Here is a 210,546-nt window from a genome sequence, read left to right on the forward strand (position 1 = left end):
ACAGAATGGAGTTAGGAACTGGCTTCCTTTTCTCCTCTTACTGACTGTAGGGCAACCTGCCCAGTGGCCTAGAGTATTTTGAATATGTCTGTGAACAAATATGCTGTGAATGTAGGAATAACCTTGATGGAACCCATAAGTCCACCAGAGTTGTGGTCTGTATTTCCAGGCCAGAGGCCAGAAATTTACTTGTTGTCATTTACTTTTGTTTATATTGTACTATGTTTATTTTCAGAGTCCTATCTAGAATTTCTAAAATGTTTCATTTTCCTACTTATAAACCCAAAATACTGGAGCTTTTAAAATTCAAAATAAATAGACTTTAATATACTGAATTGGTTTACCATACCCACCTTTACTTTAAGTGTTATTTATCAACATTTAATTGTTGAAATTTTACAGTGAACATTATTATTATTTAGTATTAGATACATTTTGCAGGATCAGGTATACGAAATTCTTAACACTTTTATTCCCTACTAATTCAAAAGCACTTATAGAGTTCCTGCTTAAATGCAGGGTAATACACTTGCTGCCTTGGGGCAAATCAAAATGAGAGAGCCTGTCTCTGCTTTCCAGAAATTTACAAGGAGGGAAACACCCATGCAGGAATAACTGAGCTCCAAAGCAAACTGGTAGGTACAATACTGAAGAACTAAATAACTGATGTATTAGGGAGAAGTTTTATTCCAAGTGGGAGATGGTAGAACACTATGGTAGCAGCACTGAATTTGGGCTTTGAACATAGCTTTGATACGCAGTTATGAGGAAGGAGTTACAATATGACCCAGCATTTCCACTCTTAAGTTATACCCAAGAGAAATGGAACTGTGTCCAGATAAAACTCATACACCAATATTCATTGCAACATTATTCATACTAGCCAGAAAGTAGAAACCCAAATGTCCATCAGCTGATGAATAGGTGAATAAAATGTGATATATCCATATAATTGAATATCATTTGGCAATAAAAGGGAAAGGAATTTCCATCCATGCTATACCACAGAAGAAAACATACTAAGTGAAAAAGACCACATACTATATGATTCCATTTAAACAAAATGTCCAGAATAGGCAAGTCTATGGAGATAGAAAATAGATTAGTGGTTGCCGAGAGTTGGAGGAAGATGAGGAATGGCTGCTAATGGGTACAGGGTTTCTTTTGGGGGTGACAAAAATGTTTTAAAATTGATTGTGGTGATGGTTGCACAACTCTGAATATACTAAACACCATTGAACTGTATACTTTATTTTTTTTTTAATTTTTTTTTTTTTGCGGTATGCGGGCCTCTCACTGCTGTGGCCTCCCCCGCTGCGGAGCACAGGCTCCGGACGCGCAGGCCCAGCGGCCATGGCTCACGGGCCCAGCCGCTCCGCGGCACATGGGATCCTCCCAGACCGGGGCACGAACCCGTATCCCCTGCATCGGCAGGCGGACTCTCAACCACCGCGCCACCAGGGAGGCCCTGAACTGTATACTTTAAATGGGGTGAATTTTACGGTATGTGAATTATGTCTCAATAAAGCTGTTATTTAAAAAAAGATTGAAGGGAATTTCAGGTAGAAACCGTAGCCGAGAGCCATTGAGCACAAAAGCCTATTGAGGTGACCCTGAGCAGACCTGTGTGGCTGGGGCCTATTCAGGTAATGCTGAACGTGGGATGCAGAACGGGACCCCCCCAGAGGAGTGCAGCCCTGCCAACACTTTGACTTGAGCCCAGTGAAACCCATTTCACACTTCAGGCCTCCTGAACTGTAAGAGAATAAATGTGTGTCATTTTCAGTCATCAGTTTTGTGGTCATTGGTTACAGCAGCCCTAGGAAACCAATACAGGTCTCAATCAAACTGACCCCTCAAGAGCCACACATATTTGAGAGAGATTTGATTTGCCTCAGAGTTTTACCCATTACACGGTTTTTAGAGTGTAAGCCAATAGTGGGGCCTCTGTACATCTATCAACTGTAGGCCCTGCATCTGTGACCATCCTGAAGACATGTCATGACTGGGATAGCTCACGATCACAGACGTAGAATCACAGACATTAGGGAGTGGATTGACATTTAGATATAAAGAGTAAATGTCTAAATGGAGGTGTCTGCTGTGCTTTTGTTTCTGAGCCCTCTCCTCTATGTAATCTCTCCCTGGGCAATCCCTTGGATTCAAAGTTAAGCATCAGGGCTTACTTCCAGATAACATACACATCTCTTCTGTGTATGATTCCAGTTCACCCCTTCTCTCAAGTTCCTCTCCTGCATTTCCTAGAGTCCACTCTACACCCTCCCCTGAATATATGGCAGGACCTCCAACTTGGCATCTCCAAATGAGATCCAGTGTTTTACCTCCCAAATCTGCTCCCCCTCAGCATGCTGACATGTGAAAAGTGGCCCCACTATTGGCTTAAATTCTAACTAAAAACTGTGATAGGTAACAGCGTGAGACAAAATATCTCTGTAATTTGCATGGCTCTTTGACGGGGTTAATTTGATTGAGATTTGTACCTTCTTTAAGGGCATCATACGCCTGGCACTCACCATCCAACTGACCTAGAGGTAATCTCTGATGCTTACATTTCCCTGAACCCTCACATCCAGTTAGTTGCCAGCTCCTCTTGGTCTGTCCCCTCCTATTGTTCAGGCCCTCTTAGCCTCTCGGACTTCTGACCTTTCAAATATAGTCTTTTCCTGCTCCAACCCAGTCTAAACACTTTCAAAGTATAGGTTGGATCACACTCCTGCCTTGAAAAAAAACCTCTGTGTCACCTTTGGACGTTGCTGGGATGCCACTTCATTCTAAAAATAAATATTTATCCCATCTGTCCCATTCAACTTTAGGGAAAGTTCTTCATAGAAGAATCACAGATGATAAATGTGAGAGGTTTGATAGAATCCGAAAATCACTATTTTGCAACCCCTAATGAAATAATGGATCCAGGCAATAATCATCAGTGGCTGCTAACACCATTAGGTGAAAGATTGACAAGGAAGATTGATCGTAGTAGATGACACCACCACAAGCCACCGACCAAACTTAAAATCACTGAAAGCAGAACAACCAGACATCATGCTCCTCCGGGAGTGAAGCAAAAGAAGGTATATAGTATCACCTAGGGAGTATTCTCAGAAAAAAATTTCAGAACAGAATCAAATCAAGTTTCTAGATCTAACTAGACACCATGGGGATACCATCAGCCAAATCCTAAGTGAAGGAAATTCTGTAGGATATATGACCTATTCCTTCCTCAAATAAATGGCAAGAGGAAAGAAATTAAAAACGAGGTGAATGTTATAGAGTAAAAGAGACACACCAACTAAATGAAATGTTGGATCCTGATTTAAACAATCTACAGAAAGACATTTTTGAGATAGGAAAACTCAATACAGGCTGATTATTACATGATAGTTAAGAAAATCTTATTAATTTTGTTGAGTGACAATGATATCGTGGTTTGGTTAAAATTAAAAAGATCTAATCTGTTAGAAATACATCTTTAAACATTTACAAGTGAAATGATACAATGCCTGAAATTTAAAATCCTCCAGCAAAAGACATTTTTTAAAAGGAAGGGGTAAATGAAACAGGAAAGACAGAATATTGATAGCTGTTGAAGCTGGATAATGAGTACATAGAATTTCATTATTCTAATCTCTGTTTTTGTGTATGTTTTAACATAAAAACGTATTAAAAATATGAATAATATTGAAATTATTCCATATTCATAATGAAAAAGTTAGCATGCCAAGAACCTCAAGCTATGCTGAACACTCAAGTGGGAAATAGATGCTATGAGTGTCTCTCTCAGGTAGGTACACTGGATGATGGAGTCTGGGAAAAGCTTGCTTTTAGACTTCTAAACATTTCAAACATAGGTGTGCATGTATGTATATATGGTGTATACACATGTGTATGTACATGCAAGTCTGACTTCATAGACACGCAACCTGTGTGGTTGCGTAAGGCCCCATGTTAATTTTTGAACAAGGGCCTCACATTTTCATTTTGCATTGGGTCCCACAAATTATATAGCTGGCCATACACACAAACACACACTTATATATGTATATGTGTATTTATACTAAATATACCTAACACAAATAACATACATGCTCTGAGTAAGTTACATATATATATGTACTTATGTTAAATACGTGCACATTTAATAAAAAATATATGTGTGGTTAGTAATAAAAATTTCCTATAAGTTCTTTTTCTAGGGAAGCAGCTAGGTCACAATAGCTCTTCAAAATCTCTGCATGGGGCTTCCCTGGTGGCGCAGTGGTTGAGAGTCTGCCTGCAGATGCAGGGGACACAGGTTTGTGCCCCGGTCCAGGAGGATCCCACATGCTGTGGAGCGGCTGGGTTCGTGAGCCATGGCTGCTGAGCCTGTGCGTCCGGAGCCTGTGCTCTGCAACGTGAGAGGCCACAACAGTGAGAGGCCCGTGTACCGCAAAAAAAAAAAAAAAAAAAAAAAAAAAAATCTCTGCATGTATGTATGTTTTAATTAGCAAATAAGGTCCCTGGCCTTTGCCCCTCTCCTCCTCTGATAAGAGGGTACTTTTTTTTTTTAACTTATTTAATTTTGGCCGCGTTGGGTCTTTGTTGCTGTGTGCAAGCTTTCTCTAGCTGCAGCGAGCAGGGGATACTCTTCATAGCGGTGTGCAGGCTTCTCATTGCGGTGGCTTCTCTTGTTGAGGAGCTTGGGCTCTAGGCGCGTGGGCTTCAGTAGTTATGGCACGCGGGCTCAGTAGTTGTGGCTCACAGGCTCTAAAGCACAGGCTCAGTAGTTGTGGTGCATGGGCTTACTTGCTCCACAGCATGTGGGATCTTCCCGGACCAGGGCTTGAACCCGTGTCCCCTGCATTGGCAGGCGGATTCTTAACCACTGCGCCACCAGGGAAGCCTGAGGATACTTTTTATTTACTATAGTTTTGAGGCTGAGAAAATATATACTCAAATAAATAAAAGCATCAAGGGATGCTTTATTTACTTCATAGTAGTAGAAATATTAAAGTGAGAGAAGGATATATAAAAGTATTCAATCACTATGTTGTACACTTGAAACTAATACAATATTGCAAATCAACTATACTTAAATTTAAAAAATGAAAGAAGGTAAAAATAAGGCCACATTCACACTAATTTGTCACATTCATTGGTTTTTCTTTTGAGTTTAGCCTTATTCATCAAATCCAGATAATATTAGTTTCTTAAAAAAGATTTCTCTCCACCCAGAAAAATTTCAAACCTACAGAAAAGCTCCAAGAATAATACAAGAAACACTTCTATATTGTCCACCTAGGTTTATCAATTTTTCAATTGTTAACATTTTGCCACATTTCCTCTCTCTCTTTCTATATATATATGTACTATATATATTATCTTTCTGTATATATATGTATTATCATTGATTTTTGCTGAACATTTGGAAGTTGCATATGTCATGCCACTTCACCCCTAAGTATTTCTGCATGCATTGCCTAGGAATAAGACATTTTCTGGCATGACCATAATATCATTATCACACCTAAGAAAATTATCAATTATTCTATAACATCATTTAATATGCAGTCTATATTCAAATGTTCTCAACTACCTGAAAAATGTCTTTTATAGCTATTTTCTGGGTTTTTCTTTCTTTCTTTTATTAATATCCAGTATACAATCAAGATTCAAGCATTGCATTTGGTCGTTGCATTTGGTCATTATATGTCTCTAGTCTCTTTGTGTTTAGAAGAATTCCCCTACTTTTTTTTTTTCATGATACTGACTTTTTGAGAAATCCAAGTTAATTACCTTATCGAATGACTTCTTTCAGGATTTATCTAATCATTTCCTCATGATTAAATTCCAGTTAAACACTTTGGGCAAGAAAACTAAATAGGTGATAGTGTATAATTCTTATATCACATCAGGAGGGTCATGATGTTAGGTTCTTCCACTTTCGGTGATGCTAAATTTAATTACTTTATTATTGTGGTGATAAGATCTTTCCATTTTAAAGATATATTTTCCCCTTTGTAATATCATCTGTCGGACTATATTTAAATCCTTTTGAGGCTCCTGTTTCCCAACGCCTTTTCAACCAATAATTTTAGTATCCATTGATGACCCTTGCCTTAATCAAATACTGCATGGGAGTTGAAGACCATATTAAATGCTTTTAGTAACACTTTTTAGAAATTGCTATAAGCCTTCACAAAAATATTATCTATTACTATGATTTTTCTGCTAAGCCTAAATTTGGCTCATTTTTAAAATTGTAAAATTATATGACAATTCTAGAACGGCAGTTGGATGCTATAAAGCTTAAAGTAACCCTCAGCTTCTTCCAAGATACAGCTCATATTATTTTCCGGCATTCCCTACAGCAATTCAGGGAAACAAACTAGTATACCCAATGTTCCTCAAATCTATCTTTTCCAGAACGCATGCCATGCCCCTTGCCCATACTGCCCAAATGTTCTCCTCTCTATTCATCTAAATCCTTCACATACTTGGAAGTCTCACTGGAGTGTCACTTCTAAGCCCTGTGCCATGGTTCCTCAGCACAGAGTGATCTCACCCCTCCAGACTGATTGTTTTCTATGCTCAGCTACTGTGTTACAGCATAGTTATCATCTCTTTAAAGTGTCTGTTATAATAGGTACAAAATGTATTTAAGAGAAATAGAATAATTATGCAGTAGACACTAGTGGACTCAACAGCCAGTGTAAGAAAAGAAAGTTAACTGTTACTTCGGAAGTCCATTTCTCCAATCACATCACTCCCATCCCTCCTCAGAGACAATCACTATCAGAATCTACTAATAGTTCTCAATCCTTTCCTTCCCTTTATTGTTTTACCACATTTGCTTGAATACCTAAGCACACATTTCACTTAGCATGTTCTTGAACTTTATACAGTATTTTCTGCAATCTGCTTTGTTTGCTTAATATTATGTTCCTGAGAGATGTGGCACGTTAGTGCATTTAGCTGTAATTCCTTCATTTTCACTATAAAACACTATATAGTATTCCAGTGTGTGAATACAATTTATGTATCCATTCTTCTTCTGGTGCACATTAGCGCTGTTTCCTGTTCCTTTGACTATAATGAACGGCATTTCTATGAACATTCCTGTGCACATGTATGTAGCAATGGAATTGATGGCTTTTCAGGAATGGCAATATACATTTAACTTTGCTAGATGATACCAAATTGCTTTCCAAAGTGATTATACTTATCTTTTCATGGTTACCATATTTCTCCAGCTGGATTGTTAGCTATTTTGGACAGAGATAGATCTTATATCTTTCTGGCCTAGAAACAGCAGGCATTTAATAAATAGTCATTCATTAATTGATTAACTAATTGGTATTAAAAAGAAAATTTGAGGCATTTTCCCTCCATCTTCATAATAAGGAGATGAGCAAGGGGAAGGCAAATGTAAGAATGTTTTTGAAGTAAGAAAAAATGCAAACCTTTCTGCAAATGTGGCAAAAAATTAAGGGAGAAAGGAAAATAGAAGATAAATACCATTAATATACCCAAGCAGACTTTAGACAGTTATAGGAAAATGGAGTATCAGAAGAAGGATACTTTTTAAGTATCTAACATGTATTTCGTTCCTTTTTCTCTGCAATATTATTCCACTCCTTCAAAGTCTTCAGTATTTCCAATGTGTTAGGTCGTTTCTTGGGATCATTTGAGAGTAATTTCTGGAGAAGATTTTTCTGTAATGATAGTAAGAGTCAATACTAGGAAATAAAACATTGCAATAAATAAAATTCCGATTATTTTTAAGTGCTTACTTCTTTGTTGTCAAATACACCTGAGAAGATGCCATCCCTTAGATTTTCAAAAAGCTAAAAATTAAACATATATATTCATTAGTAAATTATTCACTTTGGAGAAAAAACAAACTTAGGAAGCACTAAAGCTGGGGATACTCTAAATCTGGGATATTTCTAGATCTTTGGAAAATCTCTTTAGCCAAGAAGCAAGCAGGAATCCTCTCCTCCACCCACCCCATGTTATACCCATCCTGAACATTACAGCATGTTGAAGTGTTAAGAGCATCATATGAATTATCACCCTTCATCCTTTTTGGAACCCTATGCAATAGGTATTTTCATTATCCCTGTTTTACAGAGAAGGCTGTCGAATCCAGGTGAGTCCCTTTTACTGAGCTTCAGACTAGGATATCCAGTTGCATGCAGTCTTCAGTGGCTCCCTGCTGCCTCCACAAGAAAGTCCATATTCTTGCCTTAATTTAGCCCCAATATATCTTTCCAGTACCATCAACCACTACTTCCTTGACTTATATACTCCAATAAAAATGACACCGGCCAGCTATTCCCAAACACACTTTTCACATTCCTGTCTCCACATGGCCTTCTTTCCAATCTGGACTATTAGAAGTCAACCAGTCCTTCAGAGCTCAATTTAAATGTCTCCATGAAACCTAAATCCCTACAGCTGGCAAGACCTCCCTCCTAGCTGTTTCCATTAGACTTCATGCCTTCTCCTAAAACATTTACAGCATTGTCTTATGTTACCTTTCCTCCTAGAATATAAGCTCCCTGAGAACAAGGCTTATTTATTTTCATAACCCTTGGAGCACGTAGCACAGGGTCTTATGCAAAGCAGGCAATCAAAACAATTTTACAGAGTGACTCAATTAGGAAGAAACAGCTACAGTTTTATGAGATGTACACACCTTCCAAAGAAGACCAAAGTCTTTGATCTTTAACAAAAAGTACTGGTTGCCCAAACATGAAAGGGATAAAAATTCATATTTCATTTGCAGTCAGCACTAATATGCTCCAGCCCATCCTCATGTGAAGGCAATAACTGTCTGCAAAAGCACTTTGGACATGACGGCCAATAATATTTGTTGCTTAATTCTTTCTGTGAGATTATTTACCTTCACTGTTTCTGCCAAAGTGGAACATATGTGAAGAAGTTCTGCAAGAATTAGCCCCAAAGCAAAGATGTCCACTTCATTTCCATAGTCTTCCACAGAAGAAATCTGAAGAAGCAAAAGTATATTTACAATTGTGACTCATCTGATATAAACATCCAAGCCTTCTAAAGCCAAAAAAGTTATCTGACCAAAATGTATCACACAACAATGTATGTTTATTAGCAAGATGTGTGGAGTCTGACTGCCCAGGTTCAAATCTCTGTCATTAAATAGTTGAATCACCATCAATGTGGGAACAATCTCAACCATAAAATGGAGATAACAATAGTTTTAACCTCGTAGCTTAACTGCAGGGTTAGATGAGACGAGCAGGTGAAGCAGTTAAAATCGTGCCCAGTAAATCAGCTGTATGCAAATGTTCATAGCAGATTTATTCATAATATTCCACAACTGGAAGCAATCCAAATGTCTATCAACAGAAGAATGGATGAACAAATTGTGGTATATTCATACAACAGAATAGTATTCAGCCACAAAAAAGAATCTGCTGATATAAGCAACAACTAAAGGTTCTCCAACAGACATTACTTTCAGTGAAATAATCAAATACAAAAGAGTACATACCGGGGCTTCCCTGGTGGCACAGTGATTGAGAGTCCGCCTGCCGATGCAGGGGACATGGGTTCGTGCCCCGGTCTGGGAAGATCCCACATGCCGCAAAGCGGCTGGGCCCATGAGCCATGGCCACTGAGCCTGCGCGTCCAGAGCCTGTGCTCCGCAACGGGAGAGGCCACAACAGTGAGAGGCCCGCGAACCACAAAAAAAAAAAAAAAAAAAAAAAAAAAAAAAGTACATACTATATGATTCCGTTCTTATGAAGCTCAAGAACAGGGAAGACTAATCTATGGTGATAGAAGTCAGAGCACTGGTTGCCTCTGGGCAGTGGAGAGGAGTGACTGACTGGAAAGGGGTCTAAGGGAATACTCTAGGGTGAGGAAAATGTTCTACATTTTCATAGGCTTGTAGGTTTCACAGATCTATGCCTTTGTCAAAACTAAAAAAAAATGTACATTTAATATCTGTGCATTTTATGGTGTATAAATTATTCCTCAATAAAATGTGACAATATAGGATGCAGGAGGTATTTAAGAGAGTGGGAGTTAAAAGGGAGCTGTTATTCCCCTACTGTCTTCTACCTTCACACTTTGCAAAAAACTTATGTTTTTATGCTGAATAGTCCCCAAAGGAAGAGGTGTGTTCCTTCTTCATTCTAGACTCTCAAACCATCAGATGGCTCAGTGTATTTTTTCTTGGATGACAAAATAGTAGGGGTATTTTGAAAGATATATTACCTTTCAGTAAAAAATCATCTTTAAAGGGCATTTATAAAAAAAAAAAAAAAAGATAGGACAAACAACCCCAAAAGATGAAAATAGACAGTAAGCAATCAACCAAAAAAAACAAACAAAACAAAACAAACCCACCTACTAGAGTAATAAGTCTATATATAAGCCAAACATTCATGAATTGATAGCTGTACAACCATATTCATAGCAGCAATACAGTGATACTCAAAGTAGCTAAAAGGTAGAAGCAACCCTAATATCCATCGATGTGACAGATTAACATAGTGTGATATATCCATACAATGGAATACTATTCAGCCTTAAAAAGGAAGGAAATTCTGACATACGCTACAACATAGATGAATCTTGAGGATATTATGCCGAGTGAAATAACTCAGAAAAGGACCAACACTGTGTGATTCCACTTATAAGAGGTCCTTAGAGCATCCAAATTCAGAGAGAAAGTAGAATGGTGGCTGCCTGGGGCTGGGGAAGAGGGGAATGGAGAGCTATTCAATGGGCCCAGAGTTTCAGTTTGGCAAGGTGAAAAGTTCTGTGGATGGATGGTAGTAATGGTAGCACAACAGTGTGAATGTACTTAATGCCACGGAATTGGACACTTGAAACTGGTAAAGATGGTAAATTTTATGTTATGTGTATTTTACCACAATTAAAAATAAATATATTTTAAAAATCAACAGCCTCATTAATAACCAATAAGATACAAGGAATCCCATTTTAATAGCAAGACACGATACATATCCAGGGAAAAGCTTTAAAAATATGAGCAATCTTCACAAAGAAAAAACAAATTTCCATTCATATTTTCATTGAAGAATATAAAAGTGGCCTTGAGGTAGAATATATTATTGCTCCCAATTGTGCACTGGCCTCCCAGAGAGAGCATGACACTTCCCCACCATGTGTTTGTCTTGAGCTGGCCAATTTGCTCTGGGCAATGACTTTTAGTGATGTATGCCACTGAGGAGCAGAATCTTAAAAGCCATCACAAGGTTCTGACACTGCTTTCTGCAGTGAGGACAGCAATACCCAGATAGGGTTCTTCCTTCAGCCTGGGTTCTAGAATGAAGGAGACACGTGGGGCAAAACTGGGCCAAGACTGCAGCCATCACACCACGTGAGCAAGAAATAAACCTCTGGTGTTGTGTATGCCACTAGGAAATCAGTGTCATTTGTTACCATAGCATAGCCTGGCAAAAGCTGACTGAGGAGGATTTGAATAATGGGAGAAATATACCAATTTCTTAGAGACTTCTTGGAGAAGAAGTCTCAAATATATAAAGATGTCAATTCCCCTCAATTGAATCCTTAAATATAATGCAATTGCTATCAAAACATCAACACCAGTTGTGGAACATGACAAACTGGTTCTACAGTTTATTTGGAATAGTAAATGTGAACACTAAGAACATTTTTTTCTTCCAGTTTCATTGAGATATAATTGACCTACAGTACTGTATAAGCTTAAGGTAGAACATTTTTTAATTGAAGAATAATGTCCTGATATCTATCAGGACATTATATAATGTTATAATAATTTTATAATGCTAAAATATAAAACATTTTATAATGCTATAATAATCAAACAGGATGATATTAAAGAGGAAAAACATTAAATAAATCAACTGGACAGAATAGAGTCCGGAAACAGATCCATAAGTGTGTGGGAATTTCATGTATGATAAAACAGCATATTTATATTGTGTTAAATATATATATAAAATTTACCGTTTTAACCATTTCCATTTGTACAATTTAGTGGCATTGCCTTCACAATGTTGCATAATCATCACCACTATCTATCTCCAGAAATTTTTTCATCATCCCAAACAGAAAATGTACCCATTAAACAACAACGTCCCATTCCTCTCTCCCCTCAGCCCCTAGTAACCTCTGTTCTACTTCTTGTCTCTACAAATTTTCCTTAAAAGAATATTTTAGATCATTAACAATTTGATACATGGTGATGGGGCAGTTTCATACCCACATGGGGAAAATCAAGTTATACTCCTTCATATATATACAAAAATTAATTCAGCTAAAGTGTCAATAAAAACACGAAATATTTTTATAATCTTGTGGTAGGAAGGACCTCCAAATTAAAAACGATTAACCCAGAAGCCATAAAGAAAGTATTGAGGGACTTCCCTGGTGGCACAGTGGTTAAGAACCCGCCTGCCAATGCAGGGGACACAGGTTTGATCCCTGGTCCAGGAAGATCCCACATGCCATGGAGCAATGAAGCCCGTGCGCCACAACTACTGAGCCTGAGCTCTAGAGCCCGCGAGCCACAACTACTGAGCCTGTGTATCACAACTACTGAATCCCACGTGCCTAGAGCCCATGCTCCGCAACGAGAAGCCACCGCGATGAGAAGCCCACGCACCACAATGAAGAGCAGCCCCCGCTCGCCGCAACTAGAGAAAGCCCGCGCGCAGCAACGAAGACCCAACGCAGCCAAAAAGAAAAAAAAAAAAAGATCAAGCTACACCTCATTCATCTCAGTGACCAAAACTGCAGTCTGATAATTCCATAGTCTGACTGAGAGTGTGAGGGAGGAGGCAGCATTCTCGTACACATTAGTAGAAGAACATACCAGTCACCTGTTTTGAATGACAATTTCACAGCATGTATCAAGTTTTTTTGAATTTTTGTATTTTATCTATTTTTTATACAGAAGGTTCTTATTAGTTATCTATTTTATACATATTAGTATATACACGTCAATCCCAATCTCCCAGTTCATCCCACCCCCGCCACTTTCCCCCCTTGGTGTCCATACGTTTGTTCTCTACATCGGTGTCTCTATTTCTGCCCTGCAAACTGGTTCATCTGTACCATTTTTCCAGGTTCCACATATATGCGTTAATAGTATGTATCAACTTAGAACTGCACCTTTCATTCTAGTCAACAATTTCACTTCAAAGAATCTATCATGGATTATTATCAAAATATTGTGTTTTTAGACTCAAAGATAAGGAGGAAGACACATAACAAGTCTATAAATGTAAAAAGTTGGAAACAACCTAAATAAATGCCCATCAATAAGGCAATAGTTAAATGAGTGCCGCTACATCTATACTTTGGCATACAATACACTTGTTAAAAATAATGTGTCAAATCTATTTGTACAGCTATGGAAAGATTATGATACACTGTTGAGTAAAAGAAAATTAAGTCACAAAATAACATAGTATCTTGTAAAATGTATTTATGTATGTTTTTGTGTAAAAAGTCTCTGTAAATATATATTTGTATCTGTATATTTTTTATAATGATCTAAAAGGATAAACCACAAACTCTAGTGAGAAGAGTAGAAAGGAAGGGTAAGGAGAGTTTTCCATTTTTATTCTATTTACTTCTGTACTGTTTTAATTTTATGAGAGGTGCCTATTATTATTATAGTTTAAAAAATGAAAGAGATAAAAATATATATCAACAGAAAGGAAGGGGAACTCACCTGTTCTGGGCTCATGTATCGCTTAGTTCCCTGTTTACTTGTCCGCGCTTCATCATTTTTCAGGTATGTTACAAGTCCAAAGTCTCCAATCTTTATTTTGTTCATACCTACTAAAAATATATTACTTGGCTACAGAAAAAAAATTGTAACATGTAAGTACCAATTTGACAGACTTTTATCACACATCCAAATCATATTTAGTAACAGCTATTTTTATATTTACTTATAAGGCATTTACTCTTACATAGGTAAGCCCAAAACAGGAAATTTATTATTATCAGTCTTTAAAATGCTAGCTGAGGAAGTAAGGACTTTTTGGCCGAGAGCAGAGAAGGCTTGGGGCATAGCTGCCTTCAAATATCTGAAGATAAGTGGAAGGTGGATTCACTCTGCCTGGTCCCAGGGGACAGATCCAGGACTAGAGGATGAAAACAACCACAAGATTTGCCTTAATATATCCTGATATACTAATCGTGTGGTCCAAAGAATGGGAGTTAGAAAGTTCCCTATCCTACAAAGTATTCAAGACAGTGCTGGACGCCCTCTTGGTGGAAACGTTGCAAATATGAGTCCAGAATTTGATGGGGATTGAAGTAGACACCCTTAAGACCCTTTCTAATTTTGAGATTCTCAGAATGAGTTCATTCCCAATAATGCTGCAGAATATCATATGCAGAATCTCCCCTGGGGGCTTCCATTACATCTATTTCTCTAGGCGTCTGACAACTTCTTCACAAACATAGCCCATCTTTTTTTTTTTTTTTAATATCTTTGAATTGATACAGCCACTATGGAGAACAGTATGCAGGTTCCCCCTCTATCTTTGAAGGCATATCAAGTTAACTGGAAGCTAATGACTAGCACTGAAATATTTTTTTTCCACGTAATTCTTTAAGCAGAATGAAAAAAAAAAAAAAGGAATGGAAGAACCGAATGACAATCCACAACTTTGTAGAAGGTATTGACCAATATTCTAAAGACCATGAAAACATGAAGGTTGTTGATGAGGAAATTAATATTTTGCCATTTTTGAGAAAGCTACTTTCAATGCAATGTTGGGCTATCCACACACACACACAGACTCAAGGAGACAACACTTAGGAGAGGGCCTAGTAAAGAAACTGAAAGAGAAGAGACCATAAGCCCAAGCGGGTGAAAGAGCAGCTTCCAAGAACCAGCCTGAAAAGGCCCATGCAGAAATCAGCAGTTAGATTAGAACAATTAATGGTTAGATTGGAACCTACCACCAGTAACATGGATGGAAACCTGTAGACGTGTGGGGATGTAGAGAGAAAATGTGCCTCTGCTGTATTCAAGTTACAGTGTAGGAAGATGTTGGGTTTGCAAGTACAACTGCTGGTCCCACACAAGGCTACAGCCTGGCTCTGAGAAATAGGAGGTTGTATTTACGAAACTGTCTAAATATATAAGCTGGATGGGACTGTCTAGTAAAAATATTAGATTGCTTGTTTATAGTTCATTAAAAAGAAAAAAAACATGATGCCACATTTTGTCTAATCAATTATGGTATGACTAGGCAAAATGTTGGATGGTAGAACATAAAAAAGGGTGCGAAAAGAAAAAAGGGTGCCAACTGGGAATTCCCTGGTGGTTCAGTGGTTAGGGCTCTGAGCTTCCACTGCAGGAGGCCCAGTTTAGATCCCTTGTTGGGGAACTAAGATCCCACAAGCCGCAAAGGTGTGGCAAAAAAAAAAAAAAAGAAAAGGAGCAAACTTTATCCAGGGGGTACAGGAATAAGGGCTGAGGCTGACCGAGGGGCCTGGGCCGATTTGGGGACTGAACTCCTCAGGCCGTAAGCCCTCACTCCAGAAACCTCTGTGTCCATCACCAGCATTTTTGGTCTGGTTCTTAAGGTAAATGCTGGTTGACTTTATAGAATAGGGGCTTTATTGGGTACAGACCGTTCTCTGGCAAAGCCACCAGTAGCAGGTATTTTGCAAAGCATCACAAAATAAGTTACACGCCTTTGTTTATATCTTCTCTCAGATATGAGAAAACAGTAACTGTAGCAGTGAAGCTAGGAAGTTGAAGAAGATGAAAGAAGGCTCAGTAGTATTAAAATTTGACCTTTGAGCACCTGCCGACATAGAGCAAACATTCTCTGCAGACACAAGAAAAGGTCACCCCCCGACACGGAGCACAAGCAGTGTGGAATACAGGAGGGAACTGGCGGACCAGGTGGTGGGAGAAGGGAGCACCAATCCGAATTTCACTAACTCATCCTGACAAGGGTCTGGGAGGTAACACCCAAACTGCTGAGTAGAGGAAATGACTGTGTAAGTAGATAATTTATTGCAAATGATTATATAAATAGATAATTGTGTTTAATTTCTTATTTAACTCTATGATTTATTTCGAAGTGTAGGTATAGCCATTCTAAATGTATCCTTTTGAACAGAGTCATTATATCATTCCAACTTCAAAGAACACCTTCAGATACTGTTCAAAAAAGATACTGGAACCAGGTAGACTCCTACATGAAGGTATCAGACATCCAGCCCCTGGGCAGACCAAGGATGCAATACCTCTTAAGGGCCATCTTTTTCTACCTAGGCCAAACAAACAACTATGTACATGGTTGCTTATTTTTCTCAAGGCACTTTTTGCTTTGTTTCTCATTCCTGGCTGTTTTAGACAGGTGGGGTAAGCAGAGAGCCAAGGTCCACATAGACAAGGTGCTTCTGCCTGATCCAGAGTGACTGGGAAAGGCTCATAAAGGAATTGGGACCAAAGGGGACAGGCAGAGAGTGTCCAAGGCAAGAACAGGAGCAAAGATTCGGTGACAGGATTCAGCATGGCCAGTTTGTGATAAGCGTAGGCCAATCACAGGGAGTAGAGTATGGAGGAGAGGCTGAAAGCTCTTCTGTCTCTCTTCTTTCATTTTTGAGGAGGAAATGGGAAAACTGCTCAACTAGACCATAAAAGAAGCTAGGAAGCCAGAAGAAAATGTAATTACAAAGATATGCTACATGCTCCAAGGTTTGGATTACTGCAGTTTTCCAATCATGGGGCACAGATGTCTAACCAAATGCCAAGAAAATTCTAGACTCTGGACCTAGTGGCTGTGACTGCCCTCAAGAGTAATGACTGAAAGGTTAAGAGAACCATGTTCCCAAAGCCAGTTACCAGAGTCCCTTCTGCCTCTCAGACAAGCCTGAGAAGCAGCAGAGGTAGGGACAGAGCAGCCAGCTGGCTGTGCCAGTCACAATAATTATTTGCACCAATGTTCGGTATACTAAAGCTCTTAGTGTTTACAACTGGGGTGTGACTATCAGCCAGGATGACAAATAGAACCAGAAGTGAATGTGCTTCTTCCTGTGGAGCTCAGTGTCTCCATAAGTTTACAGCCCTGGAGACCTTCTGCGTGGTTCTATAGATTGGTATTTGGGGCAAGTGCTAGATCCATTCTAACTTTAGAGAATCAGAGATGTTATCTCCTCATGACTGTCAATCGATTCTAAAACTAAGGAAGATAGACTTTTAAATTAATAAATTATGTTTATCATTTCCTAACAAAGTACTTTTTCCACTTACCTTAAGGTCTCTATGAATTAACTGTTTTGAATGTATGTAATGCACTCCTTTTGTTATTTGTTCAAAGAATACCAAAGACAAACATTTGTCTTGTTCCTTGCCTCTTCTACTGTCAATCCATTGCTCCAATGTCCCTTTATCACAGTATTCCATTTGGATGAAAAGGCACCTAGTCTTTGATCTGGGTATAAAATTCACAGTATGTTAGAAGTAGCAATAAAAATAAATTTATAAAAAAATACACTTAAAATTCCATTTAAAAAATTGCACCTTCTTAAAAATGCCAAAATATGTATCAAAACAGAAAACTAAATATAACAAATTTGAATCAAAACATAATAACCCAGTCTTTATTTAAATCATAAATTCCCAGATATCCAAAGCTTTGTTTAGCTAAGTTATAAAGTAGCAGCCTGCCCATTCTTTGATGCTGAAGGTCCTTGATTATCTTTGCTAACAGATAGGAATAGAAGCATAAATACAATGGAATTGCAGAAAACCAAATTTCATTAATATATACAGTAATTTTGAAACATTTTAATTCACCATTGCTCTACTGAGCATCTATTTTGTGAAAGGCACAGAACAGGCATCTAAAGATAAGAAAGTGAGTTAGACACTATCCTTGCTGTCATGAGGATTATAGTTTAATAGGACAGAGATAAAGGAAAAACAAACCTAAAATAATAGTACATGGGTAAGAATTCTAAGAAAAGTGCCAACAAATTGCTATGAGGTGTAGCAGGGAGGACTGATTTTGCTAACGATGGTTTTTTGTTTTGGTTTGGTTTTTGGTTTTTTTTCTGAACTAAGTTGGCCTCAATACTAATTTAAATTCTTTGAGCATATGTTGGCTAGAAAATAGAAAAAGGTAGCCAGGGATTTGCTGAAAGCTGAAGGCTGTATGCTGATGGTACTTCTGAAACCGATGATAAGGTTCTCAATTACATGGTGTGGAGATGGTGAATGAACAGGCCCACAGTGGCCTCAGGATTGTACTGAAAGGACTGTCTCCAAGAAACACTGGGTGACTTTCCAAGGGAGGCGCCAGCTCTTTAAAACCCTTCAGTCCCTTTGCAGTGGCTTATTTGAGACAAAACGTCAGTAATGCAAGGTTTGAGGGGAGGGTGCCCCCATCACAGCTCAGGGTCTTGGAATTATTTTCACTGCCCACCACCTGACCATAAGTGGTATAACTGCATTCAGAAGAGGCCCCTTGACTGCACCCTGCCAACCAGGTGAGAGGGACAGAAGAGGGCTGGCAGTGGAGGAAGGAGGGGAGCCTCCAAATGCAGCATCTACAGCAAGTTCAAACCTTCTTCACAAGACTCCGTTTATGGCCTGGACTGAAGTCAGGGCATGTGAGCAAGCCTGTACCTTAAACAACAGAGTCAGGAAAGCTAAACCTGAGATTTCAAACATCACAGAGGACAATTTAAAAAAGGTTTTTTAAAGCAAGTTTGGAGCAAGAAAAAGACTATTCCTTGTCTCCTTACTTGTAGAATGGAGGCATAACAGTGTCTCAGTGTTTCTGGCTGTGACTATTAAATGTAATAATTAATGGCCTTACCCAGTGGCCCACACATAGTAAATGACTGTTTCCTCCATCCCATTATGACTATGGGAATTTCCTTTGAGTTACCTTGAAGAATTTATGCTTTGCTCAGGATCGTAATCAAGCCCGGCCCAACAACTGTGGTAGTGAACAATATTTTCATGATCAAGCACTGCCAAAGCTTTCACTTCACGCTCTACCTTCCTAGTTAAAAGAAACAGGGAACACAAAAGCGTCAGTATCCATCCCTGATAACAACAACAAAACACCTCGAGCAACAGGAGACAACTACCTATATTCCCTTATTAAACAGTCGCCATGGTTCCCACTGAGTTTTAGAATGGAAGCCAGCGGTGCTCAAAAGGAAAGAGTGAACACACAGAAAAAACACAGCTGTTCTCACTCTCAACATAAGAGAAAAAACAGTGACTTAATTATTCTAAACATCACAGTTTAAAAGTCATACGTAGTAGTCTGTGAACTGCCAGTGATGGAATTTTTTTTTTCTGGGGGGGAGCTAAAAAAAATCATCCACTATATTTTATTTAGACTTGTGTTAAAATCACTTTGGATTTCATAAGCAAACCCCATTTGGGCAGCAGTGGTAGGTAACACAAGCAGCGTGAAGAACCTAATTCAGAATTTTCAGTGTGTGGCAAAAGTACACAAAGGGGGTGATCTCTGCAGAGAGACTGAAATTTCATTGCACAATGTGGAAGCTTTACAGGGATGTGTAGTCAAGAGCTATGACAATTCTATGCCAAATGGAATAAATAAACTTGAGATTTCAAGGATGAGAAAATAAGCAAACATTTTATAATTTCTTTTTTTAATTTGAGAAGTTCTATAGGATGTAAAATTTATAAAAATAAAGAAAAAAATTACTCATATGTCAACACAATTCTAACATAATCATTTATTATTTTAGATTATTTCTCACAGTCTTTCTTCATATACATGTTTACATATTTGTAATTATAGGGTATATTTTTATACTATTTTTTCCATATAATGTATTAGCTTTAAAATTTTCCTGATTATTATACAATCTGTATAACCATCATGTATAAAGTTTTTAATGTAAGATTTCAAAAGTATAAAAAAGTAGAGCAAATAGTAGAATGAGCCCCTACCTGGCCATCACTGTTTCATCAGATAAAATAGTTATTAACTCCTGGCTAATCTTGTTTCATTTATACTCTTACCTACTTCCTCATCTTCCCCCTGGATTATTCTAAAGCAACTTCCAGCATCATACTATTTCATGTATAATATTTACAGTATATAACCCTCATTTTTAATGACTGCAAAATAGCCATTGATCAGGGGAGAGAACAAAACATACTTAATCATTTCTTCATTGCTGAACATTTTGTTTGCTCTAAATTCTCACTGCTATAAATGACATTGTGATTGTGATTTTTATCTTCTTGAATAGCTTTTCCCATAATCTGAGTAATATCCTTGGAATAGGTTCCCCGATAGGAAATCCATGGGTCAAAGCATATAAACATTTTTATGGCTCTAGATTAATATCTCCAAGTGTATTTTTCACTGTGTTTTACCAATTTATGAAGCCACTAGAGATGTCCATGACGTTGCACCCTTATCATAATTAAGTATTACCATTAAAAAAGATGTTAGGGGAGAGAAGGAACAACCGTATTTCATTTCTGTTAAGCAAAACGATGAAGAAGGAAAAAGCCTTGTTTTGATGCCGAGTACGTATGAAGATATTTCAACTGCAAGGCATTGTGCATGGGACAGAAAGTAGGTTGGTTTAACTGGATGAAGAGCACCTGGGACACCATGCCTGCTTCTCCTTTGCTCATGTCATTTTCCTTCACCCATATCCCTTTTCCATCTCCTTCTCTAGTCCTTGTGGGATCAGTCTGGCCAAGCTACAAATAGTTAACAACTGCCAGAAAACAACAAGCAAGACTGGTGAACATGTGATTTAAGACCTGCTTCCTCTGCGTTTTCCTTCCTGAAGGAGTTCTGCTATCCAGTAATTGGAGTGGGGTGGGGCTTGGGAAGGGCACAGATAATACGTAAGACAAACATGGGAAGCACTGGTATATAGTGGGAACACCTCAGATTGGTATTCCAGAGGATGAGCTCTAAATCTCCACCCTGTTACCACAGTAGATACTGTCCAATATGGTCATCATGAATTCCTTCTCTCCACATACTTGCATCCACTCCTCAGATTAAGAGGTAACCAATTTGCCCTCCCCGAGAGCTGCTCTTAGTGACTTTGTTTAACCAATATAATGTGGAACTTCCAAGACTGTTCCCTCCTGGGATGAGTTGCTCTGGGACAGTCCTTCTTAGAACCCAACAGCTAAGTTGTGAAAAGCCAAGACCACATAAAGGGGCCACGTGGAGGCGCTCTGGTTAACAAGTGCCAGCGGAACTTGTAGCCACAACCAGCATCACTGCTAGCCATGTGAGAGAGCCATCTCCGACGTCCAGCCTTGTCGAACTTTCAGATGACTCCTGACCGCAAATGCATGAAGAATGGCCCAGATGAGCACAATCAACTCATAGGACCACTAGAGACAGTAATAACTAGGTGTTTTTAAGCCATTACACTTTGGAGTGGTGGATTATGCAATGACAGACAACGAGCACCCACCAGCTTTTACGTTTGTCAAATCAGTTCATATCTTTGGATCTCAGTCCCCTCATCTGTAAGATAAGGAGATGAAACTAGAAAATCTCGAAGGTCATCTTAAGCTAAATGATTTTATAACTTTAGTTTTCATCAAGACAGACTCAAAAGGATGATCAGTGGTATATCCATTTTTTAATTGAAGTAACCACGGTTAAGTGAGATCATTTCAGAGTAAGCCAAGTTCCTCATGGTAGAATGACATTTTTAAGGAGGACAAAAAAAAAAAAAAAAGCTAGTGCAGAAGAGAGATACATAAAAAAGAACAGTTGCAGGTTCAAAACACCTTCCCATTCAAAAAAGTAAAATATTACTACTTACTCGTTATTATATTTAACACATTTAATAACATAAGTCTTCTCATCAATTCTGTGTTTGGCTTTGAAAACTTGGCCAAATCCACCTGCGTCAATTAGTGTTACTTCTGTAAAATCTCTGATAAACCTTGAAAGATGAACATTACTGTTATTCTGAGGTTCAGGATTCGCTGCTCCCCACTCCCACCCTCCCACTTTCCCTTAACAGCACTGGTGAAATGGACTGTCTAACAGGCAGGACTCTCCTAAATAAGAAGGATCGACTTCACAGAAATTCTTGAATTGCGAAGGATAGGTCTTCCCTCTTCCCATCCCAACATAACAGATCACCCCTGAGAGTCAGTCACCTTCTGGTTAAACAAAAGCCATGGTAAAGAATCTTATCCCAAGTATAAAACTTTAGAAAACAGTGCCACACTGTGTTCCCCAGCTACCACCAAGCTGTTACAGGAGAAATGAGCACATGCTCTGAGCCTGCCTACGTTGGCAATTCCTTGGGTTTCCCCTCTCCCTCATGCCCAACATTCCATCATTAACCCTGCCAATTCCCCTTCTAAGACACATCTGCTGGTGTCTGCCCACCTTTCCCCATCAGTCCAAACTTCCATCAGACTCCCGCAGAACTTTGTTCACTGGACACTCCACTTCCTCTCCTTCCTCCACTCCAATCCGTGATCCACAAAGCCACCAGTGTGATAAACACTAAGTCTGATCACGTCTGTTTATTGCCTAAACCCTCCCATAGCCCGCCCCTGCATTCAGCAAAGCCCAGAAAGCCCTTACATGGGCTACAAGAGACCACCTGTTTGGCCCTGCCTCCCTCTCCAGCTGGTCTCCTGGCCCCGGGCCCTTGCTCACTGCCCTCCCAGCACACGGCCTTGTCTCCGCTCCTCTGACGTTCACATCACCTTTCCCACCTTCACCTTCCCACATGCTCTTCTGCAGAAACTCAGGGCCTCCCCACAAATGTGACCCCAGAGAAAGCCTTGCCTCACCCCTCACTCTACATCCAAGGGTTCTGCTTTCATTTCTAACCATGTCACGGCTTTTCCTTCAGACCTCTGACCACGGTTTGTAATTACAGACTTTTTCATGTAATCATCATCCCCTCAAAACTTCAGGAGGGCAGGAGCTGTTTCTATTTGTTCCTGCTATAAATTCAATGTCCAGCACAGTGTCAGGTATATATTAGGTACTTACTAAATATTTGGTGATTCTTTATTATTTTTTAAGCTCGTATTCAATGTCCCCCTGTTGCAAATAGGCCTCCTTTGTTTTAGATACTTTATTTAAGCCCAAACACATGATCTACCACAAAAGCAACCCCTTTTCAAAGTGAAATCTGCTATGGAGCTGGAAAATGGAAAACAGATCCAAGTGGATCTATTCTGATTCCTGCAGGAGTACTTTTGTTGAAAAAAAAGATCACTGGTTTATAGAAATATTTGTTTTCAATACTAAAACCTTCCATAGATGTCAGAGAAATCCACCTGAGAATCACACAGATCTACACTTACCACATTCCATTTGAATTCATCTAAATTGTGTTCCTCCAAGAGACAATGATCCTTTGTGGGCCTGATTGTGCTAAAACAATTAAACAGTTCAGGTAGAAATATAATTTAACCTGCCTGATGTTCAACAGTCCCTTAAGAAACTTTTGTCAGAGGAGCAAATGTATCCTTAAACAAATTCTTTTTCACAGTTTTCCCTCTTACCTGGAGTCCACTGTATACCTGTTTTCTTCCCTCTTCACAGGAGAGTCAAATGTAGGTGCCAGAGATCTAAAAGTTAAGAGAAGCCCGTAAACTCAAAACTGAAATCAAATGTAACTTGTTTATATTAGTAGGTTTCATGTCATGCACTAGGCTTTTCATATATATATTTTTTTTTTGCGGTACGCGGGCCTCTCACTGTTGTGGCCTCTCCCGTTGCAGAGCACAGGCTCCGGACGCGCGGGCTCAGCGGCCATGGCTCACAGGCCCAGCCGCTCTGCGGCATGTGGGATCCTCCCGGACCCGGGAACGAACCCGTGTTCCCTGCATCGGCAGGCGGACTCTCAACCACTGCGCCAGCAGGGAAGCCCCAGCTTTTTATATTTTGAGTCAACTATTAGAATAATGAGGTAGCAAATACTAACCTTTTTCTTTAGAAACAATATGGTTCTCTGTCCTCTATTTTTCGCTCCTTTCTTGGTTCCTCTTTTGGCCTTAACACATTCATGGCCAGCATGCTGCTGGCCTCTCTCTTTCTCCCTCTAGACTCAAAACCTCAGCAAATATATCTCTTTGAACTCTCATCCTGGTTGTGTTTCCTTTGACCCTTATTCCTTGCTGGTGGTAAGCCTCCTACAACTGGAAGTTCAAATACCACCTAAAACTAAACAAATACAAATTGCTATCTCTCCCCTAAGCCGTCAAGTCTTCAACTCCCTTAACACCATCAGTGCCATGACTCTTGTCAGCATCTCATCCACAAGGAACAACCTTTGTATCCTTTTTCCTTTGCATCTTCTTCACCCAGTTCTGTAACTCAGTTCCCTCAAGTCATGTCTACTCTTCCTTTACAGTCTGTCTCACAAACAGACTCCTCGTCCCTCCTCCCTCCTCCCTGACACTAGAACCACGACTGACAGCCTGATCATCTCACACACAGACCTCTCCCATCTTCATTCAAATACCCGCATCAGGCATCATCTCTCTGCAAACATCACCTACCGTATGGAATGTACTAGTGCCTTATAATGGCTCCTGCTGCCATCTCACTCTCACTGCTGACTGTACTGACATCCTTGCTTTTCTTTTTGGTTCAAGAAACCAAGTCACCATAATTTACATAACATTTGGTCTTTTTTTTTCTTCCCCAAGTTATGATACCATTTCTACTCTACCTGCTTATCTGCAAAATAATGCACTTCTCTTTTGTGTGTGTGTGTATGTGTGTGTGTGTGTGCGTGTGTGTTTTGGCCGTGCCACACAGCTGTGGGATCTTAGTTCCCCCACCAGAGATTGAACCTAGGCTCCCGCAGTGAACGCACAGAGTCTTAACCACTGGACCACCAGGGAATTCCCATTATGCACTTCTCGTGAAAACATCTCTCCAAACCCACTTCCTCTGTCAGCCTCGTCCAAAATAATGCCCTTAACCAATTACTTGACCAATAGCCCCATAGGCCTTTATGTCTACAGTGTAGTGTGTGCATATGTTCAAAGATTTCTCTACGTATTTAAAAGTATTGTTTGTAGATTTCAAGATTTCAGTGAGCCTTAATTATGCTTTCTACTCTGAAACTCCACTCAAATAAGGGCACATAATACTCTACAAATACTGAAGACTTAATAAATAAGGCTAATAAACTAAGTCTGAAATAAAACTACATTTCAAAACATGATCAATGCGTAATGATACTCACCTCTTCACATTTCTGGGATTATTTCTGGAACTGTTCTATAACAAAAGAAAATGGAGAATATCAATAGTTTCGGATGATTAAATTAAGTATCTTGCTTTTTCTTGCCATCCTTTCTCCTGTATGTCTAGATGGTTCTTTGATCACATTTCTTTGTCCTTAGATTAACAACCTCATCAGTTTGTATGCTCTCACTAAGTCCTGCTTTCACTGCACTTGGCTATATCAAAGTTCTCACCGATTTTAGCAACCAGACAGATATGGCAGGAAGATGAAAAAAGACAAATTGCAGGACATGTTCTGCAGAAGCACTGATTCTCCAGGTATAGAACATGGCCTCCTAGGTGATCCTCTGGCCAGCAGATCTTAGCAAGAAGGTGTGCATCACAATCACTCACAGTGCTAGTAAAGACACAAGTGTGGCCCAGGGATCTAGTTTAAAATATTTTCATTTTTAGGACAAATTAACAATTTAATTTTAACATTTAGCCAAAAAAGGAGTCTTTGATATATCTCTCAAAAATTAATATCATATAGCTCTTCTTCACTCATATTCACTTTCATTCTGTTAGGTTTTGTGGGTTTTTACCAATTTTAATATGCTGACACAGACTGCGAATACCCGACTAAGATTTCTTGAGCTCATATCACCTGCCAGCCTCAGTTTTGCACAGTGACTACATTATGATAAATTCAGACATTCTGTTCATGGACAATATTGTTTCCAATCTCTTCTATTACAAACAATTTTGCAAAGAACACGCTTATACATGTTTCTATGTGCACACGTACCCATGTTTCTCTAGAAGACGTACCTAGGAACAGAACTGTTTGGTGGTACAGCTGGCACACCCTCAAGTCTACCAAATATTGCCAAATTGCTCTCTAAGAGGGCTGTACCAATTTATACATCCACCAGCAGCATATAATAGTTATAACAGCAACAGAGCTGTGCTAACACTTAGTATAGCCAGACTCAAATGGATGGGTTTAAAATGGTATCTAACTGTTGTTTTGATTTGCATTTTCCTGATTATTATGAAATAAAGCACCTTTTCATACTTTGTCTGTTGCCCATTTGGGTATTGCTTCTCTGAACTGTCTGTTCAGCTCTTTTGTACATTTTTTTACTGAGTTGCTTGTCTTTTTCTTATTGATTTGCTTGTAGTTCTTTATAAATAGGATAACTTTGATAAACACTAATCAGCACCACAAAAACTATCTGATTTTTTTTTTTTTTTTTTTTCTTTTTGCGGTATGCGGGCCTCTCACTGCTGTGGCCTCTCCCGTTGCGGAGCACAGGCTCCGGACGCGCAGGCTCCGGATGCGCAGGCTCAGCGGCCATGGCTCACGGGCCCAGCCGCTCCGCGGCATATGGGATCCTCCCAGACCGGGGCACGAACCCGTATCCCCTGCATCGGCAGGCGGACTCTCAACCACTGCGCCACCAGGGAGGCCCCAAAACTATCTGATTTTTAAGTTTAGTTTTTAAGTTTAGTTCTAGTTTTTTAAAACAGAGGCAGAACTCTATTCATAAAACTTTTAAGTACTATCCAATTGATAGAAGAGCTGAAGCCCGATCATAGAAAATATATGAAAATACAAAGGTGAGTAGGGGGAGAAAGATGGGAGTGAAGAATAGAAGAATTCTGCATGTGAAGAATGGGAGTTAATAAAGAAAGGAGAGAGTGAAAAGGCTGCAAAATATTTTGATTTAGTAAGAACACATGAGAAAAAAATTGAAAAATTATGGTTGGGTACTGGAGGTCATTTTTAGATGGGGAAACACAAAGGAAAATAAGATTAGCTAGGAAGCATAGAGATTAATACTATACCCCTGGAGATTGGAAAGACTTGTCTAATGTGTCACTGTTATCATTGCTTTCTGCTTCATTTGTTGAGAAGTCATTTTCAGATGGTGACTCAGAAGCACTAGAAGAAAAGGGGACAACTATTAGTTTATGAATTTTGCCTATTTTTTGTTGATCAGTAATTGCTTTTTCTAAATTCTCCTTAAACATTAAACATTTTCATAAAAATTTGCTCTTTCAGGCCACAATTTGAATCTGTTAAATAACACAACCGTTTCTCCACACTTACGATGTGCTTGTTGCTGAAGAGTTGCTTTGGACATCACCACACGCAGTATTGAAACAACCAGAGGATGCGTCAGCTTTCTGGAAGATTTAAGTGCAACCAAATTACTTCTCCATAGTGACTCAGTCTCTGGGAACCAACTACCACATTTATTTCCCCACATTTACCAAACTCACAGCCATAAAGAACTATGGGGTTAATACATTTTTTATGGATGTTTGATCTGGATTTAAAAAAACAACCTTGAGTTGTCAACAGAACCGTGATCCCTCTGGGGCCTCATGGTCCCATGGTTCGTGGCTCATTTTCAGGACACAAAATGGAGGAATCCCTTTGCTATGTGATTGGCTGTCTTGGCATCATCTAAACATCATCTAACCTCAAATCAACTTCAGAGAGAATTTTAAAATATAAAAATTAAACCCAAAGGCAGTACATACCATTAAATTTTCTGACTGTATCTTTTCATAAGTCAGTTTAGCAGCCAATTGTTTTGCCTCCTGTTTAGTGGAACCTTTACCAATACCATATTCATTCTCTCCAACTTTGCATTTATAATGAAATCTAGGAGAAATGATAAACAGTATTAACCCAAATACCAAAAAACAGTAAATCTAACTCATGATTCAGAAAAAAAAAAAAAGACATTAACAAAGGCCTAATATAACACTAATTTAATAGGTGGCTTCATAGTTCATTTCTTCTTTAATTTAAACCTTCAATGAGATGGCTGACCAGTTTGCCAGAATAACCAGGATTGGCTAACATCTCAGCTTGCATTTTCCAGGCAACTTCTAACTCTTTGTTGCTTCATTGAAAGATCTGGCATTAAGGTACCAAGTGGTGATTTTTTTTTTAATTCCCCAGAAGTCAAAAGACATGGAGGCAGAGAAGGAAGACAGATCCAATGAATTTTTCAGAGATGTTCAACTGGAAAGAAAAAGCCAGTAGAGGAAGTGGGGCTTCTACAAGAGAAATAATAAGGTTAGAGTGTTTTTGTAGGAGATGGGCAAAGCATCCCTAACTTCAGCTCTAACTTTAGCATTTTCTGCCCCCTGCTCATGTGCACAAAAACCTAAGAAAATCCTCACAGTGCAAAAGCCCCATGCCGAAGTCACCCCCTCCCCATATGAGCTGTAAGGATGCTTGTGGTTAGGCAAGGATCCTTGGACAATTATGTAAGAACTATATTTAAGGTGGCAAAGCAATGGACATGGCAATTTATATCATGGAGTTACCATGCAGCACTACAGAATTATTCCAGTATGATTTGTCACAGAGGGAAACACACCCTGCCAGGGTGAGTCTTCCCCGCTAGGCTCTGAAGGGAAAGTTAGGGAGCTGGGCTGAGTGACTGGATCATTTCTAGGGCTCCTATTTTTCTCCAGCACTCCCTAAATAGAATTCTCTCTTTCAGCGATCGAATGTTAAGGCCCTTAATTCAAAGAAACCAAACAAGTGAGCTACGGGAAAATAAAATAGCCTCTTAATTTATTGAGATTGACTCACAGAATTCACTTTTGAATATTTCACTCCAGTGAATCCTATCACATTTTTCTCTTCCTGGTTCTGGCCTAAAATCCATCAGGGTGAAAAGTAAAACATCCATAGCTGAGTCAACTCCGAGGACAGTATCCTAAAGTGGTTGTTTGGACTATTTGCCATTTAGATATTTTTTCCTTCTCCCTCATTTAACTGGTTGGTTGTAGCTGAGAAACAATCTCCGTCATGCTCATTTGCTTTCTGCTTTTCCCAGTTCAAATCAATTCTTCTTCCTCACGTCCAAAGTCTTAGCTCACTGGTGACGTTCTCAATATCTCTGACTGACGCTCTCATCTGTCCCCCTCAACACATCCCTCAAATCCTGGTCTCCGCACAGTCCAGGGTGAAAGCCCGTTCCTTCTAATACATGGTATTTGTTTAGAGAGTGACACCACTAAATCAAATCTAAAGGGCGAACACCTGGACAAACAGCTCTACTCTGACAAGGGTGGAAAGAGAGTCATTCCACACGTGTGGCAGAGATGTTTTCACACAGCGACTGCCACCGTGACCTCAGGGATGGGAAGATTTTCACAACCCTGCAGCAGGGGCACCCCACCCTCTCTTAGGCTTCCTGCAGACTAAACCATCCAGATATACCTCAGAAATAAAGGATTCCTCAGATTTGATCAATTACGGGATATGGGTCCCAAGTCTTCAGCAATTAAGCATTTCAACATTTTAATTACAAAGATGTCCCATTGCTTGTAAGTCATATAAAACCTTTTCTGCAGAACATACCAAAAAGGACAGATATTTCCAGAAAATTAGACATGAAAATAAGCCTGCTCTGTTGCTTAGACACAATGAAACAGAAGGAAAAGCACGACATCTCACTTTTCGGGCCCACCGTCCCTCGATTCACATGCGTCATAAAATACAGATAGGTTTTTCTTCTGGGCAATCCTATTAAGACGGCCTATGTAATTCTCAATGGGTGGCACTTCTGAAGGACTTCCTGTCTGCAGTGATGAAGGACTAGCGGCCTAAAAGAAAGAAATGTTTTGTTTAATACAGATGATCATCAAAATTTATTTTGTCTAATAAAATTACTACTTTTGTCTAATAAAATTACTAAATGAATAATTTGAAAGACAACTTCGAGTTTATGGATTTCCCTGCTATAAAACTTTAATAAAAGTATAAGTATATATATTCCTCTGCCAGAAAAAACCCACAAGGATAAATTTTAACAGGAGAAAAGAAATCAGCCATTTTCCTTTTTATAGTTTCATAAAGAAAAACAAAATAGTCAATTTTCTTGTTTATCTGGTAAAACTCTATAACATTTTCTGGTTTGCTGTGCCCTTTGTAAATCTCAAAGAACAAGACAACAAATACCAAAGTAAAGCTATATCCTGGATCACAACTTCATAGGAAACATGAACACAATTAGCATTACTCCTTCCATTGTTATCTGTCCCTTTTAAAATTCTTAATTTGACAAAATCTTGTCCAAAGTTTTTCTACTTTGTTAACTTTGTCAAAGAACTTTTGGTTTTACTTATCTTCTTTATTATTTCTTTGGGTTTTTTCACATTAATTTCTGCCCTTATTGTTATCACTGTCTTTCTTCTGCTTTTTTTGTGGGGAAAGGTATTCTACTGTTCCTTTTCTAACTTCTTGACTTGGTTTTCTGGCTCTTTAACAATTTATGAGTTTGTGGTTTTTGCCTGATTTATTTTTCTCAGTTTTGATTAGAAGGGTGACATCTTTAAGTTAGATTTTTTTTTAATTAAAAAAAAATTTTTTTTTCTTTTCTTTTTGGCTGCAGCACATGGCATGAGGGATGTTAGTTCTCAGACCAGGGATTGAGCCTGTGCCCCCTGCTGTGGAAGCATGGAGTCTTAACCACTGGACCGCCAGGGAAGTCCCTTCAAGTAAGGTTTTTCAAGAAAATATCTTGAATACTAAAATTTTTCAAGATTTTCAAAATCTGAGAATGATCCACTTTTGTCCCACATGTAAAATGACTTCTTGTCTCATTTTACAGCTACTGCTCCAATGTCTCCTAGTTTTTAATGGTGCTGTGAACAGCATGATATTTTTTTTCATTTTTACATTTTATATAATTTTTTCTGCCTAGATGCTCATAGGTTTCTTTCTTCATCCCTGGAGCTCAGTACTTTCACAAGGGCTGATGTTGTTCTTGGTGGTTCTGTATTTTTCTGTATTTGTTTAGTTGCTGGGTTGTTTTAATCTGCAGCCAGGTCTTTCTTTATTTCAGAAATGTTTTCTACTGAAGTCTCTTCAGATAGCTTTTTCTGTACTAGTTACTCTGTTCTCATCTTCAGGGATACTAATTATACGTATGTTGGTTCTTCATCATCTGCCCTCCATATAGATCATTCTCCTCATGGTCACTTCTATCTCTGTCCTTTTTCGCTGCATTCCCTCAATTAGGTGGAGGAGCTCCTTCCAGAACCTGTTAGCTCATTTCTCACTGTTTCCTTAGAGTATGTCACTGCTGCTGGCACTCTAAATAGTATTGTCCCGTTTTGCCCACTCTTCCCTAGGTGTACCTCTCATTCAGGGTTCTACAGAAATGGGGCCAGGAAAAAGACTGAACTAAACTTTGAAAGCAAAAGAAGTTGTAAATTGCTTTATTCTGCATGTGAGTATTTTCTCACAGAGAAAAATACCATAAATATTTCTGAGTTCCCTTTCACTAGGAAAAAAAAGGTAATTACTCACCTTCTGTTCTTTACTAATTATTTCAAAAGCTAATTTGGCGGCAGCATTTTTGGCTTCCTTCTTTGATCTACCTTCAGCCTTTGGAAATTCTCTGCCATCTATTATAACTTGATAGGTAAACCTAATTACAAAGAAAAATTCACAAAATATTATAAAATTCATGCACTATCTAACAACAAGTGTTCTGATCACCACTGCTTCCTATGACCACCTTTGAAAATTTTAACCTATGTTCCACACAGAATTCAAGCAGTCACCCCAAACAGCAAAATAGCATATCATCTTGAAGCATGGAAAGGCTTAAACCCTCTTTTTTCTCTGGAGTCGTCTGAAGTTACCACTTTACATCAAGAAGACAGTACTCTCTGGCAACTTTGCTCTCAAGCTAAAGAATTGACTTCAAAATTGTGCCAGAGCTGCCATTCTCCCAGTTTATATTTTCTAGGGATATACCCTTTTTTATAGCAACTTACGTTAAGTTATGTGGAGGTCCTGTCTTAGACAGTTCACGATACTTAAGTACTGCACTGTTCTTTTGTTGGTACTTATTAAGTTCTTCTATATAGAAGCATGGTGAACGACTGGCCATTTTTTCCTACAGTAACCTACAATAAAAGAGAGGTTTCAAAGAGGTGATACACTCAGAACATATTTAGTCTAATTATCCCAGTCTAGTTTAAGAGACAAAACAGGATAAGATGATTCTCCTTTATACAACTCATCTCAGTCCCACCTAAGCCCAGAGAAAACTTATTACAAAATCTTTCTTTCTCTCTCAAGGACTACACAATCAAGCTAATTTCTCCAAGATTTTCTACTTTCAAAACTCAACTGGCCAAAAAAAGGCTGGAGGTCCTTCTTTGTAACTTTTCTTTCTGCTTCCACTGAGTGTCAAGTGCAAGTCTGTCCACCTGCTTGAGAAGTTAAAAGCCTGCAGGAGTAGAATTATAATTATTTATGTTGAGAAGAAAAAGGTTGAGAGTATATACAAAGTTTATGAAATCATGAAAGATTTAGCTGTATGGACATTGATTCTCCTATGAAATCCCCAAAAATCCCCCCTTTGAAATTGTCAGAAGTCAGTTTTAGGACAATTTACTCGGCAGGCAAATTATGCCCCTGTTTATGGTTCTCACTGGACCAAGATAGTAGCAATGATTTAGGTTACAAACAAAATCTAAAGAATATAGAATCTAAATATAAGAGCCAAAGCTATAAAACTTTAGAAGGAAACATAAGAGTGAATCTTCACAACCTTAGATTTGGCAATGGAATCTTAGATATGACAGCAAAAGCACAGCAACAAAAGAATACATAGATAAATTGGGCCTAAACAAAATTAAAAATGTTAATATATCAGAGGATACTATGAAGAAAATGAAAAGACAATCTACAGAAAGGGATTTTTATAAATAATATAATTGATAAAGACCTAGGATCCAGAATATATAAAGAACTTTTACAGCTCAACAACAAAGAGTTAAAAAATTAAAAATAGGCAAAGGACTTGAACAGACATTTCTCCAAAGAAGATATACAAATGGCCAGATATACAAATGGCCAAGAAGCACATGAAAAGATGTTCAATATCATTACTTATTAGACAAATGCAAATCAAAACCACAACTAGATACTACTTCACACCCACTAGGCTGGTAATAATAATAATAATAATACAGAAAATAAATGTGTTGGTGAGGGTATAGAGAAATTGGAAACCTCATACATTGCTGACGGGAATGTAAAGTAGTGCAGCCTCTATGGAAAGGAATTTGGTGGCTCCTCAAAAAGTTAAACTTAGAATTACCATATGACCCATCAATTTCACCCCTTTGGTGTATACCCAAAGAATTGAAAAACAGGTTTTGAAATACTTATGCAGGCATATTCATAGCAGCACTATTCACAATAGCTCAGAAGTGGAAACAAATCAAATATCTATCAACTGATGAAGGGTAAACAAAGTGCTCTATATCCACACATGGGATCTTATTCAGCCATAAAAAGAATAAAGTATTGAAACATGCTACAACAGAGCTACATGTCAAAAACATGCTAAATGAAAGAAGTCAGACATAAAAGGTCACATAGTGTATGATTCCATTTATGTGGAACATCCAGAATAGGTAAATCCATAGGCAGAAAGCGGACCCTGTTGACCTCTCATTGCTTATTAGAAAGCTCTTTTGATTTTCCTTCTTTCATGGTCACTCTTTCTAACACTCCTTAATCTTCACAGCCTTTAAATGCTGGAGTTTCCCCAAGGCTTGGTCCAAAGACGCTATTCTCTTCACTCTATACTTTCTCCTCAAGGTAATTTCTCTCATGCCCATGATTTCAAAGATCATCTATTTGTCATTAACTCTAAAGTTTATACATAATTTATGAACCTCTTTCTGTGTTTCAGATCTCTCTATCCAACCTCTCCACTTGGACAACTTGAATGACTTTTAAACTCAAAAGATCCAAAATTGCATTTTTAATCTTCCCTCAAGCTGGTTTGGAGTTTCCTTTCTCAGAAAATGCCTCCACTGTGCATCCATGTCTGAAAGCCGTGAACCTGGGAGGCACCCTTGACATGTCCTTTCCCTACCTTCTGATCTATACCTAAGTCCTGTCCTCCAAATCTTTCTACTTCTCAATGACGTCTATAGCCACCATCCTGGTTCAAGCCATCACCATCTCACTCCTGGACTGCTACAAGAACGTCAGAACCGATTCCTCACAGCCACTGCAATTCCTTCTCTACACTGCAGCCATCATGATTTCTTTAAGCTTTTTTTTCATTGTTGTAAAATATACATAACATGAAGTTTACCCTTTTTACCATTTTTAAGTGCACAATTCATGGGCAAAAAGCATTTTCACAATGTTGTAAGGCCACCATCGCCATCCATCTCCGAAACTCTTTACATCTCCCCAAACAGAAAGTCTATACCCATTAAACAATAAACATTTCCCTTCCCCCTCAGCCCCTGGTAATCACCATTCTATTTTCTATGCCTATGAACTTGCCTATTCTAGGTACCTCATATAAGTGGCATCATACAAAATTTGTCCTTCTGTGTCTGGTTATTTCACTTAGCTAATGTCTTCAAGGTTCATTCATGTTGTAGCACGTATCAGAATTTCCTTCCTTTTTAAGGCTGAATAATATTCCACTGTATGAATATCCCACATTTTGTTTATCCAGTCATCTATTGATGAACACTTGAGTTATTCCAACCTTTTGGCTATTGTGTGTAATACTGATATGAACATTGTTGTACAAATATCTGTTCAAATCCCTACTTTCAAATCTTTTGAGTATATACCTAGAAGTGCAATTGCTGAATCAGATGGTAATTCTATGTTTAACTTTATGAGGAATTGCCTAATTATTTTCCACAGTGGCTGCACCATTTTGTATTTCCACCAGCAGTGCACAAGGGTTCCAATTTCTCCACATCCTCACCAACAGCTGTTATTTTCCATTTTTAAAAGAGTCATATCATAACCTTTTTAAAACATCAATTCAAGCATGCAGCCCCCACAAACCACCAAAATTGTTCTTGTCAAGGTTACCGATGGCTTCTCCATCTCTAAAATTAGTAGCCAGTAGTCAGTTCTCAGCCCGTCTACTTGACACATAACCAGCATGTGACATGGCTGCTCATTCCTTTCTCCCTCCTTATCCCTTTGCTTGGACACCCAAGACACCACCCTCTCCTTGTTTCTCTCCTTCCTCACAAGCTATTCCTTCTCTGTCTCCTTTCCTTGTTCCTCTTCATCATCCTTTCTTTTAAATATTGTAGTGTCTCAGGGTCCAGGTCTCAGATCTCTCTGCTCTACTTACACTCATTCATTCCCCTGATGATCCCCTTGAGGCTTGTGGCTTTAAATTCCACCTACACAGAGATAGTTCTCAAAAGAATGCCTCCCCCACTGACTCTTTCGGGCTCCCAACTGCTTCTGTCCAATACGCTCCCTCCTGAAGTGCTCTGGAGTCTACCTGTTATGCTGCTTTGCCTGGTTAACTCCTGCTTCCTATAGATCTCAGCTCAAATGTTACTTCCCAGACACCCTAGAAGAGGTCCTGGTTTGATGCTCTATCATAGCCCTTGTCTCCTTTATTACAATTGCTAATTTAACCCACTGTCTTCCAAAAGAGACCATGAGCTATAAGAGGGGACAGGCTTATAATAGGTGCTTAATAGTGAATAAATGAATACCGAAATATCTGCAGATCTCCCTTACCTCTATGACTTGTAACATGCTTTTCTCTCTGTTTGGAACGCAATAGCTGCATCCTCTATCTACCAGGAAATTCCCACTCATCTGTGAGGATCAATACATCCTTCTTTGATGCTGAGAGAGCAGCTAGTACCCCTCCACGGGTCTGCCACCCACCTTGCCCAGCTCCCATCATAGTCGTGACTGCTTTTTTTTTTTTTTTTTTTTTTTTGCGGTACGCAGGCCTCTCACTGCCGTGGCCTCTCCCGTTGAGGAGCACAGGCTCCGGACACGCAGGCCCAGTGGCCATGGCTCACGGGCCCAGCCACTCCGCAGCATGTGGGATCCTCCCGGACCGGGGCACAAACCCGTGTCCCCTGCATCGGCAGGAGGACTCTCAACCACTGTGCCACCAGGGAAGCCCGTGACTGCTTTTTAAACCAGTTAGTGAGCTCTCTGGGGAGCTAGTTCTATGTCTTACTCATCTTTGTATAACTGACACCCCGTGACAAGTGGTAAATGATGAACACTTGGACAGAATATAGGTAAATGACAGAATGATTCATTAAAATTAAGTACTCCACTTTAAACCTCCTCACCGTCTCCCTTTTCTTCATCTGCTCTTTTCTTTGCATCCTTTCTTCGTTCATTCGGTAAATGCTTAGTAAGTGTTAGGCACTGTTCTGATGCTGGGTATACAGATGTGTACAAGACAAATCAAGCCCCTACCTGCATTCCGCCGAAGAAAGAAAGAAGATGACCAAGTCCAGAAACAAATAACAGGAGGGGATAACAGGTGGCTGGAAGTGCTACAATGAAATGAAATAGGGCTATGAGATAGAAGGGTGTTAATAGGTGGGGGCAGAGAAACGGGGGAGCTGGTTTTGATACAGTGGTCAGGGAAGACCCCTCTTAGGAGGCAATATTTAAATCAAGCCTGGGTGATGAGAAAGTCCACCGTACTTAGATATGGGGGAAGAGCATCTCAGGCAGAGGAAGCCTGGAGGCAGGCAAAAAGGTCAAGGAGATTGCTGCACAGGGAAACGGTGGGAAATGAGTCTGAGAGGTAGGCAGGTGCCACAGCACATAGACCTTGAAGGCCAAGGTCAGGATTGTGGAAGTTATTCTAATTGCAGTGGGAAACTATTGGAGGGTTCTCAGCAGAGGGATGATGTGGTTGGATTTATGTTTTTAATGATTACTCTAATGTTATGTAAAGAACAGAGTATGAGGGGTGGGTGTAGAAAAGATGAGTGGAGCATAAGTAGAAGTCAGGAGACCAAGTTGGGGCTGCCGCAGTGGTTCGGGTGAGCAATGCTGGTGGCTGGAAGGGCTTAGATATGAGCAAAGGTGTTGTCTTCACATCACAGCTTAGTGTTGTGGAGAGGGCTATGCTTTAAAGCCACATAGATCTGGGCGAGGCACCTCTTTGAACCTTTGATTCATGACCCGAAAACAGAAATGAAAACACCTGATTCACAGGTTGTTGTGAGGAGTAAATCAGACAAAAAGCATCCAGCAGGGTCTCCCACACCACTGGCCCTCAATAAACAATGCTTCTGGTCTACAATTCCAAAATCCAAAAGCACTGAAAACTGAGGTTTACTTTGTTTTCATTTGTTTTGTTTTTGGTGGGTGTGTAGCCCCCCATCTAGATCTGAACTGACATGAGCTATTTAGAGTCTTAATCGTACTCTGTTGTCGATTTATATATTTCACTGCAGAAATATGTTTTATGATAGAGTGTTGCCCCCAAACCCTACAGAGAACATTACAAATAGATAGGATTTATACTGCCTTGCCTTTCTAAAATCCAATAATCTCTGAGTACCACAACATACCTGGCCCAAGGGTTTCAGATAAGGATCTGTAGTGGTACCGTTATCTTCAGGAACCAAAGTGTCACTTAGTTTAGTCACGAGTATGAGACCATACATCCGACTGAAGGAGGTCATAGATCTCAGAACAGTAGCTATGGAAGAGTCCTTAGCAATTATTTAACCTGAAGTCCTATCAAAATACCCTAAATCCTCAACACTTTTAACTTTAAGTAACTGCTGATCTTCAGAATGACAAGCCAGTTTGAATTTAAGTGAAATACATGTGTAAACAAATAAGGTGTTAAACTGGCATTTTTGAAAGAGTACTTATAAGTTTGGAAAAAAAGAAACAGGTGTCTCTTTTCAACTGTTTTTAATAAATCTTATTTTAATACTATGTTACCATCTTCCTAAAAGAAATCTCCATCATAATCACTAATAAATATTATGTGTCCATCTTTCTCATGCCCAGAAGTTACTTTGGCTGTGCCTTGATACCCTTAGGGCAGACTGTAAGCCCCTGTGGACCTAGCCCCCTCAAAGGGCCTGTGCAAAGCTTGGCAAACAACGTGCATTCAACTAATAACTGATGAACTGAATGAATAAACTATAGATCCAGTGTTAAGGATCTTCAGGTTCAAATAAACAAACAGAAGAACAAGAGCATAAACTGCCCAAGATTCTAAGTTCCTAAGTGACAGCAGGGAGTCTGTCTTTTAGCTTTCTGGCAAGGCATTTTTAGTACTAAAGAAATCACAGACAAAGCGAGAGAGGCATGGACATATATACACTACCAAATGTAAGGTAGATAGCTAGTGGGAAGCAGCCGCATAGCACAGGGAGATCAGCTCGGTGCTTTGTGACCGCCTGGAGGGGTGGGATAGGGAGGGTGGGAGGGAGGGAGACACAAAAGGGAAGAGATATGGGAACATATGTATATGTATAACTGATTCACTTTGTTATAAAGCAGAAACTAACACACCATTGTAAAGCAATTATACTCCAATAAAGATGTAAAAAAAAAAATCACAGGCAATAGGAAGTCTCATATTCTGTAATTCAAAAGAGAATTTATGAATCAAAAACAAAGATTTAATGAATACCTATTACATACTGGGTTATACTGGAGAACAAAACCCTACTCTTGTGAACTTACTAGTGGAGGAAAATGGACAAACCCATAAAAAATGTCACAAGGTGATAAGTACTACGTTGAAAACGAAAGCAGAGTAGGGCGGACAGCAAGGGAAGAGTGGGGTTTCTTACATGCAGGTTGTTCAGGGAAGGCTGCTCTGATACAGTGACATTGTATCTGGGGGAAGAGCTTTCCAGGAAAAAACAGGCAGTGCAAAGGCCCAGAGGCAGCGACAGTGCTTGGCTCTGCCCCAAGAACAGCCATGAGGCCTGTGTGGTCAGAACGCAGGGAGCAGGTGGCCTTGTCTGTAGGCCAATAACCTTTTATAGGATTCTGATGAAGCTACTGGGGAGAGGGGTTGGGGGGTGTCCTGTTCTGCCTTAAAGGGCCTCGGGCGTCTACGGTGTTGAGAAGAAGTGGGGGGTGCGGGGGACAGAGTTGGGGCGGGGTCTAAAGATGGGCAATTGGGGAACAATTGTAACGACCCAGGCAAGAGATTTTTGGCTGGGGATTTTTTTAGCCAATGTTTTGGGCAATTCAGGCCTCCGTATTTCCCATCTATCTGTCAAGCCATAGGGCTTTTCCGTTTTCCACTAGTTGCTCCCGTCCCGGACCAGGGCTAGTAGTCACTTGCTCGGTTAAGAATTGTTCGCGGGAAGAAAATGACTTTCAGCGCCCACCGCGCCCAGCGCGCTGCACGCTCCTTTCCCCGGATCCAGCAAGGGCTCCGCACCTCTGCTGAGGGCCTCGGACAGCGTTATCGAGGCGGCGGCCCAGGGGTCAGGGGCATCTTACCAGAGTCCAGTCCCGGGCTGGGGATGCGGGCTGCTCGCGCCTCGGTGGCTGCCGGCTGCCCCTCGCCGCTCACCCGCGCCGCTGCTGTCCGCAGAATCTTGGCGGGCTCTGGGTAGGTCGCTCTCGGTTTCGTTTTCCCCGCAGACTCCGCCTTCCTTCCTCTTCGTCTTCCTCCCGCCCTCCCGCACGGGTCCGTACGGGTCCGCACACGTCCTCAAGGGTCCGCACACGTCCTCAAGGGTCCGCACACGTCCGCACACGTCCGCACAGGCTCAGCGATAGCGGGAAACTGGCGCCTCCACCCCGAGTCCGCGTGGGGGGTACCGCGGGGCGGACCGGGCACGTCCAAGACCCTGCAGCCCCACCCCGGCTTCTGGGGCTGTTCTCGGCCCCCTTGCGGGCAGGGTACTCCGGGAGGGGCAGGACATCGAGGTCTCCGAGGCCCGCGACGTGGCAGGCGCTCTGTGATCAACGCTCCAGTTTCTCCTCTTCAACACAAATATTTGGGATGGGGTTGGGGGGCTGGATATCATCAGCTCCATTTTATTAATGGAAGAAAACTGAGTAAATTAACTCTCCCAGTGCAAAGCCAGGATTCCTTTTCCCACAACCACCATTCCTTTGCCCTCCTCCTTCTCCTCACGTTAACCAGGCTGGGGATGAAGAGGCCTGGGGGCATAATTTCCCTTTCTATCTGTTTCCACCCATCCATCCATTCATTCAACAGGTACTTGCCAGCTGCTGTATCAAGTACCAGCCAATCCAGCAGTTAGGAGAGCTACCTGCTGCCTTCGGGACCTCCTGGAGTTTACCACCAAAGTCCTTACCAGTAGTCCCAGATTTATAAGAAATCCTACTCACCTAAGGGACTATGACACACTCCCAGAGTAATACTGGCACCTTGACACAGTGACTGAGGAGTGCTGAAGACTTAACCTCACAACAATACTTCAAGGTAGGTACCATTTAACAGATGAGAAAACTGAGGCCTGAGGCACAGAGAAGTAACAGCTGGTGAGCAGGGGAGCTAGAATTAGAACCAGGATCCTGTACCTCAACATCCTAGTGAGGGTGAGGGAGAGAGGCAGTTCCAAGATGGACTTCATGTACACATTACGTATTGACCATTGGCTCCAGGCATCCTTTCCCACGTCTCTTCTGCACACACACCCCCCACCCCCGTATTGCAGGTTATCAATGGCTAAACACTATATTTTCCTTGATTGAAGTTCCCCAAATATGAAGCACCGGTGGGAGGTTTAGAAGGCAGATAGGAGGCAGAGACATCTTTCTGTGGCCCTTTGAGATGACAAGAAATCTCCAACTGTAGTGGCCATTTGCAGGAGTCCATTTTCCAGCTTCGTGGGTGTGGGGTGGTTGTTTCAGAGGCAATGGCAGTAGCAATGACATGTTTTCTGACTTTTTGAAGCCCCTGAACTGTCCAAAAGAGCTTAAAGAAAGAAAGCTCTGACAAGCTCAAGCATGGTCAGAGGACACAAGCTTTTATGACTGCCTCAGAAGATCCTCTTACTTCATGTAGTCTCAGGGCTGATGGAGCAGAAATTAGCTACAGAGTCCAGTGCTGCAGGTAGCCGAATTTCTATATAACTTTAATTTGCAGCCTCACCAGGTCTCTTCTAGGAACATGGAGGCTATTGACTGGGAAAGAATGAGGACCTGGGAATTTGGGTGGATTTGAATGAGTCCATTGCCCTCCCAAATTCTGCTGAGTCACCACAGTCCTTCCATCCTTGTTGGATAAGTCTGGTACAGCCAAGCTTGAAGAGCCTGAATTAGTCACCTTGCAAGGATGTGCTGAAATTTCCAAACACCCCATTCCTCCCTCTTGTCTTCACTCCTAGAACTAGAATCAGATGCTAGAATGCCGCAAGAGGATACAGACAAGATCTGATCCAGAGGATATAGTTTACATAATGAAAGAATTATAAGATTTCGCTAATTTTTATCAGCAGAAACCCAAGAAAAGTGCATGGATATGCTTCTAAAGGTGACATGAAAAACGGAACATAGTTTCGATTATGCACTCAGTGTGCTGGCTCCAGCAGCTGGGAATGGTTCTGAGAGTTTGTTTAGTTGGCTTTACCATAAGCTGGGCTCAGTGGTGGCCCACATTAAATGAAATTGTGATGCCAAGTAATACAGATGAAGAAGTCAAAAATACTTAAGGGGTCAGGAATATTAGAGTAGATTAATCATATGCAACCTATTCCTTCACTTTCTAACCATGCCCCCCAAGAATATCCAAAGGACCCTCCTTCACCAGGCATTCAGAAATATAGTTTCATCTTTGAAAAGCTCTGTATTGGCTGCCCACTGTGCCTGGGGAATGTCGATGGGAGATGTTGCCATTGAAAAACTACCTGATTTCAATGGGGATTATGGCTCCCAGAGTGGCAACGTCCATGTGGCAACACTTAACTCCACCCGCCCCTCCAAAACAAAGGGCAGCAGGGTCAGAGCAGTAGTCAGAAAGGTTTGCTCACCAGAGATCTTTAGTGGTGGTAAACTGGTCCTGGAGTTTCTAGTACTGAAATAGATGGCAGCCCACAGGTGTATTACATGAGCAGATATGTGAGACCCCCATGGCACTCACTCCCACTCTATCAACCCCCATCCCTGATCTCATGGGGAGTTCCTTGTGAACAGGTGACTTAGAAAGAAAAATTCAGTTGAAGCACAATACACTGGCATTAATTGGAAGTAGACTGATATATTCCGACAGCTCTTCAGGGAGGTAGCCCTAAAAGATACTGGGAAAAAGGAAAATCTTCCCAGTGGGTGGAACTTTGAGCAGGTGGAATTATATTTAGTTGCCACTTGGAAGGAGAAAAAGCTAGTGGCCTGGACAGTACCAGTAGCTAGCAATTTACCTGGATATTCAGAGATTTGGAAAGAGCAAGATCAGAGGGTTGATGATAAGGAGGTCTGGGGAAAAGGATGCGGGTGATCACTTGGAATGGACAAAGAGTATGAGTGTAATGGGTCCCCTTGTGAATATTCATCAAAGGTACCCCCTGCTGAGGAGACTTGAGAAGCAGGTGTGCAAGAAAACTTCTGTAGATGTCAGTCGGGCTTTTCCCCAGCTAGCCCAGCGCTTGCTTGTTCAACACAAATGAAGAGCCTTCGGCAGTAGGCATGGATGATATGTGTGACTTCATCAACATGGAGTTCTTGTCAAGGTTGATCTGGCTGCTGAGCACCCAGCCTTCCAACAGCAAAGACCAACACTGAGCTCCCAGCGCAAGTACCCAGTACACCGAAGGAGACCAGCCTGCCACTTGGTGGCGGATGGGTTACATGGAGCCCTTCCATCATGGAGTGGAGAGGGATTTGCGCTCTGTGGAGTAAGCATTTATTCCAGGTATGGGATTGCTTTTTCTTCCTCCAGTGCTTCTGCCAGCACCATTACTGTTGGCCTTTCCAAATACCTTGTTTACCATAATGATATCTGTCAGTAAGGAGCCCATTTTTTTTTCACATCTTTATTGGAGTATAATTGCTTGACAATGGTGTGTTAGTTTCTGCTGTATAACAAAGTGAATCAGCTATACATATACATTTATCCCCATTTCTCCTCTTTCTTGCGTCTCCCTCCCACCCTCCCTATCCCACCCCTCTGGGTGGACACAAAGCACCGAGCTGATCTCCATGTGCTATGTGGCTGCTTCCCACTAGCTATCTCTTTTACATTTAGTAGTGTATATATGTCCATGCCACTCTCTCACTTCATCCCGGCTACCTTTTCCCCTCCCCGTGTCCTTGAGTCCATTCTCTACATCTGCGTCTTTATTCCTGTCCGGCCCCTAGGTTCTTCAGAACCATTTTTTTTTTTTAGATTCCATATATATGTGTTAGCATACAGTATTTGTTTTTCTCTTTCTGACTTACTTCACTCTGTGTGACAGACTCTAGGTCCATCCACGTCATTACAAAAACTCAATTTCGTTTCTTTTTATGGCTGAATAATACTCCATTGTATATACGTGCCACATCTTCATCTGTTGACAGACACTTAGGTTGCTTCCATGTCCTGGCGATTGTAAATAGAGCTGCATTGAACATTGTGGTACATGACTCTTTTTGAATTATGGTTTCCTCAAGGTATATGCCCAGTAGTGGGATTGCTGGGTCATATGGCAGTTCTATTTTTAGTTTTTTAAGGAACCTCCATAGTGTTCTCCATAGTGGCTGTATCAATTTACATTCCCACCAAGAGTGCAAGAGGGTTCCCTTTTCTCCATACCCTCTCCAGCATTTATTGTTTGTAGATTTTTTGATGATGGCCATTCTGATTGGTGTGAGGTGATACCTCATTGTAGTTTTGACTTGCATTTCTCTAATGATGAGTGGTGTTGAGCATCCTTTCATGTGTTTGTTGGCAATCTGTATATCTTCTTTGGAGAAATGTCTGTTTAGGTCTTCTGCCCATTTTTGGATTGGGTTGTTTGTTTTTTTGATATTGAACTGCATGAGCTGCTTCTACATTTTGGAGATTAATCCTTTGCCAGTTGCTTCGTTTGCATATATTTTCTCCCATTCTGAGGGTTGTCTTTCGGTCTTGTTTATGGTTTCCTTTGCAGTGCAAAAGCTTTAAGTTTCATTAGGTTCCATTTGTTTATTCTTGGTTTTTTTTTGTTTGTTTGTTTGTTTTTTTGGCGTTACGTGGGCCTCTCACTGTTGTGGCCTCTCCCGTTGCGGAGCACAGGCTCCGGACGCGCAGGCCCAGCGGCCATGGCTCACGGGCCCAGCCGCTCCGCGGCATGTGGGATCCTCCCGGACCGGGGCACGAACCCGTGTTCCCTGCATTGGCAGGCGGACTCTCAACCACTGCGCCACCAGGGAAGCCCTTTATTCTTGTTTTTATTCCCCTTTCTCTAGGAGGTGGGTCAAAAAGGATCTTGCTGTGATTTATGTCATAGAGTGTTCTGCCTATGTTTTCCTCTAAGAGTTTGATAGTGTCTGGCCTTACATTTAGGTCTTTAATCCATTTTGAGTTTATTTTTGTCTATGGTGTTAGGAAGTGTTCTAATTTCATTCTTTTACATGTACCTGTCCAGTTTTCCCAGCACCACTTATTGAAGAGGCTGTCTTTTCTCCATTGAATATTCTTGCCTCCTTTATCAAAGATAAGGGGACCCTATGTACGTGGCTTTATCTCTGGGCTTTCTATCCTGTTCCATTGATCTATTTTTCTGTTTTTGTGCCACTACCATACTGTTTTGATTACTGTAGCTTTGTAATATAGTCTGAAATCTGGGAGCCTGATTCCTCCAGCTCCATTTTTCTTTCTCAAGATTGCTTTGGGTGGGGTCTTTTGTATTTCCATACAAATTGTGCAATTTTTTGTTCTAGTTCTGTGAAAAATACTATTGCTAGTTTGATAGGAATTGCACTGAATCTGTAGATTGCTTTGGATACTTTAGTCATTTTCACAATGCTGATTCTTCCAATCCAAGACATGGTATATCTCTCCATCTGTTTGTATCATCTTTAATTTCTTTCATCAGGGTCTTATAGTTTTCTGCATACAGGTCTTTTGTCTCCTTAGGTAGGTTTATTCCTAGGTATTTTATTCTTTTTGTTGCAGTGGTAAATGGGAGTGTTTCCTTAATTTCTCTTTCAGATTTTTCAGCATTAGTGTATAGGAATGCAAGAGATTTCTGTGCATTAAGTTTGTATCCTGCTACTTTATCAAATTTATTGATTAGCTCTAGTAGTTTTCTGGTAGCATCTTTAGGATTCTGTATGTATGGTTGCTGTGATTGCTGTGGCTAAAACTTCTAAAACTATGTTGAATAATAGTGGTGAGAGTGGGCAACCTTGTCTTGTTCCTGATTGTAGTGGAAATGGTTTCAGTTTTTCACCATTGAGAACGATGTTGGCTGTGGGTTTGTCATATATGGCCTTTATTATGTTGAGGTAAGTTCCCTCTATGCCTACTTTCTGGGGGGTTTTATCATAAATGGGTGTTGAATTTTGTCAAAAGCTTTTTCTGCACCTATTGAGATGATCATATGGTTTTTCTCCTTCAATTTGTTAATGTGGTGTGTCACATTGATTTGCGTATATTGAAGAATCCTTGCATTCCTGGGATAAACCCCACTTTATCATGCTGTATGATCCTTTTAATGTGCTGTTGGATTCTGTTTGCTAGTATTTTGTTGAGGAGTTTTGCATCTATGTTCATCAGTGATATGGGCCTATAGTTTTCTTTTTTTGTGGCATCTTTGTCTGGTTTTGGTATCACGGTGGTGGTGGCCTCGTAGAATGAGTTCGGGAGTGTTCCTCCCTCTGCTATATTTTGGAAGAGTTTGAGAAGGATGGGTGTTAGCTTTTCTCTAAATGTTTGATAGAATTCTCCTATGAAGCCATCTGGTCCTGGGCTTTTGTTTGTTGGCAGATTTTTAATCACAGTTTCAATTTCAATGCTTGTGATTGGTCAGTTTATATTTTCTATTTCTTCCTGGTCCAGTCTCGGAAGATTGTGCTTTTCTAACAATTTGTCTATTTCTTCCGGTTGTCCATTTTATTGGCATAGAGTTGCTTGTAGTAATCTCTCATGATCCTTTGTATTTCTGCAGTGTCAGTTGTTACTTCTCCCTTTTCATTTCTAATTCTATTGATTTGAGTCTTGTCCCTTTTTATCTTGATGTTTCTGGCTAATGGTTTACCAATTTTGTTTTATCTTCTCAAAGAACCATCTTTTAGTTTTACTGATCTTTACTATCATTTCCTTCATTTATTTTTCATTTATTTCTGATCTGATCTTTATGATTTCTTTCCTTCTACGAACTTTGGGGTTTTTTGTTCTTCCTTCTCTAATTGCTTTAGGTGTAAGATTAGGTTGTTTGAGAGTTTTCTTGTTTCTTGAGATAGGATTTTATTTCTACAAACTTCCTTCTTAGAACTGCTTTTGCTGCATGCCATAGGCTTTGGGTTGTCGTGTTTTCATTGTCATTTGTTTCTAGGTATTTTTTGATTTCCTCTTTGATTTCTTCATTGATCTCTTGGTTATTTAGTAGCGTATTGTTTAGCCTCCATGTGTTTTTATTTTTTACAGTTTTTTTCCTGTAATTGATATCTAGTCTCATAGTGTTGTGGTCAGAAAAGATGCTTAATACGATTTCAGTTTTCTTAAATTTACCAAGGCTTGATTTGTTACCCAAGATATGATCTGTCCTGGAGAATGTTCCATGAGCACTTGAGAAGAAAGTGTATTCTGTTGTTTTTGGATGAAATGTCCTATAAATATCAATTAAGTCTATCTTGTTTAGTGTATCCTTTAAAGCTTGTGTTTCCTTATTTATTTTCATTTTGGATGATCTGTCCACTGGTGAAAGTGGGGTGTTTAAGTCCCCTACTATTACTGTGTCACTGTTGATTTCCCTTTTTATGGTTGTTAGCATTTGCCTTATATATTGAGGTGCTCCTATGTTGGGTGCATAAATATTTACAATTGTTATATCTTCTTCGATTGATCCCTTGATCGTTATATAGTGTCTCTCTTTGTCTCTTGTAATAGTCTTTATTTTAAAGTCTATTTTGTCTGATATGAGAATTGTTACTCCAGCTTTCTTTTGATTTCCATTTGCATGGAATATCTTTTTCCATCCCCTCACTTTCAGTCTGTATGTGTCCCTAGGTCTGAAGTGGGTCTCTTGTAGATAGCATGTATATGGGTCTTGTTTTTGTATCCATTCAGCCAGTCTTTGTCTTTTGGTTGGAGCATTTACTCCATTTACATTTAAGGTAGTTATCAATATGTATGTTCCTATTACCATTTTCTTAATTGTTTTGGGTTTGTTATTGTAAGTCTTTTCCTTCTCTTGTGTTTCCTGCCTAGAGAAGTTCCTTTAGCATTTGTTGTAAAGCTGGTTTGATGGTGCTGAATTCTCTTAACTTTTGCTTGTCTGTAAAGGTTTTAATTTCTCTGTTGAATCTGAATGAAATTCTTGATGGGTAGTGTAACTTTGGTTGTAGGTTTTTCCCTTTCATCACTTTAAATATGTCCTGCAACTCCCTTCTGGCTTGCAGAGTTTCTGCTGAAAGATCAGCTGTTAACCTTATGGGGATTCCCTTGTATGTTAATTGTTGCTTTTCCTTTGCTGCTTTTAATATTTTTTCTTTGTATTTAATTTTTGATAGTTTGATTAATATGTGTCTTGGCGTGTTTCTCCTTGAATTTATCCTGTATAGGACTCTCTGAGCTTCCTGGACTTGATTTACTATTTCCTTACACATATTAGGGAAGTTTTCAACTATAATGTCTTCAAATATTTTCTCAGTTTTCTCTTCTTCTTCTGGGACCCCTATAATTTTGATGATGGAGCATTTAATGTTGTCCCAGAGGTCTCTGAGACTGTCCTCAATTGTTTTCATTCTTTTTTCTTTATCCTGCTCTGCAGTAATTATGTCCAATATTTTATCTTCCAGGTCACTTATCCGTTCTTCTACCTCAGTTATTCTGCTATTGATTCCCTCTATATAATTTTTAATTTAATTTATTGTGTTTTCATCTTTGTTTGTTTACTCTTTAGTTCTTCTAGTTCTTTGTTAAACGTTTCTTATATTTTCTCATTCTATTTCCAAGATTTTGGATCATCTTTACTATCATTACTCTGAATTCTTTTTCAAGTAGACTGCCTATTTCCTCTTCATTTGCTTGTCTGGTGGGTTTTTACCTTGCTTCTTCATCTGCTGTGTATTTCTCTGTCTTCTCATTTTGTGTAACTTACTGTGTTTAGGGTCTCCTTTTCGCAGGCTGCAGGTTCGTAGTTCCCATTGTTTTTGGTGTCTGCTCCCAGTGGGTAAGGTTGGTTCAGTGGGTTGTGTAGGCATCCTGGTGGAGCGGACTGGTGCCTGTGTTCTGGTGGATGAGGCTGGATCTTGTCTTTCTGGTGGGCAGGACCGTGTCTAGTGGTGTGTTTTGGGGTGTCTGGGAACTTACTATGATTTTAGGCAGCCTCTCTGCTAATGGGTGGGTTTGTGTTCCTCTCTTGCTAGTTGTTTGGCATTGGGTGTCCAGCACTGTAGCTTGCTGGTCGTTGAGTGGAGCTGGGTCTTAGCATTGAGATAGAGATCTCTGGGGGAGCTTTTGCCATTTGATATTACATGGGGCCAGTAGATCTCTAGTGACCAATGTCCTGATCTCGGCTCTCCCACCTCAGAGGCTCAGGCCTGACACCTGGCCAGAGCACCAAGACCCTGTCAGCCACATGACTCAGAAGAAAAGGGAGAAAAAAAAGGAAAGAAATAAATTAAAAGTAAATTTAAAAAAATAAAATAAAATAATTAAAATGGAAAAATTATTAAAAGTAAAAAAATTAAAAAGCAATTAAAAAAAAGAAAGAGAGAAAGAAAGAAGAGAGCAACCAAACCAAAAAATAAATCCACTGATGATAACAAGTGCTAAAAACTATACTAAAACAAAACAAAACAAAAGGACAGTCAGAACTCTAGGACAAATGGCAAAAGCAAAGCTATACAGACAAAAATCACACAAAGAAGTATACATATACACACTCACAAAAAGAGGAAAAGGAAAAAATATATATATATATACAAGGAAGACAGCAACCAAATCAATAAACAAACCTACCAATGATAATAAGCTCTAAATACTAAACTAAAATAAACATAAAACCAGAAACAAATTAGATGCGGAAAGCAAACCCCAAGTCTACAGTTGCTCCAAAAGTCCACCACTTCAATTTTGGGATGATATGTTGTCTATTCAGGTATTCCAGAGATACAGGGTACATGAAGTTGACTGTGAGATTTAATCCACTGCTCCTGAGGCTGCTGGGAGAGATTTCTCTTTCTCTTCTTTGTTCGCACAGCTCCTGGGGTTCAGCTTGGATTTGGCCCCACCTCTGCGTGTAGGTCGCCTGAGGACGTCTGTTCTGTGTCCAGACAGGATGGAGTTAAAGGAGCCGCTGATTGAGGGGCTGTGGCTCACTCAGGCCAGGGTGGGGGAGGGGTACAGAATGCGGGGTGAGCCTGCGGAGGCAGAGGTCAGCATAACATTGCAACAGCCTGAGGCGCGCCACGTGTTCTCCCGGGGAAGTTGTCCCTGGATCACGGGACCCTGGCAGTGGCGGGCTTTACAGGCTCCCGGGAGGGAGGTGTGGATAGTGACCTGTGCTTGCACACAGGCTTCTTGGTGGCGGCAGCAGCAGCTTTAGAATTTCATGCCCGTCTCTGGTGTCCGTGCTGATAGCCGTGGCTCATGCCCGTCTCTGGAGCTCATTTAGGCAGTGCTCTGGATCCCCTCTCCTCGCGCACCCCAAAACAATGGTCTCTTGCCTCTTAGGCAGGTCCAGACTTTTTCCCGGACTCCTTCCCGGCCAGCTGTGGCGCACTAGCCCCCTTCAGGCTGTGTTCACACAGCCAACCCCAGTCTTCTCCCTGGGATCTGACCTCTGAAGCCGTAGCCTCAGCTCCCAGCCCCCGCCCGCCCCAGTGGGTGAGCAGACAAGCCTCTCAGGCTGGTGAATGCTGGTCAGCACCGATCCTCTAGTGTAGGAATCTCTCCGCTTTGCCCTCTGCACCCCTGTTGCTGCACTCTCCTCCGTGGCTCTAAAGCTTCCCCCCTGCCCACCCCCCGTCTCCACCAGTGAAGGGGCTTCCTTGGAAACTTTTCCTCCTTTACAGCTCCCTCCCAGAGGTGCAGGTCCTGTCCCTATTCTTTTGTCTCTGTTTTTCCTTTTTTCTTTTGCCCTACCCAGGTACGTGGGGAGTTTCTTGCCTTTTGGGAAGTCTGAGGTCTTCTGCCAGCGTTCAGTAGGTGTTCTGTAGGAGTTGTTCCACATGTAGATGTATTTTTGATGTATTTGTGGGGAGGAAGGTGATCTCCACGCCTTACTCCTCCGCCATGTTGAAGGCACCCCTATATCTTTTTTTTAAACCAACAAAACTCCATGCATTTAAATATCCTAACAGAACCTGAAAATGCAGTCACTTAAATATCTGAGAAATATTTTATGAGAGAAATTCTTGTCAGTATAAGAACTCTGTGTTTGATTCTTTTTTTTGTAATGTACTTCTACTGATAATTTAAAAAATGAAGCTACCTGTTGAATCTGCCAGGGTGATGGCTTTTATCTTAAAATCAGACCTTTAGTATGTGTTATGTGTGTGGGGAGAGCTAAGGCTTTGTTTATTTCCATGCTTGTAGGAGTCATTCACTGCTCGGTCACATTATTTCAAGCAATGAAATGATATTTAGACATTTATAGCCAATTGTTCTGTGAAAAGTTAGTAGAGATCCCAACTCAAGCAAGAGGGCAAAGAATGACTTAAAATTTTTTTATTTTAATCAATGATATGGGTCCAAGTGATGATTAGTAGTCATAATACTTGATTTATATCAAATTACACTTTTCAGTTTTGGAAGTGCTTTTACATTCATTCACAGCAATCCTCTCAGGTAGATATTGTAATGCCCATTTTAGAGATTAACAAGAGGCTTTGAGGTTTTAAGTGCTTTGTGCAAAAATCACACAGATGGTAATTTTCTGATTAAGTGATAGAGTGCCATTTCCACTAAACTGCATGGCAAAAAGTCACTTAAAGACATGAGAGAAATCTTAGAGTTCCTAAAAAGATTAGAAACATATCCAGGGGGAAAATGGATTAATTGTAATAAAACTAGATAAATGTATGCTAAACGTAGATATGTTCATGAACAAATGTGATATAGCCAAGCTGTAAGCAACGTAAAGACAAGATATAGATATATCTTAAGAAAAAATATATATAGTTTAGGAAAATTTTCTGTAAAGTGAATTACTGTTAAATGAAGGTTATCTTCTCACTCGTTTCATTTTAAAATAAAAGGCACATTGCATAGAAAAGTATCTTTGTGTATGGTGAAGTAACAATTAAAATGCAAAAAGTACTTTTAACAATACCCAAAGAGAAAAATAAACATTTCTGATAAATTATAGGTATCAAAAGACTTCAAAACCCAAAATACTACACTGAGTTAAAACATTTTCCAGAAACACTGGAGCTAGAATCATGTCTCACTCACCTTGTAGAACAATTTAATGCTAATTTAGATGGTTCTAGAAGACCTCCTTAGTTTGAAAGATCATCTGGATCTTTTTACTAAAGCTGGGAATTACCTTAACAGGAAGTGCAACTTTTTATTTCATATTAGAGCTAAAATTTATAATGCAAGTACCTGAATACAGAAGCAGTGCTTCGTTTTATCTTCACACTGAAGTACATGGTGAAACAGGAAGAAACATGGGCATGGAACAGGAACACCAGGTTTCCCATGAGGTGAAAGAGTGGTTCCGAGAGTATTGGGTGCTTAAACTCAGAGTCAAGTCTTGGCATATCAAAATCTTAATAAAGATTTGTCAAATTAATAAAATTAGAAATGAAAAAGGAGAAGTTACAACTGACACCACAGAGCTACAAAGGATCATAGGAGACTACTACAAGCAGCTATATGCCAATAAAATGGACGACCTGGAAGAAATGGAAAAATTCTTAGAAAGGTACAAACTTCCAAGACTGAAACAGGAAGAAATAGAAAATGTGAACAGACTGATCACAAGTAATGAAATTGAAACTGTGATTAAAAATCTTCCAACAAAAGTCCAGGACCAGATGGCTTCACAGGTGAATTCTGTCAAACATTTAGAGACGAGCTAACACCTGTCTTTCTCAAACTCTCCCAAAATATTGCAGAGGAAGGAACACTCCCAAGCTCATTCTACAAGGCCACCATCACTCTGATACCCAAACCAGACAAAGATATCCCAGAAAAAGAAAATTACAGGCCAGTATTACTGATGAACATAGATGCAGAAATCCTCAACAAAGTACTGGCAGACAGAATCCACCAACATATTAAAAGGATCATACAGCACGCTCAAGTGGGATTTATCCCAGCGATGCAAGGAGTCTTCAATATATGCAAATCAATCAATGTGATACACCATATTAACAAATTGAAGAATAAAAACCATATGATCATCTTAATAGATGCAGAAAAAGCTTTTGACAAACTTTAACATCCATTTACGATAAAAACTCTCCAGAAAGTGGGCATAGAGGGAAGCTACCTCAACATAATAAAGGCCATATATGACAAATCCACAGCAAACATCATTCTCAATGGTGAAAAACTGAAACCATTTCCTGTAAGACCAGGAACAAGACAAGGATGTCCACTCTTGCCACTATTGTTCAATATAGTTTTGGAAGTCCTAGCCATGACAATCAGAGAAGAAAAAGAAATGAAAGGAATCCAAATTGGGAAAGAAGTAAAACTATCACTGTTTGCAGATGACATGATACTATACATAGAAAATCCTAAAGATGCTACCAAAAAACTACTAGATCTCATCAATGAATCTGGTAAAGTTGCAGGATAAAAAATTAATGCACAGAAATCTCTTGCATTCCTATATACCAACAATGAAAGATCAGAAAGAGAAATTAAGGAAACAATCTCATTTACCATCACAACAAAAAGAATAAAATACCTAGGAATAAACCTACCTAAGGAGGCAAAAGACCTGTACTCACATGAAAGAAATCAAAGATGACACAAACAGATGGAGAGACATACCATGTTCTTGGATTGGAAGAATCAATATTGTGAAAATGACTATACTACCCAAAACAATCTACAGATTCAGTGCAATTGCTATCAAATTGCCAGTGTCATTTTTTACAGAATTAGAACAAAAAATTTCACAATTTGTATGGAAACACAAAAGACCCCAAATAGCCAAAGCAATCTTGAGGAAGAAAAACGGAGCTGGAGGAATCAGGCTCCCTGACTTCAGACTATACTACAAAGCTACATTAATCAAGACAATATGGTAGTGGCACCAAAACAGAAATATAGATCAATGGAACAGGATAGAAAGCCCAGAGATAAACCCACGCACATATGGTCAACTAATCTATGACAAAGGAGGCAAGGATATACAATGGAGAAAAGACAGTCTCTTCAATAAGTGATGCTGGGAAAACCAGACAGCTACATGTAAAAGAATAAAATTAGAACACTCCCTAACACCATACACAAAAATAAACTCAAAATGAATTAAAGACCTAAATGTAAGGCCAGACACTATATAACTCTTAGAGGAAAATATAGGCAGAACACTCTTTGACATGAATTGCAGCAAGATCTTTTTCGATCCACCTCATAGAGTAATGAAAATTATAACAAAAATAAACAAATAGGATATAATTAAACTTAAAAGCTTTTGCACAGCAAGGGAAACAATAAAGAAAACAAAAAGACAACCCTAAGAATGGGAGAAAATATTTGCAAACGAAGCAATCGACAAGGGATTAATCTCCAAAATATACAAACAGCTCATGCAGGTCAATATCAAAAAAACAAAGAACCCAATCAAAAAATGGGCAGAAGATCTAAATAGACATTTTTATAAAGAAGACATATAGATGACCAAAAAGCACATGAAAAAATGCTCAACATCACTAATTATTAGAGAAATGCAAATCAAAACTGCAATGAGGTATCACCTCACACCAGTCAGAATGGCCATCATCAAAAAATCTACAAACAGGGTTTCCCTGGTGGCGCAGTGGTTGCGAGTCCGCCTGCCGATGCAGGGGACACGGGTTCGTGCCCCGGTCTGGGAAGATCCCACATGCCGCAGAGCGGCTGGGCCCGTGAGCCATGGCCTCTGAGCCTGCGCATCCGGAGCCTGTGCTCTGCAACGGGAGAGGCCACAGCAGTGAGAAGCCCGCGTACCGCAAAAAAAAAAAAAAAAAAAAAAAAATCTACAAACAGTAAATGCTGGAGAGGGTGTGGAGAAAAGGGAACCCTCATATACTGTTGGTGGGAATGTAAATTGGTACAGCCACTATGGAGAACAGTATGGAGGTTCCTTAAAAAACTAAAAATAGAACTACCATATAACCCAGCAATCCCACTCCTGAGTGTATACCCACAGAAAACCATAATTCAAAATGATACATGCACCCCAGTGTTCATTGCAGCACTCTTTACAGTAGCCAGGACATGGAAGCAACCTAAATGTCCATCAATGGAAGAATGGATGAAGAAGATGTGATACATATATAGAATGGAATATTACTCAACCATAAAAAGAACAAAATAATGCCATTTGCAGCAACATGGATGGACCTAGAGATTGTCATACTGAGTGAAGTAAGTCAGACACAGAAAGATAAATATCATATGATATAGCTTAATTGTGGAATCTAAAAAACGGTATAAATGAACTTATTTACAAAACAGAGTTAGAGTCACGGATGTAGAAAACAAACTTATGGTTATTAGGGGATAAGGGCAGGGAGAGGGATAAATTGGGAGATTGTGACTGACATATACACACTACTATATATAATATAGATAACTAATAAGTGTTAGCACAGGGAACTCTACTCAATACTCTGTAATGCCTATATGGGAAAAGAATCAAAAAAAAAAAGAATGGATATATGTACATGTATAACTGATTCACTTTGCTGTACACCTGAAACTAATACAACATTTTAAATCAACTATACTCCAATAAAAATTGAAAAAAAATCTTAATCACGAATAAAAATTCTTCCTAGTGTCAGTAAGCAATATCCTGGGAAGTTCCCTACTTACAAAAGGTTTGTGTTACAAAGGTTTGTTTGGGAATTAAAATGGTGAAACAATCATATAAACAACGTAAAAATGTATAAGCCAGCATTCCCAACCCTATTTCAATCATAAGAGAAGCTTATTTATCTCTGATAGGTAACAGCACAGGCGAATAAAATAATAGTGATTATATTGGTAAGGTGAGTAATAACAGGTAAGATAACCTGTGATCCACAGTGTAATACTTTTTTTTTTTTTTTTTTTTTTTTCACGGTATGCGGGCCTCTCACTGTTGTGGCCTCTCCCATTGCGGAGCACAGGCTCCGGACGCGCAGGCCCAGCGGCCATGGCTCACGGGCCCAGCTGTTCCGCTGCATGTGGGATCTTCCCAGGCCGGCGCACGGACCCATGTCCCCTGCATCGGCAGGCAGACTCTCACCCACTGCGCCACCAGGGAAGCCCTGTAAAACATTTTTAAAAGAGAAATTGGAAAGCTGCATAAATATTAGCACCATTTTTAAAGGTGATGGTAAACACGCTCTTTAGAGAAAAAGTTACCCAGTGGCCTGAGTAGCAGAAATCAATGAGGCTTTTCATTGGCCTGTCCGTTTCTTACCTAGGAAAACACTTCTTAAAACTCCTGTCCACTCATCCTGAGCTGGTCCTGACTGAGCCCACTCCTGCTGGGCTTATGACTCTCCAGGCCCTGATGCCTCCTGGGGTTGCAGCCAACCAGATACAGGAGTCAGCATTTACCTCCCCACCCCACTCCCAAGTCCCTGAACACCTCATTTACAATATATTTTTCTGTTACTTCGGCCCAATCCATGGAGATGAGTTTCCTTCCACTTAGGATCCAACTTTTAAGTTTGTATTTGTTATCATGGCAAGTGTCTCCATCTCTTTCCAGATACTGTTTCCTAACCCCCTAAGGACTTTATTTTTAGTACATAACAGTTCTTCTGTCTGCCTGTTGGGAGTCTTGGTGGTGAGCACTTCTGAAAGTTCTGCTGAGACTGTAGTTCCCCCTTGGATACAGTCTTCCCTTCCCAAATGTGTTTCTGGTATGTCTAAGTGTGGAGTGGGGATGGTCCTCCTCTCACCTGTTCTGTCCAGGCACTAAAATCCTGAGGCAGACCCTCCCTCCCCCTCTTGTCTTCCCTGGCAGGGAGCACAACATCCTGTCTCACACCCAGGCTCTAGTTAGTTTCATTGATAAGGTGAATAAGGACATGCAGTAAGGCAAGTAATAACAGCTAGGATGACCTGTTATACCCTTCACACACACTCTAATAGTCTAATCATTTGTAAAATGGTGATAAGGTTATTTTGCAATGAAATGAGATAATTCCTGAAAAGTGCTGGGGTTATATGATAAGCACATAATAAATTGCAATAATTATTAGTGTTGTGTTTTCTTTTACTTTTTTTTTTCCTTTTTTTTGAGGTTTATTCTTTTATTTGTTACAGGAGTGGGTTTTGGGAAGTTTTTTTTGACACTTTTATTATTTAATACTGAGTCTGTTGAACATGACTTTTTTAAAATTTATTTTTTATTGAAGTATAGTTGAAGATGTTGTATTTTCTGAGCTCAAAACTAAAAAAATTCCCCAAATGAAAACAATCTTTCTATGATAATTTGCTATAAGTTTAAAGGTTCTTTTGTACCAACCTGATATTTTTCTGGGTTCCCATATTCAAGAACTGGGACTTCTGGATATTCATACTTTATTTTTTTAGAATCAGCAAAGATTAATTCACTAATGATGTGGAGAACCTATAAGAAACCTATAGGTTTGGAACCTATAAGAAAAACCAGAGAATCAAAGCTCATTAAGAGGGCTTCCCTGTTGGTGCAGTGGTTAAGAATCCACCTGCCAATGCAGGGGACATGGGTTCAAGCCCTGTTCTGGGAATATCCCACATGCCGCGAAGCAACTAAGTCCAGGCACCACAACTACTGAGCCTGCACTCTAGACCCCGCGAGCCACGACTACCGAGCCTGTGTGCCACAACTACTGAAGCCCGCGCATCTAGAGCCTGTGCTCCACAACAAAAGAAGCCACTGCAATGAGAAGCCTGCACACCGCAACGAAGAGTATCCCGTGTTCGCCGCAACTACAGAAATACCACGCGCAGCAACGAAGACCCAATGCAGCCAAAAATAAATAAATAAAATATATATATATATATATATATATATAAATAGAACATTCAAAGCACATTAAGGAGTCTTGATATAACAAAGGCATGTTACTTTAACATACATATCATAAAAATTAAAATCTGCAGCGATTCCCTGATATGTACAATTGATTCTTCTGCGTTCAGAATAACCCGGGCTGTGGAAAGAAGCAGAGTTTTATGGAAAATAGCATTTACTTATATTGGTATAAAAATCAAATTATCTGGGGCTTCCCTGGTGGCGCAGTGGTTGAGAATCTGCCTGCTAATGCAGGGGACACGGGTTCGAGCCCTGGTCTGGGAAGATCCCACATGCCGCAGAGCAACTAGGCCCGTGAGCCACAACTACTGAGCCTGCGCGTCTGGAGCCTGTGCTCCGCAAAAAAAAGAGAGGCCGCGATAGTGAGAGGCCTGCGCACCGCGATGAAGAGTGGCCCCCGCTTGCCACAACTAGAGAAAGCCCTCGCACAGAAACGAAGACCCAACACAGCAAAAATAAATAAATAAATCAATAAACTCCTACCCCCAACATCTTCAAAAAAAAAAAAAAAAATCAAATTATCTTATTTCTCAATTTTCTCCTTTAAGAAGAGGCAGTGCTTCTTTTCAAATCTAGAATATTTTCCTTACAGAACAATGTTATACTATAGAAATGATTGTTCATTGTATGTCACATATTTTACCTTAAATTAATGAATATTTTCTACAGGAGCATATAATTTTGATTTTTATAAAAACCCAGCATCAATTAAGAAAAAGAAAATATGAAATGGAGTTGGCTTAAACAGAGATGAAATAATAGTTTAAAACTATCAAAAGTAGACTGTGTAAAATAGAGTAATTTAGTTTCTTAACATCTTATCCTCCACTGTTGAAGGACCATTGTAAAACTGGTTTGAGAAACTGGAAGATTGGTGTTTGATCCTGAAAAATAAACCATTACATGGAGGGCATAGAAGTCTATAGACGTGGACATGCTTGTCTTCAGTCAAATATCAAGATTTGGCAGTACGCGGGCCTCTCACGTTGCGGAGCACAGGCTCCGGACGCGCAGGCTCAGCGACCATGGCTCACGGGCCCAGCCGCTCCGCGGCACGTGGGATCCTCCCGGACCGGGGCACAAACCCGTGTCCCCTGCATCAGCAGGCGGACTCTCAACCACTGCGCCACCAGGGAAGCCCCCAAGATGAAAATCTTGACTACTCTCAGTGCTCCATGGCAACTGGACTTCCCACATCCCTGCTTTTGTTTGCTAACCCCACCATGCAGCTCCTTCTATACTCCCCACCCATCATGTTCTTTTCACACAGACCTCCTCCCTCAGACACTGGGGTTTCTAAATCTAGCAGTTCTAGTCATGGATTTTACAAGCTCTGTTCTGACCCATCTTGGCCATCCTCCTCTCCAATTTATGGCTTCATGCAGAGATGAACTGCCCTCCTCCCACCTTCTCCTTGCACTTTCCCCACCTACTCACTATGAAAAAGTGCCCTTGTAGAAAAGGATTTGTTAGTTACCACGCTTTGGATAAGATGCTAGCACTATGTCATCGCTTCTGGCTTCAGAGGTTTCCAAGGCTTGGAAAGCCTCTGAGGTGCACATGATGATTGGGTAAGGAGACCCCTGATAGGTGAAAAACAGGTGTGACAGTGCAGTTTCTTTTGATTTTTCCAAAGCTTCATCAATGTAGTCAATAAATTTGGAATTAGCAGTCATGCTGGCTCCCTGCTAAAGAACCTGCTCTTTGATTGTCCAGGGACAGTGGTAGCTTTTAGTGGGGTTTTTCAGGAGGTGGAATAAAGGGCTCCTCCCATTCACATGAGAGAGAAATAACTTAATTCTCATCCACCCCCAGCCCCAGCTTTCTGCATACCCACCTCTGACGAAAGGCACACTGCAGTTGCAAAACAGGCTGAGGATCAGGGAATATTACCCCAAGGGTTGATTATATTACCATTATAGGCAACCCTCCCAAGGAAAGTAAGAGTAGAATCTCTTAATAGACGATAATAGATACTAAATATCTAACACATAGAACACATAGTTATTTAATTGAATCAGGTATAAAATATTCTTATTAGCAAAAAGCAATTTATGGATGAAACCTCTCTCCTTGGTTGATAGCTTTGAACATACATCCTCCATGGTGTGATGCAGGGGTGGAAAATTTTTCCTTTCTTCTAGGTTTTTTGGATCGTCTAATAATGAAATTGATATAAGATAGATCAACAGGAGAAAAAAAAACAAAATTACGTACTTAATGGGGGTTCCATTATAATATGCAGACTCAAAAGACCATCATGTAATTGAAGCTTATATAACATCCTGAGTTTAGGAATGGGTAGGGGTTTGGGGATACAAAGGGGAGGAAAGCCACTCACACAAGGTAGAGGAGATGTTTGGAGAACTAGGGTTGCCCTGTTTTGCAGATAAGTTTTTTCGGTAAAAATGTATCCCTGGTAATATGTCTCTTCCTGTACAACCCTTCTTTCCAATGTAAACTTAGGTAATTGAGGGGGCAAGTAAAGAGCTTTTCCTGAATCTGCTGGATTTTTTAATTGCCTTTGGCTCAAAATAATCCTCATGCCAAAGTGGCATGTTTTGGGGTGGCAAAACCTGGTCTCCTTCAGTAGTGACAAGGAAGTGATGGAATTGCTTGGTAATTTAGTGGGGTGGAAAAGAGGCAGTCCTAGGCACCAGTCTCCGATCTGTCATTTCCTGCCTCAATAGACTTAGAAGTCTGCAGACCCGAGTGTGAATCTCGGCTCTACCACTTACTAGTTGTGTTTTTTTTTGTTAGTTTGTTTTATTGAAGTAGAGTTGATGTACAATGTTGTGTTAGTTTCAGGTATACAGCAAAGTGATTCAGGTTTTTTTCAGATTCTTTTCCATTATAGGTTATTACAAGATACTGAATATAGTTCCCTGTACTATACAGGGTCCTTGTCATTTATCTATTTGGTATATGGTACTGTTTATCGATTTTATATATAGTAGAGTGTATCTGTTAATCCCAAACTCCTAATTTATCCGTCTCTCCCCCCTTTTACCTTTGGTAACTGCAAATTTGTTTTTTTATGTCTGTGAATCTCTTTCTGTTTTGTAAATAAGTTCATTTGTATCATTTTTTTAGATTCCACATATAAGTGATATCATATGATATTTGTCTGTCTCTCTTACTTAGTATGGTAATCTTTAGGTCCATCCATGTTGCTGCAAATGGCAATATCTCATTCTCTTTTATGTCTGAGTAGTATTCCATTGTATATATACCACATCTTCTTTATCCATTCACCTACTGATAGACACTTAGTTTGCTTCCATGTCTTGGCATTGTAAATAGTGCTGCTATGAACATTGAGGTGCGTGCATCTTTTCAAATTAGAGTTTTCATCTTTTCCAGATATGATGTGATGCTTGCAAGACAGACTAGCTAATTCAGAGGAAAACGGCACTTCAGGGGATGGTAGATACAGGAAGTGGTGAGTCACCCTCCCTACATATAACAAACCTCCTGAACTGTGTGTGAAAGAATACAATTATCTATCTTGACGCAGCCACTGGATTTTTTGCAGTCTCCTTGTAACAGCAATTTAGCCTGTATCCTATCTAGTACACTTTCAGGGTCAAAATGTACTCTCTTTGGCTTCTTCTTAAAGTCGAGTTTCCATAAACATCTACTGAGCTTTTTTTCTTCGTTCTCCCATTCTCTTCTCCTCATCATTCTTCTTACTTTTCCTCTATTTTTTTCACTAACGCTATGAACGTAGTTTTTTGAAAACTGTATTTACCTTTCTCTGAAGTAACGCTAACACTGACAAACCCCTAGTTGTGCGTAGTTACCTAGCTGCCACAGTCATTCATGTATCATTTAAAATAATACCCAGCATTATTGATCACTTGCATGTAGCAGACATCCTGCCAAGCCTGTAACATTACATGGATGACTTAATGTAGCTTCACAATAGCCCTGTGAAATCGGTGTTACTATTGTTACCATTTTACAAAGGGGTTAATTGGAGTTTTACCGAGGCAGAGTCAGCCATTTGAGGAGCTGGGGTTGGAATGCAGTGCAGCCGAGTCACCTGGCAAAAGATAATTACAGCAAGATCCCTCTTAGAGCCCCCAGTGTAGTTGTCAATATTACTGCATTCTTCGTGCTTCTTTACCTGCTGTGAGAAAGAAGGCCATGAGACTTTTCACTGAAAAAGAAAACACCTTACCTTCTGAGGAGACAGATTTTTATGACAAGTCATAAAATTCCCTGGATCCTAAAACATTTTAATTAATAACAGCATTTTGGGACAAACACTATATTAAATGTATCCATCGATTGTGAGATGCATTCCAATTTCAGAAATGTAAACATACGGAAGCACGTGCATCATAGAACTGAGGAAATTTTACCTGTCAACATAAAGTGTCTTAGTGAGGCAGGTGGTGGATGTGGGAGAGGAAATTTTAATCTCCATTTTACCGAAGGGAAAGAACTGATCCAAGGGGGTTCCTAGTTAAGAATGGGTATCTAGGTTTCATTATATTTGTGATTATTTTTTTAAGGTTTGTAAAATTAAAATATTTGAGTGTCTTGCTGTTTTTCTACTTCCATACAGCACTCTCCCTTGAAGGTCTTATTACATTACATTGTAATAGGATGTTATTCAGTGTAGGTGGGAAGGTTGTGTATTTCAGAATCTCCCTCCCAAAAAAAGAAAAGGTGTAAGACTGGACCCCCTGCCAAGCTGCTTAGTGGGATTGTCCCTTATATTGCAAAGAGTCTGTTTCCCTGGGGAAGGTAGAATTTAAGACATTAATTCAAACAGTGACATTAAAGAAAAACATGGCTGGATCCTGTTCTGACACTAATGCCTGTAATTATAGGAGGATTTGGGGCTGTCTGGAATTGGTAATGTAAGCTCTGATTCTTGTTAGTCTCCCTAGGTTCACAGCAACCTGTCAACCTTACAATTCTGAGTACTTGACTCTTAATTGTCTGGCATGCATGATTGCAAAATAACCCAGGTTGGATCATGCATTTGCACTGGTGAGCCTTTGACTGCAGGTGGGCCTGATGTTCTGCAAAATCCCAGCTTCCCGTTTGGCTCCTGGATCCACCCAGGCCTGAGGTAAGTGGTGGTGGACCTCTCAGATGGTGCTGCCCTGGCTTGGCTCTTGCCTCTGGCGGCAGCAGCCTAGGAAGCTTATTATATTTTATTTTATTTATTTATTTTATTTTTGGCTGCGTTGGGTCTTCGTTGCGGTGCGCGGGCTTCTCATTGCGGTGGCTTCTCTTATGGAGCACGGGCTCTAGAGTGCAGGCTCAGTAGATGTGGCACCCGGGCCCAGTTGCTCCGCGGCATGTGGGATCTTCCTGGACCAGGGCTCAAACCCGTGTCCCCTCCATTGGCAGGTGGATTCTTAACCACTGCACCACCAGGGAAGTTCCATGGGAGGCTTCTTTAAATCTCCTTTACACAGAGGGAGAAGGAGAGGGAGAGAGAGGTGTGTGTGTGGAGAGAGAGCACAAGCACAGGTGAGTTTTAAAAAGTCTAAGGTGATTGAAATCAAGGCTGATTAGTAAAGCAGGGATTATGTAGCAGAGGGCTCCTGCGTGCCGATTGGCCCAAGGCTGGTTTTTAGGGGCAGGTAAACTGGCCCTTCCTGTGCCATCTTCCTCTCTATGTAGTGGGGTGCCCCTTCAGATTAAGTTGTGTTTTGGGGTTTTTTTTCCTCTTCTTTAGCAAGAGAAGTGCTACTTCTCAGTGCAGTTCAGGATTGAAATTTAGCTTGGAATCCAGTATGTAGGGAAAGGGGTATAACCTCTGTATGTGGGGACTTTACTAAAAACTGGCTCCCCTCATCAGAAGTTGACCATGAGGAAGTCAGGAATGGAGTCCATGAAAAGTGGATGCTGGAAACATTCAGGATCCAGAACGGTTTATCTGGTAACACTTTGGTCTCCTAGACTGAGGGTGATGGAGAACCACTCCACTCCAGAGGCCGGCAGCCGGCAGAGCCGGGGTCCTGCTCCCACCGCCCCTGCTTCGGGGACAGTGCCCCAGAGGCCACAGCTTTCCACTGCTCTGTGTCCTGGACCATCTGAAGGGAAGGCTAGGCCAACCCCAAGTTCCTGGGCCCCTCTTGTCCAGTAGGTGCCCTGTAGCAACCAGCAGCAATGGGTTATCTAGAGTAAAATTTCCTAGGTACTTGGTTTTTATTTTTTTGTTTGTTTTTAATTGAAGTATTTATTTACAATGTTGTGTTAGTTTCAGGTGTGCAGCAAAGTGATTCAGTTATATGTACACATATATCTATTTTTTTTCAGATTCTTTTCCCTTATAGGTTATTACAAAATATTGAGTCTAGTTCCCTGTGCTATACAGTAGGTCCTTGTTGGTTATCTATTTTATATATAGTAGTGTGTATATGTTAATTCCAAACTCCTAATTTATTCTTGTTAACGTGGAGATCCCTGCTGCCCTTGCATTTGCGACCATTACAGCAGACTGGAACTTTAGCCAGCTTCTGTGCCTCGGGCATGATGCAGCAAGGAGGGCTTTTTCCTGGCCACTTGCATCCCTCTGCTAGAGTTAGCAAATCAGGACCACAGTGGGAAGGTAGACCCTTTGGGATGGGTGCTGGAGACTTGGAGGAGGATGGCCGGGACTTCTGAATGGGAGAGCTTGAGTATTTGCATTCTGGGGTTAGGGCTGGGGCAGGTTAGTTACCTTCTCACCCGGATTATGTAGAGGCACAGCCCTTATACCTGCTACTTGTGAGTCCCTGCACTTGACGCTTGTGAGAATCAGTGCCACTTTGGGAACCTGCCACCAGAGTCTTTCCCACCTCCCCCAACATCCTCTGCCTTCTACTCCAATTCAGTGATCGAATCAGCTTGGTAAGAGTCTCCACTAGAGTCTAATCTAGTTGTCAATTAACAACCTCCATTAATTAGTTTATATACATTCCCCAGTGGAAGTGATTGAGTTTCTGTGCAATTATTTTAGTCTTTGTTATCAAGCTTTTTGATTTTCTTTCATTTTTCTGTCTGAACCATTCCAGTTACCTTCCTAATTTGTTTTGTCATCCTGGTTCCTTTAACACTGAGGCTCTAATATTTCAAACCAACATAGCCTGGCAGCTCAAGGCATTGAGTAGTGCCTTAAGTGATATATACCAATATCTGTGTATCTCTATGTTAAACAAGTTGCTGGAAGTCATAGAGGTTGCTCTTAAAATGAGAAATATTTATTGTGGATGAGTCTTTGAATGGGAATGAATCTCTAAAGATTGTGCATGTCCTGGTTGGAGGGGAAAGCGAACCTCAACAGAGCAGGTAATGCCTGCGGGGTGGAGGTCTGAAAAGTTTTGAGAAAAATAGGTTACGACAGCAAAAACAATAACAGACAAAATAAAAAGCATCTTAGTACTAAAAGAGATCTTAGGAAAGCTTGAGAGAAAGTCAGACACAAAATGCTAATAAAATGGAGGTTCAAGCGAGAGACAGTTTCTATAGAGCAGATAGAAGAGATCAAAAGATTGTACAAAGCCCAGACGTTAAGAGGATACCAGTAGCGGGAGGGATGGTTTGGGGCTCTGGATCTGCGTAGCCCTGGGTGACTTTGACTAATAATGACATGCTTTAAACTAATATAACTTACGCACCCATATTTCTCACATGTATCTATCACATTTATGATTGTTCAGTTGTGCCAATGAACCATATCAGGTGACTGTGGGGCTGACCACACACTGGGTCTCTTCTTGGTGGGTGTCAGACCAAAAGACACAATCAAGCCAAAGATCGGGAGAAGGAAGGACTTATTACTTGCAGTGAGGAGAACGCCGGGGACCTTTCCCAAAGCAGTGTCTCCCTGAACAGCAAGACTGGGGAAGTTTTAAGCTAAGGGAGTACATGCATATTCATGAAGGGGTTTGGGTGGTATATGCATATTCATGAAGGGGCTTGAACAGAGAATTCAGCATAGAACTGGGGCACAGGTTGAGAGAATCCAAACTTTAGCTGATTGAAGTCACAAGGGTCAGAAAAGGTCAACTCATCTTCTTTAGGTTCCAGTTGATCTGGTGGTTGAGTGGGTTTTGAATTCTGCAAAACAGCTCAAGAATGTGCTTCAGGCTAACCTTTACCATTGAAACAGAACTGGGAGTCTTTACAACCTGATTTATTATCTTGCTATTGTTCCTTCTCTTGCCCCATAAGAGTTCTTTTGTTCCCTTAAGATTATTAATTACTGAGACCTATTCAAGGGCAAGCATTGTGTCCAGGCTTGGATCACAAAATGGCTTAGGCCAAAAATGGCTTCTCTTATGTCAAGAAAGCCATGCCTGCTTCTCTTTCTCCAGGGACCCCATACCCTATCTGCTCACAGGGTTTGGGTAAGAAAATTGAGGCAATCACAGAAAGCTCCTCAGGGGCATTTCCTTTACCTGGCATTAACAAAGCTCCAACTATCCACCTTCATGGATCCCTCAAATCAGAACAAGACCCTAATCACTGTGTACTCTTCATTAGTTATTTGTGGATATATTTTACCCCCAATTAGACTATAACTTCAGTGAAGGTAGATCTGTGTCTAACTGTTTCGGGTATTTCAGGCTTTGTCATGCACATGTGTACAGTCAGCATTCAAGATGGCTGCTCTCTTGCTCTCTACATCCCCTGCTTGACCAGTCCCTGCTTCACTCACATGACTATCCAATCCTCTTAGTTATAGAGCTTAATTAGTAACTGCCTACTTGCTTGTGCCCGGCCCCAGCTGCTGGTTTCCCTGATGGGCCAACCTGATGTCAGTTCCACCTGTAAGTGGTAGCCTCCTTCACCCCCTCCCTTCCAAAGTAGCGAAGATTGCTGCCATGTTCTGTCCACTCTTCTGCCACACACGGTGGGGTGTTATTCCAGGACCTTGCTTCAGATGTGTAGGATCTGCTGTCCGTAATCTATTGATGTCTCCGTTGCTGTCTCCAGACTGTTTCTTCGGTTTCCAGGCTGGCAACTACAAAGCTTGCAGGCCTGTGGGGTGTAGCCCAACCACATGGAACCTTCATAGACCTTTATATTCCTTTTCTCCCCCTCCTCCCCTTTCCCCTTTTCATTCCCCGCTTTTCCTCCTCTTATTTAGTAGGCAGTACAGGCAGTGACTCTCAAATTTTGATTTACGAACGAATTGTTTAGGGATCTGGCTAAAATGTAGACTGACTCAGTACGTCTGCAGTTCTAACAAGCTCCCAAGTGATGCCAATGTTGCTGATGCCACTTTGGGTTGAAGGGTGTAGAAAAATGATTGAGCACAGGCTTTCCAGTCAGTGCCCTGGGTTCAAATCCAAGTTCTGGCTCTCACTTGCTGTTTAATTGTGGGCAGGGTTAAACTCTCACCTCCTCTGTAAAATGAGATACTCATAGCACCTATCATGACACAAAGTTGTTGGGAGGATTAAATAAAACAATGTAAGCAGCCTGCAGTCAGGGTAGACTTTTAGTAAGAGAGCAGTAACGGGTGATTACGGTGTGGGGCGGGGCGGGGCGGGGCGGGGCGGGGCGGGGCGGGCCCAACCCGGGAGGGGCGGGGCTCTGCCAGCCCTGGAGCATGCGCAGCCCGGCGAGTACGCGCCTCAGGTAAGGCACGCGTGCGGGTCTCTCTCGCTCAGTTTCCTCCCTTGGCAGGTCTTCAGAGCGGGGAGCAGAGCAGGCTTTTGGGGGGACCTCGGCAGAGTTCTGGGGCTATACGTAGAACACTCGATGTCACTGTATCCGTCCGCCGGAGGGGCGCCGGCCCGGCCCGAATGTTTCCGGGTCGCTCAATGACCTTGGCGCGGCACCCGGGCAGTGCTGCTTGCGTTGCGCGTGTGTCGGCGCCTGGCTGGGAGCCCGGGTGGCGGGGAGAAGCCGGGTGTGTGGGGGAACCGGGGGAGCTGGGGAGCTGGCTGGAGCCGGGGCACCGGAGATGCGGAGGCCGCGCGGGGCTGAGGAGCGCGGGTAGTCGGCCCGAGGCCACTCTCGGAGGCGTCGGTGGTTGCTTGGCGCTTGACCGTGGGAACCTGGAAAAAGTGCCCTTGTTAATTGAACCCGGGTCGTAGCAGGGAGACCTTGTCCCACATCTGGAGTGTGAGGAAAGACCTTGCTGTTTGAAAGCCTGGAGAGGCTGAGCCGCGTCGATCTCCAGCTTTGGTGCATAGACGAGGGGTTTTCGGACGCAACATTGCACATTTGTCTTAAGCGTGTGCACCCTAAGTCAGCTTCTCAGCCCAGTGTGATGTAACCTCATGACACACAGCCCTGCTTTTCTTCGAGCCCATCAGAGGACTGCTTTATTTTAAACTTCACCTGAGTTCCATCTTTCTCCAAAATCTTGTCTAGTCTTACTCCGCCTCTGCCCGTTAGTAACCTAACTGTCGTGGATGGCTATGCGTTTGGTGGTCTTTATCAAATAGGTTTTATCAGTCATTATAACCTTTTCTGAAGTTGAGGGACTTGGAATGTAAAATGTATGTATATCCATTTTTAAGAAAGGTAAATGCTTTACTATACAGTTATTTGGACTTTGTTTTTTGAACCCTTAGCCTCTCTCCCTGCCAACAAAACAAAACAAAATTCTACTTGGAGTCCTTGCACTGTGGATCTGGCTGCAGGCAGGCTTTGTTTTGTTTTGTGTTTCACCCTTTGAACATTAAAGATAACCCCAGGAGAGCTCCCTGTACTGATCATGGCTTATTTCCTGTCAGTTGTGTACAGCATAGTAGTAGACAAAGCAAAACAAGTCTCCCACTCCCTCACCGCCTCTTGGTTATGTGTAAGTTCTTTTTAAACTCCGTCCACTTCACTTCTCTTAGGGAAGAATAAGAAAGTTTGAATCTTTTAGTCCCCAGGGTGATCACATTATCAAAATGAGAGAAGGGAATCTGGGGGCTGGGTCGGGGGGAGGGACACCTGGTTACAATATTAGTAGGATAGTCCTACCAAAGTAAGGTATTTAATTACGCCCATCCTCAGACATTGCAAAAAGGAGTTAAAATTGAATGGAATGAGTGGGAGAGCTGGGGCTGTAGAGTATTAGAGAGGAGGTGCCACCTCACACGGAGAACGGAAGAGTGTTACAGAGCATACACAGGACAGTGTTGAAATCCTGAGTTTAAAAACCACTGGTTCTCCTATCCTTCCTGACTTTGAGGCAGAGTAAAAACTTGGGTTTAGCTGCTTCCCTGGTGGTCTAGTGGTTGAGACTCCGCACTTCCACTACAGGGGGCACGGGTTCAATCCCTGGTTGGGGAACTAAGATCCCCATATACCACTGGGCACAACCAAAAGAAAAAAAAAAAACAACAACTTGGGTTTACATTTCATATATTCAGTAAGTCATATATGCTATTTTCTTCACTTGTTATATAGCCCTTTCCTTGTTGGCTTTTGCTTTAGTGAAAGAGAATAAAGACTTAAGCCCTTCCTTCTGACTGGCTTTTATTTTAATTATAGGAAGAGAATCAAGATTTGAAGTCTAGTTTTGCCACTTACTGGGTGATGGTGGTCAGTGTTCCCCTCATGTGGTCCAGAGGCCTCTCGTATAAAAGTCACTTGGAGTTGCCTGCAAAAGGGCAGATTACTGGGCACCAACCCTAGAGTTGCTGAATCAGAACCTGGGGATTGGGGAATTGCTCTCTGAGGCCCAAGAATGTGCATTTCTAACAAGCCCTTTGGGTGACGTAATTAGTTTGAAAAAACTTAGAATAGCAGCTCCTCAGGAACAAGAACCAGTTTATTGCTCAACTTTATATAAAATGCCCAGAACTGTGGCACATAGTTCAGTATATTGTATAAATAAATGAAAACTTCTAGCTATAAAACATGTACAACGACTTGCAGAATAACCTTACTTTTGTAGGGTTCTTCATAAAGAACTTCACATATTGTGCCCATTAGATCATATCTTACTTAATTCCTAGTTCAGCTAAAAAAAGTTTTACCCTAACTCCCACCATTCTATATTCTTAGGCAATTTAAAAATCTCAGTTCCATAAACTGTTAGTTCCTTTCACAATGCCTTCCACTTTGTCTCCGCGCTGTGCTTTCTCCAGTCATGTCTTTGGTTCACTTGTGCCCCTTAGGCATGGAGGCTGAAAACTAGGAAAGTGAGACATGTCTAATACAACTAAGGATATGGTAACAACTAAGGATATGGTAACTTTAGGGTTTGTTTTATTTATTTATTTATTTATTTATTTATGGCTGTGTTGGGTCCTCGTTTCTGTGCGAGGGCTTTCTCTAGTTGCGGCAAGTGGGGGCCGCTCCTCATCGCGGTGTGCGGGCCTCTCACTATCGCGGCCTCTCCCGTTGCGGAGCACAGGCTCCAGACGCGCAGGCTCAGTAATTGTGGCTCACGGGGCCAGCCGCTCCGCGGCACGCGGGATCCTCCCAGACCAGGGCTCGAACCCATGTCCCCTGCATCGGCAGGCAGACTCCCAACCACTGCACCACCAGGGAAGCCCAACTTTAGGGTTTTATTCCTATATAATCATTCAAAGTATGGGAATGAATTGCAGTTATTTTTATAGAAGTGGTACTAAGTTTATATATGCTTATTCAGGTTTACATTTATTTGTTATTGTTAACTTAGGATGGCCCGTACTATGGATCCACTGGCAAAGAAGATCTTTAAAGGAGTTTTAGTAGCTGAACTTGTGGGCGTTTTTGGAGCGTATTTTTTGTTTAAAAAGATGAACACAAGCCAAGGTAATCATAATTCAGAAATTAGTAGGGGGGTGTACAGTTTGCTAATGCATTTTAGGTTAAATGGCTTCTTTAGAGAAACTGCCTTTTCAGATTCAGTGTATTGATATTAGCCATTTTATGGGCACAAGGGGAAGAAGCTAGGTGTTAATTATTATAGAATAAATGACTCTTCTCCCTAAAAAAAAAGAATTAATGTTTGTAGACTAGGGAAAATGTTTCATACTTCCATGGATTTTACTAATGGGGGGCATAGAGCAGTGTCCTGGTCTGGCTTAGTTTGGGAGCACAGATGGAAAAAATCCAGCCTGCCCATTACACCTCATTGTTTGGTAAGACTGAAAAAGCAAGAGGTAGCATAGCTGAATTGTCAAGTAACCAGTTTCTCAAGCTAGGAGAGTGTTTCCTCTGCATCAATACTAGCCACTAAAAGCCTTTCCCATGCCACTGGCCATCACCAAAAGTGCTTTGTCATTTTGTGGGGGAAATTTTATATTAGCGCCCTCAACTTTTAAAATCAGGAGGTGCTACTTTCTCTTTCCCTAAAGCAGGGAATAGTAGTCCTGGGGTGGTGGCCATCTTTGAAACTTGTCATTTGCCTTCTTAAAGGATGGAAGAGTATAAAAGAAAACATTCAAATGGTATTTAAAAGCAAAGTAAAGTTTAAGATCACTTCAAAAATTGGGTGTAGTGAAGTCTTATGTATAATTCTCTAACAAGGTAAAATGGCATCCATAAAAACAATTTATAAAATTACCCAAGGGAATTTCACATTAACACTGAAAATTTGCTTTTAAATACCGTTTCAAAATAAACTACATCATATATATAGGCCAAGTTTTAAAAACTCCAAAATAACTAGGGAAGGCTACATATAAGGTTTAAGTGCAATTTACACCCTATTTAAAAAGATAGTTCCTGGATTACCAAGGACTTTAACACAAATTTCGAATTTATAGGATTCCTATCTTAGAGACCCTAAAGCTAGCACTAAAGTATGGCTCCATGTGTTAAAACAATGAATTTCTAATCATGCCTAATTTTAAGACTTTTCTTTAGATTTCAGGCAAACAATGAGCAAGAAATTCCCATTCATCTTGGAAGGTATGTTTTTCCTTAAGTGAAATTAAGAGTACAAAACTTCTTCAGGTAACCTTTATAAATTGTTTCTTTATGACCAATTAAGGGCTAAATGACTTTCTAATTTTGTGATGCCAGTTTCTGAAAATACTGTTCATTTCTATTTTCACTCCTTCTGAGAACACAGTGGAGAAAATTCTCATCCCAGTTAGCCAATGGGTTAATCCAGCTAATGGGCCGGATTCTTAATTCTTCCAGTGGGTTAAGAATGTAGACTTTGGGGCTTCCCTGGTGGCGCAGTGGTTGAGAGTCCGCCTGCCGGTGCAGGGGACACGGGTTCGTGCCCCGGTTCAGGAAGATCCCACATGCCGTGGAGTGGCTGGGCCCGTGAGCCATGGCTGCTGAGCCTGCGCGTCCGGAGCCTGTGCTCCGCAATGGGAGAGGCCACAACAGTGAGAGGCCTGTGTACCGCAAAAAAAAAAAAGAATGTAGACTTTGGAATGAGACATATCAGAGTGTGATGGAATCAAATCCACAGCTTAAAACTTAAAACCAATCTCTGGTTTGCGAACTTCTTGGAGCTTTTTCTTTCTCCATCAAGTAGAGATAATAATGCCCACCTCGATCAGCTCGGTGCTTTGTGAACGCCTGGAGGGGTGGGTTGGGGAGGGTGGGAGGGAGGGAGACTCCAGAGGGAGGAGATATGGGAACATGTGTATATGTATGGCTGATTTGCTTTGTTATGAAGCAGAGACTAGCACACCATTGTGTGGCAATTATACTCCAATAAATATGTTAAAAAAAAATAATGCCCATCTCATGAATTGTTGTTAAGGATTAAACAAGATAACATTATGTAATTACTTCACACAGTATCTGGTATAAAGTAATGCTTAGTAAATAGTGTTCATTACAATGATTAGCAGAGATGCTAGAGCTTATATACAACACATGTATCCTATTGTCTTTTTCATTTTACCATGTAGAAATAAGGGGAAAAAAGCTTGACTTTTTTCAATATAGTTTAATTTTAACACTTTTACATGATTTCATAAATGACAGCTATTTCTATTTATAGTTTATTACAAATCCATTGAACACTCTGGAATGTATGGCATCAGAGAGCAAGATCAAGAAAAATGGCTGAACAGCAAAAATTAGGAGTAAGTAGAACTTTAACTTGTAATTTACTTAGAAAACACTCATTTTCTTTGCTTTTTAATTTTTTGAGTGGTTTTTTGCCTCTTTCTAAATTTTTTCTTCCTCTTGATGATGCTTTTCACATCTCTGTTGTGTAACCATTCATCGCGTTCAGCCTCCCACCTAAGCTGTTTGAGACCTTTGAGGAGGGAGAAAAAAGATAAGCACATTGTAGACCCTTGGAGGCCCCACCGAACATCCTAACAGGAACTTCCAGTCTGCCATGACCTACAGTCATTTCCCATCCACTACGCAAACCCCTCCTTGGTTGTTGCTTTCTTTCCATATTTATCATCAAAGATTTACTGTTTACAGCAAAGGAACAAATGCTCTAAAGATTTTATTTTCCCTGAACACTTACTGGTGAAAGAAGAGCAGCCAGTAACTATCAATATCAGAAATAATTAATATGCCTATAAAGTATTTATAAAGTTACTTAGCAAATTCATACTATATAAAAATAGCCTGCCTCCATTAAAAAAAAAAAGTAACTTTTGTAGGCTGTATTTTTTTTTCTGTAGTATAAATACTTTTTAATCCCATGTGCTCTGCAGACAGAGGTGAAAAAGCCATTCTTTTCAGGTTGTAAGGAACCATTTATCCCTTCTTACTATAAAAAGGTCCTCCAGGGCTTCCCTGGTGGCGCAGTGGTTGAGAGTCCGCCTGCCAATGCAGGGGACATGGGTTCGTGCCCCAGTCTGGGAAGATCCCACATGCCGCGGAGCAGCTGGGCCCATGAACCATGGCTGCTGAGCCTGCACGTCCGGAGCCTGTGCTCCACAACTGGAGAGGCCACAACAGTGAGAGGCCCATGTACCGCAAAAAAAAAAAAAAAAAGGTCCTCCAAAAATACTCAGATTTTCAGAAATTCTAAGTTAAAGCCTAAGTTAGTTAACCTAATTCGAAGTTAAATAAAAATTCAAGTTACTTACTTGCATTATCTTTGTTAGCCATGGCATTCATGCCAATGTTATCAAACTTGGATCCCATATTTTCATCCAACAGGTGGCCAAACTTTAAAAGAAAAAAAGAGGGGGGGATGCGTGTATTAGGAAACTTAAAAAACAATGTATCAATAGAATAGCCAACTGCTTAAAGCAGTACATTAGCATTACCTCTTCAGCAGTTACAAATAGGTTGGAGTCACTGAAATTTCTTTTCTTTTTTTTTCTTGGTCCTTAAAAAAAAGTATAAGTCTAGATTATTAAATTGTAAATCCAATGATTTTGGATAAATATAATCTTCAACATAGTTTTGTTAAAAATATATATATATTTGGGTTAAAACACACAATTACAATTATCTTCTAGTATCATTAGGTAGCTGGCATTTAAAGACAGAAAAATAACTTAAAAGTTAGTATAAAGGTTTTTTTTTTAAGTTAATATCCTAATAGGACTGTTCAGATGACAACAGTGTCGTCTTGTCTTTCAGATTTGACCATCGATCAAAGTTTGCCCTATTTCGTAGTATCAGGCAAGATTAAAAGTCCAAAGTTGACATGGATGGATTTTAGACTATTTAAGATTGTGTAAACTCTAATTAAGTCAGAGGTTTTGTTCTTTGGACTGTGAAGAAATTGATGGCAGGTTTGTTTATTATGTGATAAATGGAGTTTTGTTTACTACTCAAAATAAACCTGTTCTTTAAAAAAAAACTCCCCTATAATTCTAAACATATAAACCTTTCAAAATAGATAAGATAGTAAAATATCTATTTTTAATATTTATTACATTTTTTCTTTTCCATTATAGTTTATTACAAGACATTGAATGTAGTACCCTGTGCCATACAGTAGGGCCTTGTTTATCCAATTTATCCCCCTCTCCTTTGCCCTTTGGTACCACAAGTTTTTCTTCTATGCCTGTGAGTCTGTTTCTGTTTTCTAAATAAGTTCATTAATGTTTATTACATTTTAACTCACACTAAAACTATATTAACTAAAAATATTGCTTTTATCCATTTTCACTTTACCTGAAACAATACTTAAAACTCTACATCAATGTCTCTACTAGAGCCACTTTGGAATAAAATTCGTCATAAAACATTTATCGTGCTTTCTACATGTTTATCAAAAACTTAATATTGTCACCTGATATAGTACTTTTTTCCTTTTATTAGCACCATAGAAATTACACTAAAAGACATAATCTGTTATCATATACTTTAAAAATTCCTGTTTAATATATTTTTGAGGTTATAATCATTTTGTCATGGCAGCAAAATGGCAGATCTCATTAAAAAAGGAAAATGAAGTTAATAAAGAGCATGGGTTTTTAGATGGGTCAAATGGGAAGGATAAGAGTTGATAGAGAAAAGGAAAAAGGCAACAGGTGTCTATTGAAAATCCATGGCTTACGTATTATTGAATGGTTTAAACATGAATGAAATGATGATCTAGAGCTATTTAAATGAGAGGAGTGAATTTGGGAAGAAAAAATAATTGATGGTGGATGTGAGAAACAACATTTTTCATATATTAAAAATATGTTTAAGACTTCTTATCCATTAGAAAAGTTAATTTCCCAAAATGATAATGAACAATAGCTTTTGCATGCTCATTGCTTAGGTTTAAAAGAGACTCAATACATTTTCTTACCTTGAAATGACCCAGCAAAGTCAAAATCACCTGCACCTTTTCTCTTGCTTTTCTTACTATTGACTTTGAAGCTGACATCATCATCAAGTTCTGTTACCAAAAAAAACCCCCGCTGTTATTAAGCAATTTAAGAAAACAGTAGAACTGCTATAGGGCTATGATGATTAATACTGATTAACTTTTAAAAACTACAAATTACCAACATTTTAAAAAGGCAATATAACAGCTCGACAGGTATAGCACAGATAGCCTCATTGCTGATTAAAATAAAAGCCCAAAACAGAAACTCAACTGCTGATAAAACAACAACAAAAAAACCCTTCAGTTTCAAATGAGAGGAGAAAAAAGGTCCTCTTTAAATTTCTGTCTGATCTGAGTATTAACCTGAATACAGGGTAATATTAAAAAACCTTCAACAGAAAAACCAGCCTATGCTGAGGAAGAAAGCTCCAGTTTGTTTGTCTTATATTTTTAAAAGTTTACCTGGAATGCCCTCATTTTCATCATCTAACACATCCATGAATGTTCCTCCATCTTCCTCAATTTTAATGAATTCTTCATTCATACTTCCTAAGGAAACTTCATCATCATCCAAATTACCAAGGTCCTCATCTTCTGAATCTTCATCTTCTAAGTCATCCTTAGCTCCTTTTACTTTCTTCTTCATGTTGCTGAAGAAAAACAAAAACTTGAAATGTAAAAGAGGACTTTGTTTTCTCAAGTATGTTTTGGTGACCAGCAGGGCATTAGGCTGTTAACAGAATTCAAAGGAGAGTTACAGACGGCTCAGAGCCTTTATTTAATATACTAACGGGCATTATAAAGGTCCAAAATGAAAGTACTGTGTCCACTTCCCAAACTTCCTTTAATACCTAATACCTTTCTCCTATACAACACATAGTCCTGTGCTCCACTGTTCCGAGGGACAATAATTTGAGAAATGCTGGGAAAAGTTAAAAAAAAAAATTGAAGAAAAGTATTTTACCTAGCAAAGTCAAGGTCATCCTTTCCAGAGGTGAAACAATTATCATCTTCAAACGTGTCTGCCAGAGAACAATATACAAATTGTGAGATGTAGCAAGGAATAACAAAGTTGACATGTTTTATATTTGAATCAATCAACACATCATGATTTGGCTGTTCATGATAAGTAAACAGCAAAATGATATATATACATTTGACACTGCTGGTGTTTTATTAATCTAAACAATATGCTGACCTTAATTAAATCCCTAAACTAAATGTGTTCCAGTTAATTTTAGCTTCTTTCTACAGTTATTTTATGGAAAGAGGGAAAATATCAAATAAAACAATATTTAGCAATTGCAGACCTTTTTCCTCCATTAGAACTATTTATGTGCTTATTTTTAGTAGGTGTAATATGATATGCAACATGTGAGCTCAATGTAAGCTTATCTAATTTCCCATTTTATTTTCAGTCTAAATTCCAATAAAATTTTTCTAACTCTGGATTATAAAGGTAAACAAATTACCAATCATCTTTTCAAATTCCTCATCATCCACATCTTCTATACTTTCTTCATCTTCATTCCGTTTTTGTTTCACTTTAGCAACTTTTTTATAATACCTAAAATAAAAATGCATGTTATATATTTGATAATTTTATCATAGGGTCCATTTTACTATAATCAAAGCACCTATGGCCAGTGTCACAAACAAGTGTAAAAGCTGTTAACTCAGGTGGATATAAATCACTAAAATCTGTATTTATTATAGAAAAAATAGTTTTGAATTCAAAACAGTTGAAAACTTTTGAAATGTGAAGTATAGTAAATTTCAATGATTTAGGCTTGGTTCTTCATAAAAACACCTTAACTCATCTTAATTAAATGGCACAGTAAAAGGTTGTTTTAGCATTAGCACGATTGCAATGATACAAGTATTTGAATATTAGAAACTGTGGCTCTAAATGACCTGTAATCACAATATTTTATCAGTTAGACCGTTTCTTCTATCAGGGTACAGTGAAACTTAGCATTTTGCAGATGGGATCATAGCCTCAAAATTCTTTACACAAAAAATTTTTTTAAAAAGCAAACCAGGGGCTTCCCTGGTGGCGCAGTGGTTGAGAGTCCACCTGCCGATGCAGGGGACACGGGTTCGTGCCCTGGTCCAGGATGATCCCACATGCTGTGGAGCGGCTGGGCCTGTGAGCCATGGCCGCTGAGCCTGCGCGTCGGGAGCCTGTGCTCCGCAGCGGGAGAGGCCACAACAGTGAGAGGCCCGCCTACCGCAAAAAAAAAAAAAAAAAAGGTTCCTTTACTATTACAAGGTATTAGTTTTAATAGTAGTAGGTTTAGGACTTATCTCCATAGTAGTGCAGTGAATTTTGCTAATTCTACGCAGAGCCATGTTTTGGACAAATAACTCACGAGTTACAGATTTAAGCCTGTAAGAAAATTACTAGAGTAAAAAATTTTTTTTCAAAGTCAAGGTTCTTAAAACAAAATTTATGCTAAATTATTAAAAACAAAACCCTCCAATTTACTTGTTTTAGTTTCATTTAGATATCTTAACATTAGCAAAATGACATTTCTAAACTCCCCTCACAAAAATGGATTGAGGTATCGTTCGCCCTTTTCAAGATAGGCCTGTGTTAACAAAGCGTTTATGGAATCTAAAAATTTTAAATTTAGCAGTTCTCCAAATGAAACAGTATTAAATATATTACCTGTAGAAAAACACTTCATCCACTGGTATTTGACTTTCTTCTTTTGCAAGGAACTCCTTACTGTTAACTAGGAAAACAAGTTAGGAATTTTATTTAAGTAATTCTTTTTATGTTATTCAAGCTCTTAAGACAAAATACAGAATACCTGTAATTCTTTAGAATCTTAAAGATTCTAAAGTCTCATAATGTGAGGAAGTTGGACAGAAGGCATCTTATAAATTTATTTATTTATTGGCTGTGTTGGGTCTTCATTGCTACGCACGGGCTTTCTCTAGATACGATGAGCAGGGGCTACTCTTCGTTACGGCACGCGGGCTTCTCATTGCGGTGGCTTCACTTGTTGCGGAGCACAGGCTCTAGGCACGCAGGCTCAGTAGTTGTGGTGCATAGACTTAGTTGCTCTGCGGCACGTGGGATCTTCCCAGACCAGGGCTTGAACCCGTGTCCCCTGCACTGGCAGGCAGATAATCTTAAGCACTGCGCCACCCGGGAAGTCCCTGGACAGAAGGCATCTTATAGTGCGAAGGACAACCTCTGGAAAAGTCTGTCTGGAGGAAACCCAACATTTGAAACTTCATCGGCTACGATAGTTTGTAGCCATCAGTGCGTCACAGTGAAAGAACAGGGTTCTCTTGTCCTCCAATTGCATCCAGGATCCAAATTTCAAGAGAAACAAAGACTCAGAAGAGTTCTCTTAATAATCACTTTAAACTCATCATTTTTCACCTTGGAAAAATGACAACAATTCCTGCCATTCTGGGAATAGGAAGCAAACACAGAAGTATCCACAATTTAACTTAATACTGAGGAAAACTAAGAAACAAGAATAAGGAACTACAATATATTAGTGTTTCCTCATCAGAATAAAAATTTCAGGCTCATCTTGGTTGAAAGAGTATTTGGCTTCTGATTCCAACTCTAACTTTGGGCAAGTCCTTTTATGTCTCTGGACCTCTGTGATATAAGTCAATTAGAAATTAAATGATTTATAAGTTGTAACTGAACCCTAGACTGTGGGAAAAAAAGGAGCTGGGATCTAGTATGTAAAGAAATACCTGCTGTGAATACAAAAGCAGAATTAGATCCACAAGATGGGTACTAAATACTTGTTGAAATAAGTTTAAAATGAGGCCCTGTGACAAAATCTGTTGCGGGTATTTCCGCCAAGCCCATTAGAGAGCTTAAAACGGTCTGAGCTGTAAAAGGTAATTATATATGGGGGGTGGCGGGGGCAGTGTCACTGATAAAGCTATAGCTTTACCTATAGATGATAGAAGAATGGAAAATGCTGGGCTTCCCTGGTGGCACAGTGGTTGAGAGTCCGCCTGCCGATGCGGGGGACACGGGTTTGTGCCCCGGTCCAGGAGGATCCCACATGCCGTGGAGCGGCTGGGCCCGTGACCCATGGCCACTGAGCCTGCACGTCCGGAGCCTGTGCTCCAGGGTGGGAGAGGCCACAGCAGTGAGAGGCCCGTGTGCCGCAAAAAAAAAAAAAAAGATGGCAAATGCTAATTGTTGAAGATGGGTGATGGTTATGGGTGGGGTGGGGAGGGTCCATCATATCACTTGTGTATATATGCTTTGGATATGTTTGAAATTTTCTGGAAAAAAAAAAGGCCCAATCTCAGTAAACTTGAAAATGCATACCAATCTTGGCAACAAAGATGGATAATATCTCTGGTGCTTAGGTTTTATTCTGATAAAGTAGAGCAAAGAATAACACAATTTATATCTTACTGACTTGTACTGTTGTCAGGTTCAACCGTCCAGGCTTTATACTTACCAGCAAGACTACGAATATCCTTCATAAAATGTTTTCTTTTTGGCTGCATCACAACACTGTCTGTGTTTTCTGAAATGTAAAATCAAGACAGTGTAATGTAAAACCTAGTTATATATGCTCATGTTGTTTATTGAATATTAACAGGGAAAACAAAAAAATTCATCAAATAGAAGCGTACCTTTGCCTTTATGTGGCTTTGGATTTCGGTATACAAATCGATCCAAGAATCTCATTAGTGTGAAATCCTGTAGTGGATCCCCTGAATACTCAACATAATTTCCCTGAAAGGTAGGGGGAGGGAATTAATAAATTATATATATATACATCCAGAGAAAAAACAAGAAGAAAAGCATAAACATCTATTACATTGCTTTGAAGGCACAAATATGCAATAAAAGACCCTTCAAATATCCCTCTCATGCATGTTATTCTTTTCTTGAAGAAATTAAACACACACTCATACATATTCTACAATGCACTGCTGATTTTATGAATAGTCAAATAGTATTATGTAGGTTATCTAACCATTAACCAGGAACCAAACCCCGACTGGCAAACACGACAAAAGGGAAAGGAGAGGGCAATCTTTCTTCAGGAGCAAAGCCAGGATGTAGTAAATAACTCTTGTGGTTTTGTAATATCCTGTATTTCCATTCAGCTCAGAGTGGGAAGAATTATCTGCTGCTCTGTATCAAACAAGTCACTGCTCCTTTACAACAGCAGAAAAATGTACACGATTCTATCTAGTAAACACTGACTAATTATTGATTATCTAAAACTGAATTACTTATTTTCTTTAATTTCTTGTCTTCTGAATATTTGAGACTTACCTGAAGGATAGTCTTTGCAAAAAGGGCCACAGAGGGATGAAAATGCTCAGAAAGCTAAAAAGAAAAATGTGAAATAAGGTCAACTCCTACCACAGTTGCAGATTATTTAAGAAAATCCAAAAAACTGAAACTTAAGCCGATACATCAGAAGAGTGATTCAAAATTTTGGTCTCAGGAACACTTTATATACTTAAAAATCAAGGACCTCAAGAGCTTCCGTAATTTAAGTGGGATATATCTATTGATATTTACCTTATTAGAAATGACAACAGAAAAATTTTAAACACTTATAGTTCATTTAAAATTAACAATAGGGCTTCCCTGGTGGTGCAGTGGTTAAGAATCCGCCTGCCAATGTAGGGGACAGAGGTTCGAGCCCTGATCCAAGAAGATCCCACATGCCGCGGAACAACTAAGCCCGTGCGCTGCAACTACTGCCCCTGCGCTCTACAGCCCACGAGCCACAACTACTGAGCCAGCGTGCTGCAACCACTGAAGCCCGAGCACCTAGAGCCTGTGCTCCACAACAAGAGAAGCCACCACAATGAGAAGCCTGTGCACCTCAAGAGTAGCCCCTGCTCGCTGCAACTAGAGAAAGCCCATGCACAGCAACAAAGACCCAACGCAGCCAAAAATAAATATTAAAAATAAAAAAAACAATAAACCTATTACATATTAATATAAATAAATAATGTTTAATGAAAAATAACTTTTTCAGAACAAATATTAGTGATAAAAGTAGCATTATTTTACAGTTTTACAAATCTATTTAATGTCTGGTTTAACATGACAGTGGATTCTCATATCTGCTTCTGTATTCCATGTTATTTTAGTTGAAGTATATGAAGAAAATCTGGCTTCACACAGATATATAGTTAGAAAAAAGAGGATTAACCAATAGTCTTTCACATAATTGTGGGGTTTTTTTCTTTGATACTATATCAAAATTGAAGATTAGTTGCAGTGTGGAATCTGAAACCCTATCAATCAGCTTTTGGTACTTGCTACTTAAAATTAACTGGTCTACAGTGAATGGATCTTTTATCCATGCTTGACTTCATAACACTGTGTATTAGTCATATGGAAAATACTGACTTTGTGAGTTATGCAATTCTTCCAAATGCTGGTCACATTTCATTCAATATCACAAAAATCACATTGTTAGTATCACCACTCCTTTCAGTCAGAAAAGGTATTGAGAAACTGTTAAGCTCAAGATGGTGGTTACAGGAGTTCTAAAATTTTAACCTTTGCTTTAAAGCTTGAACTTTGGGCTTCCCTGGTGGCGCAGTGGTTGAGAGTCCGCCTGCCGATGCAGGGGACACAGGTTCGTGTCCCAGTCCTGGGAAATCCCACATGCCGCAGAGCGACTGGGCCCATGAGCCATGGCCGCTGAGCCTGCGCGTCCGGAGCCTGTGCTCCGCAACGGGGGAGGCCACAACAGTGAGAGGCCCGCGTACCGCAAAAAAAAAAAAACAAACAAACAAACAAAAAAAAACTTGAACTTTATCATTGACAACACATACTGTCACCTGTTTTGACTGAAGTAACAGGTTCACGTCATTCATTTTCAAGAAAATATCTCCCAAATACCCAAGTCTGAGTGACCAGCCTGTCAGCCAGACAGCTAGCTGCGTTTCCAACAACTACGCAGGCACTTTTCCTTGAGACACGAGACAACCCTCATACTTAGGTCTGCAGCAGAGTGTGTTATGTGTTCTTGTTATATATACACACAGAACATTAAGAAGACATGTATGTACTTTGGAGTCAAGATAATAAAATCAACAATTTTTCCTGCCTCATCATTCTTATGTGATACTGGCTTTTTCCCCCTCTGCAAGTATATGGCAATGAAGAATGTAATGCCCATGAGTGCAGCTTGGTACTACTGTCTGTATTTGTTTTAAGGCACCAGCAGTTTTATCCATTTTTTTAATACCATCAGCGCCACTGTCAATAGTGACAAAGGCAAATAATGTCCTGGTGTCACTATGAAAGTAGTTGTGACCTTGCAGACTCGCTACAAGGTGTCAGGGACCCACAGGAGTCTGCATGGGTAGACACTTGCTTTAGCAAAAATATCATAGAAAGCTTATTAGAAATATGAGTTCCTCTCACATATTTAAAAAGTAACTTTGCTTGCAAAAAGTTCTATTATCACAAAACCTTTCAGAGATATCTAATGCATAAAGCAAAATTTATCCATTTTACAGAGCCATTATATGCAACAGTGTGCTTACAAAAAGCAAAATTTACTTATAGCCATGTATAACATCCTTATTTTGCATGCACAATATTTAAGATTTTCTACATGTGAATATAGAAATGTGTAAATTTAATGTTTTTTAGAGGCAACAGAAATATTGGTTATAAGGCATTACAGCCAGGTGACATACTTCAAATTGCTTTCTTCTGCCAATTAATGTCTAAATAACTAAACTCCTATATTTATCACTTATAAGAAAAATGGAAACTTCAAGGTGTTAAATCCATGGGGGCAAATATATAGCACAGTTGAATTAAGAGACCATTTGAAATTATTTTACCTTTTTGAGTTCCCAAAGACTTGTATTTTCAGCTCCACAGAACAAAGGGTTTCTACTGAATGGATCATATGTGTTTAACTGTTTGCCACCTGAGAACAAAAATATAGTGTTTATCAAATGCTCTATTCCTAGCCCAAGAGGTCACTACACCCACCGGGATCAATGCTGTCACTGACAATTATTAAGTATCAGCATTTTTAGTTAGCCAGGCATCCTACCTAGAATAAAAACTCCAAGCCACCAGAATTTATCTTGGTACCTAAGCTAGCATTTGTTATTGAGTAAACCAGGCAGCATATTTATCCCAACTACTAAAAGCTCCCCTTCAAAATTTATCCTCTTTTCAAATAGGTACCCATTTCTCGGTCAATTAGGTCATAAGTGTTAAGATGACAAATGACCTGAAGATGAAACAGGTCTAAATTCTTTTGGAGCTTTAGAGTACACTGAATGTTTGTCATTAAATTATGTCCAGAAGTAAGTCTCACTTGGAACAGGTTTTATATTATCTCCTTCATGTTTTTAGCAACTCCGGATTAGAAAATTTAAAACAAGGAAACTTCAGAACACACAAGGAACTGTCTACTTCACAATGCACATGCTTGTCATCCTTCTAAAGGATTATTCCCAGTTTAGCCTTCAGGGCAACTGATGGATTCTTTTAAAAACTTCCTGGTGGGTACCATATTTCTCTTTTATACTTCACAAGCAAACTAAAGTTCAGAGAGATGAAATAATTTGAACAAGAGTCCCACAACAAGTTTGAAGAAATGGGTCTGGCACCTTTCTTGATCCCCAAGGCTAGTGTGCTTTTCTTTACAGCCTCAAATGAAAAGCCTGCATTTCTAAGATTTCTTTTGGCTCTAATAGTCTATTAATAGACTTAATTCAGTTTGTGTGTATGGAAAACATAGTTTCTATATCAAGAATGTTTTCAATCCTAAAACATTACTTTAATACAGAGGGTAAACATGATGCTTGAACAAAGTAACCACATGTTCCACACTATTCACAATATGTAACCAAATACCTTTGTTTGTATATCAAACTTTGTGTACACACGTGTTGTTTTCATATATGTTCCATGCAGGGGGCCTTTACATGTACAGATAAAGATCAAGAAACTAAAACTCATTCAAAAGTATAAACTTATTACACTTACAGCTGAAGGAAAAGAAATCTACTGTGCATCTAACATGGCCACAGTTTTCTCACTAAATCTTCACAGCTCCAAAAGGTATCTGCTTTAATTTCTAAGATTTAAGTTATTTTAAAAGATGTATTTATTATCTGTAGTACTGTTCATAAGTCAGTGATTCATTATATTAAAAATTTACTTCTAGGATCCTAATTATATCTGGTTATGAGAGCTCCCATCTAAAATAAAGCAATATTGAGGACTTCTAAAATGGTATAATATTAATTTCTATTAAGATTAAAGGGGAATCCAGTTCCTCGGTTTAAAAATTCAAGAAAATAATTTAAAGATTTAAGACACTCACCTTTCAAATTATCAAAGTGCACCCAGGAAGCAGACTCTAACTTTTTGGTTTCCACATGACTTTCAGACACAGTTTCTTCCATCTCAACTTTTTTCATGGTATCTGTATCTGTTTCTTTATCTGCATCAGTGAATTTTTCTGTTTCTTCATCATCTCCTATGTCAATAAAATTTTCTTCCTCATCAGACTCCTAAAAAAAAATGGTTTAATGAATCTGGGTTAATCAACGGGAAGAGTACTCAATTACGTGAAGTAGTTTTAAAGATTTGTTTATTGCAATTCTGATGAAATGTGAACGTTCCATCAATGGAACTTAAAGTGAGAATAGGCCACATTCTTATTCCTAAATGTAACAGAGTTAAGTTTTGAGCCAAGAATCCCTGAGACTTTGAAAGCATTCAGCCCTCAAATGAATTTTTGAGCTGTTGTAAATAACCCTACGAGGTAGGTGCTTTTATGTCCATTTCACAACTGAGGAGATAGGCTTAAGAAATCTGTTAGCTCTGTAACTGTAACTATCTCATATAATCACATTTTAGGGTAGTTTGTTACGTGTAAAAGGGTGAAGCAACATGCCCACCTAGTAAACTGTACACCTCGGACTAAAATCCAGGTCAGTCTAATTCCAGGACTCACACTCTGCTCCAGAGAACTAAGTAAGTTATTGTCACTGAAGGAAAGAAGAAAAATGCCAAATATATTGCAGAACCCACTCGATTTAAAGAGCAATTGTAAAATATACCGGAGGATCATCTAGTTGACTTCTTAAACCTGGTTTTGCTTTAAGGATCTCAGACACGAGATATAAAGCTCCACATATGAATGGCGGCATCTGTTCACACGTAACTTGAAGTAACCTCTTCACAAAAGCCTTCACCCTCCGCAACACGATGTCAGCTTTCAGAGACTTGTAGACAAGGTTAAGAAACATGGCTTGCTTAGAACACAACATTAACCCCGGATCCAGCATCTTCCTGCAAAAGAGAAACGAGATTGCGTTTATTCATAAAACATCCCCATACCCAGCAACTACTAGAGGCAACTACTAACCTCATCTTAGTCGGGAATAACCTTGCTGCTTATTTTAGAACAAGAGACCATTTCTGCCCTAAGATGTAAGATGGAAGTCAATGACCAGAATAGAAAGAGTGATGATAGTACCAGGGGGAAGAAAAGCCACAGGAGCATGACTTTCTTTTTAGTGTGTGGCTTCTTTTCTCTTTTCCAAGTGGTTTTCTGTTCTCTAGACCAACAGGGCACAGCCCTAACAGTATAATTTTTCATATAGATAAAGAACTGCGCATGGAAGGCTAATCCAAAACCAAACAGTGAAAACTGACCTATGAAAGCAGTCAACTAGACCAGGGTTCTTATCCTTGCATCACTACCTACTAGCTGGGTGACCAGAGGCTGCCTCCACATGGCTCTAGTGAAGACTGTACATGTATAGTAGAAAACTGAATTGTGAGAATCTCTTGTTCAATGTACTACCTGTGTAAATCCTTCCTATACACTGTTCTGTGCCCAGAATGCTATTCTCCAACTGTCTGCACATCCATAGGTTCCTCCACTATTCTCTATCTCAGTCCCACGTTTATCTTCTTTATAGTTTAACACCTTTTGTTTCCTTTCTCTATTTTTCCCCCAAAGTCCAACGGAACAGGGACTGTGCCTGTGTTATTCACTGTTGTAACCCCAGTGCCTGGCACTTAATAAGCACTCAATATCTGTTGAATGAGTAAGTGGTTCATTCCATGGCAAGTGCTTGTTCAATATCTCTCGTGACCGAGGATTGCTCACTCTCACTCTAGGAACACAATCCAATTTTGGACAACTCATTTTTGCCAGAAAACATCTTCTTTATCCACAGCTGAAATCTGCTCCTGTGTAATTTCCAACCATCAATTTTACTACTGCCTTCTGAAGCATCACAAGCAACAAGAGCAAAAATAAACAAGTGGGACTACATGAAACTAAAAGCCTTCCGCACAAGGGAAACCATCAACAAAATGAAAAGGCAACATATGGAATGGAAGAAAATATTTGCAAACCATGTATCTGATAAATGGTTAATATAAAAAATATATTAGGAACCTCATACAATAGCAAAAAACTCCCAAATAATCCAATTTAAAAATGGGCAAAGGACCTGAATAGACGATTTTCCAAAGAAGACACACAAATGGCCAAAAGGTATGTGAAAAGGCTCTCAACACTACTAATCATCAGGGAAATGGAAATCAAAATCATGAAGAGATATCAACTCACACCTGTTAGGATGGCTATTATAAAAAAGACAGGAGTTAACAAACATTGACAAGGATGTGGGAAAAATGGAACCCTTGTACACTGTTGGTAGGAATATAAATTGCTACAGCCATTATGGAAAACAGTATGGCAGCTCCTCAACAAATTAAAAATAAAACTATCATATGACCCAGCAATGCCACTTCAGGGCATATATCCAAAGGAAATGAAATCAATATCTCAAAGAGCTATCTGCACTCCCACGTTCACTGCATTATTCACAATAGCCAAAGTATGGAAACAACCTATGTGTGTGTCAACAGATGAATGAATCATGAAGATGTGGTATATACACACAATGGATTATTATTCAGCCACAAGAAAGAAGGAAGCCCTTTTTGTGACACGTATGAACCTGGAGGACATTATGCATAGTAAAAAAAGAGACAACTACTCTAATATCATGTATATATAGAATCTTAAAAAAAAAATCAAATTCATGGAAACAGGGAACAGATTGGTAGGGGGTGGGGGAATGGGGAGATGTTGGTCAAAGGGTGTAAGCGTTCAGTTGCATGGTGAATAGTTAATAATAGTTAATAATACCGTATCGAGTACTTGAAATTTGCTGAGAATACATCTTAGGCATTCTCAACCCCTCCCCCCAGTAGTAACTATGTATGTGAGGTGATCGATGTGTTAATTAACTTGATTATGGTAATCATCACAATGGATACATGCATCAAATCTTCATGTTGTATGCTTTAAATATATACAATTTTATAGGTTAATAAACTGGTTAAAAAACTCACAACAAAATAATCTAATTATATTTTTACACGACAGCCTTTCAAATACTTGACCACTTACTATAGCTATTATTTGTCCTCTCCCCCAAAGTCTCTCTTTTGCAGGCTGCTGAGATATTATCTCATATGATACTTTTTAAATTCTTTCTTTATCCTGTTTGCTGAATCCCAGAGATGCTCCAAATGGTCTGGACCCCCAGACATTAGGACACCCAGAATTAATACAATCCTCCAGATAACCACTCCAAAAGTGGAATCAATCCTTTTGTTCTAAGCACTTTAATTTTTGTCTACTAACTCCAGAAATGAAAATATTTAACCTTGTGAGGCATTTTCATATTGCTCACATATCTAGTTTTCCCCATTTGTCAGTTCCACAATTCTAGTACCTATTGGTGATATTCTGAGAAAGTCTATGTTATTCATATAATCTTTGCTACTCCACTTTCTCTCTTCTCATTTGAATTTTCAACATTGCCATCCATTTTGGCACTCATTTTAAATCATAAGTTCCATTATGCATCAAAAGAAAAACTTGAGAATTTAGATGGTTCTTGTCTCCACCATTTGACCCAGAATACGTTCCTGGAGTTTTTGATAAATCACGTTTTTGTAAACCAAATCGCTTCTTCATTTCTTTTATCCCTCAACTAATATCAGGGAATTTTTATTTAAAGGATTTTTAATAAAACGAAGAGAAAATAAATACTTTAAAAAGGCTTAAAAGCCCTTTGAGGGAATCCATCTGTGAGAGCTCTTGACAAACAGTAATTTAAAGAGTTTAGGAATGTACTCCTCAGATATTAGACTGTTGTGTTAAACTCTCAGATGTTAAACGGCTATTAGAAATATATGTTTTCCAATAGATTCCACACAGTTTCTAAAAATTAGAAATTCTTATGACCCTCAAAAGTTACCAAAAAACCTAACCCTAAAATCTCTACATTTTCAGCCTTGGAAGTCTTTCCAAACTAAAAAAAGTTTTTAAGTATTTATTACTTTATTTTTATTTTTATTTATTTATTTTTTTTGCAGTACGCGGGACTCTCACTGTTGTGGCCTCTGCCGTTGCAGAGCACAGGCTCCAGATGCGCAGGCTCAGTGGCCATGGCTCACGGGCCTAGCCGCTCCACAGCATGTGGGATCTTCCCGGACCAGGGCACGAACCCGTGTCCCCTGCATCGGCAGGCGGACTCTCAACCACTGCACCACCAGGGAAGCCCTACCAGTATGGTTTTAACGAGGATTAAGTAATTTGTCCAAAGTTACACAGCAAGCTAATGGCTGGTATTCAAATCCAGGTCATGTAGCTTAGGTCCAAGATATTAACCACTGTGCTACGTTTCTCACAAGATATATGTATGTAAAATTAGAAAAACGAATTAGAAGGAAATATGTAGCTTGTTGGTGTACTTCAACAGTTCCCAAGTGTACAAACTGTTCAAAATATCAGCCCTCAATGGGTGCACTGCAGGACAGTTGCAAAATTCAGTAAATCTAGTACCAAAGTCTTAATCCCAATATTAAAAAAAAAATTCCAAAACTGCAACCCCCAACCCTCCTATCTAAAAACATTCTTGTTTACCATTTGTCCTCCCCAATTTGAACCAAAGTGCCTCTAGAGGTGCGAATTTTGTTCACTGTGCTATATCCTGAGTTCTGGAATAGTGCCCAGCACATAGTTGACACTCAAAAAATTCTTGTTGAATGAATGACTAAATGGCTGTGTGAAGGACAAGAGGAAAGAAATACAGGACCGAGGATGGGGACTTCTCAAAATAAAAAATAATAAATGACGTATTCAAAACATGTAATACAGATGCCCAACAGGGAACCAAAGATTAAATGACTCAAAGTTGGTGAATACCAAGTTGCTGAGAGGGGCCAAAAATCCTACTTTCTAAGTCTTTCTATTGCCCCACAGAGGGGCACTGCGTTATATTAGACCACATTACTTCTCATTCACACACTGGAATAGTAGGTACTTACCGATATAATGCTGCATAATATCGATCTGATATCGTCTGCTGAGAATTCATTACTTGGAAGAGCAACATTAAGGCCTGCACACTGGTATTAAAATTCACAATATGCAGCACTTTGAACAGCGTGTCAACCTGCTCCCTCACTTTGTCATCACCAGTCTGGGCGTAGGGATATGCCCTATTCACTCCTGTTAAAAGGGCACTGAGCATTTTTGACTCAATATCTTTTCTCTTGATGCAAGTCCGAAAAAAACAAAAATAAAGAGTTATTAGTTTGTTAGCTAATTCGCTTTCTTCATGGGAGAGGACCATTTGATTTAAAAAGCAAATTGCATAATACTGGGCTTTGGAGCTGATATTTGAGCGGAAAAGCAGTCTTTCTACTTCACTACACACAACTCCTTTCATATTGGGATGTTTACAAAGCAATGTCTCCAACAGATGGGAGGCTTTGGTGGCTATTCTGTTCTGAGGATCTCCCAGTTTATTTACCACCTGCACAAGAAGGGCCTTTTCTTCCTCAGGTTTGTTACAAAGAAGCTCATGAGCCACTACAAGGGCTCGAATTTTGGTGGTTACTAATGTATCATGACTTAAAGTTTCTAAGACTTGCACAAATTCAGCCACTAAGTGTTTCAGCTGGTGTTCAAAATACCATAAGATGAGTCTTCTATCTCTTGAGTCCTTGTTGCCACTGGACAACTGTTCTAGTTTGTTGAAAGGATGCTGGCTGAAAATCCGTAGCTTTCGGCTGTCTGGCAAAAGGTCTGTAATGAGTAACTCTTTGAAAGTATCCAAAGCCATGAGGCACTGCTGTTTGCTGCCCTTCTTTTTAACAAGGTTCAGGAGAGTTTCTACAAACTGGAGTGTGTGAATAGCATCCTCCTGAATAAGAAGAATCATGGCTGCCATTCTGTCACCTAGCGTCCCTGATGACACAATTGCCTTCATCCAGGTAGAAGAGGCTCCCTTTTGATTATTTGTCTTATTTTTGAATAAGTTGATTTCATGTTCATACAACTTCTGAGCCAAGGTTTTGTACTTAGACACAACATCCCGAGGCTGGGGTCCCAAAGAGTATTCACTGCTATACTCCAGATCATACCATTTGCCTCCAGACTTAAGTAACAATGTCCGTCTCTCAAAAAATTCAAAGATATCCTGTTGCTTATCTCTCTTTGCTTTTGTTGTGGCACTGCTGTTCTCATCAGAATGTTGTTCTGGCCTCTTCTTATTTTTCACCTTACTTTCACTTTCTGCTGTACTTTGCTTTTTATTATCTACTTTAGATACTCTTGCTTCTTTTTTGCTGGCTTCTTGTTTTTTAGCTGGTTGATCTTCTTCAATTAAGAAAGCTTTTGCATACTTGGCTAAACTAAGATTCTGAATAAATGCTTCCAATTCACCCTGCTGAAGATCATCAATTGCTCCTTTTTTGCCTCCATCCACCACTTCCTCATTCTCATCCAAAGCAGTCAGCATAAGGTAATCTTGCTGCATAAAAATGTAAGTTAAAAATAAATTACAAACCCAACAGTTTAGTTAAAACCTCAAAAGTTAATTTGATATCTATATCCTTGAAATCAATTATCCATGAAATTGAGTTATCACAGTATTGCCTAGGTTCCCATCTACACCCAAAGTACTTATTTGATAGATCAAAGATTTAAATGTGAAAAATAAAACCATAAATAGGAGAAAGCACAGCATAATTAAAAAAATAATTCCAGGGGCTTCCCTGGTGGTCCAGTGGTTAAGACTTTGCCTTCCAATGCAGGGGGTGTGGGTTCAGTCTGCTGGCTGGGGAGCTAAGATCTCACATGCCTTGTGGCCAAAAAAAACCCAAAACATAAAACAGAAGCAATATTGTGACAAATTCAATAAAGACTTTAAAAATGGTCCGCATCAAAAATAACTTTAAAAAATAAAAATAAAAATAAATTTTTAATTAAAAAAAATAATTCCAGAGTAGGGAAAAATCTTTCCAAATTTGACATAAAACTCAGGGTCCATAAAGAAAAGAATGGATATATTTATCATTCTCTTACACACAAAACATATACAAAAATTGAAAGGCAAATAATAAGCTGGAAAAAACAACTGGCAACTCATATCAAAGTAATTTGGCTTAATATGTAATATAAAAGTTCCTATACATCAGTTAAGGAAGTGACAAACCAACAGAAAGATGTGCAAAGGATATAAACAAACGGTTCATAGAAAAAAAAAGTGGTTCTTTAAAAATGTGAAAAGATGCTCAACCTCACTGACATTTAAAGAAGTCCAAATTAGAACCACAATGATACATCTATTTTTTAATCTGCCAGAGAAGCAAAGATAAAATTAAGACAGGTGGTGTTGGGGAAAGGGTGGAGGAAAAGGCACTTTCCTAAATGGTTGATGGAAGTGTAAACTGGCACAACTTCTATGGAGAGCAATTTGTCAACTTCAGTCAAAATACAAGACACATCCTTTGACCCAGCAGTTCCACTTCTATAAATTTAGGTTATGCATACATTTACAAATGTGGAAAAAGTTATATATATGTTCAAGGTTTTTACTGAAGCATTATTTAAAATAGCAAAAGATTGACAACTTAAATATCCACAATAAGTGGCTAGTTAGATAAATTAAGAAAATGATGTTATGGGCATAAAACCAAAGACAGAACTTTATACTGATGTGCAGGGATCTCTAATAAAACAGTAAGAAAAAAAAGATTTAAAATATTATATAGTATGGTACCTTTTGTGTAAAAAATAACAAACATAGGTGTGTGTGTGTGTCTGTCTGTCTGTCTGTCTGGAAGATATAGAAGACACAAAAATAATTGCTTCCTGGAAGGGAAACTGCATGGCTGGAGATAAAAGTGGGAAAGACGACTTTTCATCCTGTACCCCCCTCTAAACAAAACAAAGCAAAAACCAAAACAAACCTTTTCGTAACATGTGCATATATTATGTACTCAAAAATTAAATACAACCCAAGTACAGAGCAAACTGAATCTGCCCCGGTAAGTTGCATTTCTCCTGCCTCTAATCGCTCATCCTCCCTCTCCCCCTCTCCATGTTGCCCAGAAAGTCTAGTCTGAAAACAAAACATTTAATAAAAAGCAAAGCTCTGTCACATATTTGCTACAAATCTTCTAAGGTTTCCCATGAAATTCAGAACATAAGCCCATCCTCTTACCTCTCTGACCTCATTTTTTTTTAAACATCTTTATTGGAGTATAATTGCTTTACAATGTTGTGTTAGTTTCTGCTGTATGACAAAGTGAATCAGCTATACGTACACATATATCCCCATATCTCCTCCCACTTGCGTCTCCCTCCCATCCTCCCTATCCCACCCCTCTACGTGGTCACAAAGCACCGAGCTATGCAGCTGCTTCCCACTAGCTAGCTATTTTACATTTGGTAGTGTACATATGTCAATGCTACTCTCTTACTTTGTCCCAGCTTACCCTTCCCCCTCCCCGTGTCCTCAAGTCCATTGTCTACGTCTGCGTCTTTATTCCTGTCCTGCACCTAGGTTCATCAGAACCTTTTTTTTTTTTAGATTCCATATATATGTGTTAGCATATGGTATTTGTTTTTCTCCTTCTGACTTACTTCACTATGTATGACAGACTCTAGGTCCAACCACATCATTACAAATAACTCAATTTCTTTTTTTCATGGCTGAGTAACATTCCATTGTATATATGTGCCACATCTTCTTTATCCATTTATTTGTCGATGGACACTTAGGTTGCTTCCATGTCTGACCTCATTTCTTACTGCTCTCCTCTCACATCACTTGCACTATTTTTATTGTTCCTGGAACAACAAAACCAAAAGGGCTCACTCCCTTCTTTCCTTCAATTTTTGCTCGAAAACTCGGGTGGATCCCCCGATCACCTCGTTTAAAACTGTAACGCCTCTTCCATTTATTATCCCCCTTCCCCGTTTTAATTTTCTCCACTCAGCGTCTGATATACAATGTATTCCAAAGTTTGGTTACTGTTTCTTTGCCTTAATTAGGATGTAAATTCCAAGAGCGCAGAGAGCTTCTCGGGCGTAAACTGAGCGTGTGGGTGTACTTTGTGAGAATAGAAGTTAAATTCCAATACCAGTGGGGCTCCAAACACTGATACCACGAGGTCAGGACCAAAAAAAAAAAGTCAGTCCTCTCCGACCTGATGGAGTGCCAGTTATACTACGTCAATAAAATGAGACGACGCCTACATCCTAAGAAAAGACACGGCATAAAAACGTTCAATTCTAAAGGACTTTTCTCTTGCAAAGAGCAATGGGAAATAAGAAGTGCGGGAAGCGCACCGAGTACATTTCGAAACTGGGATCTGGGTCCACGACGCCCTCCCACTCTGCAGCTCGGGGGCTGCCTCGCCACTTGCCCGCGCCACTCGCGGGACCACTCCACGCGCCTGTGTCTCCCTTCTCCTGGAGTCCAAGGCCATTACCTTGGTGCCTCCAAGGCGTAACACCTCCTGCAGGGAGAACCCATCGTCGGCTTCATCGTTAGCATCCTCGTCGTCCTCGTCCGGATCTTCCACCGCTTCCTCCGGGAGCCAGGGCCTCTTGGCGTGGAACTCCAAAGGTTTCTTAACGGCCGCCATGGTAAGCAAAGCTCACGCGCACGGCCCAAAGCTTCCTTCCGCTTGGCCGGGTGACGTACTTCCTGCAGGGGGCGTGTCCTCCCCCGGAAATTGGAGCACTCCCCACCTACGGGCGGCTCGCAGCTGCGTGTGGAGTCCGGGATGAGCGTCTTGGCTGCGGCAGGCGCTGGGCGGCTGTGCGCTAGGCGGCTGTTCGCCGTGCGCGCGGGTAAGCAATTGCGGTGCCCGAGCCCCCGTTGCCGCGGAAACCGCCCGGGGCGCCTTCTCCAGTTGAGGGGGTTGCGGGGCACTCTGGGCTGCAGCCTGGAGTCCAGCGTCAGACACGAAACGGCTGTGTGGTCGTGGGCCAAGCGCGTGCCTGCTGCGCCCTTTGGGCGTGCTGAGGGCCCGAGACCGCTTTCCTGGCTTTGGCCGAGGTGAAGGGTTGATGAAGCCGCTTTGAAATCACTCCGGCGGCTGTGCAGATGCCAATACTAAGGTTTCTAATGAATGCCGTTTCATGTGTGTTTTCTACAGTCCTTCCTTGTCTTTGGAGAGGAAAGTACTTCAGCTCCGGGAATGAGCCGGCAGAAAACAACCCGGTGACCCCTATGCTGCGGCATCTTATGTACAAAATCAAGTCTACTGGTCCCATCACCGTGGCCGAGTACATGAAGGAGGTCTTGACCAACCCAGCCAAGGTATGGGTCGGGGAGCCCGGGGACCAGGCCCGCTCTAGCTGCGCTGCGAGGTTTGAATCAGGCGGATATGCTCAGAGAGGACTCCGAAGGTCCTCAGCCCTGGCAGTTGCCTTCCAGGGGAAGAGCCACGCTCTAAGACCTGGGGACAGATAAATGAATCTGTCAGTTGGGCAGGGCTGGGTCAAGTCAGCGGCAGTGGCTTTAAAGAGAGGACAAGTTACAAAGATGTTCAGGGGACGATGTAACCGATTGGATTTATGAGATGAAGGAAGGATGACTTCCCTACCTGGGTTTATGGTAGATACTGGAGTCATTTTTCAGGAAGAAGTGAATTCAGGAGGAGGTAGAGGTAGGAAAGAGTTCAGTCCGAACTCTTTGAAGTGTTTGTGGGACTCAGGTGGAAATGTCCAATAGGCAACAGGAAATACGAATTTAGTGCCTGGAAAGCTGTGTTGGCATGGCATCAGCAGGCACTGGAAGCGTATTCCATTGAGAATGGAACGTCTGGGCGTTTACGTTCTAGCATTGGGCATTGTCACAGGTTTTTGACCTTCATTTCCTTGTCTGCTCTACAGAGTCACTTGGTGAAAGCCTGTGGTCCTTTTATTTTAGAATGTTTCACCTTTTGTTGGGTTGAAATATGAGATCTGTGGAATCCTGGGGTTCGTTTGGCCTTTTGCTGTTGGATATAGTAGAGTGACTCAGGGTCCAGAGGTTTAGTAATGGAAGAGATCCTTTAATGCCTGTATGCAGTGTTACAGTGTTCCAAAAGTTCAGATAAGGAGAAGCTTTAAAACAAACATCTCTGGGTTAGAGTTGAGGTCCACTTATCATTTATCCATTTATTGAGGCGCCATATATGCCAAACACTGTCTCAGGCCCTGGGAATACTGCAGTGGACAATGGAGCCTGGCGCTTATGTTCTAGTGAGATAATGAACCATAAACAAGGAAACAAATAATTAAACAAGATCATTGTGGATTGTTGTAAGTGCTTCTGAGGGAGGAAAAAACAAACAAACAAACAAAACTGGGTTAATAAGGATTGAAAGCAAATACTGTGCTGGGAATAGGGATTGTAGAAGTTCCTTAGGTAGGTGGTCGGGGAAAGCCAGTATATTTGAGCTGAGGCTTGAAGGATGGGGATGGGCCAGCCAGGCACAAGTCTGGGAGAAGTGGGTTCCCAGTAGAGGATCCAGAAACACAAGGTTTTTAAGCTGGGAAATGCTTTGGTACACAGAGAAGAGAAGGGCACCAGTGTGGCTGCAGGGCAGTGACTGGCGGGTGGGAGGGTTTGATGGGGAAGAAAGTAGTATGAGATGAGTTTGGAGAGGAGCCAGTTCATGCAGTGCTTTCATGAAATTTAGATTTTTGTGTTAGTGCAATGGGAAACCTTTGGGAGGTGCATTCATTTACATTGTGTTGGCAGTGACATCAGGTGGAGATAGTAAGTGAGCCGTTGGCCATAAGAGTCTGGAGTTCGTGAGAAAGATTGGGCATGCATATATAAATTTGGTCATCATCAGTATATAGATGACGTTAAAATAAAAAGGAACCAGCGAGAGTATACTTAGAGAAGAGAAGGTTATTCAGGAGTAAGCCTTGAGGTAACTCAAATTTAAAGTAGAGGTTCTTAACCTAGGGATCCTTGAATAGAAATCAGGGGGTTTGTAGACGTGGATGGGAATAAAAATTACACTTTTATTTTCATTAACCTCTAACTGAAGTTTAGTGTTTCTCTGATTATGAACATAGGCAACAACCAGTACCATCAGCAGTACTCTGTGATTTTAGCGTCGGTGGAAATCACTGACACTGTCACGTCACAACAGAGTGGTCATGATATCTCAAAATACTATTGTACTTCAAAACTTCATTATTTATTAGAACTTCAGCTCAATTTTGCTTTTTAATACACTTATAAAGGTGTATATATATTACTATATCACAAATTTATTTTTAAAATATTTGATAAGTATTTTTCTTTTTTTATAAATTTATTTATTTATTTATTTATTTGTGGCTGTGTTGGGTCTTAGTTGCTGCGCGCGGGCTTTCTCTAGTTGCGGCGAGCGGGGGCCACTCTGTTGCAGTGTGCGGGCTTCTCATCGCGGTGGCTTCTCTTGTTGCGGAGCACGGTCTCTAGGCGCGCGGGCTTCAGTAGTTGTGGCTCGTGGGCACTAGAGCGCAGGCTCAGTAGTTGTGGCGCACGGGCTTAGTTGCTCCACGGCATGTGGGATCTTCCCGAACCAGGGCTCGAACCTGTGTTCCCTGTGTTGGCAGGAAGATTCTTAACCACAGCACCACCAGGGAAGCCTGATAAGTATTTTTCAATTGATTTCATATTTAGTCCTGTGTGTTTTAAGTCCTGTGCATTTAAAAACATTCTGTGAAGGGTCTGTAGTGTTCATTAGACTGCCAGAGTGGTTCGCCACACACACACACACACACACACACCACACCACACCACACCACACCACACCACACCACCCCACCCCTGAAATACTTCCTTACGAAGGGAAAGGGAAAGAGAAAGGCTAGAGGGGAGATGCTGTATGAAGTGAAAAATATTTTTTTAAAGATGGAAGTGACTTAATTAAGTTTCTAATGCTGAGGGGGAAAAGTTGAAGCTGTAAGAGAAAGCTGTGATAGAAAGATCCTGGCCCATGAGGGTTATGTGAGGAATGGTGATTGAGCCAGAGCACAGGGTTAAGTTTGGAAAAGAGCAGAAGCTGTAGGCGTTTCATCCTTTGAGTCCCAAGGAAAGAATGGGAACAGTGGAGGCTGGATGGGGTCAGGAACCTGAGGAAGTCTATTTAATAACATTCTTTAATTCCTGTGTGGGCCAGAGCCCAGGTCACCTGCTGAGAGTAAGCTGGTTTAAGAAGGGGCTTGAAGGGCATAGGGAAATTTTAAACAATTCTTGAGTGTTTCTTGAAGGCTAGACACTATGCTAAAACTTGGTATATGAAGGTAAATAAGACATAGTCCCGTCCCCCAGAGCAGATTCAGTCTTACTGAGTAGAAGATTGCCAGGGAGAGATGGGAAAGGAGAACATTTGCGATGGCAAGGATGTATGGCCAGGCAGGGCAAATTAAAAACAAAACAAAACAAAAACAAACAAAAAATCAACTTTTTATTGAGATATAACATTCACATAGAAAAATGCAAAATCACATTTATACAGCTTGATGAATTTTGACAAAGTGAACACTCCCATGTCACCAGCACCCAGGTCAAGAAGCAGCCTCAAGAGCAGGCAGGGCTGATTTGAAACACAGTGGGAGAGGTTGGGCGAGGGGCTTGCGGGGCAGCCAGGGTCTTCGTGTGGAGGCAGGACAGGGAGGGCAGCTGTGCAGTGTGAAGAGGGGCCCTGCTTGGCTTCTGCCTTTGTAGTCAAGGAGTGATTGTTTTTCTACCAGTTCTGCAAAATGACTGTTACTTTGTAAAATTTAGGTAAAGACGCTGTTTATTTTGCTTATTTAGAAGAGAACTTTCTTATGAAATAACTTGTTTATCTCATTGTATACATTATGTGAGATTTTGGAGGGGTGTTTTAGAAAGCTTATTTGAAAATTAATTTGTTTTCTCCATTTTTTCTTTTTACGTAGGGCTATTATGTGAACCGTGACATGCTAGGAGAAAAAGGAGATTTCATTACTTCACCTGAAATAAGTCAGATCTTTGGGGAGGTAATATCCAACGTAAACTCTAGAAGAAACTAATTATCAAACATTTGAGAGTAGATCAAGTAGTAGTATTCTACAGTAGTGTTTTACAGCTTTGTTTGTGGTGATTCATCAAGTTTTAATTTTTTAGTGGTTTATATACTGAAGGAATAGAGAGTAATAGAGGTATCGAGAACATTTGAAAGGTTTGTACTTTACTGTAGAAAAGGATATGTAGAGATACAAAGGACAGAAGGAAAGAAAAAGAAAAGAAATGGAAGAAAAGGTGTTGGAAAAGAGGAGAATCAGATGAAAAAATGAGAATGGAAAAACGAAGAGAGACAACAGGCAAGGTGAAGAAGAAGGTTGAGAGTTCTCTCAAGAAAGAAGAGAGAAAAGATAAAAAATACTGAGGAGTTAGTGGAATCAAAATGCACTCTATAGCCTATACCCCTTATTTAGCTGTGTTTACAGTAGAAGTCTCCTTAAGAACTTTGAATTCTTTTCAGGAATTCTAGTTCATTTATTTCCATATGTAACCTTTGATCAATTTAGAAATAGAAAATAGTATACAAAAGGAAGAAAAATCTAGGCATTAAAGAATATTAATTATGATTTAAAGCCATGTAATTATTAAAATTACATGAATATGAAGAAATGGCAGAATCATATTTCATATGTCTGTTTGCTTTTAAATACTAGTACCTTTCGGTAAGTGATATCCTCTTATCTGTGTCATGGGACCTTTTATAGTAGAGGCTGCCTTTTAACTAGGTGTTTTCTTCTGTTATTAAGCTTCCTAAGTGGTGTCTGTTGTACTGTAGTCCCAGTGAAGTTCCTGTGTGCGTATACATATATTAACATGTTAAATAACGTGTACGGTTGTTAGGAAACACTTTGCCTTCCGGCGTAAAGTCTATTTACATAGAGTTTTATATTGTGGTATACTTTAATGCTTTATAATGCTTGAGTGTAGTTCTTTCCTGTCACAGCTCCTAGGGATATGGTTCATCAGTGAATGGATAGCCACTGGAAAAAATGCAGCTTTCCAACTGGTGGAACTGGGCCCAGGCAGGGGTACCCTCTTGGGAGATATTTTGAGGGTAAGTAAGAAAAGAGTGTCTTAAAGTCGCATGTACCTGACTCTTGTTACTTTTGACTGAGTTCAAAAACTTTGTTGATTTCCTTGGTTTTCAGTCTTATCTCCTTAATCTCATATTTCTCAGCTAAAATGTAATGTCAAAATAATATAATGAATCATTACTTGTTATCTGTTTCTAATCTTAAAAAATGGGGGTGAGGGGAGAATGTAAAAGCTAAAAGTATAAAACTTTTAGAAGATATTATGGGAGAATATATTCATCTTCTGAGTAGGGAGTTTTTTACATTATATAAAAAGCAGAAGCCATAAAGGAAAAGATTAATAATTTCAAATACATTAAAATTAAGAACTTTTTTCTTTAAAGAAACTAGGAACGTTTTGTTCTTCAAAGACACCATAAAGAAAGTGACAAGACAAAACACAAAGTGGGAGGAGTTATTTGTAACACATGCAACTAACAAAGAACTGGTAGTTAGAATACATAAAGAACTTTTTTTTATACAGATTTATTTATTTTTTTTTTATATTTTGGCTGCATTGGGTCTTCTGTTGCTGTTCACGCTTTCTCTAGTTGTGGCGAGCTGGGGCTACCCTTTGTTGTGGTGCAAAGGCTTCTCATTGCGGTGGCTTCTCTTGTTGCGGAGCACGGGCTCTAGGCTCGCAGGCTCAGTAGTTGTGGCACACGGGCTTAGTTGCTCTGTGGCATGTGGGATTTTCCTGGACTAGGGCTCGAACCTGTGTCCCCTGCATTGGCATGTGGATTCTTAACCACTGCGCCACCAGGGAAGCCCCGAAGATCTCCTTTAAATCCGTAAGAAGGTGACAGATAACCCAGAAAAGTCACGCCAAAGATGTGAACAGGCCTGTCATAAAAGAGGAAATCCATGTGGCTAATGAAAACAAAAAGATGCTCAAACTCATTGGTAGTCAGGGAAATGAAAATTAAAATCACAGTGAGTAACCACTGTACCCTCAAAATTAGAAAGTCTGATAACACCAAGGTTGTTAGACCTTGGTTGGTGAGGATGGAGAGCAAGGGCAACTCTCATGTACTGCTTGTAAGTATATTTTGGTACAACCCCTATGAATAGCTACTGGGCATTATCTACTAACATCAAAGTTACTTACATTGTATGTTCCAAAATAAACTGTGAGTTTATTTTGTGTGTACCTGACAAATCATTGTAAAAAAATGCATATTCAATTTAAAGAAATTTAAATTTCTTGGGCTTCCCTGGTGGTGCAATGGTTGAGAGTCCGCCTGCTGATGCAGGGGACACGGGTTCGTGCCCCGGTCTGGGAAGATCCCACATGCCGCAGAGCGGCTGGGCCCATGAGCCATGGCCGCTGAGCCTGCGCTTCCAGAGCCTGTGCTCCGCAACAGGAGAGGCCACAACAGTGAGAGGCCCGCGTACCGCAAAAAAAAAAAAAAAAAAGAGAAATTTAAATTTCTTGATGCTATATGATTTCTGCTTGAAATTAAGAATTGAAGGCTTTTTTTTTTCAAAGAAAATTTACAAATATCTGACAAATAAGAATCCTTATTATATTGTATGTTTTTGGTGGTGGGGGTAACCCACTGATTTATGTTTCCAGACTCTATTTTGTATCTTTTTAAATTGTCAAAGTCATTTGAATATAAAATATTTAATAAGATTCTCTAACAATATTTTGTTTCAAGAACTTTAAAAATTAAGCCCAAAGCTCTTTTTTTTTCTTAAAATAATTTTTTTAAATTGAAGTATAGTTGATTTACAGAGTTTCAGGTGTACAGCAAAGTGATTATATATATATTTTCAGATTATTTTCCATTATAGGTTATTATAAGATATTGAATATAGTTCCTTGAGCTATACAGTAGGTCCTTGTTGTTTATTTTATATATGGTAGTGTTTATTTGTTAATCCCAAATTCCTAATCCCTTTCCCCTATAATCCATTCTTTATGCTTGTCTTTTGGAAAGAAAATGCTTGGCTTTATCATTCCCCTGCGTAAACATCTTTGGCAGCTACCCTCTTATCAGTACAAGATGTTCACAACCAGACTTGTTTCTGTGCTCTACCTTGAACTCCGTGCTCCAAACTATATGCACCAAACTATACCCACAGCTCTTAAAATGTCTAAAGGATGCCTCCCTAGATCAAGTCCTGAGAACTCTTAAAAAGCCAAAGAATTTAAAGGAATGCAAAGAAAATAGCCAAAGGTGTAATTACAGACTTTTAATTTTTGATTATATTTCTGAAGGATTTTTCTCTTGGGGAGAAGTTTTTCCATGTATAGTTTCATCTCAAAACTAAATTTGGAAAAGTCGTCTTGTCCTAATCAGTCTGTACCTGCATATTCAGGTCTCAAAAGTAGGAGGCAAATCACCAGTGAGTATTAAATTCAAATGAAAAAAATATTGATGTACTTTATGCAATTGGCATTGAATTTTTAGCATTAAAATATTGATAAAACATTAGTATATTCCTTTTTTTTTCTCATGTTTACAGTAGCAAAAAAATGTGTGTGGCTAAGAAGAAATTGAAAATGGGAAAGAATCTCAGAGTTAAACTGTCAAGTAATTAGTGCCATTCAAATCTGATTTCTTGTGGATACAGTCTGATCATCTCAGGGGTGAGACTATTTTGTAGGCATAGCAGTTTTTTCTTTTTCTTTTTTTCTTTCTTTATTTTTTTCAAGCTGTTGCCACAGCCTCCTGCTGCCCAAGGTTTGCTGGCCTAATCACTTGAGATACAGAAGTTTGACTTTCGCATCACTTTCTAGGGCCCTACTTGCTGTATCAGTGGCTAGTCGATGATCTTCTTTGGGATACTGTCTTCATAGCAGCTTTTTATTATTATTTTTTAAAATTTTATTTGTTTATTTATTTATTTTTGGCTGTGTTGGGTCTTCGTTTCTGTGCTAGGGCTTTCTCTAGTTGCGGCAAGTGGGGGCCACTTTTCATCGCGGTGCTCGGGCTTCTCACTATCGCGGCCTCTCTTGTTGCAGAGCACAGGCTCCAGACGCGCAGGCTCAGTAGTTGTGGCTCATGGGCCTAGTTGCTGTGTGGCATGTGGGATCTTCCCAGACCAGGGCTCGAACCCGTGTCCCCTGCATTGGCAGGCAGATTCTCAACCACTGCACCACCAGGGAAGCCCCCATAGCAGCTTTTTAAAATCAAGCCTGGCTCTTTACCCATAAACTTGCTGTGTGGCCCCAGGTGTGATGTGTATAATAATTTTCAGGTCTTATAAGTAATAAATCTGTTTTTTCAAAGTTAAAAAAAATCAAGGCTATATACATTTTATTTCTTTGGTGTTTTTTTAGACTCCCTAATCTGAATCATTGTTTTTATTGGATGCTAAAGCTTTTATTTTCATTTGGTAGTCATAATTCTAATTTTTATCAGTAGGAAACCAAATTGTACTGTGTACTGTTCGTTTCTTATGGACTATGTTTAATAACTCCAGTAGGTTATGATTCTCATAGACTGCTGGAGAGTGACTTGTGTGAGGTTCTCTGAAGCCAATTATTACTTCTGCTGTGACATGAGCAAATTATTGAGGTAAACAGTTAGAAAACCTAAAATCTACTCAACAAGATTTTGCCAATTTCTTCTTCTTTTTATATTTAGGTGTTTAGTCAGCTTGCATCTGTGCTGAAAAACTGTGACATTTCAATACATCTGGTAGAGGTGAGCCAAAAATTAAGTGAGATTCAAGCATTAACTTTGACTGAAGAGAAGGTCCTATTAGAGCGAAATGCTGGATCCCCCGTATATATGAAAGGTGTCACTAAGTCTGGAATTCCAATTTCCTGGTACCGAGATCTGCAAGATGTTCCAAAAGGTAATTATTTTACATTGATTAATGAAAGAATTTTGATCACAACCCCTCACAGTAGTGATAGGTGACCACAACCTTGTAAAGCAATGTAGTAGATTGAATTAGGGCTGCCAAGTCCCTTACCTATAGAGAACAGCATTGTGTTAGAAAATAATTTCATGTGGTGTTGCAAAAACCAAAGCAAACCAAAACCAAAACATGGATCTCGGTTGTCCTTTTTATTTTTTCCCTACCCCTCAGATAGTACTGATGATGAAGTAGCCCAAGGCAGTGGGGCCTGAAGGAAGCAGTGTTAGTAGAGGAGTTTACTTTAATTATCTCATCTTTTGGTCATCCTTACTTGCCTAAAGGCAAGCAAGGGGTGGTAGGAGAATCCCTTCACTCCTCAAGAATGTTATATTGATGAGCCCCAGTTCAAACCTAAAGTGGTGGTCTGACCGTGGCCACGGCACCACAGCCATTCCTGGCCTTAAGCGTCTTGGATGACTTTAGGAAATTCAAATCCTCTTCCAGCTAACAAATTTGAGTTCTGATTTCTTTTGGGCCTGGTGATGAATAAAACATTAAACTGATAACTGGGATATTTCAGCTGTCTGACCCTCTGTAGAAAATGGGAATAGTAATAATTGTTCCTGTGTTCTGCACAGTAGGTTTGCCATGAAGAGGTGGGTGATTCTGTGGAAGTTATAATTATGGAAGTATCACAAGTTCCATTACGAAGAACTATGCATTTTCTTTTTGTTAATGTTCAAAACAACCAATTGATTGCCTTGAAAATGCTGAAATGTTAATGTTTTTCTTCTGTTTTTAAATAGAGTACAGCTTTTATCTTGCACATGAATTTTTCGATGTTCTTCCTGTGCATAAGTTTCAGGTATTGATGGGAAAGAAGTCACATTTATAATTGACTAACAAAGGGCCTTATGTTGTAAGAATAAACATTTATGGTGTTTAATTATTACTTGTTGAAGTTAGCTATATCTGGAAGTTTGATGAATATAAATAATTGAAAAGCAAAAGTGAAATATTAAGAATTCTTAATTCTTAGGATATTAAGGATTCTTAATTCTTCTGGGATAAAGATGTATGAGAATGTAAGACAGTAAATGACTATAGTGCAATGAAGGATTATTTTTTAGAAACTATTTTTAAATTCCAAAAATTAAAAATTTTCTTCATTCTTTCTGTGAGGAGATTTAAGATTTGGTGGTAATGCACATGTACTGGTAACTTGTAGGGCTAAGAGTATATATTATTATGTAGTAATTTGTTGGCAGAAGCTTCTAATTAGTCCTCCTAAGTCTGTTTTCCATTTTGGGGGCACTTTCCATGTTGCTTATTTCCTCCTGCATTTCTTATCTAAACAGCATTAATAGTTTGCATCTGTCATTCTACATGCATTAAAGTAATGCCTTTACATAATTTAAGTGGTAACGTGCTCTGTAAATGTTAGTTATCTATCTTATATATGATAAGAGGAGAAAAGTTATTTTGGTAGAGGCAGTTTTGAGAACTTGCAAAAATTTGTTTTTATGTGTTATTTTGTGTTTAGAAAACACCACACGGATGGCGAGAAGTACTTATTGACATTGATCCACAGGTTTCTGATAAACTGAGATTTGTTTTGGCGCCTGGTGCCACCCCAGCAGAAGCCTTCATACAAGTAGGAATAATTTTTTTTTCTTAGTTTATTGCCAACCAAATCTTCAGTTTTATTTTCTGAGTTAGTATTTTAGAGTTCCTTGTAACATGAAAGGTGCTTTTTATTAATAGTGAAGACGCACAGGATTTAAGAGTCAGGAGACTGAGTTCAAATCATTTCTTAGCTGTGTGACCTTAATGTAATAAGAAAGTAAGTGCTTACTCAGCAAGTCCCTGACTGTCTCTGTTTACCTCAGTTCTCTATCAAATGGTGACAATATTGTCTGCTTGACAGGAAGTTATGTATCTGTGAAAACAATGTACAGTGTAAAGTAACAATAACAACATTTATTGAATATTTTGTATGTATTACTCTTTTTTTTTTTCTAATTTATTTTTGGCTGCACTGGGTCTTCCTTGCTGTGTGCCGGCTTTCTCTAGTTGCAGCGAGCGGGGGCTCCTCTTTGTTGCGGTGCGCAGGCTTCTCATTGCGGTGGCTTCTCTTGTTGCAGAGCACAGGCTCTAGGCGCCTGGGCTTCAGTAGTTGTGGCACGCAGGCTCAGTAGTTGTGGCTCGTGGGCTCTAGAGTGCAGGCTCAGTAGTTGTGGCTCGTGGGCTCTAGAGCACAGGCTCAGTAGTTGTGGCACACAGGCTTAATTGCCCCGCGGCATGTGGGATCTTCCCGGACCCGGGCTCGAACCCGTGTCTGCATTGGCAGGTGGATTCTTAACCACTGCACCACCAGGGAAGCCCCTATTACTCTATTTTCTCATTTAATTCTCAAAACTATTATTAGGTAAGTTTTATTGTCACTTTCTGGGCTACTGTTAGAGCATGTCTTTTTTCTCATGCTTCCACCCAAATTAAAATTTGATTACCCCTTCTTTCTATTGTCCTCAAGGAATAATTGCAAGAGCCTATGTGTCTTCGGTTTGAGTTTAAACGTTCAAAAAACCTGTATTTCTCAGGAATGTTTGAGCTTTAGATTGCCTGTTTTATTCCTTTTCGAGCTCAGAAAAAGATGATTTCTACTTTCTGGACCATAACTAAGAATTTCTGCCTTAGAAGTTATCGATTTTAAAAGCAGAAGAGCTTTTAAACGTAAACCTATGAATTAAGTTTTCATTGCAAAGCATAAGTTTAAAATATCAGCCTAAGTGCTTGTGAGCATTTCTACTTTTTCATACTGTGGCTAATTTTACCTGAGTGAGAAACAAATTCATAAAGCTACTGAGAGCTAACCCCCCGAGAGTTGATTGTTTTTAGGTCTTCATTTGAACAGTGTACACTTATGAGAAAGGGAGTGATGATTTCCCTCTCATTTGGATGGAGCAAGTGGTAATGGAATCTCATCTTGAAGAGCAGTCTAGGATATTAAGAATGTCAGCATGGAACGCTGAGTTGTGTCACCTTATGCCTGAAGCAGCTGACCCCATGGTTTATATAGTCAAACCACAGTAATTTATTTAATAGCACTGGAGGCTTAGTGGTTTATTATTTAATTCTCACAATAAGCCTAGTATATGAAATAGACTGTGAAAGGTTAAGTAACTTGTCTCTAGTAAGCAGTAGATGAGGTGAGACTCAAGGGCTGAGTCTGCCTGACTCTGTACCTCTTAGACCTGTTTCATTATAGGCAGAGACATCAGAGCAGGTCAGCACTTCACTTGTAATAGGTGTTAGGAGGGAGCAAAAGTTAATGTACATTTGCACAATGAGGAAAAAAATGTTTTCATTATCACAGGAATTAGTGAAATTTCATATCTGCTAGTCCAGTTGGCAAGAATTACTGTTTATTGTCAATACACGTTTTAAGCTAGTATGTACTTCTTGAGGACCCTTAGTTAATAGTTGAACATCTTGGGAAATTAGGGCTTCAGGTACATTGACACTAGTTTATAAGCTGGTATTGCTAGACATAGGGCATATCGTTGGGGTACCTTTTCCCGCAAAAGAAGGCAGATATACTTGCTTTAATAGGGTCTGTTTTGTTATATTGGATTTATATCATTTGTTCTACTAGCACAACTTTTTAGTGTCTCTTATGTGTCAGACACTGTTCTAGGCGGACAAAAATTCCTTTTCCATGCTTTCAACCCAGTGGAATATATTTATGTGAATTATGATACAGAAGTAAAATCACCATAAATAAAATGATAATGTTCTTAGCCATCTGGAGGGTTGAGAGGGCATATGCCTTTTTATAAAAGGCATTAAAATTAAAATATCTTTGTAAACTGAATGGACAACATCAGAGAACCAAGGAGTTCTGTATAATAGAAAGGATGTCATGTGAAAAGTTGAGTGTAGACAATATATTCATATTGAGAAGGAATTTATTTTTTTTATTAAAAAAAAATTTTTTTTGGCTGTACTACATGCGGGACTTTAGTTCCCTGACCAGGGACCGAACACGCGCCCCCTGCAGTGGAAGCGTGGTGTTCCAACCACTGGCCCACCAGGGAAGCCCTGAGAAGGAATTTATTTTGATTGTAACTAAGAAATGCTCATTGTAGAAAAACCCTAAGGACACAGGTCTTTTGAATGATGTATTTTGATTCAACTGTTCCCTTACTAGTGTGATGAAACAAGGGATCACGTGGAAGTGTGTCCTGATGCTGGCGTTATTATTCAGGAACTTTCTCAACGCATTTCACTAACTGGAGGTGCTGCCCTGATTGCTGATTATGGTCATGATGGAAATAAAACAGATACCTTCAGAGTATGTATAATTCAGTCACATGATTTATCAGAATTTAACTGGTACAATTTACTTACAGTTGTCATTTGTTAGGTTTGAAGCTCATTGAAGATCTTTATCTTATTTTGGTTTCTACAGTGCACAGTGCTTAGCACTGTCGTACTACATTATTTTGTAATTAATCCATGTTATTATAATTACCCTTAACCCTGTATCTTACTGTCCACTTCTCCTTTGAACAGGGTCTGGATTGTCTGCATTATTCCTTAAGTTGCAGAACCTAGGTTTGCATAGATCCTAGTAAGCATCTGAATAATTCAAATTGAAAGATTTTCTTAAAAGTTCTTAAAAATTTCTCCTCCATTTAAAAAAACATTGTTACTTTTTATAGATTTGATCTAGCTAGTGTAATCAAACATTTTGTCATATTTTCAACACGTTTTTTCCTTTCCAGATGTATTGTTTTATCCTTCCTAAACATCCTTTCTTATGCTCTTGGAACAGGGGGTCCCCAACCCCTGGGCCTCAGACCATTAGTGGTCCTTGGCCTGTTAGGGACCAGGCCGCACAGTAGGAGGTGCATGGCAGGCCAGTGAGCGAAGCCTCATCTGCTGCTCCCCGTCGCTCCCATTACCACATGAACCATCCCCAAAATTGTTTTCCACGAAAGCGGTCCCTGGTGCCAAAAAGGTTGGGGACTGCTGTCTTGGAATATGATCAATTCTGTTCAATATACTTTAATTAAAGTATACTGAAATACATTTAACTAGATGTTATTAAGTCATTTTCTAGATTGGTGTTTCTCAATTTCTAACTTTCTTCTTTTTTTTTTTGTGGTACGCGGGCCTCTCACCGCTGTGGCCTCTCCTGTTGCGGAGCACAGGCTCCGGATGCGTAGGCCCAGCGGCCATGGCTCACGGGCCCAGCTGCTCCGCGGCATGTGGGATCTTCCCGGACCGGGGCACAAACCCGTGTCCCCTGCATTGGCAGGCGGACTCTCAACCACTGTGCCACCAGGGAAGCACTAACTTTATTCTTTTAAAGAAAAACCTGGAGAGGTTTTTTTTCTTTAAGCACTGATTCTCTAGGCTTATCTCCAGGATTCTGATTTGCTGGGCCTGGGTAGAGTCCAGTAACAGGTTCTCAGGTGATTTTTTTTTTTAATAATTTTTATTGGAGTATAGTTGCTTTGCTCTCAGGTGATTCTGATGCATATAGTTGATGGATACACTTTGTAAAACACCATCTAGGTTCTGGTAACCTGAATTCATCTGGAGAATTCTCTTATACTTCATCACCATGGGCATTAATGAAAATTTTAAACAACTGTCAAAGGCAGCATCTTCAGGCACTATAACATAGCACTTTATAGTGGGTTTTCCACATAGCATCTCATTTGAAGAAAGGGTGCTATTTGGTAAGAGTTTGTAAACCACTGATTTAGGCTATATTTTCCTTTTTAACAGTTGTTATGGAAAATGTACTAAAATGATAGCATTTCTTTAATCTTGATAATGATAACCATAAAAGTACAAAAACTCATCATTTAAAAAATTATGTTCAAGGGGTTTTGTGGCCACAGGCTTCATGATGTCTTAATTGCCCCGGGAACAGCAGACCTCACAGCTGACGTGGACTTCAGTTACTTGCGCAGAATGTCCCAGGGGAAAGTAGCTTCTCTGGGTCCAATAAAACAGCAAACATTTTTAAGAAATATGGGCATTGATGTCCGGCTGAAGGTAATGATTTATGTTATTTCACTGTTATTAAATATTTTAATTTCATACTATTTCAATAAATATTTTAAGTTCATTTGGCCTTAATGCTCTTGTCGTTAGTCAGATCCTTGGTGTTCCAGTCTTTTCAGTAGTATAGGGTTCAGTGTAACCGGACAGCCTGGGGGTGGAGCAGCCTGGTAAGTTCCATGCATCTCTCTTGAGGTAAAATGAAGACTTCCAAATAATATTCACGTTTGTTAAGAAAACTTGACTGCCTGTATGAGTATGAATTTTACAACTGTTTTGAAGACATCTTAACCCTTCAGTGTAGATCAAACCACCTGGGAATATTTGCTAAACATACAAATCCATAGGTTTGGGTCACAGCAACCTGTGTCTTTAATAAACACCATGATTCTAAGGTAGATGATCAGATATTACATTTTAAGCACTGTTTTATTGAATAGCTAATAGTCATTAGTATTGCTGCAAATGACTAGGAATCCTTTCTCCTGGTTATTTTCACTAAGACATCTTTTTCTTTTCAGGTTCTTTTAGATAAATCAGATGAGCCATCACTGAGGCGGCAGTTACTTCAGGGCTATGATATGTTAATGAATCCTACGAAGATGGGAGAAAGATTTAACTTTTTTGCCTTGATACCTCATCAGAGGCTTCATAGTAGAAATCATCAGATGAATGCATGTCAGTCGAAACCCTCTCCATCACCTGTAGCTGGGTTTGCTGAACTTGCTTGGCGGTGATATTTCAGTTTGGACTTTTTACTCCCAAGTTGGCCTAAGAAACTAGAATAAAGGGAACACGTTTTATATATCACAGGTAAAATAAGTATTAAAGTATTTTATCTCTTCACAGCCAATAAAAATAGCCCATACAGTACAACTGAAAATTGATCTTTTAAGATTGTGTTTGATTCTTGGTACAAATGTGTGTTCTCAATTTAATGAAACTTACTATTGGGTTTCCTCTAATTAATAAAGCTAGTGGCTGTATTTTTATTTTAAAATGTAAACATGAATCCTGACTGGTTTTATAACTGGAAACAACTGGCCATTCACAGGGGACTGATTAAATAGAACTATCCATATATTTTTAAAATGAGGTAGAGTAGTATGTTCTGACATAGATTGCTAAGATTTAGTAAGTGAAAAAGTAGGGTGCAAAATGTTTTGTAGTTATGATTCCATTTTTGTTGGAGAAAAGCTACATTTAAAGAAATGCTTAGAAGTAAATTCACAGCAATTAAAACACTAAATGCAGACTGGTTGTTTTCTGTTCAGTGATACTTACTTGTATATAAAATAAGGAAAGGATGCCCAATAATCACTAGTTATTAAAGGGACTGTCTTCTCCATTGTGTATTTTCCTCCTTTGTCGTAGATTAATTGACCATAGGTGCGTGAGTTTATTTCTGGACTCTCTGTTCTGTTCCATTGATCCATCTGTTTTTGTGCCAATATGCTGTTTTGATAACTGTAGTTTTGTGGTAAAGTCTGAAGTCAGGGAGCATGATACCATCAGCGTTGTTATTTTTTCTCAAGATTGCTTTGGGAATTTGGGTCTTTTGTGGTTCCATATAAATTTTAGGATTATTTGTTCTAGTTGTGTGAAAAATGTCATGGGTATTTTGATGGGGATTGCATTAAATCTGTAGATTGCTTTTGGGTAGTATTGACATTTTAACAATATTCTTCCAACCCAAGAACATAGGATATATTTCCGTTTCTTTGTATCATTTTCAGATTCCTTCCTCAGTGTTTTATAGTTGTCAGAGTATAGGTCTTCCACCTTCTTGGTTGTTTATTCCTAGATATTTTATTCTTTTTGATGCCGATTTTAAATGGGATTGTTTTCTGGCTTTCTCTTTCTGATAGTTCATTATTAGTCTATAGAAAAGCAACAGATTTCTGTGTATTAATCTTGTATCCTGCAACTTTACTGAATTCATGTTCTAACAGTTTTTTGGTGGAGACTTTAGGGTTTTCTATGTACAGTATCATGTCATCTGCAAATAGAGACAATTTTATTTTTTCCCTTCCAATTTGGATTTTAGAGGGAAGATTTTCAGCTTTTCCCTATTGAGTGTGGTTAAGTGGCCTTTATTATGTTGAGATATGTTCCCTCTATATCAACTTTGTTGAGTTTTTATCATGAATGACTTGAATTTTGTCAGATGCAGCACTTGTCTCTTTTGAGATGATCATGTGATTTTTATCCTTCTGTTAATGTAGTGGGTCACACTGATTGATTTGCAAATATTGAACTATCCTTGTGTCCCTGGAATACATCCCACTTGATCATGGTGTGTGATCCTTTTAATATATTGTTGGATTCAGTTTGTTATGAGGATTTTTTGCATCTATATTCATCAGAGATACTGGACTGTAATTTTCTTCTTTTGTAGAGTTCTTATCTGGTTTTGGTACTAGGGTAATTAATGGTGGTCTTGTAGAATGAATTTGGGAGCATTCCGTTCTCTTCAGTTTTTGGAATAGTTTGAGAAGGATAGGTATTAGCTTTTCTTAGTATGTTTACAATTCCCCTGTGAAGGCTGAACTTTGGTTTGCTGGGAGGTTTTTTATTAATTACAAATTCCATTTCACTACTAATGACTGGTCTGAACTGTTCAGATTGTCTGTTTCTTAACTCAGTCTTGGCAGGTTGTATGTTTCTAGAAATTTTTCCATTTCTTCTAGGTTGTCTACTTTGTTGGCATATAATTGTTTGTAGTATTCTCTTATGATTTTTTTTTTGTATCTCAGTAGTACGGTTGTTGTTTCTCCTCTTTCTTATTTTTATTTGGGTCCTCTCTTTTTTCTCCTTGATGAGCCTGGCTAAAGGTTTATCAATTTTGCAAAAAGGTGTATCAATTTTGTTTATCTTTTTAAAAAACCAGCTCTTGGTTTCACTGATGTTTTCTGTTGTTTTTTGGTCTCTATTTTATTTCCTCTCTTATAATTATTATTTCCTTCCATCTACTAACTTTGGGCTTTGTTTGTTCTTCTTTTTCTAATTCCTTTAGACAGTAAGTTAGGTTATTTGAAATTTTTCTTCTTTCTTGAGGTAGGCCTTATATTGCTATGAACTTCAATAATCACTATTAAATTTCCCAATCTGGTTTGAGGGGTGGGAAAAGACTTACTTTTATTTGTCCTCCTTTTTGGTATTTGAATTTTCTACCATATGCTTCTGTGAATTTTATAATTAAAATTAGATTAAAAAAAATTTTAAAGTCACAGTAAAACCAATAAACCTAGCAGGTACTTAAAATATGACTTAGAGTAAATCCAGACTGCTTAGGAGGAGTAATTTTCTAAATTGAGTTAATAATTCTTATTTTCAGATAATTGTCAAGATTTAGTTCCATAAGTTCTCATTTTTTGGTTCAAAAAACTTTTATTAGTAGCAGACATATGGACTTTCTGAAGAACTGTTATATTAGCAACACAAATTTGTGAAATTAAAGAAAAAGAATACTAGCTATATGTCTTGAATTTATAGCTTAACTATATTGGAAATTCATTGGCAGAGTGATGAATGGTTGTTTCTTATTGCTTCTTTGGCTTCACTGAGAACAGGACTAGCATTCTCTATCTCACGCTAAATTAAAGGAAGATGGAGGCCTTATTTTTCAGATGCTGCTCAACTTTGGGCCATTCCTAGCCACCCTTAAAGACTTGGTTGGAGAATTTTTAGAAGATGAAAATGCCCATAGTTGGCCCTTCCCAATTATTTAATAGTTTTTATGATTAAGGGGAAAGAGGCAATGCTTCTTGAAACCTATACATGTACTTTGGTATTAGGTATTTAACTTAAGTCTTTTGGCAGTTGCAGTAGTGGAATATTTGATGGTAGTTTCTGAAAAACCTAAAATTATTCCAAACTTTCATTCCAAGAAATGAGACCTTGAGGTTACTACCTCAAATTTTGTATAAAATTGTAATAATGAGTTGTTTTTTATTTTAGTCAGATTTAAAAAAAAAATCTGTGTTCTTAAATATAGCATTAGTTTCATTTACAAATACTATTTCCAAAACAGTTCTATTACCAAAGCCTGGGAAAAGAACACAACCAAATAAAATATTCTTTGGATACCTCTACTAGAGATAGGCTCAGGTTTTCACATGGAAAAGTATGGTGATATGGAAATACATTTTTTTTTTTTTTTTTCTTTTTGCGGTATGCGGGCCTCTCACTGTTGTGGCCTCTCCCGTTGCGGAGCACAGGCTCCGGACGCGCAGGCCCAGCGGCCATGGCTCACGGGCCCAGCCGCTCCGCGGCATATGGGATCCTCCCAGACCGGGGCACGAACCCGTATCCCCTGCATCGGCAGGCGGACTCTCAACCACTGCGCCACCAGGGAGGCCCTGGAAATACATTTTATTATCAAGCTTCTTTGAGGATATTTACAAAAAGTGGGATGTAATAAAAAATAAAAATGTACTAAACAGTGTCATTATAGACTACTTTGTACATTATCAAATGTTTCTAACAATTATTTCTTATACAAACACAATGACTTCAAGACAAAAAAAGGTTATGCAGGTTATACAGTAACTGGAGAAATTACTCAACTCCAAATTATCTGACAGTGCCTTTACAATTTTTTTTTTAGAAAACTTCTTAGGCATTCAACAAAAACAAAAAGAGTGCAATTAATTTCATGGCTTGTAAAGTTTGATTATATAAGTATAGCAAACAAACGTCATTCCAGTTAATTATCATTTTACGCAGTAAAACCACAATAGGGTGCCTAGTGACTCAGAATTACTTCATTTTAGCACACTGATATAAACACTTACTTTAGAGAAATTTGGGGAAGTTATCCTCTATCACAGGGAAAATACACTTCCCAGAGGTTTTGCAAAATTAATTTGGTTTAATTTTTTAAACTCCTATCTGACAATGAGATACTGAGACATTGTGGAGTGTCTCCTGGAGATATTTAGGGGTAGGCAGTATAGTAAAATGGCTAGGAGGGGTAAGAAGGACTCTGGAGCCACATTGCCTGGGTTCAAACCCACATCCTAACTGTGACCTTCAGCAGCTAGTTACTTAATTTCCCTGTGCCTCAGTTTCCTTATCTGTGAGACAGACTTCATGCGCACTTACCTCATGGCTGTTGTGAGGGTAAAACATGTAAAGAGCACAGAAAACAGGAGCACTGTGTGTTTCCTTCCATTCTCTCAAGGATATTTTTAGTCCTAGATAAGGCAGTAGCTTCAGGATCTCTAAGGGCCCTCTCAGTCTTAGTCTGTTCACAAGAAGAACATTCTTTTCCTTTGCTACCTCAAATTCTGTGGGCAGTGATAGTTAACACACTTACAACGTTTAGCTTATCAACATCTGATCTTCACAACAACACTGTGAGGAAGGTACAGGCAAGAATTACAATCTTTATTCTATAGATTGAGGAACTCAAGGCTCAGACAGATTGTCACCTGCCGAGGCCAACATAGGTAATTAAAGAACGGAGCCAGATTTTTTGGCTCCACGTCTTTTGCTCTTTTTGGAGGGGAAAAAAAGTTTACAATGATTACTGAGGAATCAAAAAACAAAAAGTCCCTAGATGTTTTATAAGTGAATGGTCCCACCAGATCTTTAACGTTTTTGAGGGAAGACTGTTAGTAACTTTTAAAAAGCTATGAAAAAGTCTGACCTCTTAAATATATCTGGGTAGAAAAAAAAATGTCTTTGGCTGGCTGCTGAAGCTGCAGTGTTAAAAAAAAAAAACACATTTCATTCTTTCATTTGCTCAGCTGATAAAATAACCATACTCTTATAAACTGTTTCATGCTCCACCCCATCCACTCCCTCAAACTGCTTAAAATATAATTGGTTTTAAAACATTCTAGATATCTGTAAAGCCTTCCAATAAGCTAAGGGAAGAACAAAAGGGTACTGTTATTCTTTCCTGTAGCATTAACTGACTCTGCACTGGCCTACTTTTAGCATATATTTAATTTTCTTCCTCAAATTATTCAACCCTATGTAAAGATAAACTGTGTAACTAGAGTTCAGATCTATACCTATTAAATGTTGGAATCCAATTGTGGCATCACAACGGCGTCAGTGGGAACGTGAATATTTAGCAGCAGAGTTGAGCTATAAGAAGACATACATGACAACTCAGCACTGAGACCAGCAGTTCCTACTCCTGGTTTTGTACATCAGTTGTCCCGAATGACCTTAGGGGCTGTTGCAACATATCAAAACTTACAAAAGGTGACAACTTAATTTTCATGTTCCAAAGAGCATATTCAGAATTTCAACTCCAAAAGGGTTAGGGATCACTGTTTTGGAGTCTTGACTGACCTAAAAAAGAAAGGTAAAACAGTCCAGCACTCCCTTTCCAGGAGTCTAGGAAAAACCCCTCAATGCCTCTATGGTCGGTTAAACAAATGTTTAAAGTCTATAGGAAAGGCATGCTGGTAGCCTCTCAGTTACCGCATAAATGCACATCTGTTTAGTAATCAACCTTGTAACTCTTGTATGATTTGGTCAAGCTATGCAATAACTGGACTCTAGCTTGCCTTTTTCTCCTTTTAAAAAAATAACGTTAAGAATAGGAAAGGGAAGATAAATTAAGTGCCACTATTGTACTAAAATGAACGATTAGGAAAAATACAAAAACCAGTTATTGCTTATGCTGTAAAAATTTATGAAAAGCTTTATCTTGGGTTCCATTATGTGTTTTTATTACTCAGTTTCCCCTCTTGTACCTACTCAATATGAACTACAGTATTGGTGTCACTGATTCCTTATCATATTTCCTCATGTCTTTGCATCCTTTCAGATGACAACCTACAAAGAACAAGTTATGCAGCAAAATACCAGTCCATAACATGAAATCCTTATTGAAGTTAGCTCAATAATAATTAAGGATCCTCTTCCATGTCATCTGGATTGGGAGCCATAATGAAGTGCTTTGGGTATACAAGGTTGTGTGTATATGCATGTATTTCCCAGCGGGCATCGTCACTTTCGTGTGTAATGTAACGTTCACCAATGCGAGTTTCAAATTCTCTAAGGTCAAGCCAAGTCTGATAGTCCTAGGGAAAAACAAAGATTATGAACCATAAAAGAAACAATACTGTCAACCTTTTTTTTTTTGCTCAGCACCCTAGTCATAAAACTGATAACCCCTACCTCCTAAATACTTGCTATACAATAAGTTCATTTGTAATATTTTAAGTTAGCAATGTTAAAGATAAATACTTTTTCAAATTCAGAGTCTCTCATGAAGCAAGGAACTAGTTTCTAAAATTAAAAAAGAAAACGTTGCCTCAGGCTTCTGAGGTGGCTAATAACCACTAAAATATTTTGTTGGAGAGGCCTACACCTTACTTTTCAAAATAGGGGAAAGTGCTTAGAATCTGTTATCAGGATAATTTAATAACTGCTGAGACTAAATATGATTATATTTGTTTTGAAGTTATTTCTACCCCTCATTCCCTTTAAAATAGTTCTGAAGCTTCTCTCTTTACTCTGAAGTTTGGGGGTATCTTTTGACAAATCTATGCAACAGCTTTTGGGGGGAATTAAGCCAAACATTTTAAATGGCATCTCTGATCTCTTCAATGCAAATATAAACCTTTTAGTGGACATTTTAAAAATAAAATATATTTGACAACATAATGTGTCAAGCTCACCTTACAAAAAGGTGAAATGAATACTATAAGGCCCTAAGACATGTAGAATCTATTGCTTTTAAGAGTGGTTTCATTAAGACAATCACCATGAACTGCTCAAATGAGAATCGCTGAAGAGAGATACATTTTTTTTTTTGCCGAGAGAGAACTTTTTTTTTTTTACCTGCAGCCAGGGATGACTAAGAGATTTGTCCACACTGTAACGTTTTCTCATCTTCACTTGAAGTAGGTTGTTTATCAAATCAATTGCTAAGGGAAAAGACAAAATTAGATACATGAATTTGAGCGTATGGAGCATCCCAAACCTGTGACTCTGCCTGGAAAGCAGTTCAATCCATAGAAATATAAGGTTGAGGATTTTTGCTTCTCAAGGACATGGCCTTTAAGCTAACATGCTGGTGATTCATAAATATTTACTGAATTCACAGTGTATCTGGTTTATTAACATTAAGGAGACAGTATAGAGTACAGGTTAAAAGTACAGACTGGAGCCAGCCTGCTTGAGCTGGCATTGTTACTACGTGTGACATAGGGTGAGTTACTAAAGTAATACTGTGCCTCGGTCAACTGTATAACGAGGTTGTTGAGAAGATGAAATAAATTTAATACACATGAAGGGCTTAGAATGGTGCTCAGCATATAAATGCTGAGTATTAACTATTATTTTTAAGATGAATAAAACAGACTCTTATTATAGGCTGGGTTTCTTTGTTTCTTTTTTCCCTCCCCAGTGATGCCATGTTTTCTAATCTCGGGCTTGGTCTGGAAAAGTAGCCGAAGCCATTGCCTTGCTTCTACAGATGTGGTTACAGTGAGGTGATAACTTATTACCCAAAGTTCATACTTAACAAGTTTTAGCAAATAAGTTCATGGTATTTTGGTGTATTTGATGAGATCTTGGCATACATATTTTATCCAATTATTTGGAGAAATGGGCCAACTGCAAAACCAAAGCAACCAGGTAACTATACACTGACAACACCCCTATGTAACAATACAGTTGTTAGTAAGGCATGGATCCAGGGATGAGACAAATGAACGCCTTATACTATACTATTTCTAGTTCTAAATACCACCAAACTAGCAACGGTTTTCCATATTTTTGTTTTTGCCCTAATCAAGTTATTTTTTTCCTATAAGTATTTTAATTATTAATTTCTCTGTATTCTAAATACTTCAAACTTTTATCCATTGTTCCTTAAATGGCGGTCCACTATGTGCATCAGAATCATTCAGTGTATTTATTAAAATGTATTCAGTGTATTTATTCCTGGGCATCAATCCAGCTGGTGAGTCTGAATCTCTGGGATAGAGCCAGCAGGGTCTTCTTTTTAATAAATTCACCAAGTGATTCTGATTAAGAGGTCTGCAGACCACACTGTCCAAGGAGTTCTAAGATGACTTTGGCAACATCCCCAAACCCTCATATGTACTTCTTCAGTTAGCTCTGTTCATTACCAAGTAAGCCTACTATTTATATGTTGTTCCTCAAACTTTTCCCAGTTTAATGGGCTGTTAATCCCTATGATTAGGTCTGGCACTTTTGGGAAAACAAAAAAAAAGGCCCCCGGGTTCCAAAGGTTGGCTAAGTTCCCCAGTAGTGGTTCTATCAAATGCTATGGGAATGTTAAATAATGTTTTAAGTGGTATATAAAGAACCTAAGTTACAGGTCTCCATTCAAGGAGATCAGAATCTAGTTCTGAAGATAAGTGGTCGTGAAAAGATAAATACGCCCAACTAGTAGCCTAAGTAGATCTTACACAGTTTGGAGGAGGGGTTCAGGGAAGACTTCTCAGATGAGCCACAAGTTAAGGGATCTCTGAAGAACTGGAAGGATTTTGACAGCAAGGAGGAGAGACGGGTAGGCAGGGAAAAAACCTAAGCAAAATGCAGCGAATAGTTTAAAGTAGCTTGCGTAGGGCAGTAATGGCGGATGAGGCTAGAAGGCAAACTTGGGCCATATCCCAGAGACCTACAGGTGCAGCCTGGTTAGAGGGAGGCTGAGATAAATGTCCGGGAGCAGCGTAAGATGAAAGTAGTGTTTCCTGAAGAAGGATTTGGCAGTGGTGACTGAGAAGGACAGTTAAGCTACTTGAGTAGTTTCAAAATGAGGCAGTTGGGGCCTGGATTAGTGCCCTGCCTGCGAACTATAAGGAAGATAAATAAGATAATGTAAAAGGAAGCGTGCTCAAACAGTTGGTAAACAGTTGAATTTGGAAGGTGAAGGGGAAATATTAAAAAGAGAAGTCAGAAGAGACAGGGTGATTTGGGATCACAAATATTTTGACTAAAAGACACAGACCTAAAACTTATTTTTTTTTACCTTCACCAGAAATTTCTCTCCATGGATTTGGTGGGTACATAAATGCAGCATTTTGGATTTGGTCGTTTATATCTTCATCTTCATTAAAAGGAAACGTGCCACTGAGGCTCACATAGACAATAACTCCCACTGACCACATATCTAGAGAACGGTTGTAGCCTTTGCTCCTGAGAACTTCAGGGGCCAAGTATGCAGGAGTTCCTACCACAGATCTCCTGAACGACTTTTCACCAATGATGCGTGCAAAACCAAAGTCACACAGCTTCACCTGGAAATTAAAGGATGATGTTAATTTTATATTATTGACATATGTATCTATCTATATATACATACCTGTCCCTAAATATGATACTGTATCATTTCAACACATTTGCCAACTGTATTGATTATGAATGTCAAAAAATTATAGATAAGGAAATTGTAAAATACCCTTCTCCCAAATAGATACATTTATAACCCTGTGATCCATTACTAACAGTATGAAGAGCTTTGCTAATGCTCCTTTCAAAAAACCACTTTTGAATTCTAGCTTCCAGAATGCCAAATACCAGACTGGTGTTATAAGTGCTCAGCGTTTTTGATGAAATGGAGGGTGCTGATCTTTTATCATTTGGCTTTCAGGAGATCACTTTCTATTACCTGTAAGCAGGAAATACATGTTTCACTTTTAAACGCTCAGTGGCCTCACAGTGCCTGGATAGAGGTACTCAAATGTTTGCTGAATGAAAAATAAGTTATGATACTTAAAAAACTTACCCTTTATTTTGCTTAATCCTAGAATCTCTCTTCCCAAGGACACTATATATTGGCAAGTAAATGAAATTGAGGTGTATTAAGGATAACTATTAATGTGGCCAGTAGAAGAGTCATATTAGAGATTGTTTGAAAGAGAAAGAGTGTTTTCTATGACTATGGAACAAAATATTGCTAGTTAGATGTTTAGATTTGAAACAAGTTATATCTGGGGGTAGCTGCAGTCACTACCATGCCCCTTTGGGAAGAGAGTTCTGGAAATGTAATGAGATTGGCAGAGCTCAGAATACTTATCTTGCTGCCCATCTTCTACGAGGTTCAAATTTTGGTGATTAATGATACATCCATGCTGAACAAGCAAATGCCAAGTACTGTCCGGGGGAAATGCCCTGATTCACAAAATGTCTTCACTAAAAACTTCAAGATAAATTGAGAGGCCTCTACAAACCAGTGGTACAAACAGTGAGTGGAAAGCAAAGACGGACCTTCATACATGTTTTTATGATATTTGTTCTGTGTCATTACTGAATTCAACTACTTCCTCTGAATATTTGAAGAACAGGATTATTGACCATGAAGAAATAACTTTTTTTATTAAATGCCATATTTCAGCTAACATTTTGATAAAGTAAAGATGACTTGGCAGTTTGGCAACTGAATAAAGAAGAGGGGCCATGGCTAGCACTTGACCAAAAAAAAGAGTATCAAGTAAGTGACATTATTTTCCCTTTGTTCCTAATGGAGGTCAGAAAGCTGGAGTTTTAGCCTTAGCTGTAGGGGTGTACATCCTTTGTCCAGACTCTCTTGAAGATCAAATGAAATAATACATGGAAGCACTTTAAAATATTGCACCAATGCTTACGGAACCTTTGTGACCTCACAAAGGTAGAGGATTACTTTTATTCACATAGGCATTACAAAAGGAATATGATTACTTCCTTAAAAGAGTTGAATAATTTTTTTAAATACATCTTTTTCTTGAAAGAGAATCTGAGTTGTATTTACCAAGTGAAATAGTCACCTGTTGTCCTTATTCTAGCCACTTGTCTGATTGTGTTTTAAATGTACATAAACAATAATTTGGCAACAGATTATTCTAGCTGATGCCAATCATGAGAAATATTCATAGGTACCACCAATATATATTCCTCAGGACAAATGTTTCAAACTTTGGGTTAATAACCATTTTTAGGTTATGAAATAAATTTGGATCAAGATCAACACTTTTTAATGAAATGAAATTTAGCCAAGTAAAAAATGAATGCATCACACGCAGGAGAGACACACACATACATATCATAATACATATGTGAGCACTGGCAGTGATGGGAAATGTAATTCTTCCATAGGTTTTGCTGAAAATGTTTGAAATAATAGTACTCTAAAGAGGAAGAAGTGTTGGCTGCCTGCCTCAACCAAAATCTGGTCTTCTCATTTCAGGATCATCCCTCAGTTTGTTTTATTTCATGGGGAATTTGTCCTGAGCACCAAGCACCAACCAAGGCTGACTCTCCCTACTTCATTCCCAACCCACAGGGAGGGGTGAATTGTGCAAAAAGTGCAAAAAAGTTATTCCTTGAGAACTGGTCTAAAAAGTCATTAAGTCTAAAAAGTCTTCATGAAAATAAGCAATATAATTAGTAAAATCTGAATGCAGACTACTCGGGTATAAATCCTCAATAGCAGTTATAAGGTGGAAACCTTTTCTGTAAGATGGTTATGTACTGAATCTACAGCACTGCCCTTCATGACGTGGGTACTTCATAATGTTGTCAGACAGATACTTAAAACCGTACTTAAAAAAGGTCCTGGAGAATATCTCACCTGAGGAAATGGCTCTGCTGATGCGAGTAGCACATTTTCTGGCTTTAAATCACAGTGCACAATATTCTTAAAATGTAGATTCCTTAATGCAACAAGTATCTGTTATTGAAGAAAACAGAATTTTTTTCTATTTCTGGAAAAATCACAGCTAAACACTAACTGGACCCCTTGAGTGGTATAATAATTTAAAAAGTCCACTACAGTTCATCAAGATTTAACTAAGTGTTATTTTGTTTTTCAAAGTTAATAATTCCCACAATGTTACCATATGTAAAAGCACTACCATTTCTTGTAGTTTTTATTATTTTCTAGTTTCAAAAAAAGTTAAAATACCTGTGTGACCATGAATTTAGTTATTCGTTCTGGAAGTCGACTTTTCTCACTGGATAGAATCATTTCCAACATATCTCCATGCAGCTTTTCCATTACTACAAAAACTCGTTCTGGGGTTTCAAACATACATTCCAGGTTTACAATCCCAGGATGGTGCAAATTCTGAAGAGTTGCAGGATATTTATATGACCAACTTGAGTAAAAGTTTTACTCTGCAAATATTAATATCTAACAATGTGCTGCAATTAATTGTTTGGAATAACGGCACAGAAAGCAAAAAAATAGCTTAGAAAAATAAATAGCAAACAAAATAAAAAGGATCATAGATTTTGATTTTCCAAGTTCTGTACTGGAGAGTGGATGCACTGAAGGGAAAGAATGTCTTCCCAGTTTTTCCAGTATAAATGCCCTTGTCCATTACTACTTCTTTTCCTTCCTTCTCATCTTTTTAATCTTCTGATAGTACTCTAACTTTATGCTGTCCATAAATAGGCGCCAACTGCCAATCAAAGTTTGGCCAATTACACAGAGCTTTGGTTCTTTGGGGCTGTTTGTGAGGGTCTTGGCTCAAACAGGTGGTTTTGTCTTTAAGGTAGTTATTTATCTAAGTCTTGATCTCGTTGCACTACACCTTGATCTGGTCTTCCCTCTTTTAGGCTCAGCATTTCTTTACTACCATCACCCCTTTTTCTTAAGCACTACTAGGTTAACAGGGTTGGAGAAATACAAAGCTGAATGTGATACTGTATCTGCTAATAAAAAAGCCATCTATCTTAACTGATATTAAAAAAAGAAACAAAACTTCTTCAAAAGCAATTTGAGAAGTCAGCCATACACAAAAAACATTCAGTGGTTCTTTATTTCTGGACATAAATCTAAATTCCTCTGTGTGGATTTTAATATCTTCAGTAGTCTGGTTTCATTCTTCTTATTCAGTCTTAAATATGCTCTTAAATATTGGCCCAAGTGATTAAACTTTTTAATACTTATTAACAGAAATATATTTTTCTCATGCTTTTTTTCCTTACTATGGGTATCTAAGTATGCCAAGAGGGCAAACTTTTTTTCGGCCTGTGTGAAGTTGGGCTCCATCTCTAAAATGTGTTTTGAATACACCATCACGTCTCAGTTCGCACTGTAATGCCTCCAGTGTAGCTCACATTACCTCTCTTCCAGACTGCTGCAGTAGTTGCCACTGCTCTCTATGCAGCACTGCCTATCCCATGGTACTGTATCACGTGTATATGTATCTTACTCTGTAGCCTAGTAAGTTCTCTGAGAGCAGAGACTGTGTCTTAGCCACTTTTAGCTCAACTTCTGAATCATGGTTGGTGTTTTAAAAATGTTTAGAAAGTGAACAGCAAATGCAAGATAAATACTGTTTACTAATCAGCTTAAAACAAGTTAATGACATGGTGTTCCAGGTAGCAAAATAAAAAGTGACATAATCTTATAGTAGATACATGAAAGTGAAATACCCCACAGTGGTGGGGCATGATAATGGCAGTAAGCAGAAGATTCAGAACATCATAACTTTGACCGATTTAGAGTTGGAAGTGTGGTTGGCTGTCCCCTATATTGCAGTTGACTACCTCTTAAGTTTCTTTTTTCCCCCCACCATCCTTGGAAACGCATGCACACACAAAAACAGAAGTATGCTGTAACATAAATTCTTTTAACCACTTCTTCTATTTGTTTAAATGTCCTATTTCCTCTAGAGTCTGTTTTGGTAAATTATACTTTCATAGAGAATCATTTTCTCCAGGTTTTCAAGTTTATCTAACAGAGTTGCACAAGATAGTATCTTAAGATTCCCTAAAATTTTTTCAGTATTTGTGATCGTCTCTCCAAAATGTTGTTATATCTTCTTATACTTTGATTCGGTTGGACACCTATTTTATTGTTATCCCCCCCCCCGCCCGATAATCAGTTTTTGGATTATACTAAATTTATTAATTTCCTTTTTTATCTTTGTTAATTCCTTCTGTTTTCCTCAGGTTGACTGTTCATCCTTCAACTTCTTGAGTTAGACTCTTAATTCATTTATGTTCATTCTTTCTTGGTTAAATATTTGAGGTTACCAAGATTTCTGTGAGCAACAGTCCAAAAGCTCTGATATACAGTATTTCCACAATTATTTTCTAAATACTCCAATCTTGATTTTGCTGTCTGATTCAAGAATTAAGACTCAAAAAAAATTTTTTTCAGGTGGTGGGAGTTTTTGTTTTCTGATTTCATAATTTATTTCTAGCTTTAGTGCATTGAGACCAAAAAGTACTGTTTATTCTACTGTTTTTTTGAATTAATAGGGTACTTATTTGTTTTTAGGGTACAGTGTTCAACATAAACTGCTTAGATCTACCTTATACTGTTTAGGCCTCCTATGTTCTTACTTAGCTTTGTCTATTTCATCTGTCATGGACTACTAATGTGCTTGTCTGTTCCTCCCTGTATGGTCTCTAGTTTTCCTTTATAGATGTTGTTGATGCCATTTGGTTTAGTGTGATTTGCACTCTTCCACTGTTAAGAGTGCCCTACTTCAATTCACTTCGTGTGTTTTCTCTTGAATTAAATCTTATTAGATCATGACTCCCTTGGCTTTCTTCTATTTGAGAGGAACTAAAGAGAGGCTGTCACGACTGTAGAGCTCAGAAAGAGCCAGCAAAACCAGTTTTTATTGTGGTGCCTCTTCCTACATTTGCCTGGTCCATTTCCATTGTTTTTGGAAAAACTTCCACCTATTTTGTAGGGCTGAACTCTTTTCTATTTTTGTTAAAGATAGAGTATGCTTTTCTGTTTGTCATTTTTCTTGTAGCTTTTGGGTGATTTCCAAGAAGAGAAGGGGAAAATACTGAATTTATACTACAACGGTCAAACTAGAAATTTTGCTCTTAAGTTTCTGAGAATGTTTTCCCCTTTACATAGGGAGCCATGAGAGCGCCTCACCTTTTCTCCCACTACTCTACTACCCTCTTCAGGCAATAGCAAAAGGACATTTGACATTACTATAGCCCTGTGAAATGAAAGTGAAAAATCCCACAGGCGACAATTATTTAATTCTGAAATATTTTCCTTCTGAAAATAACCAGAGGGCTATAATAATAAAGTGTTTACATTGTGTATTATCTGGAAATTCCTAAATTTAGTTATTAAGATTTGCAGTTGATAACATGTGGGAAAAAAGCTTCAGTATTTAGTACAGAGCTGTGTTTGTGATCAAAGTAACAAGGAGAACCTTTACGTGGAATCTAAAATACGACACGAACATATCTATGAAATAGAAACAGACTCACAGACACAGAGAACAGACTTGTGGTTGCCAAGGTGGAGGGCGGGTGGGGGAAGGATGGATTGGGAGCTTGGGATTAGCAGATGCAAACTAACATATATATGATGGATAAAAAACAAGGTCCTACTGTATAGCATAGGGAACTATATTCAATATCTTGTGATAAACCCTAATGGAAAAGAATATGAAGAATATATATATGTATAACTGAGTCACTTCGCTGTAGAGCAGAAATTAACACAACATTGTAAATCAACTATACCTCAATAAAAATTTTTTTAAATGACAAGGAAAAATCAATCCTTATGAATAAATCCTTAATATTTATTTTTTTGCATATTGATTGGATATTGAGAAAGAGTCCAAAATTAGATATGAAAAAAGATCTCTAACAGTGTATTCAAACCCTAATGCAGAGTCTGAATGCTGTTAATATACTATTTTAAAGGTAGTTTTATAGGAGGAGGCAGCCTTGAAGAGACCACAGGTAGCTTGTAGACCACAATCTTTTATCACTCCTCTGAAAAAAAGTGAGGCAAATGTTACTAACAGTGACCAATAATGTAATAAATGTAAAATTAATTACATGTTTATAAGTTTCTTACCTTCTTCTCCAAAGAAGCACAAGTTCAATAGGCTGTGTCTTCTTGAACTTCACCCACAAGCAAATGGGGCTCTGACAGCATTAACTATTATATCACCATGATTTCTTAAATACTATGCAAAAGCTACACAATGAATTAATAAATATTTGCATATTATATGATATTCAGAAAAATAAAGCTAAATTTTACTCTTCTAGATGATGTCCAAAAGAGATAAAAATGCTAAATAAAAATTAAAACACACAGTAATTTATTTTATGGGATTTAAGTCATTGCCAATATATCTTTAAAAATATACCTTAATGGACTAAACTATTATAATGAAATGTGGTGGTAGAAGTATCAAAGTATTTTGAGCTCATGGAGTGATGAATTAAGAATGAAATTTGAGTTTTTTTAGTTTAAGATTTTCCTTAGGAAAATGTGTTCTAAACAAACTACTACCATAATGGCAGTCCTTGTAACTCCTAGATTATTGTAACCTAATTTTGCCTTAAAAAAAAAAAAACTTAGGGAGTTAATTCAGATGCTCACCAGCCTCTCACTGAGCCAAAAGGTCATAAAATGAGAACAAAGAAAAATGAGAAGAAAACAAAAACCAAAATCTTATCAGCACACTAAATAGACTTGGATTTAAAAACTCATAAATCAAAAATTAAAACCAATACAAAGCAACTTTTTGGGGTTTTTTTTACCTGTAAAATAGCCACTTCATTACGGAGCTGACTCTCCTGTTTTGTGGGGAATCTCATCTTATCAATTACTTTAATAGCCACATCCCTTCCAGTCTTTCTGTGTTTTCCTATTTTTAAAAAAAGTACAGAAAAGAAAGAAGACACAAATTGACATCCCACATTCAATACAAAAGCTTTATCAGGAAGTTATCCACAAACTGAAATTGATATGTATATATTTTTGTATTTCTTTTTTTCAGCTCATTTTGTTCTTTCTCCATCATAACCTTTAATTTTAAGAAATAAATTATATTTTCCCCTTAGAGTAATTGCCCCTAATAAAGGCTGTTTTATTATTTGAAACAGCAGGAAATTTGAATGAACCTGTTTGCTGAAAAATAATCCACTTTATTAAAGAAATGATAGTTAACTATGTGACTTAGTCTTTAGAAATTCTGTCAAGATAGAAATATCATACCAGTTAATTAATTTTATTCTAGGTTCACTGGATCAGCACAGAGTGACTTAACTATACAGCCTTCAGGCAGAAAGGCCAACTAGTCTCAGTAAAGAACAAAAGGGTTTAACATTACTTTCCTTTTATACCTTGTATCATAGCTTATAAAGTACTTTTACATATATTAGGTTTAATGAATATTAAAAATCCTATGAACTATGCAGGTCAGGTTTTATTAGCTCCATTAAACTGATGAAGATACTGAGGCACAGTGAGGTTAAATGACTTTGCCAGTGGAAGTCACAGAGCTGGATAAGATTCCATGTCTTCAGACCTGATACCATTCATGCCAATAGTAGACAAATGGTGCCATTTGTGTGGGAAAACCAGTGGGGCATATACTTCAATAAACAAACTTTCATAGTCCAACATAAACTTCAAACCATTTATTTTTCCCAAACATCTTTATGTGTAAGCTACAAGAAAAGATAAAGACTATTGTGAATTTTCTTATTCTTTCTGTTACTTTTTAATGTTCTTAGTTTAAATTAAGGAATTAATAGTTATAGTGAAAAGGGCTTAGCTAAATGTATGTAGGTTAACCTTTGAGAAAAACACCACTTGAGGAAACTGTGACAAGATGTTAACAGCTGGCAGATGTTTTTAAATTTCATAATTTTTCTATGTTATCTACAATATGCAAAAGGCTGTAGTTGCTTACCTCCATAGACGATACCAAATTGGCCTGAACCAAGCACCTCATCTGCAAAGATCTGGTAAACGGTACTGATGTCCTATTTAGGAAAAAGTAAGCAGTGTTATTACCTCTATGAAATAATGTCAACATCTCTGACTCTTTTCATTCAAATACTTAAATACATTTTAGTTTTTATGATTGATGGAACTAATTTTCACAAAATATTTTATGAAATATAGGCTTTCTATGTCCTAAAAAAGCCCATCTTCAATACTATGACTCTTATTGCACAACTATAATGTATTCTGTAAGAAGACCATTGGGAGAAAAATGCTTTGAATTAAAAAATATATTTATTGGGCTTCCCTGGTGGCGCAGTGGTTGAGAATCCACCTGCCAATGCAGGGGACACGGGTTCAAGCCTTGGACCGGGAAGATCTCACATACCGTGGAGCAGCTAAGCCCGTATGCCGGAACTACTGAGCCTGTGCTCCAGAGCCTGCAAGCCACAACTACTGAGCCCACGAGCCACAACTACTGAAGCCCGTGTGCCTAGAGCCTGTGCTCTGCAACGAGAAGCCACCGCAACGAGAAGCCTGCACACTGCAACAAAGAGTAGTCCCTGTTCGCCACAACTAGAGAAAGCGGCACACAGCAATGAAGAACCAAAGCAGCCCCCCCACCAAAAAAAAATATATATATATATTTATTAAGTAGTGATCTATAAAAAGTAAATTAACATAAAAAATTAAGAACAAAGTTTTACCTACTTTACCATTAAAGAGATTTGCTATCTTTGATTTGAAAGAAAAACTCAAAAGGTTCATATGATTGAGATCAGACTAATTTTTAAAGACTGATGAAAAGAGTATGTGTAGCTCAAATCCACTCCTCCATCTCCTCCCCTCCGCCCCTCCCTTTCGTCTTCCTTTTTCTTCGCTAGTGGTTGTCGCTGTCAGAGAGCTCCTGGAAGGCGCTCGGCAACCCTCCTGACAGATCTTCAGTCAAGGTCTGTCTTTTGTTTGGGTATGTGCTACAGTCTCCATGAAGCCAGGGACTACACCTGTCTTGTTCGGTGTTAATTCCCAGACAGTGCGGGTCTCACTGCAGTCACGTGACTGGATAAACCAAGTCTCCTAGGCCTCATTCCCTCATTGGTAAAGTGGATATAATAACATCTATCTCACTGGATTTTTAAGTGAATTAAATGAGAATATATACAAAGTGTCAAATCCAGTGCCTGGCATATAAAAATCAGTAATTCTGGGCTTCCCTGGTGGCGCAGTGGTTAAGAGTCTGCCTGCCGATGCAGGGGATGTGGGTTCGTGCCCCGGTCTGGGAAGATCCCACATGCCGCGGAGCGGCTGGGCCCGTGAGCCATGGCCGCTGAGCCTGTGCGTCCGGAGCCTGTGCTCCGCAACGGGAGAGGCCACAGCAGTGAGAGGCCCGCGTACCGCAAAAAAATAAATAAATAAATAAAAATCAGTAGTTCCACAAATCCGAATTTCTGTTTAAATTAGGTAATCGTAAGTAAGCTGAATTCTCTGGGACGGGTCTTCTTATCTGTAAAAATGAAATGAGAAAACATCTTTCTCTCACCAATAATCTGCTACCTATTCTACCTACCACTAGGACAAGAGACAGATTAAATCTCACTGAAACCCTCTATCTCCCACAGCACTACTGGATATCAGTCTTCACTGCGATCTTAGAAAATCCAACAACATTTACATGTTATAGAACAATAACAGCTGGATGCCCCAGTTAAAGAATAAGAGATTTTATCAGAGAAATTTACATAGAGCTAACGAACAATTTTCTGACTTCTTTTTCTAGCCTTTTTCCTTTCTAATGCAGGGGTTGGCACACTACGGCTTGTGGGCCAAATCCAGCCTGCTGCCTCTTTGTACAGCCCCTGAACTAAGGACAGAGTTTTAATTTTTAAATGGTTAAAAAACATCAAAATAATAATGTCTTGTGAAACATGAAATTATATGAAATTCAAATATATGTGACCACAAATAAAGTTTTACTGGAAAACAGCCACGCTTATTCCTTTAAGTATTGCCTACGGCTTTCTCACGACAATGGCCAAGTTGAGTTCATAACTGTATATGGTCTGCAAAGCCTAAAATATTTACTTCTATCCCTTTATAGAAAGTATGCTGATCCCTACTGTAATCCCCCACATGTACCTACATACACCACCTGAAGTGAGTCTTGACTCTTCCTTAAAATCCTGCATTTCCTGCTTCTCTGTACTTGCATGAAATGTTCCCCCATCCATATCCTCTCAGCACTTGTGTCAAAACTCTTTTCCATCCTTTTAGGCATATTTCAAGTTGTACTTCCTTTGGGAAGCTTTCCCGGCTCTGACCCAGAAAGAAGTAGCCTCTCCCTTCTCTTTGAACTAGTCTATCACTTTGTGATATTCTAATGTCACTTACAAAAAGTTAACTTTATTTTCATAATTTAAAAGGAAACTGCCTCAGTTTCCTTCATAAAGCAGAACTCCTCAGGGAAGTTATCACCCACAGAGTCTAGCCTAGTGTCTTTAGGCAAACTGCGCAACACTTTGGGCTATAAACTTATTTTCCTAATAAGATTTTCACATTTTATTTTCCTTAATCACCCAATTTGCATATTTTAGCTGTAATGTTCACTTACCACATTCTCCTGGATCTGACAATTAGATACAGAGATACTGGTAGACAAATCTTCTGTAAAATATAAGAATGATGTATGGAAAAAAAACCTGTTAGTCCATAACTTAGTAATATTAATAGTTACTGATATGTGAATGCTCACAATATATTAAATTTTTAAAACTAGCTAACATACACTTAATATAATTTCATTAAAACAAAATTTATCCATATACAATACTAATCCATCAACAGGAAACTGGTTAAATAAAATATGATACGTCCATACAAAAGAATACTATCTAAACATTTAAGGATGTAGGGCTATAAGAACTGAGTCAGAAAGCTATTTATGACATTATTAAGTTAAAAAGGTGAGTTGCAGTGTAGTGACATTTGAATCGAAAACAAAATATGATTACTTCTGGTGAGTGAGAGAGGGGGGGTTGAGGAACAAAGATTTAATCTTTATACACTTTTAGACTGCTTGCATTTTAAAAAATGCATAAAAAGTATGTATTACTGTCATAATAAATAAAAAATTATATAACTCTATATACTGACGTTGAAATATATCTGATATATATTAAATAGTTGATGAAACCAAGTTGTAAAAAGATCACACATCTTTTATGACAAAAATGTATAATACATTTTTGTGTGAAAATAAAATTATAACAATGTAGTATAGACTCCCCTCCCCACAAGCCATCCCCAAATCAAGACATATAAACCAAATTATTAATAATGGGTTTCTGAGGGGGGAGATACATGATTGGGAATAGGGGGATGTGTCACATGTGTATAGGGAGGAATTTCTCATATTACATATTTCTATAAAGTTTAAATGTATTACTTTGGTAAACAAAGGAAGAAACTGACAAGAAAAAGGAAAAAGGGAAATTTGGAAAGTAAGCAAGAGACTACTTGTCAAAAATCTAGAATCTCAGTGACAACTCAAAGATGAAATTTCCTTCATAATCCCAAATATAAAAATGTAAAACTTCATTAAGAAGGAAATATAAGCAACTATACATCAAAAATAAGTAAGATGACTGTGGAAAAACTCCATTTTAAAATATTAGGCCAATTTTAAAATATTTTTTAAAAATCCAAAAATTAAATATTAATGAAACAGACATAAAAGGCACATCATCAACTAAATTAATGAGCCTAAAACTCTGCTTTTCAGTAGTTCCAGTTTCCTAGTTTAAGTCAATATTTTATTTTCTTTCAAAGGCCTCCACTGTCTACCTTCACCCAGTTTTAATTTCTGTTGCTTCCCAGGAGAACTCTACTCCAGACACATTGTTACAAGGACACCGGTAGCAGCAACACAGTAATAGTTTCACTAATGGGTCAGGAATGGTGCGAAGTGCATCATATGCATTTATTATCATTTCCCTTTCAGATTAGAGAACAGAAGAGGCCACGATCATGAAGCTGGTAAAGCAGCAGAACTGGGCTTTCATTCTCCAGAGTTCTCACTCTTAGTCCTTCTGCAACCTGTTTTTAGGGACTCTCAACCCAAGGGAAGAGGTCCATGGATGGGCTTGAGAAGGTCCCTAAATCCAATTATATATAAAATTTGTGTGTTATGTGCCCACATTATTTTCTGGGGGAAAAAGTCCATGGTTTTAATTAGAATATCAGACAGTTCTGTCTAAGATCCCCTCAAATTTAAGAAGCACTGTGAATATCCATTTATTCACCCTTTAGGAATCAATATTCAACACCAAACATTTTCATGGTCATTACCCTCATCCCTTTGATCACACTTGTCTCCTCAACACCAGTGACACTTCCCCTCCACCCCTCCCAGGTTAGCTCTGCCTATCCTAACTTACTTGAGATCCAAGGTCAAGGTTCAAATCAGGCTCCGCTATCCTGAAGTCTCTGCTTACTCTTCCTATCCATATCTGAGTTCCTCGAGAAATGCACTACTCATTTTTGCACTCTACTGCTTTATGCTACCATCTAACACTTATATACGTTATGTCCTATTTCCCTTAGTAGCTTTTAAATTTTCTGTGTTTCTTTTGTATTCTAGCTCAGGGCCTAGCATAATGCCGAGAACAGGTGTACCAAGTAGCATAGCTGAAATGAAATAAAGAACATTTAGAAACTGGTTGAGGGAACTCCCTGGAGGTCCAGTGATTAAGACTCAGCGCTTTCACTGCCGGGGCCTGGGTTCAATCCCTGGTTGGGGAACTAAGATCCCACAAGCTGTGCAGCGTGGCCAAAAAAGAAGAAAAAAAGAAAATGGTTGATACCTCTTTCAATTTAAATATTATTTGTCTAATGAATAAATGATGTTTCCTCATAAACGAAATAATGCCAATGGAGGGGAAAGTGACATTTTACTATGGCTTTCTGATTAAGTGTTCACTTGAACCTTTATCAAATTTAGGTTTTACTTTATAAATTTTGTTGGTGCAAAGGACATGTGTTTCAATATTTTTTTAATGTTTCTGAATGTTTTAATTCAGTTAAAAGAAATACGGCCATTTCTGACTTCACAGATTTCCTGAGTATGTGAACTGTAACACTTTATAGCCTGAAAATCCCATCATGAAGCAAAATACTAATACTAGTAGTTTACTCAACACCTTATGGTTCTCTTTCATTTAATGCTGACAACCCTATAAAGTAGGTACTATTACAGAGAAGGAAAGTACTTGCTAAGATCACATAACAGGTTGGCAAAACCAGAATTTAAATGTAGTGACACTGACTCTGGAACCTAGCTCTGGGGATTGTACCATAACCAACATAATTTTATAAAGGAATTAACTAATGGTACTGGTTACTAAAAATGAAGCTTAAAATGAGCATTAAAAATAAATACAGAAACACAACTACACCCACAAAATGCTTAAGAACCAAAGGGGGAAAAAAGCCATCAACAAGCTTATTGCTTACTGTGATCTTTCCCTTGCCCTGGAGAAGTACAAACACTTGCTTGAGGGGTAACAGGCATGAGAGCTTGGCGAATTGCTTTTTCCCAGCTCTGTGCTACGTCAAGTCCCACTCCAGTGGCAGCAAGAACAGGATTGTGAGAGCTGTCCCCACTGTTCTCGCCAACAAAGTATACCACAGTATCAGTGATGATTTCAAAACAGTGTGGGTTGCTGCCTTGTGAAATGTTCGTGAAATCTTGTGGGGAAGATATGCGAAGAATCTCTGAAAGTGGAATTTCCTGAAGCAAAAATTAAGCATTATAAAATATGAATACATCTTTTTTAAATTTTCAAATACACTAAACAATCAAAGATATGTGTTTCTAATGAATACCATTAAGACAAACACAAGTACGTGACACGTGGAACATACAGTCAAGTCTTAATGATGGTATCTGCTTTGAATGATCTGCATGTCCATCAATGCCAGAGGCAGAGCATGGGGTGTAATAATCAAGCTAGTGATTCAGGCCTGTAGCAGATCATTAGAATGAAAGGAAGGAAAGGATTTAGGAGGGCAATTGCCACTATACCCAACACTTGTCATTTCCCAGTTTTCATTGAATCAACTCAACAGCTACTACTCTACTGGCTATCTACTTGCTATCTGCAAGATACAGCCCCAAAGGAGTACGAAACAGAAATAACAGCAGCAAAAGAAGAAAGTCAGTGCTAAGTTATTCAAGCACTCTATTCTGGTTCTGTCCATAACTGTAACCATCATTTATGTTTAGTCCCCTTCCTAAAGCAAAAACCTTATTTTAAAAAACCTAACCAGCTCAAAGCAATTCATTAGTTTCTATACTTTTTCTTACTGATACAACTGCTACACTGACAATTTTGTTTGGTGTCAGTCTGTGACACGGCAAAATGTGAAGCAAGTCAAGCAAAGAGGACTATACAAAGGAAAAGAAGAGCCAAAAGAAGCATCTAAGAACTGGGGTCTAAGGTAAAATGGAAGATGGGAGAAATGCCGAATACCACATTTGCCTCTTCTGGACCGGCAATGATCATGGGACCTTCTTAACAGTCTAATCTAAATCATAGTATAGTCATCCCTCAGTATGCAAGGGGGATTGGTGCCAGGACTCCCCGTGGATACCAAAATCCACAGATGCTCAAGTCCATTGTATAAAATGGTTAGGCATCCACAGATATGGAGGACCATTTGGTACCCAGAAGAAAAGCAGCAGCATCCTGACAGGAGAAAAACAAACACGCAACAAAAACAACCTTTGGTAGCAGGGCTGTTATGGGGGGTGAAATGGAGGGGTAGAGGACAGTTGCTTCAACAAGGAACTTAACAGTGACTTCTATAAACTACATTAGGCACAGTTGTAATAGGTATAAGCCAATATAACAATTAATAAATATTTGGAAATATAGCTGGAAAATATACAGTATTTTAATGTACATATTTTTTTAAAGATGTGAAATCTTTACCTTATAATACTTGGATCCCGATTCGTTTTGAAACAATGTTAGACATTTGCTGTCCAGTCTCCAATAATGCCTCTTTCTCTATAAAGAGCATAAAACTGTGAGGTTCAAAAGTAATGATTCCTCCAAAGTGCCTGAACTTTCCTTTCCCTTTCATTTCTATCCATAAGTTTGTACTTTTGAATAGGTTTAAAATTCGTGAGGTTCAAAATTCGGAAAATTAGAAGAATATATAGTGAAAAGTATAGTTCCATCATCACTCCTACCTCACTCCCACCCTTACTCCAGGCAAGCAATGTTATTAGGTTTTGGGGATTCCTTTGCAAGAATCTTATGCGTGCATACACAAACACTTACGTATTGCACACACACAGATATGTAATTTACCTATAGGCTAAATTTCTAAAGGTTGGCTTACTGGGTCAAAAGATACATGCACATGTCATTTTACTTGACAGTGTTAAATTATCTGGCACAAGATTTGATCGAATTTACAGTCTCATCAGCAACATGCCTAACTTGCTCAAACCTTCACTAATGCAGCATGTTACTAGACTTTTTGATCTTTTGCTACACTGATAAATAAAAATTGGTATTTTGGTAAAATTTTAAATTGTATTTTTTATTAAAAATGAGATCAAGATCTTACATTTAAAAGTCATTTGTATTTCCTTGTCTGTGAACGTTCATATTCATTGCCCATTTTTCTATTGTATTCTGGTGTTTTTTTCCACTTGTTTAGAATATGAGTTGAAAATACTTTTTCCAGTTTGTCATTTGTCTTTGCTTTTGTTCTTTGCCATGCAGAATTTTAAGTGTGTCTTTAAATCATTTTTTAAAATTAATACTTTACTTTTTTGGAGCAGTTTAAGGTTCACAGCAAATTAAGGGGAAGATACAGAGATTTCCGATATACTCCCTTGTCCCCACGCATGTGTAACCCTCCCCATCATGAACACCCCTCATCAGAGTGGCACATTTGTTACAACTGATAAACCTACACTGACACATCATAATCACAAAAGTCCAGTTTATATTATGGTTCACTCTTGGTATTGCACATTCTATGGGTTTGGACAAATGCATAATGACATGTATCTATCATCATGGTATCATATAGAGTATTCTCACTGCCCTAAAAATTCTGTGTTATGCTATTCATACTTACAAGTCTCCACCTCTAACTGTGATCTTTTTACTGCCTCCATAGTTTTGCCTTTTCTAGAATGAATATCATATGGTTGGAATCATACAGTATGCAATCTTTTTACATTGGCTTCTTTCACTTAGTAATATACATTAAAGATTCCTCCATGTCTTTTCATGGTTTGATAGCTCATTGCTTTTTAGTGCTAAATAATATTCCATTGTTTGGATGTACCACAGTTTATTTATCCACTTACCTACTGAAGGACATTTATTACTTCCAGGTTTTGGGCAATTATTAATAAAGCTACTATAAATATTCATATGCGGGTTTCTGTATGAACGTAAGTTTTTATCTCCTTTGGGTAAACAGCAAAGAGTACAACATATGGATCACATGGTAAAAGCATTTTAGTTCTGTAAGAAACTGCCAAACTGTCTTCAAAAGTTGGCAATACCATTTTGTGTTCCTACTAGCAGTCAAAGAAAGTTCCTGTTGCTCTAATCTTGCCAGCATTTAGTGTTCTCAGTGTTTAGGTTTTTGGCTATTCTAACAGGTGTGTAGTATGTCACTGTTTTAATTTGCATTTAATTGGCCTGATGACATGATGTGGAACATCTTTTCATATTCTTATTTGCCATCTAAGTATCTTCTATGGTGAGGTACATGTTAAGGTCTTCGGCACACTTTTTAATCCGGTTATTTGTTTTCTTACTGTTGAATTTTAAGAGTTTTTTGTATATTTTGGAGAACAGTCTTTTATCAGATGTCTCTTTTGCAAATATTTCCTTCAAGTCTGTGGCTTGTCTTCTCCATCTTTTAACATTGTCTTTTGCCAAGCAGAAGTTTTTAATTGTAATGAATCCAGTGTTATCAATTATTTCTTTCATAGATTGTGCATTTGGTGTTATACCACCAGACCCGCTTTGAATCTCTGCTGCTCTACCAGTTTATAAAAATAGTACATTAAATATCCTACCTTTGAAATATTCTTTACAAATGTAATGATAGTGCCAGTACTATGATGCCTTAATATATATCTCATTCTCATTTTGATTTTAAAAATGCACAAAATAAAGCACATAACAAAGTTTCACTACCATAATAAAATGCCTGTGATTACTGACCAGGGTGTCCCTGCTGGTGTAATGGACCATCCACCCTTCCTTCACCATCGTGCTGCTCTTCCTCTTTGTGTGCTTGATGGATTGTACGACCCTCATTAGCGGAATATTATTGCTTGTTGATGGACTAAAAAATATTTTAAATTTATGACAAATATTTACAACTTCAACTTAAAAAATCATAAATACTGTAAGCTCATCAAGCCCTTTTAAAGATAATTAAGCTAAAATTCTTCAAAATATCTTAGGAAGACAAACAATGGCTTAAGAAGAAGAAAATCAATTAATCCTGTTACGATGATACATAGTTAATTTATAAAAGACTAAGATAATACTGTAAGTCATCATTATTTGTCATCACATTTTTTTGGAGGGTCACAAAACATAAGAAAACAATGAGGGACTTCTCTGATGGCGCAGTGGTTAAGAATCCGCCTGCCAATGCAGGGGACATGGGTTCAATCCCTGGTCCGGGAAGATCCCACATGTCGTGGAGCACCTAAGCCCATGCGCTACAATTACTGAGCCTGCGCTCTAGAGCCTGCAAGCCACAACTACTGAGCCCATGCACCACAACTACTGAAGCCCGCAAGCCTAGAGCCCATGCTTCGCAACATGAGAAGCCACCGCAGTGAGAAGCCTGAATACTGCAATGAAGAGTAGCCCCGGCTCGCCGCAACTAGAGGAAGCCTGCACACAGCAACGAAGACCCAACACAGCCAAAAATAAATAAATTTATTAAAAAAAAGAAAAGAAAAGAAAACAATGAATAGAGCAGAAAGAATCCTCCCCATTTGGAAAATCTGGAGCCTGGGAGAGGGTCTCATTTGGGATTGCTGTTAGAAATCTTCCTACCCTAGGCAGCATGATAGATTTTATCACAAAGTAGTATATCCTATAGGCTGTATCTATAAAAAACTGAATTTCTATAAACATAGGAAGATATTTAAGTCTTATAATCTGGTAGCATTTTTACAAAGTGCTAACAGTCAGATTAATTGTAATATGAAAACTATCCCCAAATTCATCACCATCATCTTTGTGCAACATTCTCAGATATAGATTCTTACTGGTGTTTCCAACATCAGGTAATCTGCCTGTGTGAAGAAATTGGTTGCTTCAACTGATGGTTCAATTTTGGCACTTTGTGGTGGATGCTCTACAGCTAGATATTATATCTAGACTATATTTAAATAAAGCATTTTCTTCTTTAAGAAAACAGGATTCTCATACCTGCCCATCTTGAGTGGATAGCAAGAGTAATATAATTTATTTCAGAAAAATACTGTGGTACATGTAAAAGTATTAGGCAAAATTTAACTGATTTTAAATTACATTTTAGGTCCCACTTAAAGAGATGTGGCTTGTTCTTTCTTAACAGAGCTCCTAGACTGACCCTGCATTTGGAAGTAGCTTGCAATCCTTACACACACGTTACCTGATTGTTTTAACAGCTTCTTCATCTCTTTCCACATCAAGATCAGACGGATCCAGGAAGAACATTTTATCTTCTGGGGGAGATGGTTCCTCTGTGTCATCCAAGCCCCGACTACCATCACTGTTCATGTCACTACTGTCAATATCCATTGGTATATCTGTATCTGTTCCCAGAGTAGAAGGTTCTGTCAAAGTTTTAAATGAATTCAGAATTTTATATTAATGGAATATCAATACACCTAAACAGAGACAGTGTATTAAATGTGAAAAAAAGTTTTTAAATTCTTAAATGAAAATATAGAAAAATATTTTTATGATTCAGGATAAAGAAATATTTCTTAGGACAATATAAAATGTACAAACCATAAGGCAGAAAATTAATTTGATTGCACTACAATTTTAAATTTTGACATGCTGAAAGATACTAGAAGCAAAGTAAAAGATTAGCTAACACTATTACACATCTAGTCAATTGATTTTCTGCAAGGGTCTAAGACAATACAATGAAGAAAGAATAAATAGTCTGTTCAATATATGGTGCTAGGACAACTGGACATCTACATGCAAAAAAAATGAAATTGGAATTCTTCCTTAAACCAATTACAAAGATTAACTTAAAGTGAATCACAGACCTAAATGTAAGAGCTTAATCTATAAAACTCTTAGAAGAAAACATTTTGTGACCTTGAGTTAGGCAAAGCCTTCTTAGATATACCACCAAAAACCTAAATGACAAAAGAAAAAAATAAATAAATTGGACTTCATCAAAATTAAAAACTTCTCTGCTGAAAATGATACCTCAAGAAAGTGAAAAGATAGCACACAGTGTGGGAGAAAGCATTTTCAAATCATATATCAAATAAGGGACTTGTATCCAGAATACTTAAAGAACTCTTACAACTCAATAATAAAAAGATAAGTAACCTAGTTAAATGAGTAAAGGACGAGAATAGATATTTCTCCAAAGCAGATGTAAAAATGACCAATAAGTATATAAAAAGATATGCAATATCTGGGAAATGCAAATCAAAACAACGAGACATCACTCCATACTCACTAGGATGGCAATAATCAAAATGACAGACAATAACAAGTGGTAGCAAGGATACATAGAAATTAGAATCCTCATACACTGCTGGTGGGAATGTAAAATGGTACAGCTGCTTTGGAAAACAGTTTGGCAGTCTCCAAAATGTTATACACAGGGTTACCACATGACTCAACAATTCCACTACTGGCTATCTACCCAAGTGAAAGGAAAACATACGTACTCATCAGTACTCAAATGTTCATAGAAGCATTGTTCATAATAGCTCCAAAGGAGATACAACTCAAAGGACCATCGACTGACTGGTGAATGGATAAATAAAGTGTAGTCTATTCATGCAGAGGAATATTATTCATCAATAAAAAAAGAATGAAGTATTGATACATGTTACATGGATGAACCTTGAAAACATTATGCTAAATGAAAGAAACTAGTCACAAAAGACTACACATTGTATGATTCTATTTATATGAAATGTCTAGAATAGACAAACCTATAGAGATAAAAGCTGATTTAGGGTTGCCAGGGTTAATGGGGAAAAGTGGATGGGAAGTGACTACTAATAGGTATGGAGTTCTTTTCAGGATGATGAAATGTTCTAAAATTAGACTGTAGTGATGGCTGCATAACTGTGAATAAACTAAATGTGTGAACTGTAAGGTATACAAATCATATCTCAATAAAGCTGACAAAGAATTAGTAGAATATATAGCATATGAACACGTAATTTATAGGGGAAAAACCCATAATTAACCAGTAAACATTTGAAAGATGCTCAAACTCGTTAATATAAAGACAAACGCACATTAAAATAAATAAAATAGTATTTCATATCCATCTGTCAAAAGGTAGAGAAGTACAAAAATACATGAACTAGATAAATCTAGAAAAGACTTTAATCATTGAAAACTGCATCAATTCCGAGCAACTGAAATGAGAAAACCAATCATGCTCTGTCAATGGTGTTAAATAGTAACCACAGAAAACATGCCATAAGAGAAAATGTTAAATTCTTAAGGAGTTTGATTTCCACTCTTTATGCTTTTCTTCCTACAGAACTACTTACATTCAATTTTTACTAGTCATGTAAATGTTACGGAAAAATTATGCTTAAAGTTTAGTCATTACTCCTTCCTTCCAAAAAAGGTAATCACTTTCAGTGATATAATCTTGAAAAGAGAAAACAAACGAAACAAAAACAAAAAAAACAGTAAAAAGCAAAAATGTTTTGCTAATGATTATTTGATGGAGAAAGAGAAAGTGAGACAGTACATTAAGTTCTAAAAGACTATGGACTAAGAAACTAGACCATATGGGTTCAAATCCCAATTCTACCACTTATTGGTTGTATTTCTTGGGCAAGTTATTTAATTTAATGTTTTTGTGTCTAAGTTTACTCATCTGTAAGTCCTTATCTCAAAAGGTTGTTCTTAGGTTTAAATGTCAATATATGTAAAGAGTTTAGAACAGTGCCTGGCGTACAGTAAGCAGTCAATAAATACTAGAAATATGAAATAGTTCTAAGAACAACAGCAGGGTTATAAAATAAGTATTAAAGATAAAAGAGGATATGCAGCACCACTGGCCACATTAGACTACAGAGTGGTTAAAGGAAAGACGGAAAGGTATAATTAAAAGTATACCATTACTGATCTCCATATTTTGCTTGATTATTAAATCAGAAAAAAGTCAAAGTTACAAAACAAAGTAAGCAAAATAAAATATGCAAATATAACCTTATACAAAGATAATACACAAAAGAATTGTGATCTTTTCTGGAAATTAAGAAAAGGACTTTTACCTCCATTGAAAGTAACCTCTCCAAGGCAGTCTCTCGGTACTTTTGATGCACATCGTTTATGGCAGTTGAATTTACAATCTAAAATAAAATATTCACCTTATTAATTTATATAAAAATGTCAGGCAGTATCAGAATATGGTTAAAGACTTTCTTTACTCACACACAGAATATTAGTAATAATGATGATGAAATAAAGATTTCCTCTACTAAGAACTCAGGCTTTGGATTAAAGGTCTGGTTTCAAATTCTGACACCACCTCTTAAACAGTTGTTTAATCCCTGAGGGCTCAGTTTCTATATCTGTAAAATGAATACTACTTGTATTTATTCATAGTAAATACTAAGAATACTATTTATTTATTCATAGTAAAATATACTACTTGTATAACACTTCGCTAAAATGTTGCTGCAGCTCCATGTTTCCTTCCCTTACCTCACATTCTTCTTTCCACATACCCCTTAAGAGTTTCTCAGGCTGATTAAATTCCTTTCCAAATATGTCAGGCACTTACTTTCAATTCCTAATTATTAGGACCTGGTGCATATGCAGAAAAGGGATTGCTATTCTACAACCATTTATTAGGAATTAGTAAGGGCTTTCCCATACAACCCTGTAAGGAAGGCCTGAGCTTCTCATGCACAAGGTCTCTTACCTGCATTACAAAATGGCTCTGTTCAGCCTGCAAGAACCTCAGAGCTGATTGCATTGCAGATCAGTGTCAGATCCCAACTGTACCATACTACTGTGTAACTCAGTGGTCCCCGACTGTGGCCATCAGACCAGCAGTAGCAGCATCATTTGAGAACCTGTTAGAAACACATGTTCTTGGGCCCTACCCCTAACATCTGTAACTCTGGGAGTGGGACTGAGAAATGTGTGCTTTAATGACTTCTTTAGTTAATACTAAAATTGAGACCCACTGCTATAACTACTGTCTAACACAACCTTCGAAATACTTCTACCAACAATAAATGGGTAAAAATAATTTCAAGTTCTGCTTTAGAATAATTCTGTAACCCCTGTGATTCAAGAAAATTCTGGAAATCATGCCAATAGCACAGGGTAAAGGTCATCACAAGAAAAAGCTCCATGAAATTAATATTTTGGTGGAGGATAAAACTTGCATTATATAGTAATGTCTTTAAAAATAAGAGACCCTAAGAAATTCATATATGATATTAATATCTTGCATACATCTTAAATAATTAGTTTTTTATCTCATGAGGTTTGCAAATTCTGAAAATAACAAGGTTTCCCTTTCCCTTTGAAATGTAGAGTCAAATCTGTGGCCCACCTGCAGCCAAGTATGTAGGTTAATGACAGGCATTTATACTTCTCTATATTCCTACCCACGTTTTTATTAATTAGTTTATGCTTTTATTCTATATATGCTTATATAAGCTGCCTTGAAATTTTAACATAACAAAGTAGAAAATAAACAGATGAATAAATGAACTGCTGTTCTTAGAATTGTGTTTTCTTAAACGTTCCAGCATAACTGTTTTATCTTAACTATTTTTTTTCTTAGCTTGACAAGTGAATGAAAATGACTATTTTACTTTTTAAGTATCTTAATTCATATTACAAAAATACAAGGATCCATAAATTAAATTATGATTTTTTTCATAGATAACTAAAATACTTAAAGAGAAATATAACCTGATACTTTCTGAACCAATATAAGCATAAAACATTTTTCTTTTAGAGCTCTAAGAAGTTAAACTAATAACCCAGTGGTAGAGTTCATTGATTTTATTTCAAAATTCATTAATCTACATATTTATTTTAGTTCCTTTATAAAATACTGTATTTTTTTGCATGTGGTTTTAGAATGTTTCTGTTCTGCTCAGCAGAACGGTGTTATTTACTACCTTTACTAAAATTATCTGCTGGCTAGAATTTGTACATCTGTTCTTAATGTTCTTTCCCAAAACATTCCTTAGTGGCTGCTTGCCAATCCACTTTAGTGTTGATATTTTAAAGTATTAATTTATATATTAACTCATATTCAAAAGTAAGCTGTTGAAATAAAATTTCAACATTTAATTAAGCCTGCCTGATGGTTATTAAATATTGGCAACAAATGTACAACCTATTCTCTATTTGATATTATCCTATGTAGCCATATATTGCCAAGAAAAGTTTTCTTATATATTTAAGTTAAATTTACATATAATTATTTGACTCAACATTGTAAACAGGATTTATTGTTGCAAAGATCTCAACTCTAATGTTTTACCTAGATAAAACTAGGTAGTTCAATTCCACAAATAGTTCTATATAAAAAGTATAGTATCAAGAACTACTAAAATAATCACATGAAAAATAAGTACATAAGATTATAGACAGATTACTTATATCTTATCCTGGCTCAATGCCTTAAAACATATTTAAACTCTATTTTGGTTTCACATAGTTGTGTAGCACTGTTGAGAAGAAGATATGAGACAAAAAGATAAAAGCATCTTTAAAAAGCATTAAAACATTATGTAACTAGAGAAAAAAATTATTCCATTATTCTATTAAAAACCTAGTTCATTAAGAGATGTTTTTGGAATACTATGATAGTGTTCTGGGTTAGTATCCAAATACAGGTGGTCCCCATTACAATTCCACTGGCTTCTACTATAGTCTGACTATTTCAGTGTGATCACTGTCTGGAATGACAATTTTTGTACAGCTCCTTAGCTACGTAATTAGAATAAACAAAACAAAACAACAAAACACCTGTAATATGTTGGTGTGCGTGTGTGTGTATGAATATTTAATGGCAAGAGGAGGGCATTATTTTATATTTTGGGTAGTGTATGGCTCTGAAATTAGAAAGACTTAAGGTCAAATATTAGCTTATCTGCTTACTAACTGTTCCATATTGGCAAGTGATAAGCAGCCACACCTCAGATCCAAATTCTAGTTTCTGTTTATACTCTAATTTTTCTTTAGCACAGCTCCTGGTACAGAATACACATATTGCAGATACTAGTCGTTGCACGCAGGTGCATGCATATTAATTTTATCTTTCTTAAGTTAACTATGAGCCCAATTTACAGGTATTTGCTTAATGCTTCTGAAATGAAAAATATTTTAAACCTGTATTTGCTAACAAAAACAAGTATAAATTTTACTTAAGAAAAACATCCAATCCTACCTTTACACTGCATTCCTTGGCGAAAGAGGCCTTTCAGTAACCGCTTGCAGTACTGACATATCGTGGGACGGGTATAAGAGTGAACAGCAAATGTGTGTGGAACTTTTACCCTGCACATGACCATCTTTTCCATCCAAATAGGGCGACCACTCCAAGAAGGAATTCTCTTACTGGGTTCCTGGTGAACATGTGACTAAAACATAAGTAATTTCTATAAGTGTAAGTCGATATTAAAAACAAAGTATTAAGATCAGGGCTTGACCACAAGTCATTTATTTCAAACACTAAAGCCAAAAACCTAAAAATGCGCATCTCAGCAGTTTCCTCTGGAAGCTTAGCTTACCAACCCTTGAATGAGAAAGGTGAAGAATTTTTTTGCTATTATTTATGCTAGAAAAAAAAGGATATTTTCATCCTCACATACATATATTCACTGATTAACTATTATTTCCAGGCACATATGACATTTTACAAATAAAAAACAGAACTTAAAATGAATTTATAACATGTTCAAATACCTTCAAAAACCTTACCAAGAAATTAATCACAGGAAAATTAAGTAAATTCAGAAAATGTTAGTGCTGCTCACACTGAGTTAACTGAATACAACGTCTGAAAACATTCTGAAACAAGCCTTAGTTTTTTCTAATTTATTTTAACAAATACTAAAACAAGCATGTGAAAATCTAAATTTAATTAATGATGATGATACAAACGATGGCAGATAAAAACTAAAACAACTTTACCCTTAGTAATTATGCTTTAGGAAGTTCCTTAATATTTTAAGTATTTTCCAATTATTTGGGTTTTTTCTCTTAGTTGAGCAAAAAGGAAAGTTAAAGGTGGTGTTGGTTAAAATTTTTGTGTAATCTGAGGGATAAATGGATTATTTAACTATGAACCTTTCTATGTATACAAAGGAAATAATCAATTTAAATTATAGGTCAGATGAATATGGTTCATCATATTAATTCAACATTCACTGATTGTAACTGGCCAGGCTCTATATCAGAAATATGAAAATGAATACAGTCTATATTCTCAAGAACAAAATCCAAATACCTAACTACCACCTAGATGTATTACAGATTTTGTTGTAGCTGCTTGCATCTTCACTGCCAGAACTTCCATCCAGAACCGGTCATGTCTGTAACTCAGAGAAGCTGAGTCATGGTACATTGATATGTTCAACCACTAGAAGCAAAAGAAGCCAGAAACAAACAAGAGATAGAGAAGTATACAGGAGAAATGAGGGGAGGAGAAAATAAAAGGCTTTTTTGAAAAAAGTAAGAAGGAAAAAGAAAAGGACTGACCATTGGAGGAGAGCACTATAAAACTAACACAGACACAGCCTCTGACGGATAGCTTTTCACTAAAGTGTAGCCAGACATGTTCTAAAGAAAATTATGAAGCAGTTTAAGAAAAGTACAGAAAGATGGGACTTCCCTGGTGGCACAGTGGTTGAGAATCTGCCTGCCAATGCAGGGGACACGGGTTCGAGTCCTGGTCCGGGAAGATCCCACATGCCGCGGAGCAACTAAGCCCATGCGCCACAACGACTGAGCCTGCGCTCTAGAGCCCGCGAGCCACAACTACTGAAGCCTGCGCGCCTAGAGCCCGTGCTCTGCAACGAGAAGCCACCGCAATGAGAAGCCCGAGACCTGCAATGAAGAGTAGCCCCTGCTTGCTGCAACTAGAGAAAGGCCGCACACAGCAATGAAGACCCAACACAGCCAAAAATAAATAAAAGAAAGAAAGAAAGAAAGAAAAAGAAAAGTACAAAAAGAATGTTAAAACACGAACCAAACTTACATACTTCAGCTAAGGTGTCCTGCTCTAGTGTGGCCCACCCCTCCTCCATTTACACACCACCTTCAGCAAAAGGAGCACCACAGTGATTCTGCAGAGCTGATAAAGCAGCCAGTGGGAACTAGAAACAGATGCTTTAAGCTTTTGCTCATCCCTGGCCCCCTAGTCTAGTGGTGACTCAACACTGTGCTTCTCTAGCTTCTGGTTCTACCACTTAGTTTGTCTCAAGTTTAAAACATATAACATGGAAAGGCTGATTTAGCCAGTTTTGGCTTTTGTCAGGTCCTGCTGGGATTGGGGTATCAGGGACATGGTACAGAGCATGTTTATAAGGAACTACTCAGGGGACTGTGGTTGTAGGAGCCACCCAATTTTTCATGTCTAGTACAAGTAGTAGTTATTTATGTTATTATCCCTATTTTACATATGAAAAAACAGGCTCAAAGGGATTACTACTACTAAAGCATTAGTATTAAAATCGAAACTTAGACCTGGGTCTTCTACATAGCAGTCCAGTGATTCTTTTTTTTTTTTTTTTTTTTTTTTTTTTTTTTTTTTTTTTTTTTTTTTGCTGTACGCGGGCCTCTCACTGCCGTGGCCTCTCCCGCTGCGGAGCACAGGCTCCGGACACACAGGCTCCGCGGCCACGGCTCGCGGGCCCAGCCGCTGCGCGGCATGTGGGATCCTCCGGGATAGGGGCACGAACCCGTGTCCCCTGCATCGGCAGGCGGACTCCCAACCACTGCGCCACCAGGGAAGCCCCAGTGATTCTTTTTTTAATAAATTTATTTTTTTTTTAATTTTTGGCTGTGTTGGGTCTTCGTTGCTGCGTGTGGGCTTTCTCTAGTTGCGGTGAGCAGGGGCTACTCTTCGTTGCAGTGCACAGGCTTCTCATTGCGGTGTCTTCTCTCGTTGTGGAGCACGGGCTTCAGTAGTGTGGCACGTAGACTCAGTAGTTGTGGGTCACAGGCTCTAGAGCACAGGCTCAGTAGTTGTGGTGCATGGGCTTAGTTGCTCCACAGCATGTGGGATCTTCCTGGACCAGGAATCGAACCCATGTCCCCTGCATTGGCAGGTGGATTCTCAACCACTGCGCCACCAGGGAAGCCCAGTCCAGTGATTCTTAACCTTTTCCCAATCCCAGCATACCTGGGCACATACTGCAATCTTAACCAGTAACAGTGGTTTACCGTCTATTTAGTGAGGAAGGCAGGAAAGGTACAGCAGACTTAACCAGAATTTGGAGGACAGAGAATGTTGGTAGAATTACCTAGAGCACTTGGTTAAAATGTGAGCACTCAGATGAGAGTAACTAGAATTGAGTGAAAGTTCTTTTCTTACTTTGCTTTAATGTCTCTCTTTACAAATTACTGCTTAGCTTAAATTCTTATTTCTTTCTTATTAATGTATAGCCAGAAATCTTCTAAAAGTAATTATTTCCACAGTGGGGGCTTAAACTAATTTTGGCTGAAGTATTGCTCACAAAAACTTCATAACAATATTGCCAACTCTCAATCATATAAAACAATAAAGGCAATAAAAGCATTTAAAGGGGGCAATTCCCCAATTATATATATTTGAGTTTGGAACATTATTTAATGAAAGAAATATCTCTACTTTTACGTGTACACTTAGGCCCAGGAGTTTCTTTCTACTTTGATTCTGTCCTATCCCCTCAGGAATTTTCCCAAATGGGGAACTCCCTGGTGTCCAGTGGTTAGGACTCTGCGCTTTCACTGCTGAGGGCGTGGGTTTGATCCCTGGTGGAGAACTAAGATACCACAAGCTGTGCGGCACGGCCAAAAAAAAAAAAAAAAACTTCCCAAATGCACTGCAATGAACATTAATCTCTCTCATCTCCAAACAGCCATCACTCAATTCTGGTTTCTCTAATCTCAGGGGTTCCATTTTAACCAAATGCAATGAACAGTCTATCTTCTTCTGCCTCTCCATCTCTACTTGATTCCCTTTAGACTGACTTCAGAAACTAACAGAAGCTGCCTTCTTACGTGTAAACGATGACAACCCCAGAGTCGGATTCAAAGGCTTCTATTCCAACTGGCCTTTTCTTATCTAGTAGTCAATGAAGTTTAATATCTTGACTCCTTAGAAACTTTTCCTCGTGCCTTATGTACGAAATCAGGATAACAGCTATACCTTCCAGGACAGGGGTGAGGTTTACACAGAAAAGCTAAGTGAAGCAGCCAGTGTGAAGACTGGCACTTGAGAAGTGATGAGGCTCTTACTGTGCAGCCACTTAGAGTTAGTTCTTCTCTAAACTTGGTTCAGATTGCTCCCATCTCCGCACTGCTATCTCCTTCCTTCCTTTAGAGTACACTCTTTTACCACTCTTTCTTCCCTCTGATTTTCCTCCATGAGCTCTCAGCTCTTCCCTTACTGTACCTTATTCATAATTTTGAGACTGCATGCTTGGACTGACAAATGTAACCTTGAGACATTCCTCTCTACAATTTCTACTTGTTCTAAAATACTCTGCACTATCTAACCAATTCAAACAAGTCACTCTACTTCTCATATTTCCCTAAAGAAGTTTCATCTTTGGGATAAAATATAAATGAATGAATAATACATTATTCATCTGCTCTGTCCTGCCATTTCCTAATCTCGCGATACTCAGTGGGTATGGCTGACACACCAGTATCATTTGTGGGGTTCTCAAAACAACGTGCATTCATCCTACAGTTCCCAATCTTAGCTAAGTTTCCTGTGCAGTTTGTGTACAAAATGTATTAACTTTTCTATTACCAATCTTCCCCCAGGCTTTTGTATGTTTGTAATAACTCTTTGCTCTCAGCTCCTAATGCTACAACATTCTTCTTCTACTTTAAAAATCTCATAGTAGGGCTACGCAATATGGAAATATGGGATTTTTGTGAAAGAATTTCAGCTTTTACTCCAGTGCCTCGGTTTAGCAAAATCTTGTGACGAGGGTGTCAAGACAACAGCCCAAAGACTTGATTTTGCCATTAATATACAGAAGACCAAAGGGGTTATAGAAATAACTAAATGTTAAGACTGTAATCTATAGATGGAAGTCATTTTAAGTAGTACCAAATGAATAGGTGGTTATTTCTTTCTTCCCGATCTACTACATTTACCCTTGAGGGGTACAAGATATGAGGAAAAGTCATTGATTTACAAATAATCAGATCTGGGTTGAATTCTAATATTGCTTACTAATTTGCTCTGTGACTTCAGTCAAGTCACTTGACTGTTCTGAGTCCCAGCGGTCTCATGGTATAGAGATCTACTAATATACCTCACTGGAATATTAAGGATCAGTGATCAGTGGTGTCAAACACTCATTCATTTATGAGTGAGTACCCGCTAAAGTACAAGGTATGGTGCTGGGCATGATGGGGCAAACAAAGACATGAGTATTGTCCTCTCTAAATAGATAATAAACTCCAAACACTATGATATTAAGGTAGAATGCTATACACACCATTAGGGAGATTTAAAAAGTGCTATGTCATTCAGAAAAGTAACTTCTAGGTAAAGGGGAATCAGGTAAGGTAGCTGCTGAGCTAGGTCTGGAAAAAAGCATGTAGGATAGATACCAAGAAGAGCAAATGTAGGGGGGAAAGGGTGTGTTCAGGGAATGATGAATAGTACAGACTGTTGGAAACATAGAATATATAAAGGTGTCCAAGTGGGGAGTGATCTAATCAGAGTTGTTGTATATTAAGCTGTAGTGAAGTGTGGAGACCAGGAGTCGGGATACTGGTTAGGAGGTTGATCTTGTGGTCCAAGTGATAAGGTTATCACAAAGTATACAAAATGCAATTCATGACTATTGGTAAGCCTTGTCTACAGTAATACATTTTAAGTTTCTTAAGTGTAGGAATGTTACTATTTTTTAGCATATAACTTATGTTTTAAGATGATGTTATATATCTTGCAGAAACATAAGGAGTAAGTAGTAAAATGCCCTCTATTACCTTAGAATACATACCTCTTCAGTGGGAAGGGCTACATATTCAGTCTGCAGGGGTCTTGGAACTGAGAGGCCAGGTCCTGGCAGGGATACATTTGACAGACGTCTCTTTCTTACACCACTACAGTTATTCGGAATCTTGAAGGCACATCGTTTATGGTAATTTAATCCACAGCCTAAATATATTTTAAAAGGTTAAAAAAAATTTTTTTAACTTTACTATATAAGTGTGTACATAAAAAAATAGGTGCTTCTTTTATTTATTTTCTCTGGCAGCAATAGTTATCCCAATGAAGAACCCAGAAGACAAGCTAAGAAGAATAGGAAACGTGTAGAAAGGTTATTTAGAAAGGTTAAGTTGGCTAAAGCAGTGGTTTCTTCAAGTGTGCTCCCCAAGGCAGCACCTGAGAATTTGTTAGAAATCTAAATTACTGGGCTCCACCACAGACCCACTGAATCAAAAACTTTGGGGATGGGGCCTAGCAAAGTATGTTTCAACAAGTCCTCAAGGTGATTCTGATACACGATAAAGTTTGAGAACCTCTGGCTTAAAGAACTTCAGCAAACTGTGGACTGTGTACCAAATTCCTCCTATGACATGTGAAAATTATATTAAATTCAAATTCCAGTGTTCATAAATAAGTTTATTGGAACACAGCATGCTCATTTGTTTACAACCTGTCTATGGCTATTTTCATGCTATCAATACAACAGCAAAGTTAAGTCATTGTAAAGAGACTACATGGCCAGCAAAATTTAAAATATGTACTCTCTGGCCCTTTACAGAAAAAGTTTATTGACTAATCAGAAATGTGCACCTGCATCCCACCCCCGGTAATTCTAATACAGGATAACCATACCTCTCCAATTCTAAACCTTGGGTACTACCTAGTCACTACCAATGATCTTGTTTTTTCATTGATGATTACTGAACGCAAATGTGAAATCCTATTTCAAATGAAACAAAAATTTAGAACACATACCTTCACATTTCAGTCCCTGACGTACCAATCCCCAGAGCATCTCACCACAGTAATCACAAAAAGTAGGAGCTTTGTAAGAATGTACATAGAGAGTATGTGGACGAATCTGAAAGTCTTCTACTGTGGCCAAAGCTTTTAAAAAAGAAAAATATCCAAATAAACCCGGTACTTGTAATTGTGATGAGATTAAGAACATTGACCATATTCATTTGTCAAAGTACACAGAATCTTTTTTTTCTGAAAGTTTCATCTGACCATAAAAATAAATTATTTTCAGCAGCTAATATTGTGGTTTTCAAACTCTATTTTAGGAACTTCACCAACTTCAAATAATTTGAGCTCCAAAAGTAGGTCTATAGGTAGGTATTTTGACCTCCAAAAGCATTTTCTCGGAGTGATAACATTGCAAATAATTGTCAAGATTTATTTTAGCTAGTTAAAAACTATTTAACTTATTATAATGTACTGGGAAATAGAACACTAAAGTTAAAAAAAAATTGCGGAACTTAACATTAAGTTATAGCAATGTTTCTGTGGGAAACACACTCAGTTCTAATTTAGGATCCCAGGATACAATCTGTCTGTTCTCCAGAGTCCTAGTGGTTAGGATAAAGAGACTCTTCTCCCCTTTGTGGGCAAGTCAACAGCAGCAGACGCAACCACCATCAGACATCCTCTCAACACCACCTGCAAGTCATTAGTGGATTACCCCTGTGGCCTGATGTAGGGTCCAGGGCAAGAGAGGAATAGATGTGAGCATGACCTCCAGGGAGGACCGGGAGTGAAGCCCCTCTGGAGTGAAAAGAAAGACAAGGATTGCAATGTGTATAGAATTTGGGGTTGTGGTAGAGAAGATGAATGGGAAGGATAAGAGACTAATAAGGAAAGGTGATGGTCAGAGAGGATCTCAAGAACAGGCTGCAAATATGAATTTGGGAAGAGGAAAAAAAATGGTGGCAGGACTCTGGACTCTTGACTGGCTTTTCTTCCTTTCTTTCTCTTCCATTTCTTTCCTCTCCTCCCTCCCCTTCTCCTCTCTTCCTCCCTCTTTCCTTTGCTGCCAAACAAGAAGTTTTGCAGGCCTACTATATACATTCTTTGTTCCTTTACACTTCTCACTAACAATCCTGCCCACTTGTTGGATGAGATAATAGCAGGAGCTAAAGAACAATGGATGGCAAGAATGGGTGAGAGAGGAAAGGAAAAAATAAGAAAATGTCCACAGAGAACAAAAGGAGAAGGAGCATTATTTAAGTCATGGAATCAAACAGTATTGCAGTTTCCTCTTCCACATCTTCATTATTTCTCCTTTTTTTCTCATTTTCTTTTCTGAACCCTAATTCTCTTCTATGCTCTTCACGGAAATGGGGAAAGGGACCAGAATTTCAGTGTAATTGTTTTATTTCTTTGACTCAAAAGATGAACATATTCCTCTTCTGGTTCAATTGATAATTCCCTTAGCTTAGTAACACTCAACTAAGTAATTCAGGGCTTATTTTCCTACTTACTCATCTGTGATATAACCTTCCTGAAAGTAAAAATCACATAGTAACCATTATTATAGATGAAAGAAGTAAGCAACTGTAGTACAAAGTATAATTGAACACAGCATTTAGTTAAATGCAAAAAATAAGGCTCGTTGAAAAGAAAGGCAACAAAATAAACTATTTACTTACCTGAAAGAACAACTTCTACTAGGTCTCCTTCATGTATTTCATCTGCTGAGGTAATCAGCTGCAAAATATTTTCTGAGTTCATGTCATGGCGAAAGAGAAGAATTTTGTCATACATGCCAAAGAATCCACACTCTGGAAACTGCAGGAAAATAGTCCTACATCAGTATACCTACAGCTTTCTATTTTTATAAGTACATGTCTCAACCTTATAAAATAATTTTAAATGTAGTTTTTAGCCTAACACTATTTGCTAACAATTCTATTAATATCCAAAAAGATCAACCATGCGCTCAAGCATCCTGGTTAATTCTCAAGTTCAAAAATATAAAAGTAAGCAATATAAATAATCGTTGATTATCTTAAAACATGTGTCTCTTAGAAGTACAGAATTTCTTTATTCAGTTACTGATGGAGAATACAATCTTCAACTTAGTGCTTCTCTTACAAAGCCTAAAAGGTAAGCAGTCTTTCCTGTCTTCTACAACTGAGCTTCCCATACGGTTAGCTACCAGCCACATGAAGTTATTTAAATTTAATTAAAGTTAAATAAAATTAAAAGTTTAGTTCCTCAGTCACTCTAGCCACATTCCATGTGCTCAATCACCACCTTAGCTACTGGCTACCATTTTGGACAGTGGAGATATATAACACTTCCATCATCACAGTAAATTCTATTGAATAGTGCTGGGAGAAGATCAATAATTCCCAAACTACAGTCACAGGAGTACCAATGCCTACATTTCTGCCAAATGGACCTACAGTTCCTAGCATTTATCTAATATTTTCTTTAATATACTCACTGTAATTACAAATACATGATTCTTTATGGTAGCTTTCTTTTCAAAAAATCTTTGCCCAGAGCAGGAGGACTTACAGATCTGTTGACATATGCCCTTTGTGTAAATATTTCAAGGCTTCTACATTTTGTGACTACATTACTGAGACACTTTGGGGAGTAGTATACCAAGGACTAAAATATGAAGGTGTGAGTCTAAAATGTTTTATAGTTAATAAAGTTGTTTAAGAGACAACTTTAAGTACTTGCCTTACAAAATAACTTTAATTTTTAAAACAATTTTTAAAAAGACCATTTTCTAAACTATCAGTACCTTGTGAAATGCTGCTCCAGACAGTTCTAATTTCTTTAGTTGATTTCAAAACTGTATACTCTCATTGATTTATTTTGACTCTTCACAGAATATCCTTTAACGAACTATACAGTATGTCACTGTCCTGCACTGAATGGCCTGATATATATCTGTCACACTAAACTGTAAACGCATTTTTGCAGGGATGTTGCTGAGTATGGTTCACCTACTTCATATAGTAGCCCTTCTTTGTGAGGACCCATAAAAGAAATTTCTCTGGTTGGTTTTATAATATGAACAATTCGATCATGTAAATAATCATGGTTTCTTGTTTACTTTGCCCACTGCAAAAGGCCAAGCCTAATTTGTAGCCTAATTCTAACATCAGTCTAGGATCTTATGGCATATGTTTTAGGTGCAGATACCAACTTAGCTTCATCTTATTTTGTGACCTTAATTTTTCCATTAAAAATTCTTACATGTATCTCTAAAAAAGTCTCAATTTGGGGGGAAAAAGTCAAATTTTTAAGAATTGAAAATAATGACTTAATTAGAAATTTTAAAGTTTATTTGCATTTTTAAAAACCTACTGAGTAAATAATGAAGAAGTGCAGAAATATTTAGAATTTTTATAATGCTCGTTCTCTTTTCAATTATTTGAGTTACCAATATTTATAAAACCTCATAATATGCTTTAAACATATCTCTAACAGCTTAAAAATTTTCCATTAAAAAGAGTAAAAATATAGAATCAAAAATTATTTTCATTAAATTTTAATTTAAAATTGAAATGTTATTAAATTTGATTTAGTTATTATTAAATTAGAAAACATCTAATGGGGAATAAAACATCCTCATAACTTAGCTGCAATAATTCTTAAGGATTAATAAAAAGGATTTCACATTCCATCCTTATAAAATCTCTAACAAAATATCTGTATGAATAAAACTCAATTAAAAAATTCACTTTTTAAAAAATTCATGTCCTCTAAGTGTAAGGCCCTATGGTTTGTAAAGGTAAGACAGTCAGTCTTTGCCTTTCAGGGGCTTACAATCTAGTAGAAAGAGAAATAAAACAAATATATAACATGATAAGAGAAATGCCAAGAATAAAAAATAAAATTCTAGAAGAGGGAATATAAACTTTAACTGGGAATGTAGACAATCACTTCAACAGTGATATTTGAGCAGAATCATAAAAAGAGAAGCAAGGTTTCCATGGGCAGAAAGTGAAAGTGAAAGGGTCATCGCTGAGAAAGTACAAGGTAAATGAGAGAAGGTAAGTCAGTGGACCCCTACGATTGGAGAATGAAGGGGGTGGGTAGAAAGAAGGCAAAAAAGTACACAGGAGCCCAACAGGGACCATACAAACAGAGAAGCTTGGAATCAACAGAGCTGGGTTCAAGCTTTGCAACCTACCAACTACAGCACCTTACATAAACTGCTTAACCTCTCAACGATCAACAGGAATATTAACTTTAAATGGTTCTTATCAAAATTAAATTACTTGATGTTTATAAAAAACTCAGCACTATGATCAATAAACACCAGTGGTTTATATTATTCTATATCCAAAGGGGGAGACACAAGGGGTTCCAGAGCAAGGCAGTAACATGATCAAATCTGTATTTTAAAGGGATAATGCTGACAGCACTGTGTAGCAGGAACTGGAACAAGAAGAGACAGAGCAAGCTCCTAAATAGAAGGCAGAAGCTATCGGTCAGGAAAGAGGTATCAGGGTCTGGATTTTACCGTAAGAAGATGGAAAGCAAGACAACAAGGAACACTTCCCTCTAGAAACTACCTCTGGTAAATTATATGGATCGCTTATACTGTTTTGACCAAACTAAAAGTCCCCATAACTAAATAACTAAATAAACACATCAATGAGAGAGGAAAAATATTAAAATAAAAAATTTATGTCTTAGAAAAAATACATATAAAATAATCTTGATAAACACATGACCCAATGAAGTCATATTAGCATTATTAAGAGACTAAAGAGCAAACAAAAAGAATTATAGGGAGTATTAAGAATATTTATTTAAAATAAGCATTTGTGTACCAAGCTGGAAAGTCTTCAGTGATGATAAGGAATAAAGTAACTTTCTAGCAAATGTTTACACACAATATTCATCTATATAATTGAGAAATTACAGAATTCCAAGGGGGAGGAAATGTAATAACTAGCCTGTGAATAAGAGATTTCTGCTATTCATAATTATGATCTACAGGTGTGTTTAGCAGGATATTTAGGAATTCTCTGAAAACAAGGGTCCCCACAAAATGAAGTAAAAGAAAATGTGGCCTGAAGAAAAGCTGGAGAGAATATTAAATATTGTCACTGAACATCAGGAAACACTGTGGCCAACCTTTAAAAATATTATGAATCTTGAGGCATGAGTATATTAAACATTTAAAAAGAAGAAAACAAGGAAATAAAACATAAACACACATTTTAAAAAAACCTAAACAACTGTACTGAGCAAAAAACCCACAAAAAACCGAAAAATAAAAGCCTGTTAATAATTATTTGAATATATAGGGATTGACTGTTCATGATTTTTAAAAATTCACAAATTGGTTTTCAAGCAAGAGAACCATTTCCTAAGACAATGTCTCACCTTTGGTCACACACGGGAATCATCTATGGAGCTTAAAATCACATCTGGTATTTCCACCCTAAGCATCTTTACCATAGACATCTTTGCAGCAAGCATTTTTTGGCCATAAGGCAATTTTGCCATCAAAGATAAAATAACTGGTTGACAGTTTGGTTTCAAAGTTCATTAGCATTTCTTTCTTTTTTTTTTTTTTAACACCTTTACTGGAGTATAATTGCTTTACAATGGTGTGTTAGTTTCTGCTTTATAACAAAGTGAATCAGTTATACATATACATATGTTCCCATATCTCTTCCCTCTTGCATCTCCTTCCCTCCCACCCTCCCTATCCCACCCCTCTAGGTGGTCACAACGCACTGAGCTGATCTCCCTGTGCTCTGCGACTGCTTCCCACTAGCTATCTATTTTACGTTTGGTAGTGTATATATGTCCATGCCACTCGCTCACTTTGTCACAGCTTACCCTTCCCCCTCCCCATATACTCAAGTCCATTCTCTAGTAGGTCTGTGTTGTTCTTCCCGTCTTGCCCCTAGGTTCTTCATGACCCTTTTTTCCCCCCTTAGATTCCATATATATGTGTTAGCATACGGTATTTGTTTTTCTCTTTCTGACTTACTTCACTCTGTATGACAGACTAGCATTTCTTCTAGTTAGCAACCTTACTGATTGCCTTATTGAGCTGACGAATGAGGATGAATTGCCCCAAGAGCTGGTTTCTTATTTTAAAATACACTGCACATTGGAGGAGGAGGAGGCCGAGGGCCTTAAAGGTGCAGAGTTGATCCCACATTTCTCATACAATTTTGCAATGTCTACCAACAGACATGTGATACAAACAACAATGTAGAAGGCTTTCACAACACAATACAAAGCTCAGTTACAAATATGCGTCCTAGTATTTGGAAACTGATACCTCTCTTAGCGAAGGAAGAAATTTTAATGAAAAAGTGCAACGCTGAACGAGAAGAGGAATGAATAAGCAAAAGACTGTGTACGGTAGAGCAATGTGCGCACTAGGAGTGCTGACCCCTATGCAATCAAAAATCCATGTATAACTTGACAGTTGGCCTCTGTTCTGCAGTTCTGCACCCAGATTCAACTGACCACAATCATGTAGTACTGCAGACTTGAATGTCTGTGACAAAAATGACTGCAGCAAAGATATCTACAGCAAAGATGCTTAGGGAAAGGATCTAGAATGCTTAAAACCAAAGATGCTAAGGCTCTCTTCCCAGGTTTATGGTTAAGCTCTGGGGAACAGGACATGGACATCTGAATTTTAAATTTACTTTTATATTATTCAGTGTATTTATTATATATACTCTTTTAAAAAATAGACTTTTAATCGTTTGAGTTATAGAAAACTTGAGACAGTAGTACAGTGAGTTTCCATATACTCCACACCCAACTTCCCTTATTATTCACATTCTCACTGTGGTACATTTGTTATACTTAATGAACTAATATTGATACATTATCATTAACTGAAGTCCTTAGGTTTTACCCAATGTCTTTTTCTTGTCCCAGGATCCCATTTAGGATACCACATTTCCTTTAATCGTCGTATCTTCTTAGGCCCCTTTTGGCCGTGACAGTTTCTCTGACTGTGTAGCGTTTTGAGGATCCTGACTGTTTTGAGGAGTACTACTATTTAGGTGTTTCATCAGATGCCTCATTATCGGAATTTTTCTCATGTTTTTCTCATTATTAGACCGGAGTTACGGGTTTGGGGGAAGAAGACCTCAGAGGTAAGGTGCCATTCTCAACATATCATCATATCAAGCGTACCTACCGTCAACATCATTTATAACCATTGATGTAGACCTTGATGATCTGGCTGAGGTCATGTTTGTCAGGTTTCTCCACTGGAAAGCTATGTCCCCCTCCCACCAATACCATACTCTTTAGAAGTAAGTCACTATGCACATCCCACACTTAAGAAATGACAATTTAGGGCTTCCCTGGTGGCGCAGTGGTTGAGAGTCCGCCTGCTGATGCAGGGGACACGGGTTCGTGCCCCGGTCCGGGAAGATCCCACATGCCGCGGAGCGGCTGGGCCCGTGAGCCATGGCCGCTGAGCCTGCGCTTCCGGAGCCTGTGCTCTGCAACGGGAGAGGCCACAACAGTGAGAGGCCCGCGTACCGCAAAAAAAAAAAAAAAAAAAAGGAAATGACAATTTATGTTCCCTGTCCTTCAAGGCAGAGTATCTATATAAATTATTTGGAATTCTTCTGTATAGGAGATTTTTCTATTTCTTACCATTTATTTATTCATCCAAATGTAGTATATATATATATATATATATATATATATATATATATCAGTATGGACTCATGGATAATTATTTTATACTTTGGGATATAATATATACTCTTTTAGAATATAATTTTATTTATTTTTTAGTATGCAATTTATTCACATGGTTCAAAATTTTAAAAGTACAAGAGTGGAGGGACTTCCCTGGTGCCACATGATTAAGAACCCGCCTGCTAAAGCAGGGGACAAGGGTTTAATCCCTGGTCCGGGAAGATCCCACATGCCACAGAGCAACTAAGCCCGTGCGCCACAACTACTGAGCCTGCGCTCTAGAGCCCGCAAGCCACAACTACTGAAGCCCACGCACCTAGAGACCGTGCTCTCTAACAGGAGAAGCCACAGCAATGAGAAGCCCACGTACTGCAACAAAGAGTAGCCCCCGCTCGCCGCCAACTAGAGAAAGCCCTCATGCAGCAACAAAGACTCAACACAGCCAAAAATAAATAAATAAATTTATTTTTTTCAAAAAGGTACAAGAGTAGAGTTCAAAATCTATACCCTAGTTGCCCAGTGATCTCTGCCATAGTCAACAATATTGCCAGTTTTCTCAGTATCCTTCTGAACATATTTTATACCTAGATAGTAGACATGGACATATCTTTTCCTCATTTTACATAAATGGTGGCATACTATAAACAGTGTTGTGTCTTGTTTTCTTTTCCACTTAGCAATATATTTTAGAGATCATTCCATAACAATATACAGAGAATGTTTTTATTCTTTTTTTTTTTTTAACAGCTGCATGGTTTTATTTTACCAGTTCCCTACTGATGGGATATGGGTTGAGGAGTAAAACTAAAGCCAAACAATCCTGAGTTCAAATCCTGATCCATTTCACTTACTAACTACACAACCTTGGCTTATTTAACTTCAGTTTCTCCATTTGTAAAATAGTACCTACTCTGTAAGGTTGTCATGAAAATTAAATAAGTGAATATATGTAAACAGCTTAGAACTCCTGATATGTTCTGAGTGCCACATGAATTGAAGCTACTATTTCGAATCTTGTTATTACAAACAATACCCACTGTATAATCTTATATACACATTTTTTTCCATCTTTTGGGTATATGAGTAGGATATTTCCTAGAAGCAGATTTGCTAGGTTAAAGAACATGCACATTTGACATTTTTAGACATTGCCCAAATGCTCTTTACAGAGGATATACCAATTTATACCTCCAAAAGTAATATATTAAGAATCCATGTTTTTTTTTTGTTTCTCTTTGTGGTTGTTCACTGTCCTTTGTCTCAAGGCATTTTTTAATTTCCTCTTTGATTTCATTGTTGACCCATTGGTTTTTTAGTAGCATGTTGTTTAGTCTACATGTAATCGTTGAAATGGAGACTAAACAACATGCTACTAAAAAACCAATGGATCAACGATGAAATCAAAGAGGAAATAAAAAAAATACTTCAAGAAAAACAACAATGGGCTTCCCTGGTGGTGCAGTGGTTGAGAGTCTGCCTGCCGATGCAGGGGACATGGGTTCGTGCCCCGGTCTGGGAAGATCCCACATGCCGCAGAGTGGCTGGGCCCGTGAGCCATGGCCACTGAGCCTGTGTGTCCGGAACCTGTGCTCTGCAACGGGAGAGGCCACAACAGTGAGAGGCCCACGTACCGCAAAAAAAAAAAAAAGAAAAACAACAATGAAAACACAACCATATATCTATGGGATGCAGCAAAAGCAGAGGGAAGTTCATACCGATACAGGCCTTCCTCAAAGAACAAGAAAAATCCCAATTAACAACCTAGTCTTCCACCTAAAAGAACTAGAAAAAGAAGAACAAAGAAAACCTAAGGTCAGCAGAAGGAAGTAATAAAGATCAGAGAGGCAATAAATAAACAGAGGTTAAAACAAAACAATACAGAAATCAATAAAACGAAGAGCTAGTTTTTTGAAAGGATAACAAAACTGACAAACCTCTGGCCAAGCTCACCAAGAAGAGAGGACCCAAATAAGCAAAATAAGAAATGAAAGAGGAGAAATAACAACCAATACCACAGAAATACAAACTACCATAAGAAAATATTATGGACACTTATATGCCAGAAAAATGGACAACCTATAAGTAATGGACAAGTTTCTAGAATCATACAGCCTGCCAAAACTGAATCAAGAAGAAACATAATTTGAACAAACTGATCACTAGAAGTGAAATGGAATCTATAATTTTAAAAACTCCCTGCAAACAAAAGTCCAGAACCAGATGGCTTCACCAGGGAATTCTACTAAACATACAAAGAACTTATACCGATCCTTCTCAAACTCTTCCAAAAGACTGAAGACGAGGGAACACTCCCAAAGTCATTCTATGAAGCCATCATCACCCTGATACCAAAACCAGACAAAGACACTACCAAAAAAGAAAATTACAGGCCAATATCTTTGATGAACATAGATGCAAAAATCCTCAACAAAATATTAGCAAACGGAATCCAACAACACAGAAAAAGGATCATACACCATGATCAAGCTGGATTCATTCCAGGGTCACAAGGATGCTTCAAATCTATCAATGTGATACAGCACATCACCAAAGAAGAGACAAAAACCACATGATCATCTCAATAAATGCAGAAAAAGCATCTGATAAAATTCCACATACATTTATGACAAAAACTCTTGCCGAAGTGGGTATAGAGGGAACATATTTCAACAAAATACAAGCCATTTTTGACAAACTCACAGCCAACGTAATACTAAATGATGAAAAGCTGACAGCCTTCTCACTAAAACCTGGAACAAGACAAGGATACCCACTCTCACCACTTCTATTCAACACAGCACTGGAAGTCCTAGCCACAGCAATCAGACAAGAAAAATAAAAGGTACCCAAATCAGAAGGGAAGAGGTAAAACTGTCATTATATGGAGATGACATGATACTTTATATAGAACACCCTAAAGACTCCACACAAAAACTAGTAGAACTGATATGTAAATGCAGCAAGGTAGCAGGATACAAGATTAATATACAGAAATCTGTTATATTTCTTTACACTAACAATGAGGTATCAGAACGTGAAAACAAAACCCCGTTTCAAATTGCATCAAAAAAAAAAAAAGGCCAGCCATCAAAGCAAAAAAAACCCAAAAAACTGCATCAAAACAAACAAACAAACAAAAAACAAAAAACCACCTGGGAATAAACCTAACCAAGGAGGTGAAAGACTTATCTGCTGAGAACTTAAAACATTGATATATGAAACTGAAGTTGATTCAGGGAAATGGAAAAATATCCCATGCTCTTAGATTGGAAGAATTAATATAGTTAAAATGTCCATAATACCCAAAGCAATCTACAGATTTAATGCAACCCCTATCAAATAACCCAAGACATTTTTCACAGAACTAGAACAAATAATCTTAAAATTTATATGGAACCGCAAAAGACCCAGAATTGCCAAAGTAATCCTGAGGAGAAAGAACAAAGTTGGAGACATAATCCTTCCAGATTTCAGGCAATAGGACAAAGCTACAGTAATCAAAACAGGATGGTATTGGCACAAAAACAAACATATGAATCAGTGGAACAGAATAGAGAGCCCAGAAATAAACCTATGATCAATTAATCTTTGACAAAGGAGGCAAGAATATACAACGGAGAAAATGACAGCGTCTTCAGCAAGTGGTGCTGGGAAAACGGGACAACGGCATGTAAATCAATACAGTTAGAGCACTCCCTCACACCACACACAAAAATAAACTCAAAACGGCTTAAAGACTTAAATATAAGACATTACACCATAAAAATCCTAGAAGACAGGCAAAACATTCTCTGACATAAATTGTAACGTTTTCTTAAGTCATCTACCAAAGCAATAGAAATAAAAACAAAAATAAACAAATAGGACCTAATCAAACTTAAAAGCTTTTGCATAGCAAAGGAAACCATCAACAAAACAACAGACCACCTATGAAACGGGAGAAAGTATTTGCAAACGAAGGGACTGACAAGGGCTTAATGTACAAAATATACAAACAGCTCAAACAACTCAATATCAAAAAAACAAACAACCCAATCAAGAAATGGGGAGAAGGGCTTCCCTGGTGGCGCAGTGGTTGAGAGTCTGCCTGCCAACGCAGGGGACATGGGTTCAAAACCTTGTCTGGGAGGATCCCACATGCCGCGGAGCAACTGGGCCCGTGGGCCACAACTACTGAACCTGTGTGTCTGGAGCCTATGCGCTGCAACAAGAGAGGCCATCTGATAGTGAGAGGCCCGCGCACCGCGATGAAGAGTGGCCCCCGCTCGCCGCAACTAGAGAAAGCCCTTGCCCAGAAATGAAGACCCAAAACAGCCAAAAATAAATAAATTAATTAAAAAAAAAAAAAAAAAGAAATGAGAAGACCTAAATAGACATTTCTTCAAAGCAGACATATAGATGCCCAACAGGTACATGAAAAGATGCTCAACATTGCTAATTATTAGAGCAATGCAAATCAAAACTACAGTGCAGTATCACCTCACACTGGTCAGAATGGCCATCATCAAAAAGTCTACAAATAATAATGCTGGAGAGGGTGTGGAGAAAAGGAACCCTCCTACATTGCTGGTGGGAATGTAAATTGGTGCAGCCACTATGGAGGTTCCTAAAAAACTAAAAACAGAGTTACTGTATGATCCAGCAACCCCACTCCTGGGCATGTATGTGGAAAAAACAAAGCTCTAATTCAAAAAGATACATGCAGCCCAATGTTCACAGCAGCACTATTTACAACAGCCAAACCTACTGTATAGCACAGGGAACTCTACTCAATATTCTGTAATAACTTATATGAGAAAGAATCTGGAAAAGAATGAATATATGTATATATATATGTATAACTGAATCACTTTGCTGTACACCTGAAACACAACACTGTAAATCAACTATACTCCAATAAAATTAAAAAAAAAAAAAAGCCAAGACATGGAAGCTACCTAAGTGTCTATCAACAGATGAATGGATAAAGAAGATGTGGTTGGTAGATAGATAGACAGACAGAATGGAATATTAGTCAGCCATAAAAAGGAATGAAATAATACCATTTGCAGCAACATGGATGGACTAACCAAAGTAAGTCAGACAGAGAAAGACAATATATAATCACTTATATGTGGAATCTAAAAAATAATACAAATGAACTTATTTACAAAACAGAAAGACTCACAGACACAGAAAACAAACTTACCGTTATCAAAGGGGAAGGGGGGGAGGGATAAATTGGGAGTATGGGATTAACAGATGCACACTACCATATATAAAATAGATGAACAATAGGGATTTACTGTATAGCACAGGGAACTATATTCAATATCTTATAATAAACTACAATGAAAAGAATTTAAAAAAAGAAATATAGATACATACATATATATGTATAACCAAATCACTATGCTGCATACCTGAAACTAACACAACATTATAAATCAACTATACTAAAAAAAAAAAAGGGGGGGCTTCCCTGGTGGCACAGTGGTTGAGAGTCCGCCTGCCAATGCAGGGGACATGGGTTTGTGCCCCGGTCTGGGAAGATCCCGCATGCCGTGGAGCGGCTAGGCCCGTGAGCCATGGCCACTGAGCCTGTGCGTCCAGAGCCTGTGCTCCGCAACGGCAGAGGCCACAACAGTGAGAGGCCCGAGTACCCCCCCTCAAAAAAAAAAAAAAAAAGTCTGTTTCTTCTACATACTGTTTTACAGTACTGTACTAGTCAGCTCAGGCTGCATAACAAAATACCATAGCTGAGCAGCTTAAAACAGAAATTTATTTTCTCATATTGCTGGAGGCTGGAGTTGAACATCAGGGTACCAGTATGGTCAAATTCTAGTTGAGAGCCCTCTTCCTGGCTTGCAGACAGCAGTCTTCTCACTGTGTGCTCAGATGACCTTTCCTCGGAGTATGCTCATGGAGGGGGAGAGAGATCTCTTTCTCTCTTCCTCTCTTCTTATAAAGCCACCAATCCTACTGGATTAGGACCTCACCCTTACGATCTCATTTAACCTTAACTACCTCCTAAAAGTCCTATTTCCAAATATAGTCACACTGAGGGTTAGGGTTTCAAAATATGAATTGAGAAGGAAGAGGAGCACAGTTCAGTCCACGGCAAGTATATTATTGAACTTGCTGACTTTAGGTAAAAAATGTATTTCAGTATAGTTTTAATAAGAAGTGAAGTTAAGCGTTTTTCACATGCTTAAGAGACAGCTATATTTTCTGTAAATTGGCTATTCATATTTGCCTGTTTCATGGACTGATGATCTTTAAAACACCAAATCCAACCATTCCTCAGAATGTTTCTCTTTGTGTGGGAGATCCTTAATAAGGCCTGAACAACATATCAAAAAACACAAACAAAATCCCTGTATATTTAGCAGTATATATGTTGAATTTCTCAAAATGATCTGATGCCAGTAAAATACCCTATACAGAAAAAGAGAGCTTTTTCAAGATAATGGCTTGTTTTCCTAAGCCAGCCTCCAGCACAATAAAGAACAAAGGAGAACTTTTTTTCCCCTTTCAGTTGTATAATTTTTTAAGAGGAAGAAATATGCTACCAAACTAATGAAAATCAATTCTTGATTACATTGTGAATTTCTATTTTCAATGGGCTCCTTTCTATTAATCATTCCAGAATACAAGTCTTACCTAATAAAATGGTATAATGCTTTCTAAGTACCCTTTTCTCATGAGAAGGGAAAAAAAGCTGCTTGTAATAGGGACCAAGATTAGAAAAGCAGCAGAGGTGGTAACAAGTTTAGTAACTCTCAGCAATTGTCACTGGCTATTTATTTAGCTTATTCCTCTAGGGCAGTAGTTCTCAATTGGGGTGATTTTGCCCTCCAGAAGATACGTGGCTACGTCTTGAGACACTTCCGGTTGTTACAACTTGTGGTACTGATATCTGGTAGGTACAGGCCAGGGATGCTACTAAACATACTACAATGAACACTACACAGAACAAAGAATTCTCTGGCCCAAAATGTCGACAGTGCTGAAGTTGAGAAACACTGCTCTGGGGAAAAAAGGGGTCAAGAATATAGAGGGACTGGAAAATGTGGAAGTAAGGTGATAACCTTCTGAAAACTAGACATGCCTATATTTCCTTCCCTAGCCTATTTCAGCCTTGATTAAAAGAAGAGGAAATGAAAGAAACAGTAAAAGAGCTAGCAGGGCAGAAGCAAAAGAGGCCTTTAGTTTGGCCTCTTTCCAAATCCCCCCCATCACTTCTCTTGACTGTGCAAAATGAAGTCTGTTCCCAGTCCATGTGGAAAAGTAACAGAACTTCATAAGTTATCAAATGCTCACCCCTTCCTTATGCGCTCACTTTGCCCACTTTAGACTCGTCTGTCTTTGCTTTTGCATTAAAAATGGTTTCAAGTATAAAAAACAGATCATCTTATCTTTCTATGACCATTTTGTGGAAGCTACTTTTTATGGTATTAACTTATACTTATCCTAAGTAAAAAGTTCTAATACTTGCAAATAAAATTCCTTCAAGCAACACTATATTTTGAGTTATTTAACGTGAACAGTTTAAAGTTCACGCCATTAAAATTCTGTCAATAAAATATGTTAGATGAGGTAGGAAGTTTCCAACTTTTTAATTCTACTTGGTCAAATACAATTTTTACATATTAACAAAACAGCTTCAGAATTTAACATTATCTGACATATCATTTATCATTATACACTTTTAAAAAGGAATATGAGTTTTATTCTAAATGCAATGGAAAACCATTGGACTTTTTTTTTTAAATTTATTTTTGGCTGCTTTGGATCTTCGTTGCTGCGCTCAGCCTTTCTCTAGTTGTGGCGAGCGGGGGCTACTCTTTGTTGCAGTGTGCGGGCTTCTCATTGCGGTGGCTTCTCTTGTTGCGGAGCACAGGTTCTAGGTGCATGGGATTCAGTAGTTGTGGCACGCAGGCTCAGTAGTTCTGGCTCATGGGCTTAGTTGCTCCAAGGCATGTGGGATCTTCCTGGACCAGGAATCGAACCCTTGTCCTCTGCATTGACAGGCGGATTCTTAACCACTGTGCCACCAGGGAAGTCCCACCACTGGAGTTTTACTGTACATTTAATTTACTTTAAAAAGCATTTTTAACTGAAGTATAATGAGTAAAGTACACTAATGTTAATTAGAAGACAGATAACTCTACATCCCCTACCCCATGTAAGGACCACGCAGATCAAGATATAGAACATTTCCAGCAGCACAGGTTTTTTTTTATGTTCACTTAATTTGAAAGGTTGAATACTAAAGTCATTTGATGCCAAGTAAATCTTCACAGTAAGTCTTTCTAATAATAAACCAGATCATAGTAAATAACCTCCAAGAAGGCAAGGGCAATCTCTTTTCAATGTTCCCTACTGAATGCCCAGCACCTAGAACTTAGTATCTAACAGGAACTTACTGAAAAAAGTTATTGCCTACTGAGCAAAGGTAAACTAATTTAACACTAAAGTATTTCTCAGAAACAAATATAAGTATTACTTTAACATCACTTTTTAGTAAAGTATTTAATTGAAGAGAAGAATTTCAAGGACTCTGTTTCTATACACAGATAGAAGGCACTAAAGTCTAGATGAGCCAATGAGAAAATTATTCAGTGTGGACTCTGAATCTCATCACTAATCTCCAACAGGATTTTCTGAATATGGCATTCCAGAGGAATTGCTTCATTTAATACCATTTTCTTTGACACAATCCAAAACATTCATTTTATTTTTTCTTTGTTTTTCAGTTAGTTCTGATTATCTTTAATTCAAACTTCTTGGAACTTTCTATTCTAGTCAAGGTCTTAACCTGAATACCCAGTAGAATCAAAAAAAAAAAAATCCTTCTTCCAGTTTGAGGCTCCAGATTAGTTAATGGTTGCCTGACGCTGTTTTGCCAAGACAAAAAAATGTAGGGATAGGGTAAAGAGTAGTATGTCACCTAGTGACTGCAACACAGCTGTAGTGGAAAGAACGGGGGGAAAAAAAAAGAGAATGACAACTGGTTTCTAGAACACAAAATATACAGCTGGGGCTTTCACTCTATTTTGGCAGGACCTGAAAATTACACCATGTCTGCAGAGACAATGTATTCAGTCAAAGAATAGACCAAAATCCTCCTAAATTAGGATACATAAAGAGCCTTCAGGTCTAGCGTCATGTAAATGGTCAAAACTAAAACAAATGTTTTAAATCAGTTAAAAGCAAACAGTCAGCTTTAGTTAGAATCATTTCAATTTCAGTAAACATCATTATAGCTTAAAATGAATTGCTGTCTGCCAATTTCCTCTCCTACTCCAATTACATCTACTAACTTCATTCAGCAAAGACAATAGCAGTAGCATTAGAGTGGTATTTCTAAGCCTCTTGGCAATGTGAAAGCAAGGTAAGAAGCTAACATTCATTGAGTGTAAAAGTTGCCATGCATCAAGCATTATGCAAAGCACTTGACAGAGGCTATCTCATTTAATTTCCTCAAAATTCCTAAAACAAGTAACCCCACTCCTCTATTAAGTGAATATTTCAACTCTATTTTTAAGTTTGTTATATGCTAAATACTAAAATCAAAGGGCAAGAGTAAAGCAAAGTTACTGTCACGTGTATAGCATGAATGCTATACATGCTTTGGTATTTACTAAAAATTTAAGAACACTACAGGATCAATGATCTTTCCAGATTTCAAGAGATTTTAAAACCATGAATATAACTATTTTGAAGGTATTAATTATGTGCCAGACGATGTATTAAGGGCTTTATATTTTAACACTGAGGTAGGTATTATGACCCTTGAGTTACTAATCAGGATTAGAAGTCAAATGACAGAAGAAAGAATCTATTAAAAAAAAAAAAAAAAAGAAAGGATCTATAATCACAAAAAATAAGAAAGTTACAGAATCAAAATCTTAACCTGCATCTGTCTGATTTGAAAACACTGTTACCTCTCTCTTGGATTACTATTATCTTTTTAAAATACATACCAATAACAAAAAATGACAGAACAGATTTAAATTAAATGCTAATGTAATTTTGACACTGGGAATCCATGCATGAACACTCTCTTCTTAGATGGGCAAGGCATGCTCCCTCAGTTTTGATTTGCTCGTTGTAATCTGACTCTCTGGTAGTGGCCTCCTAGCAGAGATCTGATCAGCCAATTTCTGCTTGGCTCAATCCCACTTCTACCTACTACTCCAAGTGTCTGCCTTCTTGTTCTCCTGAATGCCAGTTCTACCAGTTCTTTGGATTTCATCAGTATAAAAAACACTCCCTTCAGCTTATAAACTCCTAGAAGGCAGAGATCCCGTGTGTTGTTAAGTTTGCTTTATAAACCAATATGAAGATACAGAAATCTAATATACACAGGTTAAAAACTTCCTTCCATTGTTTAACTATATCCATACTCATAATGGAAACTGTGTAATATTCTTAAAACAAACACACCCAAGCCAAACTGGAAATCCTATTTTAAAGCTCTCAAGCTACAATTCACATCTAGAAGACAATGATTATCACTAATTTACTAAGACCCTACAATATTACTAACAGAAGTTTTCGATTTCTCCAAACTCATAAATTCTATTTCTATATAGTTTAACTCAGGGTTTTTCAACTTCAGCACTACTGGCATTTTGGACCAGATAATTCTTTGCTGGGATGGGGAGTGGGCCGGGCAGGTGGGCTCACCCATGCACTGTAGCAGCCTCCCTGCCCTCTATCCACTAGATGCCAGTAGCACTTCCTCTCCCGCTAGCTGAGACAACAAAAACAAAACGTCTCCAGCCACTGCCCAGTGTTCCCTGGCGAGGGGTGGGGCGTGGGGGGTGGGGTGGGGTGGGGTGGGGCGGGGCGGTGGTGTCAACCCAGTTGAGACCTACTGTTTTAATTTAATTTTATATGTTAAAATTAGATACTGGGGCTGTAGTATTTGCCAATAAAATTGTCCTAATCTACATTCTTACAAGGAATAAGGATGAAGGTCACTGGTATTCTCAGAGTGAATAAGTTAGAGAATTTCAGAGTCTTCTAGAAGAACCTGGCCTTTTGCACAATTCCAGAAAGAGCTCTAGAAACTAAATATCTGACCATCTAAACTAGTGGGAGCAGGCTGGGCAAAACTAAGGCGCTGATACATGACACAGGATGGAAAAGAATACTGGTGCTTATCTGCTCATTCCTTTTTCTTTGTGGCTCTAACTATACGTTATTTCATCAAAGGAAGTAATTAGCACCACAGATTAATTGCAGTATCATGTTTCTAGCAATAAAAGCAGGTAGAATGTGTCTTTTAACAAATGTCTACTGAGTATAAGGCAGTTGGAGGGATAGAAAGAGGAGTAAAACAGAACCAACCTCAATGTAACATAAATGTTGGAAGCATTTCAAATTTTCAAAAAAAGGAAGCTAACTTTTTGGCTTAAGCTAAAGACAACAACAACAACAAAAGAAACTCCACCCACTCCACCCTCAGGATGTGTCATGAAACTGGACTGAATTCAAAGAGTGACCACTTTTGGTCACATCCAAGTTTTGTTTTGTTTTGTTTTCTGCGGTACGCGGGCCTCTCACTGTTGTGGCCTCTCCCATTGCGGAGCACAGGCTCCGGACGCGCAGGCCCAGCGGCCATGGCTCACGGGCCCAGCCGCTCCGCGGCATGTAGGATCTTCCCAGACCGGGGCACGAACCCGTGTCCCCTGCATCGGCAGGCGGATTCTCAACCACTGCGCCACCAGGGAAGTCCCACATCCAAGTTTTAAGCAAAGTTCAACAATCAATGATTTGCTGGTTACAGAGATATATTCTTTGGGCGGGGGGGAAATCTCAGTGTATATGTTTTATATTATCTGTGTTAGTTAGAAATTGATACAGTTTTTAACTTTTATAAGCCTGGAATCATTGATTGTTCTCTATTTCTATGAGGTTTTACCATACCCTGACCTATAATGGAAATACCAATCACACTTTTCCCCTAATTGAGCACATAATACCTAATGTTTATTTATTACTACTACTTTGAACATTTTCCCACAAGCTTGTTTACTAATTTAATATCTTTGTGAAATATATTTTTTATCAATTGACCAAATATTTAGAGACCAGTGTTTTTCTTACAAATATATGAGCTCTTTACAGAACAGATATTAACCTTATATAATACTTGTTGTAGTATTTCCCCCATCTTATTTCCGTTTTTATTATCTTACATATGTAAATATTATACTTGGAATATTCAAATCTGGAAACTGTTCTTTTCCCTTTCGTTTCCTTTTATTGTTTTGAAAGTAAAATACCCACTCTCTATTCTAAGTTTGATAAATATTCAATTCTACTTTATTCTAATTTTCCTTTGATTTGAATGCTCATATGTAACCTTTAAATCCTCTGAAATTTATCTTGGTGTCAGGTATTAAGTGGAGGTCTATGTTTATGGCCCTTCAACTGCTTAATGAGTTTTCTAAACACAAATTTCTGAAAAATGATTCCTCTTTTTTTCTCATGCCTCCCTTGGCATGTACCTAAAATGTACCATGGATCTATTACTGTTTTTAGCAGTAGTTGGTTTCAGTTATTGTAGTTTTTCTCTTCCCTTTCTCTCTTATTTTTCAGATTTTTAACTTAATGCTTTTGACTACTTTTTCTCCCAGATAAACTTTAGAAAAACATTGTCAGAGTAAAAAGAATCCCAATAACAGTCTGAATGGAAAAAATAATTTAAATTGGGGAGTAAAAATTATATACTATCAGTCTTCCTTTTCGGGAACATGATACTACATTTATTTCACAAAGCCTTTTTCTTAAATATTTCAGAAAAATTTTTAATTTTATTTGTAGTTGTATTCATTTATTTCTTAAGATAATTATCAATAAATACTTTTAATCACTTTTTCCCTAATGGAAATATTTATGTACTCTTGGTTAGTGTTCATGTCCCTCTTGTGATATCAAAAGATCTTACATAGTTTCAATGAACGATCCTCTCCCTATACCTTTATAGTTGCTCTATAGGCTCTTTCTGGCAGTTCAGTCCTTGGGAATATTCATACAGTAAGGAATATCCCAATTCCATGATATTAGATGTAATAGCCTAAGGGTATAGAAATACAGAAAAAGCATGTTTGCTCACTTACTGCTCAACAATAGTAATGAACTAGTTAAATCAGTTAAACTCAAAATTATATGACTCTGAAATCACATCTGTAATCACATTAATCTAAAGAAACTAATCCCCTGAGGAATATATTACAATATTGAAGACAAAAGTCACAGGTTTTCAGGAGCTAAGACTGCACATGCAACTCACACATACAGACCAAGAACAGAAGATTAAATAAACCACAGAAGTGATATATCATTAACCTCCAATTTTCTGCATCAATAAAAAGAAGCATTAGTAGAGCTAATATGAAATTGTAAAGAATTTACCCATACAGATCAAGAAAGGAATCAATTTTCTTATACACAGTAGAAAATAGATTATGACACAAATGTATATTCCATAAAGCAGAAAACCAAAAGTTAACATAAACTTAACTGGTAGTAGCTTTCAGCTATTTCTGGATCACCACTAGTTTCTTATAAGCTCTCAAAAGGGAAAGGATCCCAAAGTACAGTGTGGTTAAAGTTTTGTTTGTTTGCTTGTTTGTTTAGTTTAGAAGCCACGAAGATCAGACTAATAAATAATATTATTGTTAAGCTAACGCTTACTGTGTGATTACTATGTGCTAGGTGCTGGACTAAGCGTTTTATAAATATATCATTTAATGTACACATACACACACACACAAAACCATGAAATTAGTACTATTTTTAACCTCATTTTCCAGATAAGAAACCAAGGTTACACAACTAGTAAGTGGTAAAGACAAACCCAAATTTTACTGACCCACAAACTCATGTTTTTAACTACCATACTATACTGCTTCATATGGATTATTTTCTTTACTTATTCAATTATGAAACATCTTAAAAGCTTTTGCACAGCAAAGGAAACCATAAACAAAACAAAAAGACAACCCTCAAAATGGGAGAAAATATTTGCAAATGAAACAACAGACATTTATTAATTTCCAAAATATACAAACAGCTCATGGAGTTCAATATCAAAAAACAAACAATCCAGTTAAAAAATGGGCGGAAGACCTAAATAGACATTTCACCAAAGAAGACATACAGATGGCCAAGAGGCACATGAAAAGATGTTCAACATCACTAATTATTAGAGAAATGCAAATCAAAACTACAATGAAGTATCACCTCATGCCGGTCAGAATGGCCATTATCAAAAAATCTAGAAACAATAAATGCTGGAAAGGGTGTGGTGAAAAGGGAACCCTCCTGCACTGTTGGTGGGAATGTAAATTGATACAGCCACTATGGAGAACAGTATGGAGGTTTCTTAAAAAACTAAAAATAGAAGTACCATATGACCCATTAATCCCACTACTGGGCATATGCCCTGAGAAAACCATAATTCAAAAAGAGTCATGTACCACAATGTTCACTGCAGCTCTATTTACAATAGCCAGGACATGGAACCAACCTAAATGTCCATCAACAGATGAATGGATAAAGAAGATGCGGCACATATACACAATGGAATACTACTCAGCCATAAAAAGAAACGAAATTGAGTTATCTGTAGTGAGATGGATGGACCTAGAGTCTGTCATACAGAGTGAAGTAAATAAGAAAGAGAAAAACAAATACTGCATGCTAATGCATATATATGGAATCTAAAAAAAAAAAAAAATGGTACTGATGAACCTAGTTGCAGGGCAGGAATAAAGAGGTAGACATCGAGAATGGACTTGAGGACATGGGGTGGGAAGGGGAAGCTGGGGCGAAGTGACAGTAGCATCGACTTACATACACTACCGAATGTAAAACAGGTGGCTGATGGGAAGCAGCAGCATAGCACAGGGAGATCGGCTCAGTGCTTTGCGATGACCTAGAGGGGTGGGATAGGGAGGGTGGGAGGGAGGCTCAAGGGGGGGGGATATAGGGACACGTATATGCATATGGCTGATTCGCTTTGTTGTGCAACAGAAACTAACACAGTATTGTGAAGCAATTATACTCTAATAAAGATTAAAAAAAAAGAAACATCTGTTGAGCACCTGCTATGGATGTGATGCCTGACCTTGTAGAGCTTACAGTTTTACGGTGGATACTTTCGAGTAAAAGGACAATTACAATCAATATGATGAAAGTTAAAATACAGATTGTACAGGATTACCAGCACCTAACCCAGACTGAGGAGGTCAGGAAAAGACTTCCTGGAGGTTTAAGCAGAGGATGTGGCAGGGGAAGGGTGTTCCAAGGAAAAGAACAGCAGGCACAAAGGCCTAGTAATAAGACAGAATATGGCACGGTTGGAGCTTAGGAAGGAATCTGGACTAGAGATATGCCTTTGGGAATCATAAGCATTTTTTTCTAAGTATTCTTGCAATAATACCTTACAAAAATAATCACATATTTCTGTCACTTGTTCACTGCCAGCAACCCCAAATGTTTGTCTAGTTAATTGCAGGGGAGTGAGGAGAACAGAAATCACCATGAATTCTTGAATAACTAGGTCTAGCCCTTATAAAATTTAGAACACTACTAGGAATCAGAAGCATAAAGCTTTATTCATTTGACTGTGAAATGAATAAATAGATAGTTTCTGCTCTCTCATTGACTACTGAGGATGCTAATGTATCTTGTATTCATGCTACAAGCTATCGAAGTAGTGGTGGGGCATTTTACTAGCAACTGGAGTTTAGCTCCCTAGGTGAAGGACTACAGTTGGTGATAATGAAAGCAAAAAGTAGGGTTTAAACCAGGCTGTCATAACTCCCCAACAAGATGACAGTTCTTCCTTTGAGTCATTTACCATTTCTGTTGCTTTATTTCAGGACTTATCATGATCTACCTTACATTACAGTAATTTGACATTCGCTCATCATCTCTTTTTTCTAGAGCATAAATCATTAGAGGCAGGGAATTTATCTTTTATCTTGATAGGCTCCATAATATCCAGCACTGTGATTGAACAGAATAACTATACCACAAACATTTGTTTAGTTGCATGAAGTCATAACACATAATGGCACCTAGGAAAGGTGCCATTTAGCTCTCTGCAATCTGCCAAATAGAAGAAATGATATCACTAGCATTTTTTAATATAAAATTTTGAACTGTCATATTAACCTATAATCGGATATAGACCTTGTTGAATTTTTGAATTATAAGATGTCTTAAAAATATATTATTGCATGTGGGAAACAATGATAGCAAGCTCATACAACAAAATATGCAATTTAAATATGTGGAAAAAATATCTTCAGATTATCACTTATCTGGTCATTTATGCTTGTTGATTTCCATTAAAGTAGAGGTTCTTGACTTTGGCTGCTCATTAGAACCATAGTGCTTATACAAACTCTCCACCCCCAGAGAGCATGACTTCACTGGCCTGGGAAAGGGTCTGTTAGGCTCCCTGGTTATTCTCACGTGCAGCCAGAGTTGAAAACCACTGTTACAAAGTAAGTTGCACTTAAGCTTGCAACCACATACATGGACCTTGTAAACATTTAAGAATCTTGATCCTTTACAACATGTGACCTTGTGGTAAAAGATTTTTGAAAATTTAGCCATTTTTGCATAAATATGACAAACTTTGAAAATGCTGATCCTAATTTAAAAAAAAATAAAAGCTGGTCATTAGGAAATGCTCACTGAAGGGTAATCAGGAAATTTTCCTGTGTACTGTTTAAAAGTAGATATAAGTAGACTGGATAAGATTTTGTAGGAAAAAAGATGCAAACACTGAGGTAAAGTCTGCATTTGTCAAAGTATGTGTATTAGCTTGTTCATTTGATTGTAACCAACTGACCAACTTATCAAAAATTATTGAATCATGCAAAACTTTGACAAGGAGCTTGGTTCACACTCCAACCTATTTTGAACAGTAGGCTGGGGGGACTTCCCTGGTGGTCCAGTGGTTAACACTCCATGCTCTCAATGCAGGAGGGCCCGGGTTTGATCCCTGGTCGAGGAACTAACATCCCACACACTGCAATTAAGCCTGCGCTTCAACTACTGAGCCCATGTGCTCTAGAGCCTGTGCCACAACTAGAGAAGCCCGTGCGCTGCAACAAAGACCCAGCACAGCCAAAAATAAATAAATAAATAACATTTTAAAAAAAACTAACTTAAACAAAAAACAGTAGGCTGGGATTGAAAACGGTTTTAAAAATGCATATTAGCTCAGGTGTGGTCACAGCACAACTTGGAGGCAATTCAAATATAGCTTTCCTATTGCACTGCATATTTCAAATGAAAGTCTGGATTAGATAGAAAGAAGATGAGGAAGAAAGTAAACAAGAGCATGTTTAGGAAAATTTTTAAATGGTGGTAGAAACGACACAGATAAAGACTAAAAGAAGCTTCAAGGAATACAAAAAGTCTCAAAAGTTGAAGAAACTATAATCTCAAGACCAAGCTTAACCCCCAGCAACAAAACAGAAAGAAAACTATAATAAGGCATGTGATTTTCAAATTGCTGAAAACCAAGAAAAGAAAAATCTAAATGAAGACAGAGAAAGGACATATTGCATACAATTCAGATCTAACACAAAGTAATGAAGAGTACTGAAAATGTTAAATAAGTGGATAAATATAAAAGATCATTTTCTTCAGCTTTAACTTTCTAAAAACATAATTTACTGTTAAAAGCAAGAAGAATAACAATGTGTTAAGGGATCTGTAACCAAGGTCAATCCTCATTATTTGCAGATTCTGTATCTGTGAATGTGCCTACTTGCTAAAATTTATTTGTAACACAAAAATCAATATTCTCTGTGCTTTTTCAGTCATTTGCAGACATGCAGAGAAGGTGAAAAATCTGTCACTCTGTGCATGTTCCCAGCTGAAACTGAACAAGGTGATGCTCTGCCTCTCATAGTATAAAATGCATGTCTTTTTCACAGTCTATTTAGTGCCACGTGTTCTCAATCTGGGGGCTTTTTTTGTGGTGATTTCTCTGCTTAAAATGGCCCCCAAGCATAGTGCTGATGTGCTGTCTAGTGTTCCTAAGTGCGAGAAGGCTATGATGTGCCTTATGGAGACAATATGTGTTAGATAAGCTTCATTCAGGCATGAGTTACAGTGCTTCTGGCCATGAGATCAATGTTAATGAATCAACAATATATATTAAATAAGGTATTTTTAAGCAGAAACACACATAAAACAAGATTATGTATTTACTGATTGACAAAAATGTGCCCTGATGCTCTCAGGAACCTAACCCTGTATTTCCCCTAAGAGCAAGGGTTCAGTATTCACTAATTCGATGTCAGAGGTCAGTTTACAGAACATAAATATCACAAATAATAAGAATCGACTACATACAGAAATAAAGTGTATGACAACAGTAGTACAAATGACAACAGAAAGAAAACAGAAATATACTATTCCAAGTAATACTATATTACATACAGAGTGGTATGATATCGTTTAAAGATGGTCTATGATAAGATAAAGATACATACTACATAAACTAGAGCAAGGGTTGGCAAATATTTTCTGTAAAAGGCCAGAGAGTAGTATTTTAGGTTTGGTGACCCACACAGTCTCTGTCACAGCTACTTAACTCTGCTGTTGTTGCATGAAAGCAGCCATAGGCATGATATAAATGAATAAGCATGCTGTGTTCCAATAAAACTCTATTCACAGAAAAAGATGATGCGGTGGATTTGGCCCATAGATGTAGTTTGCTGCCCCTGCACTAGAGCAATTGCTGAAAGAAATTTTTAAGAGCATAATAAACCAATAGTGGAGACAAAATGGAATCATGTAACACAATTCAAAAGAAGGCAGAAAAAAAGGGAGAAAATGACTCAAGACCTGAAGGGAGAAAACAGAAAACAATATTTTTAAACGCATCTATATTAAAACTTGTGTTAAATATAAACGGTCTAAACACTTAAAAAGCAGAAGTTGACAGATTAAATTTAAAAAGCATGACCCAATGACATGCACTCTACAAAAAACCCTCATTACATATGAAGATACAAGAGAGGTTATAAGCAAAAACATGTAAAAAGAAACTACAATGAAAAAACTAATTAGAAAAATGAAAAGCAGAAATGGTTATATTAATACCAAAGTTGACTTCAGAATAAGATACATAACCAGAGATAAAGAAGAAAAATTATATTAAAAAAGGGATCAATATATCAAAGGCTGTAAAAATCTCAAATGTGCTTGCAAATAACAGAGCTTGAAAAAACATGAAGCAAAAATTGATTAAAACTGAAAGGAGAAACAGACAAATCTAAAATTATAGTGGAGGGATTCCTATACTCCTTTATTAGTAAATGACAGAACAAATAAAAAGAGATACAGAAAACACTATCAACCAATTGACCTAATGGATATTTATAGAAAACTCCACTATACAAAAGCAGAATACACATTTTTAAAAATTACAAATATAACACACAGAATGTATTGAAGGACAAAGTCCTATATTATAAAACAAATCTCAGTAAATATACAGGTTGAAATTATACAAAGTATATTCCTGAGCCAAAACTGAAATAAAGTTAGAAATCACTATAACAGGAAAATATCTGAAAAATTTCAAATTTCTTCCAAATTAAACAATCGATGGATCAAGGAAGAAATCACAAGAGAAATCAGGAAATGAAGTGAACTGAATGAAAATAAAAATACAACATATCACTCTGTGGTATGCAGCTAAAGTGGTGGTTAGAGGGAAACTTACAGCACTAGACTTATAGCACTTATATTAATGGAAAAAAAGACTCAAATAAATGACCTAAGCTTCTACCTTAAAAAAATAAAAAGATAAAGCAAGTTAAACCCAAAAGAGGTAGAAAAAAGGGGAGAAAAAAGACAACAAAAGAGAAAAATCAATAAAACCAAGAACTACTTCACTGAAAATAAAGTTGATAAAAACCTCTAGCCAGAAAGAACAAGGGAGTGCGGAGGGGAAGAAACGCAGAAATTATCAATATTAGGAATGAAAATGACACCATCACTAGGGATCCTACAGACTTTAAAGGATGATAAGAGAAAATAATGCACAATTTTTGCCAATTGATTTGATAACTTGAATGAAAATTTTCCTTTAAAAACACAAATTACCAAGGTTCACTCACAAAGAAGTAGACAACTTGAATAGCTCTATGTCCATTAAAGAATAGGAACTGGGTTTAAAACCTCCTCATGAAGAAAATTCCAGGCACAAATGGCTTCATTGGTGAATCCTAGCAAACATTTCAGGAAGTAATATCAATTTTACACAAATTTCTTCAAAAAACAGAAGAGGGAGGGAAATAATTCCCAACTCATTTTGTGAGGCCAATATTACCTGGATACCAAGCCACACAAAGATAATAGAAGAAAAAACTGCAGGCCAATATTCCTCATGATCTTACATGAAAAAATTCTTAAGAAAATATAGGTAAATTGAATCAAGCAGAGTATAAAAAGAATAATATATGATGACAAAGAGAGTCTGTTCCAGGAATGCAAGGTTGGTTCAACATTTCAAAGTTAAGTCAACATAACTCATCATATTAACAGACTAAAAGAGAAAAATACATATATGCAGAATAAGTATTTAATAAAATACACAATCGTTCAAGATAAAAAGTTTCAGCCAACTCGGAACAGACAGGAACTTCCTCAACCTGTTGAAAAACATCTAAAAAACTTTACATGATACTTAATGGTGGCAGACTGAATGCTTTTCCTTTTAAGATTGGGAACAAGGCACAGATGCCCACTCTTATCACTTCTATTCAATATTGTACTAGAGGTTGTAGCCTCAGTACAAAACAAGAAAAAGAAATGAAGTATTGGAAGGCGAGATATAAAGCTATATTTACAAAAGACAAGATCATCTATGTAGAGAATCCTAAAGAAACTTTAAAAGTTACTAGAACTAGTAAGTGAATTTAGCAAGGTTGTAGGACACAGTGTCGATGTACAAAAATCAATTGTATTTCTATACACTAAAATGAAAAACCAGAAATTAGAAAATTTAACAATGCTCACTGCAGCACTATTTACAATAGCCAGGACATGGAAGCAACCTAAGTGTCCATCGACAGATGAATGGATAAAATGTGGCACATAGGGGCTTCCCTGGTGGCGCAGTGGTTGAGAGTCCGCCTGCTGATGCAGGGGGCGCAGGTTCGTGCCCCGGTCCGGGAGGATCCCACGTGCCACGGAACGGCTGGGCCCATGAGCCATGGCCGCTGAGCCTGCGCATCTGGAGCCTGTGCTCCGCAACGGGAGAGGCCACAGCGGTGAGAGGCCCGCGTACCGCAAAAAAAAAAAAAAAAAAGATGTGGCACATATATACAATGGAATATTACTCAGCCATAAAAAGAAATGAAATTGAGTTATTTGTAGTGAGGTGGATGGACCTAGAGTCTGTCATAGAGTGAAGTAAGTCAGAAAGAGAAAAACAAATACCGTATGCTAACACATATATATGCAATCTAAAAAAAAAATGGTTCTGATGAACCTAGGGGCAGGAAAGGAATAAAGACACAGATGTAGAGAATGGACTTGAGGAAATGGGGAGGGGGAAGGGTAAGCTGGGATGAAGTAAGACAGTAGCACTGATATACATACACTACCAAATGTAAAATAGATAGATAGTGGGAAGCAGCTGCTTGGCACAGGGTCAGCTGGGTGCTCTGCGACTACCTAGGGGGTGGGATAAGGAGGGTGGGAGGGAGACGCAAGAGGGAGGGGATATGGGGATATATGTATGCATATAGCTGATTCACCCTGTTATACAGCAGAAACTAACACAACACTGTAAAGCAATTATACTCCAATAAAGATGTTAAAAAAAGTTAGAAAATTAAAAAAACCCATTTAAAACTGCATCAAAAACATGAAACAGATAAAAAATGATATACACAATTCTGGTAGGCTTTTACGTATAAATCACCAAGCTGATTTTAACATTTATATGGAAATGCAAAGGACGCAGACTGGGATAAATAGTTTCGAAAAAAAGAACAAAGTTGGAGGATTTATGCCCTGACATCGTGTCTTTATAAAACTAAAGAATTCAAGACAATGTGGAGTTAGTTTAAGGATACAGACACATAAGTCGATAAAACAAAACAGTGTTCAGAAATGGCCCAAGATATATGTGGTCAACTGATTTACAACCAAGGTACTAAAGTAATTGAGTAAGGGAAGGATAGTCTTTTCAACAAATGGTCCTGGAGAAATCTGATGTCCTATAAAAAGAAATGAAGTTTGATTCTTATCTTACCATATACAAAATTATTTTGAAATGGACTGTTGAATTGTGCCCCTCAAAAAGATGTTCAAGACTTCCCTGGTGGCGCAGTGGTTAAAACTCCGCCTGCCAATGCAGGGGACACGGGTTTAAGCCCTGGTCCGGGAAGATCCCACATGCCGCGGAGCGACTAAGCCAGTGCACCACAACTACTGAGCCTGCGCTCTAGAGCCCACGAGCCACAACTACTGAGCCCGCGAGCCACAATTACTGAGCCCACGTGCCAAAACTACTGAAGCCCACGCACCTAGAGCCCATGCTCCACAACAAGAGAAGCCACCGCAATGAGAAGCCCGCGCACTGCAACGGAGAGTAGCCCCTGCTCACTGCAACTAGAGAAAGCCCATGCGCATCAACGAAGACCTGATGTAGCCAAAAACAAACAAACAAACAAACAAACAAATAAATAAAAATTTAAAAAAAGTAGTAGTAGTAGAAGGAAGGAAATAACAAAGATCACAGTGGAAATAAATGAAATAGAGACTAAAAAGACAACAGAAAAGATCAATGAAACTAAGAGCTGGTTTTTAAAAAAGATAAACAAAATCGACAAGCCTTTATACAGACTTAACAAGAAAAAGAGAGAAGACTCATATGAACAAAATTACAAATGAAAGACAAGACATTACAACTGATACACATAAATACAAAGGATCATAAGAGGCTACTATGAACAATTACACACCAACAAACTGGACACTTAGAGGAAGTAGATAAATTCCTAGAAACATGCAACCTACCAATCCTGAATCATGAAGGAATAGAAAACCTGAATAGATCAATTAATAGTAAGGAGGCTGAATCAGTAATCAGAAACCTCTCAACAAACAAAAGCTCAGAACCAGAGGGCTTTACTGGTAAATTCTACCAAATATTTCAATAAGAATACCAATCCTTCTTAAATTCTTCCAAAAAACAGAAGTGGAAGGAACACGTCCAAACTCATTTTACAAGACCCACATTACCCTGATAATAAAGCCAGACGAGGACACCACAAGAAAAGAAAATTACAGCCTAATACCCCTGATGAACATATACATAAATATCCTCAACAAAATGTTAGCCAACTGAATTCATTAAAAGGATCGTACACATCAAGTGGCATTTATTCCAGGGATGAAAGGCTGTTTCAACGCACACAAATCAATAAATGTGATACACTACATCAACAATATGAAGGATAAAAATCGTAATGATCTCAATAGTTGCAGAAAGAGCATTTAACCAAATTCAACATCCATTCATGACAAAAACTCTCAACAAAGAGAGTGGAGAAGGGACGTACTTCAAAATAATAAAGACCATACATTAACAACCCCACAGCTAACATCATACTCAATGGTGAAAAGCTGAAAACTTTTCCTTTAAGATCAGGAACAAGACAGGATGTCCACTCTCACCATCTTTATTCAACATAGTACTGGAAGTCCTAGTCAGAGCAGTTAGACAAGAGAAAGACATAAAAGACATACAAATCAGAAAGGAAGAAGCAAAACTGTACATTTGCAGAAGACGTAACACTATATATAGAAAAGCTTAAAGACTCCACCAAAAAAACTGTTAAAATTAATTTAAAAATTCAGTAGTTACAGGATACAAAGTCAATATACAAAAATCAATTGCATTTCTATATACTAATAACATACTACTGGAAAGAGAAATTAGAAGCAATCTCAGGACTTCCCTGGTGGTCCAGTGGCAAAGAATCCGCCTTCCAATGCAGGGGATGCAGGTTCCATCCCTGGTCGGGGAACTAAGAGCCCACACGCAACTAAGCCTGTGCACCACAACTACTGAGCTCATGCGCCTCAACGAGAGAGCCTACATGCCGCAAACTACTGAGCCCATGTGCCCTGGAGCCCGTGCACCACAACTAGAGAAAGAAAAAGCCACACCCCACAACTATAGAGAAGCCCGCACACCACAACTAGAGAAAAGTCTGTGCACCACAATTAGAGAGAGAAAAACCCACACGCCACAACTAGAGAGAAGCCCGCATGCCACAACTAGAGAGAAGTCTGCGCACCACCACTAGAGAGAGAAAAACCCACATGCCACAAGTAGAGAGAAGCTTGCATGCCACAACTAGAGAGAAGCCCCCACACAGCAACGAAAGATCCCGCATGCCTCAACAAAGATCCCACGTGTCTCAACTAAGACCTGACGCAGTCAGAAAAAAAAAAGAAACAAACTCATGTGCAGGTGTATCAAAAAGAATAAAATACCTACAAATAAATTTAACCAAGGAGGTGAAAGACCTATACACTGAGAACTGTAAGACAGTGATGAAAGAAATTGTAGAAGACACAACTAAATAGAAAGATATTCTATGTTCACAAACTGAAAGAATATTAAGATGTCCATACTACCCAAAATGATCTACTGATTCAATGCAATTCCTATCAAAATTCCAATGGTATTTTTCACAAAAATAGAAAAAACAATCTTAAAATTTGTATGGAACCACAGAAGACCCCAAATAGCCAGAACAGTCTTAAGAAGAACAAAGCTGAAACAATGCCTCTGATTTCAAACTACACTTCAAAGTCACAGTAATCAAACCAATATGGTATTGGCATAAAAATGGACACATTAAATCAATGAAACAGAACAGAGCCCAGAAATAAACCCATGCATACATATTTATTTACAACAAAGGAGCCAAGAATATACAACAGGAAAGGACAGTCTCTACAATAAATGGTGCTGGGAAAACTGAAGAGCCACATGCAGAAGATTGAAACTGAAGCCCAGTCTTACAATGTACACAAAAATCAACTGAAAATGGACTACAGACTTGAACATAAGATCTGAAACCATAACACTCCTAGAACAAAACATAAGAGGGTAAGCTCCTTGACATCAAACCCAGCAATGATTTTTTGGATTTGACATGAACAGCAAAGGCAACAAAAGCAAAAATAAACAAGTATGACTAAAGCAAACTAAAAGCTTCTCTATAGTAAAGGAAACCATTAAAAAAGGAAACCTATGGAATTGGAGAAAATATCTTCAAATCTTATATCTGATAAAGTGTTAATATCCAAAATATATAAAGAACTCATATAACTCAATATCAAAAGAAAACAACACAAAACAACAACAAAAAAACCCCACCTATCAATTAGATTAAAAAATGGGCAGAGGAGGGCTTCCCTGGTAGTGCAGTGGTTAAGAATCTGCTTGCCAATGCAGGGGACATGGGTTTGAGCCCTGGTCTGGGAAAATCCCACATGCCGCAGAGCAACTAAGTCCGTGTGCCACAACTACTGAGCCCACTTGCTACAACTACTGAAGCCTGCACACCTAGAGCCCATGGTCTGCAACAAGAGAAGCCACCACAATGAGAAGCCCGCACACTGCAACAGAGTAGCCCCCACTCGCCGCAACCAGAGAAAAGCCCACGCGCAGCAACGAAAACCCAATGCAGCCAAAAATAAAATAAATTTATTTTTTTAAAAAGTGGGCAGAGGAACTTAATGAACATTTTTCCAAAAAAGACATACAAATGGCCAACAGGTATATGAAAAAGTTTGCCATCAATAATCATCAGGGAAATGCAAATCAAAACCACAATGAGGTATCACATCACACCCGTTAGAATGGCTACTGTCAAAAGGATAATAACATATGTTGACAAGGATGTGGAGAAATGGGAACCCTGGTGCACTGTTAATGGGAATGTAAATTGGTGCAGGCACTATGGAACAGCATGGCGGTTCCTCAAAAAATTAAAAATGGAACCACCATGTGATCCAGCAATTCCACTTCTGGGTATACAGTCAAAGGATATGAAATCACTATCTTGAATGAAATCTGCACCCTCATGTTATTGCACCATTATTTACAACAGCCAAGATGTGGAAACAACCTATGTGTCCATCGACAGATGCATAAAGAAAATGTGATACACACACACACACACACACACACACACACACACATTATTCAATCTTAAATGGAAGGAAATCCTATCATTTGCAACAACATGGATGGACCTTGAGGGCATTATGCTAAGTAAGATAAGTCAAGCAGAGAAAAATAAATATTGTATGATTTCACTTATATGTGGAATCTGGAAAAACCAGAGCTGGTGATTACTAGAGACAAAGGGTAGAAGGTGGGGAAATGGGTGAAAGTGGTCAAAGGGTACTAACTTCTAGTTATAAAATAAGTAAGTTTAGGCAATGTGATGTACAGCATGGTGACTACAGTTAACAATACTTTATATCTGAAAGTTGTTAAGAGAACAGATCTTACAAGTTCTCATCAAAAGAAAAAAAAAGACTTACATTAACTATGTGAGATGCACCAAAACTTGTTGCAAGTATTAAGCAGAAAGGGTGTGCGAAGCTCCTGACATACAGTAGGTACTCAATAAACGTTGTCAATTATAATCTTCCTCCTTTCCCCTCCCATATCTTTGCTCATCCTGATTTTTTTGCCTTGGTATGTACTCCTTACCTCCCATATCACTGAAATCTTACTCATTCTTTAAGTATCAGATGAAATGTTACATTTCATATGAAGTCTTTCATATCTTTTATCAACCTGAGAAGAGCACTTTTTATTTTAACTTTACTTTCTACTTCTCATATTTTATTCTGGTAAATGTTTCCCTTACCAGACTATAAGTTTTTTGAGGGAAGGGACAACATTTGGTTAATCTACTTCTTAAAATTTAACCAGTGCTCTATCTTTAAAAGGTTCAATAAATGTATTTACTAAGAACAGAAATAAGAAAAGCAGGTGTGCCCATCAGAGTCCTGGGAGTTAACCTGGAGCTATGCATGTGTAGGTAATGGAAGTAAGTGATTAGCAAGCAAGAATCTAAGAGAGAATGTAAAAAGAAAAGAACTTCTGACATGGTTTTTCCATCTCCCAGGTGAGTTAGGGATCCATGAAACCTCTCTATCAAACCCCAGAATCTGAGGTGGTTCCCTTAAGATTTCTTTCCAGTTAGGACCTGAGTAGATCATTCCTTGAAATTCATTTCTCCTTTATCTGTCTCTAGAGTGAAGACTTAAATTTAGGTTAAATGATTCAGAATTTCACAGCTGGAATTACACACTAGAAATCATCCCAACTCGGGCTTCCCTGGTGGCACAGTGGTTAAGAATCCGCCTGCCAATGCAGGGGACACGGGTTCGAGCCCTGGTCCAGGAAGATCCCACATGCCATGGAGCAACTAAGCCCATGCGCCACAAGTACTGAGCCTGTGCTCTAGAGCCTGTGCTCTAGAGCCTGTGAGCCACAACTACTGAGCCTGCGTGCTGCAACTCCTGAAGCCTGTGCTCTGCAACGAAGAGTAGCCCCCACTCGCGGCAACTAGAGAAAGCCCGCGTGCAGTGACAAAGACCCAACACAGCCAAAAATAAAAATAAAATAAAATAAATAATTTAAAAAAAAAGAAATCATCCCAACTCAATCATTTGATAGATGTGGAAATGTAATCCAGAGAAGTCAAATCACACAAAGTTATGCAGTTAATAAACAACAAAGCTGGGAACTCCCTGGCGGTCCAGTGGTTAGGACTCTGTGCTCTCACTGTTGAGGGCCTGGGTTCAATCCCTGGTTGGCGAACTAAGATCCCGCAAGCCGTATGGGACGGCCAAAAACAAACAAAAACCAATACAGCTGACCTAGTTACAAGCTCAATACTCTTTTTCACTACACTTAAACAACAGTTAGAATTCTAACACATGTCAAAAGGAGTGTGTAATATGATTATGTCACATACATGTTTTATATTTTTGCCAAACACATCCCCATATCACTACAATATTGATTCAAATTCAGTTCACCATGATATTCATTTTATGCTGGCTATCTCCATAATCAATAATTCTATTTTATATTTGCATAAAGTTCACCCTGAATTATCTTTTCTTGAGCCATATCTTATTTATTTCCTTGGCTTCACTAGAATTTTTCATAGATTATGATTTTTAATCTAGTTTCCCAAGAACTTGACCCATCTGACCCACTTCTCACATCTATATTAATGAGGAAGTAACATTAATTCTAAAATGATCCTGTAGAAAATCAGTATGCCTCTGTATAAATATAAGAACTAAGTCAAATTTCCAAAGGTTGAAAACTGAATATAGACTCTACCAAAACATTAGTTATGATTTTCTATGGGCTCAAAAAAAGAGAGACAATAAAGTTAGAAACTGTATTTAAGTTAAAATCTTACCATTAAATTAAAAACCTAGTTGCAAAAATATTTATTAAAACATCTGTTACCATCTGATGAAAGGGAAATTAAAAGCAAAGATACTTAAAGACACAAAGATGGTTCTACAGATCTACAAAAGAATACCTAAAATTACTTTAGGCCACATTTAAATAGATAAGTCACTGTTAACACACAGGAGACAAGGGTCATTTTCACAAACCACATAACATTTTTTTGACTGTTAATTACTTCTACATCAGAAGATAATGACAAACCATGTAAAGCATAAGGAACCGAAACAAAAACAGTAAGATGAGGAGCATTATCCAAACACATTAATCTTACTGATAGGATTTTTAAAACATAAAGTATACTAAGTTGTTTGAAACATAGGCTTGGTCCGTTAAAAAGAAAACGTAACCAATTCATACTACTTACATACAGTTTTATGATAAAACACAGAACATACCAGCTCATGCATCAAATCAAGATTATTAAAGAAATTTAGCTAAGATTCCTAAAAAATGGTATGGTACAGGGCAGGGGCTGAGTAGATTGGAAGCAAAATAAAATCACCCTCAATTTAAAAATTTTCTTCTATTCTGATATATATTACAGCTCATTTACCTAATTTTTAAGAGACAGAGAGAGTGTGGTCCTCTGGCCGTTTAGGTGAAATCAGGATCTAAAGGGGACAAAGAGGGTATACAAAGGGCAGCATACAGGGGACCTAGGAAGAACAAGGTATGGACCTGGACTCAGCAGCAGCTGTGTCTCATCCTTTTGGTAAGCCCCCTTGATGCCTTGTGCCTTCTACCTCCTGACTGTTTTCTCTGAAAACAAGTGAGACTGCTTAAGTCCTCTTGACTTTACACTGATTTTCCTGCTCTTAAAGAGATGAATTGAATAAGCAGTATTTTTAAAGCCTGGATATAGGCTCCAGCTGTTAGACTCTGAAATTTCAGACTTTAGGCTTTTAGTCTATTAGGACTCTCTCCCAATGCTCAGAATTAGGATATAAACAACTGATTGATCCATATGTGTTAACTCACTGTTGCATGTATAATTTATAGAAAAGCAGTAGAAACAACATTACTTAGAAAAACTACTGACATAAATAGCATGCACAGTACCTTTTGATAAACAATGGAGCACACAAGATCCTTGACAGCAGATAAAGATAGTTCCTGGGCTTCGATGGTAATACTCTCCCGTGTAAGGCCAATTTGCAGTAGAAATGAGATTGTATGCACTGAGCCTCTGGAGTTGGTGAGTGATGGTGCACTGAAGCTTCCATTAGAGAGTCGCGCAGAGAGTCCTGTTTTAGGACTTGAACACGGAGAAGGAGCTGGAAGCACAGCAGGAAGAGTTGCAGGTATTACAGACTTCTGGGATGATGGAGGAGAATTGTTTGCAGACATCTGCCTTTCTTTAATCTTTTAAAATAGTTGTCAATTCTTTTCAATGGTTATGAAGAGGCCTTAAAATCACAGTGATAAAAAAATGACTGTACTTTCAGATTTAGTTGAAAGCTTCTTTATTTCCTCTTTTAAGCCACTCATGCTGATGATGGCAAGTTCTACAACTGTGAGTTGAATATACAAAAGGTCCCACTTCCCTTAATATCAGTCCCATCAAAGAAGAGTCTTGTCTTTAGGACCACAACCGGGGTTTTGGAAAGGATTTAACATCACTGAATTATCCTCATCAGAAGAGAGTTGACATTGTTTATTTACTAAACATCTTCATCTATTTTCTTTTAAGTCTATTCTTGTCTCTCTCTTTTAATTTCAGAAAATACATAATGAATAAAAGTTGCTTTTCTGTCAAAATAAAATCCTCCTAGTTTAAAAAATAAAAAGTGTTTAGGATTAGTCTATTCAGTACTTATCCTTTGGTTCCTTGATCTAATGGGACACTTTCTCAAATGTCCGCACCTTAAATCACCTTCTCAAATGTCCTCATTTTCATTTTGGAGAAGCAAATTTTTCCAGGATTAAGCACAAAGGCTTTTTAAAATAGTACAGGCATATTCCACTTGGTGAATGGGCCCATGTTGAAAAGTTGATGCTTTCTGAAATGTAGGTAGCCTGGAAGACATTTTTTAGAAACTTTTAATATTTTATACTCACTTAACATTATTTTAAAAATGCAAGAATCCTTGGGACTTCCCTGATGGCCCAGTGGTTAAGAATCTGCCTGCCAATGCAGGGGACATGGGTTTGAGCCCTGGTCGAGGAAGATCCCACATGCCGCGGAGCGACTAAGCCAGTGCACCACAACTACTGAGCCTGCGCTCTAGAGCCTGTGAGCCACAACTACTGAGCCCACGTGTCACAACTACTGAAGCCCGTGCGCCTCAACTACTGAAGTCCGTGCACCTAGAGCCCGCGCTCCACAAAAAGAGAAGCCACTGCAATGAGAAGCCCGCACACTGCAATGAAGAGCAGCCCCTGCTCACCGCAACTAGAGAAAGCTTGGGTGCAGCAATGAAGACCCAACACAGCCAAAATAAATATAATTAATTAATTAATTTTAAAAAAAGAATCCTTGTGCTTTTTTAAAATAAGTTTTGGTTTTATGTTTATAATTCACCAATAAATCCTAATGGGTAGCCTTTTTTTTTTGGTCTAGTTCTCAGAGCCCATAATTTCAGGGAGAGCCTCCTGCTAAAAACAAAAAAGCAAAAAACAAAACCCTGCTATTCCTCACTAATACCTAAAACTTGAAGGTCAAACACTTTTATTCCACAAATACACAACTGAGTTATGACAAAAACAGAAAAACAGAAGGGACAAAAAAGAAAAGTAAAACTGACATTGTCATAGAAACAAAGTACCACTTGGCCATACAAAAGATGTATAATACTGCCCTAACATAGACAAGAGTATTCTTTTTTATATTAAAAGTTTAAATCTAAGCAGATTTCTTTCAGAAAACTAAGGAAGCATATACTAAACACAGTTATATGACACACCAAGAAGTGTAAAAGACATACTTAAGACAGGAACATAGGAAAAAGCAATCTTGTCATAAAAAATTCTAAAAGTGAAAAAGAGAACACTAAGCAGAGTTACATATGTATCACAGTTTTATGTAAGGACAGTTCAAAAACTAAAAGTACGACCCCATGGCTAAGTGAAATGGCTCACAAGAGATGGATCTTTCAATTTAAATTCCATCCATATACTTGTAAACAAGTCTAATGATAAAAAAGAGTGAAGCATCCAATGTGGTTGCAGAATGACTCTGGAAAGTAGTTAATGGGGCTAAACAAATGAGGATGAACCTAACAGAAGAGCAAAAACATACAGATATAGTATTAGGAATGAGCAAGTTCAAGAAAAAGTATGGCTTAGAAAAAAACTGCTTAAAGATAACAAAGCTTTTAGAACTACATTCAGATAAGTAATTTTAACCCATTTTATATTGTACAGCACTTAACATCTTGTAAATGTTTTACATGCTTTATCTCATGATATCTCTTTGGAATTTGACAAGGCAAATATTATTTATTATTTTTGCAGATGAGTTTACGGAAGCAAAAGCAGATAAAGTAACTTGCCCAGCATCACATGGTCATTAAGAGGTGGAGTGGGAATCAGGACCCAAGTTCCGTACTTTCCTACCAAGTGCTGTCTCCACCATCACATACCATTTCTGAAAGAACAAGGAACTGAGAGAATCACTGCTCAGAGAGGATGTTGTTAAGGTTGAGAGTACGCTGAGAAGGCACAATTGCTCAACTTGTCTTTTGCTTACCTTCTCTGAGTTTTTAAACTAAAGTTGTAGAAGAGCATTGAGAACTGAAACCTGAGCCTCGTGAATACGAGGGACTAACACATCTTTATGGGAGTGCAAGTCTTCGGGTTCAGATGCAATGCACTCCATATTGCTAAAGCAATTAGTCAGTGCAATCACAAAGCTGACTCCTATCATCTTGGAGAAAGAGCTCAGAAAGAGAGAAACAGTCATGGCCTGGAGATGGGTCAGAACTGCTTCAAGTTTTGTGGGCTGGAGGAGTGGGCAAGTGATTTCAGAAACTGCAGACATATAAATTAATATTAACCCTTAGACAAATCTGAGACTAGGTTATGAAAGCAAATGGTTTTCCAATACTTAGAATATAATGATCACTAGAACTCAGCATGAATTCAAACAGAATGCCAAATCAGCTACATTTACACCTTTTTTAAAAGGGGTTATTGGCCTTTTTAGATGGAGGAAATAATAACTCACAGTAATTGAGCTCTATCTGCCAGACACCGTTCTAAGCACTCCATATGTGTTTCCTCACTTAATCCTCACAACAACCCATTTTATAGTTGAGAAAACTGGCTTAACGTTCTTGCCCGAGATCACACAATTAGCAAAGCCAGAAAAAAAATTAGTGTATTCTGGCCAAAACAACTTTCAACATGATATTCCATGCTATTTTTGTAAATATGTTGTTTGAGTATGAGATAGTGTAGTTGGTTAAGTTGGCTGCTCTGTATCAAGTTAGAGAAGCCTTTAGGGGAGTGCATTGGAACGCTGCCCTTGGCCCTATATTGTTTTTGATTATTTATAAGATAATAAAGACATGGAAGACATGCTTATAAAATCCTCAGATTGTACAATCTGGGAGAAATAAACTAAAATTCAAGTGAACTATAACAATGATGAGAGTAAAGCTTTACATTTAGTTCAAAAAGTTAAATGTGCAATATAGAAATGGAGAAATGCTGACTTAGAACCTGTTCATTAGAGGAGTTATCAACCCAAGAGCTTAATAATGGCTGCTAATATAATGGGTGACTAAAAGAACTAACGTAAACATAAACCCCCAGGACACTGAGAACACATCAGCATCAATCAGTATACCGGTTGCCAGTCAGCTTACGTTACCACTGTATTCATTTTTACAGTCCACACTTTTAAGAGCTATATTGATGTAAAAAAATAATAAACAGTATATATCTAGATAAAGCTGAAAACAATGTCATGTGACAAATTATGCTTAACACAACCAAGCAGAATAATGGTCTTCAAATATTTGAAAAGGTGTTAAGAGAATAATTGGTTCTTCTCCTCATTTTTATATGGATGATTGATTTATTTTTTGCTATTGATAACAATGTATTCATTTATGAAGTGTTATCCCTACTCACACCACACACCCAGGGAGTTGTGTTACTGGGTGGACACAGTGCAAACATAAGATTAGGAAATTAACAGAGAATAATTGGCTTTATTCAGTATCATTGTAGAGGGTACAGGGTAGAGGTAAAATGAAGATAACAGCTATGAGGACTGCGCTACTGCATGTACAATATCTACAGTGGTACCTGGCTTATCCTAAGTGCTAAGTTTTAGCAATTTTCACAGTAATTAGGTGAAAGAATTAACAATTAAGCTCCTACTTCATACTAAACACTGCAATTGAGATATCATACTTCATTAAATCCTTGCTATGACACTAGGAAATTTGTTTAACTGCTTTACAGAAAAGGAACCAGAGTTTCAGAATTGTTGCTTACCCACGACTACACAGCTAATAAGTGATGGAACTGGGATTCACACCAAAGTTTCCCTGACTCCAAAGCCCATGTTCTTTATACTACTTCACTTCACCACCAACAACCTAACAACCTACAACAGGTTTTCTCATGAGGTAATGAGGTCCTTAAAATATCTGACTTGAGCAGTTTCAAAAAGCTGAACAACTGTCATAAAAAGGTGAGTCAAATATCTATGAATAATACTGTATGCAGGTTAAATACTTCAAAATACAAGACACTGCTGTGTTCAAGAATAATAATTTATTTGTGATGGATATCTTCCCACTAAATTTCCATTTTATAATACCTGCTAATATTAGCCAAATAACAGTAACTGTCTTATGATTACAATCAACATCAGAACGATCAATAACTATTAATAAACTATATGTTATACTTTTGCATAAAAATATTTTTTACAGTTTCAGCATGAACACAAATAGAAGAAACTAAGTGAGCTGTCATATTAGCTTCTGCCCACTCATCCCATCTGTTTTCCCTCTCCTTGTTTTGCTTTATGGAACCTTGATTTGATCTGTAAGATGCAACAAGATGTAGGGTGCAAAATATTAAGACTAAATATCAAAAAAAAAAATCTAACAACTCTAATTTTGTCTTTATGCTTCAATCAGAAATCTGAGACAATAGTACATCATACTAATTCATAAATCAATTAGATATGTTTGTTGCTAATAGCTATGAGTTGGCAAGCATTTCTAATATGTTTATTTGCAACATCTCAAATATTCTTTGGGGGAATTATCTGTCACATATTTCATTCAAATGAAATTGTCATTATTGTTGAATGGAATCAAAAGATGGCATATTAAAGCAATCTTGAGCCCAACCTGCCCTATTATTACAGACAAGGTAAAAATAAAGGCTCTGGAGGTTAGGTGACTTAACGGAGGGTTACTGCACGGTAACATCACAAGTTGATCTACCCTTTCTCTCCCTCTCCCTCAACTCCCCCTATGTATACATTATCTCATTTCTTAGCAAAGCCTCTAATTATAAGAAGCTCTAACAGCAGCATTTTCATTCAGCAAATATTTATTGAGTGCCTATTATCTGCTAGACTGTTATGAGAGACTCGGGTCGTACAGCAGTGACCAAAACAGACATGGCTATTGCTCTCTCCAGAGCTTATAGTGTGGTATGGGACACACACATTAAACAAATATTCACATTAATAGGAAGGCAATTACAAATCATGAAAAGTGATATGACAGAGTATACTGAGAGGAACTAATTTCAACTGAGGATCACAGGCAAGGCACCTTTAAGGAAGCTAAAACCAAAGGATAAGTAGGAGTCAGGGAAGCAGAGAGAGAAGCAAAGAGGATTCCGGAAGACAAAACAAATCCAGCTAGTAAATACTTCAAAATGAAGCTCATCATTTAGTGTAGCCAGTGTCCTTTTTGTACTCAGTAAAGGCAAAAGTAAAAAGGTAAAACACTTTTCCTATTCAGAACAGCATAATATTTACCATGACTCCCTACCAGTAACAGGTTTTCCTGGTTCGATTAAGTTGTGTGCTAGGAATGCTAATGAATGCAGGGTCTTTTTTTCTCCTGTTGATATGTACTGTATTCTTTTAGTATGTACAAAAAGCATATGGCCTTTTTCAATGCAATACTGACCAGAGTCCTGAAGTCAGTATCCATGTTCTACCTTGATACAGGCCTGACTGTGCTTAATAATCCTGGTGTTGCTTTTATATTGTATGAAAAAATCCAAGTAACTTTGTTGATGGTTTTTAAAATCATAGTTTCTAGCAATCCCTACATCTACTTATATATTTTCAAAAATGTAACTATTACCTTAGATTAATATAAATAATTTTCCTCCTAAAAGCTCAGTATTCAACAAAATTGTTGCTGGTAAAATTCAGCTCATCTAGACCAGAGGTATTTGAATCTCAGTCTTTTCCAATGTCAGAGAGAATAGAGAGAGAGCACACCAAGTCTGCTCTCTGCTCAGGCACTGAAAAGTTTATCCAGTAACAAGATTACGGACTGCCAGTCTGGTGATGCTGTACAAATTTACGTTTGGCTTGATGCATCTTCATGACCTCTCTCTGCACCAGTGGTATCTGAGAAATCTGACTCATAGCCAATGAGCAATTTCTTACATACAGCCACTATAAACTAATCACACAAGTGGAGAAAAACTTCTTCTATACTGAAATTAAAATTAAAACATCTCCTAAGTACATTATCTCAAGTTTTTTCATTAATGAGACAACTGCTCCAAAAAGGCTCACATACACGTTCAATTTGAATTACATAATCAGAGACTCAAAGTACTATCTGCACAGATTATGAATCATAAGCATGATTATTAATAAATCAAATTAAAAACTGTACTAGCTAATAATTTCCCAATATCAAGTTCTGTAAAATCAGTTTCTTTTTAAAGTGAGCAATTAACTCTAATATGGTAATATTTTCATCAACTTTAGAATGTCTTTTAAAAGTGAGAACAAAATGTCCCTTAAGAAACATGCATTTAAATGACCATTCTTTTTTTTTCTGTATAAGATTTTTCCAATTCTTATATAATTTAAAAAAATTAATATCCAAAAACTTGATTTATTAAGCTCTTTTTTGGGGGGGCATGGCAGTTTTTAGATTAAAAGCAATCCACTAAGAGAGAAATTTCTATTTTAAAGACGTCACCTCATGAAACTGAAAGCTTAAAAAATTTATATATTTAAAAGACTCACTATGATCTGAGATGCTTAAAACATTCATTTCAAGATAATAAACCAGTCAACATTCTTGAATCTGAGTCATCCTAAAAAGTTAAAAGCTATATACCAAATTATAGAACTGAGGATGGAAAACTGGCTTGTCAAATGTTCAAGTTCCTCTGATCAGGCCGACCACATCTACATTACCTACCGAAGCAAAACCTAACATGAAGGCTTCTGTGACACGTTTTAAATACTTTCAATAAAACTTGTAACTTCTTTTTTGGCTGAATGTCCATGCCTGCTCTGAATCCAGATCCTAACACGGAAGGAGGAAAGGGTTCCTTTATTAAGTAAAACTGGCCTAGATCTCGGTCGGGGAACTTTATGGATGCTTTCAGCCACAAATCCAGAGGTGTCCTCACAGCCTTAACTTTACTAAGTAAGCTTGATCTAAAGAAAATCATAGCCGCTAAAACTTTAGTAACTGCAGCGTTAAGTACAAAGGAGAAACAATATAAGAGTAACACGCTAACGTTTTCTAGGGTACAAATTACGATATTTTAAAAGTTTTCGTTTCATTTGCCTCTACAGCTCATTAAGGCTGTGTCGAACAAAGTAGCAGTTCAGGGTGTAACTTATCCTTCCTAATCAAAGATGACACCGATAGTCTTATTTCCTGTGGGGATGGGTGTGGTTGAAGAGACAGTTACGTCCAAGCCATCAATCTGTGTATGGAAAAGTCTGCAGCTCTCACACACGCTGTCGCTCGATTTATACTCGTGCCTGCACACGGCAAGGCCTATGCTTCTGACTGCGATGACTTCAAATAAAATATCCAACAGGCAATCGAATAGTATGGAGTTATTTTTACTGCTCAAAGACGCAGTCGCGCTCCTCAGTGTTTCGTCTTAAGAAAACCCTCCCGGGGATGAGACCGACTCGGAGCTACGCCGCAACTTGCAAAACTAAAGAGTCAGGAAATTGGGGTGGGGGCTTACGTTCTCTAAGCGCCGTCGACTCACTCTTTGCGACGCGTACAAGGTAAAGTGGTGAAAAGAAAAGGGAAAGGCTCATCCAAAATTCGTCAGCGTGAGTGCCGCCGATCTGGCGTTGGGAGCTAGTTGGGAGGACCCGGTCAGAGACTGGGTACGAGAGGCCGGGCGCGGTGGTCGCCGGCGGAGCGCGACTCCAAGTTGGCGTCGGCGCCCACGCCGGAACTTGGCCCCATCTGGCTGCAGCGCCGGCGCCCCCGCTCACAGCGGCGCCCACCGCCCGCTCCTCCCGCCGCGCGCTCTACCAATTTCCCGCCCAACCCCGGCGGCCGCCGCCCAGCCCGCGCGGGATCCGAGTCCCTCCGCCACCGCCACCGCCGCCGCCGCCGCCGCGTGCGGGTGGGTGGGGGAGGGGAGGCTGCAGCCGCCGCCGCCGCCTCACCCGACGTGCCGGGAGAACAAAGCGGCAGCCGCCGCGGCGCTAACTTTTTCAGTGTCTGTTCCGCTCTTTCCGAGGCGACTACTTACAGAGGCGGGCTCCGCCGGTCGTGAGAAACTCCGCGCTCGCCAGCGTCTGGGTCCCGGACCAGGCGCCAGCGAGGCTTCACGCGCCTCGCAGGATCCCGCCCGCCACAGGCGCCCCTTCCTCTGTCCCTCCCTCCGCCCCGTCCCGTCCTGAGGCCCGAGGGCGGGGGCGCAGGGGCGCGCGAGGGGCGGGGGCGCGCGGTCGGCGCGGGGCCTGCCGGGAGCTGTAGTCTCCTCGCGAGCTCGAAGCGGTGGTAGCAGCGCGGGGAAGTTGCTCGCTGTCTTGACACCGCGCGCGGGCGACAGGAGCTCCTGGTGCTCTCAGGCTAGCTCTGCACCCTCCGAGGTCCTGGCGTCCCCATGAGCACTGGGGAGCGGGGCGCGACCGTGCACTTATTCCAGTTACGCACTGTACTTGATACCCATTATTGCTACTGAACTGCCTTTTTCTCTTCTGTCGCCCGCTCTGATGTAGGCGATGATGGCAAGGGGGCAAGAGGTGACAAGTTGGACACGGGACTTGTAAGGGGTCTATAGTAGAAAGTAGTTTTCACCCTGAGGTATCGTCTCACTTCTCCACCTGTTTCACTCCCGAGTGTTTGCCCTCCAGCTGGCCGTTTGGCACAGGGGTCCCGGGCGTTCCACACCCAGGCGGATACGTCCGGAGCCCTTCACCTAAAGCGGAGTAAATGGAAGTCTCTGCTTTCAATGTGTTGTGTGTATCCTACTTGTCCATCTTTAAATTCGACTGTGTCCCCTACCATAAGAGTGAAGTGCAGCCAAGAATCACCGAACCTAGGTTTCCAAGTGACATTGACAAGGGTGACAATGCCGGGTGAAGGGGGACGCGGGTGAGATGAGATCTAGAGGGAAAATACACTAGGTGTTAAATTATACATATTTTATGTGAGAGAAAAGCGTGAGCAGCTGACACCCACTGTCCCAGAAAAGACCCAGGTCTCCGTATGTCCAAATTTCATCCCCAGTATATCTCAAGTAAATTATATTGAAACAAGCGGATGGGTTGCAGGCAATAATCCATCCATCCCTATGCAGAGGTCGAGGGCAGTTTTTGAGAACAGAGGGAAAAGAAAGCTAAGTGGGTCCCTACTTTTTATACCAAGTCATAAATCTTACTGGATGTCCCTGGATTTAAACTTAAGTGGGAATTTTAGAATAATTTATATTAAAGACAGGGCAAGTAAAATTCTGTATAACTCTGATCTACTCCGAAGCTATATTTTTAAAAGATGTTTCTGAAACATTTTTTTAAATTAGAAGATACCAATTGTCTCACATTCAGTAATACCTAATTCAGTCTAATTATATTTTGTAGTCTTATTCTGCTATTCTTTTACTTTAAAATTGAAAGTAAATTCACTCAAGTTTCTTTAAAAAAAAGCAAAAACGAAAAATGCTCTTACCTAACTTTGCTTTTTTCTTCCTTCCACTTCACAACTGACATTTTAGTCCAAACCCAAATATCCTCTCTCAGCAAGATTCCCAGGATCTCATTGGAGCAGTTTACAGCCAGTCCCATCTCACTAGTGACTCCCATTTTCACTCATGGTCCTTAAAGAGACAGAAGTTACTCTTTCTAGAAGTAACTTTTCTAAATGAAGCAAGCTGCTGTTTTACAGAGGTGCAAGGATTTGTGTATATGAGAATATATATATGTGTATATACATATACATATATATTATATATACATATAAACATATATACATTTACATTATATATACACATACATATGGTCATTTCATTTCCACTTTTCCACTTCTCTTTTTAAAAATGAAATCATCTCCTTTCAAATCACTGAAAGGTGAATCTTTCAATAATACATTTAAGTGTAAGACTGTCTTTGTCCCTGTAATTTTTTTGCTTGACATGAACTACAGTTTCCCCAGGACATTCCATTCCTATGCCAAGAGCACTGAAGGGTAAAGATTAGGTTTAATACGTGCATGTGAGATTTTTATCCTTGAGAGAAAATAAAATCAGAATGACCAAGATGGAAAAGATTTTTCTTCTTGGTGCTTTTTGAAAACTAGGAGCTCAGTGTTCCTCTTCTGTGACTGTAGTTGCAAATCTTGCCCTAGAGTTAGTGCCCCACCCCTTGTACTTAATGGTTAACAACACAACCATTCACACGTGTTATTTAATAGAAGCAAAGAAAGTCAACACTGTTGTGACCTAAGGTAGCAGAGTTACTTAAGTCAGAATCCTAAATGCAGAAAAACATGATTTGTTAAGGCCCCACTGGAAGAAATAGTCATTATTTCAAGGTGGTTTTAAGTTATAGAACATGATTACTGGAAAATTATTTTGGTTTTGTGTCTTTCTTCATGACCTTGAAAGATAGGTGAAAAATTCAGAAAGCATTTGGGTATCAATATAGTGTTAGTAAAATAGTTATTGGAAAAAATGCTTCAGGATCTATTTCTTTTTCAGCAGAGATATACTTGATATATTCTTCAAAATGTCCTTCCTCAGTTTCCACTGCCACTACCCTGGTCCAGACCCTCCATATCTGGATTGCTGCAAGAGATTTTCGTTGGTCTTCTAGACTAGGATGAACTATTACACCCTTGGAACTCTCTTCTCTGATTTGCAGGCTGTCAATAATTGTTCTGTGCTCTGGTAGCCCTTGATGGATAATTCTCGTGTCACTTATCACATTTGATTGTGGATTGAGTATATAGCAGATCCCCCTGTGCTCCCCTTATCTGCCCTTCCCCTTACTGAACTTGTAGAAGCCCGTAGTCTTCTGCTTGGATATAACCCCTACAGATAATATCTATATCTAATATTCATTATATTATATGAACACCAGCTCTGGGCCAGGCACATTCATCCATTTTTTTATAGCTTTCTCTGTTTATTCCATATAACACCTCCCTTTTCTTTTTTTTTTTTTTCTTTTTGCGGTACGTGGGCCTCACTGTTGTGAGCTCTCCCATTGCGGAGCTCCAGACGTGCAGGCTCAGCGGCCATGGCTCATGGGCCCAGCCGCTCCACGGCATGTGGGATCTTCCCGGACCGGGGCACGAACCCGTGTCCCCTGCATCTGCAGGCGGACTCTCAACCACTGCGCCACCAGGGAAACCCCCCCTCCCTTTTCTTTATTTGCACTTATATGTAGCTTTATATACTTTACTATTTGATTATATATTATTTTATCAATATATGCAAATATATTTGGATATTTATATATACAGATATATTTATAATATAGTGTATAATCAAAGAGAGGTGTGGTGAGGATGGTTGGACTAAAAGGAGAATTAGAAAACTCTGGTAACTAAAAGGAGTGGTTACCGCCTATGTTCTACCTAGGATTTCATATGGTGTCCTTAAAGTTTAATATCAGTTAATTTGCAATAAAAAAACAATTACCTTGCTCATCCACAATAATTCCTGTTTATCTTTGTGGTTGCAGAGAAAGAGGTTTCCCAAGAAAGAGGAGGTAATGTACAAATGTGCTTCTGGATTTCATTCTAATTGACTATTAATTAAAAACCTCTGCTTGAAATACTGTAAACTGGTTATAATATATTTAAAAAGCCAATTGAGAAAGAGAATAAAGGTGCTACAGACCTGGGTAGGGAGCCGGTATTAAAATTAATTTTTGTACCATCACTGAGCAGAGCAGCAGAGTTAGGGAAGTGGGCCCCCCTCACGCACAGTCTGGAAGCTGCACCAGCCCTGAGGAACCAGCTGGAAGGAATGGGTTGGAGTAGGACTTTGAAGACGGAATCCAACCTAGGCTCTGCCAATTAGCAACTGCATGTTACTTAATCTCACTAAGAATCGGTTTCTCTACATAAGAAATAAGGGAAGATAATTACTCACCCTATAGGGTTGTTGTGAGAATTAAATGAAAAAAAAATGCATCGAATGCACTACACCTGTAATGGGCATTAAAGGTAGTCTGCATGAGGATGCATTGTGAGGTTACCTTTTATCAAGCTGTGTGACCCTGGGCAAGTTAACCTCTATGTGCTTCAGTCTCATCGACTGTTAACTTGGTTTATAGTAGTCCTTCCCCCATGAGTTGTATAAAGACTAAATGAGCTAACACGTGGAAAACATTTTTAAAAACTCACATGGTGGGGCTTCCCTGGTGGCGCAGTGGTTGAGAGTCTGCCTGCCGATGCAGGGGACACGGGTTCGTGCCCCGGTCCGGGAAGATCCCACATGCCGCGGAGTGGCTGGGCCCGTGAGCCATGGCCGCTGAGCCTGCGTGTCCAGAGCCTGTGCTCCGCGACGGAAGAAGCCAAAAAAAACAAAACAAAAAACACCTCACATGGTGAAAGCTCAGTAAATGTTAACTATTATTATTCATGTTGAAAAGTTAGAGTTCTTACATCGCCACATCTCCTCCTGTTGTGGCAGAACAGAGAAAGAAAAGTTGCTGAGCTTAAGTGTACGGAGGGAAATTTAAAATAATAACAAAGAGTTTAAAAGGAACAGGAATCCCTATGGCTATACAATGAATTCCTTTTCACTTCATCAAAGGAAGATCCTCAACTGACCAGAAACCATCACTGCAACATTTTCTACACTAGTAGTTTCATGTGTTCCAGTGCAGGATAAAATCACTGAACAGGGCCTCCCTGGTGGCGCAGTGGTTGAGAGTCCGCCTGCCGATGCAGGGGACACGGGTTCGTGCCCCGGTCTGGGAGGATCCCATATGCCGCGGAGCGGCTGGGCCCGTGAGCCATGGCCGCTGGGCCTGCGCGTCCGGAGCCTGTGCTCCGCAACGGGAGAGGCCACAACAGTGAGAGGCCCGCATACCGCAAAAAGAAAAAAAAAAAAAAAAAAAAAATCACTGAACAGTTTTATGTTTGGTGGTTTTACTTTTAATATAGTTAGACTATAATGACCTGAACGTTTTACTATAAATTGTACTCTGATCATGACATCTCAAATTTCAAAATCTCAAGTCTTTCCAGAAAAAATTATGACTATATAACCCTAGACTTTACATTGTATCATAGTCACTTAAATGATGATGATGGAGTGTTTAGCTGAAAGCTGATTGTTGTTAATTTAGTTTGTCTTTTTTTTCCTAGATTCTCCTTGAAACATTACAGTCCTTGATGTATTGATTTAATAAACATTTTTGAAAGGCTACTATGTACAAGACAACTGATAGGATCTATAGATGAAACAACTCCTGTTCTCAAGAATCTAAAGTTTATTAAGTGAGATATGTGAAAATCTATTAAACAGAGAAGAGAGTAAAATAAATAAGTAGGAGGCGAAATAAGCAGGAAATGTCAGAGAAATACAAGGCATAACCCCTGACCTGGCGAAGCCTAAATGCATACAAAAAGAGGATTTTAGCTGGGCTTTGAAGAAAGAATAGGATTTGGAAATATGGGGGAGAGAAATGGGAGAAAAAAGAAAATTCTAGGTAGAAGCCACAGTTGAAAAGGCACATAGGTGTGAAAGCATGGGCCACATTTGTGGATCAAATAGTTCAGTTAGGGCCTCCCTGGTGGCGCAGTGGTTGAGAGTCCGCCTGCCGATGCAGGGGATACGGGTTCGTGCCCCGGTCTGGGAGGATCCCATATGCCGCGGAGCGGCTGGGCCCGTGAGCCACGGCCACTGGGCCTGCGCATCCGGAGCCTGTGCTCTGCAACGGGAGAGGCCACAACAGTGAGAGGCCCGCATACCGCAAAAAGAAAAAAAAAAAAAAAAATAGTTCAGTTAAGCTGAGCCATAGGATTTTCTTTTTCTCACATGTTTTTTAAAAAAGTGAGATATGATTCACAAACTATAAGTTCACTTTTAAAATGTGTACAGTCTACTGGTTTTAGTGTATTCACAAAGTTACACAACATCACAGTACTTAATTTCAGAATATTTTCTTCACCCCAAAAAGAAACCTCATACTTGTTAGCAGTCCCTCTCCAGTTCAGACGTGGTGGGTCCACCCACCCAGCTCCCAGTGGAGTCACGTTGCTTGCTGTTGGAAGCCCCTGGGTGGGCAAGCACAGGATGGTGAGTGGGGTGGGGGTGGGATACCGGCAGGGCACCTGCTGCATCTGCTGCACGTGGCTTTAGTCTCTGTCTTACAAATCTGTATCTCTAGCCTCGATCTCTTTCTGCAATCCCTGGAATGTTCCACAGAGAGACCACAAATTCAAAGTGTCCCTAAATGAACTCACCTTTCCTTGAACCCTCTTCCTATTTCCACTCTTAGTGCTTTGTACTAACATCTGTTTGCTTATCCAAGACAGAAACTTCCTAACTCCTTTTCCCTGTTCTCTAAGTCCAGTTGGTGACCAAGTCCCATCAATTTCATACCATCACATCCTTGTGTTTTATGCCCTTTCTTCTTTTCCATGACTGCTCTCTCAGTTCAGGCCTTCATTAGCTCTCACCTGATCTACTGAAATGACTGTCTAAGAGATTTCCCTCCTTGAGTCTTCTCTTCTTTAATCCACTATCCACTCTGCCATCAGAGTGGTAGTTCTAAACTGCAGAATTGATCATATGATTTCCTGAGCCTAAAATTCTTCAGTAGCTAACCAATGTCTTTATTGTGCAGACTTTTTAACATGGCATGTAATGTCCCTCCTCCTGCTTTCTCTTAATGCTACTCCTCATTCCTCACATACCTAGCAACTTAAGCAGTGGTGGACTGCTGGCCGTTCCCCAATGTGTTTTTGCTCAAGTGATACCCGTCTCCCCCTTTTCTACCTCATAAGCAATTCCAAGACTCATTCAGTTCAGTCTCTCCTCTATGTCACCTTTCCTGTCCACTTCAGTCAGATGGGAATAGCCATTCCTTTCTTTGTGCTCTAAACTTGTCCCTTTCGTATTTATTTATTTTTTATGGAAATATAGTTGATTTACAATGTTGTGTTAATTACTGCTGTACAGCAAAGTGATTCAGTTATACACACATACACATACACACACACATAGAGAGAGAGAGACATTTTTTCTGTGTTCTTTTCCATTATGGTTTATCATAGGATATTGAATATAGTTCCCTGGGCTATACAGTAGCCTTGCTGTTTATCCGTTCTGTATACAAAAGCTTACACCTGCTCACCCCAACCTCCCACTCCATCCCTCCCCAACACCCTCCCTCTTGGCAACCACTGGTCTGTTCTCTATGTCCATGATTCCAAACACATTCCTTTCATAGCTCCTGTGATACTTTGTGGCACAACTCTCTTACTAAACTGTAAGCTCCTTGAGAGCAGGGGCCATACCTAATTTCCTGTGTCCCTTGCAGAGTGCCTTGCACAGTCTTAGTGCTCCACAGACATGGTTGAATACTAGACATCCGGGAGTCACTGCATAGGGCGCAGAATGCAAATATGAGAAGGGATGAAATTACCCTGCAGGAAGACCAGAGACAGGAATTACATTTACTGAGGTCCTATGATGCTGAAGGAGGCATGATTCTAGGCTTAATTCTGTCCTTTTCACTAATCATATGAGGACTGAAGAAGGTCCATCCTATTTGGCAATAATAAGTTTATAATTTGTTGACTCTGGTGAGAGAAGTGCTGGGAGAAAACTGAGGGCTAAAGCCAAACTGCAATGAATTTAGGAGACAAACAGAAGATAAAAAGAGGACATAGAGAGTACACTGGCAGTTCTCAGATTTCAAGGACCAATAAATTTACAAAAAAAACAGACTGAGTTGCCAACTTCTTGTTTTACCAACAGAGAACATTAAAAGAAAGCAAGACCTCAAAATCACTAATCCTTAGGGAAATGCAAATCAAAACTACAATAAGATACTGCCTCATACCCATCAGGATGACTACTGTCAAAAAACAGAAAATAACAAGTGTTGGCAAGGATGTGGAGAGATTGGAATGCTTATGCACTGTTGCTGGGAATGCAAAATGGTGCAGCTGCTATGAAAAACAGTATAGCAGTTCCTCAAAAAATTAAAAATGGAATTACCATGTGATCCAGCAATTCCACTTCTGGGTATATATCCAAAAGAACTGAAAGCAGGGTCTCAAGGAAACTGCTGACAAAATGAAAGGACAACCTACTGAATGAGAGAAAATATTTGCAACTGATGTGATAACTAAGGGGTTAATATCCAAACTATATAAACAGCTCATACAACTCAATATTTTTTTAAAAATGATTAAAAAATGGGCAGAAGACTTGAATAGACATTTTTCCAAAGAACACATACAGATGGCCAAAAAGCACATGAAAAGATGCTCAACATTGCTAATCATCAGAGAAATGCAAATCAAAACCACAATGAGATATCACCTCACACCTGTCAGAATGGCTATCATCAAAAGGTCTATAAATAACAAATGTTGGTGATGATGTGGAGAAAAGGGAACCCTCATACACTGTTGGTGGGAATGTAAATTGGTGCAGCCACTATGGAGAACGGTATGGAGGTTTCTCAAAAAAAACCCTAAAAATAGAACTACCATATGATACAGCAATTACACTCCTGGATAAAACAATAATACGAATCTGAAAAGATACATGCACCCCAATGTTCATAGCAGCATTATTTACAGTTGCCAATATATGGAAGCAACCTAAGCATCCATCAAGAGATGAATGGATAAAGAAGGTGTGGTATATATATATATGTATACAATGGAATGTTACTTAGCCATAAAAAGAATGAAATTTTGCTATTTGCAGCAACATGGATGGACCTGGAGGGTATTATGCTTAGTGAAATAAGTCAGGCAGAGAAAGACAAACACTGTGTGTTATCACTTGTATGTGGAACCAAAATATAAAACAAATGAATGAATATAACAAACCAGAAACTACTATGTATAAAATAAGCAAGCTACAAGGATATATTGTACAGCATGGGGAACATAGCCAATACTTTCTAATAACTTTAAAAGGAGCATAATCTATTAAAATATTGAATTACTATGTTGTACATCTGAAACTAATCTAATATTGTAAATCAACTATACTTCAATTTTTTAAAAAAAGGCAAGGTCTCAAAGAGACCCATGTTCATAGCAGCAAAAGCCACCCGTGAATGAATGCATAAGTAAAATGTGGTATATACATACAACTGAATATTATTCAATCTTTAAAATGAAGGAAATTCTGATACATGCTGCAACATGAACCTTGAAGACATCATGCTAAGTGAAATAAGCCAGTCACAAAAAGATAAATACATCCAAGGCAATATATGATAATTTGTTGAGTATTTACATATGTGCTAAGCATTTTATACTCAATATCTTATTCAATGTAAACAACATTACCAAGAGTTTAAATAGTAGGCATTGTAAACTCTACCCATAATTCTCCCTTATGAACACCAAGTAAATAGATTACTCCCCCCCAAAAAAAGACAAATACTGTATGATTCCATTTACATGCGATACTTAGAGTAGTCAAGTAGTCAGATTCATAGAGACAGAGGTAGATTGGTGGTTGCCAAGAGCTGGAGGGAGGAGGGAATGGGAATTATTGTTTAATGGGTCCAGAGTTTCAGTTTTCTTAGATGAAAAGGGTTCTGGAGATAGATGAGGTGATAGTTGCACAACATTGTGAATATACTTAAAGCCACTGAACTGTAATCTTAAAATGGTTAAGATGGTCAATTTTATGTTATGTGTATTTTGCCACAACTAAACAACAACAGAGCATGACAGTAAAAAACAAACTCAGGAAGCTACACCAATTATTATGTTAATTAAGAATATGTAGCATCAAATATGAAGGAAGAGTATAAGAATAAATAAATAAAGCTTTTGATTAAATGCAATTACTTTATTAATAAAACATTTTTTCCCTTAATTTTCTCATTTTGTAACAGACTGAATAAGCATAGTCATGCACAGGCATTAATATGGAACTGACATTTGAGAACTAATGCTGTTAATTATATTAAAAATGGCAGTGAAGGGAAAGGGGGCAATAATGAAAGAAGGTAGCAGGGTCAAGGGAAGATCATCGCCGGCCGTTATTGGTTAAGCTGTACTATTAGGTACTATGATGAGTCACATATTTCGTCATATTTCTGGCAGGCTCTACTTTGAATAATCATAAGGTATTTGTTTTCAGACATTCAATATTTTATTGAGAACGTAGTATGCGGCCAGGTACTTGATCTTGTAAGGATTATATTATCAAAGTCTTTTACACATAAAAGCATATGCTAAAGGTGTGTGTGTGTGTGTGTGTGTGTATGTGTGTGTACTATAAAATAGTAGTGTTAAGTAATGCTGCATAACTTAATAAAGATGAACATGAAATACCAGCACATAGAGATGTATGTAATCAAGCTATTATCTAGCTACTATATCATGCTTCCTTCATATTTTCAGTCTCTAAAAATCCTGAATAATAATTTTTACTGTATCCTGTATATATATATGGCATGGTCCTGAATGCCATGTATTTCCTGTCTGAGCCATTAGCTTGTTTTCTGATTGGTGTTCAATTTCTCTATTCTAAGAGTAGAATTGAAAGGAGGGGACAATTTTGGGGGTGTGGGAGGGAGGGACTGGGAGTTTGGGATCAGCAGATGCAAACTATCATATACAGGATGGATAAACAACAAGGTCCTACTGCATAGCACAGGGAACTATACTAAATATCCTGTAATAAACCACAATGGAAAAGAATACAAAAAATAATCTCTCTATATATGCATAACTGAATCACTTTGCTGTACAGTAGAAATTAACATGACATTGTAAATCAGCTTAACTTTAATAAATTATAAAAAGAAGAAAGAAGGGGACCATTTTGACTCAGAGGAGAATGCAGATGCACAGTTCTCTTACAGCCACTTCCTTTGCTTATGAAATTTCCTCCCAGCATCTTTCTCAGATTACAACTTTGCTTCTTCCTAGTTTGTAATTTATATTTTACCCTGGACTAATAGAAGGATTTTCTGTGAGGACTAAAAAAATATATCATGAAAGGCAATTATTCAATCTCTTTTGCTTTTTTTTACAGATCTCTAGATTCAAACTTTAGTGTTCACCATAATAGATATATGTGACTTTCTGAGTGAAAACCACAGAAGATCAAGGTTTGGCTAGCGACAGAAGGGGATTAGTTTTACTAAAATTATATGCTGAATAATTTAAGCTCCTTTTAAAGGGAAATTTAGGTACACTATTGGCCTGGTGCTGATGATGAGCTCTGTTGAAATGCTTTTTAAAACATTAAAATTGAAGGTGAATTAGTTCATCTAATTTATTACAGTCTGAACAATGGAGTATATACAAACAGTAGGGTTGAAAGGTTTTTTATGACCACAATCTGTACTGCCTTAGAATTACTAAAATACTCAAAATACTTTGCTAATGTTTTCAGATACATAAATAAAGCAAACAGCATACATTCATCCTATCCTAAATTTAGGCAAAAATAAAGATATATATAGGAACATATGTGGTTTAAGGCAGAATTTGGGTTATGGTATTATGTTGCCACTTTCTATTATTATTATTATTAATAACTACTTGTGACATTGTCAGCTTGGTTTTTTTTAATGACTGCCGCTGTTTTCTGTGAATCTGTGTCATTTTTATTTGCTTTCTTAACGTTCTATTTTTGAATCCCGTGGAAAGAGATTTTAGAGGCTTTCTTCCTCTTTCATTTGAGACTGCTGGGCTTAACTGAATCTTAAAAACAAGCATTTTTGGGGCGGGTATGACTTGAAAATTACTCTTCAAACGATTGTTCTTTCATGAAAAGTCAGAAAGGGCCTAATTAACAATCACAATTAATACTGCTTCAAGATTACAAAATTGAGAGAAAGAGTGCTTTTACAGTTAAATCTGATTGTGGTCTGTGTAGCCTGATCAGTAGAAAAACCTCACAATTTCCTATCATAGATAAATAGGGTGTAATACCTCAGAAAATCCGTAAATGACCCCAAAGCAAATGACAACTAAGTGCTTTGGTCTTGACTTTAGATTATATTAACTTACATTTTAGGATTTAATTTTTTTTTAGAAAAATCCACCTTTTCCCCTTCTAATACCTACGGTATTAGATATCTGTTTAAAGGAGAGAAAGCAAAACAAAATGAGTACTCTGCTTAAAACTTGGGAATAAAATAATTTCAAAAGGTTTCTGGTTTTACACTCAGTAAACGCTTACCTCCACATATTCAAAATTAGATTTTACCACCTGCTTAAATTTTCTCCTTTAAACCTGGAAAAGCCTGTAGGTTAAAGTGTGCTGCCTGCATTGAGTTGACTTTGCATGCCCCTGGGCAGGTTCTGTAACCTTCCTGTGCTTTAATTTTCTTAATGGTAACACTGAGGATAATAATATCTCTCATCGTACGAATTTATAAGAATTAGAGGATCTTGAAGAACATATTATTAACACACCTAACCTCTTTAATCATATTTTCAACTTACACCATAAAAATTTAGCTAGTAACTTTGAATGGAAACAAGTTCTCAAGCTAACAGCTTTTTGTCTTCCACGTATTATCATTAATAGATTCCAGAAATTGGTGCCTTTTCACCTATTTGATCCTATAAGGTACAAAAAAAAAACCACAGCATTTTTTGAATAAAAAGTGAAAATGTATACACTATATATATATAGTCTCCATAACAATCAGTTGCTTGAACCTTCACATTACAGTCAATTTTGGTAGTGTGTAGATCAGAGCTGTCTATTCTGTGAGCTGTAAAGAGATGACGTTTCTCTTTGGTTCTTCATCTTTTGATTCTCTTTGCCCTCATCTCCTTGAATGGATTAAAATTCCTTACTAGAGATTCATTTCTATGGATCTTGAAGACTTTTGGTTTTCAGAGCCCACAGAGAAAAACTGGTTAAAAAAAAAAAAAAGCAGCACAAAATTAGTAAAGGAGTGAAAAGAATTTTGTTTGGGGCCAAGATTAGTGTTGGTGAAAGGAATCAGGGTTTATGGGGAATGTTCTCCTTCCCTTCTTTGAGGGCGCATAAATTGTTATTCTAAAGGGCTGGGAAGGGAGAAAAGCAGAGGAAAGATTTTTTTCTTAACTTTTGTTGCCACCTTGACTTGACCTCTGATCTGGTGAAAGGAGTTGGGAAGATTTGCAGGAAATCTGGATTCCTGAGATTTCTAGGGAACAGCAAAAGTCTGACTCTGTACTGCGGAAGCAAACATTTTAATTTTTTACTCCATTTTTGAAAACAGT

General features: G+C 38.4%; 6 protein-coding genes across 17 annotated transcripts; 2 read left to right on the forward strand and 4 right to left on the reverse strand.

Moving 5' to 3' along the window:
• Positions 1-452: 452 nt before the first annotated feature.
• On the reverse strand, positions 453-39,744 carry EIF2AK2 (eukaryotic translation initiation factor 2 alpha kinase 2). The gene is made up of 17 exons (XM_082641987.1): positions 39,538-39,744; positions 32,049-32,180; positions 31,576-31,696; positions 29,719-29,867; positions 27,780-27,903; positions 27,343-27,419; positions 27,078-27,174; positions 25,246-25,280; positions 23,552-23,617; positions 21,838-21,960; positions 18,930-19,046; positions 17,288-17,468; positions 13,733-13,861; positions 8,906-9,010; positions 7,791-7,844; positions 7,579-7,712; positions 453-4,920 (listed from the first exon to the last, which is right to left on the reverse strand). The coding sequence occupies exons 2-16, from the start codon at positions 32,162-32,164 to the stop codon at positions 7,590-7,592; spliced, it is 1,617 nt and encodes a 538-aa protein (XP_082498113.1). The 5' UTR covers positions 32,165-32,180; positions 39,538-39,744; the 3' UTR covers positions 453-4,920; positions 7,579-7,589.
• A 16,787-nt stretch (positions 39,745-56,531) lies between these two features.
• SULT6B1 (sulfotransferase family 6B member 1) lies at positions 56,532-59,075 on the reverse strand. Its single transcript, XM_082642392.1, has 3 exons — positions 58,858-59,075; positions 57,467-57,498; positions 56,532-56,933 (listed from the first exon to the last, which is right to left on the reverse strand). Exons 1-3 carry the CDS (start codon positions 59,054-59,056, stop codon positions 56,799-56,801), a joined length of 366 nt encoding a protein of 121 aa, XP_082498518.1. The 5' UTR covers positions 59,057-59,075; the 3' UTR covers positions 56,532-56,798.
• A 7,854-nt stretch (positions 59,076-66,929) lies between these two features.
• On the forward strand, positions 66,930-87,373 carry CEBPZOS (CEBPZ opposite strand). Of its 5 annotated transcripts, none has more exons than XM_082642589.1 (5): positions 66,930-66,974; positions 69,967-70,082; positions 71,139-71,183; positions 72,238-72,322; positions 73,794-74,491. In XM_082642589.1, exons 1-4 carry the CDS (start codon positions 66,946-66,948, stop codon positions 72,318-72,320), a joined length of 273 nt encoding a protein of 90 aa, XP_082498715.1. In that variant the 5' UTR covers positions 66,930-66,945; the 3' UTR covers positions 72,321-72,322; positions 73,794-74,491. The 5 variants fall into 5 exon arrangements, with proteins under 5 accessions (XP_082498715.1, XP_082498714.1, XP_082498712.1 ...); XM_082642588.1 differs by lacking the exons at positions 66,930-66,974; positions 73,794-74,491 and adding exons at positions 67,190-67,248; positions 86,126-87,373; XM_082642586.1 differs by lacking the exons at positions 66,930-66,974; positions 73,794-74,491 and adding exons at positions 67,190-67,248; positions 80,578-81,515.
• On the reverse strand, positions 72,316-94,023 carry CEBPZ (CCAAT enhancer binding protein zeta). The gene is made up of 16 exons (XM_082642575.1): positions 93,818-94,023; positions 89,360-90,849; positions 85,057-85,288; positions 84,315-84,504; positions 82,813-82,901; positions 80,264-80,317; positions 79,612-79,714; positions 79,434-79,502; positions 77,651-77,717; positions 76,452-76,546; positions 75,944-76,001; positions 75,442-75,629; positions 74,959-75,048; positions 73,475-73,536; positions 73,292-73,373; positions 72,316-72,498 (listed from the first exon to the last, which is right to left on the reverse strand). Exons 1-16 carry the CDS (start codon positions 93,971-93,973, stop codon positions 72,362-72,364), a joined length of 3,162 nt encoding a protein of 1,053 aa, XP_082498701.1. The 5' UTR covers positions 93,974-94,023; the 3' UTR covers positions 72,316-72,361.
• Positions 94,024-94,030: 7 nt separating this feature from the next.
• NDUFAF7 (NADH:ubiquinone oxidoreductase complex assembly factor 7) lies at positions 94,031-116,254 on the forward strand. 3 transcript variants are annotated; one of them, XR_014295914.1, is made up of 11 exons: positions 94,065-94,181; positions 94,490-94,653; positions 98,265-98,345; positions 99,314-99,424; positions 103,040-103,253; positions 104,066-104,124; positions 104,803-104,913; positions 107,470-107,613; positions 109,158-109,331; positions 109,859-110,150; positions 116,128-116,254. XR_014295914.1 is itself a non-coding variant. In XM_082642583.1 (10 exons), exons 1-10 carry the CDS (start codon positions 94,115-94,117, stop codon positions 110,072-110,074), a joined length of 1,341 nt encoding a protein of 446 aa, XP_082498709.1. In that variant the 5' UTR covers positions 94,065-94,114; the 3' UTR covers positions 110,075-110,413. The 3 variants fall into 3 exon arrangements, 2 of the variants coding, with proteins under 2 accessions (XP_082498710.1, XP_082498709.1); XM_082642583.1 differs by lacking the exon at positions 116,128-116,254 and having other exon boundaries at positions 109,859-110,413; XM_082642584.1 differs by lacking the exons at positions 98,265-98,345; positions 116,128-116,254 and having other exon boundaries at positions 94,031-94,181; positions 109,859-110,415.
• Positions 113,700-197,568, reverse strand: PRKD3 (protein kinase D3). 6 transcript variants are annotated; one of them, XM_082642576.1, is made up of 19 exons: positions 197,402-197,485; positions 188,777-189,733; positions 153,117-153,255; positions 151,441-151,572; positions 150,476-150,633; positions 144,691-144,883; positions 141,542-141,619; positions 138,694-138,877; positions 137,259-137,382; positions 134,988-135,065; positions 133,507-133,783; positions 130,607-130,659; positions 127,964-128,036; positions 126,807-126,913; positions 122,218-122,379; positions 121,885-121,983; positions 119,308-119,575; positions 117,147-117,232; positions 113,700-116,383 (listed from the first exon to the last, which is right to left on the reverse strand). In XM_082642576.1, the coding sequence occupies exons 2-19, from the start codon at positions 189,062-189,064 to the stop codon at positions 116,210-116,212; spliced, it is 2,673 nt and encodes an 890-aa protein (XP_082498702.1). In that variant the 5' UTR covers positions 189,065-189,733; positions 197,402-197,485; the 3' UTR covers positions 113,700-116,209. The 6 variants fall into 6 exon arrangements, with proteins under 6 accessions (XP_082498702.1, XP_082498703.1, XP_082498704.1 ...); XM_082642577.1 differs by having other exon boundaries at positions 188,777-188,991; positions 197,402-197,475; XM_082642578.1 differs by lacking the exon at positions 188,777-189,733 and having other exon boundaries at positions 197,402-197,568.
• Positions 197,569-210,546: the final 12,978 nt, after the last annotated feature.

This window comes from Mesoplodon mirus (assembly GCF_964341445.2).
Source record: "Mesoplodon mirus genome assembly, chromosome: 14".
Classification (NCBI taxonomy): domain Eukaryota; kingdom Metazoa; phylum Chordata; class Mammalia; order Artiodactyla; family Ziphiidae; genus Mesoplodon; species Mesoplodon mirus.

Bases quoted from the DNA above. Each gene is read 5' to 3' on its own strand.
- PRKD3 (XM_082642576.1), bottom strand. From the start codon at position 189,064: ATGTCTGCAAACAATTCTCCTCCATCATCCCAGAAGTCTGTAATACCT. The intron at 144,884-150,475 runs GTATGTATTCTA...CTTATGTTTTAG, and splicing joins TAGCCCTTCCCACTGAAGAG to TCACATGTTCACCAGGAACC. The intron at 130,660-133,506 runs GTAAGCAATAAG...TATATTTTACAG, and splicing joins AGGGCAAGGGAAAGATCACA to AAGATTTGTCTACCAGTATC.
- NDUFAF7 (XM_082642583.1), top strand. From the start codon at position 94,115: ATGAGCGTCTTGGCTGCGGCAGGCGCTGGGCGGCTGTGCGCTAGGCGG. The intron at 103,254-104,065 runs GTAATTATTTTA...GTTTTTAAATAG, and splicing joins TCTGCAAGATGTTCCAAAAG to AGTACAGCTTTTATCTTGCA. The intron at 104,125-104,802 runs GTATTGATGGGA...TTTTGTGTTTAG, and splicing joins TTCCTGTGCATAAGTTTCAG to AAAACACCACACGGATGGCG.
- EIF2AK2 (XM_082641987.1), bottom strand. From the start codon at position 32,164: ATGGCCAGTCGTTCACCATGCTTCTATATAGAAGAACTTAATAAGTAC. The intron at 23,618-25,245 runs GTGAGTATCATT...CTTAACTTTTAG, and splicing joins AATCCCAGAAATGTGAAGAG to ATCTCTGGCACCTACATTTG. The intron at 19,047-21,837 runs GTAAGTAGTAAT...TCTTTTAACTAG, and splicing joins TGTGTTAAATATAATAACGA to GAAGGTAGAGCGTGAAGTGA.
- SULT6B1 (XM_082642392.1), bottom strand. From the start codon at position 59,056: ATGACTGCTAATTCCAAATTTATTGACTACATTGATGAAGCTTTGGAA. The intron at 57,499-58,857 runs GTAACTAACAAA...TTCTTTCCACAG, and splicing joins AGCATCTTATCCAAAGCGTG to CCCGGGTTATTCTGAACGCA. The intron at 56,934-57,466 runs GTACATATCAGG...GGTTTCTTATAG, and splicing joins TGAACGCAGAAGAATCAATT to GTTCTCCACATCATTAGTGA.
- CEBPZOS (XM_082642589.1), top strand. From the start codon at position 66,946: ATGCGCAGCCCGGCGAGTACGCGCCTCAG. The intron at 66,975-69,966 runs GTAAGGCACGCG...TTGTTAACTTAG, and splicing joins CCGGCGAGTACGCGCCTCAG to GATGGCCCGTACTATGGATC. The intron at 71,184-72,237 runs GTATGTTTTTCC...TTCTATTTATAG, and splicing joins ATTCCCATTCATCTTGGAAG to TTTATTACAAATCCATTGAA.
- CEBPZ (XM_082642575.1), bottom strand. From the start codon at position 93,973: ATGGCGGCCGTTAAGAAACCTTTGGAGTTCCACGCCAAGAGGCCCTGG. The intron at 85,289-89,359 runs GTAAGTACCTAC...TCTCTTTTGCAG, and splicing joins TATTATGCAGCATTATATCG to GAAGATGCTGGATCCGGGGT. The intron at 84,505-85,056 runs GTATATTTTACA...ATTTTTTTTTAG, and splicing joins GTCAACTAGATGATCCTCCG to GAGTCTGATGAGGAAGAAAA.